We start from the raw sequence: 285,322 nt of genomic DNA, 5'->3' as shown, positions 1-285,322 counted from the left end.
ATCAGCGGCGTATGTCATCCGTTGCAAGAAATGCAGGGAGCATTTATGTTGGAATTGCGACTTTGAAAAGCATCGAAATCTTTTCAGTCATAGTCGTAGTTACTTATCCCTTTACAACCAGCTTGTCGTTTTAAAACCAACAGAATTCGTTAGCCTTGATTTCATTTATTACTGTCATAGGTAAAAATCAGTATATTTGTAATGTGTCAAATCTGTAACCAGTTTTCGTTTATATTTTCAGACATTAAAATTCCTCTTTACGTTCCAACAGCTTGCATCTCTTGTACGGCTGCAAATTGAATGCTGCTTAGCTGTGGCCCTAAAAAAGTCGCCGTTGTAACCAAGGAAGGCCGATTTGATTTAAACACTACCCAATTTGTGTTCGGTCTGCAACGCATCTCGGATTGCCAGCAACGAAGATTATTTGTGCTCCGGCTTTTAGCCCGGCTCGTTATCAAACAATTCTTATTTCATCGAGGAAGACTTGCTTGGGATGTGGCATCATCTCAGACACAAAACCCCTGGGACCTCTGAAAGGAAATTCGTCGAAACTCTACAGGAAATCTAGGAAATGATTTGTTCGCAATTTAAGGAAAAATTTCTTCGGAGGGCATTTTTCATTGGCAACATTGTAAAAGAGGTAAAATCATAAAACTGGAAATATGGTACTCAGCAACATTTTTGAGTAATTTCAAAACGTGAACTTTAATTATATGAATAATATTAAATATTTCATCATGTATAAAAGTTAATTTCCCGGGTTATTCAGTTGGAAAAACGAATAAACATTTTTTGGGGTATTCGCTTATAAGAGCGTACTGTCAGCAAGTTCGGTTTTTCAGTCAGGGGCACCCTTCAATGAGCTCTGATTTTGTTCAAATTTTAAATTGAAGTTCTTCTTATTCTTATTTATAACTTCTGAACATGCCATAATTAAATTCTATAAAAAAAAATATGTATTAAATTAAGTGAGAAAAAAGGTTCAAAAGTTCGTTTTTTTTAAACGGCGACCCTTAAACATTATTTTAAAAATAAAATAAACAATTCAGTAAACAATTTAAGTCAAAAGACACCTCGATGTCTATACGCCTATATTAATTTCCAAAATACTGCGGAAGTGAAACACCCTAGGGGCCCTGTATAGGCCAAACATATGGTTTTTCGCAGATCCACATCCCTGGGTCAGTCTTGACGGACGCATCAGCTGTCTCGTGATAAATTACAAGCTGTCTTTGGTGAGGCTTCGGAAGAGTTAGGACCCGAGATCAGTCGTGTGAGAATATACCTGCATCCACTTTCCCCCTCTTATTCGTCAAAAGATGATCCTCTGATGATGGTGCTTAAAGGATGCAGATGAAACTCTATGAAAAACAAGACATCTTTTTAAAGAGTTCTTTTAATTCTAACCCTTCTTCTGATACTGGCAGGATGTAATACGGGATAAGATCCTCATATCGAGCGTCACATGAGAAACATCTATCTGAATGCCTTTGAGAAACTTCAAGTGGAAGATCATGATAAAGCCTCAGAAGAGTTTGATGAAGTCAAACGACAATACCGCTATTCCAGCTGGGCTGCGAAAGCACAGTTAATGTTGGCTTATCCCTCTTACAGGAAACAAAATTTGAACGTGCAATTGGTACGCTTCATTACACTGCACCCCCACCATCTATAAATTACCTATGGTATGCCTATACTTGCGTTCCCTCTGCTATTATGATTACATTCAGGCGTCACAAAAGACCCCCGCATGGCAGAATTAGCTCTCGACGCTCTCATGCAAGTGATTAATCGTTTTCCAGGAAGCTCTTATGCTCGGGATACGCGTTTAAATAGATATTATGTCTACGCTCACCTGGCGGGAAAGCAGATGTCTATCGGGCAATAAAATCTGCTTCAGAAAGATTATATTTCTGCGTTTGTACGCTTTCAAAACGTGGTTATGAGTGTATGTATTCCACGTCTCCTCAAACACCTGAGGCTCTTCACCGATTAGTGGAATGCAGCTTATCTTAGGGGCTTTTAGGTGAAGCTTAAAAAATTGCGGTTTAGGATTTAATTTTCCTGGCAGTTCTTGGTACGCAGATACCTATCTTTTGATAAATGGTGACGATTTACCATTGGAAAAAAAAAGAAGTCAGTCAACTGAGCCGGATTTTAAAAGAGTGGGCCCCCTTGAGGGCTTGGGATGAGGCGGTACGACAAGAGGAAAGAGAGCAATGCCACTTTTCTTAAATCTTTTTCCCTTCTTTGGCCTTCTTTTAAGCATTGCCCTTCTTCTCTATTGGGCTCCGAGGATCCAGATTAAATATCATGACATGATGGTTTGGGATGGTCTTTGGCTGCCTTTGTTCCCAAATCTTTTCGGTGCCCTTCAGCTTGGAAAGCCACAGATATCAGCTTGGTGACACCTGTTCTTTTGGAATTTGTTACTTTTTTCTCCTCATTAGCTTTTTATATATTGTGCAGGGGGGGGGGGGTTGAAGATTTATATCGGGTTTCGTGGAACTCCCTGGGTGAATGCAATCTTTCTGTTGTTCTTTGAGTCTTTTGGGCACGACAGGCGCTGGAATATTGGTGATTCGCCCTTGTGTGGAGATGAATCATGCCCGTAAATATCGTGCGCACTCCATCCTTTTTTTCTGGTTTGCAATGTGGTATTTATCTGTTGTTGGAGATCCACCCTTTTTCTTGCAATTCTTAAAAGGATTCCTTTTTTTGTCCCACAAAAGCGCCTTTTTCCTTCTTCCTTCTGGTTGGTGGACTTTTTCTCCTCCTCTATCTTCTTCTAGACCTCTTTCTTTGGACAAAAGAAAGAAAATCGGTGATGAAGGTCCACACATCTCGTAAATATTTTATGATGAGATGGAAAAGGCGAATTCCTTTGATTGCGACAATGTTTTTGTTTCTTGCTGGCATCGCTTGTCTAGACTGGGTTTGTGATCCCTTTAGGAACTTTAAATTTTGCTCTGGCGAACTTTTTCAGGAACAGCTTTTTGGTGATCCTGATCGGCATCAGTTTTTATCTCAAACCTCTCTCCATGCACGTCAAAGAAAACTGGCACTTCATCCCCTTAAAGGAAAAAGTGATCTTTTTAATAGGTATTTTCATTACCAAATAGCCTGTTTTACATTTACTTCAAAAGGACAAAAAAGGCCTTTATTGGAATCTTTTCTCTCCTTTTTCCTGGAAAATCCTGCTTAACCTCAATCCCTTCCTTATTTTTGTATGACTGGCCTTTTTTCGTCTTTTCTTGATAATGCACCAACTTATTTGATTTTTCAAAATGTCAGGAGTAGATTCTCAATTTCCCACGTCTTTATAGAAGCCCTTTAACCTGTCCTTATTGCGATTTATTCAGGAACCGTCTTTATGGGCGCTTTCACATACAATGGGAATGCCGTCAATCTTTTAGTCAAAGCCATCGTGGAAGAAGAATACCATATTCCTATGCCAGGTGTTTTTTAGTTATTCGTTGAGTCTCCTTTGCACGCCTGATGAGAAAATGACCGTATTAAATCTTGTAATCGCAAATGTATACGATTACCGACTCTTCGCTCTTGCTTTTGCCAACCGCTTGGAAAAAAAAGAAGATCCCGAAAACTGGCAATACAATACAAAGAATCCCACCGATCGTGTTTGGACGAGGATTTAATCCCGATAACCAACACGCCGCATTTCCCTCCATAATAAATTCAATGTGACGGCGTTGTTGTTGGGCGCCCAACCGGTTGAAAACCGAAACCCGTTGGAACTGGTGGATCGATTCCACTACGTCTTCGTGTGGAAAACTACGAAAAATTAGAGGGTCTCTTTTCTGAAATTCCCCATTTGAATTAATGGAATGGGAATTTCTATTTGATCAACGTCATGTCCCAACTGCCCAATATCTACGTGCTGCTGCTATTCTCGATGTGCGTTAACCATTGTCTGATTTAGGTCTCTATTTTTGTCTCTATTTTATCTCTATCAGTCAAACGATTCGGAACTGATTATGAAATTGTCCGTTTCCAAAATCTGGTTTTCTTCGAATCACCAGCTGCCTCCCTTGATGTGTGAACTTGGACGACGGCGACGGCAAAATGGTGACTGTGCCACCGACGAACGACACCTTCACCCACTGGGGGACGACTTTCAGAGCTGTCAAAACTTACAGTTCCCTTGATGTCTATTTTTAGTTCCACGTGTTTCCTTTCGTTCATCTGTATCGGTTTTTGGAGAGCCAAGAGTTTTGCAACGTGACCTTTCAGTTTGCCTGTGGCGGCATCTACAAGGCCCACAGGGTCGTTTAGTGTCTCGACAACGCTAACTTTCAGGCGTTGTTCCGCAGCAGCTTCAAGGAGACGTTGACGGGCATCGTCGACATAGCCGGGATTCCCTACCAGATGTTTGTGGACGTGGTGCACTATATGTACACGGGCATCATTCCGCAAAGCTACTGCTCGTCCGCCGGTTTCGAGTCCCTCTGCTCCATGTGCGAGCTGGCCAACCGCTACGAAAGCGTGAATCTTCTGCGTTACTGCGAGCGACTCATCATCGGCAGACTGAACGTGTGCAATTCCATGTCTCTGTATGTCTGGTCGAAAACGTTCAACCTGCCGAGTTTGCGGAGAGCGTCGATGGCGTTCATGGGCGACAATTGGGAGGACATGTGCAGAATGCCGGAGATGGTCACCTTTGATCGCGATAATCACGAAATGTACTTCAAGGTGAATGCGAAAATTGTTCGCCACATTGCCGGCGGTGAGCGACTCGCTCTCGTGCGGGGCACTCCCTTTTTTATGCATCCTTCGCTTCATGGTGTGAGTTAAAAATATGTTAGCCACTGTTACTTTCCCTCAAATAGCAATGTTGTCACGTGTACGAAAAAATATCGGCTTTTTTTGTACGGGAATTGGCTGTTTTGTCGTCTTGTTGAATACATGTTTTTTGGGGTTCTCTTAAACGACGTTTGTGTTATAATTGCTTTTCGCCGGAAAATGTGTGCTCAACAACTGATGCAAGCTTAGAGAGTTGCATGTGGCTCACGTTATTCCACTTCGGTTTTCCAGCGGCATGACTCCCGTTATTCATTTGGAAACGGTGACTTGTTGTGGGTTTCAGTTTCTCTGAAAACCAATGTTCACTTTCTGCACACCGCAGCACTTCAGCTTGAAAAGCAAAGAACAAGTTCCGTGCGTTTAGTTGCAAGCGGCCCTCAGGATCGTGAATCTTCAAGTGTTTTTGCCTATGTGGGAGTAGCAGAAAGTGAGGTTTTGATTATTGAGGCATAATACACGGCTTTTCATAGAAACGTACAGGACTGTCATAGCTTACTCTTGTTTTTAACCTTCACTTCGACCTTATCTTTGGCTGCAGACGTTTGTGTGTGTGGCCGAAATATTTCCTATCGACCTTTTTCTTGTGTCTTCATGACAAAAGAATCTGTTCTCTCTCTCTCTTGACTCTCTACTCTCCTGTAGAGAAGTCGCACTCCCACCTTCTCTCGATACAATTTCGTTTACACTCCATTATCAAGGTAGTACACAGATTCCAATAACAACATTTACAACATTCAGCGTCCTTCAACGACATTCTACATACGTGATTCACCCTAATTAGTGCACTCAAATTACAGATAGCCTAAGCCTGGTATTTTTTCCCCCCGGCATTTGGCTATTTGCCAATGTTTGTGCTCAGATCCGTCAGCCGTGAGGTATCCTGTAAGGGGTGCCGTTTCTTTTTTCTATCGGCATTAAAAAGGAATGGCAATGTATTAACACATAAATCAACCTGGGTCAAGTGGATCAAAAATATCTCAAAAGAAATAAAACACACATTAATCATAAATAAATATTTTGAACTGAGAGCAAATTGCAAATAACAGAGAAGAAACACAAGCTAACCATGATGAATAAAAACCGTCACTGGGTGTCGACCTACGGTATGTAGGTGGGTTGGCGTGTTTCGAACCATCGGTGGGTTGCCACCAAGGCGAAATTTGGTCAAATGTTTTCTTTTCGCATATTTGCTAATTTTAGTTTAAGAGGATCGTTTTTAACGGCGACACATTGTATCAATTAATGTGAGCCGAAAATTTGCGAGAAATGTGATAGTTGCATTGAAATTAGAGCGATGTGCGTTACATAGCGCTTAATATATATATTTCAGCCTGCGCGTTTAGAAAATAACACAACGAGCGACTATAGGGAATTTTGATAAATTTTTCTCGTGGTACGGAAATTTGTTGCAGCTAAGTTATTTGAATCATGGGCGCTTACACTGCGCTACATCAATCGCGAAATGCTTGACTTGATTATTTTTTACACAGGGACGAGCGACTCCTTAGTTCTTGGATAGCGAATCGACGCACAACTACCGTAAAATAGCGGATGGGCGCTCGCTGCTTGTTCATTCAGTCGTCGCAATGACTCTACCTGTTGCACCTGTTACTCGAATGTGTAGTGCGAAGCGCGTTTAGTGACGTTGAAAATGTTTTATGGCTTGCGCTTTTCATAAATCACATAATGGTCTGAATTGCGTATAATTTTGCACATCAAGCCTACGTTTCAGTATTCTCGTTCGTAGAACGTTTTGCTACATTTGCTACAGTAGGGAACGGCGAGAATTAATTCAATTTTTGCTAGATGCGAGCGCTCTGCTCTAGTTACCTGGCTATAAAAGGAGGGGGAGGGGGGGAATGAAGCAGTTATCAACCGTTGGGTGGCTGTATTTTTTACAGTTTCTGAGAGATCCTTAAGAGATTTTCACGTTAAAAAATGCAAATGTATTGATAGCACAATAAGAAATGGGCTACAGAAGAAACGAAGATAATTGGAACATGTAGAAAACCAGAAGCAGTATTTCAAATTATTCCACGAACAGTAACTAATCTAAGCAACAAGAATGAAACAAATACGTAGACTATTAAAGCGTGTAATTGTCATGCTAGATACTGTAGTAATTTTAATTTTAATTTAAAAAAGAAAGATGAGTCACTCTCTTTAGTCAACCTGTTAACGAAGAGAAGACATACAACGGGCATAAGCAGTTTGTAAAATGACACAGCATGTAGGGGATGGTGGCTTGCAGGAAATAAAGGCAGGCGCAGAAGGTATAGTTGTGCAGCATAGTCAATATGATTGTTGGGTGAGGCGCGCGCACGGGAGGAACTTTGTCGTGGACTTGGCAACCACGCCCAGCCCTTCAAATTAACGCAACCCCAAGAAACTGTAAAAAAAAGAAGCTCGCACCATTGACTACTCTAACTAAAGGACGGGGCTCTTCGACGTTTTCCTATGTCGGCCATGTTAATTTTTTTCTGGAATTATCGGAATCAGAATTTAAAAATAACTATTGAACTGTATATCGTTCCTATACCTAAAATTCATTGTTACAGACATATTTCAATTTGTTTTACGAAAAATTTGAAATAGGTGGAAACACTGGTGCCATCTGGGAACCAAAACCCTTATTAAGCTCTTGTTAGTTTGCAAGCGTGGCTACCCATAGAATGAGAGACCACTCTCTTTTCTCTTTTCCGTCTGACAGCTGCCTAACACTCTTTTCCCTTTTAGCGTATGTTAGGGAGAGCTTAGGGTGCTTGGTTGGCACTGGCATGGCACCGGCTTTTCCACCTACTGTGGGTACCAAAAGTATCCGTACGGCTCGAATTCTCGGTGGAATTTAATAAAATTGTTTTCAAAGGTTGATATTAGAGCGAAGTATCATGTGATTTTTTTTTGGGAATTTTTCAACAACGCAATATGCGGTTTTTATCGCGTTGCGTAAGTATCCGTACTGCCGAGAGGCCAAGAAGGGAATGGGCTTATTTTGGAGGCCTGTTATTCGGTAACTAGGTAATATTATAGGGTGGAAAAGTTCTTAAAAAAAGAACTGCATTAGCTCTATGTGTGGTCATAAGATTACATGTTTTAAGTTTGATTTATAGTAGGGAAATTGAAAATGAAAACACGAATTATAAGTTTTCCGTTTTCTTCTTCTCGATCCCCCACGTGCATTTCTACCACTTTTGATATGAATTATTTTTGAAACCTACGTTTATTGTATTTGCCCTTTTTTATTAGGTGTTCACGGTCGCGGCATTACGTTGCAGATGGTGAACCCATTGTGAAATTATACTTTCTTGTTGTGGTACGATAAGCCATCTGTAAACTTTCGTGTAGTCCACAAATGTGTTCTCTGAAACTGGTGTGTTCATACATTATTGACGCTAGGAGTGAACTACAAAAAAGAATAAATTATTTCGCAACAAAAAAAAACAAGCAAAAAAATACCTTTTCTCCCTTTTAGTACCGCCAACTTTGATTTCCTCATAAGGCCGTCCAATTCACTTTTCACTGTAGTAAAGTTTCGATTTATCAATCTTTTTCCGTTCTTCGATTTTTTCTTGTATTCGTCTGAAAAATCAGCATCGGATGAAGTTTCTTCAGTTGAGGAATCACTTGTGCTAGCGCAATTCCCCGAACGCTTTGTCCCCTTCTTCGCCATTTTCTTATTCTTCTTTTTATTTATTTTCCACAACGCTTTCCCTTTACCCGATTTAAGTGGTTCGGTTGACGAGCTGGACGATTAATCGGAGGACACCTCAGTGGTCAGTTCTTCCGGCTTGCATGCGCCTCGCATATCACTTGCTTCTCACGAGGCTTCTCCTTCTCTAGATATGGATGGCTCTGGGGCTGCAACAACAGCGGATCGATTTACGTTGACCAACAAGGTCAGAAAATCATGATCTGTAGGAAGCTCAAAATCCACACACAAACGGCAGGTCATAATGTAGGTGATTTTGCGGCACTGCGGGAGTTTGATTTCGTCGTGGTCCATTAAGTTCTAAGTATCACATTCAAAACAAAGGAATAGTCTCCATTCATACCAGTATAGTTGCTAATAAACATGCAATCAAAAAAATTTACTTACTACTTAACACTCCAAGCAGAAACAGTGGTGGCATTCCAAGAATTTAGGTTGATGCGTCCGACTATCGTACTCATTGTGGCACACGGAACATGTAACGATATAGCTTACGTTGTCCGACATGTTAGCGTGGCTGTTGGTGAAAACTTACTGTAGGCTGAGTCTGCTGTGACCGTGTTTATATGAAAAAGTTCAATTGCCCCTCTTTCAGGAGCAAGGTCACAGGTTTGGTGAGGAAGACTACATGCAAAGAGCATGGTTTTGCAGTGGGGTGTTACAAGGTCACCACCTTCTATTAAATTTCGTAACTTGCAACTCGTTTCTATAGTTATCTCGTCTTGCTGCGTGTTGTACCGAAAGTTTTCTAACGAACACGAGAAGCGCAAATACGTTTTATAAATCAAGAAGCGCCACCCTTTTAATTAGTTAGAATGAGTTGCCAGACCTATCAATAAACACAAGGTGCATTCTCCTCTCTCTGAGGTCACAGGCTTAAAACGGTGAGATCATAGCCAGGACTTTATTGATGATGAGGTGTTATTCTTCGTAAGTAGGTTAAGTTTAATCACCGAAAAGTTAGGTAAAATAATAATACAGTCTCTTTCGTTATCTCATGGTCTTTATTTTGCATATTTTCATTTAAAGTTGGTACAAAAAAGGGTTTAGCCAATAATTCACATAAGATTTGATAGCACATTAAACAATGAGGGTTAACGTTGAAAACAGAAAAAGGGGATAAAAAATTAGTGGCTTTCATACCAATTAATCACTTCCTGATGAAGTCCGTGATATTTTTAATCGCTAATGGAATTCTACACATTAAATGGTGATATGTTCTTCTCAGGCGCCGTTCTATTCTTTAACCAATCTCAAAATGAATTTCCAGGACCTCAACAGAATCGACATCACTTGAGTAGTCTTCTTCAACATATTGCTAGAATTCAATATCCTAAAACAACAATTTTTCAAAAAGTAATTCACAAATTGGTTTTGTGATGACAAACTCTAACCTCTACGAGCTCGGTAAATCTTGTGTTTTCCGCAACAGATCTTCGACGTAAAGATGTCAGCCCTCGAATAAACATCTGAATTTGGGACATTTATGACGGTGCAGTGCGAATGCCATGAAAATTCCAGGCGTCGATGATTTCTTCAATGTGTTGTTGGATGATTGGAAGGAAGACGAAATGAAGAAAATACTGATCAAGTTTGAAAACCTATCGAGGATGCTCTTTCGTTCGATTTTTCCTGTGCAAATATAAGATTTTATTTATTTAATTCGAAATTTGAATTATTATTATAGGGTCATGTAGCTACCTCGGTTCAACCCACGATGCATTAGCATGAACTGGCCCAGAGAACATTCTCTCCACCAAGATCAGACCTGAAAAACCAATAGTTGAAACTTCAATTATGGGGTAATTCTGAAGAAATTTATACCTATAGCGACTAGGAACGCCAAATTTCCTGACTCCTTCCAAAAATCCGTCAAAGACGGCCCTGGACCTGTTATTGTTCGCCACGCGTAAAAACATTAGACGTGAGAAGCCATCGATTCCACCATGTAGAACAAGATGCACTCTTGCGCAATTACAATCGAAATTAATTAATAAATTATGAGGAAAATGAACGGCGCTAATGATTTACGGACTTTGCGTGAATGTCCTTAATCCAGCGTTCGTCTTATCTTCGATCTTTTCTAACATTTCAAGCCATCCTTGTTGTTCTACTTTTCCAAAACCGGATGAGGAGGTAGACTGACGCCATGTTCGAGCAGTTCACGCAATGAGTCTAGATAAACCTGTCCCACTTTGTCTTCCTCACTACTATCGTGATCAGCGGAAGGTATGGCTTGGGGATTCCAAATGTGATTTGTCCCGAGTAATTTTCTGTGTATCTTTTATGAATGTAAAGAAATTAAATGGATGTAAGTCACACCAAAATTTGTCATCATAATAAATTTTTCACTCACATCCATCGTCGGAAGTAGACAAATCCGTTGTGCCAAGTTGATCATAAGCAGTATTCCATTCGTTTGTGTCAATCTTTCAATCGACAGCAATGAAATGCATTTGATGAAATCGAAATATTTGCAACCATGTTAAATGATGATGTCGTGAGTTATTTCTGTAATCTGTTTCGTTCCAATATGTTTTTAACTCAGCAAATGATGACTCAGTATGAAGACAGCTTGGTTCGACGACTCCTGTTTAGTTCTGTGAATTTTGTTATTCCGTAATTTCGCCACCAGTGGGTGCAGTTTAGCCATCCCTATTGTCTCACATCCTCTTTCCAAACATGTTATTCGCTACGCCTTCTTCGGTTTCCCCAGTGTCTTTTTGCGATTCTGACATTCCAATTGATTGGCACAGGTATTTCCATTTTTAACGCTGTGTAATTGTTTTACATGTAACAACTTCGTTTCCCTTTATAGCTCTGACTAGAATTTGTATAGCCCTGACTAGAATTGTTCAAAAACGTGACTATAGAAGTACATGACTAGACTTCAAGTTTATTAATTAGACAACAAAATGTGTATTTTGATTTTAAGAATTTTATTTTCGGTAGGGCTAAAGTCATGATTCATGACACATTAAAAAAAGAGAAAAGAAAATAAAGAAAAAGAAAAAATTGGCAAATTTTGCGAACTAAAACTCCTCTGAGAAAAATGGGGTTTTCTAAGTTGCAAAAATTTTGTGGTTTGGAGATTTTTCCTTCGATTCCTGAACCAAGACGATTTGGAGGTAATCAAGAAGCTGACAGCAGCGTTTGAAAAGCATCTAAGACTCAAAAACCTCCAGAATAAAGAAGTTGAGGAGGAGCTACGTCAAGTTGAAGAGGTAGTCAAGAAGGATCCGACTCTTCGTCTTTTCGTCAAGCGCATTGGAATGAGTGTGCCCCTTGAGGCCATAAGAGTAATATTGAATTAATTTATTTGTTTAATTAAATTAATTTTTATGTTTTTTTAGGATAAGTTTAGTGTATTTGGCCGAGTTATGGAAGTTGAAGAAAATCTGAACCAAGGCCTAAGCCGCTCGGTCACAATAACATTTTTCGATAAGGATGCAGTGGTGGCTGCTTTTAACGTAAGTTTTAATTATTATAATTTTTTTTTACATTTTATTAATAATTTTTTTTTACGTTTCAGCACCCCGAACCTGTTGTTTTGAACCGTGTCTCATTGAAGATCTCTGCCTGGCGTCCCGAGGATGAACCGGATCCCCCGGAATGTAGTGGCGCCGTTCCAAGAACAGGAATTCGTCAGTAGAAGAAAATCTTCGAAAACTACAAGTTAATATGTTTGTGAAAAATATCTCCCCTTTCGCTTGAAAATATTTTTACTAGTATATTGGTATATTTGTCTCTGTCAAAATGCCTAAAGTCAAACAACTTCGTTTCCCTTTATAGCTCTGACTAGAATTGTATAGCCCTGACTAGAATTGTTCAAAAACGTGACTAGAAGTTGATTTGCACTGAGGCTTGACTAGAGTTGAAGTTTTGTCAGACAGAACACCAAGCAAGGTACTAGTCAGACACCTGTTAGAGCTATCTTGTCTATTGTATTTAACCATGTATTTATTCAGTTGCTGTGTTAAGGGGTTCTTGCCCCACTGACCTGGTGCCCACCCACTGTGTTTGAGTGGCCCACCTTTTATCGGGACCTTTTTATTCTCATCCAAGCTAGCTTTGCAAGATAACTATTCATTGTTACGTGTTCTACTGATTTTCCCTCACTAACTTTTTCCGTGTTTAGATTGATGATAGATGATACACTTCCTGATTTGATTCTCGTGCTTGACAAATATACTCGTGTCATAGAGCACTACTCGAATTCCAACCAAGCTATCACAGCTAAATCCTCCAGCATGATGCTGAGAGCAAACTCGATCGTTAACTAAAGTCAAACTAATCTGCTTCTTCTTTGGCATAATATAATAATGTGGGTTTGGAAAAGATGTTATTTTCTGAGTCCTAAAAACCAAGAACGTAATTAGCAATGTTCAATGTCATCTGTAAATGTCAGAGACACTCACTGAGAATAATGATTTGAAGAGAGTTGGTAACAAACGAAGGTTTTCTCTTTTCACCTGCACAGACAGTTCCGGAAAATTTCGGGGACACTCCCGAAAAAGCGAGATTTGCATGCAGTTGTTTTCTACCTTTCCCGTTTCCCCTCCACCCCTAACACAAATCCATCCATTTTTCTGTCCCTGAAGATCATCACACAACGTTTTGGCATGTCACAGCCAGGCAGGTTCTACGGCATCAAGGATCGCGGTGTCTACGGCACAGTTTCACGCCACTTCAACGTCGTCGTGGATCACCACGGCGCTTATTTCGCGACCCTTGGAAGAACAGGTGAATACTCCCGCGGTATCGTCACTTGCATTCCACGCGACGTCTTCTTGGAGAACGGTGATTGAATCTACTCACCGTTCCACACAACTCGCAGGACCAATTGGGAGATTGGTCATTAGCTTACACGGACTTCAACCAGCACTCCTCGCTCGTGTTTCACTTGCACTATCCGATAGCCCGCTTACCATTCTGCAGGTTGCTGCAAGCAATGCCCAGGAAAGCTGCGAAGTGACGTTCCAATTTCCTGTCGGAACTTATGACGCGCACTCGTTTGTATTGCTAGTTCATCTCCGCGATTTCCCGTTTACGTTGAGGTGCGGCGATTCGACCAACGTGTCTGCTTCCACTCCACCTCGTGTTCCTTCCGCTACACGAAACCGTCTTTTAGCGAGCGTTCAACAAATCAACGACGCCCGTATGATTTCTTTTGTGAAATGATCCAATATTCGTACGTTGGTATCCTTTCCGCCACGTACAGCACGACTGACGGCTTGCCCTCTCTGGTTGTGCCCATTGGCCCAGCGACGGTCACCGCCGTTTGATCGTCCACTGTTCGGCCCGAATCGTACCCCAAATTGTCTCGGAAAACGTGCTGGATTTCTAAACGTGGGCGGTCGACTCGGAGCTAACCAATGTGCGCGAAGCGGCCGTCAAGTTTATGGCGAGAAACGGAGCGGAAGTGCTGGCCCTGCCCAAATCGCTGGCTTTTTCCCGCCACGACCCGGAAAACAGATTACAAAGATTAACCAATGTTAGTTTCCCCTGTAGAAGAATGTTACCCTTTCTGGTGAAGTTGTGCCAACTGGCCCAGCGCTACGGTCACAGCAGTTTGATCGTCCACTGTTCGGCCCGCATCGTACCAAAAATTGTCTCGGAAAACGTGCTGGATTTCTACACGTGGGCGGTCGACTCGGAGCTAACCAATCTGCGCGAAGCGGCCGTCAAGTTTATGGCGAGAAACGGAGCGAAAGTGCTGGCCCTGCACCAATCGCTGGCTTTTGCCCGCAACGACTCGGAAACCAGATTTCAAAGATTAACCAATGTTAGTTTCCCCCGTAGAAGAACGTTACCCTCTCTGGTGAAGTTGTGCCAACTGGCCCAACGCTACGGTCATCGCCGTTTGATCGTCCACTGTTCGGCCCAGATCGTACCCCAAATTGTACAAAGATTAACCAATGTAGTTTCCCCTGTTGAAGAATGTCACAGCGTTTGGAACGGAGAAAAGTGGGGAGAGCTCTTAACCCTGCAGTCGTTGGCAGCGAGAGTGAGCAAGGCGCGTCGTCTGCTACTGGCTTTCCTTTTGTTCTCGATTCCCTTACTCTCGGCTCGGTTGCCAGGTTGAATTAAATCGACTTGACAATTTTTACTGAAATTACGTTGAAATGAAATTTAGGCAAAGTGTTAGCTAGACCATGGGTATGGAGAAATGGCTTCCAGTCTCCATGTTACAGATCCCATAAGGGGGGGGGGGGGCTCCGCTAATTTTACTACAAATTTGTAGCAGAATTGCGCTACCAAAAGGGTCTGTAAGTTGACTACATGCTATTTCCCTTGGAAATGCATGAACGTATTACTTTTGCTCCAATTGCTATCATTTAAGTACATTTTGGAACTTAATAGTATTAATTAAGAATAGTTATGAAGAAATTATTAAGTTTTTGTGATTGTAACATCCAGGAGTGGCAAAAAAGCGACTAAAAACTAAACTAAATATACAGACCACTTCTAGATGGCGCACTTTTACCACAACCTCCATAAAAAATCGCTAGTAAAAAAGGAGCTTCCCGTCGATTCCCCTTATGGTAAATTTATCATTGTCTTTGGCAACCATCTCTCCATACCCCTGGCTAGAGAAAATTACCACCTGGTTTTAACAAGCCGTCTTCCACTCAAACATACCGTTTGGGGGGATTTTCTGGAAATCGTTGCTAGGGTTTAAAGAAAATGATAAGCCAGGCAAGGCATGGCTTATTAACAAATAATAAATGTTATTTATATATGAATTATACAAAAAACAGATTATACTTCAAGTTCGTGAAAAAATTTGAAATATTTACCACAAATAGCAGTGGAAAATCAGAAATAAAACAATTTACGCAATAGGGTTGGTGCATGAATAAGGAATTCGTTTGAAAAACATACCATTAGAAACAGTTTTTCACGCTGATTCTCATAGTATTTTTGTTATATTTTTAAAATAATAATTTCCCCCCGTAATCTCACTTCAAAGTTGAGATTAGCTCCCCCCATTTTAAAACGGACCCCACGCCATTTTTGGTGGGCGGTCCTTAAAATCTGATGAAGTTTCCCCCTTTTCACCCTTTTCGTCTTTCGCCTTTTGGCCCTAAGGGCAAAAGAGGGGGTATAGGCAGCACGAAAGAGGGTGAAACTACAGTGGGTACAGTACTGGTCCACTTATAGAACCGGCCTGTGCGCGGTTCTATAACCGGGTGGTTCGATATGCGAGCACTTGATCCCATCGCCATCTACCTTCGATTTTGTCCATACGTAAAAACTTATTGAGTAAAAGTAACATCAAGTAACATCGAGTTATTCAATGTGCCGTGGGTGGCGCTGAAACACGGCAGAGCCATTTCGGTTCTATATTCGGAATGGTTCTATGATCGGGCGGTTCTATAAGTGGACCAGCACTGTACCTAAAGTATCCGTACGGCTGAGAGGAGCAGTACGGAAAACGCGTTTTTCAAAACGCTCCCATAAATTGAATTCTCGTTGGAATGCAATAAAATTTTTTTGTAAGGTTAAGATTAGGGTGGGATTTCATCTGATTTTTTTTGGGAATTTTTCAACAACGCGATATGTGGTTTTTATCGCGTTGCGAAAGTATCCGTACGGCCGAGAGGCCTAGTAGGGAAATGGGCTTACTTTGGAGGCCTCTTATTCGGTAAATAAGTAACATTAAAGGGTGGGAAAGTTCTTAAAAAAAAGAGCTGCATTAGCTCTATATGTGGTCATAAGATCACATTTTTTAAGTTTCATTTATAGTAATGAAATCAAAAATGAAAACACGAATTATAAGTTTTCCGTTTTCTTCCCCTCGATTCCCCATCACCAGTGTTGCCATATCCCAAAATCTCTTTCTTCCCTTGGACGGAAGAGGGAGAAAGAGAAAGGGTAAATATTTTTTGATATGGCAACACTGGTGATGGGGAATCGAGGGGAAGAAAACGGAAAACTTATAATTCGTGTTTTCATTTTTGATTTCATTACTATAAATGAAACTTAAAAAATGTGATCTTATGACCACATATAGAGCTAATGCAGCTCTTTTTTTTAAGAACTTTCCCACCCTTTAATGTTACTTATTTACCGAATAAGAGGCCTCCAAAGTAAGCCCATTTCCCTACTAGGCCTCTCGGCCGTACGGATACTTTCGCAACGCGATAAAAACCACATATCGCGTTGTTGAAAAATTCCCAAAAAAAATCAGATGAAACCCCACCCTAATCTTAACCTTACAAAAAAATTTTATTGCATTCCAACGAGAATTCAATTTATGGGAGCGTTTTGAAAAACGCGTTTTCCGTACTGCTCCTCTCAGCCGTACGGATACTTTAGGTACCCACTGTATATTTAAGATTTGTCATAAAAAATTAATTCGGAAATATGACCGCGGCAAGGTTTTGTCGTATTGGCGTGGAATATCCTAATAATGAAAACGGGCGATGACTCCTGCGAAAAAAAGGTTATGTTATCAAACTTACCGGCAGTCTTATAAGTTCAGGATGAGGTCGATTTCCTATGTAAGCTAACAGAAGCTAGTGATGAATTTCAGCTCCAATCAGAATTCCGTATTCCATGTTGACTAAGAGACAGCACAATAATATGACACTGAAGGGCAATAGTTCAATCTCTTTCGTTATGCGGTAATAGGAAATAACCGTCATTAATAACGTCCGATATGCCAGTCTTATTTTTTTTTTTTTTTTACTTAAACAAATCTAATAAGATCAAATTCTGTGAAGGGTTTGTATGTTCTTTTCTGTTATCGCGGGTTTTTTTCCGTCTTGAAACTTATTCCACCAAACATATATAGGTACATACGTGATCCGCAAGATCAAAGACGAAAGCATCTAATAAATGGTTGACGTGAATATCTTATTTCATTTCCTTTCCCCCCCCCCCTCGTGAATAGGAGCAAGAATTTCGGAAACTAGCAATTTACTCTGTATAATATTCTGGATTTTTTTAAATTATTATTCGTCCCTTTGAAGAGAAAAATCTAGCCTATACGGAGAAGAGGCGGAAATAAATAATATGAAAGCTGAAAAATCATACGGTTGGCTACTATATGGTTGAGGCATAATGCAACTTGTATTCTATGATATATACACACCTTTTGAATATACAATAATAGCTATAGGTTTCTTTCGATTCGAATGTAATCAATGAAACGTCTCCTAGCATTATTCTAGCGTCAGCTTATTTCCCTTGTTTACCTTTATTCCCCGTTTGGAAAATAAATCGAGTTATCAACTCATCAGACGACCAGCAGCGGCAACCAGAAGGCGCGGTAACTTCTTCTTGCCACGAGAAATGAGGTGACGTCCTTTTCTCAAGCTCATCTCTACTCCTCCTCCTCCTTTGCCTGGTGTTGATGGACATTATCACGGGATGCGACATTTCCTCCACTAGCCAAAAATCTTTGTCTTTTCGTCTCAAACAGACAAGTGTTTCTTTTCTTTTCAAATGTGTTTCTCACACACACTAATCACACACATCACCAAACCCACGCAAAGATTTATCCCAGCGGATCCAAAGTCACTGATGCACACATAGTCGATGGTTGAAAATAATCCAATCGTGGCCTAGAGCAGCAGCTGCAGCAGCAAGTGATAAACAAATAATCAAATGTGGTGGAAATGTGTGTCCAAAAAAAAACGCGCAACAGTCAGTCAGCGACTCAGCGTCAAATTCCAACGACGGCCTGCCAGGATCGGGCCAGGATCGACATCAATCCGCAGATTTTGAAGATATCTTTGAAAAAGTGAATGAAAAAGGGGGAAAATAAGGTTATCGAGAGAATACTACCCACGCTCCTGAAGTCAAATAAAACATCATCCTTATATAATAATAGCTACACTAGCTGGTCCCTTTTTTTTCATTCCATTGCGACCGGCCGCTCGCTATCACGAAAGGAATTCCGCACAATAACATAATACTATAGGCGAATCCCTGACTGGCACAACAGGAAAGCAAAGTTGTTCTTTCACAAGTTTTTTTTTTCCTTCTTCTTCTACCAATGGTCTAAAAAGTAAAACTGCCTTAAGTCTGGCCACCCCCTATCTCTGTATATGCTGTGGTATTTGTAAATGCAAGTTGTTTTTTCAAGTTAAAGCATTGGTGCTTCTATACAAAGGTTGAAAAACTTGTCTAACTCAAAGGCTCAGGGATAATCTTATTGTGTGTATCGGCCACTGTACTCTGCAAGGCATTGTGTGTTTGCAGCCACACTCTCCGTTGTGTTTGTTCTCCGTGCTGGATTCTAAAAAAGATGATCTATACATGCACACACTATATCCAGTAGCTACTTATATTGATTCTTAAGTTGCGCGGTTCGGGTGGCCGTCAAAGCGCGTCGAAGTGGGGTTCCTTTTTTTATTCTCCGTCAAGGAAATTTGAAACGCTGTCAGACACAGCTTTTAGGCTCGAGTACTCGGCTTAGGACATAAAGCGCATGCACCTGATAACAAAGTTAAAGTTTATATTATTTGAGCATTACTCGTCCATTTCGGGAAATTTGACTCTTCCTTTTTCTATATGGCCCAGTACAATAGTAATGAGTCTGGCGCTGTTGTCGGAGCAACAGAAGAACAGGGAATAATACGATAAACTTTTATTAGACTCCTCTGATTAATTTAGGTGTTTACGGTGAACACTAAAAACAACTAGACTCTCGTATAGATATCTGAAATGAATGTTGTGCTGATAGCGAAAAATCTACATCGACGACAGGGAAACGGATGGAACAGGAACTTGAAACTTGTAGAGCTGCTCGCCTTGAGCCCAACGAGATGACGTGGATGTCGAGTCTTCACAGGAAACCTAGGGGCTGAGCAGAGTCGATGCACTCGCGGTGAAAGCCCACCACTCCATTGAAAAAAACTTTGAGAGCAGTTGATATGCTCTTGGTCAGCTGGTTGTCCGTCATCTCGAAATGAACACCTGCACAAATCAAATTTATAGTGTCTCTAACTGTTCTCATTATACACGCAGCAGTAAATAACAGTCGTGGTTTTCATGTGCTTGCGGCATGGGACGTAGCGGTAACTTATGCATTGCGTATCGACTTTGGCCAAGAATAATGCTGTGTCCAATGCGAGATGTTCATGTTGCTCCAATCCGGTCGTATTTTGACAGTTAATTGAGAATACGAGGAATAATGCCAGTTGAATCACAACAGTGACAAAACCCATTTTATTATTCTAGTTTTGAGCGTTATATAAAATGTGAGAAAAAATAAAGTGGAATTTAAAATATGTGAGAATTTTAAGTTTTTAAATTGAAAATGTGGCATTTACCTCTCTTGTTTGTTAATATTCAAGTTGTAATGGAAGTATAGTTTCTTTTTGAATGTTAGTTTCTTAGTTATACCTTTACAGCCAACTGTGGTTTTGCACAAATGTATGGAACGTGAGAAACATGGTTTTCGGCATTCGTCTAAAATTTTTGCAATTAAGAGTTAAGACACGTCGATGAATTTCTACAACTATTCTAAAATAATGTAGGTCTATAAGAAACTTGCCTTCAAATATTTGATCCGTCGCCATATAAACATTTAACCTGACTTGAGAAACGTGATGTGCAAGTTAGGGTTGGCTACGATTGTATCAGAGTTTTTTTTTACTTTTCAAGCGTCCCACATACATGTGCAAATTGTGCATATTGCCGTAGTAAACCTGATGCTTTTAGCGTCAGCGACGTCATTTATATAGATCAAGGAATACGGAAAAGACAGTTACAAAATTAAAATCAATGAGTGACAAAAATTTAGTCTCAGCCACTTTAATCAATTTTATTTGATTGAAAGGAAATCTTATTTTTAAAATTAAATAGTTTTGGACCCCAATGGCCGAGTGGATAGCGCATCGGTCATCTCCTTTAGACCGTGAAGAGCGTATCGCTGATGTGAATCTAATCTTAAAGTACGCATAATTTTTCTTTTTATCTTAATCTCTATTATATCGATTTTTTCCGGCCATTTTCTTATTTCAATTCATTATTTCAATATTTATTATTTTATCGATATTTCCGACAGGCACTCGCTGGCTGTAGGCTAAACTTGCGTAATTTCAGGACATTGAGCTATCAAGTTGAGCTGCTGCTATATACAGCCAGATTAACTTTTTCGTTCTTGCCCTTTTATTTACTTTACTCTGCTAAAAAAAAATCGGTAAGCCGTTGGATGGATATAATGAAATATACTGGAACCTTTAAATCCATTTATTTCCATTTTTTCGAGAATTTTATCAACTTAAGAACTTAATATCTACTGAGTTACAGATTAAACGAAAAAGCGTTCAATAAGATTGTTGTTATCTATATTTGCTGGGATGCTGATCATTCATTGGCAGCATAGCGGAATTATTTGGCAGCAGCCGGCAGCAGCATCGGGATAGCAGCAGAGAGACATTTCTTAAATAACGCAAGGGCGTCAAAGTATAAGATGCATTTGCTTTTTTCCCATACGTCAGTTGCCATCAGTATATATATTTCATATTTCACCAGCAGCCCAGCATGAGAACGAAAAGCTTGCTGACTTATTGCTTCTTTCAACAAGCTATATAAAACATCTCTATGGAAGATGATGATGAACTATTGGTGACGTTAAATTTTTGGAGCATGCTAAAAGTAATTCGAGACAAATTATCGACTGATATGCGACGACGCAAATGATTTTCTTTTTGGGATTTTCGGTTGATAATACAATAAACATTTGTTTGCCAGCCTCCGAGTTTCAAGACAAAAGTCTAGTGACCTGCTGCAGCCGATATAGATGAAACCTATAGCTGATAAATTTGTTCTCTCAAGTTGTTCTTTTTGTGAGAATTTGAAATGATTTAAATTTCGATCGTTTCCGTGGCTGTACATATAATCATTGAGTTCATACATTTTCCGTTGTCTAGCTCTTGCTGAGTTTTGATATTGTTTTCGTCGTTTCCGAATAAGCATGTGGCAAGCATTCTTTCCGAAGCACAGCAACTGATACCGAGATACTAAGGCTTTTGGTGTCTCCGTTTACCATTTTCTCACAAGTTACAAGCAACTTGATCCTAGCTGTTGGCCCATTACTGCAGGTCCGGGGAGAATAAGGGAATCGTATTGATTGAACGTTTCGGTTATTATGACGAAATTAACTTGCCGTTCTCAATAATATCAACAATAAATACTGTGACAAGGAGAACCGAACGTCCTGGGAGAGATTCAAATGAATGTTAAAAAATTGCCATAAGGAACGTGTTTTTTTTTTTTGTTTTTGTTTTTTCACTTGATTTTTAGAAGCCAGTAAAATAGATAATATAGTAATACCCATGAAAAATGATGACGAATTAATTAAATGTCTGGTGAGTTGTTTCTGCGGGAATCGCCTTTTAGGGAATGAATGTAATTTTCACCGCGCATTTTTTTCCCATTCTTATGTAGCTATATCATACCGTACTCGATGAATATCAGACACAGAGTTTGCATAGGCTTATAAGACCAAATAAATAATAACTTCGTGTACGTGTGATTTTTTGCCTCGTTGGCAATTTCAAAATTAAATTCGGGAACGAGATGAGTATATCGCAACAGTTAATGCAATTTGAGAAATCTTCTGACAAATTTATATGAAATACACAGCTACACAAAAGGACGACGAGAGGATGTGTCCCAAGATATATATACGTATATATTTGTAAATTATTTGTGATAAGTGATAACATAGCGGGATTTTATGGTATAAGGATTCAGGTGTGCTGGGCAGATTGTCGAAGCCTTTTCCGTCCATACCGTCGCCGTATCGTCACCTGTGTTCATTGTGAGACAACTCGACTACTATATTCTTACCGATTCTTACAACAAGTTGATTATAGCTGGAGCGGACGTTCAGCTTTGAGTAAACGTAACTCGAGAAAATTAAAAAATTAAAAATCCGCCAAGAACACAGCTAAAAACTCAAACGCGATACGTACGTAAATGATTTTTCACACTGTGTTTTCAGTTGACCTAATAAATGTTTGCCCGTATAGTCACATCGCTTTCATCGTCATTGAAGTCAAACGCCTGAAAATGTGAAGAAGATTTGTGAAATAGTAACTGGAACATAATAGTTTAATTACTTGAAACACATGATAAGAATGAAATTATTTTTATTTTGGAATATTCCTACTCTATATATCAGTTTCACAGTTGATGGCGAGGGTCCAAAAAGGGCAGTAATAAATAGCTCGGGAATAAAACAACTGAGCTGCGGATGATATTCAGGATACAAGTTGAAAGGCAGGAAGATTGTCGGGTCGGCGTTGCTCTCAGTGACGACGCAACTGCTTAGTCCAACATTAATGAAACTCGATCCGAGCGAACAGATCAAGAGAGTCGGGTCCGTTGGGGGGAGGAAGGTCTATCATCGAGACAGACGCCAACAAATCTTTAGTGAACGAACAAGAAAAAAACATACCCTGGAAGTTGGAAGTAATGAAGTAATGTTAAAGAGAAACTGGAAAAAGTTCACCTAGTTTTAGTTTCTTGGAAGAAAAACTTTCAACTGAATCTCCAAATCTCCAAATATCCAAAAAATCAACCATCCAATTTTTAGCTAAGCATTTCGAATTGTAAAAGTTAAACAAATCGGCACCATATGTTAACATTAGCTGTATTATAGTACGCGTTACGTGACAATAGAGTTTAGTAATACTATGAATCTGATCCCGATTCATGGCCACCTGCTGTGTGTTCATCTCACCGATCTCAGCTCCACTCGTCCCCATGTCGACGTTGACGATCCCTCAGTCCCATCCTTTCGGTCCCAGCCACTGTGTCTGTTCTAATCAAAATACATTCAATTTTAATATTCCATTGAAAATCGAGAAACTTTTTTCTACCTTGAAGATGTGGTTGAGGTTCTGGGTGAACATGCTGGACGAGAGAACCTGGTCGACGATGTTGTTGATGGCCGTAGCCTCGTTCATATCCTGGCACTTGAGCACGTAGAGAATGTCAGCGAAACATTCGCTCATGACCACAGACGCCGTCGGCTTCAGACCCGTGATGATGGTCGGCTGGACGAAGAAGCCGCGGGACGGTCCGTCATGACTTTGCCGCCGAGGGACTCCGCTTCCTTAATGGTGGCGGCGATCGAGTCGACGGCCGGCTGATTGTGAAGGGGGGCCTAGCAGGAGGCCGGACTGGAGGGGATCACCCATTCTGGGCAATAGCAGCTCGTAAGCTTTGATCAAATAGGCCAGGACGGTGTCGCAGACCTTTCCGTGCAAGACGAGACGACAGGTGGAGGGTGCAGCGCTGGCTGGATGTTCTAGCAGACGGGAAAATGGACGCCCGGATGACTAGATCGATTGAAGCGCTCTCGTCGACAAGAATGGCGTTGTTACCGCCCAGTTCGAGCAAATTGCGGCCGAATCGGCTCTGGACGGCCACGGCCACCTGTTTGCCAACTTTGATGCTCCTAGTGAACGAGATGAGAGCCAGACGGGGGTCGTTGGCCATGGCACTGCCGACATCAGCTCCGCCACAGATGAGACTGCAAATGGCACCCGGCAGGTTGTTCTTTTCCAGCGCCTGGGCCACAATCTTGGTGATGGCGATGCTGCACAAGGGTGTCGACGGGGCGCCTTTCCAGATCATTGTATTGCCACAAATCTGAATGAAGTCAAAGATTGAATGTTAATTAAACTGTAAGATAAAGAAATAGATTTTTTTTTAAGTACTGAATATAAGAAGGGCGTTGTTCCACCGTAATAAACGGCCACATAGAAGTTGAAGGCCGAAATGATTCTAATGGTTCACAAAGGATTTCCCATTTCCAGCAGGGTGTGATTGGGTCTCTCTGATGGAATCACTTTGCCCTCAAACATTCGTGAGAGGCTAAATGCGTAGTCCTAATAGTCGACATACTCTTGGACTTAATCGACACTTTCGGGGAAATTTTACCTAAAAAATAATAAAAAAGAAAGTTAATATTTTTCAAACAGGGATTGAGAGACAAGCGATAACCAGTTTCCATTGAGACAAGCTTGCCAAGAGGCTCCAACTTTTCTCTCAGCGCAACTCCCATCTGCCTAACCATCTCTCCTCGGTTGGGCCTTTCTGGCCTCCACAACACATGTATCGTAATCATCAAATTTTCCTTGAGAGACTTCAGCGATGACTTCACCTGTGGATGGTGAAATTGATTGGACCACCTGAAAGTTAAGGAACATAAAAGCAAGTAGTGAGTTGAAAAAAATTACTCAAATTATTCAAATCTTACCATTCTATTGGTGAACTATTTCCCATTATAAACTCCCGATTGAATAGCTCTAGGTCAAGATCTTCGATGAAGAAAGCGTTACGGGGACGTTCTACTTAAGAAACAAGGTTGTCTTGACATTCATCTCAGTAGAAATTGGTATAAGTAAATCCATCAAAAAGTTGAAGTTTCAGGTCAATCTGAAAGTTTAAGGTTATCTCAATTGCAGTTATCTCTTTTCTCTACGTATTCAAGTTTTTAAGGTATAGATTCTTTTCATTCATGATCCTTGTGGATTCTTCGATTCTTCTCTGTTTTCTTGTTTTCGTCTGCTTATTTCGCTGCCATCTATTGGCAAAATACTACGTTATTTATTGAATCAACAGCCAATAGAGGCCCTCAGAGATGGTAGGAAAAGCAAACGTAAATTCAAAAACACCGAAATTGATCAAAATTGAATTTTGGCTCAGCGTATTTCTCAGTGATATATTTAATCTATAATGTGTACACGCTTGTGTTTACAGTCTAATCGAACTCCAAGTGTATTTTCATCATTCGAATAGTTTTTCATTTTGTCGCAATAAATGCTGGAGTGTTCCCACTTCCCACGTCCTTGATTGACTATTTGAATAGTAAACTCGGTGCACATGTGCCCATATATCATAATATCATTAAACAAACTCGACGCTTATACGATATTGCGCAATTTTCAAATTGCAGTTGGAATATAAAAGGCCCGGTCAAAAAATAGTCTGGTTCGATTATTCAGACATTCGGAAAGCAATTGACGTAATGATCCGACAAATTTTCCTCGCCGGCCTGCTGGCTGGTGCTGGCCGTCAACGGAGTCCCTGAATCGCGTCGGGCCAGCATGGGCATCCAGGTGTGTTATTACGGGCCCGGCAATTGCCAGGTAGAAAACAGTGGAGTGGTCCTCGACTATCGCTGGACCGGCTGCGCAGACGTCGACAGTCGACAACTGCAGCTATACTCCATAAGTGACGACCTAATAAATTTAAATCTTATTTTATGCGATTAATTACGTACATGAAATAATATTAGAATCCCAGTCAGAGTGAATACGAAAGTGGATGGGACATTACGTTCAGTAACGGCAATCAAATGACATTTGCCATAACTGGCCGTCCAACGAGGCTAGAACCTTCCTCACCACTGGACCCAATTCAAATCGGTTGAGTCCAATTCATTTCTCAAAATTAAACCTAATTGGTGAATTCCGCTAATTTACTTTGAGTGGAGAAGAATCAGGTACCGCATACCTGCTCAACAAGGAGCTGTCGTTCGAAGTGGACGTGGCAGCCTGCGGATGCGGCATGAATTCGGCCCTGCGTTATTTCATCTCGATGGAGAGCGATGGCGGCCAGGCCAGTTTCGGCTACACGGGCGTCACTTACGGCACGGGCTATTGCGATGACTCCCAGCCGGCCGAGCTGGACATTTGGGAGGCCAACAGTTTGACCAACGTCTACACGACTCATTCGTGCCTCAACGGCCAGTGCGACCCGTACGGTGGCGCTTTCAACACCTGCGCCCGCGGGGCCAAGAGCTTCTACGGCCGCGGCACGGGCTACCAGCCGCTACCAGCTGGACAGCACCCAGCGGTTCACGGTTGTCACCCGATTCGTCACCGTCGACGGGACGGAAAACGGCGAGCTCAGAGAGATGCACAGCGCTTCTACGTCCAGGACGGCCGCACTACCCAGCAGCAGACGTTCGGCGGATTCAACGGCCTGTCGGACGGATTCTGCAACTTTTACGGCCAGTCAAACGGACAAGGCAGCGTCTCCTACGGAATGTCGCAGGGCATGAGGAGGGGCATGGTCCTTTTCATGTCCATGTGGGGCAGTCCCAACGATCCCAGCAGCATGACGTGGATGAACAACGAGCCCAACGGCCCCTGCCCGGTCTACTAGAACCCCAATAATCCTTAATTACACCACTTTCGGCAACACAAGATCGGACTCTCGGTTTCACCGTTTAATTATGCTCTTCCATCATAACAGCCATAACAATATAGAATATTACCAAACACATACGTTATATATACCTTTATAATCAAAAATGCATTTTCTAATCTTGATCATGTTATCAATGGAATTTTGGAATTTCCTGTGGCTTTTAAATATTATAGGCTACAACCGACAGATTTTAGCAGATTCCCTTTGGTGAATTTATTTGGCCCAGTCATTGAATCATTTTTCTGGAATGAAAAATAATCTCTATGGATTCTTCCGTAGTTACATACTCAGTCTCGAAGCTAACGGTTATTATACTGTCGTCCAATAGCAGCAAATTGCACAGTTTAATACCATCGTTTAAAATCTTAAGAACTTCATAACTCTTAAAACTTTTTCGACACGATAAATTCACGAGGGAAAAACTTTCTCCCTTCGTTATTCAGAATAATTGCCATCTTCACTCGGTACGATCTGCGTAATGCCGGGACGGTTGGGACACACAAATAACGAGGCTGATGGAGGGAGGAATGGACACATGATTCGCTGTTTCTCTCTTGTCGATCCAATTCATTCTTATAACAAAACATCAGATACGATGCAACAACGAAACCGCCAACAATTAAATCAAATTTGGCAAAATTTAAAAAAAGAGGAGAACGTAGTATATAAAGGAGGATGCGACGATGACAAGAGAGATGCCATAACCTCTCTTGAATAAAGAACAAACTTTATAGGAAGCAACAGAGAATGCTACTGGTTAAACGATATGTTAAAGAAATGTCGAGAAGTGGAATCGTATACCCTCACGTATATCGTTTTAAAAGAGCAACCAAAGAATTATTAAATTAGGCCTAAATACTTTGTAGCTGCGCTAGACTATTATTAGCTGGACGGTGTTGACAAACACTAGGATAAGCAAATCAAGCAAATGCAGTTAGGAGAATCGGAAGTGTCCAATTAAAAAGAAAAAAAAACTAAGATAGACTTAAATAAGACGTTTCCGTTCTTTATATTTCGAATGAGACGCAAACTCTGCGAATGTACATCAAAATACAAGCGACGACCGAAATAATAACAGGCTGTTATTATTTCGAAAAAAAAAGCCTGAAATATTAATGATTTTGTTTGTATTATCATTATACATATATATAAAACAATGCGACGTGTATGGACAATAGACAATGTCTACAACAAATTCCATATTAGAATTAATGATTTGGATTTTGTTGTCTCGTCTTTTTCCATCCGTCGGTCGCCATCACTTCACGTGGATAACGCCGGAAGAAATCCACCGCACTTTGCTTCAAATTATCCGCTGGGTGGATCTGGTCGATGATGAGCAGAAGCAATTCCATGCAATTCTCAGCCGACATTTGATGACGCAAATGAGACTCGCATTCGGATTTCAGTTGATCCAGCAAATATTTGTCGGTAGCCGCAAACAGTCTGGCAGCCATTGTTTCCATCGTTGCTGAAGTCAAGCGACCGGTGTAAATGAAACGGAGAAGTTGGTGAAATACTCCAGGTTGAATGTCTTCAATCACAACTTGATTCGATACATTATACTTGAACTCGGCCTCAAATACTTTGCTGCTGGATGACAAAATACATTTGTGAGCTTGAAATTGGCGCCCATGGACGCTCAAAGTAACGTCGCTTAATTGCCCGTCTTCAAATAATCGTTCCAGTGTGCTGGTGGCCATTTCATCGTTGCAATTAAATGGCTGAGCGCAAGTAGTAGCAATGTCTATATTTGATACGGATTCTTCCTTAGTTATATACTCAATCTCGCAGCTAACGATTAGACTGCCGTCCTTTAGCAAAATATTGTGTGTCCTTATTAATTCTTTGGAAATATTATAAACCTCATAATTCCAATCAGTTTTTTTTGGCACGAAAACTTCCCGATTGCAAATTGTTTGCCCTTCTTCAATATTCAGAATTCCTATTTCCACTCGGTAGGATTGGTGTATTGGTCTGTGTATAATGACGGGACGGCTGGGACACAGAGAAAATAACGTCACCTTCGCTGCTATCGAATGATAAACACCATATCCTAGAAGGATGTTTCTTTTCTTGAAATTCAACTGATTTTCCATCTTGACCCTCGGCAGTTACAAGCAAAAACTTCTGAATGTTCCACTCAAAATAAACTTTCTCTGTGTCACATTTAGAAATGCACCAGTTCTCTGCTGTCGGTCGAAAGACTGCGGAAGGCATTAACACATGTTTCGCTGATTCGCTAATTTTGCCAACTTGATTCATTTCTTATATAACAGAAAATCAGATACTACATACACTATAACAACGAATTCGCCAGCTGTTGAATCAAATCTGGCGCAACTATAAGTGGGAGGACGACGACTACACGCAACCTCTCCTGAATAAAGAACAACACGACTAAGAAGCAACAGAATTATTAAAGGAAATAACGGATGAAATGGAGATGCTGACCAAGTGAAATAATATAGTATCGATTAAAGAGAACGAAAGAATTGCGTTGTTGCGAGCGTTGTTGTCTGCTTTTGAGACAGACGTTTTAGAGTGGATGGGATATTCAATGACTGACCCTGGGGAATATTATACAAGCATCAGCGATTTAGAAAGAGATGAATGTTAGGCATTATTTTTGAAGGCACAAGGCTATTAGCTAAACTTGCACGGCGATGACGAAAAACCAACAACAAAGTCAAGATGTATTTTTATAACATTGAATCGAGTTGAGCTGCTAATAATAGACTGAGAATTGCTGCCTATAGAGGAGAATTATCATTTATTTCTTCTGTGTAAAATAAAAATAAAAATTCTGGTGGAATTTTATGGCATCGGGACAGAGTTACATTTCTTGAATATATGTATGTAGCAAATAAGCGAGCATCAAGCAAGATGGTCTGTTTTTGCTTATTCCCATCCTTCAGTTCCCATCATATATGACATAACTCGCTCAGCATAAAAACGAAAGAGTTTGACTTATTACTTCCTCCTTCAGCAGCAATATTAATATGAGCTAAAAAAATATCTCCACGGAAGATGATAGCCTAAACGCTGGATGATGCTGTTCAGCTTGGAGCGTATAAGTAGCCTAATTTGAGACAGTAGTTCAACTGACATTCGACGACACAAATGATTTTGTAACAACAAATTTCCAACAGCATATCGCTTCAATATTTTTTTATAGTCAAGCGAATGTAAATGAAGCGATTCATATTAAGTTTACCTACATTTGCTCTATAAAGTTGTTATTTGTGAGATTATTTAAAAATTATTTGGCTTTCGTTCGTTTCCGACTGATGTATATACAGTCCTTGCGTTCATAAATTTGATTCTCGCTTGCTGAGTGTTTATATTGTTTCGCTTTTTCGAAAAAGGCGGAAAAAGGTTCGGAAAAAGATACATTTTATTCTCGCTATTTTATGTCTGAGGTCAAATAATGAAGAACAGCTTTGATTCCCATACCTGACACAACACGACACTTTTCGAGACTTGACTGACCAATTTCAATTTTATAATCAGACGTTTTGTTTTCCTGCGGCCTTACCTGCTGCGGCTGCTGGCGTTGATACAATTTTAAAATTTATTTTCAGCTTTCCGTACGTATAATTTTCTGTGCGATTTCTAAAACAGAGACGAAACCGTTAGGGGTTAGCCTGATTACATGCGGTGCTTGATGCGGTGTTATATTGAATATTCCTGTCCCATATTATAAGTTTATAACGACTAATGGCACTGATAGCTATATCGTGGATGACTGCTGCAAATTATAATGGTTATTAGTTCCTTTTTTTGAGATGGTTTAATCAAAATTGATTAAGGCTGTCAATGCGTGTCAATGCTCTTTAATTTTAAAATGAATTTTCTTAGAGCTCTCCTAATTTTCCCTGTTTTTTTTCCCTTGCACGGAGTTCTCATTTGTTACTCCGTGGTGACCCTTATAATTGCATTAAATCATCTAAATGCAAACCTGTTCAGATACAGTAAGTTCTGTAAATTGGAGTATATTTTCTTAAAACTCTCCGGTTTGCGTGTAGCCCTTATTTGTTAGGCTACTCTGTCGTTACCGTTATTTTAAATGGCTTATTTGTATATGATCTCAAACAGCATTCTGTTTACTTCAAGTTTATTAATTACACAACAAAATGCGTATTTTGATTTTAAGAATTTTATTTTTCGGTAAGCCTAAAGTCATGATTCATGACACATTAAAAAAAAGAGAAAAGAAAAGAAAGAAAAAGAAAAAAATTGGCAAATTTTGCGAACTAAAACTCCTCTGAGAAAAATGGGGTTTTCTAAGTTGCAAACATTTTGTGGTTTGGAGATTTTTCCTTCAATATATGTTTAGGTATAGGAAACAAAATTTTTGGGCAAAGGCAAACATTTGTTTTGTTTAGCTGTACACAAAATTTTTGTTTAGAGGCATGCACAATGGATCTGGCGGCACAAAAAAAAGGTGCATTTTCTTTCCCTTTCTTTTACTTCCGTCGGTAAAAACAAAGAAAATAAAAGCTACCCCTCTTTTAGTCACGTCAACCTCAAGCGCCTTTAATCCTTTTTTGTCTTTAACCTCCCACCCACATTTCTCTTACTAGCTCCCATCCCACTTTTCTGTAGGCCGGTATTATTTTGATTTATCGGGTAAAGATCAGTTTTCAAATTAACATTCACCAGGTCTAACATTTACGATGTCGATGTGTGGATTGTTTGCAATAGATATGTTGTTTGCAACACATAAATAGCTATTTCCCATGGCAAGCCGTTCGTTTCACTTTTTGATCATGCAGAAACCTTAAAGCAATGGTTATGGTTATGGTTATTCAATTTCTATTGCGCACTTTACAACTACATGATCAAATGACGCTGTTTAGTTTCCAATTTGGAAGATGTGATTAAACACATCACAGTATATTTAACGTCATATCCTTAAAAGCAATCAAGGATCCTGTGTTATGCGTGCAACTTCAAGGGCGCTACTGCTAACAGTTTTATGACGGGTTCAGCTGGGGATCGAAACCAGAGCCTTATTGCCTTTTTCCAGAGCGTTGACGCTCTAGTCCACTTCACCCCACTTCCCCGAACAATGCATAAACAACTGCGTAATGGTAAGCATAAACCGAAAGGTAATCCATATATAAATAGCTTGTTAATAATCAATTAAACTAACCATAAGCTCCCTTTCGGTCGGCCATTTTCAGATAATTTGTTCTGCTAATCACTCGTAGGTCAAGGTCGTTTTAACTATGAGTTTAATAAACTCCCCCTTCCAAAATGGCCGACCGAAAGGGAGCGAAATAGCTTGGGGAGATGAAAAAACACATCACAAAACACAAAATGTATGATTATAAACTTCAATATATCTCACGATTAACAAAAAATACCTCCCCAAATTTTTTATATGTTATGTAAATATATCTCTTGTTTCTCGGAAAAAAATTCGCTGTTTGTAAAATTTTCTGACTGATTTAATATGAATTTTTAAAGTGTATCCATTTTAGATTCATTTTTTTCAAATTGCGATAATGGAGTAGTTGGACATCCTGCGTTGTGCATTCTCCGCAAATGCGAAAATCTCATTTGTGTCCAACTCGGTCTGTGTCGCCTACAGCGTCTTATGGGAAAACCAACTTCTCCTCGGTTAAAAAATTGTTTTCTTATCTATGACTTTGATTTTCCCCCCTTTTCTTCCTAACAGTTAATACTTTATTCATTTCTCTATTACCTAATTTTTATTTCTATCCCCAATTCCGTCTGGTTAATTTTTAATTAATTTTTGTTTGTGACTGGTTTTTTTGTTGTCTCCTGTAGCAGAAGAATTTCGTTCGTAGCGTGGTCGATTCTGTCTAGAAACGTCTCAAAAAAACAGATCAAGTTGGACACAAATGAGATTTTCGAATTTGCGGAGAATGCGCAACGCAGGATGTCCAACTACTCCATAAATGTATTTTTTTTTAAATAAAAAAAAATTGTTAGATCGACGCAAAATTTAATTTTACGTCGATTGGTTTAGGTTTCATAAAATTCTAATAACAAATAAAGTCACAATTAAAGAAAAATCGAAAAATGCATTTTTTTTCAGTTAAAGGCAACAAACAAAAACAATAAAAGAAATTAAAATTAAAATATCTCCCAAACTATTCATATATAATAAAAGAACAAGCTTTTGGGGGAGGGGCTTATTCATGTCACGGACATTTTTGGGAGAGGAGCCTGTGTCTGTGTCAACAATGTGTCAACACAGGCTCCTCCCCCAAAAGCTTTTATTATATATACCAGATGTCTCGATGACGAAATCTTCAAGTAAGGTACTGGGCAGATTTCCCACGATAAAATCTATTACGGGCAGATGATTAAGCTACAGAAAAGCGAATAGCAAGAGTCCGACTTTACGCTAGACCAAAGTTCCCTGGATTTGACCGGGGCTCAGGTTACTCGTTAAAGCAATAATTTTGAAAATTTCAGAATCACTTTTTTTGGCCCATCTTTACCCAACCCCCCAAAATGAAAGGAATCCCAATTTTGAAGGCACCATCGATCGTCAGATTTCGCGTGGAATGACCCCATAGCTTTGCTTAAAAAAAACGTAAAACTGGCAATGTCAGCAATAATTTGAATTTTTTGTGACTTTTTTTATTATTTAGAGAGGAATTTCTTCTTACGGTTCTTCGCGGTTTTTACTTTGATTTTCCCAATTTATCATATCCATTTAATCATTCGATTTTGGTTCTCTCGTGCGTTTGTAAAAAGCTAAGTAAAATTTTTGATTCCAAATTAGTATGGGATTAAAAGAAACGTTATTGATGCAGCAAAACGGACCTAGATCCGAAGCGGACTTTGCAATTATGCTCAAGACTGAAGAAAAAAATTAAAGAATTTGGTATATACAGTAACATTTAATTGTTATTTGTTCTTTTCTAAACGGTTAAGATTCAGAAATTTCAAGAACTAATAAGACTGCAAGATACATCAAATTTAGTTTGAATTTATTTTTAGTTTTATTTTCGTAGGAGTAAACTATGCTGAACGATGTCTGACAACTCCTTGAGTAATGGGAGTCATGGTCCTTATCGGAAAACTGTTAAAAGCCAATTTAAGTTCGCTCTTTTTCAACGGTTGTGTGGGATAGAAAACCCAGTTTCACGTCTAGAGCAGTTTCTAATTTCACAAATTCTATGCCACTTTCACTTTAAAAGTGTAGTGTGTTTAGTGTACCTACTAGGTTATTCGAAATTCAAAAAAAATAAGTTGTAACGATTAACCAAACACTTACGTGTTTTTAAATTTTAATTTATCTACAGCTTGTTACATTAATTGGCTACTTCTTTTTTCAAACAATTACCTTGAACATAATCAAATTAACTACGTTCTTGTGAAATTAAATCCAAATAATTTAGAATGGAAAAATAGCATACACTCTAAGGTTTTTGTTCCTACTTTTGTCTACTTTCGGCTACTTTTTCGGTAGCGAAATGGCCATAGTACTTTTTGGTAGGGCTTTCTACCTTGTGGACATAACGTCTACAATTGCAATAAAGTCGCGAAAAGGTAGTCAAAAGTAGAGTATCTACTATTTTTCTACCATTTAAAAAATTCCCCAAAAGTAGAGCATTGGTAGGAGTATTTTTATACTACCTTGATTCTACTTTTTTAATACTATTTCCACAACTTTTTGGTAGTACTGCCTACTTTTTCTTGACAATGAAATAAATCGATATAAATAAATCGATCAAAATAAAGGGATGAATAGATCGATACTCGTTATTTGTTCCAGTTCCAAAACAGCAGAATAGCTAAAAATGTATTGAGATTGATAACCATTTAAAAACAAAATCTGAGTTGGTTACTCATACATACTTAGCATGAAATACAACAGTTAAATTGTAAAGGGAACTGGCTTCTTAAGTACAGCTAAGAGCTGGGATGTACATTAGGATTTAACAGAACATGTAAGTCCGCAACACTAGGACGAATTTTCCCCGGATGCACACGGAAAAGGTTACTGTCAAAAAAAAAGAAAAAAGTAGAAAAGATGGAGGGATATGGTATTCGGAGCATATGGAATGAAGCATAGAGAGTCTTAAAAGCCTCAATTGATGTTTTGCCAGCATGGATAACTTCTCCTTCTGAAACGACGGAAAAACTTGCAGGATGTTGGATACTTCCCACGCAGCAAATAAAGGGTGACAGAAGCAGATGGGGCTTGTGTTCTTTAGCAATTTCCAAAATGTCATCATTGGCCTTATTCATAAAAAACAACATTCATGAACAAAAAGTTAAAAAACTACTTTTAAAGAAATTACATTTATGAAGCAGATGACCCGTTCAATTATTACATCTTTAGACATCGCTTTAATCCTTTAAAGGTTGGGGACGATTTTTAACAGCAATATGAGAAGCTTTAGGCATTCTAAAGCAGGAATTATATGTTAAAGATTGAGAACAAGGTTAAAAATAAGCAAATGTTTGTGAAATTACCATCATCGGTATCTGGAATTACAATATTTCCTTTTTCAGCGGCGCTCATTATCAATGGAGAAAATTTCCCCATAAAGTTGTCCTCAAAACTCTCAGCTTTGGTGTAAGCAGTCAAGAAATCGTAGAATACCTAAAGGAATCAATTTTTCAGAATAATGATGAAATGTTTCTTAACATATGGCATATTTAACAAAAGTGGGTAGTCACGGAAACGTGGATATTCCGCTAATATTTGGGAAGTTGTCCAATTCCCTGCAGTAATCTGTGACTGTCTGTATCTGTATGTAGATTCCGTGTGTTGTTTTATTGTTTCATTGTTTATTCCAGGAGACAGAATGTGGGTCTTTAACCAATCAACCTATAAAGGACAAGAAAATGACATGTAGTTAATTAATATATACGAAATAGATAACTGAAATTACTTTAAATATAGCTTCATCTTCAATGTAAGTAGAAGTTGTATCAGTGTCATCTTCTTTAAGTTCAGGTTTACGACCACTGGTCTTTTTGGGATTGGTAGACTTCCCTTTATCTTCGATATCAACTTTCCGTTTGGTAGATCTTGCTGATGTTCTCATTGATTTCAGTCTCGTATCGATAAATCCGTTGGTTAATTTTGGATTGCAAAGATGTGTGTAGTTTTTTTAATTAAACGAGTCTACTGGAATAGCCTGTTGAAATAGCAATTTCCATCTCATGTGGTGAGAAGAGGCTTCGACTTGATACAGCCATGTTGCCCTGATTCCTTTGTGCGTTCTGTCATATGTAAGTGTTGGAAAGCTTAGCTGGATCTATGTGTCAATTTTGGTATGTTCATTCTCTACACAAATATAGCACAAGTAAGCTGTTAAACTCTTGTATGTATACTTTATTCTAACATAGCCAGACATGGGAACGCTTCCACGATCGCCTTTGCAAGCTCCTCCTTCAAAGCGGCGGAGGGATATAGATCCTCTTTCCCTGTTAGCATACACATATGACTAACACAAATGCGTACCAGCAACCTCCGTTCATCTAATTCCAAAATAGCTTCATTCCGCTCCAAGTAGGAATTTGTTATCTTCCGTCCCTCCGCGCTATCTTTCAAGATAGAAAATATTTCAAATTAGGTCGACCTAATAAAAAAAACGAGTTCAAAGAAATTGTTATAAAATGCTGCATTGCTCATTTACATATACCTTTTCTTGACCGGAAGTAACAATTAATTTGTTCTGATTGTTCTCGACTAGCGGCACTGAGGCATCTTGTAAATCATTTCCATTACTGTCCCCAGGTTTCTGTGAACCACTGGGATTCGGAGGTTAAGCATTGACATTTTCAATATTAAAGCTATTCATAAGCTTTTGAAGTTTCGCTGCGTGACCAATGGAAAGTTTTAAAGCTTCGATTTATTAAGATATTATTAAAAGACGGTATACAAAAGGGACTCAAACTGTATTACGCACAATGCCTTGGACATATAAACAATCGTCTATCATCGACGACAAAATTCTGCAAAATCCAAAATGGTTCACAATTGGGCAAATCATCTAGATTTACAGCGACGAGCTGATCGCTTGAATCATACTCAATTTCAAAAGAATTATAATGATCAACAAATGATACAGTAACACAGGATCGAACCAAAAATATGAGCGCCCGATCTTTAACGGCAATTTTCTTTACTACACCGAATTTGGGTTAGCAAAAAAAGGACACACTGAGGCCGAAATTCTCTTCCTTTAAATTTTATCCATTTTCGCAATTGAAAACCTTTGGGGAACTTATAGTTGATTCGTTTTTTGTCAACTGGACCACAAATGAAATCATTTGAGTGGAAGAGATTGCCATTTAAAATATTTGTACATGCAACTGATTGTAGATGAAATGCTACACTTTTTGCTATATTTTTAAAATTACAATTTACGTGAGCAACCCGTTTGCGTAATGGTACGCTTCGTATCGCATACACCGATATCTCATAGGTGGACCATTTTCTCTTATAATGGCTGGGTAATGCACCATATGATGAAATTTATTTATAGGATTCACATCGGGAAATAATTCATTGAAAAGGATAAAGATTTCTTTTATGTGCTGTTCTTTGAGGACAACGGTATGCTCAAGGACGATTGTTTGTAAGAAGATAATGTTCATGATTCTATTCAGAATTAAAATTAATTGAAAATAACGATCATTTACATAAATCAAATCACCTAGTAGTAATGGCAAAATAGAGATAAGACACCAATTTTGAGCAGCTCGCTGTTTCGTACTATAATTTTTCTCCTGACGGAGCAAGGGATCGGTAAACCTAGGTGAAGGTTTATTTTTTTGGTCGTAGTAGCTATACCCAAATCTTTTAACCGACTAATAATTTCCTGAGCCGATAACCTGTACGTATCGCTAGTCGCAAAATAACGGAGAACTAACATAATTTTAAACTGTACAACTCCTTCGAGAAAATCATGCATACAGTCGCGAATCAAATGTTCACCTGAATGAAATGAAATACTTCTATTAAATTGACAATTAAATTTATTCCTGTTAGAGGGATGGATGCGCCATTTGTCGATTTCGCTTGCTTAACATGTTCCTCGTAATTTCTTTTTGTTCTCATTTCTAAGTCACTAGTTCTTGAAACGTCCTTCATCTGATTTCTATTGATAAGACATAGACGACAAAATTTATTTGATGAGGGACCTGAAAAAGCAAATAACTCATGAATCCCTTTTGTGTCGCCACTAATGCAAGATATGGTACCGTGCACCCGCAATCCTGGCATGTCTCTAACATTAAGTAACATTCCTTGATCTGATTCTAAGAGCGACATTTCCGTGTAAAGTTAATCTACGATGCATTTGAATTCACTATTCTTGAGATCCTTGCTGTGACTCACGGCGAACGGATGAATGTTACAAAGTCGCGAGTTCTCGTTTTGAGGTTAATTTTCTATGCGATAACAAAACATTCCCAACTCGTGTTGTTTGGTCTTGTTTCCTAATGATTTGGTGACTTCTGTTTCATCAAAAAAGAGTTGAAATCTGGTTGCATTTGGAAATTTAAGAAAAAAAGATAATTTTTAAAATTTTTTGTGTCTCTGTGGACTTCCATGAACCCATTGGTTTCAACTTCTCCATAAAATTTAGAACGAAATTCATCGTTACTAAGTAAAGTACTGAGGGTACTTCTTAAGGAAATATATTGAAAAGATTCCGTCTTCCTCTTTTGAATGGATTCCCCTTGACAATCAATTCGCACAACACAGGTGTCACTTTGTGTAAGAAAAACAGTTTCGGGTTCGACAAACCCAAAATTTCGTTTGTAATACCCAAGTCGTTTTTCTTTCGTGTTAAATTGTTTTAGAATTGATTTCACATTTTTTCACATGTCTGGAATCACATCTTCTAAAACAGTTTCTAAATTATTGGCGATGAAATCTAATGCAGCGTTTGTAACAACATGTTCTGCCTTTAATTTTAGCATAAATGTTCCAAAAGTTCTTGCTACCTTTTCCCAATTTATACCGTCATCTATTGTGAAATCATCTTGCATCTCAGTAACATCATCTTGCATCTCAGTAACATCATCTGCAAGTTGAGGATTTAGCAAATCATCAACTTGCATCCGATTTGGCTCAATTATGTGAATAGAATTTTCTCTATCATTACATGTACTTTGATTTGGAATGGCAACGTCTTCATGTCTTAAAGTACCCCTCCAATTTGGTATACAATTCATTACGTGTCGTAGAAAATGACGAAAGGAAAAAAAAGAAGCCTGACATGATTTCTGCCTACAAACTAATATACGGTTTTCACTATTATTGTGAGACGTAGAAAAGTTGCGAATGTTTCTTAGGTGACATTTAAAGCTGTTAAAACTTCCCACAAAAAAATCTGTGCATGTTTTTTTTTTCAATGCAAAGAAAACAAGAATAACCTTCCATTGTGATTTGAATAACACGATCGAAATAAGGGACGATGACGTTAGATAGCTACACTAACCTTTCAGTTTAGCAGCAATGTTTTTATCGAAGTTAATGGAAATGAGGAACTTCTCCAAATCTTCAGCACTTAGCTGACTAACGCGATGGAAATTACGTTGACTGATGCCATTGTTAATTATTCATTAGCATACACAGCAGCGGCAAACCACTTAAATTTAAGTCTTTAAGGAAGATAATAACACTAAAAAATTTCAGTGTCCTATTTTTCCCACTTAAACCTTATTTCCCTACTTAACGCACTATTTCCCCACTTAAAACTAACAATTTGTGTTACTTAAATATTTTAAGTGAGAAAATGACTGATTAAGTAAGAAAAACATTAAGTGGTTTCAAAATTTTAAGGCTTTGAGTAAGAGAACTACAGTTTAAGTGAGATACAGCCATTAAGTTGTTGACTTTTTAAGTGTTTAAGGGATTGCATGGGACTTATAATAAAATTCATTTGAAATAATATATATTGTTGCATGCATCATCAGTCAATAATACACATTACAGAATATGGTAGTAATTAGGAACAACGTGAAAAAAACCATCAATTTCAAACGACTGGAAAGGTACTTTCAAAACGAGTGCTGTTTCCGCTGTAATGTAAACAAAAGTTTTTTTCGGCCTAAGGATATAGGAAAACCTATCTTGTTCAAAATAACAGGTTTCCAGAAGCTCCATGACCATTCCAGTACCTTTTTTATTTTCACTTGATGTTATTTCTGCAACTCTCCAAAACGAAGGGGGGGTTAGTTTATTAGGAGACATTTCCCTAAGAAATACGGTGTTAGTTGCGCAAGTTCTTCCTGCAATTTGGAATTTTTTTGCTAAATGTACGGTTTTTATGCCATTATTTTGTAACAATTCTTCCCATTTGGTTTCTATAATATCTATTCCCTTCAAATGCTTATTATGGAACAGTTTAATCCCGCCCCCCCCCCCCCCAAAAGTTATTCTCTCCATCAATAGATATGCTAAGCGCTAACATATTTTGGTAACGAGAAGCAAGGCTGAACGGGATATTACAAAAATTACAATTTCTTTTCATTACTTTTTTGAATGGGGCATTTTTTACTCATACCTGTAGCAGGCTGAATATCTGGGTGGGCCAAACATTCTTATTTGTTCCGTCATGTGCAGCAGAGCATGCAATTTTGGTGTTATAGCTGATCCTGAGTCTTCTTTTGGATAAAGACTCACAAAAGTGCTATTGTGGATTTTAATCTTCATTTCTAACTCTAACAAGTCTTTTTCGGCAAATGAATAGCATTGCAGGCTTGAAAAAATTTCAAGCAGCAGAAAAAAATTCGCGAAATATGCATTGTCGGTGCTTGAAACATATTCGCTTAAAAAAAGTGGGAGAATTAAAGTTAAAGCAGCCATTTCCGAAGTAGACATTGATAATTTGGTTAAGGTCAAAATTTCATCTTTGCGTAACGGAGGAGGCCTTGTAAATTCCCGTTGTTGAATCACATTAGAAAGCTTAGCATTAATTTTATCTAAATCAACCATTTCGTTGGTTAAGAGTTTGTTGAACATTTTACGAACTTCTAAGTTTTCAATTCCCTCGTCCAGTAAATGCATATTATCGGAAACAAAACATTTCGTCACGTCAAAATAACTTAGCTGTGAAAATATTGATTCTCCGACAACTCCGGTTTTCATTGACAGATTTCGTCTGCATTGTTTGGTGATTCCAGTTTTCAAAACATCTTCAAGATCTTTTGTGTGTGATTCCTTACTCCTCATGGAACAATCAATTCCGTGGTGAACATTTTCCATGTCAGTATTTTCAATATAGCAAAAACGACATGGCTTTTTGGCGGAGGCAGATTCCTTAAATCCTGCCACCCAGTTTGAAGCTGGCTTGTCGCCAACAAAATTCACCTTCATTTCTTGTCTGTAGGTGAACACCAAATTGGAGTTTGAGCAAATCATCAATAATTGGTTGAAGGAATTGTTGTAATCCAACTTCTATCAATAACTTTGAATTAATGACACCAAGAAGTTGAAGAGACTTCAATTGTGAACGCCATTCTGGAGGAAGGTTCAAACAAGTCCAATAAAACAAGGTAACCTATCGTATAACTTAAAAGACTTTCACTATGGTAATAATTCATTAGTTACGAGAAAAAAATTTATACTTTGTGTTTTCCCTTTTTGCTCCCTAAAGGGTTGGATAGTTCAACATCATCTGCATCGATTTGAAAGAGGAGTACTTCTCCTCTACCTTCCTAGAGAACAGAGTTTGATCTTACATAACTTCCATCACTGACATCAGAATAATGGCCATTTGTTTCTTTAGAATAGGATTCAAAAGTTTAACAACTGCTTCATGGACCACTCTGATGGACAGAAATTGCTTCAAAGCCTCTAGGAAAGGAACAATGTAGCCTTTCTTTTCCAACTCAGCTATGTTTTTTCGAAATCCTATGCCTTTTGTTCTCTTACTTTTCTTTCCATTCCACGTAAAACGTCGACTTTTCTCAGTTAATGATACCTTTAGTGGGTTTACAGTAGGGAAATTTCTTGACCCTGACTGTTCAAGTGCATGACGAGTAATTGTTGCTTCATAATTTTGAGTTTTTTCTGATTCTTGCATTACAGATATGTACTCTAGTGATTCAAGGATAGGAAGAGGTAAGATTTTTTATAGCTTTTCCTGTAAACATAAAAAAATGCATGTAACATTCAATATTTCAAATATATTGCATACATTATACAATGTTAATCATATACCTTAAGTTGGTTTAATTTTCTTTCTGCGTATTCCTCCATAGAATTATCAAAAAAAGAAAGAGCTTCGAATGTCATGAAATATCGTTGATTCCCTGTCAATAGGATTCCTGACTTCCATTCATCATCAGTTTTTTTATTGTTTCCGCTGACTGGAATATCCAATGGTTCTAGAGTTTGTGCGTCGTGGTAAAGCGTAACGTTATTATCACTATCAGCATTCGATATATCAGCTATTCGTTAACTGATTAGAGAAGCGTAAATTACACGCATTACTTTATAACTAAATAACCTTAAGACTCAATTATCTGTCCGCACTTACTTATTTCATGCAATGGCAATAAATTTTCGTCAAAAGACGGCATGACTATTGGATCAATTCCTTGGTGTTTTCTTTTCTCATTATGTATTGAATAATAATGTCGTCGAAAAGTAGCGTACTTTGCAAACACTAAATTGCATTCTTCAATTGGGCACTGCACATAAAACGGGCTCGTAAGGCCGTGGTTGTTTTTTATGTGATCCAATACATTTTGTTTCTTTTCAAGATTAATTCTATACGGACACATGTTGCACCTTACATGGTTAGCCATTTTACTAATAGGACAAATAAGTTTAAGTATAAGTGTATAACTGTTTGATTCATGTTCGATTTAACGGAAACGGTGTCGTATAAAATCAGAATTTGATTTGAAATCTGTCAACATTGTTTTATAACGCCCCGAAATTAATGGACGCCGCCACCAACAACAAAGACTGAGATGAATATAAAAAGTGCTAGTTTCATTTTCGCATTCAGGTACTTAAAATTTGTTTGTTACAATGACATCTGTTCGTAAAATTTGTGTGTCTTATAATTCTCTTTCTAACCCCCCACGTAAAAAAGTGTGTAGTATTACCAGCTTTTTCATAAAAAGAAATGCCTGACCTGCTGTTCATAAAAAAAGAGCTACATCGAGAAATGATTCTGGATAACTCTATTCAAGACCTAGGAGGAAATTGTTCAACCCAAATGTCCGATCTAATTTTGTTTCAACACGATCCATACTTCGACGAACTGGGAGAGATGGATAGCCAAGTTGTTTTGTCACACAAAGAGCTCAATGTAGTTGTCAAGCTCCGACAACATCCAAGTAAGTTCCAAGTTATTCAATAACTATGATAGTATTTGGCTTGTATTCTTAAAGTCTTTGATTTCTAGTTTTGCCAGCAATACAGTCTGCCCTGCAGCCCTTACACAGCAATCTTGACGCTAACATGTCAACTTCAAAGTTTGTGGATTTACAGCCACCGACAACAAGTACTAAAGTTTTTTGCTATTTTATTCATTGTTGTTTCACTATTTGTGTCTTTTCATTTATTAGTTGGATTGCTGGCAACAACCAAGAATATCTTGGAGTTTGTTGTGTCAGATGAAGCCGTAACTTCTAACAGTGAATCTTGTTCAACTGATGATGCTGAACACTCTACTACTAGCAGCTCGGCCGTAGAAGAGTTTGGTAGGTTGTAATCTTTTAGTGATTTATTGAGTGCTACCGTGTAATTTTAAGTTAAATTTGTTTAGTGCGACTCGAAAAGCTAACAATTTTTCACTTTGGCAGATGTAGTAGTTATCCCTGAAGTACAGGGTCATGTCCCTCTCCCAGAGCTGTCAGAGTTGCTCAAAGCTGCCAAGGCCAGTGGGAAGCTTCTAAACCATTATGTGGATTTCGTGAAACATCACAGCGAACCTCTGCACACATTTTACCCATATCCGTCTAAAGCGACTCTCAACCTCTACGGACAGCTAATGGTGGAGCAGTATCCTGAATTTGAGGATCGTATTAGGAGATCTCAAAAGAAGACGGTTGTTCCTTGGGTATAATTTTTATTTCTTATGCTTTTAAATCTCGATGCATCTTTTCATTAAAACCCTTTTTAGAAATCAATAAAAAATCAAGAATAGGAAAATATCTTGGTAACAAGAGAGGGTATGCCAAACATTCCTCTAGGTTGAAATTAAAAAGGAACCAGAAGAAACGTTTCTTCATGGAGCGCCTTCCAGAGCAAGATGTAAGTTTGGCTGATGTTTTAACACAAATTGATGGTCATCAGCCAACTCCTGGGCAGCAGCAGACAACAATGGACGTTAATTACATTAACGAGTTTGCGGACAGGCGGAAGCAGTTTGGGGCTCTTGTAAACCCATCTTTAGTGCAAATCATTGCTTCAATTCCATTTTACAATCACATCAATTTGGTAATATTCAAATTTAAATTTATTGATCGTTCAAAGTAATTACAAGTCTGTCTAGCAATATAAATATCCAGGTTTTACGGGATGGCTTCAAACTTGCTGATGTTCTTGCAGACCAATTTGGAAAAATTTCTTTCACTTGTGCAAGTCGGGCGGCTTTATCTACAGATCGTTTCTTCAGAAATGTACGATGCTAGTTGGACCTCTGTGGAAGTCTGTCTAGCACTAAACAATAGCTGTTCTACACAAAGAGGGGCCAGGAAATCGGCAACTTTCATGGAATTACTTCCGTTGAGTACGCTTGCTAGAAATTTTTACACTTCATATTTAAAATTTTTTTTCTCATTGCTCGTAGGTGGGAACTAACGTCGACGTACCGCGACAGAAAGGAATCTACCCACACCTGAAAATCTTCACAGACGCTGACAATAACCAAGTAATTTATCCAAGTATCCTTATCTGTTGTGACGAGGGAGTTGTTTTTTAAGTCGATGCACGTTGTGAAGATTTTAAAATTTTCATGTTAATTCTAAGTTTTTATATTGTTTCAATATCTGTTATCCCGCCAACTATGGCCTGTTAGAACTGTTAGACCGTACATGCATTTCGACTTTACCCCGTTCAAGTAATTCAATTCATTTTTCAAACTTTTTTTCCAAATTTAATCAATTCTTTTCAAAATCTTAATGTTTGTAACTTTTTGTTTGTTTAATATACAATTTACGGAACAATATTTTGCTTTTTTGATTTTGTTTTAATATCGAACTGAATTTTAAGTGAGAAATTTATGTGTAAATTAAGTAATATAAAGTTACTTAAATGCATCAAGTAGGTTACGTAAAATTAAGTAATTTAATATTTTAAGTGGAGAAAAAAATTTAAGTTAGAAAACCTGTTAAGTATTTTCCGCACCTTTAAGTGTTTTAATCTTACTGACTTTAAGTGGTTTACCGCTGCTGTGTAGAATCTGAAAAAAATTAAAAAAAAACATTACACATAACTTCAAATGTTCAGCCATGTACTTTAACTTACTGCAATGGAATGAGGAGTAACATCCAATGGAATGTTCACTGAAGCGAGTAGAAAGTCACAATTACAAGTCTCTTGGCAGGAGACAGGATTCAAATTGAGAACGACAAATGTGAAACTGCCAAATGCACGGTTTCTAGGCAAAGCTCTAGGCAGAACAATCAGATCTAAAACAGAAAAAAAAACCTTTTACAGATGACTTGAAATGTGCAGCCATACGTACTTTTACTTACTGCAATGGAATAAGGAGTAAAATCCAATCGACTTCCATCTTTGAACAAAGAAACAGGATGCATAAAAAAAAGAAATAACGTTGTGAAGTTTTTTTATGAGGCTTTATTTTTGTCACCGAAAATTTTTTGGCGACCACAAAATCAAATTTATCAAAATTTAGAATAAAATAATCGTTCACTTCTGTATATTTCTGTCTGCCCCAAAATTCTCAGTAACTCCATGTTATCTGCAATACAAACAACATTATAAATCATAACAAATAATTTTTATTGGTAATATTTTACCTTCTGTAGTTAATACTCGCCCAACCAAAGTTTGTTTAAAAAAGGATAAATTGTATCCCTTCCAATCAACCACATTTGCATCTATTTCTCCGTAGATTTTCGGATCCAGCAGCATTTGATGATTAAAGATTTTATTCACATCAATACAGTTGAATCGAGATTCAAATTTATTCTCTTTTTGTTTCCAAATAATTAATGCAAAATGTTCGCACCAATCGTCAAATATTTGACAAAAATACCAGGAGTCTGACTCAAATATGGGATCCATTGTTTACAATTCGGTTCTTCTGATTTCTCCTTTTTCTGTTTGTGGTAGACAGTACTACCATATCCTAAAAAACTAGACTAAAAAGTAGAAACCTTCAAACTTTCAAAAGTGGAAGGAATAAAATTTCCTACCTTTCCTTACTTTCAAAAGTAGAAGGAATAAAATAGTTTCCTACTTCGTGAAAGTAGAAGGAATTTCCTACCTTTTTCCTACTTTTTCGCCTCTACCATATATAAAGTAGGGAAAAAGTAGGAGATAAAAACTTAGAGTGTATTTAAACTGTTTTAACTTTGGCGTCTAATGGAGCTACGTCCATTTTTTTCTAAATAAATAGTAGGATTTCTGATTTTGTATCAGTTTTTTTTGTTTTTAATAAAAAGAACATTGACAACGTAATGCATAAAAAGGAAAGCAAAGACATGGTAGGCTTTTTTATGCGACATCAATTAAACCTAAATAATTTTTAGTTTCAAATTGGATTGCGCGGTCTTCATCAAATAACTCGTCTGTGGTTGGTTCAAAAATCTAGATGTAATAATGAAGTATGAGTATTTAACATTCTGTTAAAATGTAAACTAATTTTCATCACTGAATTTAGACGTGTGTTACAAGTGGTCCGTATTTTTTCTTTTTTCTATGTGTATAATTGCAGGGTTTAATGAGAGGGAAGTTATTGAGGGTACTACGTACACCCGAATCATTCGTTTGGATGGTAGGGGTGACCTTATCTTCGATAACGACCGGGTTTCTTCCGGCAGCCAGGAGGGCTTGTCTGTTCCTACAACGTGGTGGATATAAGAGAGGAAGGTAGAAAGATCGATACTCCGCCGTGTACGGCGGGTCACAGGGAAGTCTGTGGTCATATCTTGGCTTCATATTGCATGACCTACTGGGATTTCTACGAGCAATGCGGCTTGCGTGTTTCTATCTTTGTGAGTCTAATTGTTACCTATTATTGTTAAAGGAGGATGTGCGGGTCGTTTTTAATGCTGTGAAGGTGGATTTTTTTTTGGTTTGGGCTTTCTCGTTTCATACCTTATTGTGGTTTCAACGGGCAAGTGCCGTCCACTTTATTAGGACCTCCGAGTATACGCCTTGGGATACCGCCAATAAACTGCAGGTGGAACTCAACCAATAATGTCACTGGTTGAATCCTCAGTTTCGTCCATTTTTTTTACTTCTAAAGGGACCAAGTTCCTCAACCAGCACAGGAATCCGAGGAACCGGAGTCACTTGAGTTGGTGGCTTTTAAAGCTGCCGCAGTGGCTCTAGCATTGAGTAGGGGGCAAAGAGCGTCCAAGGTCACCCTCACAACAAGGGAGGTCGAGGTAAGTTACTGAAGACCGAGTATAAGCTCGAATAAAAAAAGAAAAATCCAAAATCAAGCAAAGTGTTAAAAAAAATAAAAAAATGGACCCAACCAATTAAAAAAACTAGAACCATTCTTAAACCGTAGTAATCAGGAGTTAATAATATAAATAAAAAAATATTTATCGTTAGCGGCAATTTGGAAACCAATATTCGAAAAAATAAACACATGATGCAACCAAATTTCTACTTTAACGCCACCATACCGACCGACGGCGTTATAAAGTCTACCACTACGTGGCCTCAACGTGGCAATACACAGAGAGACTCAGACTACCGAGACTACAACAGACGGGGAAAACTTTTCTTTCTGCAACGAAAACATTGATGACTTTTGCAACGACTACCGAGTGAGCAATTAAAATTTCTCCGGTTTCTGCAGAGCGAAGACGCAGAATGACTGGCAGAGCGCTGCCTCCGTAAGTAGGAGACAAAATTTTCATTGAACATTTCCCCCCTTATCCAGGTCTTTGACGCATTTCTATTTTTTCCTTTTCCACGAGGTTGCCTACTCTTGGAAGACGAAACGTCGTTGCAGAGTGAGCCTACCGGTGATGACCAGTTCGTTGTCAGAGCGGAGCCAAAAAACTTTCCCGGCTTGGGAAACGTGGCATTTAAGTGTCTCTCAAGTCATCACATGCAGGAGAAATGCCCACTCGAGGAATCCCTGTGGTAGAGGGCATATTATTCGTTGACGGGTCAGTGCTTTTACAAAAAATAGGAGAAAAAGTCGCTACAACAGATGGTGGAAACTCTTCCTTGGTAAGTGACTTGCCAAAATGACGGGCATCTTTCTCTGTTTCGCTGTCTCTTGCGATGAAGTGAAATAAACGGATGTGATTGACTGAATCAGATCTGTATTGAAACGTAGAGAGAGAGAAGATCTTCGCTACACGTGAGACAAAAGAAAACTGAGCGGGCGCGAGCCTCTCTGTTGGGCACATTTAGGTTGGGGGAATGGGTGCCGTGTAGCCAGATGTGATGTCATCAAATCTGTCTCCATAAACTAATTTGACTAAAGCAGACGATTTTGTGGGAATTACTGGTGAGTATCTACGATTTGCGGTCTACTTACAATTCTGCAGTCCCCACACGTGGTGATAAACAAGCCGTTGCCAATAGTGAATGGGCCTAATTGCCGTCTATGCCAACGGAACGTCGCCTACATCATGAACTTGGAAAAGGCGATGTGCAGTATATGCAAAAACCAAGTGCCAATGACCATTCGAAACACTAAACATGTTTACCACTGTTGGGAGACGAGACAAAATGGAAAAGCATGACGTTGGCTTTTCTCTACGCCAGAAGGTTCAGCGTTTCCCATAAATTGCTAACAGATCTTTTCGACAATCTTCTGCAATCACTGAAACAGAGTGAAAGACTAACTGACAGAATAACTGACTTTAGTGAGTTGTATAGTTTAAATTCTTTTAAATATTTCTTACCTCTTTTTGTGGTTTTTTTTAAACAACATTTCAATTATTCATTTCTTTCACATACGTGTGAGGCAGGAACCAAGGTTCCTCCGGAAATTGCAAATGCAACTGACCTGGATTCCCAACTTCCCTGCAAGTGGTGGGAATTTTCGCTTCTCGGCCGACCGCTACAGTGCCCATCGATGCCATGCCAGTCAAATGTCACGTAATGAACGTGTTGCCCAAATTATTGTTTTTCATTATCAACTTTCAAAAACCGACCATACGGGTGGTGTTTGTGTGAAAATCAACCTAACCTTTAAGGACGGCAAGGTCTCGGGACTCTATGCAATTAAAAGGCATTTTGACGTGGCCCTTGGATGAGTTAGGCTTATTATGGTAGGACGGTATACAGAGTTAAAAATATTTACGCTGTCTGGGCTAACTTTGGATTACAGTATAGAGTTGTTACGGTCAAGGTCAGCTGGGTCTTTTAGCCGGACAAATATGATGTTGTCCTTTTTTCTGACTGACACTGGAATCAAGACGCCCGCGCTGGAGTCAAGGAGCTTCTCCATCCCAGCCAGAGAGATGCAGTCAGGAGGCATGGCACTTGTTGTAAAGCTGGCTACGACGACTGGAGCTTGCTGGCCTCTGACGGCTTGCAAGTACATGGGTTTGTCGGAGAGGACCGGATCGGCAGGTTGATAAGAGGCCAAGGCAGAACACTGATCAAAGAACCGAAAGGTCATCGCATCCACGAAGGCAAGTTTGACGTCCAGAAGGTCGGATTCCAGTTGGGAGAAACGCTCATGCTTGGTTTGGGAAATTGGATAGCCCTTCATAGTTTCTTGCTGAAGGCCTCTTTGGTAAGAGATTCAAGTTCGGAGAGCTCAGAGTCATCAGTGAGGCTGGTGTAGTCATCAAACCGGACATTCTTTCAGTCCGACATAGACTCCTCTTTGCTGGAATCGGCAGACAGTAGGCGTTTAGACTTGGTGGTTTGGAGTTGGGAAAACTCAGGGTCACTACTGGTATGGGTGAGACCACTGAGGATGAAAGATGCTTGCTTGCTATTTGCCTTTTGAAATTCATGAAAGCAGGTTTTCGTACAGAACTTGGAATCTTTCTTCACTTTTTACGCTTGCAAGCAGAAAACACAAGATTATTTGGCTTTTGTTTACGAGCCTTTCAGGGAGGTCAAGACCGTCGCCCTGACTCATGTTGATGGTTGGGCCAAGGGTACAATTCAAATGAATTTACAAGTGCAGAGAAAAATAAAAAAGTATAACAAGGAATGCACGGGATGAATACCAGTAAGATGAGACCAAAATTGAGTGAGTGAATGAAGAATTCACAAAATGGTATACACAAATATGGGTTCGTCTTGTTCTTGACTTGTTCTGACAGTAGTAGCAGACGAGAATCCTATGAACATAAAAAGTTACTTAGCTTACATTTTACCTCGTAAACATAAAAATTATTATATACCTGGATGAAAGTGATGCTTTCCCTATTTTTCAAGATGATGTTGTCGAGTTCCAGTTTATCAACACTGACTGGGGTGGGATTGTTTTCTGATTTCTTTTCTTGAAAAAATTAACGATGATAGGACTGACAACTTCGGGTCCATTTAAAGTTTTCAAAGATGAATGTTATGAAGAAATTTAAATCTATACGAAGGAATAATGTAAAACATATGTCAAAAAGTAAAAACTTCTAGTCTAGCATGGTTGAAATATAAGCGATCATATAAATCTTTGAGCATACGATATAAAGAAAAAAGTGAAAGGTAAATGACTTATCAATTAACTCATAAATGATGCAAGAGATTGAATTGAATGTTGGATTTGATCGAAGAATTCCAAAATCTATTATGAATCTGTGAAGGACTTTGCTTTTGGAGCTAGAAAATATGTCAAAAACACTGCCCAAGCATGGCAGAGAAAGGACGTGGTAAGTTGTATCTGAACTCGATATGGCAAAGGTGTCGTTATGTAACCTGTCAAGTTTGTCAAAAATAGTAAGTCTGTCTAAGCTCTAATTTCTATTTATTATAGAAAAAATTAAACCAAAGTACGCTTTGATATTTTGGAAAGAGCGTCCTATTCGATGAATATGTTGCACGATGATTAAGTAGTGGACAACGTAAATTTTCCTTAAGAAAAAGGGACCACTGACGGATGGTCCAGCTACCCAGAAGTGGTTCTTAAATTATATGGTAGTAATTTTATTTCTTGTTATAAACTTAAAGCAGATTTGATAAGCTAAGAAAAGTAATGCTCCTGAGGAAGCTGACTCTCTGATAGAGCAGTTTAGATTGAAAAATCCTGATTTCGTAGCTGTTACAGATGATGGGAACAGGGATGGAGTGGAGACGAGAAGAAACCAGAAAAACACAGAACTCGGGTATATATTTATTATTTCTTTTATTGGAATGAGTTTTGAATCTAATTTGTTTTATTTAAAGAAGATAAGCTCAACTCGTGTCCCAATGCTGTCTCATCCTGATGACACATCTCAAGAAACTCTTGAGAATTCAGGATTAGAATTCAGGATCAGGATTATTAAAGTATCTAAAATTTGAATGATTGCTTTAAGCTGTGACTATATTTTCTTTTTAATTATAGAACCCGTCTAACAACAACATATCTCAAAGCAGTATGGAGAATTTGTCTGAGGTAAAAAAAAGGAATCATTCGTTTAGATTTATTTTATTGCAATAGTGGTATAAAACAATATTTGTTTACAGGGGCGCAAGATGTCGACTCGTGAAAAGCAGGCAAACCAAGACTTTTTTAAGCATTAATGCTCAGCAGTTTATATTAAATGGTTAAGGAAAGGTTTTTGATTAAGTTTAGAGAGCGCAGGAACACTGAGCTTGAGCTGTCTTTTGTAGAATATGAAATAATGGATCTCACCTCGGAATTCCCTGGTAAGTTCTGTCGAATTTTTCTTACCTATCGTCGTGAGGGCTGTAGTTTATTTTCAAAATTATTTATTTTTTTATGTGGAGTTTTTTTATGAAGAAGCTGAAAATGAGGTAAATAAGGTTCTTAACACCTTGAAAAAAATCAGCTGGAGAGCAACGACAGGCTTGAATCCTGAGAACGAAATCCTAGGAACCTCCCGAAGAGATCTCATCTCTCTCATTTGAGCAATGCAGTTTTTAATGTGTGATATGTGATTTCTTCAACTAATTTTGTAATGGTATCAATGTTTGCCTCTTTGAAGTTCGAATAATGTAATGTAGCTAGCGAAAAAATGGACCTATTGAAACTTTAGGCCTTGTCTAGAAGTACTCATCCTAATAGAAGTAATTATTTGCACATTAATCATCTAATTCTTGGAAGGTTAATTTTGTATTTTGGAACCTGGTTCGGGTATCAAGCCCTTTCCAAATGCTTTTAGAAATGTTTAAAAAAGTCTCGAAAATATTTAGCTAAGAAGGGAACAACATAAAAGGGAACTGACGACGAGAAAAATTCTACTCATAGTAAAAACCATTTCGTGATTTCTCTTGACAATGAACAGAATAAAAGATCCAATCCAAAAAATTCCAAAACAAGTATTATGGAACTAATGGTTTTCGAAAAAACAAAATAGTATTTCAAATGGCGAGACCGGATTTTCAGTTCAGAAAAAGATTCAAAAAACGCTTCTGGTATTTATTGCGGATTTTGTCCTTAATATTTGTCTTTCTTCGTTATAATTCCTACATCTTTTTCATAATTTATTTAGATGATTCAGCTTGGAAACCCACGTTTTGCAGGACATAAACGCCATTAATTTATTATTAAATCATTCCTTCGAAAAATTTATAAAACCATATCTCGATAGAAACATTCGCATCACTTTCGGATTCTGGTGGACAGAAAATTATTTCTTCCTTTAAACCAGTTAGAAGACGTCATAATACTCAATACCACTCGTATAGATTTGATCTATCCGTTAGTTTGATAACTGTTAACTTAGATTGAACAGTCTTGCCAGACACAATTTTCCCATATAATAAATGCAAAGGGGGAAATAGGATTTGCAACAAACATGGCGGATTCCGAAAAAGTGCGTTCAAAAACACGGGGGAGGGGTAAGCTTCAGTCACTTTTTTTATTTTCAAATCCATTGTGAATAAACAATGTTTAATAAATCTTGCAGACTATTTCCTCTTACGTTGCATAATATCGTAAAGTTTTAATGCTAGAAGTAAGTCGCGTTACCCTCTCCACGAACACTATTTGCTTGTTGGAAAAAGCGTTTTCGACACAAATGGCATGGTTATTTGTGTAGGGATGTGTTATTCTTTATATCTAGGTGCTTGTGCAACATGGCGTACAATATCGGTGCAGCTAAGACGTGTTGTTATTTTATGATAACTCAATACTAAGGCATGATATTGGCAAGAAAAAGAAAAGACCAGAGGAGGCTTACTTAAAAAAAAACGCTTATCGTTTTTCCTGGTCATTTGCGTCCCTCAGCTGATCTCCCTCCGTTGAACTCTTTTCCACTCTCTCTATTTCTTTCGAAACAGGTCGTCATATGTGCAATTCTTAACGTCAATCGACGTGACGACGTCGCCAGCTTGGCTCTGTTACCTTCTCTCTTTCTTTTTTAGTATTGTCTTCTCTGTTGTCGTGCCAGCCGGTTTACGTCTACTGAAATCAGTATACCCGTTTCCTCCTTCCCTTCTGAGTCTTTCGTGTTTGTTTTATTCTTGTATTATGTTGGACCTTGGAATTCCCCAAAGCATGGCCAGCATGTATTTGGAACTGGAATGCCACAAGCATGGCCAGCCTGTATTCATGTATGTTGGAGCTGGACTGCCACAAATCATTCACAGTTCTTGAAAAAAAACAGCAGAAAACTTTTGTTTTGATTTGGGTCCCTGGTGGTCGAAGTTGGAATCCGGGGCCGGGTATTGCTTGCTTTCGATCGTAATTATTTTAGTCGCGCCATTTTTCCCACCAAGCGCGTCCTATGGTGTAGTGTGTGAGTGTAGTATGGTGTAGTTAGTGTAGTTCTACTCAAATTTCTCATATTTCGCTGATGGATTACAATTTTTGCACCTGCTGGATTATTTCACTGTCTGCTGTCAACTCCCGGTAATACGTTTGAGTTATTTTTTTGTTTTTTTCCTTGTATTGTTAAGCTTACATCTTCGGCGTGTTAAAAACTTAAAAGTTGTCGTTGACGTTTTGACGTCGAAATGAAAAATGCCGTTTCATTGCCCGAAACGGGGCTTTGAAGAAAAAAATGTGGAGGTTTTTCACATTTTATTGCAATCATTGAACGACTGGAAACATTAGGTTTTGACAATTTCACTTGGGTGTGTGTGCATCGCTTTTTTTCTCCGTTTTCTCCATGCTTTTTCTTTTTGCGATACATTTGAAACGCAACATTGATATTTTTGAAAATTATTTCTGTCATGAACTTATTGCCATCATGGCATTCCACCCGAGGAACCTTATCGTAAATAAATCCCCTTAAAAAGGCTTTAAAACCATCATGCAAAAAAATAATTCCCTCTTTAACAAAATTTATCATTGTTTTTTCAACAATCGTCAAAAGGTTGAGCATATCTAATGACGCCCATTTTAGCAAAAACTTTGATTTCAATTTCGTTAGAGTTTGTGTTGTAATATTTTCGGGCAAGCTACTTCCGTTTTCTGCTGCCATAGTCTTAACGCAATAAGCACACCATTTTTTTCTCCCAAAGGAATAGACCAAGTAGCCCACTATGTAATATACTATGTTGTCGCTCACTTCCGTGGAGTCATCTTTTTCTTCTTCCTTGGTCCTAGCTCTATTACAATCCCCTTTAAGAAAATTTATTTTAATTTCGGCTCTTTTGGTGGTGAAAGCTTTCTGATTATTTTTATACAAACTTTTGAGCCGGTCCTTGTAGGATGAAAGCAGAAATATCCACTCCACTCCATCCACTTTTGATCCAATAATAGTTTTGGTGGGGTAGTATAGTGTCAGCATTCGAAAAAGCTGAAGAAATGATGGAACAGTTGGTATGTTGCATAACCCTCCGCAAGTGCGAATAATCCCGAAAAATTTCTAAAAAATTTAAATTTTTAAAACAATTATTTTTAGCTTGCACCCCAAAGAAATGACGTAAATATTCTACTTATATGCAATCTTGGTTGAATTTCTCCGTCAGCACGTATCTAAAACCCAAGTCCAAGAGCTCGTCCACCATTACATCAATTTGTATAATGTTTTTTTGTCTTAAAATATTTTTTAAATTCAAGTAATAAGTTGCTTAAATTTTGAGATCAAAATAAGGGGTGTTAAACTGGACAATTTGTGGCGACGCCGCTAAAAAAAGGGCTTTTTCCCAGGCAGGCTTTTGCTCCGTATTCCAGTGTTATTTTCCCCCTTGTTTCCTGTCCAAAATGGGCGTACGTACGTACGTAAATTAAATATTAATCTGGTGTTAAATTCTCGACTTGTTCTGTGAACCAAAATAATGTTTAAAAAAATTCTTCTATAGAAAGCCACATTTTTTATTATTGAAGATTACTTCAAAAATATAAAACGTAGACCTATAAAACCAAAATTATATTCCCAAATGAGCATTGAAATTCTACACATAATTATATTTTTTAAAATAATTAATTTCTACTAGTTTTATAATAAATTGATTTGTCCAACCTTGGATACGTCCAACATAACCAAGAACATTTTTAAAGAATTTATAAACGTGACAGAAAAAACAAACAAAAGCACCTAAAATATAGGCCTTGATAAAGATTTAGAGGAATTTTTGAATGATTCATTGTTCAACAATCTACACACCAACAAATTGTAAAGTACTTAAAAAAGTAATAAAAAAATATCCTTGACTAAAAAAAACTAATTTTGTATTGATAATTTTGCACACTACTAAAAAACCACATTCAGACTGAAACTTCTATGTCCAACTAATCAACGAAACAAGATTTTGAAATGCAACACAAACAAAATTTCAAAACGAAGACATTGAGAAGTAGACCAACTATTCAAAAAGAAATTCACAGTTATAAATCAATCAAAATGATGATTTTATTGAGATGTGGAATTACTGTTTATCTTGGGTTCCAGATTGTCCTAATAGATAAACAAAAAAATTAGTTGAAGAAAAAAACGATTTTTGATTTCTTCATTTTACCGCGTGCGCTGCTGTGAAAAGAGACGAAAGTCTGGAGCGTGAATGGAAGTCGATCGTCGTGGAATGGAATTCCATTCTGCCAGATAACTCGAGCGAAGTACCAGGATAGCGGAAAGATGCCATTGATTACAAAATCGAAATTGGAAAGCCTACCATCATCTTCGCATGTAGCATTCTTCAGAATGCTGATGACTGTTTCACCTGACGTTGTCGCTTCTAGATGACCTCCCGCGTCCACCAGTGTTTGAAATACTAGTTGGTGCGATTTGATCGGAATAACATTTCCTGTGTTTTCCATAATTATCGGTAACATTTGGGTCTAGAGTTTAAGAAACAGGTTCATGCTTTTCAGATGTAAGTGGATATACGAAATTGCAGCGTGCAGTAGAGTGGGCGTGTCTTTTTTGTTGTAGCGACATTCAAGATGCATTATTCCTCCAACTCTTTCTGGTCTCGATAGTTCAATAGCGGAAAAACTTCATCCAGGATTATTACAAAAAACCACAAGCATGTCGAACGAAATCAGGAGGGTGAGGACACTTACACGATTTTGAACAATTTCCTGTGAAATATGGGAAAAATTTTGCTATCGAGGTTCTGAATTTTATTACCACCAGAAAATTGGGATCAAAATATTCCACTTTTTCTTGATTGTAGGCCAATCTATTTGGCGATTTCTTGAATCAGTCGAATATTTTTTCTAGGGTTTTGCTGAAAAGTTGAATGGCTCTGGGGTCATTTTCGGGTCGAATCCCGACATTTTTTCCAGAAGTATTAGGTAAGTACAGATCGCTGGGCTGTATGGACTAAATGCAAGCAAGTGATTTCCATACCTTAATAAACTCTCGAGATAAAGACAGCAGGGACTAGATGGTTTGGGATTGGCTTGTAATAATTACCTCTCATTTCCACTCCTTAAATACTTTTTTGTGCAAGTGAAGCATTTGTATTACTCCGTACGCAAGCTATTCAGTTAGTAGGCGCCGAAATTGTTGGAAACAGAGAGGAGAGCTCAGTGTATGCCGTGTGATTCATGATCACATCTGTGGCCCAAAAGACACTCAATATAATCACATAATAATACTGGTGCTTACCTGTTATACTTTGTGCAGTTTCAACACAGTAAACTTCTCCTAATAATTCTAATACAATTAATTCAATTAACACTAGTCAAACTAGCTTCTTTACACAGCTTCTTTATTGCCTGAACACGCTAGAATAGCAGACGACAATAATCCAGTCATGAGCACAGTCGAGAGAGAGAGAACAACAGAGTTGCCAAACATACAAAATGTCCGGTCGCTTGAACACGAATTCCAACAGAAATCGCTGTCGAAAAGTGTCGTTTGTATCTACAACCTTTTGTTGCATCACAGCAGTACTACATAACGTTATCACATTACACTATAACATTACGCTACTCTAGTTTTACAATCTTACGGGACAGATCGATTGAAACATATGTGGTTTTGGGTGAGGAAACACTGTATTGTAGAACTGTTACGTATGTTGCAAAGTGATGTGGTAAAGTAATGCATAACGAACACGTCAACACTATTACGTTACATTGAGACATTTGCTACACTTCCACATTACATTGTTACGTTACTTTCTTGGTTACTTCCCCACCCAAAACCCCATGTTTCAAACGAGCTGTCCCGTAAGTGATGATGTGTTTCTATCAAAACAATAATTTTCTGGAACTGAATCATTCAAAGTTTCATCTTTTTGCTCAATTTGTGACAATTGTCCACACACAGATAATTCTGTTTCCTCAATACATTTTTATGAATGTGAAAGTGTCTTAAAGGAATTCCAAGAAGTTATTAATATTCTTTCTTTAAAATATTGAAATACGTATAAGTCATACGTCATACAAGCTCATACGTACTACGTCAAAAAAACTTCAACGTAAACCACTTTTCCAAAAACGTCAAACGTCTGACGTTACTAATCAATACATCACCATTTTATTTATACATTTTCGAACATAAATATATTATACACCAATGGCAATTTTTTCAAGAATTAAAATTTCTAGAAAGCTATCAGATAATTTGTTCCGTCTAACTGTAAGTATGAGGGCAGCCTGACTAAAGAGGCGCTCTAGGGGATCACTAGTTGAAATGGTAGTATTGTGTTTTATAAAAATGTTCTTGATATGAGGATACCTTTTAAGCATCTCCATGCTCACATCTTTGTCGAAAAAAAATTAATCTACCTCGTTTGGCTTCAGTGTGGTGTTATTTGATGTGAAACTTCAAAATTCCTCTGTAGAACTAGCACTTTTTTCAAATAGTGTGATTTGGCATCACTTAATATTAACTTTAGCTCGGTAACGACATCTTCTTTTTGTTTAGAGATCTTTTTTTGTTTAAGTCTTCAATCCAATTAGTTAAAAAAACGGATTTGTGCAAGCTGCAATAAGATAGGTGTTATGAATAAACAGATGACCGAACCTGAAATTCAAAAGGAAAATTCTGTAAATATATAAAGTACACAGAAAATGTTACACCTTTCATACCTATCCTGAATTCTTGACAGTATTTTACCACGTATATGGTTGAACTGCTTCTTGAGCTTTGCAAGAAAAGGCAGAACAACTCCTATTCCGAGAAAACAGCTCCTTGAAAAATATCTAAAATAGAATCTAATCGCGTCCAAGCCGTCTTTCGTAAGAACTGGAATGCCGTGAACGAAATACAGTGCTTGCTGCGTCCAGGCTCTTGTAGTGTTTGAAAATGGAAGACAGACTATCATACAGAGAGTTCCATCGAGTGAGACACGTTGTTGGAAGGGTAATACCAAATACTTCTTTGACTGTTTCAGCTGATGCACTGATTGATCTGCCAATTTTTTTCCAAGGAGCAGTCATTTAGGAAAAAGTTTGATGAAGGGCTTTTCGTTTTGGAAATGACTTATTATCAAAATTTGAGAGTTCTCTATGAACACTAGCAATCAAGTTCAATGTGTGTGAGGCTTACCTGAGGAAAATAAATTGTCAGTGATAGCTATGCAACAAAATAAAAATGATTTCACCTCAAGTGAGTAAGAAAATAATTGAAGAATCTAATAGATCGGCTGAGAGGGAATCGTAAGCTGATGTCTGAAAATTTGCTGCTTCGTTAACCTTAGTAAAATCTTCCTCTTCTTCTTTGAGTAGTTCCACTACATTTTAAATATTTAAATCTTCTTCACTACAAGTAAAAATAGCAGACCTACTATTAGCCATCTCTGTCTGATCAGATATAATTATTCAAGGGACAAGTTCATTTATTTAAAAAAATTCAAGCAAAACGTAACTTAAAACTTACTGAGAATTGGGTCATTTGTCAATGCCTGTTGGACCAATTTTCTTTTGTTGTCGCATTCACTTTACATCTAGAATTCGTGACCTCAAATGAGTTATTTAAAAGACTCACGAGTTCTTCCAATGCTTCAGTGTCTTTAAACTGATATTAGCTAAGTTTGTATTCCCGTCTGAACGGTAATGCTTGAGACCGTCGGTGACAGTATTTTACAAAATCTGGAAAATACATCCTTATATTAAAGAAGCTACTGGTGAATTATGGTTATGGACACATTAATTCATACCTGAACTGCCAGCTTTACACTCATTTTCTGGAAGCTATAAGAGCTTAGATAAACGAGCTTAAGTTTTGGAAGAACACTGAGTCCTGTGCTTCCCCTCACAGAATTATGCTAAAACAATTTCAGAAGATGCGAATATTGAACCGCCGTTTACCAGAAACCTGCAAAACAATGGAAATTGAAAATGAATTAAAACAACTGTAAATATTAATCCCTGAGAGATTTTCAACTTGATTGAAAATCTAGAAGGCTTTTAGCGGCATAAATGGGCGGGGAGGAACACAGGGCCAAAAACTATTATTTAAACCCAAGGGAATCAATGGCGCTCTGTGATTGGCTGAATAACAGTTTACAAACTGTGGCACAGGTGTGGCTCGCATGAATTGACGTGAGCCCTTGGCGTTAACTTTATTCGATTCCTTAGACGTTTGTCCAACTAACGCGCAAAAGTTTATAACGATAAGTTAAGTTGTTAATTAGTTACGAATTGTTGAAGGTGCAAAAGGGGCGGGAAAAAACGTTTTTTAAAGCTGCGACTCATATTCCAAGTTTGTTTGTTGTTGCGTGAATTCCTTCCGATTCCCCATCAAATTATTCAAATAATGTGCTAGATTTTATCTCAACATCTGATTTGGTTGATTTTACAAGAATATTTATATGTGTGAAATGGGAGGAGTTTCGTGAAATGGGAGGAGTTTCTTTGACAGAGTGTGATACGGACTATTTCGTGATCTGGCAATGCAGGATATTACATCACAAAAAAAGAACAGGACAATTAATTACGCCTGCTAGTTTCGCAGTACTTACGAATCATTTAGCCGAATAGTCGGTGTTATTATCGCTATTAGTATTATGGAAAAATCAATAGATGATTTGGATTTATTTCATTTTGGACAATCGGAGGTATATAGTAAAAGAATCTTTTTCAAGTCTTTAGAATCATCAGTGAATAGTAATGCTGAAGGAAGAATTAAAAAAAATTTCACTATCACAATTTTTAATTCTTATTATGTTTTTATTAGATTTAGTGTAACCTTGCTTTTGGTAATTAATAGGTTTGTTCTTCAGATGAGGTGTCAGTTCAGGGATTTTTACATGATGTGTCTAGTTCGCCTTGCTATGAACAATCCAAGGTAGCTTATAATGTCAATAGGATAGATAATCGATTAAACTTATACATCCAATTTCTAACTTTGCAAGGCCAAGAATTCATCAATTAAGGATACACAGCATACTACGCCAGTGTTGTTATCAACAGAAGAAACAAATGTTAACCCTGTCTGTATTAAAACTCATCATATGAGGACTCGTAGTGCTACTACCAATATAAAAATAAAGAGAAAAGGATGGATTCTGACAAAAAGAAAGAAGGAAAGGGATGATGCATCTGTTTCCCTTCCTGTTGATCAGTTAAAGGTATTTCATTACATAAATATGATAAAATAAATACGGGATAGGCCTATATTCTTTAAGCATGCAATTTAACTTTTTCAAGGGGAAGAAACCGTCATATAGAAATCAAGTTCAAGAAACATTGCAATCAATATCGGATCATCAGAGTGGAGAGGTAAATTATATCGTTAATAAAAAATGTATTTATAGTGTCGAAAGTAATGTCAATGCAATTTATGTTTTGATTTTAGGCATATGTTTCAAATGATTCGTCAGTACCAACATTATTACCAACAGAAGAAATAACCGTTGTTAATCCTATTCATGTGAACAACAATCGTATGACGACTCGCAGTGTTACTAAAGGTATATGTAGTAATTACATTTTTGTAACATGTGTAATAACATACATTTCAACTAAACTAACCTAGTAGCAGTTGCTCAAGGAAATATTTGTCCAATGCATGAAATTGAAAACAAAAGTGTTGTTTTAAATACTACTGCAAGGAAGAAAGAAGTTAGTACTATTAATTGCTTTAACACGAACGAACAACCATTTGTGGTAATTATAAAATTTACTTTTATTTTAAAAATAACATTAATTTTAATTATTAATGTGTTTTCCCAATTTCAGCCTTATGCAGGAGTAGATAAGAGAAGATCACAGAGAAAGTCCTCGAAATCCAAATTCGATAGCAATGGTAATTCAACGGGTCAACTAAATGTAGAACAGTTTTCGTTAGCTATGAAACATATGCCGTCTAAAGACATGCTCGTCAATGCTGAACAAGATCCAACGTGTGCCTTGATGGCGTTGGCAACGAATTCTGGCCTTGGACGTTTCTTGGACAGCTCGCAACTTATACGCGAATGGGGTATGGTTGACCAAGGTACTCCACTTAGTGAAGAGGAGAAAATGCCAAGTTATATTAGAAATCTGATGACGGAATTATGCAACAATGTAACAACTGCCGATCACGGTCGCATTTTCGAGGAGTTTCAACATCATTGGAACTTGACTGCAGATTTAGTGGCATGTGCATCGTGTGGTATGAAGAGCTACCAAATGGGAGAAGAACGCCATCATATAGTATCTTTGAACGACGTTACTTGCCTTCAAATATCAACAGAATACGTACAAATTTTAGCATCCTACCCTCAACAATATCGGTATTCATTTTCGTATTTTCATATAATGTTTTCAATTTCAATATTGTAATATCTTTAAACGTTGCAGTCAGGTGATCAGTTTCTACAAAGCCACAAACGGCCAGATGTTTCATTTGCACCCTGAGTTGGTGACATCGGAAATAGATGAACATGGAAACGTAACCGAATTGGTTACACTGTGCCACGAGTGCTACATTGCAACAGTGAAATTTAAAAAAATACCGAAAAATTCTATTGCTGCCGGGGTGGATTACGGAAATAGCAGTCGCGTGCCAACATTACAACCATTGACGATAGCTGAACAATATGTCATAAGCCGTGGCCGATTATTGGTTTCCGTGATAAAATTATCTGGACAGTACGCTAAAGAACGACAATCCGGAAAAATTGGCCACGCAATAGTGTTCCCACAAGAAGGTAAACGACTAGAAGAAGAATTAAGAAGATGTTTGCGACCCAAGAACGCTGAGGTGTTTCCGCGACATGATGAACTAGAAAAGAGTCTGTCCGTGTCGTTTGTAGGCACACGTCAACAATGGGACGCACTGGTTCCTCATCCTTCTAGTCATCGTTTCCGAGACATTTTGATTAGAGCTGATGTCGTTTACGATTGGTTGCACGCCTTGAAAACACTCAATCCGTATTATAAAGATATCCTCATTCATGATACACCAGAAATTAGAAAGAAATTGGAAGATATACCGAAGGTGCTACTCAGTCATGCCACAGTAATTACCGGCAAAACTGAGATATTCATTGGCCGCATCATAGGCAAAGAATCCGGCGAAGGAGAACCAAATGAAGAGAAACATGAGTACGTTGCAAGTGTACAAAAGCATGTTGATCAAGAATTCTTATTTAACGAAGCCATAAATTCTACATCGACGTCATTGGTGACGAGAGCTTGCAGACCGAACACTGGTTTACCGACTACTTCTTCAACTATCTTAGATGGTAAACATTGTTTGGCAAAACATTACTTTTCCACAGAAAATTGTTATACTCGCTCACATTCAAAGGACATGCGTAATAATATAACCTCTTTTTGTTACAATAGGTTTGATAACTTCTATGCATGGATTAGCTGAGGAAAGTGAGAAAAATGAAGACAATCGGAATGATTTCCAATCGAATCTGGTCGAGTTTATTCAAAGTGAGAAACCGTTCAATGAATTTCAAGAGAACGACACACTTATCTACACAGCATTCCCCCATTTGTTTCCGCTGGGAAAAGGTCTTGGAACGCGTTCATCACTTCCCAGGAATAGTGTGGTTCATCTCTTGATGCCATTCCACGGTCATTTCGCAGCATGCCTACGATTCATTTTCCTGCTATTCGATCAACACCAACGACATTCAGCCACAAGAATCATTGCCGCAAGAGTGAAATCTGACCCCGAGTGCATTGGCAAATTTGCGACTTTGGTGTCGGATCCTTCTTTCCTCAAGAAATTGAAATACGCAAAAAATCATCCCAATGAAGCAGAATCCAAGGCAATTCTAAGCAGCATTAATCCTTTCATCACTATGTGTAATAGCGAGATACCGTACACGGCAGCACAAAGAAAGGCATCCGTCTCCCGTTTGTACAATATGACTCGGTTTTACGGAACTCCCAGTGTTTTCTTTACGTTTGCCCCTGACGACACTAATGGAACTCTAATTTTACGGATATCACTACCATTGGCAAACAATTTCACGTTCCCTGCTACAGATAGTGGATTCATTAATGCTCTGCGAGAAAAGCAACATCACTTTAAAACTGTACCTATCAGTCAGTCGAATTTGCGGAAAATTTTGGCGAGTTGTCCGGTTGCTGCCGCAGAAATGTTTCGCCAAACAGTGAACAATGTTTTTTCAATCATAGTGGGCTTGCAACCCGACAATTCATCCAAGAAAAAAAACATTCCCCTTACTGGAAAAATGTCCGGAGCATTCGGTGTACCCGTAGCTGCTTTTGGCTGTACTGAGGAACAAGCCCGCGGATCCCTTCATATGCACATTGTATTTTGGGGTGGATTGCCACCTACTTTATTACAAACAGCTGGTGGGATTCATTTGTTGGCGGATGCCATAGCTGAAGCATTAGACAGCATTGTTAACGCTGAATTGCAGCCCATCACTCATTTCCGTCATCTCCTCCGTGATCTCAAAAACGACACAGTGCCACACGCATCATTGTTCCCACCACATCACCCAACTAAGTATCCCCAACTCTTTCAAATTGATGTTGAGCGTGTAGTGGATTTCTGTAACGTCCATCAACACAGTGCGACCTGCACGAAAGGGAAAACGGGATTATGCAGCTGTCGGTTGGGTAGACCTATGGAAATTGAAGACGAAACTGGCTGCAAACAAATCAAAGGATATAGAAAAAATGTCTTGGAGAAACCGGAAGATGAAAGCATTATAAAATCAAATTCAAATTGGGAGAGAAAAACTACAAAAAAGAAAACAAAACTGGAGAGCAGTTACGAAATCCTGCCGAATATTGAACCTCCTCAATTGAGTTCCAGTTTTAAACGTAATTTTTCACGGACACCGATTGCTACACGTGATGCTAGGCTAATTATGTACGGATTCAAAAGAAGAGAATCAGGAAAAGTTCAAGATTTAGACTTAACAGATACAGATCAACAACTCTACGCCACATTATCAGAAGAGGAAAAGCAATGGTGGAATACGACTCTCCCAAAGAAAAATGGAATGGTTGTCGAATTTAACCCCCTCATATCAACTCTGCTTGGATGCAACACCAATGTCAGCGTGTTGGGCAGCGATGCTCAAGCTAAAGCTGCATTGAGTTATTTGATAAAATATGTCACGAAACCACCTGCTGAACTAGCTCACTCTTTGTCTCTATTATATCATGCCAGGCAAGCCATCCAGCATCATCCTTCCGTAGCAGACGATCAAGGTTCAACTCTTCGTACAGCCATACACTATTTGAACAAAATTATCAACAAGCTAAATGGCGCCGTTGAGATTTCAGCACCCATGGCTGCTGCCGCCCTCCTTGGCATGCCAAGTGAGACGTGTACTGATAGTTTTTGGATTGCATACGTTACTGCTTCTATCAAATACGTCAGAGAGCATCCGGAAATTCCACCTTTACCCAACATTTCTGACGAAAGCCAGTTTGAAGATGTAGCCGAAAACATCAAGTGCAACCACGAGAATATCTTCAGCACTTCAATAGAAAACGATGATGTATTAGAAGTGGACGTGTTTTCCGATGAGGAGAAATGGGAAACTGATAGTTCCGCTTCCGAAACAACAAACGAATCACACACAATTCAAGACTTGGAAACGACGTTGAAAGATAATGATGATCCTTACGACGCCGACGAAACAGAACCGATTGTCTTAGAAAAAGAAACTCAGGGAGACGAAACGGAAGAGCGTATAATTTCCACAGCGGAAATATACGTTAGCCCCCAAAAAATTAAAGCAGTTCCACAACATGTGCACTACGCATATAGAGGAGAGAAACTTGGCATGTTGTCTTTATACGAGTACGTTGCTCTAGTCAACATTGTACCTATAAAAGAAAAAACAACTTCCAAGAACACAACTGCTAACAGAACACGCGGCGCGGGCCGACATCCGAACGCAACGTTCCCATTCGCTACTAGTCACCCATTACACGGTATGAATTTCAAAAAATTATAATTTTTTTCACAATATTAGTTAATAAGTCAAAATGCATTCTTTCTTTGCTTTCGAACTTCATTTAGAAACTCATCAACAAAAACTTCGTTCGAAATCCAAAATCCCTATGCTAGTAGGGAAACCACCAAACATGCCCGTAGCCAAACCTAAACTTCTCACTAAAGAATGGAAAAGGCTAGCACAAAAATTCGCAGAGTATATTCTTGTTCTTTACAAACCATGGACTGTACCAACGCGAGACGGTGGAACATTACCCGGACGGACAACATGGCAAGCACTTTACCAATACATGTACGAACTGGAAGGAATAGGTGAGCCATCTGGACCGTCATTTTTGAACATCATCCGCGCAAAATGGATCACCAATGCAGCACATGGACTTCGAATATTAGCGTCGGATCGTATGGCTGCACAAAAATATCGTTGTCGCTGTGCCACCGTTTGGAAGGATGCAGGCGGCATCGACAAACTAAAAAATTCAACACCAAATGATGATTGGTCAAACGAGAATAGTGAAAAAAATCAAGAAGAAATCAATGCCGCAAAAGTAGCTCAGAAAGCCATTGATATTATGCGTAAAGAAACGATGATGGACGAAGAATCTTTGGAGACTACAAATCGGGCTTTACAGTACTATCACGAAACAAGCAAAGCTTTGAAAAAGAATCAGTTACTGATAAAAAAGGCGGGACACTAGATAAAAGAAGAGCCAAAAAACTCATCTGTAAAAACAGTATTGAGGACGAAAAAATACTAGGTATAATTATGGACAATCTAAGAAAAGAAGACAGCTCTGCCGTCAGTACAGCAGATGACACATCCACTACAAATGTGACGTCCACAAAAATCAACGACATCCCAAATGAAAGAAGTCCACCGCTATCAGAAAAATTAAACAAGTCACAAAAAAAGATATGGATGCGGATTCAACATTATTTTCAAGAACTTCGAAAGTACCGAGATGGATGCGGAACGCAACCGAAACCAATACGCCTAATGGTACACGGCGGACCTGGAACCGGTAAATCCTTCTTGGCAAAATGCATCAATAAGCTAGCTCTGGAGTACCGATTCACGATTGGTTGTATCGCACCAACAGGAATTGCAGCAAGTAATTTACCAAACGGAAGGACAGCACACAATTTCTGTGGCATTCCAATCACGCACCGCAAAGATACCTACCTAGAGAAACCTTCACCGACCAACCTATCTATGCTTCAGAATCGAGTCCAACATAATACTCTCGCTCTACTGTTAATTGACGAAATATCTAATTTGGGACCGGTTATGTTTGGCCACATAGAAAATAGAATGAGGCACATCATGGATAACGACGACCTCTATGGAGGTTTAGCGGTCATTGCAATGGGTGATTTTTTCCAGTTACCCCCTGTGCGACCAGCAGAGACACTTTATTCTGCAATATTGAAATGGCAAGCAGAAAAAAGATATATGAATCGAAGCAATCCCGTGTCTGGTCCAAGATGCAACGGTATTCATTTATTCACAACGTTCGAAAAAATCGAACTCACGGAGCAGATGCGAGCCGCTGAAGATTTGATTCACACGGAATTCATTAAAACACTAAGAATGGCATCGGACAAATCCACAATGCCTACAAAAAATTGGCTAAAGAGCATAAAAACCCTGGGAGAAGAAGATGTGCTAAAAGACCAAAGTTGGACGGAAGCAACAGTGGTGGTAACCAGCAATGAAGAGAGATGGCGAATCAATGAACAACAATCAAAGGCGATGGCTGCAATGAAGAATTGCCCTAGAATTCTGTGGGATAAACCAATCGATGGGATTATCGCCAACAGCCTGACGACATACGACACGAATTACATCTACCAAAATTACAAGCAATTTACAGGCGTCTTCGTCGCGGGTGCACCAGCCTTTCTAACAGAAAATATCAACCCTCGTCGTGGATTGACTAATGGCACACCCGTCACCTTACACTCACTCATCCTTGATCCCGAGGAAGACATGTCAGACATTATCAATCGGCTCACCGACGGAAGCGGAAACGACGTGAGACTAAAATACAATCCTCTTTATATTTTAGTGAAAGTAAAAAATGCCGACCCAAAAGATTTCATTGGGTTAACCGTAATACCCGATGAAATAATCATACCCATAGCTATTGACCAGTGAAAGCAAAGAATATTCAATTGAGGTCCCCTTAAAAAACCTTTTAAATTAAAAGCAAAAAAAATTCACGGTATTGAACTAGGGTTTGCCATAACGTTCCACAAAATTCAGGGGCAAACTTGTGACAAACTAATTGTAGATTTAAACAAAAGACCATTCCAGCCACAAGTAACTTTCGCAACTTTCTATGTAGCGGTGTCTCGAGTGCGACGCTCAATTGACTTAAAATTTATGCCCCTTCACCAAGGACAAAAAGATTTCGATCACCTACTATCCCTACACCCACCATTAGAATTGTCAAAATGGCTCAAAGGATACTCCACCAACGGCCTATGGAACCCCAAACTAATCGAAAAGTATGACGACCATGACATACCTTCCCAAAGCGAAACGACAAACCGACCTAGTAAAAGAAAGCAAACCAACCAAACACCTACCGACACCGGGATCTTTAAAAAACGGAAAAGCAGATGAAATGAACGTAGGTAAAAGCAAGTTAATAAAAGAACAAAGTAATAAATCAAAAACTGAACATTTCATTGTCTTCTTCCATATATTTCAGAACATTCCAAAATGACGTAAATGGGAATCAAAATCATGAGACGACTCATCGATAATTTAAGGAAAGCTAAATTTCCTTATCTCGACACATTGCATATATTTTCAACATAAACACCTGTAAACTATGTCTATTGATATTACTTCATTTAAATCAGAAGTGTTTTGTTCTACTCCACAAATACAAATTCTACTTTCACAAAACTAGTTAATTCGTTGCATGTGACCTATCAATAACATGATCTTGTGGTACTCGGTGGATAAACTTAATTATTTGTGATGAAAATGAGTTAGTAATGGATGACAATTCTTCGTTTTGACACTACACGAAACAATGTAGATTCCATGAATTCATATTCGTAAAATTATTAAATTTCTCTTGGTCATTTGAATCGCCTTTTGTACATATTCATAACATTATGAAATTGATTGCCAAAAAAACCCCCAAAAACGTTACCACTAAAACAATCACAAGGACACTATTTTCACACACGCGTGGAAACCTAAAAGGATTAACCAACGAAAACGTAATCCATTCTTCTATTTTTAAAAAATCTGAATGTTTTTTAAGTCACAAAAAAAGGACTCGTCGTTTTAGATACGTCCTATTAATAGTTACGTTGATTTTCCTATTAATAGTTACGTTGATTTGTCGTCGAAAGAAAACGTTGCAATAAGAAAGACAAGGAATCAACATGTACAAACAGAAACACAGCAGTCTCTTACCAGGATTCAAAATGAACGGCAATGAATCTGAAGAAAGGCCGTTTCAACTACTCGAGTTGGAACACGCGAAAAAGGCACAATTAAAAATTTCTCGACGCCTCCGAAACCCCGTTCGAACTTAAAGAACTAGATACTGCAGAAAATGACCTACAACTGCAGAAAGACACTTCATCCCGAAACATTTGCAAAATTGGCGACCTAACACCAGGAAAAAAAGGGTAAAGTATCCTCTCACTTGTAAAAAATGTTTTTGAATATGCACTCTAAATTAATGAGCGATTTCTTGTTAAAATACACCTAGATGGACAATTAAAGCTCGCGTAATCAGAAAAGGCGCAGTAAAGCAAACAGGAAAAGGAGATCCGCTGATCGAAATCATTTTGAAAGACAGCACGGGAACTATCAAAGCTACAGTGTTTTCCAACCTCTTCGAAACCATCGCCAACAGAATCGTAGAAGGAGCGATCTACCAAATTACGAGCTGTACTGTGAACTCAAGATACGGACCAAAAACAAACATCTTATTCCATTCGTGTGAACTGAAGTTCAGAGGAAACTCAACGGTAAAAAAAAACACAATTCCTAAAACTCCTTAAAATTACAATTACTATTAATTCAACTAGATAATCGAACTTCCCGAGGACACGACCATCCCGAATTTCCACTTTCCAATAACTCCACTAGCTGAGGCCGTCCAACTACCACAACACAGCATCATAGGTAAAGAAATAATATGAATTACCAGTTAGCCTTATAAAATAACAAATATATTACCTCATTCAGATATTGATTGTATTATCCATGATGCCACACTCCTACCCATGGGATCAGACAAGGCAAAGAAAAAAGAAGTTTTGGTGTACGATGAATCAATGGAATGTGGAAAAACAGTAAATATATCCTGACAAAAGAAACAAAAGAAATATTACATTTCATTATTAAAAAATAGGAAATTTTTGATGTTTGGAATGAAGACATAGAACAATTCCACGATCTGAAGCCCAGCACAGCCTACAACCTGGTAGTTAAGGACGGAATGGTAAAGAAATTTAAAGAAAAAACCTCCCTCGCAGTGGCTAAAGGAGGAAAAATAGAGGTAACTAATGTGAATAAGAATAATGAACTGAAAATGGCAAACTTGCAACTCTCTACTCCTTGCAACAGATAAAAACTATTCTCAACACCTCCAGGCATGTCCAATCCATCTATAGATGGAACAAAAAGCAGAGGAGAAGTCAATAGTAAAAAAATGAAATGTTTTTAATACCTTCTTCTTTAAAATTGTCTCACTAAAAGTATTCCCATACTAGTGTTTCAATCTTCAAAATCAAGAAATATGTTGTCAAACATTTAAAAAAATATGTTATCAAACATAAAAAAGAAATAAAAAAATGTAAAATGAAATTGCAATTAATTGTCCCAATAACAACTGTCAATTATTCCTCATCCTGTCTCCACAGCCAAAAACAAAAAATTACACGGATTACCTAATACATACATCAAACATTCCACACAAAAAAATGACAGCAAATCTTTAATCCCTACCATACACACAACAAACCGAAAAACATCATCTCACAAAAATGGCTCCAATACACACCTACAGTCCTACACTATCGATAACAGAGCTACGAATCCTACGATACAACCTATTACGAACATACAGCATAAGCAACTAGCGCCACGCGGAGTTTCCCCCGTTTAAAAACAAAACAAAAAAAAAAAAACTAGCGCCACTGATCTCACCTTTTTTTAATACGAACGACCCTCACAACAATAAAATCTCGAAGGCCGACACGCAGTGGCATTTTTATAAGAGATTAACATAATATAATTGAGTATCAGTATCGCCATAATTAAAAATACGATTTCGAATACACTTAAACAAGTGCGGTACGTCTCTCATAAAATAAATATCTGTATCAGAAATCGGATGCCTGATGGAGTTTTTCATGGTCACGTAGTCAGTGTTGCATCCTGATATTCCCAATAACTTCCACAGTGAATTATTTGGCTGTACCCTTCACATATCGTAGTTACAACTCTCACATCCACTTTTTCTAGCAAAATTAATGTTTTCATCATGATGTAGCTCTTTGCCTTTAGCTGCACTTTTTTAAGCGAACACTGAGATGGGTTGTATCCACCGATCACGAAGAGAGCTGACAAATTATTTTCGTCGTCCTCGGCTTCATCAGGGCTAGAATCTAGGTAGGAAAATCCTTTAAATTGGAAATCGTTTTTTTCAAATCGTATGTCTTATAGGATGGCCATTTCGTCCAACATCAACGAACCAAATCTCATATGTAGTGGCAATAAGTTTCTGAAATGTTTCTTTATGCAATTAATTGCAAAATCGTTTAACCTAAATTCAGATGAAAGACAATTCATTTTTCTAATTGTATTTTTGCATGGTAATGGTAGTATGTTGTTAATCCTTGGGTTATCGTAGGTAGCAGAACTTTTCACTCTTATCAGCAAATATTCTAAAAGCCATTAAACCTCATAGCATGCATGTCCCTTAACTTCTTATCCTTACATCTTGCTTTCATGACAATGGTTTTGAACACAAGCTTTCCCTATTAAAGAAAAAAAAAAGATTATTGAAACTTGGATTATTAAAATCGTTCTTAATACCAGGACACAATCTTTATTTGTCAATACTTATAAGTATTTCTTCAATATCCCTTTTCAGTTGTATACATGGCATACTTGCTCCATCAAAATCTGGGACAGTTTTAGAGTGAACTGAAACAGAAACTTTTTTGAAAGTCTGTAACCCAATTAACGTTGACATTCTTAAAAAGGCCATGCTGTAATCCTTCTCCTGTACTTCGAAAAAGTAGAAACTGTACGCATTTCCATTTGCTTGTTTCTTGAGCCAGAAACATGAAGGTAATTTCACTTCTATGTAAGCTAGTGGTAGTGAATGATTTTGTAATGACATTACTTCCAGAATCTTTCAAGATTGAGAACCAAGATTTTTATTTGGTTTCTCTGAGTGACGAGTAGTGGTACCGTTTTCAATATATTGTTCTTGCTCGCAATAAGTGCTAGTGTGACTGTATTTTACAGTTTTATGTTTGTTGTTTTCCTTACTGTACTGTTAGTAGTGAGTTGTATAATTGATGTTAGTGATAGGTAATCGAAGAGTTGGCTGTTTTCTATTATGGGATTTTGCTTGTCAATTTCTCAGTAGGTGTTCCTACAAAAGAAGATAGATATCAATACATTGAACAACATAATGCATTTTACATGTTTTACCTTTGAATATTGTTGGCAACAATAATTCTTTTAATTCACATTTCTGTCGATCTAATTTCACGTGTTCCTAAAACAGTTCGTTTCTTTCTGCAATTTCTTCAACAAATAATGAAACACTGCGCCGTTTCCTAAACCGTACTTAAGTAATTGTTTATGAAAGGTGTGACATTAAGACGAAACACTATTTATAACTTACGAGAAATTACGAGATAGAAACGCTACAACCATATAATTTAATGAATTGAAACCAGCTAAAACTGAACATGGTCTGAAAAAAAAACCAACAAACAACACTGACATTTACTGAATTTTTCAATTGTCTATATACACGTTTGATTTCGTTGATGAATTGTTCGTAGATGAATTTATTGAGCTTCAAACTGGCCTGGCAACAACTACTGAGTTTTTTGTGGCTCCAATTATTTATTCTACTTTCAATTCATAATAAATTGGTCAGTGTATTTTCCGTTATGCAATTCTTTTCACAACAATTAATTTGTGTTTATATGTGCCAAATATTTACGAAATATTTAGTGGATCGTAAAAATAAAAAAAATTTCAAATTTCCAAAAAAATTTGAAAAGACGCCATTGATAAATTTAGCAACTTGAAATATATTGACTTGGCAATACCAAAATGGCCAACGTATTCGTTATGAATTGTGCGTCGTTGTGTTTGTGTCCCTGTTCAATGTTTGTTTTTTATATTTTAAAATGATGATAGTCGGTCAAGTGACGTAAGTGTTATTACACATTGATTATCATATTTGTTATAGTAGTTGTCTAAATCTAACAAATAATTTTTTTGGTCTATATTTACCACGTTTTTTTCAAAGACTGGAAAGTTTGCCATAGTGCTCTTTAAATCAACCACCGAACTAGGGATAGTCCCTGATATTTGGATCTCTAATAAATTGTGTGCTTGGCCTCACCAATTCGATCAGGACTGGTGTTCATTCCACAAATTGTTGTAAGTGTTGCATTTGACTTGAAATTTATACGCGAGTAAAATCTAAAATTAATTTTTTCCAGATTCTTCAATACCAATAAGTGTGGCTGGTCCTGTTACAAGCAATGCTACAATTCCTTCTAATTCAACTGCTGGTGTTCATTCTATAAATGGTTGTAAATGTTGAATTTTGTTGTAAAATATTCCGATTTTGGGTGCTAATACACAGGGCTGATCGAAGTCGATCACCGTTGCAACCGAGACGTCCTACTACCCCTGTCGTGGCTCCCGTATTGGTTTTACCGCCTGTCGTAGCACCTGCCCCAGCCATTGTCTTCCCTCTCATCCCTCTCGAGCGGTTTCAGTGCCCTAATTTCGCATTGAATCGTGACTTCCCGTACGGCGATCTATGCCAGTATGATCACGGTTACCAGTTTCCGGATGAGGGGTTATTGGAATTACTGTATATTCCAAGACCACAAAATCCACAGCAGCCCCCCAGGGAAACTAGCCAACTACCACCCGTCTCCACCTATCATGTCATGACATGACATGACATGACAGCGACATTGACCACCACCACATTTATCAAAGCTAATTAAATTATTATTTTAACAATGATTGGATATGGTGCCGTGTTAGAGTGTGCATTGTGTACAAGGCGGCGGCCGAGGTAGTATATTGTTCAGTTCCGATTGGATTCTATGAGTTGTGTATTGTCCAGCCTTCTCTGTTTGCGCCCGTTAATTAGTCATTAATTCGTCGTATTAATGTAAGCTAACATTCACCTTGTTGCAAATATGAGCGCTGAATGTTTTGTCGGTCCACGGATTTTAACCCATCTTTTCGATTCAGTCTAATATAGATCGTGAATGTTTTACCTGTTTCGTGTACGTTGTTTACGCTTTCCCGTGTTTTTGACCAAAAGTTGTTTCACGATTTCTTGTTAATTCGGTGGTTAATTCTGAAAAATCGTTCTTCTCGATATCCGAGTGCTGCCCTTTAATTATTAAAAAAAATACACAATTTCTTTGTGTACAGTACAATGAAAAAAGAACTAATACAAGAAAGAAAACTGCAAGACATTGATTAGTGGGAAAAACACAACAAACCTAATAAATGATTTGAAAAGCCCCGCAATAAAATAGAGTATACTAACTATGTTAAATAAGTTGAAGGTAAAAAATGCTAAGAAAAGCATAGTGCGGGATTCAAATCAATCAGCAACGTCAAGAAATCAACCAAATCTATGCAACGATTCAATTTTTTTTTATAAAAGAACAACAGAAACTTATTCCCCTGTCTTCAAAAACTTGCACTGAGTTTATTGGTCATTCCGGCTTCATCAGGCCCATCAGAACGAGGATTTTCAGTTATCGGCTGGCAAACAGATGGAAGAAAAAACAGGGGAAAATATTGACGCAAAAAGTATTTTTTATCCAGTAATAAGGATTTACTTAGGCTATTTTCTTTTCTGAAGATAAGCAACTCCCATGTCCCAACTCATTCCGTCATTTTGCAATCGAAAGGCGCAAAGATTTGTTAAATATAATTACACCTAACATAACCTATAATTCTAGATTTCTCTCTTACAATTTTTTTTTTTTCAAATCATTTTAAACCTTCCAGTCGTCCGCTAGTTTAAGGAGCCATAAAGTGCATAATTTTCCCAAAGAAAGACAGTCGAATAAGGATGATGGATGTCACAACTGCGCCGAAACACAAATACACATGCAAGGTTTGACAAAATTCATTTTCTGATTTAAAAATTTTTTTATTTTTTTATAAGGCTGGAAGTCAGACAGAGATTGAGGTGATATAACTATATATATATCTCTGGATGACAAAACGGGATAACATCTGTTCAACAATCTGCCATATTTACTAGCGAAACATGGTCCAAGGTAACTATTTGTAATTTATACAGTAAGTGACTGACGCGTTCTTAGTATATCGCAGATCTCTCTGTAACAATTTGTTTAATCATTTCAGACTTTTGAGAAATCCGGAAGTTTAAGGAGCCACAATATGTGGCAAATTTTCGTAAAAAAGGCCGTTAAAGGAAGCTGATTGCTGTGGACAGTGAGCACCTTCTAACTTGCAAAGTTTGACCAAATTGAATGTTCTAATAATATCGTTGAGAACGCAAATAGAAGTCGTCATGCAACATCTGTTCATCAATCTACTGAATCCGACTACATTTGTGAAATATGTTCCAAGGTAATTATTTGTTAACATTAAAGAATTAATACATTATCATTATTACAGATTAAAGAAAAAGTGGCCAAGGGAGTAGCAAGACTAGTTATGAGCACGGAACATGCATAGTGAGCTCAAGTCTTACTATGCAAGAGCATTTAGGAGAAGGAGAAAAGTGGGGAGAGCTCTTAACCATGCAGTCGTTGGCAGCGAGAGTGAGCAAGGCGCGTCGTCTGCAACTGGCTTTCATTTTGTTCTCGATTCCCTTACTCTCGGCTCAGTTGCCAGATTGAATGAAATCGACTTGGCCGTTTCTACTGAAATTACGTTGCAAAGAAATTTAGGCAAAGTGTTAGCTAGACCATGGGTATGGAGATATCGTTTCCAGTCTCCATGTTCAATTTCCAATAAGAGGGGGCTCCACTCATTTTACTAAAAATTTGTAGCGGAATAGCGCTACCACACGTGTGTGAAAGTTGACTACATGCTATTTCCTTTGGAAATGCATGAACATATTTTCATTTTTGCTACAATTGCTATCATTTAAGTACATTTTGAAACTTAATAGTATTAATTAAGAATAGTTGTGAAGAAATTATCAAGTTTCTGTGATTTTAAAATTCAGGAGTGGCAAAAAAAGCGACCGAAAGACCATGGGTATGGAGATATCGTTTCCAGTCTCCATGTTCAATTTCCAATAAGAGGGGGCTCCACTCATTTTACTAAAAATTTGTAGCGGAATAGCGCTACCACACGTGTGTGAAAGTTGACTACATGCTATTTCCTTTGGAAATGCATGAACATATTTTCATTTTTGCTACAATTGCTATCATTTAAGTACATTTTGAAACTTAATAGTATTAATTAAGAATAGTTGTGAAGAAATTATCAAGTTTCTGTGATTTTAAAATTCAGGAGTGGCAAAAAAAGCGACCGAAAACTAAACTAAATCTACATGGTTCTACATACATATGATTACAATAAAACCATAGCTTGTTGACTTAATGAATCATTCGCATTTGATTTGGACTAGTGTCTTGTTCTTTGTCAACATTTCTTTTTCTCTACACCGCAGGATGTTACACTTCCCGTTCAAACTGTTTACTAAGAAGAATGATTTTGCTTACACATATATGAGCAAAACTTCTTTTAAAGATGTTTGTTTGTTTGTTTTTTTTATGGTCAGAAAACAAAAATATTTTATGGATCTATATTATATTCTTTTTCTTGGGCTTTCGTGTAACGTGGGTGGAGAAATTGGACCCGGGGAAACAACTCCATTTAATAAATGGAGGAAGCGTGTCTGTCCGGCAGCTCGATGTTCTCTACTCTAGCTATCTCGTCCAACCGCATCGGAGAACATGAAAACGCGCAGATTGAACGACATGATACAAATGAACAGCAGGAATGAAAAAAAAGGAAATACACAAGGCGGAGCGCCGGTCCATCTGCTAGAGTAGACCGCCTATGATCAAGCCTATATAGATCCGGACACATTTATAGACGAGGTTATAACTAATAGGAGTTCTTCTCCAAACAGGAGAAGATTTCAAACTTTTCACAAAGGACACTAGGCAGCAGAGGAAGATGAAAAGCTTCAGCGCAGTTAGATTACAATTTGATTAGAGATTGTAGATTGAAATTACATTGAACAAGAAGATTATATCAGGGCATTTGGGATGAATAAACAACATTTTTCCAGCTTTGCTTGTCCTTTTAGCGAACATCCAGTAATTCTTGTTATCCACAAAGAAAGCAAGTGGATTTCCGTCACAGTGGCAACGTAAATTACCATTACTATTCGTCAGATAGTATGGAAACTTTTCTTGATCCTTTGATCGTTTGAGGAAATCGTTGATGTTTTTATTTGAACCACATACCAATTCCATGTGTTGGTTTTGAATTGGTATCAGATTTTTCCGTAAATTTTCTTCTAATTCCAACCGCAAGCGTTTTTCTTTGAATAGTTCCCGTTCTAGTATAATTATCCTCTCGTTCAAATGAGAGTAACTGGGCGCTTGAAAATTGGGCGGCCGCCGAAACTGATATGGTAACTGCGGCACCTGGAATTTTGCCGAATTTTAATTCGAGAAAAATGTTGTTATCTTCGATTGCTTTCGCTTGGCGTCGTTTCGCTGGGCGTCGTTGCGCTGGGTATCATTGCGCTGGGCGTCGTTGCGCGCTGACAAGTTGCGCTGGGCATCGTTTCGCTGGGTGTCGTTGCAAGCCGACCAGTTGCGCGCCGCGTCGTTTCGCTGGGTGTCGGTGCAAGCCGACCAGTTGCACGCCGCGTCGTTGCACTGGGCTTCGTTTCGCTGGGTATCGTTGCAAGCCGACCAGTTGCGTGCCGCGTCATTTCGCTGGGCGTCGTTTCGCGCTGTCGAGTTGAGCTAAACGTCGTTGCGCGCCGACGAGTTGCGCTGGGCGTCGTTTCACTGGGCGTCGTTGCGCTCGGCGTCGTTGCACGTCGACGAGTTGCTGGGCAGTAGTTGGCGAAATTTCGAATGGCCAGGCGACGACAACTGTCGTGACGAGGAGGCATAGGGCAAATAGTTTGACATTCCGGAGAGTTGCGCCACGTAGTTGCGCTCCGCGTCGTTGCACGCCGACGAGTTGACGGGCAGAAGTTGGCGAAATTGTGAATAGCCGGACAACGAGGACTGTCGTGACGAGGAGGCATTGGGCGAATAGTTTGACGTTCCGGAAAGTTTTGCCGCGTCGTTGTGCTCGGCGTCGTTGCACTCCGCGTCGTTGCGCTCTGCGATTCTGCGAACGTGCTGATTTAGGATATGCTAGGAAAAAAACGTTAGCATTTTCTTTATAAAAATTAAAATTAAAAGTCATACCAGCAATACTGGATCCAATAAAACTTCGAATTTGTCTAACCCCAAAACGCTAGTTTTCATTAAGTGCAAAGCTGCTTGGACGTTTGGAGTAGCAAATTTTGTCGCAATGGAATAGTATTTTGAAACAGCTCTTAAAAATTCGATTGGGTGATTGATTTTGATGTGTTTGCTCAAAGCTGAAGTAGTATCGTAATAATTGTCACAGAATTGACAATACGATTTCTCGCTATAGTAAAAACTTCCATACATTTTGTGATGCACTACTTGCCCACCAGAATGAAATTCATCTGGATTAGTTTTCGTGATTTCATCTATTATGAAAATTTTTTATTACTGGTTATAATTTTGTTTAATTAAATTAAGAAATTACCGAGGATACTTTCAGCAATTTTTTATTTTCTTCCAATTGTAGAAATTTCGCTTTTTTCCTATAAAAGGCATCTACCGCGCTTGCAATAGCTAATTTTTCAAAACAAATTTGCGCATCTCGTTTCATATATTCTTATTTCATAATATTCTTAATTTAAAAGAAATAACAGTTACTGTATTTTAAAAAAATTCATAAACATCTACCTCGTATTCTCTGCGAAAACCACTTGACATGTTTTGTGAATTTCAGAAATAGAATCCAAATGTTTCACATAACATTTCTGCACACCCAGGAGGTGTAAAAGCGACAATAGAATTCATTTGTTTCAATATAAGTTCTATTTCACTTCTCGTTTTTTTTATATCGTTTTAGAAGGATTGCCATCTGTTAAGGAATAATTGAAAAGATTACTTAATTTTTTTGAAAAAAATTCGGTTAACGGCCTGACGGCTTTTCAGGCCAATAAATAATCTTCGCAAAAGGGCAACGTATATATAAGTAAAATATCACAAATCTCCTCTTATTTTTAGGGTGCAGACATTTTTTGGATGTTTGATGCGTATTACGTTGCGCTTTTTAATTAGTAACTTTTTTTCTTGTCGCGACAGGTGGCGTGTTCACGGTGTCTGGCTGGGTTAGCAGTGGTCGGCCTTCCAACTAGCAACAACTTGGATCGTGAAAATTAAAAAAAAAAAAAACAAAAAATAAAGTGTTTCTCTCCAAACAAAATTACCCCAAAAAAAGTAATTAAAAACTTTAAGTGAAGTAAACTGAAAAAAAAGCATTTGATCGAGTCGACAAAGACGTCGGCGGCCACATCTGGAAGTCGCCCGGAAGCCACGGCTCCTGCTTCTGGCGAAGGCCAACCGAAAACACAGCAGCCTCACCTGTTGCCTGGCGTTTCGTCGACTGGCGGGAATCATAAAAGTTCCCATCCGTGGCATTACGACACGGAGGTAAGTGGCTTGGACAGCGTGAGCAGTTTTGCCGGCCTGGAAGCCGACAGTTCTGGCCATTCGACGACGACAGTGTCCAACCACAAGACGAGTAGCGTCGAGTACTCGGCTTGATAGTCAACAACAACAAAGTGAACAACGCAACTGTTGCTGCTGACTCCGTGAGCAAACAGCCGGTCCAGCAAAGGAAATCATTCCTGCACACGTCCGTCTACGGTGGCGTACAGCGATCATCTCCGTCGGACCCCGGCAACAGCAAAAACTAGTTCCCGAAGAATGTGACCAACGAAGTCATCTCGAAAAAAGGACACGGTGTCGTCAACCAGGAGTTGCAGAGTGACGGGCGAGCCCTGGACTCGGACAAGAACCACTTTCTGCACAGTTTGCTGGACGATGAGGTCAGCAAGGCCGTCCGATCGTCTGGAGAAGAAGACGTGCTGCTGGAATCTGAATCCGCTTCATCAACGTCGGACGCTTTAGATTTGCTAACCGAGCTGGTCCAGCTGCTTGACGCCAACCGGGTGATGGACGGCGGTTTGATTGAGCTGATCGGCCAAGACGGGGCGAAGGCCAGTCTCCGTGTGACCTTCGCCAGTCAGTCCACCACCACCTCCGCCTCCGCCGTGATGACGTCACGCACAAACAGTTTCAATACGCGTCTGCACCGCAACTCGAAACGCTCATCTCAACGTCGTTGCCACAAATCACCTGCAGAAGTTGTTGTTGCAGAAGCAGCAACTCCAACAACAACAGCAACAACTGCCAACAACAAGACGGCATCCGATTTTTCTCCTCATTGGCTCTTTCCCGGGCAAGGCTAGGGAATTTGGACACACCTCTCGCCTTCATTGCAGTAGATACAGGTCTACAGGCCTTAACCATAGAGTAGGCCATGGTTACGGCCTCCAGTTTCGATTTGATTTTGTGGTGTTGTTTGCGTTGTTTGGTGTTATCTGTTACTCTTGTGTAAACGTAATCGAAGACATTTTGTTAGACAGCCACATCGGTGAGAACTTGAAATTTAGCTACGGACTTTGTAGACTGCTACAAATCTTAGTGTGTCGGTGTTATCAATATTCTTTAATTATAGAATAATTTTGATTTTATTTCTTTCGTTTTAGTGTTTGCAAGATTTTTTGAAGTTCACCTGAATTAACCTTGCTATGCAGGAGAGTTGAAAATAAGTATTATTATTAAGAATTATTATTACTTCCATACAGAAGGAATGATTGATGTGCATAAGTTTGAAAATGGTGTAAGTATGATTACTACTTCCAACATAATCACTTAATTAACAAGGTATTCTTGTTTTTGTTAGGCTCTTCCATTCCTAAATCCACTGTCACACAGTGACAACAAAGCCACTTGTAGTGCAACACTTCTGTGTCCGTTCCTTCACTCCTATTACTGAACTTGTCAGATGGTATAGGAATAAAATGTGATGAAGAGACCGTTACAATTACAATAAGCTTGAAATTGTTTAAGTATGATTACGACTAACCATGTAAACAACCAATCACTGAAGTAACAAAATATTCTTTTGTTTTTATTAGGCTTCCATTTCACAAGGCTACTATCATACCATGACAAAAAAGGCAGTTGCAGTATGCAACACTTCTTTGTCCGTTTCTTCTTCTTGCCTATTAGGCCCACTGTAGTTGTGAGATGATGTGACAGGTTGGTCATCACTTCAGCCATCATCTCATCACATCAGCGACAGGTTGGTTTTTATCCGCGGCCCGCCCATTTAGTTTTGAGTTTTTTTCATATTTAAACTTTTTTTGAAACGTGTCGTCACCCAGGTTCTGTTGTCTGAGATCACACGGACCAAGGCGCGTGGTAAGAGACTACGGGATATCCTGTTATCGACGCCAGCCCAGTGCCTCATCGTGATATCGGACGGGCGGCTCGTTGTGGGCTACTCATCGGGCTTCGCCAGTTACAATCTGATGGGCGACCAGCATCCGATGTCGCTCGTCCAATCGGAGCATCCCAGCATCTCGTTCATTTCCCACCACCCGCTGTACGCCCTGTGGGCCGTCGAAATCAACAGCCAAGAATTCTTTCTGGGCTTTTCCACGCTGGCCATTTACGTCGACATCCAGGGGCGCAAATCGCGTGAGAAGGAGATCATGTATCCATCCATGGCCTTTGGCCATCGGTACGATTTTTTTCATCCAGCCGTTTCCAACAGCTCATTTCTAACGACGTGTATTTTATTTTTGATTTTGTTTTTTTGCGCAACAACCAGTCAACTACGACGGCCATTTGCTGATTTACTCTGAGACTCACGTCGATGTCATCGACTGTTTCACCGGTGACTGGGTCCAGACACTCAATTTGAAGCGCTGCCTCCCACTCAACCAAAATGGCCTCCTGTCGGCCTCCTTCGCCACCGAACAGCCTTACGTCGTCTACTTGCGCAACATCAACAAAGGTTTCAACCCAGGATCCACTTGCACTCTATCTTCGTCGAAATGAAATTCTAATTTGATCCATTCAATAGTTTGCGACTTCGTTGATGTCCCTTAGAGCGAAGTGACTTTGGGAGGTCAAAGCCGGGCGAGAAGCAATCAGCCATAGACGCGGAGGCGATTCTCTGTCCGCGAGAACAACTGAACGTCGAAACCAGCGTAAAGAATTGACAGCAGTTGTTTTGTTTCTCTCCGGCCGACACTGGATGTTATTTCCTGTTTATTTTTTTGTCCTCAAGGAACAACAATTGCCATTCAAAGATGATCTCGGTGCTGTCCAATTTCAACCATATCAGTCACATGGGTCCCGTCGACAGGATTCAAATGCAAAGGCTGCTGGACCTACCGCAGTTGGACAGGGTGGACCAGTTTGTGCGCCACCAGGGTGCCCAGCATCTACCCGGTGCCATTCCCCTTGCAGGAGTGTCCACCAGTTCGAGTAATACCAGTATTACCGGATCACCGTCACACATGATGATGTTGCAGCAGCAACAACAGCAGCAACAGCAAAAACAACAGCAAGGCATCCAAAGGGTAGGTTTCGGCAGTGTATTTTTCGAGCTTCAAGTGCAATTGGCCATGGCGATTGCCTCCAGGTGCTTAGCATGTTCCAGCAATCGAGAAGCAAATTAACTGCTCCTCGCGTCCCTCCACAGCCGGCCGATCCATCGCCTCCCCGGAGATCCATATCACAGTCAGGAAATTCGTCTTCCGTAAATAATGGCATAATAATTAAATGTTCTCTCACATTTTTTGACAAAGTTTGATTGATTCGAATCGACTTTGTTGTTTTATTTACCACCCCAAAAAGGTGTTTACCGTTACCCTGGTTTGACCCTCCCGTTTTCTGGTTTAGACAGGACTCCAGATTGCAGTCAGATTACCCCAATGACGCCGAGTAGCGGTCTATCGGGTCAGCACCTCCCCTTTAGTTTCTCCACTCAGCATGATTGACAGATGATGTGATGAAGAAACCGTAAAAATTTTTAATCATTTCTTATTGTTGTGCTGACGTATAGTGCTGGAATAATACAATGGGATTTCATAATTTTTTTTAATATAGCATTTTATCCATAGTGTGTTATTACTGGGAAATTTAAATACACTAAGCGTTATATAGCACAGGTAGAAATGAATTTTATTCACGTAATCGTTTTTCTAATATTTTGTTCAGAAACCATTATTTTCGATTACAGGCAAGTCTTTTGACCATATTATGTGCAAATTTGTGCCAATAGGTGGGGTTTCTACTATACCCATTCCATATCCCTAATGAACGATCAAACACTTCATCCGCTGAACGTGGACGGAAGAACACGGAATCTTTGACTATATCCCCCCCAAAGGTTTTCAATGGGGTTCATGTCAGCTCCTTTAGCTGGCCAAGGGAGCAATTATATTTCTCTTTCATGGTCTGCAAACAACTCCCTTATTTTGATAGCCTGATGGATTGGGGATCGGTCATGGATGAATTTGAGTCGCCTTCCCGGGAATCTTAACTGGATTGACGGAAGCAGAATATCTCCAATGATAGCAAGATATTTTTCACTATCCAGCTTTCCATTAATGCGGACAAAATCCTCAGCTCCACTTGCGGAAAACCAAGCCCAAACAGGCACAGTTTTTCTTCTACTTCTATCTTTGACCTGAACATGATTTTCGTTGAAGCGCGTTCCGTTTTCTCGATAGACAAATACGCGTCCGCATTCATACGAACTTACAAATAATAGACGGGAAAATGAAATATATCAAATGGGAAATTCATTATGAAATCATTGCTTATAATACCAGAATGATTTTTCGTCGGAAAAAATGACATTTTCCCACCATTCTGCAGGCATGTTCACGTAATTGAGGGAAAAAAATAAGCACTGCTCTGCATGCGCTGGAGATAAATATAATTTTCTGGCCGCCCTACGTGGATGAATATTGTGCTTTTTAAGCACGCGAATGACCGCAGAAGTTGATGCATTTATTTGGGCCACATCTTTTTCAAATGAAAGATTCTTCAGCTTTTTAAATTTTAGATGCTGTATATAATTGATTTTACCTGCGATTTCTTGGGCCGTTGTTATAGCCCTTGTAGCACACTCACATCCATCGTCTTTTAATGAACGCAGGACATCGGTAATTTGAGTTGCATTGATAGTAATCATCGGAATATTTATTTTCTTTTTCCCTGTTGGTTGCTTCCTCAGTTTGGCCAATTGGGATTCCAGATACAAAATGTATTTTTTCTGAGACTGAGTGCTGGAGTGGAGGTCTTCCGCCGTTAAAATTGGGACTTCCACACTCTAAAAGAAATAAACATATTTTTGGCTATGATAAATCAATAAACTAGGCTTAAAATCTTTACCATGTCATCAAAGTATTCTACTCCAACCTCCCGCTTGAGAAAACGAAATGCCAATGAAAACGCAACAAACGGGATGATGAAACACCAAAAAACTAAAATAAAAAATATTTGGTAAGAAAAAGAAATCTACAAAATAAAAATTAATTTACCATAAAAGAATCCGTTCCTTCCCATTTCAAGTCCTCCAGGAATGATAGCAGATCATTTTTATAAAATTTTCAAATAAAAATATTATCGAATCCTGCAATCCAAGGTAAAAGTTTAGTTTAGTGTCTAGTTTAGTGCCCCACACTCTTTTGCTACAGCACAACATAGTGGCATAACATCACACTATCACAATATCACACGCGTTTTACGGGCACTTCCGCTCCTTTGCACACCCTAAACCCTATGTTAAAATGATCAGCTTAACGAGATCTACAATCCTATACCTTTCTTTTTTCGGTATTAGAAAACCTGTCTTGCTAGGGAAGAGCCCACTACACATAATACACTTTTTTTTTAACCACACAAGTTACCATTCTGTTCAATGTTGGGAAGTGAATCGATAGATCACAAATCTCGACACTTTGCAGCCTGTTAAAAGGTATTCAGTTGTTACTTGTTACTTCTGCAGTGCACTAAACATAAGGAAATTTTTATTGAACCACACAGGTTACCATTCTCTTCAATGTTGAGAAGTGAATCGATAGATCAACAGTTGCCAAATATTGACACTTTTCAGCCTGTTAAAAGGTATTCATGGAAAATTTATGTCGTTTTAGTTATGAAAGCTGAAATCTTCAATATAAACTTATTTTCATCTAGCTTATTAGGTGAATTTCAGGTTGATCATAAAAATAAAATAGCTACATTTGGCCAACAACGCAGAGTGTGTGCACCTTTATACAATGAAGAGAAGCCTTCAGTCAATATACCGAATCAAAGGAAAACTGTTGCACCTACTTTAGCTGAAAAATCAGACAAGGAATCTATTGAATATGAAGCAATGTCCAGGTATGGTTCAGAGCAGAGTCATAGTGGGAAAAGAAGTCTGGTGGTAATAATCGCACTGCTAAAAAATACTGTAGTGACATTTCTATTACCGATTTGTTTGGTGATAGAAGGTAAGACAGAGTAAAGTTTACAGAAAAAGAAGTAAAAATGTGTAATGCATCTATTTGTTAATGTATTTCTGTAGAGTGGAAAGGGAGCCAGAAGAAACTCCTTTGGAATTAACAAATGTAACAATTCAGCCAAAAATTGTGAAACCCATTCTATCTTCCAAATCTACAGTTCCTCTTGGGACGACTAGAGTTCCTTCTGTTGATAAACAGAATCCTTTGCCCAACTCTCCGCTGTTCATGATAGGTAATCTTTTCTTTTATCGGATAGTTTTACTAATATTTGGATTTCGCTCACCTTTCCTTTTTGCAATTAGAAATGCATTATTATGATGAATACTTACTTCCAATAGCTAACACATGTCCGTTTACTTTATTACAGGGGAACATCATCAAATCAATCATCAGAAGAACTCGAAGAACTAGATTTAGCTGGATTACCCGAACCGGAAACCAAAGAACAGCTGGATGAGATTATGCGCTTTTTTCACGCTGCAGTACATGAACGCGACGTAGTTTGTTGTGTGTGCGACCAGTTTTTGCGCATCTCCGAATCAACGCTGGTTCAATCTACTTCTCTTCCAACGGCTTTTTTTCGAAAAACTGTAGCAACCAACGGGGAAGAATAGCGACGCTGATGTGCTTCATCCTCAGTTGGGGCGCCAATACGACGTCTCTGAAAATTTCCACAGTGAAAGAAACCGATTTGCAAAATTGCTTCTGTCTCCACGAGGAATAGAAAAGCACCGGTCGTCTTGTACACCTGATGGAATTTCGGATTGCGACTGCAAGCCTTTTTTGAGAATTTGCAAGAAAAAATTTTATGATTGTCTGAAACGAACGCCCTTCCTAAATTAGCCGTCGCATATGGAAACTGGTTCGGTCAGTTACCAGAGCAATTACGAAACATGACACTCGGCACTCGTCCGTTCCACAACTCTGGCCACTTGGTAGCTTACAGCTAAAGTCGGAGGAACGTCCATCACTGGTCATATCTACTCAAATCGATTGGATACTCCGCTGGTTCGTGAGTCTTTCTCTGCAGCCGAGTGAAGTTCCCCTCCGAGTTCAGCAAGGACGAAACAATATACAAATAAGAATATCATACAAAAAGCCAAAATCGCCGCCATGAAGAAAAATTACATCATTGACCATAAAGCAATCGAAGAGCTTTTGCAATTCGATGGCAAAAGTTGAATTCAACAAGGCTAATTGTGACCAGCTTCCTATCAACGACGTTTCTCAATCCATATTTAACATGACGGCCACAGACAACGAAGAAGCTGAAACGGAACTCGATGAAAGTTCACATGAGGTCGCGGAGGAGAAATCTACAAAAACCAAATTCCAGACGGAAAAAATTGATTTGAAACTTGAGCTAATCGCCCAGTGGCCGGAGCACTCAACTTCGAGCGGTGCTTGAACATCGCTATCGAGTATCTCGTCGGGTTTGGATTGTGAGGCTAATGCTCCATTGAAAAACCGTGGTGAATTCCCATTGGTCATTTTTTGATCATCGAAGAGCTGTTCCGTTTGAATCAACATTCTCATAATCTGATTTGGCTTCACCGACATCAAAAAATTGAAACTCAACTGAAAGCAGCTCAGAGCCTGTCGGCCGGGTCAAGTTCAATTAACTGTGAGGTTCCAGCGCCAGGTAAAAAAGCGACTACCGATGAAAAAAAAACACAAGCAAATACTCTCAATAATAAATAATCTTTTTTTTCCTTAGAACTAACACTATAACGACCGGCTTAGATGTCAATTGTGCTGGCCAGCTGAAAATCGACAGCGAAAACAGTGTTGTTTAAGATGCGCCACCGGCCAGTGCTTGGTCCCTGCCAGTGAAGCAAGTGCTCTGAAGTGCGATGCATGCAACAAGAATTATTCGATTTCGCAAACTATTGACGCAGCACTGTAACGTAGATTTCAACGCTGTTTCGACCGCTCAAAATTTAAAAAAGCAATTTTACTTAGGATTTGGTGTGGTGCATGTTTTATTTCACAAAAAATTCTATTCGATATATATTTTTAAAAATTTTGGTTTTGTGATTCGATTTGTGAAAAGAGGAACAATCATATGTATGTGTAATAATACGTCCCAAGTACTGTGTAAAAATGCAATGCAAACTTGCCCCAATTTTAAAGTGCCACAATAAAACGTATTTTGTACAAGAATTTTTCATTTTCTAATATGTTTTCACGTTACTTTTTAGATAAGATAAGAAGGGTTACTCTAAACTAGAAATTTTTTAAAATTTCAATGAAAATTACGATGTGCAGGAGCTGGGAGAGCGGGTGTGGAAAAAAGGCCTATTACGTACTCGGTCTCCCCTACCGCAACTAATTAAACTAGTTAACTACAGCAGCCACCTGTGGCAACCTGTAACCAGAAATATCGATTCGAACGATCGATTTCCATTACATAGAACTTACAATTCAATCAAGTCATTCATTTTGTACAAACGTGCATTCAAGTGCAAACGTGCAACCAAGAACTCGGCATCGAAAACACCTCTACTACACAGCAACATTTTACAACAAAAAGCCCTCCGAAAACCTCTCCAAGGAGCCTCGGCGCATTGGTAGCATAACCATTCGCATTTGTGGATCGTACGAAGTTAATATATTTTTTTTCCACTAGATGTCTTTTACATAAAAAATCGCCTTTCGTTTTTTTGTGCAGGGTACTCTACCTGAGTCACGTTCCGGTGGCCGTCGAGGCGGTTGACCTGAGGGAGTATTGGGGACAGGTCTTGTTGGTGTGGACGCCAGGTGATGAAGCCATTGTCCTCGTCAAGTGGCCGGGATCGTTGGAGGCGAGGGCACTGGATTGGTGGGTGGTCGGTGACGGGGCCCAAGGGCTGTCATGGCCTCTAGTAACTGGAGAGTGAGATGAGGATACCGCGTAGTTTGGTGGAAGCCCATGGTGACAGTGGAAGAGTTCTGGCTAGGGCCCGCACGCTTTGCAGCAGCGAGGATCTAATCAGTTAAGGTTCGTGTGACGTGTGACGTTAAGGGTTGTGTGATGTTCGGGCAATGAAAGAGGGGTAGCATCTGCTGGAACAGTACTTCTTGTTGTAGCTAGTGGAAGTGAAGTCGACTGGGCAGGCTTGGTTGCTGCACTCCTTTGTTTCGGAGGGCATGGCTATGATGAGGAAGTCGGGAATGCTGAACGAACTGAACGAAGTGTGAAGTTAGCTGACTCGGGCCGAAAAGGCCGGAAAAGCTGAACAATTTGAAGCCAGGCAAAATGGCATGAGCTGGTACGGTAGGAACAGTTTACGAGAACCAAATGACAAGCTGAATGGCTTAGCCATCTGCAACGGTAACTGACTGCAAACGGCGGTAATAAATGGTGATGGGAACGGTAGTTTAGTGTTAGACCAGATCAATAAGGATAGAAGAATGGGAGAACCCACAGACGGTCTGATGAGAAGCGACCAATGCGGTTCAAACAACGGGGGAGATTCACGGACGATCTGTCGAGATCGACCAATGCAACCTAAAAACAATTACGGCAATTATTTTATTTAGATTACATACGGAAAATCAATAAAAATTTAAATAAAATGATGTATGAGTTGACGATGTTGGGATCGATGGCCTGGGTTGCTGGAACGGGAGGGCTTCGATTTCCTGGTTGATACCCGTCAATATCTTGACGAAAACGAGTCGTGATTGTTATTGTTGGTGAAGGAGAGAAGTAGCTGATGTAGTAGCCGGGTGAAGGGGCCGGGTATATTAGCCGGAAATAGTAGCCAGGAGTAGTGGCCGGGGGTAGTGTCCAGAAGTGGAATCTGGGTGAGAAAGCAGGGTGTAGTAGCCAGTTGTGGCAGTCGGTAGTGTAGTCCGAGCGTGGTGGCTGAGACGAATTGGCTGCAGATGAATTGGCTAGATCGGTGAAGTATTCGGAGCAGAGTTGTGATGTTCTGCGCCTATTAAATGAAGTGATGGAGATGAAAACGGTGGCAAATCTTTAAGAAGAGTTCTGTTATAGTAGTTAGCGCTGTGGTTTGGTAGTCAGTGAAGTGGTTTGGTAGTCGGTGAAGTAGTTGTTAGGTGGTTGGTTCAGCAATGAAGTTGTGAAAGCGGCCAAGATAGAGTTGGCAAGTCATGGGAGTGGACGGAGCAGCGTTGTAGTGTCCCGTCCGCCAAAAACGATTGGAGCAGCACATTCAACGATTACCTCTGGTGACAAAAAATGGAGCTGGAGCCGAAGCGGACAAGTGAGAGACGAAGTTTGTTGAGAGGCTGACCACCCTTAAGAAACCAGCGATCAGCAGCATTTCGCTAAGAGCACTTTTCTCCTCTGATGCTGAGTTCTCTCAACCGAATTCACAATAAGTGGTGCTGCTGTGCCTAAAAGGTAAAAAACACTCGCTTCTTTTTTTGTTATGTCCATTTGAGTATACTCCACGCCGTCGTGTTCATTCACTTGAAATCCTAGGGTATCGGCCTTTGAGTCCCACACTACACCAAGTTTTGCTTTCTGTCTTCTACATCGGACAGTGAACTACAATCGACCGTTCATCTTTTGGAAATGCGACTTTGCAAATTCCTTCCACAAACTCCTCTAAAATGGATTGCCGTTATTGAAGTTGAAATTTCGCTGAGAAATAGACATTTCTCACCACAGTTGCTTCTTTTAGTCACATGAACGCTTTTGGCGCTGATCCTAAGTATTTTAAAAGTACACATTTTTCTTTTTAGCAATTTCTTTAGGAGCGCCAAACTTTGCCGCTCTACGAGTTATCTAGATTGCTATGAATGGGCTGAAAATCGTGATGAAAGGCAGACGATCTATGCGACAAACGATTATTTTAGGGGAAGGGGGGTTGCTGCATATAGAAACAAAAATAATATGCATTTAATATTTTTAGGTGAAAACGGCTGAAAAAAGCTCCATACAACTTTTCCTTCTTGAAAATAAAGCAATACTACTGGTAGGGATTGTTGTAGAGCTTGTCCACTCAAGATGGCATGGTTTTAATATTTGCCTTTGAATGGGACAGCAGCGTAGAAGACAACTCGAAATTCGGATCCTTTATACACACCACATGGACACTAAGAAATATCGGGTGGCGTTGGATTCTAGAATGAAGAGTCGAGATGCGTAGCCTTTGTCCAATGACTTCTTCATTGTCACCATATTTCTTTTCAAATGCTATATCTCTCTAAAATGAGACTAGGGAAGTGGTTCTCACAATTTTGTCAGTTGCATATGAGGTCAGACTCGTCATCTTGTCGCCAATGATAGGCACTTAAAAGTCCACATCAAGATCCTTCTTCTGATCGTTAAGTAAAGATAGAGCTTGCTGATCATCTGGAGACATTACACAGGATGGATATTTTGACCCAAAATTCTATGTTCCACAAAGTCTCATCATTCATTTCTTGAACAAGCTCGTTTTTTCAACTTCGGTTCGTTTTCTTTCAATATTCTTGACTGTAATGGAGCTTCAGTGTACCGTAAGCCATTTCAAAAAGTAGATTCAGTCACCCACCAGTTTTTTTCTGCTGGTGGGTCTTTTGGGTGCAGCCAGCGGTAAATCAAGAAAGTCAAAATTATGACGGGAGTTGGGCTGGCGATGGTTGGTAAAAATGAACATTTCATGGTGTGAATCTCATCAGAAGCAGCGCAAATATATGCTGTGAGGGGTAACGTGACTATTTCGGCGGCGCCATCCACTGACAACTCTTTATGTTTGTCTTCTAATCAAAGAGTCTTAGCAAAGCACTTTTTTATCAATGACGAGTTACTCACCTCGTCCACGAATACATTTGCCAACATTGAATTTTCGTCACGGTCCATCTCTAATTGCAACATGCCACCATAGCGATGTCATGGCTGTCTCGTTCCCCAATGAATGCAGAGGATCACTTGTTTTTTCGTTGAGGGCTGTATCGGATCGTCCAAAATTAGGTGATGAGACGCCTTCCAATCAGTCACGTCACACGGTTTCTTCCGGCTCAACCCACGAGCTGAAAGTTTTACTCCGAGACATCGAAAACATAATTGATGGCGGACATCGAACCAAAACCTATCGCTTACCTCTAGTGCGATAAATATGTCACATCATTCGAATTTATGCTCCCTTTCACATATAAAACAAAAAGGGCGTGAAGAGTTTCTTGAGTCTGGACCTTCATGTTTATCTTTGGACGTGATCTGATTCCCGTGCGCTGTGAACGCAAAAATGATTTAGGTCCTTGTGCGGTGGACTGTTCGGTAGCTAAACTAAGTGTTTTAATAAACTGCTGACGATCTGTGACAGAGCCAGGCTCCAAACGTGTTGAGGATCCGTTCCCCCATCCCTCCTCACTGTTCCACATTCCAGGCTAGTCAGTATTTTAGTCTGAAGATCATCTCTTAAATTGCGTTTTAAAAGCGCAAGCTTCTCTCCTGATATATGTTTAGTGCGTCAAAGCTTTGACTAATTTGATCCAACCAAACCAATCTAATGTCTTTGCACTGAAAGGTTCAAGATCTGCTTTTAAGGATAAACGCGCACCAGTTGTCGACAGCATACTAATCAATAAAATCGCCCAGATTTATCTGTTGGAGACTTGCTTCTGAAAGTGGCTTGGGCGTCATTCGTTGGGTTCTGCGGTAGCTCAGCGGCCTCCTGAGTTGTTTCAACGGCTTCTTTGGTGTTTCTCTTATTTCTACTTCGGATACTGTAACGGTGGCTGCTCGTAGAGAATTAACACAAGAAGCTACTACCTAACTAAGTTTTGTGATAGAGTGTTTGGCGTTGATGGCCATAAATGAAATCCCTTTTTTTCGTTTGGTTTCTTCTTTTTCGAGGACCCCTTCGAATAGAGTATTCAAATCTCTTGCCTCCGTCAGCAGCTGATCAGGCGTTTAATTTGCCCTCGCACCGTTCCTCTCGTTTCTTATCCAAAAATGGCTCGGTCGATCGACATACATTTAGCAGCATTTTTCATAAGAGCTGAGGTCCCTCGTTTAACCGCTTAATTTATCTCTACTTCTGTAACCACAACGACAGAGAAACTAGCACAGCAGAAAACTAGCTTGGAAAAATGTGAACTGACTTCTCGGTGAAGTGACAATTGACTAAAAATGGCAAACTCAAAGCTGAATAAAGTGGAATGAAACTAAGGTTCGAAAGACCAATGACATATGGATTCGATTTCGTCCAGCGCTGAACCTGAAATAAACCTTCGTCCTCTGTCCCTTCTACCAACTGTGATCTCATCCAACCTCACACAGCCTCCCGCTCCCATGAAAATGGCGGACAGAGCTCAGTTGATCAAGTCGAATAATCCTATTGGGCTACAGGGCAGGTCAGTTGACCATACCTTCCAGAATCGACGTGGCCAGACTCGCAGCCGCCTTCAACAGCAGGAGTTTCCAGCCAAAGATTATCCATTAGCCAGATATCGGCCACGATTCGGATAGCCAGAGATAAACTGGAAGACTTTCATCTAAACCTAGTCAAAGTGGAGCATGTTCAAGGGGGTAGGGGACGAAAATAACAAAGGGAAAATTACACATCCCATTCATTCGCATTCCAAAATTAAAATAAAGATAGATACAAATACTGTAGTTGACCCATTAACTAACGGGACCGACTTTTTTTCATCGAAAACACAAAGAAGTAATACATAAGATATGTTTAAACTGCACACTCTATCACGCAGATTCAGATTTAAATTACTGATCAGAACAAAGAAAAGGGATGTGTTAGGCCGCAATTGACAAAATCAAGCTTTCCAGACTTATAAATAAATTACTTTTTTGCCAAACTTTAAGAGACAGTTTCTTTATTTGAAGAAATTATTATTCTCTTTGATTTCGTCTTGCTGCTCTTGTCCAGACCCTGAACCCGGGTATTAACTAAGGGGGCAATAGTTTTTGGGCAGTTGTCGCGGGGGCAACTATAGAAAACACGGAGAATTTCGGTCCTTGCGGTGCAATCGTTAATATCTAAATTCACCACTAGACTCATTACGAATATTACATTCAACTATTTGGACCCTTCGGCTCTTGATGTTGCATGCTACAAAAACACGTATACTTTTGTCATTGGGCGCTTAAATATTATTATTTTTTTAAATTCTACTTGTGGAAGAGAGTTTTTGGAACTTTTTTTATTTCTTTTTTAATAATGCACTCAATTTGTTCACAGCAGATTTGTTTTTTAGTACGCTTTCAATCAGAGTTACTTTCACTTTAAGTTTTTCGAGTTCCAAAAATTATCGTTGCGGAGAAGGTAATGTCTTACGAAGTAACTTCGTACTATAAATAAGTTTTAAACTTTTGAAGTCACTCTTTCTAATTTTCTAAAAAAAAAGAATCTCTCTTCCAAGGAGAAAGGCCATCAGAGGTGAATGGTTAAAATGGGAAATGATGAATGGGAAACAGTGGGAAGAGAAATCGGCAATTGGCATACATCTATAATAAAGATTATGCCATAAATATGGGAATCACTGGCGATATGTCTACAGTATAATCACTATAACTAGTATAAGATAACGAATTATATTTACCTTTAATTTCTCGCAGCGATTGATAGGCCACGTTCTGACAACTTGGAATGCAAATGTTTTGCGCGGGAGTTGTTTTCAACGGCCTGCCGGATCCCCCTTTTCGATGAACATCCATGGTTTCCTTATACCGCCTAATCCATTTCCTCACCGTGGTAATATGGCAATGCATTTGAAGACCAATGTCATTTTTAGGAATATTCCTTTCATAAAGAGTAATAATAGCAGACTTTTGCTGTAAAGAAAAGTGGCCACCAGCGAGTAGATGAAACATATTTCTCATATGAATTATACAATATAACTGTAGTTCCTCCAACTTCTATTCTTACATCCTTAGGCTAAAGACTATCTCCCCTAACCTTGTAATGATAGTCGTATATTAAAAGGAATATTACTATTCCCTCCCCGTAAATTCATATTTAGAAAATGACATTAACCATTCATCTTTTGGTCGAGCACTGCGCCCATAAAATACTTACCCAGCCCTGCGTAACATGAGCGCTTTAAGGATACCTAGGCAACCTCCATGAATTTCCCACCTAGCCTTTTTGTCCCGCAGACAATTTGCCCTTTGTATAGAAAGCTAATTTTTTCCTGAACAAAAATCCTGCGGAGACGTCTCCATAGTAGAAAGGGCATCATGGCTTTTCTTTCGATACGGAACATTCCTGTAGTTCTTGGGACAACGTTTTTTTTGGCCGACATCCAAACATCCAGGTGAGTGTTGTTTTATTTATTTATTTTCCCTGTTCCCATTTTTACTTCCCTTTTTTTCTTCATCAGTATGCACCAGGCTGGTTATGTATTTTCGGGTCCAACAACCGCAAGAGTTCACATAACAAAAGAGTCAAATTCATCCGTGTTTGGGCCTGGTTTTCTGTTCAGTGCGCTGGAGAAATTGCCCTTCTTGACGACGGTTCAGACATCACAGACCTGGTGGACAACTATCTCGTTTCGAAAGCAGCAGCTCTTTTTGGGATTAATCCACTCAGTTTTGTCGACGACAATGGCTGTGCCTTGACCACATCATCGTTCGTGTGTTTCAAGAAACTCTATAGCAACATCAACATTCAAGAAATCAAATGGCCCTGCAAATCCAGCCATATTTCCCGTTCTTCACTGTATTACAACGAATAGAAGAAAAAATTAAACTCCAATGCATCCAGCCACAAGATCTGGCAGAGCTGTTGGGCCTGATTAAAATGGAGTGGGGTAGAATGAGAGACAAACCCGCCTATTTGAGAGGTGCAATGCTCAATATTAAGAGTAAATTGCGGGTAATCGCTGCTTTACGTGGCAAAAGAATTGAGGGAGAAATGATGGCCAATTACTATAATCAGGTGCCTAATTAGTTTAATATGTTTTTGTTGTTTTTTGTCATGTTGAAGGCGCATTCCGTTTAGTTTTTCATTTCAGTAATTCAATATTATTAAAATGGAATATTTGTATTAAATGACAACAAGAAAATACAATGGATTGACAGTAAAATTTATAATAAAAAAATGTTTCATTGAGATCAGTGTTATAGAAATCGATTGTCGTGTAGTAATCTCGCAGTCGTAGCTCGGCACCGGGCGTCATTGTCCAAACGGTTGCATAGAGCGATGCCGTAAGTCAGTAAGTCTGCAAGCCAAGTTTCACGTGCACGATGGGAATCCATTTCGGTGCGGAGCTTCCATCACAGTCGAGAATCGTGTCCGGACAACACGCCAAACGAGTCCGAAATTGTTTCGTCAAAAGGTCACCCAAAGTAAAGAAATTACTATAAAAAATATTAATTCTCTTATTCGGTTAGTGTGAAGTGATCAACACATTGAATCCTTGGCCGTCTTCCTCACAGTTGACGGTCAGCATGGTTTTGCCAACCTGTCCGATCCATTCCAAAACAAAAACATTTTCAGTTGGAATTCCCGCTGGAAAAAACCTGACACAACAGGGAGGGGGGAAATATAAAACCGGGCAGTTCTTACCGGGCAAGTGCGTTCCAGATCTGGTATATGGAGCACAAGTTCATTGTAGAGCTTCATGGCGGATTCGAAGTGGTCGACTCGGAGCCTCCACTAGTGGTCGGTGAAGTGGATCCAACATGCGCTCGATGCAAGAGCTGAGGCCCAGGGCGTGGGCTTGCTCCATGGTGATGGACTTTCCGTGGGAAATGCGGATACCGCCTGGAGTGGTCACCGAGCGGAAGCAACAGGTGAACAGCTCGCACCACGTGTTTATCATCAGCGAAATCTGGTCGTAAATCTACCCAGTTGAGAACCCAGCAAAAATTAATAATCGAAATGCGCAATGAAACATGTAATTAATTTCACCTGCATGTTTTTGAAGAGTGGAAGACTTGTGCACCACTCGACGATCTTGTGGAGGTGGTAGTCGGCGATGCTTCAAACACTTGAGACGGGATCACCTTCGGCGGCCGTTTCACCCTCGCCGTTGCTGTCATTGTTGCCTTCTCCGCCATCGCTGTTGTGGGCTGTCATCGGCTTGTCGGAGACGTATACGTGACGAGCGCCATAGTCACAACGGTGGCATAGGGCAGTACCGTGTGTCTGAAAATTACCAAAATATAGTATGTTTAACAAATGTAAAAGGTATAAACTCAACAGTGCCCTTAAAGCGGGAGGTGAAGTTTGATCAATAATCTGTAATCAACCTAAAACTTCAACTCAACGGACTTCAATTATACCCTGCGAGTGGTTAACGAGTGGCACGAGTGGCGCAAAAAACAACTCTGGCAACTTTTTTCTTTATTAATAGTTCCGGTCACAGAAGTACTTTCTAAAATCAAAAATGTCACAAATGACAAAAATGCCAGAAATATCTTTACGGTTAAGTGTAAAGGAATACCTTAATGAGAAAAAAAAGACATCGCCAAAAATAAGGTATTTTTTTAATATTTTCATCGTGTGTTATACATAAGCACACAAATTAGTTGAAAGATATCTGAGAATCTGTTTTTTTTCCCATAGGCACTCCATGACGAACATCAGAAATGCACAGAAGCCATAGAAGTCATTTTAAAAAGAATAAAATCTATTGATTTTTTCTCACAAATCGGCTGTGCAGCTAAATCTATGGAATATATGGGGAAAGCGAAATACAACCAAAGAACCATGTCAGTTGATCTTCGACAATTTTTTAAGGTTTGTTCAACATACCTAGTTTAGTGTTAGAGTATTTAAGTGTTAGAGTAACTGCAACATACTATGTTGTAGTAACTCAAGTAAAGATCACTTAATTAACAGCTTCTAAATTTTAGACACTAAGCGTAAAAGGCAAGGACGTTGCATACAAAATGCCAAAGTGTTCAATGATTGCAGCCTACGTAAGGTTAGGTGAATTGAATGTAGAATTGAAAAACAAAACCGAAGAAGCCAAAAAGATTATGGGTACACCAGATATTTAGTCAATTATTTTGGTAATGTTAACGTAATATATGATTGAAATCTCAGATACATTGCAAACAATAGTGCCTGGAATACCTGTATAAGGGGCTAATGTCAACCTAGAAAAACTAAAAAAGGGGTCGAAAGCAGTGTGGAGTTTAATTCAATAATTTTTCCTACTTATAGATTTTTGTTCAGTAATGCAAGTAACTTCAGTTAAGTTCAGTAATGCAGTAATGCACTTTATATCTTTAAAAAATATTACGGAGGTATTGGCACAGGCACTTTTCCTGCTAAAGTCTGGTCATGGAGGCCATCAGCAATGTCCACATTTTTTTCATTTCAATTTTAGCTCTAAATTTAGTCTGCAGTTCTGAAATGTTCTCTCAACATCTTCCAATAACAAAAATAGAAAGTTAACAATAAAAAAGTTTCTAGAAGCACATACATGACGTATAGTACTCAATCACTCCAGCCAAGTTTCTGGAAAAAAACAAATTTTTCAGTGCTGATAGTACCAAGGTTAATTTGTGAATGCAGCAACTTTAATACAGATTTCTCCAACTTCACAGCTTCACTGAAAACTGAAAAGACAACAAATCGTTTGAAGCGGCCGACAGCCTGACATTACAAACTTACAACGAGGACAACTTTGAACACTAAAATGCAGAACAGTAAAATGGGAATTCCGCTTGTTCTTTTCGGCAAAGAAAATGAGATAGGATTTAGCCACCTTTTGCCAAGACCAAGAAATTGTTTAGAACAGCTAACGCGAGTTGTTTTTTAAAGGTACTGTACAGAAAAGTTGTATCTTTTTTTTAAACTGTGTAAGCGCACATTTTCTTTTGTTTTGATTAGTTTCAAACACATGGATACCAAACTGAGCTTGTCATTCAGAATTTTACTGCTAGCACAGGAGCCATGGAAGATTCAGTTGCTACTTAATTGTAAAAAAAGAAGACAATATTGAAAGCTAATTGCAACAGGTTGATGGATTGGATTCTTTCAATCAATAATCAGCCGTTTTACAGTTGTTGCTGCGTTCCGTTTTTGCCACTTGTGGGCGTTACGTCACGTCACCGATTCCTCAGTGAGCAGATGCTTGTGCATTAGCTTGATTCGTACGCTGATCTGGTGAAATCCACAAAAGAATCGAAGCGGCTCAACACACTTCTTCGTGAATTGGAGCCAATTTATTCCTCACTTGGGAATAACTCGAACTCACCTCTTGTTGAGCTCAGTCTCCAGTTGTATGGGCTAGAAGTCCATCTGTGTTCTTATTTCCCTTCCATATATCATCATGGATACTGGATTGTACATTGGATATTCTCATCCAATGAATTATGATGAATTTTGAGCAAGTGAATAATGATATTGAACGAAAAGGAGGTTGGAGTTGTTTGGGTGACGGGATATGTGGCGACTACCTATTTCCAGTAATAGATATAGTGGACTCCCATTTCTAGTCATCCAATAATATGTTGATGGAATGGAGTAGTTTGAGTGGCGGGATATGTGGCAACTTCCTATTTTCATCAATGGATATGGTGGTCGCCCATTTCTAGTCATTAACAATTAATGATATGAAAGATTGATTGGCGGATTGTAAGGAACAAGAAACGATATAATATGTATTGATTTATGAGTAAAAATGTGGAATTAATATGAAGTAAATATAGTTTCATTTTGTTTCCTTTCCTTAAACGGGTCTCCATTGTGTAGTTGGTGGTAAAACGAGTTCTACTTAATTCCGAGCTTTAGAAATTTACGTCTTGAGACTTTCTTTGAAAAAAAAACCTTACGATACGAATTTCGATCGCCGACCAATTGGAGAATAGCGAGTAAGACTCCATTTTTGAAAAATTCTACATTTCCATCTGCTCCTAGTTTTCGTTACATTTTAAAGTTAGAACTTAACATCATCAGACGTGAAGCAGTGTAACTGAGATGGAAGTTGTTAAAGCAAAAAATAAACGCAAAAAATAACTACTCTAAAAAACTAGTTGTCAAATGTCAATTGAATGTGACTGCTGACCAATTTTTGGATAAAGCTTTGAAAAATAAAAAATTGAAAGATTTGGACGACATGATTCAGAAATTCTGCACTATTCGTAAGTTGAATCAATGTTATCTCGTAACACCGAAAATTTTTATTCTGTTTTTTTGTTCATTTCAATTGTGCTAGTAAATAAAAACTCCATAACCCATCCCCTATCACACAAAGCTAGTGGATTTAAAATTGTCAAAGATGGAATAGTTCAGAAAATTTGCCTCAACAAGGAACCACACGGGGTTTTCTGTTTGAACAATGGACATCTAGGCTCACACTCCAACATTTCTATGATTCAAGAAATGTGTCAGCCATGCGTTATTTCGGGTATGCCGAAACAAATGGTTTCTTCCGCCGGTTGTGCCAATACGCGTAACGGGTCCGGTTCTATATCTCATACTGGTGTCACGTTCCTCGTCATTCCAAGTCATTAATCCTCAACTTTTCATGAATTTACTCAAGACAATCATTGAAAACAAAGAGTAAGTTCAAAAACCTCATTTACTGGTAACTAATCAAGAGTTTAAAAAAAATCTGCAAGGCTATTTCACGTTTTATGGACACAAAATTCGGGAAAAGCTTTGAAATTCACGTTGTGGAAGAATGTGGAATCAATGGCTCCATTCTGTCCCTCATTTCTGATTGCACCAGCCACGTTCGAAACGATGGAGACGGTTTTCCAATTCCATCGTTTAACATGAAGGATGTTGTTTCGTTTCACTACTCCGGAAACGATGCCGTAAAATTCCTGGTGAATTCTCCTGGAAAATTCACCGGAAAAATTTCTAATCACGTAAGTGTGCATGGTATAATTGTTAGCTTCCAACATGATTTTAAAATTATTTTCATCTATTTATAGGCTAACTTTTTGCATCAGTTACGCCGATCCGGTATTCCTTCTACAAAAGTGATCTACATATATTATGGAGTCGAAATCGTTTCGGAGTCTTGGAGAACTTCACGATCTTAAGTGGAGACGAACTACTAGAGAAAACTAAATTTCTCATGGGACAAGGCAGGGTAGGAATACCTGACTGCAATCTATCAAACGTAGATGGTTTCCTTAGTGGCATGACATAAAGATAACAAAATTTTCACTTATTCAATTACTTATTTCCTTATTTTTTTTTTGTTACAGATGAAACTACCCGTTTGATGAGAAACCTGAATGACAGGAAACTTCAAGGCGGGAAACACCTGAAAAAAGTGAATTGATTTGCAAATTTAAAATTGAATTGTTGTTTTAAAAGGAAATGGCGGATACGTGGCCTGTTTATAGTTTTAACCCCCCCCCCCCCCAAAAAAAAAACTTCCCAACTATGTTGTCTATTTCTATGCCGGCGTTCTAGAAGAAACTGGCGGAAACACGGTATTGTATAGTTTTACCCTTCCCCCGTCCAAAACAAAACTTCCCAAATCTGTTGTCTAATAACCATGCCGGCGGACTTTTCAATAAACATTTGTTTTCATTAAAAAAAACACGACAAAAGTGTTTCATTTAACTTAAAACATTAAAATAATTTCACAAAAATTTTCTCTGTGTGGAAGAGTAACCTTGGGAGCGATCCCCTAAAAACCAACCTCAGCAAAACTATCGTAATTTGATATTACAGCGGCGAATTAGAAGAGTCGTTCCACGAGCTCATGGCACACGACGGGGAACAGATTGCCAGGGATGGGGGATAACACCAGATGGAAAAAGGAAGAAAAAGAATTTTCAGATTCAACTAAAGATGAGAAAATAAAGTCAAATGTAGTAAATAAAAAATGCAATAATGTTTCGTACATTCACTATATATCTTTAAAAAAATATTACGGAGGCATTGGCGCAGGCATTTTTTCTGCTAAAGTCTGGCCACGGAGGCCAGCAATATCCACATTTGTTTCTCATTCAGATTTGGTTCTCATTTCTCTTAATTCAGTCTGCAGATCTGAAATCTTCTATCGACATCTTCCAATAACTAAAATAATAAGTTTTCAATCAAAAAGTTTCTAGAACCATACATATGACATTTAGTAGCTGCCGCCTGGAAACGATATCCATGATATTGCTTTGGCCCTAGGCTCTCGGCTGCACCGTCATGACTAGGCGCCTGGCCTACCCTCTCCTCAAGCGAGTCAAGTCGCTTCTAGATGAGGCCACTCACCATCGCGTCTGTCGCTTTTATTGCTTGGCAATCCTGCAGTGTTGTTCTTGTTTTTGGTGGATTTACTCCTTCCGTTTCGTATCCTTTTTCTCTTCGCCCGTGCCCCCAACCCTCTCCCACCCATCTTGTCACATAGGCCGCACTCTAGGAACTGCCAACAGGGCTCCTGTGTCCGTCACTAGCTATACCGTCGGTCGCCGGCTGGCGGCTGGCAGGTTTAACCTAGCCGGGCAAGTACTCATCTAATGAAGACATAGCGTTACCCCTTGTCCTAGAGTTGGCTGTTGGCCCAGTTTCCCCTCGGTTTTAACTGTTTTATTCGCTTGTGTACATTACCCTTTTTTGTAAATAATGTATATGTATTTCGGCTTGCTATTACAATGGGCTGTACTCGAAGTCCGAGGCTGCGCCCAATTTATATTTAAACAAAAAATTAGTACCCACTCACTCCAGCCAGGTTTCTGGAAAAAATCAAATTTTTCAGTGCTGATAGAACCAAGGTTAATTTGTGAAGGCAGTAATACAGCTTTTTTCCAACTTCACACCACAAACTGACAACGAGAACAACATCGAACACTAAAATGCAGAACAGTGAAATGGGAATTCCGCTTGTTATTTTCAGCAACGAAAGAGAGATAGGATTTGGCCACCTTGCGCTAAGACCAGGAAATTACTCAAAAATAGCTGACGCGAGTTGTTTTTTTGAAAGTGTTATTTTCTGTAACACACCTTGTTCATTGTTTACAGGATAATCTTAATGTGAGACTGAATTGCGCTTGCCAAACATGGTGTTACATGTGTCAGCGGAAAATCCGACCATTTGACTTTGCAAGTTCAGCTTGTAATGCTTTGAAGAATCCTTGAACTGTTGCATCTTTGCAGTGTTCCATTTAAAGAATTAACGAGTTTAATTTTCCACACCAGAAAGAGAGCACCACTGCCATCTTATTTTCGTTGATATATCTGCGATAAAAGAAAGTAACGATTACTATGCAACGAATAACAAAATTTTGAGTATAATGAGAAGTGAACTAACCTGTGCTTTCATCGATTATGACAGAATCAAAAGCGCTCCTGACTCGATGTTTGCTAATTCAGTCGTAACAAATCTTCCTACAGCATAATTAAAAAAATAGAAAATGAACGTGATTTGCAAGTTTACGATCTTGTTGCAAATACCTTCTCGAACAACGTTGGAAGTCTTCGTTTTCCCCATCGACACACGATTAAGAACATGGTTATTTGGAAGTTCTTTTAAAAAACGCCGATTTATCTCTAAAAGCAATGAGAAGGCAAGGTTTTACTGGGTAACCGATAAAGCCAATCTTAATTCCAACGACTTGGCATGGTTTTCAACCGGATTACTTAAAAATGCATCAATTATATGTCCCTGTTGTTGTTTTTCAACATATCTCTCCATTGCTTCCTTAACATCTTTGGTTTTCATGTGCGAAGATATGTTGAACTTCTTGTTCCGAGATGAACACAGAACAGGCATTGCGAAATGGATGGCCAAGAGTGTCATGTGGGTTTACTTTTTTAATCAGAAAATCTTTAAAATATTTCTCGAAGAGCCATGTGTTTATGAAGACAGGTTTTTTTATGTAAAACATTGTGAATTTCATTGAACTTGTAGAAATATATTAGAAAATTTAACTAGTTACTGATGCTTTGGCTTGTTTATAGGGATTCGTCTCTGCATTTCGAAAACCGTCGCTTAGACATTTTTTATCACATAGAAGACACGATTAAATGCAAAGGGTTACAACAGCGAAATTGAAATGAATTATCAAACATGTCTTTGACTGCTTATTTTAGTCTGCTTTCAGTATTTACTACACAATCCACAGCGTTATATTGCCAAACACCAAAGGCCAAGCAGAGAAATGAAACTCAAACGATTTATGAAATATATTGTATTTTTTTTTGTGAATTTTATCTACAAATTTATAAAATATTCGAAATTAGCCAGCTTAGGGACACATAGCAAAATACATTGAAAAAAGAAAATATTGCCATAATGAGCCAAAATTGGACGTATTGTGCCTTCCCCACAAAGCAAGATTGACTAGATTCTAAATACCTGGGAAGTGCTTCCTTTATCAGATACATTCGGGATTGTTTCAAATTGATTCCTGACGAGTGGCTTCCATTTATTTTCTTCTCCTTGTATACAGCTCAGTGACAGCGAATCTTACCAATAATAATCTTCCGGTGCTGCGTGTTTGCAACAGCTTCTCCCAAACGAACTGCTAATAGAGAACTTAATAACTTCAATCTTGGCAATGGAACCTTTCTTTGGAGTAGAGGAGCAAATTTTGTTTTACTGGTGCGAAGGGTGACGTAGGATTTTATTTTATTTTCTGGAGCCAATCGTATGCTCCCGCTCCGTACACAGCTTCCGATGGATCCGAGCTTCCGAGGGAAACACGTGAATCTCGTGCGTCTGCATCTTTTATCTTGTTTCCATATCCTATCCTTCGTGTGATTTTTAGTTGTTTGAAATTGATTCTTTCATCATCTTTCATCACCGCCTTCCAGGATTGTTAAATTTCCTCTGGGGCAATTCGATCCCATTCAATTTAATTCTCCCATAAATGCTGATCAATTATTTTAAGTAATGGGGTAGTTGGAGCCTAAAAAACCTAGTGGATCGAAAATTTTGCCAATACACTAAATTGTTTTCTTTATTGATGCCTTCTCCCATTTCTTCTGCAACTTGAACGATTGAAGATTGCTCAAATTGAAACGAATGGGAACCAATATCACACTGGATCTCGAGCACATTATGTTGGTTGTCAAAAGAAGGGGATAGATAGACCTACTGCATAGTTTATTAGTCCTTTTTCTACTAGATACTGTAGAAGCCTTTTGCTATTCGTTGCTTCATGAAACAGAGTGTTTGTTTCCTCGTCTCTTTTCTTGGATGATTCAACGCTGTCCATCCGTTCTTAATAGTCGTCAATATACTACTGTTCCTTGAGTTCATTCACTCTGTCATGAAAACGAGACTTAACAGATTAAAGATGTTTATTCACAGTGGCTCTAAGCAAAAAAGGACTGGATCTGAGACCGAATGGTACTCTTTTCCATTTCAATCCAATTAGAGGGGAACCAATTTTAATTGTCTGCACTGGACATAAAAACCTTATTGTTTTTACATCAGTGGACTGTAGTAGAATCAGCTGTTAGATCTCGGTGCTGTTATCGGCGAGATCCAGTGGAGTTTTCCTTAATCTTGCTCTTGTGCTTTTGAGTCTGCATGTTTCCAACTGTATATTTCTTTGTAATTTTCATTTACCTGTTATCCATGATATCGGGGTGCCATAGTTAACGTCTGGAAGACTTGTAATTTCGCCTTTAAAACAGTTTAAACAATTGTCTGGTTCTACTGCATCTGCTCCATCCAGGTTCACAAAATTTTCTAATTTCCAGAATAGAGGTATATCAAATTTAACTGCATTTAGTTCGACTTTTTCCACTCTTTTCTCTTCTGGTCCATTTCATACATATGAGAGTTATGCTTTTTCATCTGTGTGTTGGAGACTGGAAATGTATTCTTTTTCCGATTGGGATGTAGTATGCCGATGTATGTAGACTTTAGTTGAACTCAAACATGCCGTTGTAATGATGTCGCGACCTTTGCTGATGAGTAAATTGTATTAAAGATAAGATGCTGAATAACTTTTAGAACCGTTCGAGAAGAATTATCACTTTTTGGAACGCCTAAAATTTTTCCAAAGGGAGTGGTGTAGGCTCTTAATCCGCACGGGTTTTGTATTGATCCCAGTATTCATTATTGCAGATCAGTTTATTCTTACTTTCACAAATGAGGGAGAAGAAGATTGAGAAATCAACCAACATATCATTACAGCCGTGAAGGCTGGAAAACTTTTACAACACATCATGGAATTTATTTTTGTATGTGCAATACACCTTCTGAAGGCAGTGTTTTGAGGAAAGGCAGAACCATCGTAAGAGCATTTACAAACGTTACTCTCAAACGATTAAATTATCAACTACCCTGCCTAGCTGATAATAACTGCGAAGAGAACTACGTAAGACTGATCATTTATTTGTTTGAATTACTATTTAATCTGTTTTTTTTGCAGGTAATTGTGAAATATAAAGTGTTTAGAGCTGTTGGATTTCAAATAGATTACAAGACATATGAACCAATTCGCAACTTAAAAAGAAATCATCAGATAGCGGGTATGCAAAGCGGAAATTTGCTGACCTAATCTAGTGTAATGCTACCAACTATACTTCTGACAATTTATCTACTGCTATCGATGATGATTTTCTTGATCGTGAAAATGAACAGGAGTTAAGAAGAAAGAATGATGAGACGCAATGTGACATTTAAAAAAAAATAACCACATACTCTCTCTTGCAAAGTGATTGGAAAAGACGCCGCATTAATGAATTTGAGAAATTATTAAACATTTGTAACTATTAGCCTGTGACGTTACTAATTAGTAAAAATTATTTTGTTACCCAGGCTTACAATGATTTTCTAATGCTGATGAATCCCATGCAAATTGATTACTTTCCAACACTTTCTTGAAAAAAGTAGTGATAAGTAGCCTGGGGAGAAGTAGCCTGAGGGATCTAAAGTCGAGCTGGAAGTACTCCTGCTGTTAAAGCTTAGTGTTCAACAAGCCTAGGTGTAAAAGGGGCAACCCAGTTTTTTTATTCGTGAAGTACAGTAAATACATTTTTTAGGTGCCGGTTAATTCTCGTCGTAAAGTTACAAATCTATAGTTTTTTATCTATTCCCCTTTTGTCTTTGGTGACACTAGTTTCAGCGTTCTCAACAAACAGATCACTCGGTGGGTGGAAGAAGGGAAGTGGGAAAGTGCGGACGTGCCAGCGAAAACAACATCAGAATAACCACTGCCACCCGCGTAGCGTTACTAGACTAAGCAAAAGAACAGTCCTTAACAGTCGTACATCCTTAATATTTCCATTCTAGGGAAAACTGATAAACTAAAATAGACAAATTTGTCAAGGTCAGCTGTATAAAAAGATTGCAGAAATCTGCACTAGAACTGCACTAGATTGAAATAACATGAATTGGATATGAATAGGCTATACCAAGTTGTTCGATGGGATGCGTTAAGTGAAATTTTGAAGGGTCCCTTTTCGCCCGGAAAGTAACAAAGTAGTCTACACGGATAATCACGACCTCCGCTGCAAGCTTTTCAAAAATAGGGCAGATGAGTCGATCAGTCTTGCAACGAGCGGCTCAAAAGTTGTGCGGCGCACCTCCCAAGCTAAAATTTTTGAGCGGCGCACGGCTCAACTAAGTTTAAGCGTGGGAGATGCGCCGCACAAAAAAAATTGAGCTGTGAACGCTCAATCTTCCGCTCAAACGTATCAGCCAATCAGCGCGACCATGCCTCTCCCCCTCTCTCACCGTGCTGCCTGCAACCCTCTTTTGCCCTAAGGGTCTAATGGGTGAACACGAAAAGGGGGATTTGGATGAAGGTCACGTCGTCCACCAAAAATGGAGTGGGATGCGTTATAAAGTGGGGGGAGTTTATTTCAACTATGAAGAAAGATTACTTAGGGAAATAATAATTTTAAAAATAAATTAAAAATACTATGAGAATCAACGTGAAAAACTGATTCGATTTATATTGATTTCCATCTGATATCTTATTATATACAAAGACCCTATTCTGGCATTTCACCAAGAGGTGTAAAATTTCAGCGCTAGATGTCATGGCAAAGTAAGCAGTTAAATGAGAGTTTGAGATGTGCGCCGTAGAGTTTGAGCTGTGCGCCGCACCTCCCAATCTAGTTTGAGGGGTGCGGGCGCTCAGCTTAAACTAGTTTGGGAGGTGCGGCGCACAGCTCAAAAAGTTTGAGTGAACGGCAAGACTGGAGTCGACAAAACAAACAATGACAAAGCAAAAAAAAAATTGTGACACAAACTAAAATTGTTAAGTAAAAAATTTCCTTTCCTCGGTTAACGTTTATAAGGACACACCGACAAAAGAATTAATAAAACAACTCCTTACACACGTAATTGGAATTTGGCACGCAAGGCGGAAACTAGATACTGAAATGTATGGGAAATGCAGAGAAGATAGAAAAGGTTCAAAAGGCTAAACAAACTGCCATACAAAAAAAGATCATTATTCACAGCAATGGGAGCCCGCTCTCTCCATACCCACGCCATGCATTATGGACCGGCCAGGGCGCTGCCACTAGGTTCGTCGACGGTTCTTTCAGGTTCAGGATCCATGGCCATCGAAGACTTGACTTCAGCATCAACTTCAGCCAAAGCCTAAATAAATACAAGAAATTGCAACAGAGTACTAGAAGCTTGTGTAGGGTTAAATTATTACCTTCTTAACTTTCTCTGGCTCTGAATTCAAATAATGTTCTTTTTTGAGAAATTTAGCTTTAACCAAGTCTTTAACATCAGAAAATGCCCATATAACCTGTACCTTTCTTTTCCTCCTCTTTATTTCAGCTTCAGATTTCGCGAACTTCTTGAAATTTTCGGCCTCTTCGGCCGCCTCACTAAAATCTTCCATTCTTTCTGTAAAACACGAGCGAAGAAAAACAAAGAACTTTGAGACAGGATTAATAAATTACCTGGCTTCGATTCAAAACGAGTATATGACCTAGTCTTTGATTTTGCAATGTACGATATTCCCGAAAGAATGACGATCAGTCAGAAAAAGTGCAGAAAAGCTATATACTATCTCACTATTGTCCAAGCTAGACCTAATCTTTATTGCGTTGTTTGGAAGCCTGCGCCGGACAACACGTCATGCGGGTATAGACGGTGAGAGAAAATTGGTGTAAAGTGTAAAGTAAAACCAGTCTGCAACGAAACGAATTTTGGAATGCTGCAAAAATCAGGTTCCGAAAAAGATATGGCCTGCCAAATATGCCACGGGAATCAATTCTATCGTGTCACTTAATGATTGACAAAAAAAGGAGAGACTTATTTCTCCATCACAGTTCAATACCTAAAGACTCTTTTGCAAATTGAAATACATATACCTACATATTGAAATACATGTACAAGCCCATGAATCCTGAGTGAGAGAAAGTCAACTATAGAAAACATGTTATAGAAAAAAACATAAAAAAATAAACCTTTTTTTTGTTGATCCAGAATCTCGATCGGGTTTGTCAGACGAAGAAGCACTTTGATCTATTTGCTTCGAAATCTTTCGAGCTCTTAATAATAATTTTGAAAAATAAATTTAATGGAAATGAATTCCAAAAATAACAGTTTCGTACAATTTGACACGTACGACTGACAGCATTTAATAGCACAAATAAACATTGTATATTCACTTTATGCAGTCATTTGTTTTTTTTTTATCACTGCATGCTGCATTACTCTGTAGATGAATGGCATACTCTTTGGATGGCTTAGCTCCTAGAATCATTGCAAGATTTTTATCTGGGTTTGATTTTACCATGTATATTCAAGTCAGTTAACTTCGCGTTTTGTTACTTTTGCTTTGATGTTAAATTCTTCTCGTTCGTAAAAATTGAAGGAGCTTTACTTTAGTGGGTTTCTTGTAGTATTGAAAGTTTTATTTCATTCCTTAAGACTTATACACAATGTAACAATTAAAATTTGTAGGCACATCAAAACATGTTTTCTTATATTAATTCTTGGAAGTTACTTCAGTCGATTTTGAAGTTACTCGAGAAATGTGCACTAGAAAAATTGAAAATGGATATTTATTGAAACATGGTGGAAAAAAAACAATAAAATATGCGTTTAAAAAATGTTTAAGTAAGTTAAATTACCTTGTAAATCGGTGAAGGACAGAAAAACTTGTCGATACGCATTGGACACACAAGTTTTTCAGTGTTTTTACAGTAAATAACTTGTTTACTTGTTCACGAAGAAAACTGATAACTAAGACTTTCTTGGTTTGTTCCACACAACAGTTCGTCGTCAACCCATACAGCCCAAATCAGCATACCTTTCCTTTTGATTGGTTTGAAAATAAACACAGGGATCGGCGTTGCTGTGGATGAAACCAGATTGCAGAAAAAGTTGTCAAATGTCAAGTTCCAAGCTCTTGATGCTTTTTAAAGTTAACCTTGCAGGTTTTCAGCAATCAGCACACATTGTTTGGAAGGTGACTTTCGGCTAATCCCTCCGGCTAATTCATGAAAATTTCATCACTTAAATCGCCGTGTAAAAACGCCGTTATTTTACGTCGAACTGCATGATTGCCATATTGTGCACCGCTGCCCCTGCTAACACCACCCTGATTGATTCATAGAGAACTACCGGCGCGCATGTCTTGTTATAATGATTATGATCCAGAATTTTAGGTCAGGCTGGATTCTAGGAAAGGGAAAATAAATGAAAAGTCAACGTAAGTCAACGTGGAGTAAACGACGGAGCATGCTCATCGGGATGAAAGGGGAAAGAAGAAGACAGTGCTGGGCCAGACGTCAAAGAGAAAATATTGACGCAAAAAGTATTTTTTATCCAGTAATAAGGATTTACTTAGGCTATTTTCTTTTCTGAAGATAAGCAACTCCCATGTCCCAACTCATTCCGTCATTTTGCAATCGAAAGGCGCAAAGATTTGTTAAATATAATTACACCTAACATAACCTATAATTCTAGATTTCTCTCTTACAATTTTTTTTTTTTCAAATCATTTTAAACCTTCCAGTCGTCCGCTAGTTTAAGGAGCCATAAAGTGCATAATTTTCCCAAAGAAAGACAGTCGAATAAGGATGATGGATGTCACAACTGCGCCGAAACACAAATACACATGCAAGGTTTGACAAAATTCATTTTCTGATTTAAAAATTTTTTTATTTTTTTATAAGGCTGGAAGTCAGACAGAGATTGAGGTGATATAACTATATATATATCTCTGGATGACAAAACGGGATAACATCTGTTCAACAATCTGCCATATTTACTAGCGAAACATGGTCCAAGGTAACTATTTGTAATTTATACAGTAAGTGACTGACGCGTTCTTAGTATATCGCAGATCTCTCTGTAACAATTTGTTTAATCATTTCAGACTTTTGAGAAATCCGGAAGTTTAAGGAGCCACAATATGTGGCAAATTTTCGTAAAAAAGGCCGTTAAAGGAAGCTGATTGCTGTGGACAGTGAGCACCTTCTAACTTGCAAAGTTTGACCAAATTGAATGTTCTAATAATATCGTTGAGAACGCAAATAGAAGTCGTCATGCAACATCTGTTCATCAATCTACTGAATCCGACTACATTTGTGAAATATGTTCCAAGGTAATTATTTGTTAACATTAAAGAATTAATACATTATCATTATTACAGATTAAAGAAAAAGTGGCCAAGGGAGTAGCAAGACTAGTTATGAGCACGGAACATGCATAGTGAGCTCAAGTCTTACTATGCAAGAGCATTTAGGAGAAGGAGAAAAGTGGGGAGAGCTCTTAACCATGCAGTCGTTGGCAGCGAGAGTGAGCAAGGCGCGTCGTCTGCAACTGGCTTTCATTTTGTTCTCGATTCCCTTACTCTCGGCTCAGTTGCCAGATTGAATGAAATCGACTTGGCCGTTTCTACTGAAATTACGTTGCAAAGAAATTTAGGCAAAGTGTTAGCTAGACCATGGGTATGGAGATATCGTTTCCAGTCTCCATGTTCAATTTCCAATAAGAGGGGGCTCCACTCATTTTACTAAAAATTTGTAGCGGAATAGCGCTACCACACGTGTGTGAAAGTTGACTACATGCTATTTCCTTTGGAAATGCATGAACATATTTTCATTTTTGCTACAATTGCTATCATTTAAGTACATTTTGAAACTTAATAGTATTAATTAAGAATAGTTGTGAAGAAATTATCAAGTTTCTGTGATTTTAAAATTCAGGAGTGGCAAAAAAAGCGACCGAAAGACCATGGGTATGGAGATATCGTTTCCAGTCTCCATGTTCAATTTCCAATAAGAGGGGGCTCCACTCATTTTACTAAAAATTTGTAGCGGAATAGCGCTACCACACGTGTGTGAAAGTTGACTACATGCTATTTCCTTTGGAAATGCATGAACATATTTTCATTTTTGCTACAATTGCTATCATTTAAGTACATTTTGAAACTTAATAGTATTAATTAAGAATAGTTGTGAAGAAATTATCAAGTTTCTGTGATTTTAAAATTCAGGAGTGGCAAAAAAAGCGACCGAAAACTAAACTAAATCTACATGGTTCTACATACATATGATTACAATAAAACCATAGCTTGTTGACTTAATGAATCATTCGCATTTGATTTGGACTAGTGTCTTGTTCTTTGTCAACATTTCTTTTTCTCTACACCGCAGGATGTTACACTTCCCGTTCAAACTGTTTACTAAGAAGAATGATTTTGCTTACACATATATGAGCAAAACTTCTTTTAAAGATGTTTGTTTGTTTGTTTTTTTTATGGTCAGAAAACAAAAATATTTTATGGATCTATATTATATTCTTTTTCTTGGGCTTTCGTGTAACGTGGGTGGAGAAATTGGACCCGGGGAAACAACTCCATTTAATAAATGGAGGAAGCGTGTCTGTCCGGCAGCTCGATGTTCTCTACTCTAGCTATCTCGTCCAACCGCATCGGAGAACATGAAAACGCGCAGATTGAACGACATGATACAAATGAACAGCAGGAATGAAAAAAAAGGAAATACACAAGGCGGAGCGCCGGTCCATCTGCTAGAGTAGACCGCCTATGATCAAGCCTATATAGATCCGGACACATTTATAGACGAGGTTATAACTAATAGGAGTTCTTCTCCAAACAGGAGAAGATTTCAAACTTTTCACAAAGGACACTAGGCAGCAGAGGAAGATGAAAAGCTTCAGCGCAGTTAGATTACAATTTGATTAGAGATTGTAGATTGAAATTACATTGAACAAGAAGATTATATCAGGGCATTTGGGATGAATAAACAACATTTTTCCAGCTTTGCTTGTCCTTTTAGCGAACATCCAGTAATTCTTGTTATCCACAAAGAAAGCAAGTGGATTTCCGTCACAGTGGCAACGTAAATTACCATTACTATTCGTCAGATAGTATGGAAACTTTTCTTGATCCTTTGATCGTTTGAGGAAATCGTTGATGTTTTTATTTGAACCACATACCAATTCCATGTGTTGGTTTTGAATTGGTATCAGATTTTTCCGTAAATTTTCTTCTAATTCCAACCGCAAGCGTTTTTCTTTGAATAGTTCCCGTTCTAGTATAATTATCCTCTCGTTCAAATGAGAGTAACTGGGCGCTTGAAAATTGGGCGGCCGCCGAAACTGATATGGTAACTGCGGCACCTGGAATTTTGCCGAATTTTAATTCGAGAAAAATGTTGTTATCTTCGATTGCTTTCGCTTGGCGTCGTTTCGCTGGGCGTCGTTGCGCTGGGTATCATTGCGCTGGGCGTCGTTGCGCGCTGACAAGTTGCGCTGGGCATCGTTTCGCTGGGTGTCGTTGCAAGCCGACCAGTTGCGCGCCGCGTCGTTTCGCTGGGTGTCGGTGCAAGCCGACCAGTTGCACGCCGCGTCGTTGCACTGGGCTTCGTTTCGCTGGGTATCGTTGCAAGCCGACCAGTTGCGTGCCGCGTCATTTCGCTGGGCGTCGTTTCGCGCTGTCGAGTTGAGCTAAACGTCGTTGCGCGCCGACGAGTTGCGCTGGGCGTCGTTTCACTGGGCGTCGTTGCGCTCGGCGTCGTTGCACGTCGACGAGTTGCTGGGCAGTAGTTGGCGAAATTTCGAATGGCCAGGCGACGACAACTGTCGTGACGAGGAGGCATAGGGCAAATAGTTTGACATTCCGGAGAGTTGCGCCACGTAGTTGCGCTCCGCGTCGTTGCACGCCGACGAGTTGACGGGCAGAAGTTGGCGAAATTGTGAATAGCCGGACAACGAGGACTGTCGTGACGAGGAGGCATTGGGCGAATAGTTTGACGTTCCGGAAAGTTTTGCCGCGTCGTTGTGCTCGGCGTCGTTGCACTCCGCGTCGTTGCGCTCTGCGATTCTGCGAACGTGCTGATTTAGGATATGCTAGGAAAAAAACGTTAGCATTTTCTTTATAAAAATTAAAATTAAAAGTCATACCAGCAATACTGGATCCAATAAAACTTCGAATTTGTCTAACCCCAAAACGCTAGTTTTCATTAAGTGCAAAGCTGCTTGGACGTTTGGAGTAGCAAATTTTGTCGCAATGGAATAGTATTTTGAAACAGCTCTTAAAAATTCGATTGGGTGATTGATTTTGATGTGTTTGCTCAAAGCTGAAGTAGTATCGTAATAATTGTCACAGAATTGACAATACGATTTCTCGCTATAGTAAAAACTTCCATACATTTTGTGATGCACTACTTGCCCACCAGAATGAAATTCATCTGGATTAGTTTTCGTGATTTCATCTATTATGAAAATTTTTTATTACTGGTTATAATTTTGTTTAATTAAATTAAGAAATTACCGAGGATACTTTCAGCAATTTTTTATTTTCTTCCAATTGTAGAAATTTCGCTTTTTTCCTATAAAAGGCATCTACCGCGCTTGCAATAGCTAATTTTTCAAAACAAATTTGCGCATCTCGTTTCATATATTCTTATTTCATAATATTCTTAATTTAAAAGAAATAACAGTTACTGTATTTTAAAAAAATTCATAAACATCTACCTCGTATTCTCTGCGAAAACCACTTGACATGTTTTGTGAATTTCAGAAATAGAATCCAAATGTTTCACATAACATTTCTGCACACCCAGGAGGTGTAAAAGCGACAATAGAATTCATTTGTTTCAATATAAGTTCTATTTCACTTCTCGTTTTTTTTATATCGTTTTAGAAGGATTGCCATCTGTTAAGGAATAATTGAAAAGATTACTTAATTTTTTTGAAAAAAATTCGGTTAACGGCCTGACGGCTTTTCAGGCCAATAAATAATCTTCGCAAAAGGGCAACGTATATATAAGTAAAATATCACAAATCTCCTCTTATTTTTAGGGTGCAGACATTTTTTGGATGTTTGATGCGTATTACGTTGCGCTTTTTAATTAGTAACTTTTTTTCTTGTCGCGACAGGTGGCGTGTTCACGGTGTCTGGCTGGGTTAGCAGTGGTCGGCCTTCCAACTAGCAACAACTTGGATCGTGAAAATTAAAAAAAAAAAAAACAAAAAATAAAGTGTTTCTCTCCAAACAAAATTACCCCAAAAAAAGTAATTAAAAACTTTAAGTGAAGTAAACTGAAAAAAAAGCATTTGATCGAGTCGACAAAGACGTCGGCGGCCACATCTGGAAGTCGCCCGGAAGCCACGGCTCCTGCTTCTGGCGAAGGCCAACCGAAAACACAGCAGCCTCACCTGTTGCCTGGCGTTTCGTCGACTGGCGGGAATCATAAAAGTTCCCATCCGTGGCATTACGACACGGAGGTAAGTGGCTTGGACAGCGTGAGCAGTTTTGCCGGCCTGGAAGCCGACAGTTCTGGCCATTCGACGACGACAGTGTCCAACCACAAGACGAGTAGCGTCGAGTACTCGGCTTGATAGTCAACAACAACAAAGTGAACAACGCAACTGTTGCTGCTGACTCCGTGAGCAAACAGCCGGTCCAGCAAAGGAAATCATTCCTGCACACGTCCGTCTACGGTGGCGTACAGCGATCATCTCCGTCGGACCCCGGCAACAGCAAAAACTAGTTCCCGAAGAATGTGACCAACGAAGTCATCTCGAAAAAAGGACACGGTGTCGTCAACCAGGAGTTGCAGAGTGACGGGCGAGCCCTGGACTCGGACAAGAACCACTTTCTGCACAGTTTGCTGGACGATGAGGTCAGCAAGGCCGTCCGATCGTCTGGAGAAGAAGACGTGCTGCTGGAATCTGAATCCGCTTCATCAACGTCGGACGCTTTAGATTTGCTAACCGAGCTGGTCCAGCTGCTTGACGCCAACCGGGTGATGGACGGCGGTTTGATTGAGCTGATCGGCCAAGACGGGGCGAAGGCCAGTCTCCGTGTGACCTTCGCCAGTCAGTCCACCACCACCTCCGCCTCCGCCGTGATGACGTCACGCACAAACAGTTTCAATACGCGTCTGCACCGCAACTCGAAACGCTCATCTCAACGTCGTTGCCACAAATCACCTGCAGAAGTTGTTGTTGCAGAAGCAGCAACTCCAACAACAACAGCAACAACTGCCAACAACAAGACGGCATCCGATTTTTCTCCTCATTGGCTCTTTCCCGGGCAAGGCTAGGGAATTTGGACACACCTCTCGCCTTCATTGCAGTAGATACAGGTCTACAGGCCTTAACCATAGAGTAGGCCATGGTTACGGCCTCCAGTTTCGATTTGATTTTGTGGTGTTGTTTGCGTTGTTTGGTGTTATATGTTACTCTTGTGTAAACGTAATCGAAGACATTTTGTTAGACAGCCACATCGGTGAGAACTTGAAATTTAGCTACGGACTTTGTAGACTGCTACAAATCTTAGTGTGTCGGTGTTATCAATATTCTTTAATTATAGAATAATTTTGATTTTATTTCTTTCGTTTTAGTGTTTGCAAGATTTTTTGAAGTTCACCTGAATTAACCTTGCTATGCAGGAGAGTTGAAAATAAGTATTATTATTAAGAATTATTATTACTTCCATACAGAAGGAATGATTGATGTGCATAAGTTTGAAAATGGTGTAAGTATGATTACTACTTCCAACATAATCACTTAATTAACAAGGTATTCTTGTTTTTGTTAGGCTCTTCCATTCCTAAATCCACTGTCACACAGTGACAACAAAGCCACTTGTAGTGCAACACTTCTGTGTCCGTTCCTTCACTCCTATTACTGAACTTGTCAGATGGTATAGGAATAAAATGTGATGAAGAGACCGTTACAATTACAATAAGCTTGAAATTGTTTAAGTATGATTACGACTAACCATGTAAACAACCAATCACTGAAGTAACAAAATATTCTTTTGTTTTTATTAGGCTTCCATTTCACAAGGCTACTATCATACCATGACAAAAAAGGCAGTTGCAGTATGCAACACTTCTTTGTCCGTTTCTTCTTCTTGCCTATTAGGCCCACTGTAGTTGTGAGATGATGTGACAGGTTGGTCATCACTTCAGCCATCATCTCATCACATCAGCGACAGGTTGGTTTTTATCCGCGGCCCGCCCATTTAGTTTTGAGTTTTTTTCATATTTAAACTTTTTTTGAAACGTGTCGTCACCCAGGTTCTGTTGTCTGAGATCACACGGACCAAGGCGCGTGGTAAGAGACTACGGGATATCCTGTTATCGACGCCAGCCCAGTGCCTCATCGTGATATCGGACGGGCGGCTCGTTGTGGGCTACTCATCGGGCTTCGCCAGTTACAATCTGATGGGCGACCAGCATCCGATGTCGCTCGTCCAATCGGAGCATCCCAGCATCTCGTTCATTTCCCACCACCCGCTGTACGCCCTGTGGGCCGTCGAAATCAACAGCCAAGAATTCTTTCTGGGCTTTTCCACGCTGGCCATTTACGTCGACATCCAGGGGCGCAAATCGCGTGAGAAGGAGATCATGTATCCATCCATGGCCTTTGGCCATCGGTACGATTTTTTTCATCCAGCCGTTTCCAACAGCTCATTTCTAACGACGTGTATTTTATTTTTGATTTTGTTTTTTTGCGCAACAACCAGTCAACTACGACGGCCATTTGCTGATTTACTCTGAGACTCACGTCGATGTCATCGACTGTTTCACCGGTGACTGGGTCCAGACACTCAATTTGAAGCGCTGCCTCCCACTCAACCAAAATGGCCTCCTGTCGGCCTCCTTCGCCACCGAACAGCCTTACGTCGTCTACTTGCGCAACATCAACAAAGGTTTCAACCCAGGATCCACTTGCACTCTATCTTCGTCGAAATGAAATTCTAATTTGATCCATTCAATAGTTTGCGACTTCGTTGATGTCCCTTAGAGCGAAGTGACTTTGGGAGGTCAAAGCCGGGCGAGAAGCAATCAGCCATAGACGCGGAGGCGATTCTCTGTCCGCGAGAACAACTGAACGTCGAAACCAGCGTAAAGAATTGACAGCAGTTGTTTTGTTTCTCTCCGGCCGACACTGGATGTTATTTCCTGTTTATTTTTTTGTCCTCAAGGAACAACAATTGCCATTCAAAGATGATCTCGGTGCTGTCCAATTTCAACCATATCAGTCACATGGGTCCCGTCGACAGGATTCAAATGCAAAGGCTGCTGGACCTACCGCAGTTGGACAGGGTGGACCAGTTTGTGCGCCACCAGGGTGCCCAGCATCTACCCGGTGCCATTCCCCTTGCAGGAGTGTCCACCAGTTCGAGTAATACCAGTATTACCGGATCACCGTCACACATGATGATGTTGCAGCAGCAACAACAGCAGCAACAGCAAAAACAACAGCAAGGCATCCAAAGGGTAGGTTTCGGCAGTGTATTTTTCGAGCTTCAAGTGCAATTGGCCATGGCGATTGCCTCCAGGTGCTTAGCATGTTCCAGCAATCGAGAAGCAAATTAACTGCTCCTCGCGTCCCTCCACAGCCGGCCGATCCATCGCCTCCCCGGAGATCCATATCACAGTCAGGAAATTCGTCTTCCGTAAATAATGGCATAATAATTAAATGTTCTCTCACATTTTTTGACAAAGTTTGATTGATTCGAATCGACTTTGTTGTTTTATTTACCACCCCAAAAAGGTGTTTACCGTTACCCTGGTTTGACCCTCCCGTTTTCTGGTTTAGACAGGACTCCAGATTGCAGTCAGATTACCCCAATGACGCCGAGTAGCGGTCTATCGGGTCAGCACCTCCCCTTTAGTTTCTCCACTCAGCATGATTGACAGATGATGTGATGAAGAAACCGTAAAAATTTTTAATCATTTCTTATTGTTGTGCTGACGTATAGTGCTGGAATAATACAATGGGATTTCATAATTTTTTTTAATATAGCATTTTATCCATAGTGTGTTATTACTGGGAAATTTAAATACACTAAGCGTTATATAGCACAGGTAGAAATGAATTTTATTCACGTAATCGTTTTTCTAATATTTTGTTCAGAAACCATTATTTTCGATTACAGGCAAGTCTTTTGACCATATTATGTGCAAATTTGTGCCAATAGGTGGGGTTTCTACTATACCCATTCCATATCCCTAATGAACGATCAAACACTTCATCCGCTGAACGTGGACGGAAGAACACGGAATCTTTGACTATATCCCCCCCAAAGGTTTTCAATGGGGTTCATGTCAGCTCCTTTAGCTGGCCAAGGGAGCAATTATATTTCTCTTTCATGGTCTGCAAACAACTCCCTTATTTTGATAGCCTGATGGATTGGGGATCGGTCATGGATGAATTTGAGTCGCCTTCCCGGGAATCTTAACTGGATTGACGGAAGCAGAATATCTCCAATGATAGCAAGATATTTTTCACTATCCAGCTTTCCATTAATGCGGACAAAATCCTCAGCTCCACTTGCGGAAAACCAAGCCCAAACAGGCACAGTTTTTCTTCTACTTCTATCTTTGACCTGAACATGATTTTCGTTGAAGCGCGTTCCGTTTTCTCGATAGACAAATACGCGTCCGCATTCATACGAACTTACAAATAATAGACGGGAAAATGAAATATATCAAATGGGAAATTCATTATGAAATCATTGCTTATAATACCAGAATGATTTTTCGTCGGAAAAAATGACATTTTCCCACCATTCTGCAGGCATGTTCACGTAATTGAGGGAAAAAAATAAGCACTGCTCTGCATGCGCTGGAGATAAATATAATTTTCTGGCCGCCCTACGTGGATGAATATTGTGCTTTTTAAGCACGCGAATGACCGCAGAAGTTGATGCATTTATTTGGGCCACATCTTTTTCAAATGAAAGATTCTTCAGCTTTTTAAATTTTAGATGCTGTATATAATTGATTTTACCTGCGATTTCTTGGGCCGTTGTTATAGCCCTTGTAGCACACTCACATCCATCGTCTTTTAATGAACGCAGGACATCGGTAATTTGAGTTGCATTGATAGTAATCATCGGAATATTTATTTTCTTTTTCCCTGTTGGTTGCTTCCTCAGTTTGGCCAATTGGGATTCCAGATACAAAATGTATTTTTTCTGAGACTGAGTGCTGGAGTGGAGGTCTTCCGCCGTTAAAATTGGGACTTCCACACTCTAAAAGAAATAAACATATTTTTGGCTATGATAAATCAATAAACTAGGCTTAAAATCTTTACCATGTCATCAAAGTATTCTACTCCAACCTCCCGCTTGAGAAAACGAAATGCCAATGAAAACGCAACAAACGGGATGATGAAACACCAAAAAACTAAAATAAAAAATATTTGGTAAGAAAAAGAAATCTACAAAATAAAAATTAATTTACCATAAAAGAATCCGTTCCTTCCCATTTCAAGTCCTCCAGGAATGATAGCAGATCATTTTTATAAAATTTTCAAATAAAAATATTATCGAATCCTGCAATCCAAGGTAAAAGTTTAGTTTAGTGTCTAGTTTAGTGCCCCACACTCTTTTGCTACAGCACAACATAGTGGCATAACATCACACTATCACAATATCACACGCGTTTTACGGGCACTTCCGCTCCTTTGCACACCCTAAACCCTATGTTAAAATGATCAGCTTAACGAGATCTACAATCCTATACCTTTCTTTTTTCGGTATTAGAAAACCTGTCTTGCTAGGGAAGAGCCCACTACACATAATACACTTTTTTTTTAACCACACAAGTTACCATTCTGTTCAATGTTGGGAAGTGAATCGATAGATCACAAATCTCGACACTTTGCAGCCTGTTAAAAGGTATTCAGTTGTTACTTGTTACTTCTGCAGTGCACTAAACATAAGGAAATTTTTATTGAACCACACAGGTTACCATTCTCTTCAATGTTGAGAAGTGAATCGATAGATCAACAGTTGCCAAATATTGACACTTTTCAGCCTGTTAAAAGGTATTCATGGAAAATTTATGTCGTTTTAGTTATGAAAGCTGAAATCTTCAATATAAACTTATTTTCATCTAGCTTATTAGGTGAATTTCAGGTTGATCATAAAAATAAAATAGCTACATTTGGCCAACAACGCAGAGTGTGTGCACCTTTATACAATGAAGAGAAGCCTTCAGTCAATATACCGAATCAAAGGAAAACTGTTGCACCTACTTTAGCTGAAAAATCAGACAAGGAATCTATTGAATATGAAGCAATGTCCAGGTATGGTTCAGAGCAGAGTCATAGTGGGAAAAGAAGTCTGGTGGTAATAATCGCACTGCTAAAAAATACTGTAGTGACATTTCTATTACCGATTTGTTTGGTGATAGAAGGTAAGACAGAGTAAAGTTTACAGAAAAAGAAGTAAAAATGTGTAATGCATCTATTTGTTAATGTATTTCTGTAGAGTGGAAAGGGAGCCAGAAGAAACTCCTTTGGAATTAACAAATGTAACAATTCAGCCAAAAATTGTGAAACCCATTCTATCTTCCAAATCTACAGTTCCTCTTGGGACGACTAGAGTTCCTTCTGTTGATAAACAGAATCCTTTGCCCAACTCTCCGCTGTTCATGATAGGTAATCTTTTCTTTTATCGGATAGTTTTACTAATATTTGGATTTCGCTCACCTTTCCTTTTTGCAATTAGAAATGCATTATTATGATGAATACTTACTTCCAATAGCTAACACATGTCCGTTTACTTTATTACAGGGGAACATCATCAAATCAATCATCAGAAGAACTCGAAGAACTAGATTTAGCTGGATTACCCGAACCGGAAACCAAAGAACAGCTGGATGAGATTATGCGCTTTTTTCACGCTGCAGTACATGAACGCGACGTAGTTTGTTGTGTGTGCGACCAGTTTTTGCGCATCTCCGAATCAACGCTGGTTCAATCTACTTCTCTTCCAACGGCTTTTTTTCGAAAAACTGTAGCAACCAACGGGGAAGAATAGCGACGCTGATGTGCTTCATCCTCAGTTGGGGCGCCAATACGACGTCTCTGAAAATTTCCACAGTGAAAGAAACCGATTTGCAAAATTGCTTCTGTCTCCACGAGGAATAGAAAAGCACCGGTCGTCTTGTACACCTGATGGAATTTCGGATTGCGACTGCAAGCCTTTTTTGAGAATTTGCAAGAAAAAATTTTATGATTGTCTGAAACGAACGCCCTTCCTAAATTAGCCGTCGCATATGGAAACTGGTTCGGTCAGTTACCAGAGCAATTACGAAACATGACACTCGGCACTCGTCCGTTCCACAACTCTGGCCACTTGGTAGCTTACAGCTAAAGTCGGAGGAACGTCCATCACTGGTCATATCTACTCAAATCGATTGGATACTCCGCTGGTTCGTGAGTCTTTCTCTGCAGCCGAGTGAAGTTCCCCTCCGAGTTCAGCAAGGACGAAACAATATACAAATAAGAATATCATACAAAAAGCCAAAATCGCCGCCATGAAGAAAAATTACATCATTGACCATAAAGCAATCGAAGAGCTTTTGCAATTCGATGGCAAAAGTTGAATTCAACAAGGCTAATTGTGACCAGCTTCCTATCAACGACGTTTCTCAATCCATATTTAACATGACGGCCACAGACAACGAAGAAGCTGAAACGGAACTCGATGAAAGTTCACATGAGGTCGCGGAGGAGAAATCTACAAAAACCAAATTCCAGACGGAAAAAATTGATTTGAAACTTGAGCTAATCGCCCAGTGGCCGGAGCACTCAACTTCGAGCGGTGCTTGAACATCGCTATCGAGTATCTCGTCGGGTTTGGATTGTGAGGCTAATGCTCCATTGAAAAACCGTGGTGAATTCCCATTGGTCATTTTTTGATCATCGAAGAGCTGTTCCGTTTGAATCAACATTCTCATAATCTGATTTGGCTTCACCGACATCAAAAAATTGAAACTCAACTGAAAGCAGCTCAGAGCCTGTCGGCCGGGTCAAGTTCAATTAACTGTGAGGTTCCAGCGCCAGGTAAAAAAGCGACTACCGATGAAAAAAAAACACAAGCAAATACTCTCAATAATAAATAATCTTTTTTTTCCTTAGAACTAACACTATAACGACCGGCTTAGATGTCAATTGTGCTGGCCAGCTGAAAATCGACAGCGAAAACAGTGTTGTTTAAGATGCGCCACCGGCCAGTGCTTGGTCCCTGCCAGTGAAGCAAGTGCTCTGAAGTGCGATGCATGCAACAAGAATTATTCGATTTCGCAAACTATTGACGCAGCACTGTAACGTAGATTTCAACGCTGTTTCGACCGCTCAAAATTTAAAAAAGCAATTTTACTTAGGATTTGGTGTGGTGCATGTTTTATTTCACAAAAAATTCTATTCGATATATATTTTTAAAAATTTTGGTTTTGTGATTCGATTTGTGAAAAGAGGAACAATCATATGTATGTGTAATAATACGTCCCAAGTACTGTGTAAAAATGCAATGCAAACTTGCCCCAATTTTAAAGTGCCACAATAAAACGTATTTTGTACAAGAATTTTTCATTTTCTAATATGTTTTCACGTTACTTTTTAGATAAGATAAGAAGGGTTACTCTAAACTAGAAATTTTTTAAAATTTCAATGAAAATTACGATGTGCAGGAGCTGGGAGAGCGGGTGTGGAAAAAAGGCCTATTACGTACTCGGTCTCCCCTACCGCAACTAATTAAACTAGTTAACTACAGCAGCCACCTGTGGCAACCTGTAACCAGAAATATCGATTCGAACGATCGATTTCCATTACATAGAACTTACAATTCAATCAAGTCATTCATTTTGTACAAACGTGCATTCAAGTGCAAACGTGCAACCAAGAACTCGGCATCGAAAACACCTCTACTACACAGCAACATTTTACAACAAAAAGCCCTCCGAAAACCTCTCCAAGGAGCCTCGGCGCATTGGTAGCATAACCATTCGCATTTGTGGATCGTACGAAGTTAATATATTTTTTTTCCACTAGATGTCTTTTACATAAAAAATCGCCTTTCGTTTTTTTGTGCAGGGTACTCTACCTGAGTCACGTTCCGGTGGCCGTCGAGGCGGTTGACCTGAGGGAGTATTGGGGACAGGTCTTGTTGGTGTGGACGCCAGGTGATGAAGCCATTGTCCTCGTCAAGTGGCCGGGATCGTTGGAGGCGAGGGCACTGGATTGGTGGGTGGTCGGTGACGGGGCCCAAGGGCTGTCATGGCCTCTAGTAACTGGAGAGTGAGATGAGGATACCGCGTAGTTTGGTGGAAGCCCATGGTGACAGTGGAAGAGTTCTGGCTAGGGCCCGCACGCTTTGCAGCAGCGAGGATCTAATCAGTTAAGGTTCGTGTGACGTGTGACGTTAAGGGTTGTGTGATGTTCGGGCAATGAAAGAGGGGTAGCATCTGCTGGAACAGTACTTCTTGTTGTAGCTAGTGGAAGTGAAGTCGACTGGGCAGGCTTGGTTGCTGCACTCCTTTGTTTCGGAGGGCATGGCTATGATGAGGAAGTCGGGAATGCTGAACGAACTGAACGAAGTGTGAAGTTAGCTGACTCGGGCCGAAAAGGCCGGAAAAGCTGAACAATTTGAAGCCAGGCAAAATGGCATGAGCTGGTACGGTAGGAACAGTTTACGAGAACCAAATGACAAGCTGAATGGCTTAGCCATCTGCAACGGTAACTGACTGCAAACGGCGGTAATAAATGGTGATGGGAACGGTAGTTTAGTGTTAGACCAGATCAATAAGGATAGAAGAATGGGAGAACCCACAGACGGTCTGATGAGAAGCGACCAATGCGGTTCAAACAACGGGGGAGATTCACGGACGATCTGTCGAGATCGACCAATGCAACCTAAAAACAATTACGGCAATTATTTTATTTAGATTACATACGGAAAATCAATAAAAATTTAAATAAAATGATGTATGAGTTGACGATGTTGGGATCGATGGCCTGGGTTGCTGGAACGGGAGGGCTTCGATTTCCTGGTTGATACCCGTCAATATCTTGACGAAAACGAGTCGTGATTGTTATTGTTGGTGAAGGAGAGAAGTAGCTGATGTAGTAGCCGGGTGAAGGGGCCGGGTATATTAGCCGGAAATAGTAGCCAGGAGTAGTGGCCGGGGGTAGTGTCCAGAAGTGGAATCTGGGTGAGAAAGCAGGGTGTAGTAGCCAGTTGTGGCAGTCGGTAGTGTAGTCCGAGCGTGGTGGCTGAGACGAATTGGCTGCAGATGAATTGGCTAGATCGGTGAAGTATTCGGAGCAGAGTTGTGATGTTCTGCGCCTATTAAATGAAGTGATGGAGATGAAAACGGTGGCAAATCTTTAAGAAGAGTTCTGTTATAGTAGTTAGCGCTGTGGTTTGGTAGTCAGTGAAGTGGTTTGGTAGTCGGTGAAGTAGTTGTTAGGTGGTTGGTTCAGCAATGAAGTTGTGAAAGCGGCCAAGATAGAGTTGGCAAGTCATGGGAGTGGACGGAGCAGCGTTGTAGTGTCCCGTCCGCCAAAAACGATTGGAGCAGCACATTCAACGATTACCTCTGGTGACAAAAAATGGAGCTGGAGCCGAAGCGGACAAGTGAGAGACGAAGTTTGTTGAGAGGCTGACCACCCTTAAGAAACCAGCGATCAGCAGCATTTCGCTAAGAGCACTTTTCTCCTCTGATGCTGAGTTCTCTCAACCGAATTCACAATAAGTGGTGCTGCTGTGCCTAAAAGGTAAAAAACACTCGCTTCTTTTTTTGTTATGTCCATTTGAGTATACTCCACGCCGTCGTGTTCATTCACTTGAAATCCTAGGGTATCGGCCTTTGAGTCCCACACTACACCAAGTTTTGCTTTCTGTCTTCTACATCGGACAGTGAACTACAATCGACCGTTCATCTTTTGGAAATGCGACTTTGCAAATTCCTTCCACAAACTCCTCTAAAATGGATTGCCGTTATTGAAGTTGAAATTTCGCTGAGAAATAGACATTTCTCACCACAGTTGCTTCTTTTAGTCACATGAACGCTTTTGGCGCTGATCCTAAGTATTTTAAAAGTACACATTTTTCTTTTTAGCAATTTCTTTAGGAGCGCCAAACTTTGCCGCTCTACGAGTTATCTAGATTGCTATGAATGGGCTGAAAATCGTGATGAAAGGCAGACGATCTATGCGACAAACGATTATTTTAGGGGAAGGGGGGTTGCTGCATATAGAAACAAAAATAATATGCATTTAATATTTTTAGGTGAAAACGGCTGAAAAAAGCTCCATACAACTTTTCCTTCTTGAAAATAAAGCAATACTACTGGTAGGGATTGTTGTAGAGCTTGTCCACTCAAGATGGCATGGTTTTAATATTTGCCTTTGAATGGGACAGCAGCGTAGAAGACAACTCGAAATTCGGATCCTTTATACACACCACATGGACACTAAGAAATATCGGGTGGCGTTGGATTCTAGAATGAAGAGTCGAGATGCGTAGCCTTTGTCCAATGACTTCTTCATTGTCACCATATTTCTTTTCAAATGCTATATCTCTCTAAAATGAGACTAGGGAAGTGGTTCTCACAATTTTGTCAGTTGCATATGAGGTCAGACTCGTCATCTTGTCGCCAATGATAGGCACTTAAAAGTCCACATCAAGATCCTTCTTCTGATCGTTAAGTAAAGATAGAGCTTGCTGATCATCTGGAGACATTACACAGGATGGATATTTTGACCCAAAATTCTATGTTCCACAAAGTCTCATCATTCATTTCTTGAACAAGCTCGTTTTTTCAACTTCGGTTCGTTTTCTTTCAATATTCTTGACTGTAATGGAGCTTCAGTGTACCGTAAGCCATTTCAAAAAGTAGATTCAGTCACCCACCAGTTTTTTTCTGCTGGTGGGTCTTTTGGGTGCAGCCAGCGGTAAATCAAGAAAGTCAAAATTATGACGGGAGTTGGGCTGGCGATGGTTGGTAAAAATGAACATTTCATGGTGTGAATCTCATCAGAAGCAGCGCAAATATATGCTGTGAGGGGTAACGTGACTATTTCGGCGGCGCCATCCACTGACAACTCTTTATGTTTGTCTTCTAATCAAAGAGTCTTAGCAAAGCACTTTTTTATCAATGACGAGTTACTCACCTCGTCCACGAATACATTTGCCAACATTGAATTTTCGTCACGGTCCATCTCTAATTGCAACATGCCACCATAGCGATGTCATGGCTGTCTCGTTCCCCAATGAATGCAGAGGATCACTTGTTTTTTCGTTGAGGGCTGTATCGGATCGTCCAAAATTAGGTGATGAGACGCCTTCCAATCAGTCACGTCACACGGTTTCTTCCGGCTCAACCCACGAGCTGAAAGTTTTACTCCGAGACATCGAAAACATAATTGATGGCGGACATCGAACCAAAACCTATCGCTTACCTCTAGTGCGATAAATATGTCACATCATTCGAATTTATGCTCCCTTTCACATATAAAACAAAAAGGGCGTGAAGAGTTTCTTGAGTCTGGACCTTCATGTTTATCTTTGGACGTGATCTGATTCCCGTGCGCTGTGAACGCAAAAATGATTTAGGTCCTTGTGCGGTGGACTGTTCGGTAGCTAAACTAAGTGTTTTAATAAACTGCTGACGATCTGTGACAGAGCCAGGCTCCAAACGTGTTGAGGATCCGTTCCCCCATCCCTCCTCACTGTTCCACATTCCAGGCTAGTCAGTATTTTAGTCTGAAGATCATCTCTTAAATTGCGTTTTAAAAGCGCAAGCTTCTCTCCTGATATATGTTTAGTGCGTCAAAGCTTTGACTAATTTGATCCAACCAAACCAATCTAATGTCTTTGCACTGAAAGGTTCAAGATCTGCTTTTAAGGATAAACGCGCACCAGTTGTCGACAGCATACTAATCAATAAAATCGCCCAGATTTATCTGTTGGAGACTTGCTTCTGAAAGTGGCTTGGGCGTCATTCGTTGGGTTCTGCGGTAGCTCAGCGGCCTCCTGAGTTGTTTCAACGGCTTCTTTGGTGTTTCTCTTATTTCTACTTCGGATACTGTAACGGTGGCTGCTCGTAGAGAATTAACACAAGAAGCTACTACCTAACTAAGTTTTGTGATAGAGTGTTTGGCGTTGATGGCCATAAATGAAATCCCTTTTTTTCGTTTGGTTTCTTCTTTTTCGAGGACCCCTTCGAATAGAGTATTCAAATCTCTTGCCTCCGTCAGCAGCTGATCAGGCGTTTAATTTGCCCTCGCACCGTTCCTCTCGTTTCTTATCCAAAAATGGCTCGGTCGATCGACATACATTTAGCAGCATTTTTCATAAGAGCTGAGGTCCCTCGTTTAACCGCTTAATTTATCTCTACTTCTGTAACCACAACGACAGAGAAACTAGCACAGCAGAAAACTAGCTTGGAAAAATGTGAACTGACTTCTCGGTGAAGTGACAATTGACTAAAAATGGCAAACTCAAAGCTGAATAAAGTGGAATGAAACTAAGGTTCGAAAGACCAATGACATATGGATTCGATTTCGTCCAGCGCTGAACCTGAAATAAACCTTCGTCCTCTGTCCCTTCTACCAACTGTGATCTCATCCAACCTCACACAGCCTCCCGCTCCCATGAAAATGGCGGACAGAGCTCAGTTGATCAAGTCGAATAATCCTATTGGGCTACAGGGCAGGTCAGTTGACCATACCTTCCAGAATCGACGTGGCCAGACTCGCAGCCGCCTTCAACAGCAGGAGTTTCCAGCCAAAGATTATCCATTAGCCAGATATCGGCCACGATTCGGATAGCCAGAGATAAACTGGAAGACTTTCATCTAAACCTAGTCAAAGTGGAGCATGTTCAAGGGGGTAGGGGACGAAAATAACAAAGGGAAAATTACACATCCCATTCATTCGCATTCCAAAATTAAAATAAAGATAGATACAAATACTGTAGTTGACCCATTAACTAACGGGACCGACTTTTTTTCATCGAAAACACAAAGAAGTAATACATAAGATATGTTTAAACTGCACACTCTATCACGCAGATTCAGATTTAAATTACTGATCAGAACAAAGAAAAGGGATGTGTTAGGCCGCAATTGACAAAATCAAGCTTTCCAGACTTATAAATAAATTACTTTTTTGCCAAACTTTAAGAGACAGTTTCTTTATTTGAAGAAATTATTATTCTCTTTGATTTCGTCTTGCTGCTCTTGTCCAGACCCTGAACCCGGGTATTAACTAAGGGGGCAATAGTTTTTGGGCAGTTGTCGCGGGGGCAACTATAGAAAACACGGAGAATTTCGGTCCTTGCGGTGCAATCGTTAATATCTAAATTCACCACTAGACTCATTACGAATATTACATTCAACTATTTGGACCCTTCGGCTCTTGATGTTGCATGCTACAAAAACACGTATACTTTTGTCATTGGGCGCTTAAATATTATTATTTTTTTAAATTCTACTTGTGGAAGAGAGTTTTTGGAACTTTTTTTATTTCTTTTTTAATAATGCACTCAATTTGTTCACAGCAGATTTGTTTTTTAGTACGCTTTCAATCAGAGTTACTTTCACTTTAAGTTTTTCGAGTTCCAAAAATTATCGTTGCGGAGAAGGTAATGTCTTACGAAGTAACTTCGTACTATAAATAAGTTTTAAACTTTTGAAGTCACTCTTTCTAATTTTCTAAAAAAAAAGAATCTCTCTTCCAAGGAGAAAGGCCATCAGAGGTGAATGGTTAAAATGGGAAATGATGAATGGGAAACAGTGGGAAGAGAAATCGGCAATTGGCATACATCTATAATAAAGATTATGCCATAAATATGGGAATCACTGGCGATATGTCTACAGTATAATCACTATAACTAGTATAAGATAACGAATTATATTTACCTTTAATTTCTCGCAGCGATTGATAGGCCACGTTCTGACAACTTGGAATGCAAATGTTTTGCGCGGGAGTTGTTTTCAACGGCCTGCCGGATCCCCCTTTTCGATGAACATCCATGGTTTCCTTATACCGCCTAATCCATTTCCTCACCGTGGTAATATGGCAATGCATTTGAAGACCAATGTCATTTTTAGGAATATTCCTTTCATAAAGAGTAATAATAGCAGACTTTTGCTGTAAAGAAAAGTGGCCACCAGCGAGTAGATGAAACATATTTCTCATATGAATTATACAATATAACTGTAGTTCCTCCAACTTCTATTCTTACATCCTTAGGCTAAAGACTATCTCCCCTAACCTTGTAATGATAGTCGTATATTAAAAGGAATATTACTATTCCCTCCCCGTAAATTCATATTTAGAAAATGACATTAACCATTCATCTTTTGGTCGAGCACTGCGCCCATAAAATACTTACCCAGCCCTGCGTAACATGAGCGCTTTAAGGATACCTAGGCAACCTCCATGAATTTCCCACCTAGCCTTTTTGTCCCGCAGACAATTTGCCCTTTGTATAGAAAGCTAATTTTTTCCTGAACAAAAATCCTGCGGAGACGTCTCCATAGTAGAAAGGGCATCATGGCTTTTCTTTCGATACGGAACATTCCTGTAGTTCTTGGGACAACGTTTTTTTTGGCCGACATCCAAACATCCAGGTGAGTGTTGTTTTATTTATTTATTTTCCCTGTTCCCATTTTTACTTCCCTTTTTTTCTTCATCAGTATGCACCAGGCTGGTTATGTATTTTCGGGTCCAACAACCGCAAGAGTTCACATAACAAAAGAGTCAAATTCATCCGTGTTTGGGCCTGGTTTTCTGTTCAGTGCGCTGGAGAAATTGCCCTTCTTGACGACGGTTCAGACATCACAGACCTGGTGGACAACTATCTCGTTTCGAAAGCAGCAGCTCTTTTTGGGATTAATCCACTCAGTTTTGTCGACGACAATGGCTGTGCCTTGACCACATCATCGTTCGTGTGTTTCAAGAAACTCTATAGCAACATCAACATTCAAGAAATCAAATGGCCCTGCAAATCCAGCCATATTTCCCGTTCTTCACTGTATTACAACGAATAGAAGAAAAAATTAAACTCCAATGCATCCAGCCACAAGATCTGGCAGAGCTGTTGGGCCTGATTAAAATGGAGTGGGGTAGAATGAGAGACAAACCCGCCTATTTGAGAGGTGCAATGCTCAATATTAAGAGTAAATTGCGGGTAATCGCTGCTTTACGTGGCAAAAGAATTGAGGGAGAAATGATGGCCAATTACTATAATCAGGTGCCTAATTAGTTTAATATGTTTTTGTTGTTTTTTGTCATGTTGAAGGCGCATTCCGTTTAGTTTTTCATTTCAGTAATTCAATATTATTAAAATGGAATATTTGTATTAAATGACAACAAGAAAATACAATGGATTGACAGTAAAATTTATAATAAAAAAATGTTTCATTGAGATCAGTGTTATAGAAATCGATTGTCGTGTAGTAATCTCGCAGTCGTAGCTCGGCACCGGGCGTCATTGTCCAAACGGTTGCATAGAGCGATGCCGTAAGTCAGTAAGTCTGCAAGCCAAGTTTCACGTGCACGATGGGAATCCATTTCGGTGCGGAGCTTCCATCACAGTCGAGAATCGTGTCCGGACAACACGCCAAACGAGTCCGAAATTGTTTCGTCAAAAGGTCACCCAAAGTAAAGAAATTACTATAAAAAATATTAATTCTCTTATTCGGTTAGTGTGAAGTGATCAACACATTGAATCCTTGGCCGTCTTCCTCACAGTTGACGGTCAGCATGGTTTTGCCAACCTGTCCGATCCATTCCAAAACAAAAACATTTTCAGTTGGAATTCCCGCTGGAAAAAACCTGACACAACAGGGAGGGGGGAAATATAAAACCGGGCAGTTCTTACCGGGCAAGTGCGTTCCAGATCTGGTATATGGAGCACAAGTTCATTGTAGAGCTTCATGGCGGATTCGAAGTGGTCGACTCGGAGCCTCCACTAGTGGTCGGTGAAGTGGATCCAACATGCGCTCGATGCAAGAGCTGAGGCCCAGGGCGTGGGCTTGCTCCATGGTGATGGACTTTCCGTGGGAAATGCGGATACCGCCTGGAGTGGTCACCGAGCGGAAGCAACAGGTGAACAGCTCGCACCACGTGTTTATCATCAGCGAAATCTGGTCGTAAATCTACCCAGTTGAGAACCCAGCAAAAATTAATAATCGAAATGCGCAATGAAACATGTAATTAATTTCACCTGCATGTTTTTGAAGAGTGGAAGACTTGTGCACCACTCGACGATCTTGTGGAGGTGGTAGTCGGCGATGCTTCAAACACTTGAGACGGGATCACCTTCGGCGGCCGTTTCACCCTCGCCGTTGCTGTCATTGTTGCCTTCTCCGCCATCGCTGTTGTGGGCTGTCATCGGCTTGTCGGAGACGTATACGTGACGAGCGCCATAGTCACAACGGTGGCATAGGGCAGTACCGTGTGTCTGAAAATTACCAAAATATAGTATGTTTAACAAATGTAAAAGGTATAAACTCAACAGTGCCCTTAAAGCGGGAGGTGAAGTTTGATCAATAATCTGTAATCAACCTAAAACTTCAACTCAACGGACTTCAATTATACCCTGCGAGTGGTTAACGAGTGGCACGAGTGGCGCAAAAAACAACTCTGGCAACTTTTTTCTTTATTAATAGTTCCGGTCACAGAAGTACTTTCTAAAATCAAAAATGTCACAAATGACAAAAATGCCAGAAATATCTTTACGGTTAAGTGTAAAGGAATACCTTAATGAGAAAAAAAAGACATCGCCAAAAATAAGGTATTTTTTTAATATTTTCATCGTGTGTTATACATAAGCACACAAATTAGTTGAAAGATATCTGAGAATCTGTTTTTTTTCCCATAGGCACTCCATGACGAACATCAGAAATGCACAGAAGCCATAGAAGTCATTTTAAAAAGAATAAAATCTATTGATTTTTTCTCACAAATCGGCTGTGCAGCTAAATCTATGGAATATATGGGGAAAGCGAAATACAACCAAAGAACCATGTCAGTTGATCTTCGACAATTTTTTAAGGTTTGTTCAACATACCTAGTTTAGTGTTAGAGTATTTAAGTGTTAGAGTAACTGCAACATACTATGTTGTAGTAACTCAAGTAAAGATCACTTAATTAACAGCTTCTAAATTTTAGACACTAAGCGTAAAAGGCAAGGACGTTGCATACAAAATGCCAAAGTGTTCAATGATTGCAGCCTACGTAAGGTTAGGTGAATTGAATGTAGAATTGAAAAACAAAACCGAAGAAGCCAAAAAGATTATGGGTACACCAGATATTTAGTCAATTATTTTGGTAATGTTAACGTAATATATGATTGAAATCTCAGATACATTGCAAACAATAGTGCCTGGAATACCTGTATAAGGGGCTAATGTCAACCTAGAAAAACTAAAAAAGGGGTCGAAAGCAGTGTGGAGTTTAATTCAATAATTTTTCCTACTTATAGATTTTTGTTCAGTAATGCAAGTAACTTCAGTTAAGTTCAGTAATGCAGTAATGCACTTTATATCTTTAAAAAATATTACGGAGGTATTGGCACAGGCACTTTTCCTGCTAAAGTCTGGTCATGGAGGCCATCAGCAATGTCCACATTTTTTTCATTTCAATTTTAGCTCTAAATTTAGTCTGCAGTTCTGAAATGTTCTCTCAACATCTTCCAATAACAAAAATAGAAAGTTAACAATAAAAAAGTTTCTAGAAGCACATACATGACGTATAGTACTCAATCACTCCAGCCAAGTTTCTGGAAAAAAACAAATTTTTCAGTGCTGATAGTACCAAGGTTAATTTGTGAATGCAGCAACTTTAATACAGATTTCTCCAACTTCACAGCTTCACTGAAAACTGAAAAGACAACAAATCGTTTGAAGCGGCCGACAGCCTGACATTACAAACTTACAACGAGGACAACTTTGAACACTAAAATGCAGAACAGTAAAATGGGAATTCCGCTTGTTCTTTTCGGCAAAGAAAATGAGATAGGATTTAGCCACCTTTTGCCAAGACCAAGAAATTGTTTAGAACAGCTAACGCGAGTTGTTTTTTAAAGGTACTGTACAGAAAAGTTGTATCTTTTTTTTAAACTGTGTAAGCGCACATTTTCTTTTGTTTTGATTAGTTTCAAACACATGGATACCAAACTGAGCTTGTCATTCAGAATTTTACTGCTAGCACAGGAGCCATGGAAGATTCAGTTGCTACTTAATTGTAAAAAAAGAAGACAATATTGAAAGCTAATTGCAACAGGTTGATGGATTGGATTCTTTCAATCAATAATCAGCCGTTTTACAGTTGTTGCTGCGTTCCGTTTTTGCCACTTGTGGGCGTTACGTCACGTCACCGATTCCTCAGTGAGCAGATGCTTGTGCATTAGCTTGATTCGTACGCTGATCTGGTGAAATCCACAAAAGAATCGAAGCGGCTCAACACACTTCTTCGTGAATTGGAGCCAATTTATTCCTCACTTGGGAATAACTCGAACTCACCTCTTGTTGAGCTCAGTCTCCAGTTGTATGGGCTAGAAGTCCATCTGTGTTCTTATTTCCCTTCCATATATCATCATGGATACTGGATTGTACATTGGATATTCTCATCCAATGAATTATGATGAATTTTGAGCAAGTGAATAATGATATTGAACGAAAAGGAGGTTGGAGTTGTTTGGGTGACGGGATATGTGGCGACTACCTATTTCCAGTAATAGATATAGTGGACTCCCATTTCTAGTCATCCAATAATATGTTGATGGAATGGAGTAGTTTGAGTGGCGGGATATGTGGCAACTTCCTATTTTCATCAATGGATATGGTGGTCGCCCATTTCTAGTCATTAACAATTAATGATATGAAAGATTGATTGGCGGATTGTAAGGAACAAGAAACGATATAATATGTATTGATTTATGAGTAAAAATGTGGAATTAATATGAAGTAAATATAGTTTCATTTTGTTTCCTTTCCTTAAACGGGTCTCCATTGTGTAGTTGGTGGTAAAACGAGTTCTACTTAATTCCGAGCTTTAGAAATTTACGTCTTGAGACTTTCTTTGAAAAAAAAACCTTACGATACGAATTTCGATCGCCGACCAATTGGAGAATAGCGAGTAAGACTCCATTTTTGAAAAATTCTACATTTCCATCTGCTCCTAGTTTTCGTTACATTTTAAAGTTAGAACTTAACATCATCAGACGTGAAGCAGTGTAACTGAGATGGAAGTTGTTAAAGCAAAAAATAAACGCAAAAAATAACTACTCTAAAAAACTAGTTGTCAAATGTCAATTGAATGTGACTGCTGACCAATTTTTGGATAAAGCTTTGAAAAATAAAAAATTGAAAGATTTGGACGACATGATTCAGAAATTCTGCACTATTCGTAAGTTGAATCAATGTTATCTCGTAACACCGAAAATTTTTATTCTGTTTTTTTGTTCATTTCAATTGTGCTAGTAAATAAAAACTCCATAACCCATCCCCTATCACACAAAGCTAGTGGATTTAAAATTGTCAAAGATGGAATAGTTCAGAAAATTTGCCTCAACAAGGAACCACACGGGGTTTTCTGTTTGAACAATGGACATCTAGGCTCACACTCCAACATTTCTATGATTCAAGAAATGTGTCAGCCATGCGTTATTTCGGGTATGCCGAAACAAATGGTTTCTTCCGCCGGTTGTGCCAATACGCGTAACGGGTCCGGTTCTATATCTCATACTGGTGTCACGTTCCTCGTCATTCCAAGTCATTAATCCTCAACTTTTCATGAATTTACTCAAGACAATCATTGAAAACAAAGAGTAAGTTCAAAAACCTCATTTACTGGTAACTAATCAAGAGTTTAAAAAAAATCTGCAAGGCTATTTCACGTTTTATGGACACAAAATTCGGGAAAAGCTTTGAAATTCACGTTGTGGAAGAATGTGGAATCAATGGCTCCATTCTGTCCCTCATTTCTGATTGCACCAGCCACGTTCGAAACGATGGAGACGGTTTTCCAATTCCATCGTTTAACATGAAGGATGTTGTTTCGTTTCACTACTCCGGAAACGATGCCGTAAAATTCCTGGTGAATTCTCCTGGAAAATTCACCGGAAAAATTTCTAATCACGTAAGTGTGCATGGTATAATTGTTAGCTTCCAACATGATTTTAAAATTATTTTCATCTATTTATAGGCTAACTTTTTGCATCAGTTACGCCGATCCGGTATTCCTTCTACAAAAGTGATCTACATATATTATGGAGTCGAAATCGTTTCGGAGTCTTGGAGAACTTCACGATCTTAAGTGGAGACGAACTACTAGAGAAAACTAAATTTCTCATGGGACAAGGCAGGGTAGGAATACCTGACTGCAATCTATCAAACGTAGATGGTTTCCTTAGTGGCATGACATAAAGATAACAAAATTTTCACTTATTCAATTACTTATTTCCTTATTTTTTTTTTGTTACAGATGAAACTACCCGTTTGATGAGAAACCTGAATGACAGGAAACTTCAAGGCGGGAAACACCTGAAAAAAGTGAATTGATTTGCAAATTTAAAATTGAATTGTTGTTTTAAAAGGAAATGGCGGATACGTGGCCTGTTTATAGTTTTAACCCCCCCCCCCCCCAAAAAAAAAACTTCCCAACTATGTTGTCTATTTCTATGCCGGCGTTCTAGAAGAAACTGGCGGAAACACGGTATTGTATAGTTTTACCCTTCCCCCGTCCAAAACAAAACTTCCCAAATCTGTTGTCTAATAACCATGCCGGCGGACTTTTCAATAAACATTTGTTTTCATTAAAAAAAACACGACAAAAGTGTTTCATTTAACTTAAAACATTAAAATAATTTCACAAAAATTTTCTCTGTGTGGAAGAGTAACCTTGGGAGCGATCCCCTAAAAACCAACCTCAGCAAAACTATCGTAATTTGATATTACAGCGGCGAATTAGAAGAGTCGTTCCACGAGCTCATGGCACACGACGGGGAACAGATTGCCAGGGATGGGGGATAACACCAGATGGAAAAAGGAAGAAAAAGAATTTTCAGATTCAACTAAAGATGAGAAAATAAAGTCAAATGTAGTAAATAAAAAATGCAATAATGTTTCGTACATTCACTATATATCTTTAAAAAAATATTACGGAGGCATTGGCGCAGGCATTTTTTCTGCTAAAGTCTGGCCACGGAGGCCAGCAATATCCACATTTGTTTCTCATTCAGATTTGGTTCTCATTTCTCTTAATTCAGTCTGCAGATCTGAAATCTTCTATCGACATCTTCCAATAACTAAAATAATAAGTTTTCAATCAAAAAGTTTCTAGAACCATACATATGACATTTAGTAGCTGCCGCCTGGAAACGATATCCATGATATTGCTTTGGCCCTAGGCTCTCGGCTGCACCGTCATGACTAGGCGCCTGGCCTACCCTCTCCTCAAGCGAGTCAAGTCGCTTCTAGATGAGGCCACTCACCATCGCGTCTGTCGCTTTTATTGCTTGGCAATCCTGCAGTGTTGTTCTTGTTTTTGGTGGATTTACTCCTTCCGTTTCGTATCCTTTTTCTCTTCGCCCGTGCCCCCAACCCTCTCCCACCCATCTTGTCACATAGGCCGCACTCTAGGAACTGCCAACAGGGCTCCTGTGTCCGTCACTAGCTATACCGTCGGTCGCCGGCTGGCGGCTGGCAGGTTTAACCTAGCCGGGCAAGTACTCATCTAATGAAGACATAGCGTTACCCCTTGTCCTAGAGTTGGCTGTTGGCCCAGTTTCCCCTCGGTTTTAACTGTTTTATTCGCTTGTGTACATTACCCTTTTTTGTAAATAATGTATATGTATTTCGGCTTGCTATTACAATGGGCTGTACTCGAAGTCCGAGGCTGCGCCCAATTTATATTTAAACAAAAAATTAGTACCCACTCACTCCAGCCAGGTTTCTGGAAAAAATCAAATTTTTCAGTGCTGATAGAACCAAGGTTAATTTGTGAAGGCAGTAATACAGCTTTTTTCCAACTTCACACCACAAACTGACAACGAGAACAACATCGAACACTAAAATGCAGAACAGTGAAATGGGAATTCCGCTTGTTATTTTCAGCAACGAAAGAGAGATAGGATTTGGCCACCTTGCGCTAAGACCAGGAAATTACTCAAAAATAGCTGACGCGAGTTGTTTTTTTGAAAGTGTTATTTTCTGTAACACACCTTGTTCATTGTTTACAGGATAATCTTAATGTGAGACTGAATTGCGCTTGCCAAACATGGTGTTACATGTGTCAGCGGAAAATCCGACCATTTGACTTTGCAAGTTCAGCTTGTAATGCTTTGAAGAATCCTTGAACTGTTGCATCTTTGCAGTGTTCCATTTAAAGAATTAACGAGTTTAATTTTCCACACCAGAAAGAGAGCACCACTGCCATCTTATTTTCGTTGATATATCTGCGATAAAAGAAAGTAACGATTACTATGCAACGAATAACAAAATTTTGAGTATAATGAGAAGTGAACTAACCTGTGCTTTCATCGATTATGACAGAATCAAAAGCGCTCCTGACTCGATGTTTGCTAATTCAGTCGTAACAAATCTTCCTACAGCATAATTAAAAAAATAGAAAATGAACGTGATTTGCAAGTTTACGATCTTGTTGCAAATACCTTCTCGAACAACGTTGGAAGTCTTCGTTTTCCCCATCGACACACGATTAAGAACATGGTTATTTGGAAGTTCTTTTAAAAAACGCCGATTTATCTCTAAAAGCAATGAGAAGGCAAGGTTTTACTGGGTAACCGATAAAGCCAATCTTAATTCCAACGACTTGGCATGGTTTTCAACCGGATTACTTAAAAATGCATCAATTATATGTCCCTGTTGTTGTTTTTCAACATATCTCTCCATTGCTTCCTTAACATCTTTGGTTTTCATGTGCGAAGATATGTTGAACTTCTTGTTCCGAGATGAACACAGAACAGGCATTGCGAAATGGATGGCCAAGAGTGTCATGTGGGTTTACTTTTTTAATCAGAAAATCTTTAAAATATTTCTCGAAGAGCCATGTGTTTATGAAGACAGGTTTTTTTATGTAAAACATTGTGAATTTCATTGAACTTGTAGAAATATATTAGAAAATTTAACTAGTTACTGATGCTTTGGCTTGTTTATAGGGATTCGTCTCTGCATTTCGAAAACCGTCGCTTAGACATTTTTTATCACATAGAAGACACGATTAAATGCAAAGGGTTACAACAGCGAAATTGAAATGAATTATCAAACATGTCTTTGACTGCTTATTTTAGTCTGCTTTCAGTATTTACTACACAATCCACAGCGTTATATTGCCAAACACCAAAGGCCAAGCAGAGAAATGAAACTCAAACGATTTATGAAATATATTGTATTTTTTTTTGTGAATTTTATCTACAAATTTATAAAATATTCGAAATTAGCCAGCTTAGGGACACATAGCAAAATACATTGAAAAAAGAAAATATTGCCATAATGAGCCAAAATTGGACGTATTGTGCCTTCCCCACAAAGCAAGATTGACTAGATTCTAAATACCTGGGAAGTGCTTCCTTTATCAGATACATTCGGGATTGTTTCAAATTGATTCCTGACGAGTGGCTTCCATTTATTTTCTTCTCCTTGTATACAGCTCAGTGACAGCGAATCTTACCAATAATAATCTTCCGGTGCTGCGTGTTTGCAACAGCTTCTCCCAAACGAACTGCTAATAGAGAACTTAATAACTTCAATCTTGGCAATGGAACCTTTCTTTGGAGTAGAGGAGCAAATTTTGTTTTACTGGTGCGAAGGGTGACGTAGGATTTTATTTTATTTTCTGGAGCCAATCGTATGCTCCCGCTCCGTACACAGCTTCCGATGGATCCGAGCTTCCGAGGGAAACACGTGAATCTCGTGCGTCTGCATCTTTTATCTTGTTTCCATATCCTATCCTTCGTGTGATTTTTAGTTGTTTGAAATTGATTCTTTCATCATCTTTCATCACCGCCTTCCAGGATTGTTAAATTTCCTCTGGGGCAATTCGATCCCATTCAATTTAATTCTCCCATAAATGCTGATCAATTATTTTAAGTAATGGGGTAGTTGGAGCCTAAAAAACCTAGTGGATCGAAAATTTTGCCAATACACTAAATTGTTTTCTTTATTGATGCCTTCTCCCATTTCTTCTGCAACTTGAACGATTGAAGATTGCTCAAATTGAAACGAATGGGAACCAATATCACACTGGATCTCGAGCACATTATGTTGGTTGTCAAAAGAAGGGGATAGATAGACCTACTGCATAGTTTATTAGTCCTTTTTCTACTAGATACTGTAGAAGCCTTTTGCTATTCGTTGCTTCATGAAACAGAGTGTTTGTTTCCTCGTCTCTTTTCTTGGATGATTCAACGCTGTCCATCCGTTCTTAATAGTCGTCAATATACTACTGTTCCTTGAGTTCATTCACTCTGTCATGAAAACGAGACTTAACAGATTAAAGATGTTTATTCACAGTGGCTCTAAGCAAAAAAGGACTGGATCTGAGACCGAATGGTACTCTTTTCCATTTCAATCCAATTAGAGGGGAACCAATTTTAATTGTCTGCACTGGACATAAAAACCTTATTGTTTTTACATCAGTGGACTGTAGTAGAATCAGCTGTTAGATCTCGGTGCTGTTATCGGCGAGATCCAGTGGAGTTTTCCTTAATCTTGCTCTTGTGCTTTTGAGTCTGCATGTTTCCAACTGTATATTTCTTTGTAATTTTCATTTACCTGTTATCCATGATATCGGGGTGCCATAGTTAACGTCTGGAAGACTTGTAATTTCGCCTTTAAAACAGTTTAAACAATTGTCTGGTTCTACTGCATCTGCTCCATCCAGGTTCACAAAATTTTCTAATTTCCAGAATAGAGGTATATCAAATTTAACTGCATTTAGTTCGACTTTTTCCACTCTTTTCTCTTCTGGTCCATTTCATACATATGAGAGTTATGCTTTTTCATCTGTGTGTTGGAGACTGGAAATGTATTCTTTTTCCGATTGGGATGTAGTATGCCGATGTATGTAGACTTTAGTTGAACTCAAACATGCCGTTGTAATGATGTCGCGACCTTTGCTGATGAGTAAATTGTATTAAAGATAAGATGCTGAATAACTTTTAGAACCGTTCGAGAAGAATTATCACTTTTTGGAACGCCTAAAATTTTTCCAAAGGGAGTGGTGTAGGCTCTTAATCCGCACGGGTTTTGTATTGATCCCAGTATTCATTATTGCAGATCAGTTTATTCTTACTTTCACAAATGAGGGAGAAGAAGATTGAGAAATCAACCAACATATCATTACAGCCGTGAAGGCTGGAAAACTTTTACAACACATCATGGAATTTATTTTTGTATGTGCAATACACCTTCTGAAGGCAGTCTTTTGAGGAAAGGCAGAACCATCGTAAGAGCATTTACAAACGTTACTCTCAAACGATTAAATTATCAACTACCCTGCCTAGCTGATAATAACTGCGAAGAGAACTACGTAAGACTGATCATTTATTTGTTTGAATTACTATTTAATCTGTTTTTTTTGCAGGTAATTGTGAAATATAAAGTGTTTAGAGCTGTTGGATTTCAAATAGATTACAAGACATATGAACCAATTCGCAACTTAAAAAGAAATCATCAGATAGCGGGTATGCAAAGCGGAAATTTGCTGACCTAATCTAGTGTAATGCTACCAACTATACTTCTGACAATTTATCTACTGCTATCGATGATGATTTTCTTGATCGTGAAAATGAACAGGAGTTAAGAAGAAAGAATGATGAGACGCAATGTGACATTTAAAAAAAAATAACCACATACTCTCTCTTGCAAAGTGATTGGAAAAGACGCCGCATTAATGAATTTGAGAAATTATTAAACATTTGTAACTATTAGCCTGTGACGTTACTAATTAGTAAAAATTATTTTGTTACCCAGGCTTACAATGATTTTCTAATGCTGATGAATCCCATGCAAATTGATTACTTTCCAACACTTTCTTGAAAAAAGTAGTGATAAGTAGCCTGGGGAGAAGTAGCCTGAGGGATCTAAAGTCGAGCTGGAAGTACTCCTGCTGTTAAAGCTTAGTGTTCAACAAGCCTAGGTGTAAAAGGGGCAACCCAGTTTTTTTATTCGTGAAGTACAGTAAATACATTTTTTAGGTGCCGGTTAATTCTCGTCGTAAAGTTACAAATCTATAGTTTTTTATCTATTCCCCTTTTGTCTTTGGTGACACTAGTTTCAGCGTTCTCAACAAACAGATCACTCGGTGGGTGGAAGAAGGGAAGTGGGAAAGTGCGGACGTGCCAGCGAAAACAACATCAGAATAACCACTGCCACCCGCGTAGCGTTACTAGACTAAGCAAAAGAACAGTCCTTAACAGTCGTACATCCTTAATATTTCCATTCTAGGGAAAACTGATAAACTAAAATAGACAAATTTGTCAAGGTCAGCTGTATAAAAAGATTGCAGAAATCTGCACTAGAACTGCACTAGATTGAAATAACATGAATTGGATATGAATAGGCTATACCAAGTTGTTCGATGGGATGCGTTAAGTGAAATTTTGAAGGGTCCCTTTTCGCCCGGAAAGTAACAAAGTAGTCTACACGGATAATCACGACCTCCGCTGCAAGCTTTTCAAAAATAGGGCAGATGAGTCGATCAGTCTTGCAACGAGCGGCTCAAAAGTTGTGCGGCGCACCTCCCAAGCTAAAATTTTTGAGCGGCGCACGGCTCAACTAAGTTTAAGCGTGGGAGATGCGCCGCACAAAAAAAATTGAGCTGTGAACGCTCAATCTTCCGCTCAAACGTATCAGCCAATCAGCGCGACCATGCCTCTCCCCCTCTCTCACCGTGCTGCCTGCAACCCTCTTTTGCCCTAAGGGTCTAATGGGTGAACACGAAAAGGGGGATTTGGATGAAGGTCACGTCGTCCACCAAAAATGGAGTGGGATGCGTTATAAAGTGGGGGGAGTTTATTTCAACTATGAAGAAAGATTACTTAGGGAAATAATAATTTTAAAAATAAATTAAAAATACTATGAGAATCAACGTGAAAAACTGATTCGATTTATATTGATTTCCATCTGATATCTTATTATATACAAAGACCCTATTCTGGCATTTCACCAAGAGGTGTAAAATTTCAGCGCTAGATGTCATGGCAAAGTAAGCAGTTAAATGAGAGTTTGAGATGTGCGCCGTAGAGTTTGAGCTGTGCGCCGCACCTCCCAATCTAGTTTGAGGGGTGCGGGCGCTCAGCTTAAACTAGTTTGGGAGGTGCGGCGCACAGCTCAAAAAGTTTGAGTGAACGGCAAGACTGGAGTCGACAAAACAAACAATGACAAAGCAAAAAAAAAATTGTGACACAAACTAAAATTGTTAAGTAAAAAATTTCCTTTCCTCGGTTAACGTTTATAAGGACACACCGACAAAAGAATTAATAAAACAACTCCTTACACACGTAATTGGAATTTGGCACGCAAGGCGGAAACTAGATACTGAAATGTATGGGAAATGCAGAGAAGATAGAAAAGGTTCAAAAGGCTAAACAAACTGCCATACAAAAAAAGATCATTATTCACAGCAATGGGAGCCCGCTCTCTCCATACCCACGCCATGCATTATGGACCGGCCAGGGCGCTGCCACTAGGTTCGTCGACGGTTCTTTCAGGTTCAGGATCCATGGCCATCGAAGACTTGACTTCAGCATCAACTTCAGCCAAAGCCTAAATAAATACAAGAAATTGCAACAGAGTACTAGAAGCTTGTGTAGGGTTAAATTATTACCTTCTTAACTTTCTCTGGCTCTGAATTCAAATAATGTTCTTTTTTGAGAAATTTAGCTTTAACCAAGTCTTTAACATCAGAAAATGCCCATATAACCTGTACCTTTCTTTTCCTCCTCTTTATTTCAGCTTCAGATTTCGCGAACTTCTTGAAATTTTCGGCCTCTTCGGCCGCCTCACTAAAATCTTCCATTCTTTCTGTAAAACACGAGCGAAGAAAAACAAAGAACTTTGAGACAGGATTAATAAATTACCTGGCTTCGATTCAAAACGAGTATATGACCTAGTCTTTGATTTTGCAATGTACGATATTCCCGAAAGAATGACGATCAGTCAGAAAAAGTGCAGAAAAGCTATATACTATCTCACTATTGTCCAAGCTAGACCTAATCTTTATTGCGTTGTTTGGAAGCCTGCGCCGGACAACACGTCATGCGGGTATAGACGGTGAGAGAAAATTGGTGTAAAGTGTAAAGTAAAACCAGTCTGCAACGAAACGAATTTTGGAATGCTGCAAAAATCAGGTTCCGAAAAAGATATGGCCTGCCAAATATGCCACGGGAATCAATTCTATCGTGTCACTTAATGATTGACAAAAAAAGGAGAGACTTATTTCTCCATCACAGTTCAATACCTAAAGACTCTTTTGCAAATTGAAATACATATACCTACATATTGAAATACATGTACAAGCCCATGAATCCTGAGTGAGAGAAAGTCAACTATAGAAAACATGTTATAGAAAAAAACATAAAAAAATAAACCTTTTTTTTGTTGATCCAGAATCTCGATCGGGTTTGTCAGACGAAGAAGCACTTTGATCTATTTGCTTCGAAATCTTTCGAGCTCTTAATAATAATTTTGAAAAATAAATTTAATGGAAATGAATTCCAAAAATAACAGTTTCGTACAATTTGACACGTACGACTGACAGCATTTAATAGCACAAATAAACATTGTATATTCACTTTATGCAGTCATTTGTTTTTTTTTTATCACTGCATGCTGCATTACTCTGTAGATGAATGGCATACTCTTTGGATGGCTTAGCTCCTAGAATCATTGCAAGATTTTTATCTGGGTTTGATTTTACCATGTATATTCAAGTCAGTTAACTTCGCGTTTTGTTACTTTTGCTTTGATGTTAAATTCTTCTCGTTCGTAAAAATTGAAGGAGCTTTACTTTAGTGGGTTTCTTGTAGTATTGAAAGTTTTATTTCATTCCTTAAGACTTATACACAATGTAACAATTAAAATTTGTAGGCACATCAAAACATGTTTTCTTATATTAATTCTTGGAAGTTACTTCAGTCGATTTTGAAGTTACTCGAGAAATGTGCACTAGAAAAATTGAAAATGGATATTTATTGAAACATGGTGGAAAAAAAACAATAAAATATGCGTTTAAAAAATGTTTAAGTAAGTTAAATTACCTTGTAAATCGGTGAAGGACAGAAAAACTTGTCGATACGCATTGGACACACAAGTTTTTCAGTGTTTTTACAGTAAATAACTTGTTTACTTGTTCACGAAGAAAACTGATAACTAAGACTTTCTTGGTTTGTTCCACACAACAGTTCGTCGTCAACCCATACAGCCCAAATCAGCATACCTTTCCTTTTGATTGGTTTGAAAATAAACACAGGGATCGGCGTTGCTGTGGATGAAACCAGATTGCAGAAAAAGTTGTCAAATGTCAAGTTCCAAGCTCTTGATGCTTTTTAAAGTTAACCTTGCAGGTTTTCAGCAATCAGCACACATTGTTTGGAAGGTGACTTTCGGCTAATCCCTCCGGCTAATTCATGAAAATTTCATCACTTAAATCGCCGTGTAAAAACGCCGTTATTTTACGTCGAACTGCATGATTGCCATATTGTGCACCGCTGCCCCTGCTAACACCACCCTGATTGATTCATAGAGAACTACCGGCGCGCATGTCTTGTTATAATGATTATGATCCAGAATTTTAGGTCAGGCTGGATTCTAGGAAAGGGAAAATAAATGAAAAGTCAACGTAAGTCAACGTGGAGTAAACGACGGAGCATGCTCATCGGGATGAAAGGGGAAAGAAGAAGACAGTGCTGGGCCAGACGTCAAAGAGAAAGCTGCGAGACCTGGCCTGTGGACTATAAATTTGGGACGTAACATAATTATTTCTTCGTTTTTGTGAATACACTTTTGCCACTAGACGAGCTATAAAGCGGCACGGCTATCGTTTGGCGAAGTTCTTTTATTTTAATACCCACTTGCTTTTCACTGTCCGCCTTCCTGATGGAAGATTTTCGAGCACCCAGGTTCCATGTTTTTTGATCGACTCAACTTCTTCTCTCGTCCATGTTTGCATTCATTGGGGACTCTCCAGAGCTTCAGCATATGACTGCGGACCTGCGGTTCTTCAATTTCTAAGATTGAATTAGAGTTGTTGTAACTAACGAAGTTGGAATCCTGAATGAGACCTTTTCGTTTCAATTCTTTGAGAGCGGCAGACTGGAGAGAAGCCGTAGAAAGGGTCAATGTGAGGATGAATTTCCTTGGATCTTCCCTAGTCTTGCAGTTGGATTTTGCCTAATGTTTGGTGATCAGGATTCACATGAGTTGGGGAATTAAGACTAGCAACAAGTAGTGTACTTGGCGATTAATCAGAGTATGTAATGGGTGACGTTGTTCCGGTGGGACGTTCAACATAACTTAACTCATTTACACTCACTCCATCACCACCTGAAGGTACTGAATCGCAATTAAAGTCACTGAAATCGGTAGAACGGGCTATACTACTGCTAAGGACTTGCTCATATACATGAAAAATAACATATCTTAAAATTTTTATCTTTCCTGATACGGGATCAGAGAGACGAACAATTTTTTTTTTATTATTTCGGCGTAGCCCGCAAAAATGCACTTGAGTCCTTTTGGATCACGTTTGGACCGCTCGTCCACTTGGAATGTGTAAATAAGCGGTGCAACCAAATATTAGGTGATGCAAAACTTTCAATTTTCGACCATACCATCCATAATATGGAGTCAACTCTGTCATTGCTGTGGTCAGGAGAGTCAAGACTCATTGATTCAATAAGCAAAAGGCGTATCCAATGGCTTCAGCCTATAGCTCGACTCCAAGTGAAGATGAATGTAGATGATGCATGCTCCTGGTAGATTCAAGAATGGTGCAATTTTTCCGCTCTGATACCCAATTCTGCTCGGGATTCTTGGCTATAACACTTGTTTCATGGCGTATTCTTTTTTTACTTTTAGCCAAGCTTTGAGTTCGTAGCTCGTATATTCACCGCCATTGTCACTGCGAATAGTAATGATGTGATGACCGGTTTCATTTTCTAATCTGGGAGAGTATTTTTAAGGTTCTCGAAATCTCGATATTCTGTTATTTGACGACACGAAAACCAGTAAAATAATCTTGAAACGCGACGAAATACAGTGCACCGTTCAGAGAGGGCTTTCTTATTAGGTCAGATACATCTGTGTGCACATACTCGCCTATTTTTGTTGCACTTTTTCGTCCACTAGTACTAAAAGGGAGGCTGTGGTGTTTACCAAGCAGAAAACCTTCACAAAACTGCAGAGCAGAACTGAAGTGATCTTGAGGCCATCGGCTGCGTTTAATTTACACATTTTCTGGATGGTGGAATTGCTTACTTGTCCTAGGCGCTCATGCCATAGCTTTTTTTTCAGGAAAACGACTTGCATGAAGCGCTTCATGTTTAAGAGACCGAATATTGATACGATAGAGATTTTTGTTGATCCTAATCCCTGTGGTGACTATTTTTTCCTTCTTTGTGATAATTACACCATATTTGTCAAAAGTTGCCTTCATTCCACGATCAGTGGCCTCCCCAATGGAGAAAAGTGTCATTCCGAGGTCTGGTTTGAAAAAGACATCGTGCCGTCATATCAGTCACCATTCACTTGAGACTAGATTCGAACATCTCCTATACTTAAAACAGATAGGGGCGAGTTGTTTTTGCCGGTTCCTTTGGCGGCTTTATTGCCTTGTAAATGCTTAAAAAATTTGTCAACAAAGACCTATCATCGGTCATGTGTTTTGTATAACCTTCGATGTATGCCGAACCGCACCTTTATCGTCGGGGGTGGCGATGTGCGCCAGCTAGGAAAAGGAACAAAGGCTGTAAAAGGATCGAGTCACGGCTGGGTACTTTGTTGAAACTTGACTGGAACGTGTAATGTTCCACCTCTGATCATCGGCAAATCTAAACAACCACACTGTTGCCGAAATGACTGTTGTCCACTGCCATATATTGATCAGAAAAAAGCATGGATGGACAAAGGACGATACAAACACTGGTGGTTAAATGTATTTCTCTCGTGTATTCGCGTTTTTACGACAGAAAAAGTCGCCTTGCTAATGGATTCCTGTTCTTGACACGACAAAACCATCACCGACCCTCTTGGTCCTCTTGGTCAAGTGAAATGTCTTTTTCTTTCACCAAACACCAACACCAACGTCTATTTATCAGCCGCTATACCATGGATAATTTGACTTCTTAAATCCCATTTATTTGATATTTTCAAAAAATAGCTTCCAGCAATAGACTTTACAAGTCAATATTTGTTACACTGTAGGAAGTCGGGAGTGCATCCCGCCGGAAAGCAGTAATTTATGATGGCAGGTGTATTAAGTATGATGTTGTGTATTGGAGTAGAGGTAGAGAACAACACATTGGCAAGAATGTTATACAAAAATTGGTTTTAATTTATTGTGTAGTGTGTGCATTTATACATTATTCTTCATTTAACTCATTAGATACCTACACTATCCATGGATTTTGATAAGGAAAAGGTTGGAAAAACTCAATCCACATCTACAGCTGCTGAAGGGGTAATTAGTGTAACACAGATTGAGTTGGTCGAATTCTTGAATATCAACAGGGTGATTTACAGTGTAAGTTAGCTAGAATAACGTCTGAACTTGGATATTTCTTAGTCTTGATTCCTACATTTTCCATTACAAGATGATGTTAATGTTCTTGAAGAACTACCTACAAATGAAATGGCCTGTGAAAATCTTCAAGGGGAAGAAATAACTAATCATAGTAAGTCAATTACTTCGGTTATTTCGATTAAAAGAAGGGTTTTTGTAACATTTATTTTCAGTTCACAAAGTTTTTACTAGTGGTAGTCCTCAGCTCACTACAAGTTTCCCATACATTTAATCAATCGATTCATGAAAACTACAACATGAAGAGAAAAACTATTACTTAATACTTTACTTTTCGTACATTTTATACCAACTTGTATAAACATACGGCCGTATGCCGTGAAACGTGTTGCAATCTCTGGGGGAGCTTTAGTTGATGGCTGGCGCCCCCAAAAAATAAAGTATCAATTTAATACAATATAGTAAATTCGTTGCTCATTTCGTTTTTCCCCGTTTTTTAATTCTTTATATTTTTCGAGGGAATTTCACATTAGAAATTGGTTTTGAACGACTCGCACGCGTCAGAACGTTAAATATTTTTGGACTCAAAGATTTCAGACATATCCTTCATTCCTATTTTTCTTATATAGTTGTGTTTTAAATCTGTCTTCTGTCTTTGACTCCCGAAATCATTTCATGTTGATTTATCAACTACATTTCTTATCTTTCCTGCAGGGAACCGTGGCACAAAAAGAGTGTACTTTCGAAGCAAGAGATCAAGAATCATTTGACGTCCATGTAGGGAAATTCAATGATCTCAAAGGATATGACCGAGTGACAGCAGAGGTGGTGGCTGCCGTTGGTAAACAAATAACGGCGGAAGAGGAGGAAGTCGTCGACGAACACTTGCCGTCTCCTTGTAATGGTTTCTGAATCTCTGATAGCAGACGTATGCGGTTGGGGCTCAATTGTGAGGAAATCAAATAGTCGCACGACCAATCACTATTTGAACCTGACGATTTCACGGAAATTGAAGGAATCAAAACCTAACGAAGAAAAGGTGAGAAGTAACACTTTGGCATTGGAAAACATTTATTATTGATGTTTTTTATCTCATTCTTCATCGTTGTTATTAGGCGAGTAGGGGAGCGTCGTTGTCTATGTTTCCAGCAATTGCCGCCAACAAAAGAAAATTCGACGAAGTGCTTAATTCCCGAGACTCATCTTCGCAGACTCTGACAAGTTAGTTGAAGACATGCCATTACCGTTATGAATACCATTGCCATATTTCCATTGTTTTGTTTTTTATTGAGTTAAGGGATACGTCTTCCCCCCCCTTTTCATTAATTACCATGTGTATTGAAAAGCTGAGACGCCAGAAAGCGAAAATATTATTAATTTTCCCCATTTTGCTAGGCCAACTGTGATTCTCGTTGCTACTAGAACATGTTTTCGGAGCCAGCTATCGAGCTTCTCTTGAAAGATTGCCACGCCAACACTAAAGCGGCATACGAATAAGCATGGAAAAGTTGGTTTGATTGGTATTGGTTGTGGGATAAAAAACTCTTATCTAGCGATTTAAATTTTATTTTGGATTATCTGGCACATTTCAAACGACCAACAAATCGTACAGCTTAATCAATATTCACTGGTCCATTCTCTCCGTTACCCAACAACCCGTTAACGGGTTGGGCAACATCCACTCATTGTGAAATTGAAAGGATGCTACAACCATAACCCTACCCACCAGTAAAAGGAGAACGGGGTTATTGCAATAATAACGTTTTCTATCTTTGCAGCACATGTTACTGTTCCATCGCTAAGAACTCGAGAAAAAGACAGTGACTTATCAAAGAAGCAAATAGAATGTGAATCTGCCTCACATGTCTTGAAAGAAGACAACAAAGAGAAGAAAGATTGAAAGAGTCACCAACTGTTGTGAAGTATTCTCATCACAAGTTCAGCAAGTATTCTCTTCTAACTAATATTTCTTGGTTATTGTGGGCAGCTGAGTTTCCGCTTACTGCTGGATTGGATAATATTTTCATTTGAAAATTTCCTAAAAATGATAAATTATCTGCTATCATGCCTGGATGACTTGGGAAGAAACGGATTCTTTATTTATGTGTTTTGGTGTTTCGTGGAAAAAATCCTGGTTTTCAGTTTAAAAGGTTTAAGTCAAAATGTGTTTTGCTGGTTTTCCGAACGATTAAAAGAATTGGCAAAATAGCTAATGTTGTCTGCTACTTAGTTGGACTTTTCCCCTTTTCGAGCTTTTTTCAATTTTTTAGGTTCCGCAAGTCTTACACGGAGCTAAAAACTTTCCAGGAGGAATATTACAATACACCGTAAATATCTATCTATAAGTCTTGTTAATATGAATGATATTTCAAAAAAAAATTGGTCTTGCTGCAAACCTATTTGTTTTGAATATACCTAAGTGAATACAGCGATGTACAAATGGGCTGTTTGCCCTTGGTTGATGTTTTTGCTCTTCATGGAAAAATTTCGAGTTATTGCTTTCGCATCATTAAGAAAAACTCGGTAGTTGTTTTAAAGATACTTTTCTTTTACGTTTAATAAGTAAAATAATTTTCTTCCTAGGATTTGCGTTCTTCCCTCTTTTACTGATTCTACCGAACGACCTCTGCAAGTGGCTCTACCTTATTTAATCAATGTAGTTGCTATTCCGACAGCTCCTCTGCTAAATTTGCCGTTAATAAAAGTCAAAGTATTAATTTTGATGAATGCTGTTACATGTGTGTATATCTTTCAAAGTGTATTGTCCCTGCCCTGACCCTTATTTCAATACAAATATTAAAACAAAATGTAAGTTTTTAGTGAATTTTAATGGGAGTGGGGGGGTTACTAATGCGAAACAAGGTCTGAATACGACGGGATATGGATATAAAAGAGTGATCCAAATAACGTCATTTCGGTGACGTCCAACGGATGTAACAATTCCGACGTCGTACGGAGTGACATTAGGATAGACAACGCCCGTCCTATTGCCGTCGGCTAGGACTTCCGACTCGGACGAGTCGGACGTGTGTCGTCCATCCTATGGATAGAGGTGTGCTACCAGGGTTCATTCTTTCCTCTTTCCAAGATTTCTATAAGAGAGAACTATTCCTTCGATGGTAATATGCTTAAATTATTGTTTATCATGATTCGAATCTGTCTTGTTTTGTTGATAATCTTTTCAGATTCTGAAAGGAATCGATCTTATCTTGTTCAAGTGTTTTCCTAATTTAATACTTCTCTATTTTGAAGTAGATATTGTCCAGAATATTATTTGCCCCAGCATTCTTTTTCATCGAGGACTTTTTTGAAACTCCTTAATATTTTTACTCGTTTTAGCTCATCATTTGAAGGTATTCATTAGTTTTGTTTCATCTCATTTAACCTAGCAATTGTTAAAAATAGTTTTACTCCCATAGTAAATTAGAAATCACATTTTTAACTTAATCGTTACAGGACAACTGCCAAAATGGTTTTCCCACTTGAGGTTTTCAAGGAGATTCTGGTACTTATCGTGAGAAATATGGAGGCCAGGAATGCTTTCAAACATCGTGAAGAAACAAAGTATTTATGTGACCAATCCGCCTGTGACAGAGAATTGCAATTAATGTGTCATCGCTGTAAGGGCTCAGTCTCTTACATGTTCAATAATGAAATTGTTCACAAAACTTGGCAGTTTCATGGGGTAAAAATTGTTGTATAGATTTCATTTTGGTATGGATGTTTTAAATTTGCCTGTGTTCTCTTTTATTAATAATTTATATAGATCCCAGTGACAGCAGGTCATGGTTGGGTGGAGGGGGTTGGACCAACGGATCCTGCATTGCAAAGTTTTTTAAAGAAATTGGCTGTGAAAAAGTGCGGGCCATCGACAAGGGGCCATTTACCACACATCCCACCAAAAAACAAGTTGAATTCAGTCGTGGCCCAAACGAACATGGCTGTTTTGAAGGCCAGGCCACCGACAAGTGAGAGCCATTTACCACACATCCCACCAAAAAACATGTTGAATTCAGTCGTGGACCAAACGAACTTGGCCGTGTTGAAGGCCGGGCCACCGACGCGTGAAAAGGCAACGCGTTTGAAAAGTGTGGTTGCTAAAAAAAACGATTACAACTATAAAGCTCTTATTGAAACCGAAAATTCAGAAGGGTCTTAAGATGGAAATTCGAGATGGTTGGACTGATCCCAAAGTCCGAACTACTGCTGTCACTACGAAGACGCAAGAAACACCATTGTTGGATGAAGGTTATCATTCGGGTTGCGAAGATCCTATTTTACCATCGGTGAGAGATCTTGTTTGCTTTTCTCAAATGCGTTTAATTATAATTCATTTTTTTCTTTTCCAGATAAGCACTTAGAGTTCAAGAGATGGTGATAGTCTGAAATTACAGTTGGAAAATTTAAAGAAGAAAAATACTGAACTTCTCGAGAAATTTGCAGTAGCTCTCGAACAACTCGAATGTATGAAATTATCTTCTGCTAACAATTAAATTTGAGTAGCCTACTTTTTTTAAGCCTTATAAGTTTTAAACATTTTTCCACGACTAAATAGCTTTTAAATTTATAGGTTTCGAAAAACAATTTTCAGAAAAACGCAACGATAATATTTCGTAACTAAAAATTGCATTTTTTGGATTCAATTAATTCGTCAAAATTAATGAAACTTTTAATTGTCAAAATTTTTTGATACTTCTGAGTTTTAATAAATATTTCTCAACTTTGGACGCAACATCAGGATTCCATCAGGTGCCTTTAGCTGAAGATTCTACCTCTCTGACCACAATGGCTACGCCGTTTGGAAGGTACAAGTTTCTTCGTCTTCCTTTTGGATTGTCTTCCAGTCCTGAGGCGTATCAGCAGATGATAGTTGAATTATTTGGCGATCTACCCGATGCTGAAATCTATCTCGACGACTTTTTTGTGTGGGGTGAAACAGTGGAAGAACATAATTCTAGATTGGAAGCCGTGTTTCAGCGATGTGTGAAAGTGAACCTCAAGCTGAACAAAAACAAGTGCAAGTTTCTTCAAGCGGAGCTTAAGTACATCGGACATGTAATCGGCAATCAAACGCTTAAACCGGATCCTGAGAAAATATCGGCGATTACCTCATTTCAACGTCCAGAGTGTAAGCTAGATCTTCAACGTTTTTTGGCATGGTCAATTATTTGGCCAGGTTTTGTAACAGTTTATCTGAAATGGCGTCTCCTCTACGTTCATTATTAAAGTCTAGTGTTGAGTGGCAGTGGGATGCAAATACCGATCAAGTATTTGACAAAGTAAAAAATAGCATAGCTAATCTTCCAGTCCTACGCTTAATTGATCCATCACTCCCAGTTTTGCTATCTATAGTGGACGCATCTCCCTTGGGTGTAGGAGCCGTTTTATTACAAAACGGACTGCCTCTTTATTTGCATCACGAACTCTAACGAATACTCAACAGCGATACGCCCAAATTGAGAAAGAACTATTGGCAGTTTTATTTGGGTTGCGTGGGGGAAATTATGGTTGGAATCAGCTATCTCTGCTATCTCTGCAACCGTAAGTTCCCCCACCAGACTAATACACCATGACCATAGTAAATGGCTCTGCTTTCACCAAAACGTCGTTTCTTAGAACTGGCAATGTGGGGTCTCAGTTCCAGTTCCCGAAATCTGGCAACTTTTTAGAAAGGGACACGGGGGTAGTCACTTTTTCCTGTAGAGACTTATGGCGCGATGTTCATGTTCCTCCTTCTTCTCATCCTCCGTGGAAAGGGTGATGAAGCAAAAATTCTCCAAGCTAGACTTTAAATTTTTGGCGTTCTGCTTAAGATTTCACATGAGAGAGTGTGAGAAATTAATAATATTCACCAAGGGGTTTCGAACCTTTGGCCTCAAGGTTCACCTATAGCCAAGTGACGCCTAATTCATTTCATCCACTCGCCTACAATACAATATTTGAATATATTTGAATAAAATAAAATGTTTTAAATTTTGATACGAATAATCGATTGAATTATGGATAAGGGGGAGTAATTATCGCTATACATGTTCATCATTCCTGAAAAAAATGGGGCATTCTGGTACAAACCACAATCACGCTACAATCAGTCAATCAATCACTAATTGATTGGCTGACAGATAAAAGGGGCGAATTGAATAGGGCATTCAATTCGCCCACTCGCCTCTATTATTTATAAATATTTATTTATAATTATATATATAATTCGCTTTATATTTCAATCGTGTAAACATCTTAAATCGTTAATTGTTGCTGATAGAATTGGAATCCAACAGAAATCTTTTGCTGCTGATCGTAGAGTTAAGTTGTATCACATTATTTCGTTCTTCCTTTGATCTGTTAAAAATGAACAATTGTTCCAGTTGTTTGTGATAGCGACTCCAGGATGCAGTAAGGAGCCTGCCAAAAAGAAAATGAAGCTGAGTAAAGGGAAGTCGTCGCCCGAAAAATTCGTCATCAAGCCTCCTTAAGTGCTTCATGTAAATTTTTTTGGAATGCGGAAAAAATCAGGTGCCAAAAAAGATATGGCCTGCCAAATATGCCACGGGAATCAAGTATTTCGTGTCGCTTAATGATTCACAAAAAAAGGAGAGACTTACTCCATCACAGTTGAATATCTAAAGGCTCTTTTGCGAATTTAACACATATGCCTACATATTGAAATAGCTATATAAGCCCATGAATCCTGAGTGAGAGACAGTCAACTATAGAAACATGTTATAGAAAAAAAATAAAACCTTTTTTTGTGTTGATCCAGAATCTCGATCGGGTTTGTCAGACGAAAAAGCACTTTGATCTAATTGCTTCGACATATTTCGAGCTCTTAATAATAATTATGAAAAATAAATTTAATTGAAATGAATTCCAAAAATAACATTTTCGTACAACTTGACACGTGCGACTGACAGCGAGTGACAGCACAAATAAACACTGTATTCACTGTATGTAGTAATTTTTTTCTATCACTGCGTGCGTTGTGCGTTGTCTGTAGATGAATGGCATACTACTTGGGATGGCTTAGCTCTTAGGATCATTGTAAGATCTGTATCTGGTCTTGATTTTACTAGATATATTCAAATCAGTAAACTTCGCGTTTTGTGACTTTTGTCTTGATGTTAAATTCTTGTTGTTCTTAAAAATTGAATGAGCTTTACTTGAGTGGGTTTCTTGTGGTCTAATACGTCGAATACCCGATTACTCTGGAGTTAACTCAAGTGCCATTGTGTTCTTTAATGGAAATTATTTTTACTCGATGCCTACCATTGTTGGATCGTCCTGCAATATTAACTACAAGAACATCAATGTTTCAATTGTGTGTGCGGTGGTTTTGAATCTGTTTAGTGTGTACTATGATGGACTTTAATTATCCAGCCATGTATAGGAGAGAGTGAAGTCAAATACGACGCGGGTCAAATGAGAGAGTGGGTAAAAAATAGTAAGTTCTACTTCAAAATAAACAAAAAATTACTGTAAATGGGTATTTTTGTATTTCATTTGTTAAGAAATAAATTTTGCCGCCATTTAAGGTGTCCTACTAAAACTGTCAAAGGATTTAAAACTTTGAAAATACTGACATGTTATTGATTCATTTCTTTATCGTTTGCAATAAAATTTTTAATTCTCTAAGCGTTTTTTTCCGAATCAAGACAGCATTTTAAAAAAGGGCCGTTGTGTTGGGTGATTAGTTGGGACAGCTGAATCGTACGACATGGGACAGAAGTCGGTGGGGCTTATGAGGTGGATTTTCGGGCCATCACTATATCTTGGGACCCTTATCAATCGATAATCCATTCAAGTAAACAATTACCCGAAACCAAGCCCCCTCAATTTTTCCCCCATTAGCACTTGATAAGCACTTTCTTTTGCTATAATAAGAGAACTTTATGCAAAATTTGTCTTTGATGACAACCAAGACCAACATACACAGGAATTTCCTTCTGATGAACAATCAACGTAGTATTGCGAAATTAAGAAACATTTCTTCCTTACTTTGATTTGATGTCTTAATCTGTGTTTGACATTTAATGAATCTGGTTAAACCGTTTCTTTTCGTTCCATTCTAGTCGTTCCATTTTCGTATTCTAGTGATCCAGATTGTTATCGGGATTCTTTCTGCTGCCAATAATATTTTTCTAATTCGTCGTAACCGCGTACAGTTTCTCCTCTGTTACAGTTTCGCCTTGATGTGCAATCCTTATTTTGTGATTAGTACCGAAACAATTGGTGCATTTCTGCAACTTTGGTATGATTGCTTTTTTCTCTTTCTAATTCTTGGGGAATCTTAGTGGCCAATGCCTCTCGTTAAAAAAAATACAAGGTCTATTTTATTCTCTCGCACCTATGCCAGAAGAAGAAGAATTAATTGTTGTTTTCTGTATTTTGTTTTACTGGGGTTGTCAAATGCATTCTGATTCCCGTTGCTAGTTTTGAAGCTGTAGCTTATGACCAATGATCCAGCAACCACTGGATGCGGTTGGCTAAGATAGACTCCATTATTTTTGCACAAGCATGATATGAGAGAGATCGGTCGGTAGTACGATGGGTCGTCTGCTGTTTTGTCTGGTTTTAGGAGGGGGATGATGATGGATTGTTTCCATTGTTTGGGGATGAAGGAGCTGTTCAGGAGGGTGTTAAAGAGGTGCTGGAGATGAGTTTGGTTCGCTACTTTGAGGTTTTTCAGCATGGTGTTGTTAATGCGTTCCGTACCAACAGCTTTGCTTTTGGATTTGGGGATGCAGCGATCGATTTCTTCTGTGGTGATGAGGTCGTTGAGGATACTGTTAGTGCTGGATCTGATACTGGATACGATGGCGTCTTGTAACTGTGGGTTAGGAGGTATGTTGGTTGGAAATACTCTAATGATATGTTCAGCGAAAGTTTCAGATTTTCTAAGGGGGTCATTAGTTGTCGCGCCGTCGACGGTAATGTTGGTGCCATCCGGAAAGAGGTTAACGCCCTTGCCAGTTGTGCGTTTCACGAAAGGCCATAGCCGGGGTTGATCGCGGGTGCCCAGATTGGAGATAAAGGCCGTTCATGCATTTTTTTTTAAGATGACATTTTTTCTTCCTAGCTTCCGCCCGGCTCCATTTGTATCTTAGTGTAGGGGAGAGAAGGAAGTTCATTTTCTAAAGGATTTGTGGGCAGCGCATACTACTGCATTGCATTCATCATTCCACCATTGGCGACATTGGGCCTCGCATTTGTGTGAGGAAGGTTGGCTTAGCTTGAATAACTTGAAGTCTGCGGTCTATATGCTTTGGCAGAAGGTTGATGATACCTCCATTGGGTTGGTTAATAGGGAGTGAAAATTTGCGTCTTGGAGTGTTTCGTCGATGAGAGCCTTCCAGTCGCTTATTTTCTTCTCGTTTGTGTTCCAGGTGGCCGGTTGCCCTATGTTGCGTGCTGGTGATGCGTTCAGAAGGATAGTGAGGGGGAGGTGGTCGCTACACATGTGTTGGTTGGTAGTGATGTTGGATGAATTTGCAAGGCTTGATGAGGCGAGAGTTAGGTCAATTGTTGTGGGCTTACCTGTAGATGGGTCGATTCGTGTTCCCAGGTTGTGTGGAGTTAGGAGGCACATGGGCTCTCCGCTATTAGAGTCACGGTCACAGTCGGGGGGGTTTTCAATTCAAATGCCACAAAAGAATCTTCTTCTTTGAAGCTTTATTTGTAACATTTGCGCGTCTGAGATATTTTTTTGTAGGTTGTTTTTCTCGATCCTGTCATCACACCTGCGCCCGACGACCCCATCGATCTCTCTTTTCCCTCCATAAAACATCAGCAAAAAACCAAACAACAACGAAATTGCTGTTTAGTAAGGCCTCGGATATGGATCTCCCAGCTTTGTTGGTCTGTGTGCCGCTTTTCCACATGCTGTGGTGACCATTGAAATCGCTGCCTATTAGAATGGGGTTTGGTCTATTGAAGAGGAGTTCAATTCACACAATTCACGACATTTCCGCCACTTCGCAGTCGCCTTTGGGGACGTAGATAGAAATTATGTCGATTTGGGAGTTTGTGGAGGTTTTGATACTTGCAAAGATGGCTTTTATGGTGTCTGAGAGGGTTAAACTAAAGTGGGGAAAACTGAAATTCTTCTTGATGAGGATTTCCTTGCCTCCACCCGCTCTATTTGGGACGATCTTTCTTGATGACGTGGTAAGATTTAAAAATAAATTTGAAGTAGGGTTTTCAGTGGGTTTCGCATAGGAGAACAATGTCGGGGAAAACTGAGAATAGAGACTGCTTGAATTCTTCTAATTTTGCTTTGGTAAGCCCTCTTGCGTTCTATTGGATAACTTTGAGGTTGTTGGGGGGGAATGTGGGAAGGGCGTCTAATCATTGGGATTATCTGTCATTTTAGCCGCGGTGTTTTCCCAGGATTCATTAGTGTTAAGTAAGTGGTCACCCCACTGATCCTCCAAGTGAGAGTTGGTGGGGATAGGGGAGAGTTGTAGAGCAGTAGAGTTGAGGTTGGCCTGGTGGTACTTTGGTGGAGTTGTTGTGAGTACTGCTGTTAGTTTATTCAAGAGGAGATCGATTTTATCCGATGTATCGGCCTGTTGCGTTGCTACGGTAGTCTGCGATGCGGCAATATTATCCAATTTTTTCGAAGCTCCTGACGGTTACTTTTGTGGTGGGTATTAGGTCTTTCGCTATGGTACGGGTCTCTGACTGGAGCTCCGGGATGGAGTTTCTTTCAGGGCTTTCATTTCTTACTGCAGTATCTTGACCTGCTCTTGGAGGGAAATGATTTCCTGACTGTTGTTGGCATGGCTAGCTGGATTTTCTTGGGGGGTGGGTGGGCAGTGGTGTCCTCTTCTCGTTGCTGAGCTTGAGATAGCATTGAAGCGTTCGCGTGCTTCCTTAATAGTGATGCCTTCTAGGAAGGCCATTTTAATGATTTGCTTCATCTCAGAGTAGGCCGGGCAGGCGTTGCTGTCTGAGCCCTGGGTTTTGCTGTCGCAGTTTATGTAGAAGGTTGAGCATTCTTGGCCCGGGTGTTGGGGCTTCCCACAGTTCCTGCAACTCGTTGAAGACGATCCGCATCTCGAGATGGTGTTGCCTAATCTGTGACACTTCTTGCATTTTATGGAGGAGGGGATACATACCTGGACTCTATAGCTCATGGCCGCGACGAAAACTCTATCCGTGATTTCTTCCGAGAAGGTCAGAATGAAGTTTTCTGATGGAATATGTGGGCTGTCCCTCACAGGAGGGCGTTTCACCAGGTGACGTTTTATGTCTGCTAGGGCCTCGAGGAGTTCGTCTTTATGGTCCGAGGTGAGAAAACCGAATATGACGCCTTTTCTGATGGCCGCTGCGCTGTCGAGTAAGGAGGTTTTGATTTTTCTGTCGGCAATTTCACAGATGTTAAGTAGAAGGATTGTTGGGCTTTACTGATGGGGTGATCTTGATGTCTCCGCCTAGTAGGACTAAACTATCTCTCCGTTCGCCATGGGACGCGACAATTGCTTTGCTGAAAGCCTCTCGAGCTGCGATGACCATTTGTTTAAAGTTAGCCTCATCATCGATAACTTTTAGTATAACTGGGATAATGTCGGACTCTGTGTCGCGTGGTCTTTTAGATAGGGGACGGGAGAGTAAATCGGCCATTTTTCTTTTGTGTTTTGTGGGGGCGCTAAAAAGTCGGGATTTTCTATGCGTAGTGCACTAAAGTTTGGCTGTTTTATCCTAAAGGGTTAGGGACAGGTGCACAATGCACTGGCAGCTGCTGATATGTTGGAAACGAAACTCGTCCCCAACGGCTGACGACTAGATCCGGTCGCACCACCAGAATTCTAGTTCGTTTGCTGGAGTACGATCTTCGGTGCCCCCGATAGGTGGCCCCTCGTACAAGCCGCCCCATTAAGTGTCTCGTTGTGTCCCCCTTTCCCGCTATGCTGTCATGGTTAATTAGGGGATTAACATGCCTAATACTTCAACTGTGTACTATGAAAACGTTTCTCTGTCAAGTCTATTACAAGCAATCGGGCGCAAATCAACTCTTGTGTCTCACTTCAATTCAATTCATCTAATTTCGTTATGGTTTATTTAGACACGTATCCTATTCCGATCATGGTCCTTCGAACCCTCTAATTTTTAATCAGTATTTTGGTGCCCACTTTATGCAATCTGACCTAGCAAACTTGAACACCATTCGGTAAAGTAATCGCTCTTAGCGGGTATTTTTTAAAGACCCACTGTTCTGTCGTATCAATCTATCACTCCCCTTGTCGCTTAAATTGAATTTAGTTTGGTGTGTGTACGTGTACAATTTTAAACAAAATCGTTCGAACGTCATCGCCATTTTTTCGGCAAACCGCATGGCGGCCTGGGGAGTCAGAAATTCTGAGACGCCACAAACACACACACACTTAGCTGTGACTTCCATTTTGCAAATTTTTACCTTAATCAATTTAAGTAGCTATTCAACAAAACATTTTTTTTTCTTCTCAATTAATCTCAAACTTAGCAAAACAATTCCCTCTTCATACTTTGGATCTTCCCTTTTCGTAATTCATTCTTCGTAAGCTCACTGTCACTTCATTTCCGTTATTTCAAAATTTTCTCTTTCGCTCTCCACTTTAGTGGAACTCCAAGCCGGGCTCCTTTGTTCAATCAAAAATTCGTCCAGAGCAGAAAAGGAAGCGGAACGAGGCCCGCCAACGTGGAGAGATCCCGAAATGGACAGGCCCATTCTACCACCGCTCCACAAGAGCACAAGAGAGGGACGAATTGAGCGTTTCGTAATCGTCCCGTGTGCCGTAGAAACAAAGAGTGACAAGATTCCAAACACCAGAAGAAAGAGCAGAACTTCATCGTCTTATGCAAAGAGTCGACAAAAACGTCCGCGTAACCAGGGGGCAGTTGTTCAACGGCCAGGGCCCACAACCACACGTCGACCGGGAGGAAGGAGGAGCGGTTGGAGGAGAGGAAGAAGAAGCGGTTGGAGGAGGAGAAGTGGAAGAAGAGGAGGCCTTACAAGTGTTGTGGGATGATTTAACGATTGCAGAACCAGCACCGGTCGCTAACCCACCAGCACTCCAAGTGGCAGAACCACCCAGACAAGGGAGAAGGAGAGGCAGAGGCAACCCACTGCCCAGAGAGAGGTCCACTTCAAGGATCGGCTGGAACAGAAGATTGGAGCAACAACTGTAAGGCAATTAGTTACTTCTTCTTCACATAGTATTGTATCCTTGGGATGACGAATATTCGTTAAATACAAACTATGTTTCTCTCTCTATCAACTTAACTCTTATTCATAAAAAAAAAATTCTTATAGAAACCAACGAGATACCCGTACGCGACAGATAGCTTAAAAGTGCTTGTTTCAGCTTACAAAAATGGAAAAAATCCCTTGTTTACTAAAAACTTAGTGAGCTAACTTTGCAACACACAGAACCATGAAATATATAAGCTAAACGTAGCTGGTCCCGTGGTGAGCTAAGAATTGCTGTTTTTTCTGAAGCTTCATTCAGCTTACTCTCATCTATCATAGAAAAAAGGGGAAAATGAAGAAATGGCGCGCGCGCGCACCTTTCTTTAAGCTTAACTAAGCTAACTTTTTTATTTCTAAGCTTTTTCGTCAATTTTGGGTCACCTATCCAATAGCTGATGTGATGAGGGGTTGCTGAAATTATAGAATCTAGATTAAGAGAGCAGATTATGTACATATTGATTGCAGCATGCTGATTATTGATTAGGAGAAAAGTTAGCTGTTTTCGGCTGTTTTCAGCTTATATAATCGTTACTTTTCTAATCATAGCATAGAATAAGCTTACATTAACATAAGAATTATATAGCATAAAATCAAAAAGAAAATGTTAGCTGTTTTCAGCTTATTTTTTCCCTAGATGATAAAACGAAAGCTTACCCAAGCTTTTATTTTCATTATTTTTATTATTTCAAGTGATTTCAAGTAACTTTAAGAAGAATCAAAACCTAGGAAAAAAAAGTAAAAGTAAGTTCAAGCTTACTAAAAAAAAGTATGACCCGAGTTTAAGTCTGCCTGGTAAAATACAAGTAATTTTCAGCTGAATAAAGCTTGACAGAAAAAATCATCGACGGAATAAAAAAAATCTAGCTACGTCAAGCAAAACAAACCTAACTCTTTGGCTACTATATACAATACAAGCTAATGTAAGCTAACGTAAGCTTGGGAAACGGGGGAAAAAATAAAAAAGCACTTTTAAGCTATCTGTCGCGTACGGGTAAGCAATTAGCTGAACTCCATAATAAATCAACAAATTTTTTCAGTACAAGCAGGAACTCCAGCTTATTAGAAGGTGAACGAAGGGTCGAGCCAAAACTTAGCTGACCCATCGCTCGTCACTGAGAGAAAGGAGAAAGAAAAACATTTCGCTCTCCGACAACACCGCAAGAGGCACTGCACTCAAAACTTGAAAGCAGCAACTCAAGCAATCAACAACTCAAACACAGGCTTTGCCGATTCACAAATTTAAACAAACAATTTAATCTAACAAATTTTTCCTTTCAAAACAAACAAGATGGCCGCCCCAACAAACGAAGCCCCCGAAGAGGGATTAAAGGACATGTCACACGCTGAATTAACAATATTTATCAATACCAGGCTGTGGCAATGGACAAAAAAACCTCAACCTCGTGATGGGAGCAGAATGCGATCTAAGAAGCATGTACAGCAAATTTAAGCGACTAACCCTAGGGGTCCAAAGAGATTTGGAACACGCCAGGGCAAATGAAAACCAGCTGGACAGCTGGAAGAGGAACACAACCAACAAATCGAAGTAGAGGTAGAAGTCTCAGCCGCACTCCAGCTCGGGAAACGAAAAAAAAAAGAATACAAGATTCTTGTGGCTGCGGAGGAACGAAGACGGCAAGACCAAATAAATATAGAAAACATCTGCTGATGTTTGACGCACAGAAAAGGGCAGCAGACGCGGCCAGGGCCCAAGATAAAGCCGATCGTGACGCTCTTAGGGCCCAAAAAAAAGTCGATCCTGACGCTGCCACGGCCTAAGAGAAAGCATATCAAGACGCTACCAGGGTCCAAGAAAGAGCCTATCAAGACGCTGCCAGTGCCCCAAAAAGAGCCTATCAAGACGCTGCAAGAGCACAAGAAAGAATCCTCTTTCAAAAAAAAATGCAGAATCAAAAAGATTTTCTCCAACAATTTATTGCTGCTCTTCCAGCAGCAGCTGCACCAGGAGCTGCCAACTAAGCTCCAGCCGCAGCTACTTCAACCAAACTACCGAAGAGACAAATCAAGCCGTTCAAAGGATACGTGCTAGAATGGTCGTCCTTCTGGGAAGGCTACAACGCAGCCGTCCTAGCGGTAAAAAAATTCGGATACCTCAAGGGCTATTTAAAAGGTGAAGCGCAGCTGTGTGTAGAGAATCTTGAGTTGACGGACGCCAACTACACCGTAGCAGTAAACCTCCTGAAGGCGGTGTACGGCAAACCGGACGTTCTCATCAAGGCCCATACCCAAAAACAGGACACGCTTCAACCAGTGAAAGACATGGCTGATACCGCTGCCTTCAGATGCTTCCAGCTGACTCTCCAGTCACACATCAACGCATTGGAGACTCTTGGAGTAGCAAGGACAAGCCGTGGGGCTCTTTTAGGATCGAGAATTCTGCGCTCGACCCCCCTCAAGATCCAAGCTGAATGGACAAAGTCAGCAGCGAACAAAGTAAAAGATATTGACCAGGTCCTAAAATGCATCGAAGAACAAGTTGAAGCAGCAGAGCGACTCAGCCGTCTGAGAGCTCAAAAACCAAAGCCGGTCCAAAACTCTCAACAACCGGCCAAAGCAGCACCAACAACAACACCAACAGTTTCTCAGCTCGGAGTCTGCAGCAAGCCGACTCCTCAACAAAACATCCGAGTAAAACAAGAAGAAATGGCAGCCCACCGGGACAAAGAGCAGAAACCCAGGGGGACATTTTTGTCCCATCCAGAGTGACTTTAAAATGTCCCCCTGGTGGGTGTGTTATAAATTATTTGGGAAAACTGGAAAAAGGTAGCTTTTTGTTATTAAAATAACTAGCTTAACTTTATAATCGATTGATAGAATATCGATTAACATCTCGATCGATTATTAAAGGAACAGCTTAAACTGACTCCACAGCCGTTCGTCTGCATTGTTTGGGGCCTTAATTAGGCTCCTCCTACCAAAGATGGCTGAACAGCCAAATTTGGGAAGGAGGAGCCTAATACAGCTTTAAACTTAAATGTCTCGCCAAATAAATTTTTTCGAGGTAACAAACCTCTTGAAAAAATGATCCCCGTGACAAATTACCCTAGCATAGTTAAATACAAAAAATCTTTATTTTCCGTGCGTGTACCCTATTACAAATTTTTATTTACATTTTTTAAACGATGCAACTGGCCGATTTTGTCCGCCTTGATTGGTAATTAAAGAAAAAGTAATTAGAAATAGTGTTCATGAAAAAGATTTATAATTACAATTTGTTCTAGGTACACTACCCTTTTTCAGCTAAAATGACTGGACTACATTGACTGTGAGTTTCGCACGTTGAAAGCAAAATAAAGTTGGACATTTTAATGATATATTAAATGGTAATCTCAAAAATTGAATAAATGGTAATCTAAAAAATTGAAAGATATGAAAAAAAAACTTTGATCTTACTATAGTCTATCGTAGTCTATTTGATAGTCGTGTCCGCACGAAATAGATAAGAGTTTATTCTGCAGGATTAAAAAGTTTGTACGCCTCTTTTAACCTTTTTGTTTCTAGCGCTGTGAGATCCGCTAATATTCGAGTGGAAAAAACAGGTGCCGCATTTTCTTGCTCAACAAGAAACTGTTGTTAGAACTAGAAACTAGAAAGTGGACGCAACGGCTTGCGGATGCGGCATGAATTCGGCCCTGTGTTATTTCATCTCGATGTAGAGCGGCGGCGGCTAGACCGATAGGGTACACGCACGGCGACGCACGGAAAATAAAGATTTTTTCTTTTTAATTCGGCTAGGGTAATTTTTTACGGGTATCATTTTTTTCGAGAGGTTTGTTACCGCGAAAAAATGTATTTGGCGAGACATTTAAGTTTAAAGCTGTATTAGGCTCCACCTTCCCAAATTTGGCTGTTCAGCCATCTTTGGTAGGAGGAGCCTAATTAAGGCCCCAAACAATGCAGACGAACGGCTGTGGAGTCAGTTTTAGCTGTTCTTTTAATAATCGATTTGTAGAATATCGATTAACATCTCTCGATCGATAACCGGACATGTCCGGTTCTCGCCTGTGTAAGAATAAATTCGCCTCTGACGTCGTTTGATTTAATCCCGGATTTATTTGTATCAATTTTTGCCCGACTTTATTTGCTTAGTTTTACGTGACTTGGCCTTTAGCCCTTTACCCATTCTGAATATCTTGATAAAGAAGCCAATTTCGTTTTGTGCCAGATTTTTGTATAAGAAAATCGAGATCGCCGGACGCCCGTCACATTTTGCTGCCATAACATTAACATAAAGCCTACCGGAAATACTATGCAGATCCATATTCAAACAAAAAAGGTTGCGATCGAAAGATTTTTAATCTTTAATCAATCACTTCTGTTATTGCTGATACGAGTTTCGTGGAACTGGGCCCAATTCTGAAGCGTGTCTATATTTTCTCTCTAATATGCCGACCAGTAAAATTAATCGAAAATAAGCAAGGTAATATAAAAGGGGAAGAAGAGGAATTTTATAGAGAGAAAAACGTATTATAAAATAATCATTTGGCACAGAGATCCCGTGGAAAATCACGACTAATAGCCGGAATTTATATCATCTTCTTTATCTATGGCGCACTAGTATACACTACCAGATAATCATGATATACGCAACAACCACCTATCTACGGGGTTGGAGCTGGCCAAACATGAGGATGATGATATTAACGTCTAATTTGCAAACGACATTTTTTTCAAGTATCATTTTAATATACTATTTTAACGTGATAGAGGTTTTACTGTGTGGAATATTTTATGTAGGGTTATCGAAATTGCCCACCCATAAGTAATATTTGGCACTAACATCAATAGAGTATTCATTTAAATACTCTATTACATTACATACATACGATTTAAAAATATAATATAGAAAAATGTGTAATTCATCATTTGGATACATTTTAACTAGTTTTTTTTTGTAACTTAGAGTGCCGGTGATATTTATTTTCAAAATTGAATGATGAACATTCCAAATAAACCCCATTGCACCAGAAGTAGTTTTCTTCTACCACTTAACAGTTAGAGCATTAGTTGACTTCTGCACAGCGTGGTAGTTGGTTCTTAACCTTTTCAATCGTTCCTCAATCGAAGATTTTCCAAGCCAGGCATGACTTAAATCATCAGCTTTCGTCTCATCAATATCATGCTTTTCGATTTTCGTATGGAGAATCTCTAGGTTTGATAAAAGTATCTTTGTTTCATTAGATTCCAATCGCAATTGAGCTCCACCATTTAGACAACCTAATGCAATTGATATGTCAGGAATTTTTCTTTTTGTGTATCAAATTTAAAACTTACCAGATGGACAGGCCATGACTTCGACATAGTCATACGTACGCTTCTTCCGCTTCATTTTTTGAACTAGATTTTGAATATTTCGGAATCCGTTGCAAATTGCCACACTAAGAACCTGCTGTCCATCCATTTCAAGGAATGCTTCTCTGATATCCGAATTTTTAACTGGCTGGAACGTGATGTGTTCCAGGGTCACATCATAAAGCTCTTTGGCGGCAAATCGCAACACATGCTCTGCATAACCTCCTGAGCCGGATCCAGATGGTATATTCCACGTCGGAATCTCGGCTTTACTCAAATGATCAACGTGAGATGAATCCAGGTCGGTGAACTCAACATCTAGTTCCTCAAGTATCTGCTCGATTTCGACAGGAGTTATAACGAAATCAACATCCTTGGTTTGCTGATCCTCGCGAAGGAAATCGCTACGAGACGCTTCCAATTTTTTATCGAAACACGGCATTATCATGACGACGGCGAGACGCGAAGCATCCGTTTGAAGTTCGTTGGGAAGTAAATCTTTGATAAATGTAGCGGCTATTTGCTGTGGAGACTTAACTTCACTAATGTGCGGTAAGATCCAGCTTCCGTGAGTTTTCTCCGCGTAACATATCCAACCTTAAAACAAACGTGCAGCAAATCAACAAACGTAAAGAAAGAAAATTAAATTAGCATTTCAATACCAGGGCAAGCAGAAGCAAGTACTGGAACTGATGTAGCATTGGTTGACTTTTCTCTGAATCTTTGAACAAAATCATGTCCACACTCAACTAGGCACATATCTGCAAATGATTCAACATCAAACACTTTTGCAGCACCAAGTTGCCTAAAAAGAGCTTTAATAACTCAACAGAATTAATAATGAGTTTTCAAACATTTACACGATGGAAATATACCTGATAGTTTAGCTCTTGCTTCTATGGGAGATACTTGGAATTTGTTTGCAAATGAAAGAATTGGCTGGGATGAAAGCCCCACTACAATCTTATCATACACTCTACTTTCTGAAGACAGCTGAATTTCTTTGCATAGCTTTAAGAATTCTGTGTGATTTTGTTGGCCAATCAACACACTCTCGGCAGATGTTATGCATCCACTGTAAAATTTAACAATGTTACACAATTGTGTCTTAATAAAATGCATGAACTGAAAAGTCACCTGCAAGCTAAACAGTCATTGAGAGTAATCTGTGCTTTCTCTAACTTTTCTGGTTGTCCTTCCTACAGGAAACATTTAAAGAAATTACATATTTATACCAAGGATATTTACATAATAAACCCTATAAGCCTGAAGTGAAATATTACTTGTCCCATGTACCTTATTGATTTGGGTGTAAATGCCATCGTCGCCGATTTGGATTTTGGCACTTCCAGCAGAAGTAACTTGTTTTACATTTGCTGTCTTAGCAGGCTTAATGCATTCCTAAATAAAAAAATTTCAGCATTTGTTCAACAATAATAAAATTGTGTCATCTCAATTTGCATACTTGAGAAGGATTGATGAAGTCATCCAAGTCTGTCAGCTGTACAATACTGCTGAATCTTGAACTGGTAGCCATACTTGTTGTTTTGTGTTTTGTTATTGTTGTAAACATGTAAAGAAGGCTGGCGTTTGTCAACTGTTTTTACATCCGTACTCTTTTTAGTACTACCTTCTTTCGGAGGAAGGGAAATTTCACTTTACTTGTCGAAACCTCGAAACCCACTGTTGATTGGATCATTTAACTAGAAACTAGAAATCGTTTCTTTACAAAATTAATTTCATTTGAATAATTTCTTTTATTAATTTCCTTAACTTCCGGACTATTCATTATAACAGAATGGCTAGGCATAGGAACGTTCGAACTATGAATTATGACGAAGGTAATTAACTAAACGTAATGCAAATTTCATTTATCTTTTTCATAATGTCAAAAATTTTTTGTGTAGAGTACGATGGTTATGATGATGTCTACGGCCACTCTGTTGAAGATGATTTTGCATCATCGCCGAGCATGCGTAATTATCATGAATTGAAAGCTTTAGTTTAATTGAGAAATTGTAATGTTTTGACTCATTGACGTCCGGCCATGTACAGAACACTTCCTCTACGATAGAAATCAAGAGCATCAGATGTCTGCCTACATTCAGTCTGACATTCCTGAAGAAGAAGAAGAGTTGACGCCAGAAGTATTTATTTTTCTTTGTTACATTTTCTCACAACTACTATACATTATTTTTCTGTACAAGGAATCTAAAAATGGGGCTGGTGTTAGTGCTCCACCTAGAATACCACCATTAGGAGAATTGGAACAGGCCCAATTGTATTCATGTCTGGATCTTCTTAGAGATAGGATGGGAGATGCACTGTCAGAACAAGCAGGAATCAATGCAATTCTTGCAGCTAATTTTGATGCTGAAAAGGCGCTTGACCAGCTGTTAAGGAATTCTTTTCCTGTTTCATTGAAAAAAGTCTCAAAACCAACAATCAGAGAAAAAACAGTTCCTGCAATTCAAGGTATAAACATTATGATACACAAAATAGTTAAGTCTTATGCTGTGTTGAACAACTCAAAGCTGTATCATTTGAAAACCAATTTCCCCTAGCAAATATTTGAGATATGCATTTTATTTTTTTGTTTAAGCAATTAAGCAATTTAATTAGTCAGTTTTGAATTTATTTATCAACCTACATAGAATTAATGGTTTCCTTTTTTTTTCATTTGTTATTCTACATGTTGGTGATGACGCTGCATCTGTTTTCCTTTGAATGCTGTTCACTAAGGTAAGATATTACACCTAGCATTAGTACTGATAAAATAAGCTTGAGCCAACTTGCAACACTTCATTTATCGAAGAATAATCCAGCTGCGGAACGATCGACTCCTAATCGTATAGTGTCGTCTTTTAAGCCGAATCCAGTAGCCAATAACATTTCTGTGACCAATCCGCTTGCTGCCAAGCCAAAATTGGCTGATTTGGCTAAGATAAGCTTGGGTAATCCAAACCTCTCGAAAAGCGTCGGATCGAGCGTAGTCCGCCCGTCTTTATCTGAGTTAGCGCGAGTAAATTTGCAACCCCAAAATTTAAGCGGAGGGTATGTTCCACGCTTGCGATTTTTACCCGGTCAAGTTCCGAACGTCCGACCAGGGATTTCAGAAACTGACGTTAGTTTGAATTTGGCGTCGGCTCTACGAAGTAAATGCTCGGTAGTAGAAGAGCGGAAAAGGACACAGTCGGAAAATGTTTCAGAAATTTTACCAAATTTGCCCATGACTTCCGACTCCAGTCCGCTTGATTTGGCGCTCGTTTGCCGCCAGGCGTCGCCATTGGGTCGCGTAATGGTCGCCAACAGCTTACCGTCCAAGACTGTCTTTACAAAATTTCAACGATCAGTAATGGCTTCGAACGCATCTGTTACAATCAAACCATTCGATTTTACTAGTCCATCTCCGGACGATCTCATTAGGAGTCGCCTTCGCGGCAATTAAGCTGTCACTTCCTTTGCTTTTTCACAATTAATTTTTTTTTCTTATCATTCTTAAAAGATCCCACCTTTTCCCATCTCTCTGTAGTTATTGATAGTGGCCGTCAATACAGAACTTGCTTTTTCGATAATCATATTTATTGTATACCATTTGACCGGTAAAAAAAAGTGAATTTTCAGCTTATTGGTTTCATTTGAACCTGGTGGTTAACAGTGGAAACAATCAGAGGATCAGTGACTAAAGAAGAAAAAATCCCAGTGAAAGTAGTTCCTACCAAAAAGGTTTCGACCGGCTTTACGGTGGCTTCAACCAGTTCCAGTGTCAACGTTGCAACTGAAAGCCAGTCAGCCAAGCAAGGTTATTCTCTCTTTATTTCAATTCTAATAGATTATCTTGTAAATTTAAAACACTTTTGCTTGAAAAAAAACCAATCAGAATCGGCAGTAGAAGAGACAAGTCGGCAGCTAGGTTTCCTTCGAACGCCAGGGGCCACTCCAAGGTCTACATCTCCTGCAGACCGTGAAGTTACACCTTTTGCCACTCCCAAATCTCAGTCGTAATTTATCAATTTAAAAATTATTTATTTTTCTCTGATTTGAATAACCGCAATATCCCTCCTGCCCAGGCGCTCGCGAGAGAGTCGGCTGGACGCCGCCAGTGAATACGTCAAGGAGCGCGGCGGAACCAAGGCGTTGCTCAATTTAGTTGTTGTCGGGCATGTCGATGCGGGAAAGTCAACGTTGATGGGTCACTTGCTTTTCCGGTTGGGCCAGGTTTCCGCCAAGCAGATGCACAAATACGAGCAAGAGTCTAAGAAACTTGGAAAGCAATCGTTCATGTACGCGTGGGTACTCGATGAAACTGGGGAAGAAAGGTAAATACCACAAGTTAGCAAATGTTTTTGAAGAGTGTTCAATCAATGCAACGTAATTGCTGAAAATGTGTATCTTTTGATTAGAGCACGTGGAATCACAATGGACGTGGCCCAGTCGCAATTTGAAACGGAAAGCAAATCCATAACCCTTTTAGATGCGCCTGGACATCGAGACTTTATTCCTAATATGATTTTCGGAGCAGCTCAAGCCGATGTTGCCCTATTGGTTGTCGACGCCACCACTGGTGAATTTGAAACAGGATTTGAAAGTGGCGGGCAAACTAGGGAACATGCTCTCCTCGTGCGATCTCTCGGTATGATCAATTCATTCTTTGTGTTTTTACTCCGTTGATCTTGTTTGAAATTGATTTTTATGTCTGATTTTTTTTAGGTGTCAGCCAGTTGGGAGTCGTAAGTTCATTTTTATTTGATAAAAAATGTATCGAAATTTCTAACTTTAAGCTTTGAAACGAATATTCAACTAAGGTCGTCAACAAGTTGGATATGGTGGGTTGGTCACGTGATCGTTTCAATGAAATCTCGGCTCGCTTGGGTGCCTTTTTAAGACAAGCCGGCTACAAAGAGCAAGATGTATTCTACGTTCCTGTTTCCGGGCTCAGCGGAGAGAATCTCACCATTTCTAGCGAGCCCAAACTCACCGAGTGGTACAGCGGACCGACTTTGCTTCAAGCTATCGGTACACAATATTTCCATACGTTTCAAAGCCTAGCAGCTGTGTACGTTTTAACGATTGCAACTTTGGTATGTAGACAAATTTCGACCACCGGAACGTGCTCTAAATCGACCTGTTCGCTTCGTGATCAGTGATATCTTTAAAAGTGTGGTCGGTAGCTCTGGCTGTTGCTTGGCCGGTCGTCTTGAAAGCGGAATGATTCAGACCACTGATAAACTTCTAGTAATGCCTTTAAACGAAGTCATCCAAATAAAAAGTATTCTTTTTTTAATTATTTTTATTCTAATTGGATTCCTAAAAAATAACGTGTAATGTTTTATTATTTTTTGTAGATATCGCCATCAACGACAACTCAACGGGGTCATGTTTCGCCGGCGACCAAGTGGTGCTGACTGTAAGTGGTGCTGATCTCAGTGACGTCAGCCTTGGCTCTGTCTTGTGCGACCCCAGCCAGCCAATTAAAGTGACTTCACGCATTCAAGCCCGTGTGGTGATATTCAACGTCGACATCCCCATCACCAAAGGCTATCCGGTAAAATAAAATGGACTCTCACATTTGTAAATCTTCTTTTAAATGAACCGTTTGATTGTCTGCAGGTGGTGATTCATTATCAATCCCTGTCTGAAGCAGCTACGATCACCAAACTAATTGCCCAGATTCACAAGAGCACCGGTGAAGTGATTCGAAAACGGCCTCGATGCTTAACGAAACAAACCAGCGGTCTGGTGGAAATTGAAATTTCTCGTCCCATCTGCATGGAACTTTACAAAGATTACAGGGAACTGGGTCGATTCATGATCCGGGCAAGCGGTACGACCATCGCCGCCGGGCTCGTCACGAGTATCATGTGACGTCAATTACTTTCTCGTTAAGGTATTCCATCGAAACGGTGCATTAATTGTGTTTATTACCAAGCCGTTTGACATGTCCAGTAACGCACACTTTCTATTTTTAGATTGGGCAAGAATCGGTGGCGATGGATATTGCTTCCAATGCTGGAAAATTTTGTTGCGGTTTTCTTTGTTTTTTTGTGCATTGGTCCCAAATATAATGAGATGACGAGGACATGGAAGTGTTTTTTTCTGTTTTTCACACGACTTTGAACCGAATAGAAAGCAGCTAGCGCCTGGTAATTCACAGCGAAGGATCGGTATTGACGTAGTTTTGCCGTGTTATTTCAATTGATGATTGGTCTAGTCGAATCACATTGTCATTTATTTATTTCAGTATCAGCCGTATATAGCCAACAAAGTGCTAAGTGCCAAGCTATTACTTTCAGGGGATAGACCACAAAGCCAGTCAGTTTTATTGTCGAAGGGAAAATGGCTTTCACAATGGATACTTTCTCGCCAAAATTGGATTCAAGGGGAATCCAGCGGGTCGGGAGAAAGACCCTTTTTATTATTTTTTGTTTCTTTTAGGACCTGCGATTATACTCGATGCTGGGTGAGTAGCTGCTACCGCTACCGTTGCTAACGTTTCCGATTATAAAACACGGATGGAGTTTCGCCATTGGTTCTACTGACATTCACACAGATTCAACATTGACAATAGGGAAGTTGTTTCTTGGACTCTTTAGGGACTACGTGACGGTGAATAAAAGCATAAAAATGTACTTGGAACATAAAATAATAATGAGGTACACATTATACACCGCTATTAGTAGCTTTGGTCAATTTCCCTTTGTTTTTTACCTGAATTTATTTAACTTTCCCAATGTCGTCCAATCCTTTTTGTGGAAAAACCATTGACGTAAGTGCGGAAATAGGCATCTGTAGTTTCTTGCACCATCTGAAAACAAAATGTTAAAATTTTTTTTGAAAAATGATTGAGTATTTTATACTTATTCTATTGTAACTAGAGTTTCTCCATCTACCGGTAAAATTTATCCATAATTGCAGATTAATAGTCCCTTTGAAATGTAATCCTGAAACACATATGGTTTGCCGGTTCGTTGGCATATCCCGGGCGCGTGTATGGTTATAAGGGGGAGAGGCTAGACAGCCGGATATAGATCGATAGAAGGGAAGACTAGACTTATACTGCCGACTATATTATATGCCAAGACGGAAACACTGAAATGATCAATTGATCCGTTGATTATGGAGCACACACTAGTAGTATAACTGCTCCAATTAAAAATGCGTCCGTATCAGCAGGCTTGGCCTTAATAAAATTCCGCTGCAGTAGTCAACACACGTCCGTCTCTATACACCCAAAACAAATTAAAATTCTAGAAATGCCACGCAATTTCCAGGTCTCTCTACACAATTCGTTTTTTTTTTTAAATTATCTCGACGTGTTTTTTTCCCGTTTTGCGTCCGAACCATTTTCAACTTATATCTAACTCAATGGCACTATCGGCAAAAGTGTTTGCGTGTTTGTGTGTTTTCGCAGCTCTATAGCTACGTGGCTGCGATCACGCATTCCTGCGGCTGATTGCGTCACTCCGCTGCTGGCTTCTCGATTCGAATAATATTCAGTGATCGTGAGGGCGCGTTGCCTTGGCCAATCAAAGTTGGAATCTCACCAAAGAAGAAGACGAAGAAAGAAAGAAGACGACGACGACGGTGCGGAGAACTTTTGTTTATGATAATTACACATAGACGCGTCGTTCAATTGATTATCCATTATCCTTATGCGGTAGACGGGGGCGAGATATGGCGCTTTCGTCAACCTGTGTTACCTGTGACGAAAAAACCTTTTTTTCTTATAAACAAAACCCACACGTCCAATATATACTTATGGCCAGCACACGGTGTACAAGCACAAATAAGAATCTTGCAAATCAGCAGCCGGACTTGTGCTGCTGCTGCGATTGACAGAGGGGCTACCGAAACGGCCATCACCCATCGTCGAATTTCAGTTGTCTCTCTGGCCATTATCCAACGCTCGCCATGTGACTACTGACTGATGACTGTCTTCATTTTAAGAAAGCTGCTGCTGCTGCTGCTGCAAAAGCAATCGTCTTATTTGGCCAGCACCCAAAGCTCCACATGACTCCCGGACTAAGTTAGTCGATGAGTCCCCATAAGAAAGCTGCTGCTGCTGTTGAGAACCTGCTGCAGAACGCGCTGTCGATCCATTGGCGGTTGGTGCGTACCCAAAAATTTGTCAAGAAAGATAACCGTAAAAAAGGCCAGCAAACCACAAACAAATCCATCGAGATCCTTTATCTGATTGAAACATACAAACAACCACGTCGTTTCCAATGGATTTTTCTTTTTCGTTTTTTCTTTCTTTTTCGCGCGTGTTTCGATTGCGTAGTAGAGCTTAAGAGAAGCGATTGGATATGGCGAAGGCGAAAACAAATAAGCGAAGGAAACTGAGGAAAAAGGGCGGGGGGGACCAAGATTGCCGGTATAAAAACTGGCGGGACTTGAGCCGTTGGGTTCATTTTTCAGTCAATCAGCAAACGGGGCAGCTATTCGAGAGCTAAGAAGAAAAAGAGCAGCAGCTAGACTAGACTCACTAGTACTGATATTACACCATGTGCCAGATTGTCAGTGGCAACCGAGGGGGTGACGTCGACGATTTGCCCATCACGTCACTGCCGACTCGTCGTTTGCCCCGTCGGCCTAACTTCGTCATTGGCAGTTCCAAGGATATCATGCTCTGTCCGGTGATGAGCAAAATCTCTTTCCCGCCCGGCGGCAGCCAACCGGCCGCAGGAGCCGACTCGTTTCAGCCTGCTCCGCCGTCGCCGCCGTCCGTCCAGTTTTCGACGACCAGCAGCGAAGATGAGGAGCATTCTTGCGTCATCTGCTCCCAATTCATCAAGGAGGAGGCCGGTGCCGGCAAACAAGAGCCGCAAAACGCCGAAGTCACGCTGGAAAACGTTTTCAAGTATGTCATTGATTATTCTAATATTGGATTTTTCTAAATAATTAATTTGCTCAGGGTTCTCCGGCGCTCGACTCAACCGGCCCATTTGCTCGTCATGTCGGCCGTCATAGCCTTGGCTATGCTATTTTACCCTCGTAGTAAATCGAGCTTGGTTGTAATCCAACCGACGGCCGACTCTACACTGTGGCCGCTTCTCTATCTCTCCTCATTCAGCATCTTGTTCGGCGCTCAAATGTGGATGACATTCGTTTCAGGTACTATACCCACCACTTATTATTTTAATCCGCAATATTCATTTAGTAGTTCGCTTGCATAACTATAGCGTGAAATGTTTGGCGCTGGTTGCACCGTGTTATTTGGCTTGTTACAACTGTTACGTAACGACCTTATACCAGTTTGTGCTAGCGGTTATTTTTCGCGCTAACTCAGCGTGTCGTTAGGAGAAATGCTGATTTCGCCATACCCCTAGGTGGTTCACATTCAGGGCAGTTCCGGGAAATTTGGTTGTTGTTGTTGTCGCCCCTTCTCCTTTTGTCCTTCGTCCAACACTTTTCTCCACCTCGCCCTATATGCAAATATTATCCCAAACTAATCCCGTACACAACACGTTTCTGACACTCACCTTCCCCTTGAGTATTTTTTTGACAATGAATAACCTTCACAACCGCTAGCTGTTTGCGTTCAATCATATTATTCCAACTAAAATACGTTTGGTTTTATTTAGTCAAAGTCACGACCCTCTGGCCAAAAATTTCTAATTGTTACGACATGTCTGTGGTTGTTGTATAGGCCTGGTTCTGCTCTTCATTCTGCCGCGTCACACGTTCGCCTGCGTCCAGAGCGCTCTCTTCCCAAAGTACATGATTCTCAACGGAGTGACTGCCCTGGCCGTCCTCATAAGCTTCGTCCAGACCAAGAAATTCTGGTCGTCACAAGAAAATTACCAGGTCAATATTGATTTGTTTATCTCATTTCTTTTTTCCTATTTCTTTCTATCTCCTTGTTTTTCTGCCCAGTCAAAAACGAAACGAATTATAAGTTTTTCTCTTTCATCAGGTTGTGGGCTTGATTGTCAACTGCTTGTGCCCGCTGATTGCCCGCATCATCGTCGTGCCGAGTTTGCTTGAGCGCATTCGAGCCAAAGTGATTCTGGAGCGGGCCGCCGGACACGGGCCGGAAGCCGGGCCGAGGCTGACGTCGACGACGGACGCCCTGCTCAAACAGTGCCCCACTTACAGCCGAACGTGCCAACGTTTTCGCCAGCTCCACGCCATCGTGGCCGTCGTCAACATCGTCACGCTCGCCTGTAACGCCTTCCACTTGTACTATCTCGCCTCTAAAATCTCTTTCCATCACTAACAACTCGATAACCAAATTTAAAAAAACCAAAAGAGAAACAAAACATAACAAAACATAACAAAATAAGCTTTAGCTAAAATTGACAACACACACATTTTCTTCTCAACTATTTTTCGTCTCGAAAAAACTTGCAGCCAAGTCTAAGGTGTCATACATGGATATTATTTATGCAACAATTTCTCACCCCATAGATGTTTTGTAGTTTTTCTGTATTCGTACGTGTGACATTAAACACAAGCGGCAGAGAAAAGGAAAAAAAGAAAATTTCTCTAAATTTTATAATAACAATTTTTATCATTGAGGACAAACTGGACAATTATAATAATAATAATTAAAAGAAAAAAAAAAGACTTAGTTTTCTGCTTCATTTTCGACGTCGTCTTCGTGAGCAGGTTGGTTGAGGAGAACCTCGGGAGCCGCCACTCGGGCGTACTCGTCGTTGTCGATCGATTTGCAAAAGTGGATGGCGTAGCTGAGCTTCTCGCGCAGAACGGCTTTGCAAGAGTAACGCGGCATCTTGAGCAGAAAGAAGCACGTGTAACTCTCCGGCAGGAAGTAATCGGCCGGATTATACTTGTCCAGAACCTGTAAATAATAATAAAAAACAGAATTAAGTTAAAGATGAATTTTGAACAGCAGCATCTAAATCTAAAGAAGTTCCAATTATATTATGACAGCAGTTTTTGATTAATTCACAATTAATCACCCCACAATTTTTACCTGGAGTACGAAATCCCGGCCTCGAAAGTCCGCCAAAGTCCTCGGTAAACGTCTAGAGTAAGTTTTGATCAAAATCAGTTATATTTTGAATTACGTGATTAAAAGGAACCAACAACACGTACGTTCTGCCCCAGACGAAACGGAGGAAAAGGGATCGCTCCACGTGGCTATACTCTTCCATGACTTCCCAGAACCAGCGGACGAGGGCGCAGTGAGGCTCGATCCCCTTGTAGGTGGTCACCGATTTGAGCAGGGCCAGCGGAATTTCCGGCGATCCGCACACCATGGCTTCCAGCTCGGCTCCAGTGAACAGGGAGAGCAGAGGCAAAGGCACGACCTGACCGAGCCCCTGGCGGACGGCCCGCACCTGCGGGTCGAATTCGTGGAGCCGAAAATGCAAGGCCAGCTGGAGGTAGAGATCGCGATTGTCGCGGGTGATGCGCCGGTGCGTGTGAGGTGAAAGGGCCACTTCGTGCCCCGTGGCTGAACTCGTCGAGAAGGGCAAATCCAGTTGACTCAGCGTCACATCGCCGTCGGCGTCTTTGCAGTCGCGAATGTGGCAGAGTGCCGGCCAATAGTGTCGATCGATTTCATTCAGATCAATCAAGCTCAAAGGTAATCCGACCTTTTAATAAAAACACAATTTGGGATTAGATGGATGAATTAGATGGATAAATAATAAAGTTTAACGAAGAAAATTACCAGGGCCTTCCAGGTAGGTTCGGCGAGATTGAGACTTAACGGCGAGCCAGTGCGGATGGCGATTCCCATCAACACGCCCAGGAATTGAAACATTTTCAGGTTCTGCGCAGTGCTGGCGCTCGGGTTCAAAATGAAGCAATCACGATTGGTTCCAGCTTCTTCACGACCGTTTGGAGTCAGAATCAGGAGCGGCAGGCTTCCGTTTTGCAATTCTTCGCACATTTCGGCGATACTTTCACTGTGCATCCGCAATTCAAAATAACAATTTAGTCTTATCAATTTTGGATGGTGTCCAGTTAGCCAATTTATTTTTACCTGTATCCACCTCCGCAGTCGTCGACGCTTTCTCCTGCGGATTAAAATTATTTTATAGTAACGGTTACTATTTTGGAACACATTTGGAAGGATCAAAAAGAGAAGTTTTATACCGACGAATTTGACTTTCCACGTCCTGTGGGGCAACATGAGGACGTCGTAAGTCAGCAGAGAAAGTTTGTTGGCCATCTGCGCGAAGACGGTGGAATTTGGACCCGCGTTGCCCGACGTTCCAGTGGCCCGCGATCGTCTGAGGGCAATTCGATTCAGTTCCACCACCGGACCGTGCTGGCGATCTCGAATCATCGTTGCCTGTACAACCTGACATTTATTTAATACAAATTCAATAAAACATTAATACAAATTAAACAGATAAATTGAATTTTAACTGATAAACTACTTAATTTGTGTTAGAAAATAAAAATTTGATTAATTACTTTGCGAAAAGCGGCTTCTTTGGCGGACGCCATGAGGATGCCTCTGAGTCTATCGTGGTTTCCGCAAAGCACTCCTTCCGTTTCTTCCAGCACATTTCCATCCATGTCTCGGCAGTTGACCGTTCCCAGGGGTAGCATCGGTAATATCGGACACACGATTTCGGCAAAGTGATGCAGCAACAGCAAACTATAAGCAACAACGAAAAGTATTTACTCCGGATCGAAATTAGATTTGTTTTTTCCCCCATCCGGCGAATTACTTACCGATTACGAAGCGCAGGTATTGGGATATCTTTCAACAGATCATATTGTAAGGGTATACTGGTTGGTAGGCGGCTGCTGCCAGCAACTGGCGTCGAACATCCTTTGCAGGTACTCCAGGCAACAGTATGCGCTGAACCGCAGCTAACTCGATTAATTTTCTTGTTCTAATTAGAAAAAAGAAGAATACAGAAATAGATTTGAAATGCTTTCAAAGATTATCAAATTCAATCTGCTGATGTAACATGATTGCATCTGCCATTCGACTTTTGAAAGGAAATGATTACCTGTAAAGCAGCCACCAGTCGAGGCTTTTGAATGCCAGTAGTCGTTCCGTCCCCTAGTTGACCTTCGTCGTTATCGCCCCATGTGTAGACCTTGAGGAAAATAATGACATTTGTTTCATTCGACAACATGGATATTACTATAGCGCCGCATCCGCAGCTAGTAGCATGAACAGAAAAAACAAACAACAACAACATACCTCGCCTTGGTCGGTGCAAACAACACAATGCAATGCCCCTATTTGGAAATAGATGAGACGACGAGTGAGTATAAAATTAGAATGTTGATGACTTTTGGTTTCATTACCCGTTGAGATGGATATCACTTTCTTTCCCTGAAGGGTCATCACTTTTTTAGGTCGACGGACGTGCTCGTCGACTCCGTGTCCCAGACGGTGGTAGTCGCCTTTACCCCAAGTGTAAACCGATCCATTATTGCTAAGGGCCACCGAAAATTGGCTTCCACATTCCACTTTTATGATGCCGAGACCTATTGACATTTCGAAAGAAAACAAACAAACAAACAACATTAGATGGTGCAAGTCTTTCGTGGAAAAAATTAAAACCAAGCACGTCGTCACTTACCCGATAAACTTTCGATCTTGGTCGGAATTTTGCAACCGTCCGATCCGCCTTTATAAAACAAAAACAGAACATGTTATTAAGCGATAACAATAATTCATCGTATTACACCAATAAACCTTGCGCTCTTAACCCAGGAGAAGCTATTTCAGGTTTACGCTAATAATATCTTGCACTAGGTCATAGAAAGTAGCGCAATAATTTAATGTTAATTTAAGCGCTCGAAGATGTCAGGAAAATCAGTTTTCCTTTTCAACTAAACTAAAGTCTGACGTGCAAAAAGAACTTGCGTCATGCGAAAACTTGTAATTTTAAATGAGATGGGAAGCAAGAAACTATAGAGAGAAGGATATGGTTTCATTGATTGCCTAACGGAAAATTTCAACTAGAAATGCAATGCCCCCCGTTCTCTACTCCGACGTGATTCTGCATTCTACGTAAACTTATTTGGTCTGGCTCGCATGTTCAATGCTAATTCCCTTCTCTCAACACCAGCGTCATAAGAGACACATTCAATCGCCAATACAAATGAATTTGAAGAAACTTGTGTACCGACCTCGACCCAGCTTTCCATAGTCGCCATCTCCCCACGACCATACAGTTCCACCTTCTTCATCGGTGATTGCGCAAGTTTGAGCATCTCCAGATCCACAAGCGACATCCGTTACGCGATAACCTAAACAAACAAACAAAACAAAAACAATCAAGTCCAAACAATTTGCAACTGGGAAAAACACAAAAGAGCACAAATGAGCTATTTTTTGATCGGCCATTACCTAATAAAGCTTCGACTAGTTTGGGCTTCAGCTGGTCATCCGAATCTCCGTGACCGAGTCGACCGTAGCGACCTTTGCCCCAAGTGTACAATTCACCCGAGGCGGTGATGGCTGCACTGTGGGCCCCGCCACAAGCGACGTCCACCACATCTTTGCCACGAAGTGATTCAATGATTCGGGGTCGATCACAGGGTCTGGCCAAACAACATCACATCATTTTAATAAATTGAAAGATTTGAAATGAAAAATGATGAAAGAGATCCTTACAGCTTGTTTCCATGACCCAACTTGCCATCTTCTCCTTCACCCCAGCTGTAGACTTCACCTTCGGACGAGAGTGCAAGGCAATGCTTGCCTCCAGAGTTAACGGCCACTTTCTTAGCGAAAACGTGCTGCAGGGATTCCAAGAGTGACGGCACAGTCACACTCTCTGCTCCTCCTATGCCTAACCGACCGCCAGCTCCATATCCTGACGATTAAAAATGGAATAAAATATCAATTTGATATCGAAAATTGTTTCAGGTGACCAACCAGTGGCGTAGACTCTTCCGTCGGACGTAATGGCGAAAAGCGTTTGCTCGCCACCGGCCAGCTGGATGGGGCGGAGGGCGGACAAGGCTTCGCACACGGTCGGCACTTTGACTTTAGCCCCTTCGACGCCACCAAGCTGCCCTCGATGATTGTGACCCCAACCGTAAATTTGACCTCCTCCGACGGCCGTCCAGCTTTGGGTCCAATCTTCCGGGTGACTGAATAATTATGACGACATGATTTTGGAATTTTGCAGTAGAGATATCGTAATAAGCAATTGTATACCTGTTCATCCATTGTAACAATTGCTGATCATGCTCATGACTAAACACGGCTGGATCTTCATGATCGTTGCCCACGTTGGCCCCGTCATTTTGGATTTCCGAAATTTTTCTCTTGACCTGAAAAATTAAAAACATTTCCATTTTACAAATTTTTAGATCCCTAAAATAATCAAATAAATGTTTACATCAGCCGTAAATGATTCCGGCAGCCGTATTCTTTGCATGAGTCCCGTAGCTGCTCTGGCCGCCGCGCAATATCTTCGAAACCATGACCAGCGTGATCCGTCATTAGTGCAAATCGGCAATCTAGACAAGGAGACAAACCGTCATTGCAAGATGGGCAGCAATATTATTTGGTGGTAACTATCGAACCGATCAAAGCGAAGATCGCAGGCCAGCGCAATCAAAACTTGGAGGAAAGGACTATGCAACAATTGCTGGCCTCCGCGCACGGCAGCCTCTTCGTATTCGTACTGTTGCAGCAACATTTCTGGGAGGTTTCTCAACAGTTTCCCGAGTGTGCCGTGATTTATGTCTAAAGATTCCGCACCAATTCAAATATTATCGACTCTATCGAAGATATTACAGAGCGGATGCGCAGAGTTTTTATGTTTATACCTCGCGGTGACATCATGGCTGAAGATACCGCCGATCGAGCAACAGGATTTTCTGACGATTCAAGACTTATCACTGCGGGCGAGGCATCGCAGCAGGTGCCGGGTGTGGAAAGTATTCTACGCAAGCGTTGCAGAGCCCACATTCGGTCTTTAGGACCTATAAAAAAAGAAAAGATAAAACGTAACAATAAATTACGTATTCCATTCATGTTAATTCCATCGGACACGAAAAACAAACAAAAGACCGCTTTGATGTTTTTTTGAATGGCATACTTAAAGAACCACTTCGTTGAGCACAGCCGGCGAGTGCCATGGCCAGTCTGGTTGGTAAACGGCCTTTTCGGGACTGAGAGCATATAAGATATTTAATCAGAGGATCCAGCAGACAGGCAACCACCGAGACGGAAGGTCGCGCTAGTAACAGACGTTCACTTTGGACTTCTCCACTGGCTGTGGCCCCTATTTGATATTTTATGAAATGCAATTCGTAAACCACCGGGGAAAAAAACAAACGGTAATAGACAAATTACCTGGTGAAATAACTGGGTAAACGATAAATCTCCAGCCCCAGCCATTTACAGACCCGTCACTAGTAAATCGCCAACGCAATTCATTACCTGCATTGAAAATCCAAGTAATTGGCGGTTAAAAGCTAACTTATACACTCGGTGCAAATCTCTTGTGCAATATCAATTGTAAACCTTGAACGCGAACTTCTTGTGACCAATCAGCCCAGTCCCTTCCTGACCGAATGGCCAGTATACGTCCCACTCCGTCAGAGAGGGTCAGCGGATCGTGTCGCTTTTCTGTCGAACATTGACGATCAAACTCGACCCGCAGTGATTCCGCACCAGGCAACACGACATGTCCTACAAAAGGTTTCCCGTTTTAATACACACGGCGTGTCATACCATTCGATCGAGTTATTATTTACCAGTCAGCGTCACATCGTCGGTGTAGGGATGCGATGATTCCTGGACAATTGGTTGTGGGAAACCCAGGCCAACGCCGAATCCAGCGGCATTGAAATGATGAATGCTGGTGCCTTCACCGCTCACCTCCTCCAATTCGGCAACGCAGAATTCCGTCAATAAATCGCGAACCGACGATTCTTCCGCCGCGGCAGCTAAACCAAATCATCAATGAGAAATATGAGCATTAAAATAAAATCCTGACAATCGACTAACCGAGAAGAGCGTTGGACAAAGTTGTCCGGGCTTCGGAAGACGTCGGCTTGCAGGATGAGCTGGACAATTTGAGGAGCTCCCACAACGCCGCCGTTTCCTTGTGCTTGATTAATTTAGTCCAGTCAAACTGTTCGACGGGAGCTTCTCCGTTGATGCTGTCGGTCGGCGAGAGCTGGGCCTGTCCCGTCTGAGATGGCGAGTCGCCATTCACCACGGCCCGTTGGCTGAATATCCCAACGACGGCATCGCGGCACAGCTGGATTTGCATCGAATACAAAACGCAATGGAGGGCGCGCTGTTGAGCTTCCAGACTGCTCAGCGACAGCAATGCCCGGCTTAGCGACGCATTGTTTTCTTTAGTCGGCTGCGTAGAGTTGCGTCCCATTTCAGCCGAACTTTCAGTCAATCCTGCAGACAATAAGACCAAAAATGTAACAACAATTAATGTGAAATCGATTCAAATGAATTTTTAGTTTAAATTTACCAGCTGCAGTAGAGCCTAAAGGATCTTTGATGGTGGGAAACGGAACGGGTTCGGGCGGAGCGACACTTGGTGGTTCGGGTGCCGTCCAGGCGACGCTATGCGACGATCCGCAAGCCACCCGCGTGATCTTAATTCCATCTATGCCTTGAACCAGAGTTGGACGTCGATTGACTGTGATGCTCCCGTTGCCTTGTTGGCCATGGTCATTATCTCCCCAGGCAAAAACTTGTCCAGCATCGGTGACTGCCAAACAATGCAGGGCTCCGACCGACACTCCAATCACTTTTTTGCCTCTGAGACCCTCCACTAAAGTCGGCCAACGGACGTGTTGATCCGATCCGTGGCCTAGACGGAAATAGTCCCCTTTGCCCCAGGTGTAGACGTGCCCGTTGCAGGTCAATGCAACTGAGAATTGGGCACCGCACTCCACGTGACAGACTCCAAGTCCAGAGAGTTTGTCCACCAGACAAGGGGAAGAGCAACCCTCAGATCCACCGCGTCCCAACTTGCCAAAGTCGCCGTCTCCCCAGGAATAAACGAGTCCTCCTTCGACCAGTGCCAGAGTTTGGGCATCTCTGCTCCCGCACGACACCTGAACGACACGCTGGCCGACCAGGGATTCGACGCGTTTGGGTGTCAGCTGTGTGAGGTTATCTCCATGTCCCAGACGGCCGTACTCTCCGAGACCCCACGTGTACAATTCACCGGATGATGTGACTGCTGCACTGTGGTTACTTCCGGCAGCCACGTCTCGTACGCGAAATCCATTGAGAGCTTCGATGCAACGGGGCGTGTCCAGGGAAGTGACATCTCCGTGGCCAAGTTTGCCATCGTCCCCTTCACCCCAGGAGAATACTCGGCCATCGGCGGTCAGAGCCAAGGCGTGGCGTCCGCCGGAATGCACAGCTACTTTCCGAACGACGTGCTGCGACAGAGCGGTGATTTGGTGTGGCGAGTTGACGTTTCTCGAATGACCCAGTCCCAGTCGTCCGTTGCTACCTTCTCCGCAAGCATAGGCCTATATTGAAATCATTTTTAAAAACAAATTTGACTGTAAATAACTAGAAAGGAACAACTGGGTTTCATGCTTGTAATACCTTGCCACTCTGTGTGACGAGGAAAAGCGATTTCGATCCTCCGGCCACACTGATTGGTTGAAGAGAAACCGTCCAGTCGACGGCTTGAGGGACTTTGATTTTGGAACCTTTAGGGCCGCCGAGTTGCTCTTTGTCGTTTAGACCCCACACGTAGACTCGTTTGGCGCCACTAACGGAGCTGATGGGTTGAATGACTGATTGCTGGCTCTTGTTGAACGCTGAATCTCCCTGCGTTAATTTAATGCACTGATCAGATTATTATTAGTCAAATCAAGTCCAAAAAAGCTGAGATGTAAATTTTACCTGTTCGAATTCGAAGTCTGGGGGAAGCAGTCGAGCCAATGCCGCACTGTCGTCCAGCGGCAAGGAATTGCCGACGTTTCTCCCCACCAATTGAATGCCGTGAACCTTGCAATCGATCCCTCCGTTGCGGCATTGCTTGATGGCCACTTCGATGAACCGATAAGGTTGCTGCATTTGCTGCGGTGACACGAGACTCACCCACGTATCCTGTAGTTCAACAAAATAAATTTATCCGGAATTAGATTCATCCGTCGTTGGTTGTTTTACCTGCAATCCAACCGATACAGCGGCCACCTCTTTCATCCCACTCAGAGAATCCGCTGCTGATATTATTAAGAGAGATGGAGTGTAACTTCCGTCGGCTGGATCAACCAGCACTTTTAATGAATGGACGACCACATCCGGATGCAATTCCATCCGAATCCAATGCTGTATAAATGAGATTATTTGAGACCAACGCTCCTCTGATCTCTGACATCTTTTTACATACCTTGCCCTGCATTCCACAGCTCTGCCAAAAGCTAGACGTGCGATCCAGTAGTCTGTGGGCCCAGTTTTCACGCGAGGAGACCCACAGAGATTTGACACAGCACTCCCAGTCAGTAATGAGTCCTTAACAACATCAATTGAATTAACTAAATCAACATTTTCTGTGATGAATTTTGCGGCTACCTGCGTTCGTTCGAGTGTTGCACATGAAATCTTTGACTGTTGGCGCAGGTTGGACTTTCCGTCCAGGACGACCGGCGTAAACCGAAGCTCCACCTAGGAATTAAAAGTTCGACAATCAATAAATAATCGATTTGAGAGTGTGATGGTATCGACACTACTACCTGGATGCCCAATTCTGTTGAATGGATGGCGATGTCCGATGCTAGTCGAATTGAAACACTGCTGACAAAGGTTAAACTCCTCGCACACTCGGCAGGTGAACCGTGGCCCTCGAATGGGCATCAAGTCACAGCCGTCGCACAGGACAAGTGGATGAGCCACAGCCAGTGAAGTTTCTCCAAGATCTAATTGATCGGCAAGTATTTTTGATTTAATTCAGTACAAAAATGAATCGAAAATCTGATAATAAGCGACAGTCTACCTTGCAACGTTGCAGCTACGGTGGCGCTATCGAAAGATCCCAACTGGGGGGACGGAGGGTTGGCGGTCACGTTCGATTCCGATGGTTCGACGCGCTCCATTTCGGCCAATAATCCAGTCCAACGATTTTGCTCGGGGAAATTGACTGTAATGTCGCCATTGCTTTCAATTCCTAGAGAACAAATTCAATCAATTACTGTCAACTTAGCGAGAAGAAAATCAATTTCGAAACGCCTACCAATCACAACACCAACACTGCGATGAGTGACAGATCCCCACTTATACTTTGGTGTAGCTATTTGTGCTTTGACGCGAACCCGATCGCCGACGCCAATGTTTGCCGACTTGGAGTTCTTAGCTGTGCCAGGATTTACAAATCCAATTATTTCAACGTGAACGTATCTGACCCAATAAGTGCCTCCTTTTTGCTGCCATTCAACCTGATGAGAGAAAATTGACATTAATTATCTTCATTTTTTTAACATTAAAAAAAGAATAAGAATTACTTGGAGATTCAAATCGTGAAGTCCATCACGATCAAGCTGAACCACGTGCCCGACATCGCCTTCACCAAGATCATCGTAGCTGCGACAACAGCGGACGTGCATCCCAATGGCAATATGATCGCGAATGTAGGCCGCGTAATCGTCGCTGCTGGCAAAGTCTGATTGACGCAGGTATGAAGATATCGGCTGCAGAACTGCCTCTGATCCTGATTTCAAAACAACAAAACTCAACAGTGAAAATGATAGTTATAAAAAACAAACAATTTGCAATACCCTCAACGGCAGCGGCCTCCCTTCCGTCCGATTCCATCATCTCTGAGCCTGACATATCCGGATTTTCCAATAACCAGTTGATAACATCTTCAATACTCGACACGCTTTCACTCCCTAAATTGAAAACAAAAAGAACAGTGAAACAAATCTTAAATCTTAAATAAAAAAAGGCTGTTGGTACCCAATGTTTTAAAAGCCATTTCGACTGAAGTCCTCGAGAATCCAATTTCCATCAATTGCAACATGAGAGGAGATGGAGGCCCTCCGTTATTTGGTTTTTCCTCTTCAGCTAATTCTTGATCTTCAGAAGGTGGATCCTGTAATACACAATAAGATGGAAATCAATCAAGACTACCTATACATTACGGATGGACGTCACTTACCCGCACTGGAGTGGATCCTCGACCTCCGTCAGTTACAAACGTAGAAGACTCTTCTGTGGGCTGGGTGGTTTTGGCGTCTGGCGGAATTTGGCTACACCCAACAAAGAAACCAAACGGTTGAAATTCAATACATAAGCAGCCATTCAATGAAAAGTTACTTACCCAGTCTGAGCAAGGTAGGACAAATGTTGCAATAAATCCTCTGTCGCCGTTTCAAGCTCCTCCCTGGTTAATGTAGCTTTGACTGGGCAGGATAGTCGCGCCTTTTGTAGTAAATGGTGAAGGAGCAACCGATCCGTCGATGATTGACCTCCGTTAGAAGAACGCGGTTGTTGGTCTAACTCCGGAAGGGAGTGAGACTTTTGCAGTCCAGGTGATTCCAAATTAGAAAGACTAGTCACGGCCGGCAAAGAAGACGCCAGAGAATAAGGGCCCGACTGAAAACAAACACAAAAAAAGGATAAATATTGCGTAAGAGATCAATTTAAAATGAAAGATGAATTTTACCAAACTGGCGGATGCAGTGCGCACTGTAACGAGTGTTGGAGTCTGGAATGGCGATGAGTTCTGTAAAGCAGCCGCCTCGGATGGTTCATCAGAAACGGGGCTCATCAAAGCCAACTGCAAGCATTCCGGATGCAACAAAATAGCTCGAGAGGCTTTCAGTTGCAGAGCCTTGATGAGCTGCTCCCGTAACAGATCTTCATCGAATCCCTCGACTTTTTCCATTTCCTCGGTGGCCGCGGTTAAGAGCTGGATGAAGAAAGCGACTATTTCGTGTGTCAGAGGCATGTGGCGCGTCTCTATCAGACTGTGAGTAGCCCGGACTGACGTCAATGGAACAAAAACCACTTCTCCTGAAGTTCGCAGTTGCACATGAAGTTGTCCACTGGGACGAATACATATAACAGCGCCTACGTTCAACAACATTAAATTAAAAACCATTTGTAATGAACCAAATGAAAAATAGCCAAAATTTACCGTAGCGGCCATCCAAAGTGACGATGTCGCCTCCGATCCTTGGTTTATTTGTGACACCACCAATAAATGCTAAAGACGCCGCGTAGTGGTTGCCTGTGCTGGAACGTAGCAACAGGTGAGTGATCAGCGGGGTCCACTTGGGGAACGTGTACAAGTGACGCAGTAGGCCAACCAGAGCATCGGCTATCGTTGCGTTGTAGCAGCTCGTCAAGGGGACCTTGGGAACAGCCACGTCCGAGTCTAAGTGAAAATTCAATTAAATAATGACACATCAAAAGAAGAAAAGTTTCGCAAAAGTTTGATACCATCACTCTGTGACGGGCGATTTTCAGAATGTGCCATTTCGAGAACGACGTCTGGTTTAGTCAGCAAAACATGCTCAGCTAAAAGGTCCACCAGCTGGATCAGAAATTCTTTCTGTTGGTCAACAGTGCCGGTCCACTCTGGCAGTAAGACTCGCAGCAAGTCGATGGCTTGAAGTTGAGCAGTCAGTGAAAATGAAGTTTCTTCGCACACTGGATCACCGCCAGCTTTGATGAGTTTCACTAGCAGTTGCAGCCACAGGGGTGAACAAAATTCTCTATGGAATGCACAAAAAATCTCAATGAATTATGATGAAACAAAGATAATTGAAAACACAATTTTATACGAACTTGTGTACGGCGGAGCATGGGCTGTTGAGTGAAACGGCGGCAATTGTACGAATGAAAGGGAGTTCCGTCCACTGCGTATCTTGCAACTGGTTGTCGATGTAGCGGCTCTCAACATTCGCTCGCCACGTCCGCACGGTCAATGCCAACGACGAATCATTTGAAAATGGGCGAGTGGCAATTTGAAGGAAATGGGACAGCAAAAAAGTGTCGCAAAGTGCAAGTAAGGTGTGCTTCGGGCCCTTGGAATCGAAAGGACCTTTGAACCAAAAACAAATACGCTCATTAATGGCCACATATAGACAATTATTTGGGGGGAGTAAAAAGAACTCACAAGTGATTTGCGGAAAGCACTGATGAAGTTGTTCATTGATAGTTTCATGTTGAGGCGTCACGGAATCCGAGGTTTTGGTCACCGTGCAAGACGGAGTCGTCGGATAAGCCAATCGCAGATCATACTTGTCTTCTCTACCCATCCGATAGGAATTGGTGGCTCCATTGTACCACTGAACTCGAACCCATCCGTCTTCGCCCAGATCCCCAACGACACGACCTTCTCCAGGTGGAATTCCATCCTAACGTGGAATTAAACAAACGTCAATAAATTTAACCACTGAATTTATTTAAAATAGTTATACTTGATCGCCCCATTTCCAGTCAGGTCCTCTTACGACACGGACGCCAAGTTTCATGGCAGCAGCAGCTTCTTGGCCGCTTAGGGCAAGCGTCGCCAATGAATCGTTGCCGGTTGAAATGGCTCCTTTCCTACGACTCACTCCTTCATCCAAAATCACTTGGACCTTGGAAATGGGCGGTGTCTGTGACTGAAAGGCCAGCTGTTTCCTCAGCGCCAACACAATTGCCGGTATTCCAAGAGTAACAAGTGTATCGGTTTCTTCGCCAGACAAAGCTGCCGAGCTGACGATTGAGAGCAGGAAGGTAACGATCCTACTTTTCGGATGATACTCGACATCCGTGCTTTGGTTTCTGCACTCCCACACGATGGCCTGAAGCTGTTTGGCGCAAAAACGGAGAAGCATCTTACGGAGCAGAGACAAAGATGCGCGATCTTGAACGGAAACGAAACGAGTCGGTTCCACCGAGGATATTGGTTGAACTCCGACTACGTTACAGCCCAGAAAACCTATGAAAATGCCAACCAAGCTGCTGTCGTTGAGCTTGGTAGCATACAACAGTCTCAACAGGGTCCGGTAACCGTTCAATCGAAGATTCGCCCGTGTAACCTGAAAATCCATAAGTTTAGTCGGTTAGGGCATCGAAAACATTAAAAACAAAATTCTATCATTACCTGACAATTGATTGCTCGGCGTAGGGACTCGACATCAGTTACTTCGCTGTTGCAAACGAAATTCACGATGTCGTTTGTCAGCAAAGGGTCTAATTTATAATCTTCCCCAATTTTCGATTCTGCTACAGATGACTCACGGCTAATATCGGACGAAGCGGCGGAAGCATCTGATACGACAACCGAGTGCCAATAAGACTTGACTAACTGCCGGAATCTAGACGAATTTTCAGTCGGGCTACGTGACTGCTGAAGTTTCACAGCTGGTTTAACTTCATAGAGTAGAAACCTAAAATAATTCAAGCAAAATGACAACAGGCATATTACGCAGGTAGGTTAAATGGTTATACCTGCACTTATCCATTACGGGACTACAAACTTCCTTGTGCGACTGGTCTATTTTTTGGCGCTGTTGAAAAAGTTGCCACTTGCATCGCTGGACGGTCTTAAAAAGCACCAGGATTTCGGCTGGTAGCGCTTTTGCTTCTATTTGCGTTTTGTTAAACACCAAACCGGCAGCACCGTGATGGTAAAGCAAGACTGCAAGCAATAGCCAACCAACTTCCTCCAATGGATGATCTTGGTCCAAGTTGGGTGGTCCAGACAGTAGTTGATTGTGAATCACCATTGAGCGAAATGATCGCAACGGAAGTTCTTCCATCTCGGAGGTTTTCTCTGCCAACTGGTACAACCAGAATTGCAGGCGTTCAAACTCTGAGACGGGAGTTTCCAGTGGCTCTTCCGGAATTGCAGGAACGTCGCAAGGAGTTGAAGCCACGGAAGGAGGGCAACTGCTGCCACATGTCCGCACGTCACCTTTTTCCTCATTGAACGGATCAAGAGGTAATTGGTCCTATGTTGAAATTATGACAAACAATTCCTTTTTTCTGGCTGTTGATGTTATACAGTAAAATTAAAGTTTACCTGTAAGCCTCCTTTAAAGAAAGTTGCATTTAACCACGAAGAAGAGTTGTCTTTCAAAGGTTGCAAATGAAGTGAGCGGATTAATTTTCGGGAATTTGCCCCGATCAAGATACTCAAATGGAAGGCCAAATCTCTGAAACTAAAAAATCATTTTTTAAAAATATAGAAGAACTATAGCAAAAACGAATGAAATTTGAAAAAGTACCTTTCAATCGCGGCCGCACTAGATAATGGGACGGAAACATTACAAGTTTCTTTCTGTTTATCTTCATCCAATTCTTCTTGCTCTAGCGTTCCCACGCAAAAGGTTTGTAGTAAGGCCTGAGCCGAAGCGGAGTGACAAGCCCCCATAAAAGCATCGGTCGCATCACATCCAGCCCATCGGACAAGGAGTTCCCCACCACAAGGGGCTATCGTTCTACATTCAAATCATTTTCATTTTCTGGAGTTTTGCATTTAGTATTGAAATGTCATACTTGAAATCTTGAATGTCGTAGATTTTGCCACTGATGATCAACCAGAGCCCTCCGTCTTTGTTATGGTTCTCGAATTCCGCCCGGCGAATCAGCGGCAATGTTTGAAGTTGTTTCGGAACCGACGGTCGATGTTGCGGTGTGCCATTCAGCTGAGAAGATTCATTGACGGATGTAGGCCAAGCTGTGTGACGAGAAACATTGTAGCCCACTAAATCCTGGCCATCCGTAAAATAATCAAGTAATAATGATGAACACGCTTACCAAAGACGCCCGGCCACGATACAATCTCTCTCTCCATAAACTGCATGGGCAATTGCCCGGCCACTTTGTTTAGGAGGGCAAGTATAGAACTCAGCTGATCCAGAGGCAAATTTAGATGATGCTCCGGACGCTGTTGCTCTAAAAGAATGAGTCCGATGACGAATTCAGCCAAGAGGATACCTAAAAGATACAAGTCTTTAGAACAACAATCATGAAAACAAATCAGTTGAATTAGCATACCAACAACGCTATTGCGAATTGCAGTCATTATGCCGCTGACGGCGCTAGGCTGTTGCCCCAGCAAAACAGAGCAAGCTTCAAGGTTTTCTTTGGTGTGATCGCACAGCCAAGAAACGTACTTGAATAGTAAACCGCTGGCAGCCACGTTGAAAGAATCCTCAGAGTATAACCTAATAAGTAGCAACCGCTGGAACTGCAGCAGCAATTGAAGTCCGGGATCGCTGGCAACAGGCGGCGTCTCCTCCGTCTCATCACAACCCCCAATGTTGCGCAATGCGCTTAAAGATTGCTGACTGAAATTCCTTAGCAACTGGTGGACGAGTTGCGGCAAAGGAACGCTGGAAGATGTGAACTGATTAGACACAGCTTCAGGTGTGCGGAGTTTGGCCTTGTTGGCAGCATCGTCCATTGCTCGTTGAGTTAATGGGTTGTTCACGACCTGAGTCTGAATTCTCAATACCGCGTCGTTATTGCATCGGCCGTTGATCTCAAGATCATTTGCTTCAGCTGAAAAATTTGATAGTAACATACAATAAAAATTACTTCAATAAAATTGGTTTTATCTGGTTTACCTAGCAACGAAGCTTCGAAAGCTGCTTCTAAGCCTCCATCCGCCATCATGGAAGTCACCAATAAATCGGCCATGAAACGTCCACCACCTTTAAAACAAATTGCAATGATCTTAGATGATGGCAAGCCAATGAAATGCATCTCTCTATGGACATACAACTATCATATTCGTCGTCTCTTTGCAAAAGTGTGGCCAACGCTGAAGCTCTTTCTGAAGCAGTAGGCAAAAGAAGACTCCAAGCCAATTGAAGAACAGCTTGAGCTGTAACTTGTACAGCACCCAGATTTGGATTTCCACCTGCAAGAGCAATAACGTGGTTCTTCAAACGCTGCAACACAGGCAAGGAGCAGCCGTGATGTCCAACTTCAATGCCTGCTTGATCTCCGTGACTCAAAATCCATTGAAACTAACGAATGAAAAAGCAAAATTCATCGTTAGAAAAAGAAAAATAGGATCATCACTTTAGACTACGTGTTTATACCTGAAGCCTGAGTAAATTCAATGAGGCAACAGCTATGCACTCAACGTCCTGTGGAGGCGGCCAATCAGATAGAGGATCCAAATGAACGCAGACGCGTTCCAATAATTGTTCCAACATTTCAAGGGTCTCGCTGACTGGTTCCAAAATGTAGGGCAGGTATTCTGCCGACACTGGTTTCAGACTCGAGTTACCCCAAGCAAAGATCTGTCGACGAAAAATGAATTGCAATCATCTACGAAAGTAACAATTATTTTCTAAACGAATTCACCTGGCTTCCATCCGTTGCAATTCCTTGAAAGGAAGAATTCAGTTCCACTATTGGCGTGACGTGAATTGGCCAGCGATTCTGGAAGGTGGAATTCCACGACTGACCATTATGTGAAGTCTGTGAACTCGGAAATTTTTCAGAAGGAAACCACCCAAACACCTGTCCGTTATCCGTTCGGACGAGCAGAAATTTGTGAGCAGCTTCAACTTGTGCAATTTTTCGCCCTATGAATGAGTATAAATGTGTAAAAAATCAATCTTGGATGACACGCTGAAAAATTAATTATTCATTCTAACCATCTAGGCCTTTGATCAAAATGGCCCCTACGTGATGCATCCATCGTTGCTGATTCGACGGAGCTGGACTGACGTACAGGGCACCTTTGTCTGTTAGTCCTACGATGCAACAGTTGCAGCTGTATGGGTTGCACTGGTCTACGGGGAGCAGCCAGACCCTCTGAATGTTATACGGTAACAAAGATTCCACGGGGCTATTATGAGCTGCAGCAGCACGACTGATGTGACTGTTTTGACTGCCAAACGCTTCGCTTAGAAGAAAGCAGTGGACACTCCCAGCCTCGGTGACGACAGCAGCATGATCAAAGTAGCAATGAACATCTACTATTCTCTGAGAACAGAAATGGGAAAACAACACAGCTTGCTGCGAACCACTCGATTGAACACCCCAAATGTAAATTTCTCCGTTCTTGGACAACGCAACCCTGAATGGGGAATAAACAACCACATAATTAACAAATTATGTACAACTTTTCGAGAGGAAGAAGAGAAAGAAAACGGAAATTTTTACCCATATTCATCTCCACAACTAATTCGAACAATATCTTGATCGGAAATGATGACCATTGTTGGATTGTCGTCGCTATCTTCCATCCAAGGCCACAAGTAAACTTGTCCGGAATGAGTTAGAACGGCACACACACAGTTGCCTGCCATAAATCCAATTTCAGCAACAGGAAAGGCTGAAAAACAGTTGAGGTTTCTAAGCGTCTAAGAAATAAAGAAATAAATGGATCAGCATGTCTTTGTTTGTTGCTTAGTGAACAAACGGAAAATAATTTTATTGCACATGTATCTAAATATTAACAACCTGAGCAAGACTAAACTGACCGGTTCTTGATCGTTGTAGCTGATTGTGTACACTTTGCCATCGCCGGAAAGAATGAGGAGACCAAGGGCTGTGCAGACAACTTGATCTATCGTTATTGGAAGTTTCTGGACTACTGTGAAACGATCCACCGTAGCGGCGCTCAAATCCAATCGAATTAAAGTATTTTCCATAACTACGCGATCCTAAAAATAGCAATGTAAAACAAATCACAAGTCTGCAAAGAATTAGCGAAATTGAAATAAAGTACCGATTTAAATGTTTGAATAAATGGAGATGCTAAGCGATCCAAATGAGCCAAAATCAGAACAGCGGCTTGATAGAGATCAACATCGACATCTTTGTCACCATCTTCTGGTTCGGGCGATAAGCTAGCCTGCCTCAAGAGACAAGCCGATGGACTAGTAGCATACATTTCGTCGATGTACTCTTTGGATGAACCAGTTTGTGCTTGCTGGACAGCACTCCATCGTCGGAGAGTTAGTATCAAAGGAGCGACCGTGAGACCCCGATTATTAGAACGATTGTCCTAATCAAACAAAAGAAATCCAATAGATGGAGAAATAATTTTAAAAATGATGATTTTAAAAGAATTACTTGTCCACTCTCTTCAACGTCCCACAACTCGAGTAAAAGGTGAACAGTTTGTAAAACGCAGAGAAGGCTACCACGTTGAATGCTGATTTCTAACAAAAGCTGCAGTGCCACTTGCCTATCTCGAAGAGGAATAGAGCAAGAATTTTCCCTGAAGAAATAATTTTAAAAAATGATTAACATTTTGACGTAATAAAATCTCATAATCTTATCAAGCGTACTCGAAAACAATGGAACGCAGAAAAGAGGTGGACTTGTCGAGCAGTCTAAACCACAATCCAAACGTGTTATTATCCCTCTGATGTAGTAGGTGAAAAATTGAGGTAGGAGGTAAACTGCGAAGTGATTCAAGCGCATGAACCAGCAACTCAAAACAAGCATCTCCGTCTTCACCTATTCAAAATAAATAATGGGATGAAAATGTTTTAGTTATAAATAACACCTGCTGAGATACTAACCTGATTGCCAAGCCCGACGAAAAAATGCAAAGAGAAAATTGAGAGCAGCATTGGATCCTACTTCAGTTAAGGTAGTCATGATGGTTCGAGGTGATGACGAGACATTTTTGTTCTTCTCTGTTGAAGTACTATCTATCTCTTCATACACCCTAGTATTTGAAGTCTTTGTATTACCACAGTTCAAGATTTTGTAATTGAAATATATTTTGGTACTACCACTTTCTTTGGACATTGGATTTATCCAATTCATCTTTGTTCAAACCCCCAATAATCCTGGCTCTCGAATCTTCGACATGGCGAACTTTGCCTATTTCTTCAATGTGCCGACGGAAAAGTGTTAGTTGTTTCAGTAAATTCTGAAGACACAAGGTGCTCTGAGCAGATTTTGTGCACAGATCTTCTAATTGCAACTCCAAATTCTTCCTAAATTCAAACATGCTGTCTAAACCTTTTGTGAAAAATAAAATGTTATTTTTATTATTAGCTTTATTCATAATAAAATGAAACTTACCAACATCCTTGTTCCATGCCCAGGAATTGAGAAATTTGACTACTGGTCTTTCTGAACTGGTAGAGTTTTGAGAGAGAGTTTGACATTTTAAATCACACTCACCATCACAGCAAGCACAAGGGAAATTCCCACTTGGTGAACCAATAGTTTTATTGTTAATTCCATCAACATTCAGGTTTATCTGATCTGATGTTAGCAACCCATTTTTCACTAATTTGTTCCAGGTTTCATTTAGAGATTGCCTTTCAAGAAGTAACTGAAGATCAAACTTCATCATTCCAAAATCGTGACTATTTTGCAGTGTGTTATTCATTTGCTTTTTTGTGCTCATATGGTTGACAAAAATTGTCTTAGAAGAAGCATTTGGTCGGGGAAGAATAGCAGAAGTTGGCGCTGGCATGTTGGAATAAGCAAATTCAATCTTCCATTAAACCTGAATGGTTTAACAAATATAAACAACATCAACATTTAACATGATTATAGGTTATATTAACATTAACCTTATGATTATAATCATAAGGTGGAAATAACTGTTTTATAGATGAATTAAATTACTGTATTTATTATGTGGATGAAGTAAAAGCTGAAATTGAAAAACGAAATTCGCAATTTGCAATGTTATGCCACTAAGAAAAGAATAAAACTTTTGTTGAAAAGCTGCAATTGTTTTATTCCATGTACCCTGAGACCTGAGTCCATCACTGAATCTCTGACGGTGACGGCCTGACATATTATTTAATTTCAGCAGACGACGTTGCGCGGTGGCGCTGGTATCGCGTTGGAGGTTGGACCATTGACCAGGGAGGAGTATAGAGGAGAAAGCAGTCCTATCCCGCGCTGTAAGGACTGTAAGGGATAGGAGTCCGGGGACTGGAAGCCACCCACCAGTTGGCAGCACAATGAGGTAGAGATAGAGATGGCAGTTTTCAGCGGTTTTCCCATAAGCTTGTGTGGAACAGCTGATTACCCGCCGATGATTTTGTTAAATAGCAGGGGTTATATGCAATATTTTTGAAAAACACTTCTAACAAAAAGTAATCAGAATTAAATCTCCGAATTTGTTGTGTAATTTTTTTTTTTACACAAAAAAATCGGAAATTTAATTCTGATTACTTTTTGTTAGAAGTGTTTTTCAAAAATATTGCATATAACCCACTGAGATGGCCATCAGCCCTTCCGTCTCTCGATCTTGACTACACACAGACACAGCAGCTACCCTCCCACAATTGCAGTGCTGCTCGCCAGTGACCGGTTACCGTCTAGTTTGAAGATCGAAAAGTTGAACGCCTTTCCCATTTCAGCACCGGGATGGAATATAAATTATATAATAAATCAATCAGGTACTCACGAACGGGGCGATTGCAGCGGCGCAAAGGAGTAACCTACAAGCAGCTACATGGCACGATAAAATAAGGAAAATAAGGAAAATAAGGAATCGAATATTACTTCGGAATTATTAGCGAGGATTTCATTTCTGCCTGATTCGACTTTGCTTCTCGTTTGCCAACGCTAACCGCGCTCAAGTTGACGCCCACAGCGAGTTGAGCGCGAGTGCGAGTGCGAGTGAGTTGAGCCCCACACATTATTCTTACAGTAAAAAAATTGTCAAGCAGGTTTGCATTTCACGAAAACTCACTTGAAAACTGATGAAATTAGCATTCGAATTTCCATCATTGCTTCCTATGGTCATGCACATAGGATTCATCGAAAGTTGCTGATTTTCCAATAAGCAAAAGTGAATAATAATACAAATGCCCAAAAGCGGATTTTGATCAATTTGGCATACTGGGAGGGCGAGAGTGTATGCACACACAGAATACAGCAAGGTCGTTGCAGCAGCACTCTGGCGAAAAAAAAAAAAGATTCAAATGAGAAATTGTATTAGTTAAATTGGCGCACGTATACTGCAACTACGACATATAATATATAAATAAAACCTGTCTGGTGTCACGCATGCATTGCAGCTCCGTGTTGGGTATATAGGTATATACGAATCCTGTAACCGAAACTATAAACACATGAGCACGCAAAGGACCAAATTGGAAATAACAGCAGCACACATATATACCTAGTTTGATTCGATGCGTCGACAATAGCTCCTTGTTTAGACTGGCTGGTTGCCATCAACCCCCAACAGCTTCGACACATGTATAAAGTAACTTGATATACTAGAACTGATTTTTACGGGTGAACGGACAGACCATATCGGACGCTTTTTGTCTCAATTGTGAGCTTTTTAGTCGATATGCTTATCAAAACAGTTTGGAAATCAGTATGCTTGAACATAGTATATGGCGTGTGTAACCCAATATCCACACGTTTTGTCGTTGACCTGAAATTTTCAATTTGTTAAATTAAAAGGAAGACGGGAATTCGATGTAACGACACATTTTTCCCAAAATTTCAATTTGTTCTAAATTCAAATAAGGAAACCCGGCGCATGAGAGACGCCAGCAAATTCGTCTATGGCATGAAACGTCCATCACACGCCACAAAATATTATTCGATTGGCGACGAGATTGCCCAACGCATTAGTATCATTCATTCTCCCACTGTCCTTAATTATGTTATTGGTGAGTTTTGGCTGAGCTACCTTTCATCAGTATAGCTATAGTCGCTATGCAATTCTTCCTAAGTTTCAAATTAAAAAAAAAAGACAATTAAAAACTGGTTTCCATATTCTTGCAGTCAAAGATGTCAATATTCAATTAATATGTTGTTTCAAATTTTCAATGCCAAGATTTATGACTCTGGAAGTTCTCAGCTCCTTAAATATTCGTTCCAACAGAATCGGCCACCAATTGATTGATTGAGACATTTTTTCGACGGTGAAAGCGGGTGAAAGTTCTTTTCGTACCAAAACAAGTCAAGTAATAAAGCAGGTTTTGTTCAGCCGTCATGGGGATCAAAGTTTTGAGCTGTCGCGCACAGAAAAGGGCCGATCAATCTGCCATTAGAACGAAAAGGTTTCAAAATCTAATTTTCTTGACCTCTTCTTCATTTCAATTTGTAACTAAGCGAACGCCTCCACCGAGTAGGTTAAAAGTTCAGGTTCGATCGTGACAACATGGAATTTGCATGTATATAGATCCAATTCAGCGCAATTCAGTAGCCCAATCATCAAACTGCCTCCTGCAACTCAACCGTGAGTAACTACACTCTGCCTCTGGCGTATAACTATGGTGACGGTTCGAAAACGAAGCAAATCAACTTCATCGATAGTACCAGACGAGAATGTTTGACTCCGTGACAAGCCTGCGACGTCGAGACTGGCCGTCGTCAAAGTTTACCTTAACATGAACAGGATCAGTACGCCCGGATGGGACGATCTGCTGCGACGACCCGGCCGGGTCCAATCCTGCGCCTCTAACCTCGCCTCTAACGACATGCCCCTGTCCCAATCAAGGCAGCACACGGCAACACACACAAGAGATAGATTAGAGTCAAGGCTTTGAAAAAAACCTGTAAACCCGAGGATCAAGCCTTAGGGGAAAATTATAGTGCGTGAACAAACCACCCCCCTCTTCGACCATGCTAATAATAACTGAAAATATTTTCGATGTGAATGAACAATTTATTGAAATTATCGTATTATGAGGTTTTACGATTTCAAGTTACAACTGGAGAAAGCGAGACACATAAATTCACATTGAATGAAACAAAGGGAAGGGAGCGACAATTGTTATCGACGGATTCCAGAACAGTAAGGGGGGAGGGGAATACAAAATTGCTTCCAATGGTCGACGGAATAGGCACAAAAGGGAACATACGGGCAAAGTCTGGCCTAGTGGCGGTTGGCAGCGGCTCCACCACCGACTCCGGCTCCACCACCGACTCCGGCACCGCCTCCGCCAACGACTTCGCCTCCGCCAACGCCAACGACTCCGCCTCCGCCAACGGCTCCAATGCCTCCTCCATTCGGCGCAGGGTTTGCAGCATCGTGGTCTGCAACCCCAAACGACTGCCACGGAGCGACTTTCAGCGTTTCCCTGTTGAGGACCAGGGGTTCCGTCTGAAATGAAAATTAAATTAGAAATAAAAAAATAATAAATAAATAAAAAATAAATAAATACTTACATTAAGTATCATGCGGACAGCTTCCAGTTCATCTTTCAGTTCCTCTATTTGCTGGTTTTTTACGGCCAGGATCTCTTCCAATTCCGCCGTCAGTTCGCGGATCAATTCCGCATCTTCGTTGCTAAGATTCGGCAACTCCATTCCATTGGTTTTCTTGGGAGTTGGTTCCATTACTTCCAAGTGGGATCGCGATGTCGCCGGAAAGATAACGATGGGGTTTCTTGACTCCTTCAATGGCCGGGGCAGGCAATCTTCTTGTGAGCGGCTTTAACTGTTTGCGCCTTGACTCCAGTTAACTTAAGAGTGATCTCGATCTGCTGTGGACGTTCGAGAGACTGAGGTTGTGACAAGATGTGGCACTGCTTTTATACGCCGCAGTCCTGGGGTATGGGAAGCTCCTCCTCTCTCATTGGTTGCATGGTTGTAGCCAATTCTGGCCCTCTCCTCTCTGATTGGTTGCCTGGTTGTCTGCCTGATAGCCAATTCTGGCCCTCTCAGAGAGGAGAGGGCCCTCCCTCTGCCAGAGAGGAGAGGGCACTCCCCCCGCCAATTCTGGCCCTCTCAGATACAGTGTAATGTAATCTTAATGTGGCTGTCCCTAAACTGCGAAAGCGACGCTTGACGCGAGCTTGAAGCGGTTAATAAAGCGAAGAGCGAGTTAGAAACACGTTATGATGACTCCATTTCTGTACGAAAGGAAGAAATGCTGTCCGTGAATAAGGAGGAGGTTTGTATTCATTTAACTTATATATTTATTTGATTTCCAATATTTAATCACTCTTCTGTTTTACATAGCTCACTGAGAGTCACCTCAGCAAGGCTTCAACACTGGATTTTGAATCTGAGATTGCTTATTTACGCAAGAAGTACGACAGTGCTAAGAAAGAGCTCAACCGTAAAGATGAAGTCATCAATCAATATGCAGTTAAAGTATGTTTCATCTATTTTTATGAGCTTTCAGTCATTGCTCGTTCACTATAATTGTTTGCCTCGTTAGTTCGAAAAAATGCAAAATCAGTTAGACAATCTGAACGAAGAAGTTGCCTCCTTAAACATGGACAAAAAGAAGCTTGTGTTTGAGAATCGCAGTCTGATAGTGAAACCATAACAGAATCACTTGTTGGCACAAATGTCATCTGAAAAGGACAAGGCAAATCCACGCAATACCAGACATTCACTGTATGAAGCTCCTTTTTCGTTTTTTGTTTTAAAGTTATTTTTAATGGTTTTTATAATTTGTTCTGCAGGGCCTTACAGAGGGGTAGTGAAGCATCTAATGGTAAATTATTAATTGTTCTCAAATCAATTCAGAAATTTTGGGACAGCGCCGAAATTTCTGCAGTCAACAAATCATCTACGATCAGCCCAAAGCCACCTCCAGCAGAGCAGACAATCACGACACTTTACAACAGCTTTCTTTCGCAACATTGATGCTCAGTATAACACACCACAAGCCATGAACACTCGTAAACGTCGTTCCAGCTCTTGGAACCCCACAGAAATGGAGACGCCTGTCATGCAGCCACGATGTCACGATTAGCCCAAAGCCAACTCCAGCAGGTCAGATGCCAACTAACAGCTCTTTTTCGCTACGACAATCTCATTATCATTTTTTTTTTTTACTAACCAATAACACCTGTGAACGTCGTTCCAGCTCTTGGAACCCCACAGACAAGATGACGCCAGTCATGCAGCCCAGAAAGCGACGATCGTATGAGTTAGATGCAGATCTGTCCTCTGATTTCACAGGGCAAGTAGTTTTCTTAGCTGTGTCGTGCGTAAGAGACATCAAGATGCCAGTCTTACTTTAGAAAAAAAATCTATACCATCGGTAACTTTGGTTTATTTTTAAGTTTATCGACTACCTGGTCTATGTTGCTGATATTCCAGTTTATGTTGCTGGTATCTAAATATTCCAGATTTCTTCCTCTCCATCTAAATCGACGTCTAAAGCATCGAGTAAGGCGGAATCCAAACGAACGAGTCCTGTCCTTGGTTTCATTGCATAATTTTTACTTCCATCTGTACATTTAGGTAGCTATTTTGGAATATTTAGAAGAATCTTATCCTTTAAAACCCTTATTGCCAAAAGATGGTGTGATAAGATTCAAAGTGAGAGAAATATGTGAAATTATTGGTTCTGGGATTCAACCCTTACAGAATGTGGCTGTACTTAAACAATTTGAAGAATCTAAACAGAAAGATTGGGCTGCTAAAATAAGTGGAATTTCAAAGGACTCACTGGTAGGTGAAGAAACTCTAAGAAATATGTTTGCAAAGTTTATATAAAAACAAAATTTTTTATTACAGCATTAGAAAAAATATTAGAAACTTCCAGTGGAAATTTCTGTGTTGGAGATGATGTTACAATGGCTGATTGTTGCCTTGTCCCACAACTATACAATGCAAGGAGGTAGTAAAGACTAAAGTTTCCATGATTCGTTTCATGTTCTATTTTTCTCTCGCTTCGTCTTAAATAAGGTTTGATGTGGACATGGCACAGTTTCCTAATGTTGCTCGTGTGGAAAAGAATCTCGAAGTTCTTGAGCCTTTCGTGAAGGCTCATCCGAGCCGACAACCGGATTGCCCGTCTGAACTTTCAGCATGAAAATAAAACAGACAAATTTGATGTGAAATAGTCGGACTTCAGTCCATAGAATAACGAATTTTTAACGATATTAAACGATGATTCTAATTTGGGCGATGGGTTGCGAATACGGGAGAATGAATAGCATTGGAACTATTGTTATGCTGTTTGATATTTACTGAAAAATAAACAAAATTTGCCATTATCACTTACCAGATATTTGCAATATTTATGTCTTGAAACTACAGAATAAATAGAGTGTATTCCTGTAAAACTGAAACCTGAAAAGCGCTAAATCCGGTTAAAATCTTTCAAAAAACCTGTTGAAAGTTGGTAAACAATCAATCTGGCAACGTCCAATTCGTCGTCTGTTCGGTTTGTACGATACTCATACGATATTCTCCAGTTATGTCAAAATAAAAATTCATTCACGCATTACAATTTCTGCATCGGATTTATTGCAGTCATGGCGTGCTGAAAAAGCAGTGAATGCGATAAATAAAGTTTGTTTTGTGTCTTTATTGGGTCACAATACTATTGCCAATGAATAATCCAGTAATGAAGAACCTCTTGAAGGGATCAACACACATTCAGTGGCAAAACACACCAATTAAGTGAACTGCCAAATACTATATTTCACCTGGAAGAGCAACAATTCTCATCTTCAATCACCACATGGATCACAATTCCAAAATTGGCCACAATATATTATTGTTTCAGTAAAATATTAGTCAGTGAGAAGAACCAGAATCGACGAAGAAAGAGATTGAGATTGGTAACTTTCGAGATAGTTATCAAACTCTTTGTTGACTTGAATATCAGATGAATTAAGAAAAGAAAATCTATCTTCTTTTGCCAATCTTCCACGACACAAGATGACTCGAGTAAGATTTTTGTCAACTCTTGCTTTGTTATGTTTATTCTTTAGGTAAAATTAACATTTCATTGATATTTTAAAGTCATGCCTTATTTCTCTTCTCTCACTCAGGAATCTTTAGTCTACAACCAACATGGACACATGTATACTGGGTCATTGCAAGATGGTGAAGAGACTGACAGAAATTTAAAATGGTGAAGAAACAATAGCAGTGGAAGACCGTAAGATGTGTTGCTACTCTACTTTTCAGAACAATTGGTCAATTGCTAATGAGCATTTTTTGTTGTTACTTTTCAACAGATCTGGAAACAGAAAGGCGAAGAATTCCGGTTTTTATTTTAGAGATTCCGGTTTTTTTTTTACAGAAAGGCGAAGAATTCCGGTTTTAAAAGAACATCACACATCGGGCGTGTCGTGATGACTTGCGAGTACCGAAAAAACAATGCTTCTCAATTTTTGTCCCCTTGCTCTTCTCCACACGGAGACACAGTTTCAAAGGAAATCCGACATAAAAATGCATCTCAGTATAGCAATCAAGTTAGGGATGAGTTGCTGACCAATAAATTACTTCCAGCAAAAGAGTCTGTCTCAACAGAAAAAAATGAAGAATTTGAAAATCCTGCTTCAACATTAAGGCAAAGAAAAACTGAATTACTGAGCACCATAAAAATAAACACCACTCCTACTCATGTGCAGGATTTTGATGGAGTGATTAGTAATGAGCAGCAAACCCAAGAAGAAATCACAAATAATTTGCTTACCATGGCTAAAACCATGAAAGAGCAAACCATGTCTGCAAACTCAATTATCAGACAGGACTTAATTACACTGGAAAAGGCCAACATTCTGGCTGAAGAAAATCAAACAAACCTTCAGACTCAAACCCAAAAGCTTCAAGAGATAAGTGGATTCTGTACCTGTTGCTGGGTTTGGTTGTTTTTATTGCTTGTCTGCATGTCTTTCATAGGTAATCTATTGCTTGTAATGTTGATGTTTATTTAATGTTAATTTTTCTATTATTTAGCCATGATTGTCTTCATGCGGCTGTTCAAGAAAAAGAAGACATCCTAAGTAGAAAAGAACATCACACATACTAAAAATTAAACAAGGTTTAAAGTTCTTAAATAGGATTCATCAACCACTGGTGACCTTACTTTGAGAATACAATTACATTATAATGCATTTTGGATTGTTTGTTTTTAAATCATAATATTTTGCTATTCACATCACAATTAGCACAGTTAGTTGTCCCAATTTGTCTTAGTTAATCTAAGTCTAAACCTAATTGAAATGAAGTTATATCGACTTTATTGAAGGCTTCGAGTCCCATAAACAAAAAGAAGATAGAAATAAAACGAGGCAACAAGAGAGGCTTAGTACATTTTTTAAAAATTGTACATATCGACGTAGTCTAGAAATCCCGATATATATACGCCATAAGTAGCCCCGTTGGAAAGAAAACGAAAAGTTGTTGTTTGAAAACAAAGTATCATCTAACCCCGTCCAGCTTGGGCTTGTCCCAATTCTTCGTCGTCAACAGCTACTTGACCATCACTGGTAACGCTCTGTAAGAAACAAAAATTAGAACCAAATGAAAAGTTTAATTATTTTCGTAAGGATATTATACTTGGGCTGCATCATGGATGAAGAGAGGTTGACTTCTGCCATTAACAGCGTCCTCTGTGACATGGACTGATACTAAAAACACGATAAAAAAATCATATATCAATGAGCCCGCTCTTCTAGAAATAGTCTCTTTATAAATACCAATATCGGAACCAGGAATTTCAAACATCGCGTCAAGTAATAAAGTTTCCTAAAGGGAAAGTAAATTATATAAAAATCATGAACTTGTTCTGAGCAAATTGTGTAAAATATCATGTATATAGCTCTCAAGCCTCGGGCGCCAGTCTTTTTTTCCATTGCTTGTTTAGAAATAGTTCTGAGTGCTTCTGGGGAGAAAGTTAACTCAACCTAAAACATGACATCGGGTCAAATGAAATAATTGTTTGTGCGATAATGAAGTCTGCAGTACCTTAAAGTTATCCATTCCAAAGAGCATCTGGAACTGTGGGACTAGAGCATTTCGAGGTTCAGTAAGAATTCTGACCAATGTGTCTTGGGAGAGAGAATGAAAAGGTACGATCACAGGGAAACGACCGACAAATTCAGGAATCATGCCAAAATCAATCAAATCCATTGCTTCGACTGCACGAAGGAAAGCATCTCTTTCGCTTTCATCGTCAGCAACTTCTGAGGATACTTCACCCATTCCTGTTTGCGTAGCCGCACGTCTTCTGGCACTATTCCCAGAAGAACTAGCGCCGAATCCCAAATACTGTAATGTGGCAATGATTTTTAAGATTAAACGCAAGCCTCTAATGCGTAAATTTGGGAACTTATAACCTTTTCATTTTTGCGGCGAGACACAATACGATCCAGTCCTGTATAGGCACCTGAAGCAACGAACAGGATATTTGTCGTATCAACTTGAATAGTTTCTCCTAGAAGTTTGCGAGGAGCAATTTTTTCAGGAACATTGACAATCGTTCCCTCAAGCATCTTCAGCATTCCTTGCTGCACTCCTTCTCCTCCAACGTCACGCAACTGATGAATTCCAGGTACGGCGCCGATTTTATCAACCTCGTCGAGGAATACGATACCTAACAACAAGGAAACATATTAGTTATTGCGTCATTTTGATCAGAATTATTAACATTGTAAAATGGATTGAATGAGCCTACCTTGTTGGGCTTTGTCAACATTGTAGTTTGCATCTTGCAGCAGTTTGGCAATCACCTGAGAGATAATTTTCATTACAAAAGTATTTAAAAGAAAACTTAAAGGGGTAGAATGCTTACACTTTCAATGTCTTCACCGACATATCCAACTTGCGTCAAAGTCGTACAGTCACAAATAGAAAAAAGGAACATCTAAACATTGAGCGATTGTCTGTGCTAGAAGCGTCTTTCCTAAATAAATTTTAAAAAAGCGTTAGATTTCAATTTGCTACATTATAAAAAAAAAATACGACTGAGAACTGCAATAACTAAAGCGTAGCTTGACTACCTGATCTGGTGGGTCCCAACATGAGAATGTTACTTTTATCTAGACGTAGTTCATGAGAACTTGTGTCCAATATATCACTGCCGGAAGATGCAGCTGAAGTCTTTGGTTCATCTGATGCAGGTGGCAATGTCTGTTGTTGGGACGTGGTACCTGATGCTCCTAGCCCGTGAGACTGACCTAATCCAGTCACTTGGAGTAGATCTGTTTAGCATTTTAAAAAGGAAAGAATTTTAAATCTTTATCCAGATCATAATCAGGCTAACATGGAGCTGAAAAATAGTAAGGGAGAAAAACGATATTATATATTTACCAGCCCAGGCTTGGGGAGTTGTTCTACCCCTTCCACCTTGATTTGCTGCAGGTACTTCTTGTTCTTCATTTCCCTTCTTTGGAATACTAGGCAAATTATTGAAAATCCGTTAGTAGTGATTGTACACTGCAACTGATAGGACTTTTTTTTGCCCATTCTTGACCAATCACATGGTGATTCAAATATTCATATATCTAAAAATGATGTTACGATCACTATACACACACATCTTTCAGTGTTGTTCATGATAATTATATACCTTTTGGGGAGGTGGTGGAGCTTTCTTAAACTGTCCAGGTTTAACTTCAGCAGCTGCTTCTTGTGACTCAATAACTGATTTCTTTTGATCCACCTCTGACAACCCCACAAAGAAATGGTGGCATTTTTCACATTTTACAAATCTAGTAGAAGCTACATTAAAATGGGAATTAATAAGGCAAACTTTTCGTAATTTTTAGTTTATAAAGGCATACAAACAAAAGTTTCAACGTTGCTGCAACTTAACTCAGTTGCTAACTGGTCGACTGCAACAAATGCGGTGTCAATCTCCATTTTGAATGCCTGTATCCTCACATATTTGAAGAGAATGAAAATCCATCAATATTTTAACATAATTTAAATAATTACCTCCTTTTTATGAACAGATACAGCCCAGCTCAAAACTCGAAACTGGACAATTAGACAAATTACAGTGGAGACACATGCAAGTGTTTTACTACAAGACCACATTGCTAACGTTTAAAAATCATTTACTTTAAAATAAATCCTTTGATTATCAGTTGATTACCCGAGAAACTACCACAGGGCCAGGATTGGCTACCTTGGTAGCCAATCCTGGCCCTCTACGAAGTAGCCAATCCTGGCCCTCTCAGAGAGGAGGAGCTTCCCTAACCCTAGGACGCTGTGGCGTATAAAAGCAGTGTCCTTTCTTACCAGCCTCAGTCTCTCGGGTTGACTCGACCTGTCAACACGGAATGGAACCTTCACCGAAGAAACCGAAGTCTGATCCCCGCTACCTGAACCAAGAGGATTTGGAGGTTATAAAGAAAATCACTGCTGCCTTCTGTTGAAGCTTCGTTTTTCCATTGGCTGGGGGGACCTCACTACCTGATGGTAAGCCAGCTTCAATGCCGTGCGGACCTATATAAGCGCCCTCTGGTAGGCCAGGAGGTACCATTCTTCACTGAGAGCTGCAACGAGATGGATGTCTGCTGAGTCTCGGCCCACCTGGAGTTCGGCCCACTTGGATTTCGGCCCATCGGTTCTTATAAGAGCCAAGCAAGAAAGAAAAGACATCTCGCAATAGGTCCACCTGGCGTTTGCCCTACTCGGTCCTTATAAGAGCCAAGCAAGAAAGAGAAAAACTCAGAGAAACACAACTCGCATTCGGCCAACCTTGAGTTTGGCCCATTCGGTTCTTATAAGAGCCAAGCAAGAAAGAAATGACAAATCGCAATAGGTTCACCTGGCGTTCGCCCCCCCTCGGTTCTTATAAGAACCAAGCAATAAAAGAGAAAGGCAATTGACCTGACGAAAAAAGAAACTGGCCTGACCATACAGTCAATTACCTTTTGATGGTTTATTGATTGGTTTATTTATGACATTAATTAATATTCATTAATGACATTTTTTATTATGTATACTTCTCTTTTAATCTATTTAAAGGTCTAAACTTTTTTACATGATTTCCTGATATTTGATGAAAGCCATATTCATCAATCACTGTCATAGGGAATTGTAAAATTATTTGCATTTCTAGTCTTTATAGCTGTAATTGATGATAGCTAATTACGATGCATCCGTTATACGCGATGGCTCTGCAACAAAAACATGAAATCACTTGCCCTCACTGAATCTAAACTTACTAGATCATGTACCCATTATTGTTGATTTTCCTTAATTATTCTTTTATTTTAGGTTTGATGTCTTTTGGACGACTGAATCTCACATATCCCTTTCCTCGAATGATGGATGTGTACACATTTTTAATGGTCGTCGATCATTGGGTGCGAGACCTCCCCCCTATCTCTCTCACACGGCACTTGTGATTATCTCTGCAACTCTTGGACTCTGAAAGAAGAAGAAGAAGTAAGGGAAATCATGTACAAATGAAAAGTCTCTTTTATTCCCAGCGCATACGTCTAATAGGTATGTTTTGATTTTATTCTATTAAGTTTAATCTGTTGTATATCAAACCCAACTGAGTCTTATACCCAAGGATATTCGTACATCACCGACCCGAACTTGTGTCTCGTATACGAGTCTATTGAAGCCATTAATGGTGCTCTGTCCGGTCTGTCCCTGACATCTTTTATGATCTATGCCACCCAACTGGGGACGACGTCCACTGCGACTTCCATTCAAGGATTGATTTCAGCGACCTACTTCGGACTAGGTCTGTCAAGACTCCAAATGAAGAAATTTAAGGATTATCGACTTTATTAATTTAGTAATTGATGTTGGGTGATTTAGGGGCTGGAATCGGAAGCTCGGTCGGCCGAGTCCTGATCGGAGCGTTCGGCAAGCGAGTGGTTTTCCGCATTTTGGGAGTCATCGCTTTCCTCACTGGATTCCTCTACTTCCTCTTTAATATTTTTTACTTGCGTCCAAAGGCCAATGAAAAAATAACACTACCGTTGACAAGACTGATTCAAGTGTAAACGTGAAGGTCGAAGAAATTCAGTGACATTCAACGTCCGTTAGTCTTTTTATAGCAAACAGCATCTAAGCAAACTTCTCTCCTATAAGCCATTAAATTGGTCGTTAATTGACTAACTTTTTGACTAAACATTTTTTTAGCTCATTTACAGATTGAAGCCTATGAAATATTTAGAATTTTAAAGACTAAAAGAATTTCAGTTATTGTCATAATAATTTAATAAATCAATATATAAGAAGTGTCAGTATATTTATTTTTTGTTTACCCTTTTGACCAAGTGGGTAACATCGCGTCGCTTCCATCTTCTAGAATCCAGTAGTTTTCGGGACTTCCCTGAATCGGACCAATCTTCAATTAGGTAATAAACATACCATTTGCTTCATTTCATTATGTTATCCGTTTATCTAATTCGAGGAACAAGGACAAAAAATGGGTTACAAAAGCTATCGGCAGCAGCAGAGCACCCAGACACGTTTGAATCCAATTTCCATTCCTGCATTGGTTTAATTTAGTTTAAAAAAGTAGATTTTACGAATTTTAAATTAATGAGAATCCGAGCTTAAAACTTGATTTCTTGAAAATTCACACCGTTTCGAATCGTCGGTTAAGAATTTAATCTATGGTATGCGCTTGGGCTTGGCACATACGACCAACACGAGTTGGCTCCATTAGGATAAGCCTTTTTGTTATTTAAGATTTTTATTCAGTTACCACTTTATTTTAGACAACAATGATCGACACCCTTGCATTGCCACAAATGGAGACGGCCGCCGCTGTCTTAGTTCAAGTTCATTTCATAGACGGTTTATGAGCTTACGAATTTTTTGTAAAAGCGAGTCAATTGAAAAGTGCCTCGAAGAACAAATGTGGGAGGGTAAGCAAAAGTCATTGCGTGCCGACAATCGATTTATAGTGAATGCGTTTTTAAAGAGCGCGCTTAATGATCTCGCAATGGCAACAGTTCGCTGATTAGAATAGAATGCGTCATTCCCAAAGTCAATCGTCATGACCTATGAATAATCGAACAATAGGAAAATGGAAAGGAAGAAAATATAATGTGCTATATGGACTTTGGCAATTCCATTATGACTTTTCGGTTGAATGAAATTGTACGAGAATAAGGAAGTATACGTCAGCAGCGTTGTTCCTATTAGCTACCGCATTTATGTAAAGAAACGAAAAAATTAAAATTCAATTTTATTTTCTAAAAAAGTAAGTTTTCTAGAGACAAAATTGAATGTTATTAAATTTTTCTTATTAATGCAATGCGAAATAAAGTAACTTTTTATGAAACCTTGAGAAAAAGATGGTACTTAAAATTGAAGAATTAAAGCATGAATTGTTAATTGCCCTTTCGGCTCCGTGAACAAAATCAGCTACCAGTATTTTTATGAACCTAACCTAACCTTAATTTTGTCGGCCATAAACGGTTTTCCCGAAATGTTTTTCATAGAAAACATTGTTTGCCTTTTATTTTGAAATTTCCGTTTACGATTAATAAAAATGACAATCTAAATGTTGCTAATGCTAAGTAATAAAAACACAATCAAATGGTGGTTTTAGTTTAAGATATTTTATTGAGACATATTAATTCAAATCAGCAGGCACACTCATTTTCACACACACATTCATCCAATTCAGACTCCATTCATTCACACGAAGAGGAAGCGAAAGAAGAGAAGAAAATGGCGAGAAAAAAGGGGAAAAGGAAAAAAGAAAAGCAATCAGATGAGAGTCTAGAGGGAGAAATCACTTGGGTGGAAACTGTTGTTGAATAGCAGGAAGGTCGGTTAAATGTGCAATTAGAAATTTTGGCAGGTGCACGTTGTTCTTATCGACATTCCCTTCGTGGATTTGTGGTAGTTTTTCATTCCTCGACGAGATTGGACATCAATTGAAAATAACCTACATTGGATAATGTGTGCATTAGTAATGATTCATTCAAACAGGTCCCAGTTTGAGCCGAGATGATGGTTACGTCAAAGGGGGAACGGGAACCTAAAAACCGAAGCCGTCCTGCCTAAAAAATGAACTCAAACGTTGGTTATGAAATTCACACGTTCTAGAATAACCGACTATCAATCCTTCAATATTTTTCGGAAACAAAATGATTATTAGCAGAAACATGATTATGAAAACATCGAGATTCACCAACTATCTCAGTCACAAAATCATTTCCGGTTTATGTTTTTCTTCTTGTGGGTAGTAACGCCATCGGTCCTCTTCGGTCCTCACCATCGGTCCTCACCATCGGTCCTCTTCGGTTCACGCCATCGATCCTCTTCGGTCCTCGCCATCGGGCCTCTTCTTTCCTCGCCAACGGCCCTCTTCGGTCCTCACCATCGCTTCAGGGAAACATAAACCGGTCACAAAATCGTGCTTCAATAAGCTGGATAGAATAACGATGCTTAAAATAAAAATGCTAAAGCTAAAATCACTCTTTTCCTAAAACATGAAAGAATTGATTAATCGATTAGACTATTGCGTGCGAATTCACCCAACGTGAGTCATTTTAAAGACAGGGAGGTCCCCAGTAAATAGGTTCTTCCGTCCATCCTATGACGTCACCATCACTCGATCATCCCGGTACCTGTTTGATGTAATCATTATTAATGCACACATTATCCAATGTAGGTTTTTTTCAATTGATATCCAATCTCGTCGAGGAATGAAAAACTACCACAAATCCACGAAGGGAAGTTCGATAAGAACAACGTGCACTTGCCAAAATTTCTAATTGCACATTTAACCGACCTTCTTGCTATTAAGTAACAGTTCCCACCCATAATGATTTCCCATAGACGACCCGATTGTGAAAAAAGAAGAAAATGAAAGCGAAGAATTAGTGAAAACAAATGGAAGGTAAAAACTAAAAAGTTGTAAGGGAGAAAGAAGAAAGACATAGAAAAAGTTAATTTTTTTTTGTTTTGTTTTTTGTTTGTTTGTTTTTTGTTAATATAGGGACTTTTTTTTTTCTTTTGTTGTTTTTGTTTGTTGGTTTTTGGGGCTTTTGTGAGTTTTTTTTTTAAATTAAAGAAACAAAAAATCTATCGAGATCCGGCTTGAAGGATTTTGTAGACTTTTCTGCATCTGTCCAAAGTCCCCCAAATGGTAACGAATTTGTTTTCGGCTGATCGATGATGGATTCGAACATTGTGGTTGAAATTGAGCTGTCTCAGCAAATAACAGCTGGAATAATGATTCTTAGTTAGATCTAGCTTTCTGCATTCTATCGTCACAGGTAGATTCTCAATCACGTCGCTACAGGCGGCCCTGCGTCCCTCAGCATCTCCATCGGCGATGTATAAGTTTTCTTCGAAGAAACTCAAGTGTACTCCATACAGTTCTTCAATTCTCTTGATATTACTTCCACCACTTCCGATGACTCGTCCGCTGTCAGATCTTGGTATTCCAGTCACAACAATCTCGTTGTAGTTTACTTCTTGTTTCACCGATGACAAGATCACAAAATCGGGTGATGACGCAGTCGAAGAATGCTTTTCCGTTGGCAGTTTTATTTCTTTTTTAGCTATTACGAGGCCTGTTGGAGAATTTTTTTTCGAGTCTGTTTGACCTGTTTTAGTAATTTTAGTGACTTTGATTGGGGGTGAAATCCTCTTGGTGGTTTGTTTATTCTTTAGTTCGCTTGATGCAGCCGACGGCCCGAGTTTTTGGTTTTTCTCTTCTGCAATCAGTTGCTGAGTTCTTGGCGCAAGACTCTCGGACTTGACAATTGTTTCTATACCGTCGACACTCGTTACCGTGTACCCATTCATGGGTTTATTCTTATAGCGAATGTCGCTAGATGCGAATTGCACTTTTGGTCCGGCAGGGGCGGCTGAAACGGGGCGTTTGGTTCGGTCAACACGTTCCGGGATGTTGAAGGGTCCATGTCGCTTCGAAAACCGCTTAATACATTCCATGTCCAGTTCGAAGCCGCATGTTTCGTCACTGGTCATTTGCTGTTCGGTATTAGCCAGAGTTTGGCTCGGGAGTTTGTTTATTTCAGAACCAAAGTCTTTTGTCACCGTTTTGGTGAATTGGAGAGTAGACGTAACTGGCTCGTCAGCACTTGTTGTTTTTCTATTTTCGACTTTGTTGGTAATGCTGGGCTCATTTCGAGGTAGCCAATTGCGTTTTCGCAAGTCGCAAAGGTCTTGGACCATAAAACGGATGCGGTTTGAGATCTTGTTTGGTTTAATAATCGAATCCAATGCCTGGAAGTAGGACGTCAGGATTGCGCTGTTTTTCGGACTCTCCAAGCCTTTTCCAATGGTTGTCAATAAGCGACACAAGGACTCTATCGCTTCCTCATCTGACGGTGTTTGAATAAGGCGACGGATACAACTGTGCATGACATTTTCAGTTATATTTCCGACTTTGTAGAGTTCTCCAATGAACTTGATGTTGCCTAGAGCAGTTCTTCGGTTCCGGTCTATGAGAGAAATGAGTTCCGTCTCAAGTAGTTTCTTCTTTTCTTTCGTTTCAGCCTTTTGTACTTCTTTCCTCTTGTTGTCAACATCAATCAGGATATCGCTATCTTTCTGGAATACTTTTTGGCAGCGTGAGAGCAATAACTTTCGGAATGAAACACATTGTGTTGGGTCGGTTGAAGAGACGACTTGTTTGGTGGCCAATGCCTGGCACATCTGAGCGTACGTGGCGGCATACATGGGCTCATCTAGAGCTTTTTCGAAAAAAAGTTTAATAACTCCAGATAAACTCTCTTCATTATTAATCTCCAGAGCTAGAATCTTTGCCAAGAATCGCTCGTGGCTGGTCGGCGTCATCTTGTTCAATATACCACGTACCGTGTTGAGAACAACTTCTGTTGCTGATGTGGTAGTGGCTGCAGTCGGCGTCGCTCGTTTCGGTTTCCACGCATTCGATGTATCAACGACACGCTCTGCTGGTTTCGTATCGAGTAACTTTATCTGTCTTCTTGGTGGTAGTAGTTCGGTTATTTTGGATGTCATGCCCATTGCGACTTTACGGACAATCTCAGAAGGAAGACATCCGGGTTTCTTGATGCCAAAAGATTTTCTCTGCATGAGAAATGCACGATCATAAGTTCTCGGTAAGGAATAAGGCAAAACTGTTGTTATTTGACTTGTGTCGGTCTGAGTTTCCTGAGAGGTTGCGTTCGGCACAGTTGGTTTCACCGATTGTAAATCCAAAATCACGTTTTCCAAGTTGGAAACTGTTTCCTTCTGATTTTCAAATGACGAAGAAAGTGATTTAACATCGGACTCGGATTGTATCAATTTCACAGCGAGATCTTCTTTATCCTTCGTTAGTCGTAAACATTTTTCCTCCAGTTCAGAAATCTGGATCTCATTGTCACGTTGCATTTGGGCTTGTTTATGGCTCAAAAGTTCGTTTTCAAGTTTTGCTTGATTCAACTCAGCAACTAATTCTTGGTGAGAACGGTTCAAATAATCCATTTCTTTCTGGTTTTTCTTTTGCATGCGGATTGAAGACTTCTTCAATAGGTTGTTCTTTACACGCAAGCTGTCGCGAGCCAATGACGCTGATACACATTTTTGTCCGAGTATTTTTTGTCGTAAACAACTGTCCTCCAGTTCGGAAATGTTCAGGTGAAGTGTTTGTTCCATTTGGGCGTGTTGGTGCCCTAAAATCTCGTTTTTCTTTTGATATTCATTCAACTTAGAAACTAATTCATTGTGGGAAAGTTTCAAGTCTTTTACTTCTCTATCGAGTTTTTGTTGCTTCGAGACAGAAGACTTCTTCAATAGGTTGTTCTTTATTCGCAAACTGTCGCGAGCCAATGACGTAACTACGAGTCGTTGTTTGAGACTGTTAACATCAGGTTCATTCGACTGTTGTCTGTCAACTTGCACTTTAAGATGGTCATAATGCAAATTTCCCGCGACAGAGGTATGGGTTTGGTATCCGGTCGGATCTTGTTCGAGAGACACACGGTGGTTGTGTGTGTCCGTCGACGATCCTGGTAGAGAGACCGGTAAAAGCAGGCGTGGATCTGCTGCGATGGTAACATTCGGGGAAATGGGTACCATCCATTTGAAACAACGGATGGCCCAATTTGGGAAAAGCCCTTCTGGGAAAATTCTGTCGTCCGATCTGGGATGTGCCTCAAGGGACACGGGAGAACCGGGTTGTGAGTCCGGTTGCAGACGTGGAGCTGCGGGGACGACAGTATTCGGGGAAGTAATGGAATCCTCCAGGTGGAACGAGGGAATCCATATACGCAAGAAGAAGGCAAACACGTTGGTTACAGTAGAAATCATTTTGTTTTTGTGGTAACAAAATTGAAAGCTTGAATATCTTGGTCAGATTTTTGTGCCCTTATATCAACTCGGAGCACGTCAACACTATTGGCACTCGTTCATTGGACTAGTTAACTTAAGTTTAAAAATACATTTTCAAGTTTACACGGAAGAAACTATGATAGTTTGGTTCAGTTTATTTTTCCACACATTATACAATCAATTTTTTTATTAATTAGCGTAAAATTAATTTAAAAAATAAAAAAAAACTGTTGATGGAACTCCATTGGACGACCTTGAAAGTTGAAACTTGAACGTGTTTAAACGTGTTTAAACGTGTTTAAACGTGTTTAAACGTGTTTTAATGTGTTTTACTGTGTTTTACTGTGTTTAAACGTGTTTGAAACGTCGGCGAATTCGATAATCTGCGAATTGGCATAGTTAATTTGGGTTTAAAAATACATTTTCTAGTTTACACGAAAGAAAATATGATTTCTACGTTTGTTTTATTTTTTCAAATATTACAATCATCTTTTTCATTAATTATTATCAATTCAAATCAAATAAATGAGATAACTGTTGGACTGAACACCCCTTGACTACCTTGAGTGTGATACGTTACGTCGGCGAATTCGGTAATCTAGAAGTGTACCTCTGCCCATTTTTCAGAAATAGACGATCGTGCACTGCGTTCCCCTAATTTAAATTTGTTTTAACAGAATTGGTAATGTTTTGAATCGTTTATTTGTCCTACCACATAGTGTTATCTAGATTTATAAATAATGCCGACGTCGTAAAATGTTAACGTTGTACTTTCTGTTTTATAAGAAAACACATTGCCAATTCAACAAGTCATAATTCAAAGTTGAATTCAAAACAATTAAGATCATATGGTTCCACTTCTTCTGGGATTGTGGAATTATTCAAAACGATTGCCCATTAAGAACAACGTAGAATAACGCTAAATATGTATACGAATGCTGAAATGTTATACAAGCGTCACGGGTTATTTTGTCGGATCGGTTAGGCAGCCTCTGTTGAACGTCTGAACTGTTTCTCGAATTCATTTGTTGCTAACTGAAATTTCAAAACGATTTGATTTCAAATGTAAAAAAAGTATCTAAATTTCTATAAAATGATTCAACTGAGCGAAATTAAATAGGACATAAAACTCACCCCACTTGTGACCCAAAAGGACAGGGCAAGCCCCATGAAGTGTATCGGGATTACCTAATCCGTTACGTTTCAAATTGTACCAAAATGCGGCCCGCCTCGGACGGGTCTGACAGCCACACCTGCCCGCGGGAATGCAGTTGACCCTCCTCGCTCTACATCGTTGAGCTATGTGAGAAACAAAGCAACGAGTTATAATTAACACTGATTTTCAATAGAATAGTCTATAAACCACAGGGATTGTTACGTAAAACATGAAAGTGGCGATCCTATCGCCCATGGCCTTATCCCAGGGAGAGAGTTTCTCCATTTGAAAACAATCAGCAAGATGTTTAGGTAATTAATCACCAAATACGACAACATACGTAAGTGAATTAAAATACTAACTTCTTCATCTGTTTTGCTTTTCAACAGGTAGTCGTGATGAGGAGAGTAATGTCCACCAATTCCATAATTAGCCACCTAATGAAAGCATCACGAAAAAATCTTGATTCATATGCCCTCCTGTCATGGAACAATTTACGGCCAAACCTGAAGGATCTCTGCATCGCCACGCGAAGAGTTGGTTTTTAAACCGGTAATGAGGGAAATCCTTCGGGAGAGTCTATCCATCAATGGATGAACTTCATCCGCAATCCAGGCCGTCTTGGAAGTCCTAAGGCTGGAGAAGATCATTTCCGAGCTCGGCTCTTTCCCCAACACTTTAGCTCTCGAGAACTACATAATAATTCTAGTTCTAAAATTATGACACTTGTACAGTTGACTAATGAATTTCTCTTACCAAAGGAGTGGCCAATTCTTTGGCTGTTTCCATTTCTTCGTCACTCAGAACATCATGAAAGGTGTAAATTTCCGGCTTGATGGAATGCTGCTCAACTTTGATTGGCGTGAGGAGGAGATATGGCTGACGGCGAGAGTCTAACCAGCATTTAAGTTGCGCCAGGCTGTCTTCGCTCTATCCAATCAAAGTCGTGTTAGTAGTACGTAGCGATTGACTAATGACGGTGTAAAAATACCAAAAGCTTTTCACCCCGACAAAGGGCGTTAAATTTTGCAAAGTCATCCTCGTCGTACTTGCGGCTGCGGATCATTTCACTCCGCTGGGCGATGGCTGGTTTCTCTTTCAAAGGCAGTCGGAATGAGCTGGAATCGGATAGGACTGACATTGGTGCTTTTTGTTGGGCTTCTTGCAAATTGTCGTCGTGCTAATGTGTCATCAAAGGCAAAATTCGGTGAAATTACGAATATATCTTACAAAAATAATTAATAAAAGAGGTATACCTTGTTGATAGCGTATTGAATAATTTCCGCAATATGATCCGTTTGATGGTTTCCGGGATTCCCAGCTGCTTTTGGCTTTCATATTATTATTATCTCTGCACACACTATATACGCCCTTCTGTTCAGTGTAACCCAGTCACAAGATGGTGTCGTGTGTGTGAGGTCGTCTGCCTTTTGTTTTGTCTTTTTCCGAACGAAAAAAAGAAAATAAACCAACAGCCGCTTAAATAATAGTCAGCACGCGCTTCTGTACTGCCGTCCTCAACACACAGCCCCTCCAATTTTTATTTTACAAATTTATAAAATAAAAATGGACACGAGAGAGATGAGTGGTGCGCGTCCCTCATCAACGGGCGTCAGATATCCAAAAGAGGTTCTTGTATTATCCCATTATATGCGCGGGGCACTGTATAGAAATATATATCTCTCTTACATAGCTAGCTAGGGTACTACTACGGGTACTATACGCGGGAGGTCAACATTTTAAGGAGATCTGGCCAAACACTTGAAGGCTTGAACTAGTCACTTTGCTGCTGTCCGAAATATAACGCGCGGAAGGCCAGTTCTTCTTCTTTTTTGAAAAGTCTTATCTCTTTTGACACTTGAAAATCCCTTTTACACTGTTGAATAATTTAAAAAAAAAATTCAAAGGGGCTCCGGCCATTCGTTAGATTGTTATGTAGACGGCGAGTGTTGCTGCTAGCGGACATGTCCTGTCTATAGAAAAAGGAAATTAGGAAAACATAGGAGCAGCCGAGGGATTAGCGAGAGCAGAGTGTGTGGCGCGATCAGTTATGCGTAATATCTTTAAACCGAGAAGAGCTATAGCAGAGAGCGGCCACGCCCAACAGCTATATGATAATATCGACCACCCTCTGTGTGTGTGTGGGGCCCCCGTGTTTCTTTAATAGCTACCGCTAGTGTTTTTTCTTCTATCTTTTACCGAGTCTTTTACTAGACACACTATCGACTTTTGGTCCGACCAACAAGACACACACACGAAAAAAATCAAATGGAAATTCATGGAAATCACTTGATCCCCTCACTATCGTCTTTTTTCTTTTTCCTGTGTTGGGATGAGAGGCTCTTTGAGTTTATTATCGCGAATAGAACGACCACATAGGCCATCACCAAGACCAGCAGCAGCTGTGACTAGTTGGAAAAAGTCTCGAAACTTTTTTTTTATATAGGCTTATTAAACGAATCTAAAGTCAAGGGGTGTGTGGATCCTCACATTGAATATATAAATATAGTGACAACACGGAAGAAAAGAATAGGGGGAGGCCCTAAATACATCTAATATAAATGATGAACATTTGAACCGGTGCTGCTGCTGCTGGGGTGCAAAAATAAAATCCAAAAAGGGCCGACCAGAGTGACTATCTCGGCCTCTGAGTTTTTCTATTTTCAAATATAAATTTATAATCTATAGACCTTATTAAGATCCAAAGATAGGGTATGGGTCAAGCCGACCCCTTATTAGCGGCGCGTTGCAGTGTGAAGGGGTGCCGTGAACAGCAAATTTGTATTTGGCTCGCCCGTTTCTATATTCTTGTTTATAAGGACATGGGTCGTCGTCGTCGGGGCGTCCAATCATGTTAAGACTCGCGTCTGGCACGGCGCCAATCCAATCGCTCCCTTTTTTCTTTAATAAAAACTTTTTTTTTTTCCGGAAACGAGATAGACATGGTTGGCGACACAACGCAGCCCAGTCACACACACACACAAAATATGGACGTTAACTTGTAAGGCCTCGTGTCTCTGCTGGGCTTATATAAAATATAGGCTACATATAGGACTCGGAGATGTATACAACTTTGTACGACTTATGTGTTTTTTCAACTCTCTATGTGTGTGTACTTTGTTTAGGTTTCGTATGGACATGACTTGCAGACGACCGTGTAATCACGTACATGATCGGTAGCACTACAATTTGGGAAAAATGAAATCGAATACTAATTTATACCGATAGATTTTCTAACTTTTTAAATGTGACCCAGCATGTGTGCCCAGTCATTTGTAGCCTCTATCGGAGTGTGTGGATGAACTTGCAATTTAGAAGGTGAACAAACGTGAAAGGATTCCAACATTAATGAGGTTCAATTTTGAGCGCCAGCAGTTTTGTGCTGAATCGCTTTTCCACGAATCGAAAACACTATAGACATTTATTATTTAGACGCGTTGTTTCCACAGAAATCCTCCATATAATACATTTAGATATTGTATAAGAAAGTTCTTTTATTTTCATTATTACATGTCCAGGGCACAGCACGAAAACGATTAGTCTTCTCCTAGCTCCAAATCTAAAACTTTGATTCGTATTTGTGTATATCTCCTTTTGGATTCTTTTTCATTTTCATTCATTTTTATATTCTTTATTGACAAAATTCCGAACGACCTACGGGGAAGCAGCATATGCCACCGTGATATTTCCCGTGAAAACTCGTCGCCCAATACTACACAGAGGAGAGTATAGAAAGATGATGATTATAACATTAGATACAATACAAGAAATGACGTCACATGTTTATATCTAAACACGAATTTCTCTATACAAGGAAAAATCTTCAAAATTCTTTTCATCATCTTCTTGAGCTTCTTCGGGTCGAGCTGCTGGTGGTAGAGGGACGATTCGCACGGACGCATAAGTAACGAAATGACGGGCCATATATATCTCTGTAGGTAGCTTTAATAGAAAAGTCAGTCCATATAGCAGCAGCAGCAAACAACACAAAAAGTGGGAAACTATAATAATAAAAATTCCATTGAATTGTGGAACTTATAAGACGAAGCCCATGCAGCTGTGTGTTGGCCAGGGTCTATATGAATTATGAAAAAGTTTTTTTTTTCTCTTGTGTCTAGGCGCAGCAGAGAGACGACTATAGAGAGATGGGGGCCCCCGGAATATATATCTCTCTAAAAATGCCAGCGCACAATGTATTTATACGTTGGAGAAAAAGAGCCAAAACAGAATAAGAAAGATATGGCTTTTGAGGAGTGCCAACAAGGCAGAGCTAATGCGTTTCACAGCAGCCCAAAAACCCAAAAGGAACTTTTCTTATACATTCTCTCATCGACAATGGAATCAAAAGGGGGAGCAAAGGGGTATATTTTATTTGATTCTTCTATTTTTCTGACTCTAAAGTTATCGGGGTTTCTCCTCTCTGCGTGAGGCCAACAGCTTTTGATGTTTGTCGTGTTGGGGAGAAAATCACAAGCTCTAATAGTATCGTCATACATACATTCCCCCCTGGAAAAGAAACCAGGTTGTGACCAGCAGTCACATCTTCTCTGACAGTTTCGTTTTGATTCTATTGGATGTATGTATTTAGGTTTGGCCAAGAGAGCCATATCACGGTGGTCTTATACATCCAACTCTCAGCGGGAGGACCCTCGTTTTCATTCATGTAACTCATCCATTTACCCCAGTGTGACTTTGGAGTCTTTTGATATCCTATGTGGAAAATCCAGCCAAAGGGTTTTTCTTCCTATTTCTTTTGGGCCTTTTCAGACGCGTCAAAATAGAGACTCTCTCCTGCAGCACTTTCTTGTGTTGGACTGGCGTCTCCGGATATCCTTTTCTTATTCCTCCCAAAATGTTGTGAGTTGCTCCTTTTGTATCGCTGGCGACTTTTTCTTGATGGATAGAAAATCTACAGCCAAATGCCTTTCAACGAAGAGATTGACCCATCACAGCAGCAGCCACGTAACGAATAAGAAGAATCAAACACACAGAAATGCGGATGCGGGGGTCAGGCGTCTATTGTCGCCGATATAGGCACGTGGGAAAAAATGAAAAAAAGTGACGACTTCTTACGTTTACTGCGTCACCTGTTGGACAGTTTTTCCAGGAGGGGGTTGTGATGTGCTATTATGGCGTCACATTCCTCGATGGATTAAAATAAACAAGAAACTGACAAGCAGGAAATGATGATGAGATACATTCACAATTGCTTTATACAGGGCTCAATGTTACGTCAGATTGAACAAAGAAACTGTTTCCGGAATTCTTTTCGTTTGAAACCATCATGGATGTACATTTTTATATAATCAACTGCACACCTGGTGCGCGGATCCGTGTCGTTTCAATTTGGAAATGCGGATCGTCAAAATGTTGATGCGCACGCCAATAATAAAACAAAATTTAAATAAACGGAAGGAATTTATTATTATTTCCCCCCTGGCTGGCTGACCATCAGCCATCAGCCCAAAAGGAGAGAGAGACATTCCCCTGGCAATATAAATCAGTGCCCGTAAGCATTTACACGCATCTAAATTTGTGCTGCTGTTATATGAGACGCTGGCGCGCAACAGTTTGGGAAATGCGCCGGGGCCGCGGAGAGAACGGTCTGTGACGCTGTTTGACACCGTTCTTGTTCTTCCATGTCGTTCATTCCATTAGCAAATCGTATACAGATGAATGGGGGCGCGCGAGAGTTAGATATTTATATTATATGCATCTCTCTCTCTCTCTCTAGTAAATATATCTATAGACAGACGGGGGTCTCTCATCTAGTCCCCCGTTGGGAGCTAATAAAGCCTAAAGGGGAAAAGATGGAAAAAGACACACCAGGCCAACAGCCCAACAACCCAGCCAACTGCCAAAAGAGTAATAGAATGAAGAATGGAGGAGACGGCGCTGACAGACAAGAGTCCTAAGTGTCTGCCCTGTTATATGGAGCCGAGTATATGCTAGCTGCTGCGCCCCCGACCGAAGAAAAAAGTTACTCTTCGTCTCTCTATACTGATGCTGTGTGGTGCTAAGAATAATCCTCCGTCTAATATATATCTCCCCCCTCTATCCAAGCAGGAGCATCTCTTTTTCTCTCGTCGCCTTCTCTCTGTACACACACACACGCAAGCGGACACGTATCGTCTTTGACTTATTTATTTATATACATAGCGCTAGCATATAGCACAGCACACAGAGCACGCGGACATAACAACGTCGTTAATCTCACTCGTATCTTTAGGTGGCAGGAGTTGAGCATCTCTATAAGAGACAGCTCTAGCAGTTCAGTCGACTTCTTCTATTCGGCTCGAATCATACAGACAAATAAATCTGAAATTAATACCCCAGCACAGTCCAACACAGCATCGCCAAATGATTAGATGTCATCAAAATCGGTATTATAAACTCAGTTTTTGGTGACTCTATATACAGCAGGAGTCGGTTTACATAGTATATTTTATAGATTGTCTATGAAAAGGGAAAAAAACAATCTGATTTCTATTATATGGGAAAGAGACAAAAAAATAAATAAATAAGAAAAAGGGTGGAAATAGATAAGAAGAAAATACACTTGGGATAGACTTTTGGAGAACATGTATAAGCTGCTGCTGCTGGGGGCTATTGCTGCTGTTTTGGCTTTGCGATATGTTTTTTCGCAGCGTTCACGAAACACGCTGACGAGTCTAGGATATATACACAGGATAGGATAGGAAACACAGCTCTCCATAGAAAGATACATCGGTCTGATCGTGTCGGAACATCTCCAGGGAATTTCACGCCCTCTCGCACGACGACGACGCTATTCCCTGGGCGACAACGACGACGGCCAAGAAAACAGTCAGCCAGCCAATCAGAAAAAAAGAGAAAACTTATATCTTAAATGTGTACAACAACAACGACGACTGTATTTTATTATTTATAGACAAAAACAAAAACATTTCTGGGTTTGTATATGCCAAAACTATACGTGCCAGTATAGATCCGTCACCTGATTTTTATTTATTTCATTTCAAAAAATTTTGAATTTCAAATGGGCCAGGAGTCTATACGTACACTAGTTAGTACATAACTATTTGACGTTTTGGCTGCTGCTGTGGTCTATTATAACTAGTGTACCAGCCAAAAGATATGATAGATATCTATAGTATAGTGTATAGTCTAGGAAAAACACGAGAGAGATAATCACACCCCTATGTATAGACGAGGGGCCGGGCGTGTCGTTATTATTTTATCCTGGCCAGCCAAAAAAAAGAAAAAGAAAAACGGAATTCCGGCGAGTGTATATAGGAAAACACGTGCTCCAGATTGTCGTAATGGCATAGTGACACACCATATCCAGCAGCTATAGCACAGCTAGCCCAGTCGTAGAACTATAGTTCTACGACTGCGCGTGTTCAACACATCCAAATATGTGTCGACATATTTCTTCGACCAAAGATAATGAGTATGCGCAGCAGCATGTAAATCGACCGCTGCAAACGACGATATCAGAAGAGTTAGGGAACAGAAAACAACTCGGAATTCAATTGGAATAGATTGCTTCAGAAAAGTGCTAAATGCCATAAGTAAATGCAGCATCAAACATCATGTAAGAACAGTTAAAAATTAACAAAACTGACTATTTCATGACAATAAACAATTAAATTAGTTAACATTAAAAATTTAAAACGAAAAAATAGGAGAATATATTAGACCTGTATTGGATTATAGATTGGAGGCTTTTATATATATACCCCTTATGTTGTTGGTTGTTGTTGTTTCTATGGATTGATTCACATCAATTTTAATAGATCATTCCGGCTATGTGTATATAGTAAAGAACCCCAACAGCGAACCCCTTCCTACTGGATCAAATACACATTTTTGGAAAAAAATAAAAATCTATCTCCGGCTCTTTGAGCCTTTTTTTCCCCCAATAAGAATAATAACAAGGGTGTAGCCCCAAATTGCAGACCATTTTTGGGTCTCGCCTAAAATGAGAATTTGACACGTCATTTCCGGGCCCCAAATTGCAGACCATTATGCGATAAAAAAAATTATTTTCTTATTAAAAATCAACATTAAATTCCCAGTGACTAGTTAGTAGTTACTATGAGATATGACCCGATATGATCTAAAATTTTAAATACAAATAAATATAAAAAAAATTTTGGCTCTAGTATTTAGGAGCCTCCCTGTAGCAAACTGAAATGTAGCACAGCAAATTCCTTTTTTTCAAAATAGTTTGGTGGCCCTTAAAAGGGCCGTTTGTTTAAAAGACGAGAGGGACGAAAGAAAAATTTAAGCCTTGGCAGGTTTGTCGGTCTTCTTGGGCAAGAGAACGGCCTGGATGTTGGGCAAAACATCACCCTGGGCAATTGTAACACCGGGAGAAGTTTGTTCAACTCTTCGTCGTTGCGGATGGCCAATAATTGCATGTGACGAGGGATGATACGGGGTTTCTTGTAGTCACGGGCGGCGTTACCGGCCAACTCGAGGACTTCAGCGGCCGAGTACTCCATGACGGCGGCCGAGTAAACTGGGGCGCGCCGGCACCGACGAGTTCAGCGTACGAGCCCTTGCGCAGCATTCGATGGATACGACCGACGGGGAATTGAAGTCCGGCCCTGCTGGAACGCTACTTTGCCTCCTTTACCACGGCCGGACAAGATGAAGTTGAGAGTACGTTAACACGGTTCTTTAAATCAAGAAACGAGTGATGACCGTAGAATGAAAAATCGGGGTTTATATAGGGGCTTGATGTCGGATTCAGAATACACACAATTTTGGTAGCCAAACAGTAAATTTTTACTTACCCCGCCTTTCTTTCACTCTCCCCTTTTTGTGTCACTAGCTCCGCCCCCATGTAAACTATTTTTTACGTACGCAAGTCTCTGGAGACGTTGAAGCTTCGTTTTTACATTGGCTGGTGGGGACCTCACTACCTGATGGTAGCCAGCTTCAATGTAAAAACGAAATTTGAAGTGACGCTCGTTACTTTCGGCATGTAGACACTAGAACGTATTACCACTAGAACTTTAAGAATCCGACACTAGAACGCGACACTAGAACTACAAATTTTTTAACGCGTCACTAGAACGCGGCACTAGAACTTCAAGATTTTAGGGCCGACACTAGAACTTATCAACCCCGACACTAGAACGCGACGCTAGAACGGCGACACTAGAACGGCAACAGGGCCGACACTAGAACGGCGACATTAGAACGCGACGCCAGAACGGCGACACTAGAACGCGACACTAGAACGGCGACACTAGAACGGCAGCCGGGCCGACACTAGAACGGCAGCCAGGCCGACACTAGAACGGCAGCCGGGCCGACACTAGAACGGCAGTCGGGCCGACACTAGAACGGCGACACTAGAACGGCGACGCTAGAACGGCAGTAATTTCAGGGCCGACACTAGAACGGCGATAATATTAACGGCGTCACTAGAAAAACGTCACCCTAAAAGAGGATGTTGCGATCGGTTGTTAATATAAATAGAGGGAAATTTACAAAAAGAATCCAAGATCGGATGAAATAAAAACAAAAAAAATCATCTTTCTTGAATGTGGATTAAGTAACATCAACAGTTTTTTTTTTACTCTTTTGATTGTATTTAGGCCTACATCATTACACATCATCGTTTTTGTTGGGCAAAGTAACAGGATTAATAAAATAGAATGAAAAAGAAGTTTCGATTGTGCAGAATTGTTTCTCAGTAAATGGTCTTCTGTAGAATTGCTTTATAGCATAGTTGAGAAAATATCCGAGATACTTCGGCGCCCATTAAACTCGATTCCGGAAGCAATCATTATTTTCACTGGACTTTTGTCCACAGCTTTCCTAGGGAGGCTTTTAAAAGCGCATGAATGGCTTGGAATGTTAACCGTCATCATGGGTCTGAGTGTGGTGGGCTCTTCCGATTTCATCTTTGGCTCTGGTAGCAGCAACAACTCAATCAACAGCATTATCACTGGTGATCTGCTGATTGTTATGGCGCAAATCGTTACAGCCAGCCAAATGGTATGGGAAGAGAAATTTGTTACCAAACACAATGTGCCATTGTTGCAGGCCGTCGGCTGGGAGGGTAATTTTGGTTTTGTAACCCTGTCCCTCTTGCTTATTCCTATGTATTTCCTTCGTGTGGGACCTCCATTTAGCTCTAATCCTCGTATGCTCCTTGAAGATGCTCTGGATGGTTTCATCCAAATGCGTAATAACCCAATGATTATTCTCGCCATGTCAGGTATTTATTTTCTATTGTTTTTCAGCCTTCAATCCCTCATTGTCATTTCTTTCTAGGTACTGTGATAAGTATCGCATTTTTTTATTTCGCTGGTGTCAGCGTCACAAAGGAATTGTCAGCGACCACTCGTATGGTTCTGGATTCGGTACGAACGCTTGTTATTTGGAGCGTAAGTCTATCTCTTCAATGGCAACAATTTTATTGGCCTCAGGTATGAATCATATATAAATTTTTTTTACCGATTAAATACTAATCAAAACTTTGTAAAGAAAAATCTAATTAATGTGACGCTTTTATTACAGATTATTGGATTTGCTTTGCTTGTGATGGGCATGGGCTTGTACAATAACATTATCAACGCTTCGATTTGCAAGTGCCGCCGCGGATCGGACTCGGAGCCACTTTTAGGGGTTAATGAAGACCAATCCATCAATGAGGAAGAAGGAAGACCTAGTGTTATCCACTAGTCTCGCAATATTATTTTTCTCTTCGTCAAAGTTTCTCTATATGCTTTTCTCAATTCATAGCGGTAACTCCTCATATTTTTTTTCCTTTTTTCCTCCAAACGACGGAAAATTTGCAATCGTTTCGTTACTAGTGCAGTCTCGTTCAGCAAAATTAATGCGTATTTAAAAAAAATGAATTGGGACGAGAATTATTTCCTGTTGGTTTCATATCGTGGAACTACCAGATTCTCTTTCATCGTCTGTCTTTCATTAAATGGCGGGTCTTCCTTGATGAAAATTAACAATAGATTATCGTGTGTAGGCGATTGATGTTTATCTTGTTGATTATCTCCTTATAAACAATGAAAAAATTAGGAACTACCACGTCGGGTTTATTGTGGAAAAGACTAGACAATACTAATTATACGAATGCACAGATTTTACAACCATCCTAACTGTTGTTACTTTTTGTCCAACGAACACGTCCGATTAATCCTTTATAGTTTAGGAAAAGAAGTAGACCGAGTCGAGAACAAGGCGCAAATCAAACATACCGCGTCTAGGCACTTCACTTATAATTTGATTCAATCTGTGTCTTGCAAGTCCTTTGGGCGTGTCATCGTCAGCATCGGCACCACTTAAAAAAAATATAAATTTAACAACTGAAGTGTGAGCAATATAGCAAATCTATTATTAAATACCTCGCTCGGACGGCAAACTGTGAGACCAAAAACTTTGAAAGATCTTCCAAAATAGGCTGAGAGTGGAGAGAGACGAATTGTTGTCGGCAGATCTGAAATTTAAAAAAAAAAAAATACAGGGGAAAGATGAATAAACAACAAATCTGGAATTCAAGGTTTTTTAAATATCACCTTATTCATTTCTGCCACAGTGCAAGGGTGAGTCCAGAAACAATCGTGAATGGACGCAACAGTGATGCCTTTTCGTTGGCAATAGAGCGCCGTTAGCATCATGTGGCTCGAGTCCGAGGAGTGAATAAAGTTTGGTGGGAATGCGTTGCGTTGTTTAATCGCATTCGGTCGACTGTCAACATAAACTATTAGAATTTCTGGGAATGATAAAAAAAAAATACCCAATTTACATTGCTTCGTAAGGATTATTGTTGTACGACTGCACAGCTGGTAACCCAATCGGAGTGATCCATTCGACACTTTCTCCGGCGACGGTTGAAATCAATTTAGCACTTTCAGTAAACCAGTCTTGAATATCTTTAGCCGACGTAAACCTTGTAAACTTTGAAATGTTTTGTCAGCTAAATAAACAGATTCAACTTGAACTTGTTCAGGTGTTAGATTCGGTAGTTCTGTTTAGGCAGAAGCCAATGAAGTTAGTAATTTACCCAAAAATATCAGAATCGTGTACTGTACACCACAAAAATTATGTACCTTTAAGCTGTTTGGCAATTTGTAATCGGGCACCGTATTACCGCGTGACACCGTATACTGTCGTCATTACTGTTTGCTTGATGATCTTTCGATTAATCAGTCCAGCAAGAAGTTGAGCAATTTCAACATTATTCGCAGCATCTTTGGAACGTTCCCTTTCAACCTATATTTAAAAAACAAAACAAAAAATTAATTCTCTATGTAAAAAGCAAACAATCGAAAGTATTGTGTACTATAGATTGGCCACGTTGCTGTAAACGTCTTGTGGTCTATCAGTCGGTGTTAAATTGACGCTTTCGGCTCCAACTGTATCTCGCCCTAAAGCTGCATAATGTTGTAATCCATTACACGATCCGTCTTGATGGATAGGTAAGTGACAAACATAAGCTTCCGGTCCTTCTGGACATCTTAATGCATTTGCGACTTCCATACAAGCTGCTAAGGTTTGCCACGGTTCATCTGAATTGACCCACCATTGTCTTCCCTGTATTGTTGTTAAAGTTTCAACAGTTAAAAAAAAATAAATGATAATAAATCTTGGCAAGTCTAACCGTTAAAGGATTATCAGCTGAGTCGAGAATTTCCGGCATTATTTTCTCGGCATAGGCATGACGTTCACTAATCGGCTCCCTTTTCTTCGTACCAGTCAAATATATCACATGCAGTTTTAACCAGTTGAAACCGTCAGCACCCAAAGGTTTACGGGTTTCATTGTCCATCCACTCGAGTTCGTCGATTATTTCCGAGAAAACGCTGCGGATATTTTTGACCATCTCGTTCATCGATTGGCGCCGCCTCTTCAAAATATTCGCGGACGTACATGGCGCCAACGGCATTGCCAAAACTGTAAACGAAAAATAAAAAGAGGACACGAGTTTAGTCCGGGTTAGTCAACAAGAAATAAACAAACAGAGAAAAGAGCAAAGGACAAAATGTGGCGGAATCAAATAAAAATGGGCGTGTCTTCTTCATCTTACATTTTGCCTTTTGATTTTTTGGCTCTGTGCCAGACAACAAACACACAAAGAGGGATATGCAAATATAAAGAAAAATAAAATAAAAGACAAGTTTTGAATTAACGAGTTTCTTTTGGGATGAGGAGGAAGATTTGGTTACCTGCCGGACACGAGGTAAGTGCACTCCTCCCAGTGGGGTTTTCGTTCAGTTGTGCAGGTCAAGACGGCGGAATATTTCAGCTGCAGATTTCTAGCAGCTTCGTTCAAGTAGCCGACAGACGCCGAGGAAACGCGCCACATCTAATAATTGACCAAAGTCCTTGAGAAAATCAAATCAAAATGTTGTGTTGTTAATGAAAAACCTCGTGAAAAACGCTGGATGATGATGGATGTTGTACCCTCTCAGGAGTTTTGGCCAGCAAATCAACCAGCTTGGGGAAATAGTCGGGCACATCGACAACGACGCGCTCGTTTTCCGTCAGGACGTGATGCGGGGCCAGGATCGTGTTCATGTAAGACCAGCCAAGGGATTTCGGGTAATTTGAGGCTCAATTCTTTAATAGTCATGGGATTGTAAAGTTTGTTGGCATCACGGCGCTCCACCCTCGGCAAATTGATCTGTTTTTATTTTCGGTCGGGAAGGGTATAGCAATCAAAATTAATGATCCCGCCATTTTATTTTACTACGTACACAGCTTAGAGGGAGAAAAGGGAGAAAAGAGGCTTTGAAATAGAAGAATTACATTGGCATGCTTGATTTCAAATTCCAGCGCTTCCGTCTGTTGCTTGGTTGCGGTATCCTTATCCTTATCGCTCCCAGAAGTTGGCTAAACCGACTTGATAATCGAGGTAAGCTTTGACGTCCTTGTCTCCGAGACCTTTGATCAGATATTCCCGGCTCAGTCCCAGAGTGGCTTGATCCAACTGTCCCAACGAAATAATAAGCGAATCATCAACCATTCAATATTTCTGACGAGGTGAAATGATGGCAATAGGGGCGAAATTATTTACGTCAATAATACGCGAAGTCGAGTTCTTCAGGTCGGTCGTGACGGAAAAGTCGACAAAGTAGTCGATCGAGTAGCCGGCCAGACGGAACTTGTAAATCGTCGTCGCCCCAGCTGTCGCCAACGACGACCGGCCAGCCGCCAAACTGGTCAAGGACCTCCTTGAGCGGCGCCAGGCCCACCTCCTCCGCCCGGGTCTTATTGTTCAAACACGACTGGAAGAGCTGCGATTCAAAACGGAATTATTTATCCATCCAGGCCGGCACATCAAAGAAGAAAGAGATGGTTTTAAATACGTACTTTCTTGATCAGCTTGAACGGCTCAGCAGCGTCCGTTTCTTTGGTGGGCCTCTCGATGAGCGACCGCAGCTGCTCCGTCACTTCGTCGCTAATCAAACTGAAAGTCGTCACGCTCGACTGGTCGTCCGGAATCACGTTCCTCGTTTCGAATCCGCCGCAAGCGAACGAGTAGAAATCCTCGCAAGGATTCACCGTCTTGTCCATATTTTTCAGGATCTCGGCCGCTATCGAGAATTCAAATTACTTGATTTTCACAAGGAAAGTAGATGGGACAAGTTAATTTGTACCTGCCAGGACGCAGCCGGAAGTGTTGCAAACGTCGCCGTTGGCGCTTTTGGCCGAAGGATCGGCGTCGGATTTGGTGGCCTTGTCCAAATCGAGAACTTTGTGACTGCTGACGGTAAAGGCTGCGGCAGAGGACGAGACCATGGCAAGAGTTTCACTATCGAACACTATTTCAAGATGGCAATGGGGATATTGGGGTTTATAAACAGATCAATCTCATCAAAAAAATAATAATTTAATAACCAAAAAATTGAGAATTGGAAAAATAGCCGAACCTTTTGAGGGGTCGTTTTGCTGGCCTCGGTAGATGAAAGCGGCCATGGCGATAGCCAATCCGACGGCCACAAAGACGACGACGGTGGCGCAAAGGGATAGGCGTCACTCTAGACGAGTCCTGCGCTCCGCAGAAACAGTCAACTGGGAACCCAATTGGATAAATTTTTCTTTTAATGAAAAGCCATGAGGAACTGCATATCAGGCATTGGGTGATAGCTCGACGATGTAACAGGATCGATGCGATAGAATTTGCGATCGCAAGTTCCATTTCTGCCATATTTCTTACGTTCTTTAGGCTGTAGGGCGTAAGCGCGACACACACACACAATTCTTTTCTCCTTTCCAACACCACCACCAAACACACACTCAAATAGTTCGATGGCTTTTTCGGACAGAATGACAGTCACAAAATTGTTCAATCACTAGTTGACATCTTGACGCAGTCGAGGTGATCACTTATTCAGGGGGCAAATCAACCATTGTGTGTGAATAGTGTTGGAATAAAAACAGATGGCCGTAAGACCAAGTCGACGTTTCATCCAGACTCGGTATGAGATTGTACTGAGCTTGATCATCAGTGGGTTTCTTTTTTTTAGGCATATCACGTTAGAGAAACGTATTTTCGTTTTTTGCCGTTATATTTCATGGAATCCTCGGAATACATTCCAAGAACTATGTGATGTTTATGCGACGCATGTGCCTTTGTACAAGGCTTTGAAGACAGTATACTACAATCCATTTATACTTTCGTTATGCTATGAAAGGACATTCGACGAACGAGTTGGCACTTGTTGTCTGACGATCGAGGAAACATTATTCTCCAATGATTCGACCCGCTTCACCTGAGTGACCTGAAAAACCTTTTCAGAAGTAACCCTTACGTAACCTTTTAAGTCGGCCGTTCCGCCAATCCAAATTTACGGACTCCATCCTGCGCCTTGCACAATGCCGCCGTCCGACCGACACAGTAGAACCAGCCACTTTGGCCGACTCGGGTCGCCCTTAATCCCATCGACAACACTCCTCACTGGATAAATGTCGTGCTGAAGCTCACGGCTTGGCAGTTCGTCCAACTGTCCAAGTCGCAGACGGACAATTCCGATTTCTCACGAAGCCGGCAAAGTGTCAATTCTCCTCTGCTAATTGTTGCTCAATTGTGGTGTTAAGTCATGACAGCTGCCCAAGAATTCGTATTAGTTAGTTGGCTGGAATTGGTTTAATAAAAACAGTTTCTATTCCCATTTATATACTTGCTAGACTGTTGTTTGGTTTCTTTTGTATATGTATGCACCTAGAATTAGATTTAAATAAGGTGTTTTGCTGGAATCTAAGGGCGTTGTTTTACTCCCGTACTCTATAACATGCCCTATCTAACATGCCCTATTTTTCTTACGGGTGACGTTTTTCTAGTGACGCCGTTAATATTATCGCCGTTCTAGTGTCGGCCCTGAAATTACTGCCGTTCTAGCGTCGCCGTTCTAGTGTCGCCGTTCTAGTGTCGGCCCGACTGCCGTTCTAGTGTCGGCCCGGCTGCCGTTCTAGTGTCGCCGTTCTAGTGTCGCCGTTCTAGTGTCGCGTTCTAGTGTCGCCGTTCTGGCGTCGCGTTCTAATGTCGCCGTTCTAGTGTCGGCCCTGTTGCCGTTCTAGTGTCGCCGTTCTAGCGTCGCGTTCTAGTGTCGGGGTTGATAAGTTCTAGTGTCGGCCCTAAAATCTTGAAGTTCTAGTGCCGCGTTCTAGTGACGCGTTAAAAAATTTGTAGTTCTAGTGTCGCGTTCTAGTGTCGGATTCTTAAAGTTCTAGTGGTAATACGTTCTAGTGTCGCTATGCCTTACTTTCTCAGATCAGATTTACCCAAGTCCTAGAATGCCCCCTAAAGTAAGCGGGAAAACTGCGAAGAAGGCCGGCCAAGCCCAGAAGAATATTGCCAAAGGAGACGAGAAGAAGAAGCGCAAGAGGAAGGAGAGCTACGCCATTTACATCTTCAAAGTGTTGAAGCAGGTCCACCCCGACACTGGCATCTCCTCCAAAGCCATGACCATCATGAACAGCTTCGTCAACGACATTTTCGAGCGCATCGCTGGAGAGTCGTCCCGTCTTGCCCACTACAACAAGCGTTCGACCATCACTAGCCGGGAAATCCAGACGGCCGTCCGTCTGCTCTTGCCCGGTGAGTTGGCCAAGCACGCCGTGTCTGAAGGCACCAAGGCAGTGACCAAGTACACCAGCACCAAGTAAATTGTCTCCGGTGTTCTCTTTCAAAACGGCCCTTTTCAGGGCCACCAAACGTTTATAGAAAAGAATTATACTTAACTACCACACAGCTTCTTACTTAAGTGATAAGTTCTACTTTACGGTAGACAAATGCAAGCGCATGATCAGGAAATAAATATATATAAAAGGAAAGTATTAACATAATCTCAGACTTTTACTTACTACACCGACAAGTACTATTTCATATTTTGCAAGGGAGATCGTTTAGATATATAGAAAGGAAACATTCAAATGGGGAGACTGGGCAGTTTCACAGCAACTGGCTGAGAATTCCATAGACGGCACAATTTGCTTCAATTGCTTTGTCACCCATCAGAAATTGTTTGGTACCTTTTCGGGAAATTGAAAGAACTTTTAAGAAAGAAAAACAACAAGAAAATAAAAATTTACCAAGGAAATTGGAGATGGCTCGCAAGTCCTTAACGCTCATTTCAATGACTTCGGCTTCAGTGTGCAGACCCATTCCTATTCCTTGCCCTTGAGCTTGGCCTTTCAATTTCTTGACAACTAAAGGCAACATATCAGGCTGAGACTTTTAGGAAGGTTGCATTGAACCTGTGTTAAACAAGTTATTACTGAAATACTGAAGCTAAATCAGTGTTGTTTGAACTGGAACTTGCCAGAGGGTCCTTCGTTTGGTGTACACCCAGCACCACAGAAGCAAACCCCTAAATAAAACTTGATTTCAATCATCTCGAGTAAAACTCATAACACTACACATGAACTTACTAATAGAGATGCTCCTCAGCCATAATGTGGAATGACCTCACTATGGCTTGCTCTTTGGGTGACAAGTGAGAACTGCAATCTTTGTGGAACTTTCTGGCCAACAGCTCCATGCACAGCTGTGAGTCAGCAATCTTGTCACCATTAAGTGTGATCCATGGAGTTTTACCTTTGAGACCCATTGGTTCCTCAAATTTATTCTATCGTGCCACAATTCAAGTCAATATATTAAATATTTAAGAGAAAGATCAACTATTTCACCTCATTAGGAATGCCAGTCATTCTCAGGTATGTCTCCAACTTCAGGGGGCTACGGAGAAACATTGGGCGTGAATTTTCCCCGTTCAAACTGATGAAGGATAACCATATTCTTCTCCACAGAAGCCCATTTCTTCCTGTAAAAATAATAAAACTGCAAATGTCCGTCGACCGTGTTGGGAATTTATTGCATCCCAACAGTGATCGACATTATTGCTATTGTTAATTCTGTGTAATTTGTAGGGACCTCAACAGAGGGCCCCAATTTTACCCTCTCTTCCCATTCAATCTATTGTTCCCTACCCTACTCAACCCTAAACCAACTATTGAAATACCAAAATGCTGTATTATACGGCAGTGTGAAATATAAGGACGAACTAGCAACAACAAAGGTGTCATCTCTTATCTCAATCTTGGAAGTTGAACGGTCGACACCGCCAACAAGAGTTCCATTTCCAACATGGTCCTTCGAACCGGAGTTTTCTCCAACCAGTGTTAAGTTAGTTTCGCTCTATCACACTCAAATCTTTCTCTCGTTATCTCCTTTTGCTTAATCATTGCCGCCATTTATCAAAGAAAATTGTGTTTAATTATGGCAGGTCAGTCATTTATTAGAATCTTTTTCTCTCTCTCTGAGTTTAACTTGTTCTCAGGGGTCTAGTAAGCAAATAGATCCCTCTAAACAGTAAATTATTTTTCTTCTCTCTCTTGAATTAAAGCTAAAATATTTCCTCAAAGTTTCTTAAAATTAAAATAGGATTCCTAAATCATTTTTGAAGGGGGATTTCTTTTTTTGTCACGTAAATTATCATCGCCTAAGTTGATTATTCTCTCTTCCCTTTCAACAAATTTTTTTTTTTTGGGGGGATATTGCTTTCCAATATCTAAGATTGGGCAAACTTGGGAACTTCCCTACCTCTTTAACGTGTTCACCTCGTGTGAGCCTTAGGTTAAATTCCCTCTCTATCTCTTGATACGCCTCCCGGCATTGTAAAAACGAATCTCAGCTGATTGGGTTCACTGCCCGTTCTTTAAAAATGGGATAACGCGGGAATCTCTTTCCTTTCAAGAATTTTTTTTTGGGGGGGCTTGCTTCCCTACCTCTTAGATTGGGAAAACGCGGGAACTTCTCTAACCCTTCAATGAGTTCGCCTCGTGTGAGCCCCAGGGTGAAAAGACTTAAATAAATTATCGCTCTCTTTGCTATGGCCTTAGACCATTTCCCGAAAACAAATCTCTCTCATTTTTTGAATTAATTTGCATTGTTTGTTATTCAATCATTTGGGTAAATCTCTCTCTGTCTCAGAAGGCACAACGATCTCTCTAAATACGACAGAAAAATATTCTCTTTTTTGGGGGGCTAGGCCGGTTTCCCCTTTAAACTGGAAAAAACGCGGGAAAATTCTCTACCCTTTCAACGCGTTCGCCTCGTGTGCGCCTTAGGGTGATTAAAACTTGAATTTTTTTTCTCTCTCTCTATTTACAAAGGCCTTCCGCCATTTCGAAACAAATCTCGCGCTCTTACGCTCTTGCATTTTTTGTTTGCTTAAAGGGAAATCTTTCTCTTTTTCTGAGAAGGCACAAAGCGCCCTCTGAGCACAAAATTGGGAATTAGAAACCGCCGTCTTGCGGCAAAAACTCTTTAAATTCTCTTTCCTAAAAATTGTTATTATGCCGTTTGTGGGATTGTAAGGAGCTAGAAAATTACCCTAGCTCCAAAATCATTCAGTTTTTGCAGATATCTTCACATAAAGGAATTCAAAGAAAGTGGAAAAGACAGCAGAATTTAATTCGGCACCACGAATCTCCGAAGACCGAGCAGAACAACAAACAAAAAGGCTAATCAACTTAATCAAAACATTAATTTAAACTAATTATCTTCTTTTCGTACTCTCAGCAGCTCCTTAGGAGCCACCTCCAACTCACAATGGCTCCAAATTACGCAAGAACTTTAATTAAAAAGCATATCACCCGTATCATTAACCTCGTCGAAACGTACAAATCAACAGAAATGACGTTGGAAGCGTTTATCGAAGTCGAAAAATTAGAAAAAAAGCTAGATGGATTCTACAAAACTTATGAGATATTCTCAAAAAGGGTCCAGGCTGAAATGTACAAAGAAGGCGAAGACCAAGAAGAGATCAATGCAGACATCGACACCATGTACCAAACAATGGACGATGTTATTGTCGCCAAAATTCACATCTTAAAGAAAAAACGAAGAGAATGGTTAGACAAACTCGAAAAGGAAGCAGATGACGAAGAATGGGAGAAGGACAGAGAAAGAATGCTCCAAATTCTCCAACATCAGGCAGCAACCCAGGCAGCAAACCAGGCAGCAACCCAAGCACAACTCAATCGGGACATAATCAGTCAGGTGATCGCAGCCATCTCAACAGCCTTTTCAGTGCCCGTCGCTCCAGGAGATGTCAACTTATCACCAACAGCTTCTCAGGAGCCAGCTTCTCAAACAAATCCAGTAATAGAGTCAATTCTCAAAACCCTCTCAACATCTCAATTTGCAGCAGTATTAGTGCCAAACCCAACTCCACTAGAAGTGTCGTCGCTTACGACAACAAGCTGTAGTTTTCAAAACACCCCTTCATACCAGTCAAAAGAAAATATCCAGACGGAAGAAAAAGAGACTGGAACGGCCAGTCTCCCTCACCCACCGAAAAAAGGAGACTCACTCTCGGATTCTCCGGATGGGCCAGACGGATATCCCGACAAAAAAAGGTTTGAAAGGAACGAAATAAAAGAAAATAATTCCTTTGTTTCAAAGTTAGAAAACTCAGCAAATCTGGAAGGAGCAGAAAAAATCCCATCATCGAACGCGAAAAGTTGCTACAGCGACCAAAACGTCAAATCAGCCCAGTCAAAAGAAGTCCCGATGGAAAAGGAGCCTGGAACAGCCAGTCTCCAACAACGACCAAAAAAAGGGCTATCAATCTCAGATATTCCGGTCAAATCCAGTGGAAACAAAGACGAAAAAAGGTTTGAAGACGAGCTGAAAGCAACTAACCTCAAATTTGCAAACTTAGATGGTGTAGATGCAGTGGAGTCCAAAAATCTCTTGAGCTCCTCTAGCAACGAAAAAACTGCTTGCACACTCATTATTCAAGAAGCTCCAGCTACTCCGGCAGAAGCTCCTCGTCCTCTCATTATTCTAGAAGCTCCAGCTACTCCGGCAGAAGCTCCTGGTACTCTCAATCTTCAAAAAGCTCCAGCCAATCCGGCAGAAGCTCCTCACTCTCTTAGTCATCAAGAAACTCCTACTTATCAAGCAGAAGTTCCTGACACATTCAATTGTCTAAAAACTAAAGATTCAATTATTAGGATTCCGCCAGCCGGCTCCAAAGAAAAGGATATTCCTACCTTTCTTTTTTTCCCCTCGGGAAGGCCAGCTGCATCGCTGGAAACACTTAACTCTTTTCCGAGTCAACTTAAACAAACCAACTTCTCTTCTTCTGGAAATTTATCATCGTCGCCAGAAATCCAGGAAGCTTCGAAAGAAAATCCTCAAGAAGCCGCTGCATTTGTCAATTCAACAAACGTAGAAAGCAACCAAGAAATCATTCCGAAGTTCAGATCGCCGTGCAGTCAAGCAGCAATTCTTCCGGAATTGGCCAATCAACAAAACTCAATGAAACGGAAGCGCTTGGAGCCAGTAAAACCAGCTCCTAAACGCATCTCAAGGTTACCAAGTATAGAAGAACATCTCATCAACCAGTTGCTGTTCTCTTATTCGTTAACCCAGGTACCAAACAAAATCGTTTCACATCTACTAAAAAATATTCTTGTGTTAAAGGACATTGAAGAAGATTCCAACACACACCAATCGGTATGGGATCCTGGTGGCAAACTTCCAAAGAGTCAGCCAACTCTCAATCGGAATCAAATGGAATGGACAATTAACTGAATCCGTAGCCAGTCAACGAAACAGCTCCTCTTAATCCAGGCCATCCATCTTCAACCGCATTTTCAGATCTCCAATCCAACGGATATCAAGTCGATCAGGATGTCGAGCCAATTGAACGGGCTCTACTGGGGAGTGTGTTGGGAATTTATTGCATCCCAACAGTGATCGACATTATTGCTATTGTTAATTCTGTGTAATTTGTAGGGACCTCAACAGAGGGCCCCAATTTTACCCTCTCTTCCCATTCAATCTATTGTTCCCTACCCTACTCAACCCTAAACCAACTATTGAAATACCAAAATGCTGTATTATACGGCAGTGTGAAATATAAGGACGAACTAGCAACAACAAAGGTGTCATCTCTTATCTCAATCTTGGAAGTTGAACGGTCGACACCGCCAACAAGAGTTCCATTTCCAACAGACCGTCGAGTTTTAGAAGGTTTTCAATGTGATACAATAGATGGCTCACCTGCGTTGGGCTTTCTTGTAAGAGACGTAGATTTGTCCAACAAGATACAGTCCAGCAATTCCAGTGCCAAGAATGAGTAAATGTTTGCTGCGATTTAATGACAACGAATTTTTGAATGAAGACAGACATTCGATAGCAGCGTGCTTCATTTTTGTGCGTTCTGTGGCACTTTACACAGCTGTTTTTCACAAACGAAAATCGATTATAAACAATAGGCCATCTAGTGAGCGTAGTTGAGTTACGTAGAACTTTGAAATTTGAAATCTTGGGTTAACCTCGAAGAGTTTAACTGAAAATAACTAGAATATATTTGACACAATTCATAAATCACTAAAGAAAAAATTTTGAACTGAAGTATGCATTTTTATTGGGATTATCATGAAATGATCTACAATCTATTCACTTTATTCAGATAATGCTTTGCATCTTCAGTGAGGATTGAGGAACTGTTGAGAAAATTAAAAGACCAAGAGCTCCCGACGTAAATCAACAATGACCACATTTCATTTTAACAATCTTCGGAACATGTCTTTCCAGATATCGACATATACAGGAAGGGTCCGAGATAAGGCCCTCTTTCCTTGTATCCAGTTCCCGTAGTCCCTTCCGCGAAACTGAGCGTAAGCAGCTGCCATAGCTCTGAGTTTATCCGGAATTCTCTCATTATTACAACTCTTGTCCCAGTAGTTGATCAACGATTGATCAACAGCCTCAATCATTTCTGCGTCGATTTCGAACTGGCCGACGTGACACCCGAGCCCATCGATAAGTTGTCGGCAAAGTCCAGCCGTGGCCGAAAAGGTCGTTCGCTGTTTAACAAAGGAAGAATCGCTCAGGAAGGTGGAACGAATTTCGTCGTTAGCCACAAGTTTTTGTGATTTCGGCCATTTGATTCCTGGCGCAGTAAATTTGATGTATCGATAAACAGCGTTCCTATCCACTTCATGGCCGTTGAACGAAATGATCTTCTTGAAATCTGGAAACTGGTTGAAGTAATTAGCCACATCCGTGTCCTTCAGAAAATGAACTTGACAGCAAGCTGTCAGCTGCACGATCCACTTCCAGGCGACAGGATAGATTTGTAAGACCGAGGAATAGAAATGCTTCCGGGCTACACCTTAAGTTGCTGGAATTTCTTCAAATGCGGACGCATTGAATTCGACAGTGATCTCCGGGGCATTTCCTACAGCTGGAACATTAAATTGCGGTTGATCAGGTGAGTCCGCCCGGATGGAAAGTCCGGGCAATTTGTCTCGATTCTCAATCAGCTGAAGGGCGATCGCCAAGCAAACAAGACCGGTAGCGTCTCTCTTCTTGTCTGATGGCGATCAAGTAGCGATCGAGTTGTCAGTCCAGAACTTCAGGTAGACGTATCTGGAAGACCGCATTAATATGGCCAGCGTTAAGGAAAGGAATCTTGGAAAAATCGGGAAGGGTAGTCATCCCGAAATTTTCAGCGTCTGTCCTCCAATCTGATGATGTGTGAGGAACGTCGAGATGGCGTCATGTTTTAGAGAAAAACACAGAAAAATAGATCCAAAAAAAAATCATGTAGAAAATAAAAACGTAATATGCTGATTACACAACATGTTGTTCATTGAAACAAGCAAGAAGCAAATCAATTGGATTTACCAGAGAATGAGCGAAGAGCGAGAAAATAGAAGTTTCAGCTGGCGAATGACGAAAAATGTAATTGTCGAAGGTATTACAAGGGCATAACAGGGTGACCTCTCCCTTTCTGCCTTTCTCATCTGAAATCAATAATATTTGTTATTCTTCGAAATAAGATCGTCTCACAAAAGAATTAAACTCTTACAGAAAAATGGGCTGTAATTTGACCCCTGCAAATGAAGATAGAATCCTTGAGGGACACAACAGAAAACAATTCGGAATTCAACTGGAATAGATTTGAGATCACTAAAAGTGCCAACTGCTAAGTGCTCGGTCTCGGATAAATGCAGCAACAAACGAAAACTACTAAACAGACAGACATCCGCAGTGCGTACAAATAATTCACGAAAACTAATATGTGAAAACAATACAAATAATATTGGCATGTGAAAAATTGCTTTTGAGATTTTAAAAATCCGTCCAAAAATTCACTCAAGGAATATGATGTGGAGAATGGAAATGGAATGATCACGAATCGGTTAAATAGAGTCTAAAGAAAAGTAATAAGAGTAAGGGTCAACAATTCCCCACTGGAAAGTTTCAATTTTAAATCAGCTAATCATCATTCCACCTTGCTGGTGAACGACGCCTTCCTTGTGCGCTGAAAGTGTCTTTTTATGAATTTAAATATTTTGCACGCATTGCGTAACACCAGACAGCTCTGGAGTTCCCTGTCAGAATTGAGTTGAATCTCAACGTCAATCTCATCAGATATATTCAATTGAGGAAATAGCTGGAAAAGATGTAACTATACCTTGCGGAGCAGAGCAGGCGTAATAACAGTGCACGTACGACTGCTGAAGGACATTCCAAGTAGCCGTGAAATAATTCAAATGTTGGTATTTTTCAGTCACAATGGCAGATTGTAATATGAGACACATGGTCGTTTCCAATGTACCCGTCAATTTACAAAAAAGGAAATCAATTCAACCCCATCATGTCGTTATATCAAATGGATGAAATTGTTGTCTCACTGCCGCAGGATTTGAATTTTGGCCAAGCTTTCAGTCGGACATAGAGTGGTCGAATGATGAACATCGAGAATCATGACATGCAAATGAGCCGAAATGATCATCAGACTGCGATACAGCTCTTCCAATTGAATACCTCCCTATTCGTATATTATATAAGAACAACTCGTCACAAAATGTAAAGAACTGAAAACGAAATCATTTTCACCTTGCGGGAGAAAATGTCTGATAAATTATCTCGTGATAGTGACTCCAACTGGAAGCCTTTGCATTTACGTAGCGCCTTTAAAGTAATATAGGATAGTAAAATGAAATTATACATATTAATAGGCTACAATTTACTAGAGGGAAATTCAAGTTAACTAACCGATGGCGAGTAAATGAGGCGGATGAAGAGCATCAAGGCTTGTGAAACGACGAGCTGCAACTCTTGGCGGGATTGCTCCTTATTCATCTTCGTGTCGTTCAACGAACGCTGATTAACCGATGTATTGCTAATGGAAAGGTTTCTGTAACTGCAAGTGCCCCCCTTCCAGCGGCTGGGAGGAAGATTTCCCCGGCTTCATGTGATTCCAATGCAGGAAAAAAGGCTGGTGCTGCTAAAAAAAAATATTTTACCGGTTGTTCCAACCACCGTTGCTGAAAGTGTGGCCAGTGTGGCCCACTCATCTTTCTCAAAAAAAAAAGATACCGAGCTGTCCAAGAAGCCTTTCGTGACCAAGAGTAAGCGCTCGATAAAGACAAGAACCGAAGAAGAATATAATATTGGTTTATGCGATTTCCAACTGTGTTCTAAGGTAGTAATTTTTATTAAGCGGTTTACTTTTTATAAATGAAGTAACTTCTTAAACCTTTTTGAAAATAGCCTAATCAAGACTGGGTGGGGTGCGACATCTGCGATAGATGGTTTCATTTTAGGTTATAGTTCTTAATAATATTTATACGTTCATTAATTTTAATAGCAAATTCTCTATTTTTTCCCTATTTAGATGTGTGAAAATAAAGAAGGGTGAATACACTGAAGACCAACCCTATCTTTGCTCTGTTTGTATTAAGTAGGCTCAAGAAGACACCAACATTTGCTCACTTTCTATATTAATTTCCATACGTAGAATTTAGAGATGTCGATGGGAATAAAGAAAAAAAATCCCCGTTTGTTTTATAATTGTAATGATTGTGTTTGTGCAGCATTGCATTATGGCTACTCCTTCTCTCAATTTCCTAAGAAAATAAAGAATTCGGAATAAATCTTTGCGTGTGAATATACTATACTGCACGTCTGTAAACATAGCACAAGGAAAAAATTATGGAATTTACGGTTTTAGTTACGCGCGCCAGACCCTCGCTAATAGTCATCGAAAACTGAACTTGTCGCGTGTTCATATTTTTTAATCATCTTCCGTGTAGAGAAGCTGCTGGCATATTACACCTTCGCCAAATTGATATTCCAGTAGCTTACTAATTGCACCTAGCCGCATCTATAGCTACTAAACGAAAACTTTATCGAATGTGATTTGTGAACATGAATTTGTTTTTTGAATCTTTCATGTATTCTAAGATTACAGATTAGTAGATACAGCCGATAGAGCATACATGGTATGAGGTATTAGTTTCAGACGAGGTTTATTCAGAAACAACTCTTTGTTGATAACGACGGAATTTACGGAAACAGACCGCAAAAGTGTGGTCATAATAACGATAAACAATACGTCAGCGGATTCATCTTTGACCAAAAAGAAAGTTCTCGTGGAAATTTACTTTACCTCGAAGCACTGCCTTATTGGCAGATGATCACATTAATATGGTGTTCCGTTTGTTATAAGTTATAACAAAACAAAACATTTGAAAACACAGGTGACGGCCTGACATATTTTTTTTATTTCAGCAGACGATGTTGAGCGGTGGCGCGGGTATCGCGTACCGCAAGACGTTGGAGGTTGGGACTTGGGAGTTGGGACTGACGTCCATTATCACCACCAGAGGTTTCAGGTTTGGACTTTGGAGATTGGGCTTTTGCCTTTTGGTGTGTTTGGGGCGAACAGTCACTCAGTCAACACTCAACATCAGGCAGCAGCATAATTAAAGCTGATTAAAGACTCATTTAAGAGTCAACAACAAGTTTATAGATTATGGTTCTCCGTGGCAATTGAAGATATAGTGTTTTTTTTGTTTTTTTTTCTTATTTAATCGGTTCATGTGAATGTAATGCAAAAAGATGGAAAGTTTTCTAAATATGTGGGACATTTTTTCTGTGCTAATGTTGTAATCAAGAACAATTCTACCATTAAAAAAGGTAAGAAGTTTAACTATTTGTTCTGTTGAGAAAGTAGTGAAAAGGTCTTGCTGCCCATTGCACCCAAAATTTTGGGTGTATTTCTTTTGTAAAACAGCATCTATTTATCACAGCTGAATATACCTACCATTAGTTAGTTGTATGATTGAGACTAAAATAATAAATGTATGTAAAAAAAAACCATTCAGAAATTGAAAAAGTTTCAATGTTGAAGCAAAAGATGTACATATACATGTATCGGACAACTTTTCTTATCCAGTCCTTTATGAATTGCTCATTTATATATTTTTGTGTTGATACTAATTTGCAGATGGAGAATACAGATGAATCTATTGTTGGTGGAAATGACCTTTCACTAGCAATGAATCAAATTCTTTGTGAAAATTCATCTACTATTGGCATGGGGCCTGATTATGATCTTCAACAAAGCAATCTTGCTCTTCTTAAAGCGGAGCTTAAGGTTTAAACCACACATTATAATTTTTGTTTTTACATGCTAACAAAATCTTTTATTAGCAGTTAGTGACCCATGATAGAGATTTATTAAAAAAGGAATTAACAAAGATTCAACATCATATCCCTGCTTCTTCTATTTCATCATCTTACAATTTTTCCTCCTCTGGTAATGTTTTGAATTGTTTCCTTGCTACATTTTTTATACATTTTTCATGTTAATTCATAGGGACATTAACTCGCTCTACCTATCCACAACAATTATCTTCAGTACGAGATTATGATGCTCTACAGAGACAATGTGAGGCAGCAATGAGTGAATTGCAATCTCTTAAGAGACAGCATGATAGATGTGAAAAAGCTGTCCAAGAATCTGAGTACTACCGTGGACAACATAGATCAGTTTTGTCAAAGCTAGATTCTACTACCCAGGAGATGCATACACTACGGTCGAAATATGGGGACGTGTTAACTGGAAAGCAGCGTTTAGAACAAGAAGTTCACAGCCTTAGCCAAGCTAGAGAAGAAGATCGGAAAGAGATAAATGATTTGAGAAGGCAGCAACAGGAAGCTGTGATAAAAGGAAATGGGACAAATGAAACACTTAATCAACTTTATGTTAACACATTGCGCAAATGTGAAGCTATTAAAGGTAAATTGGCCTTTTCATGTATTTCAAAATTAATGCCTAAATGTTGTTAAATTCAATTCTTTGGAATTACTAGTTGTGATAATTATCTTTAAGAATGAATAATCTAGTAACAATTTTATTTGCATGTTATAATCTTAGATGAGCATGATTCCTTGCGAAAAAGATACGCTGATCTTGTGGCCTCTCATTCAGCTGCTGTAAGCAAATTAGAACTTGCCCAAGAGGAAATGACTCGGTTAAAGAAGCAATATGAAGAATCAATTCAAGAACGTAATGCTGCAGTACGTGAGAGAAATGTTCTGAAGTCGCAGTGCACTCATGCCATTATGCAGTGGGACATTGCAATCCGCGAAAGAAACACCTACATGGACTATTTAACTAAGATTCAACTTCAACATGAAGAAGAGATAAATAAAGGAATGGCTTCCAGAATGAAGAGTAGTAAAGATTTAAAGAGACTAACTGAAGAACGGAATGCTGCAATGGAGGAATATTCGCTTGTCATGCGCGAGAGAGATTCAGTTCATAAAGAAATCGAAAAACTGCAGGATGATTTGCTGCAATCAAACAAGAAGTTAAAGACATTAGAAATCAAGAGCAACGAGATTCACGATGAAAAGAAAATGTTGCTCTATGAAGTAGAGTCGTTGCGGAGAGAAATTAAATCCGCTTTGGAGGATCGTGACAATGCGTTAAAGGTCAGTTTTTCAAATATCTGGTCACCTATTTCTTGCCATATCTATTAATATATATATTGATATTTTTTCGTAGGAGTTGCATCACATGCGAGAAAGATGTGGGGAATACCAAGAACCACAATGGAATGAAAACCTGTTGCTAGATGATCAAGAACGGAAGAATCGCTTTGGAATCGGAAATGGATGTTTGAGTGGTGAACAAATTCGCAAAGATCGCACTGAAACACCCAAAAGTGGAAGAGGAGAACTATATCTAGTTGACAGCGGCGAACAAGAAGTTGAACAACTAAAAAAACAAATTGAAAAAATCCAGACGGAGTTTGCAGAAGCACTCCAAGAAGCTGAAGTATCAAAACAACGCCGGGATTGGGCCTTTGGGGAACGTGATAAAATTGTTCTTGAAAGGGAATCCATACGCACATTATGTGATCGATTGAGGCGAGAAAGAGATCGAGCCGTTTCTGATTTGGCCGAAGCCCTTCGTGATTCCGATGACGTCAAACGTCAGAGGAATGAGACTTCTAAAGAACTGAAAGGTAAATTTGATTCGTAAATTCTTTTAACGGTTTTGCAGTCTCAAATAATGACGTCGTATTATCAATTGTTTCTCCTAGAGCTGAAAGACAAACTTGGGGACCTTCAACTAGAAAAGGAGAAAGAGAAGGAAAAAGAGAGCCGTGCTCCACTTAATCACAGCTATGATTCCGCCTTAGGAACTGATTTCTCGGATGGCGACACCGAAACCGTGGAAATTGAACTTGATTGGTCAAACTGTTTAATGGATTTTGGCTTTTCGTTGGCGGGCGGGAAATGTCGTCCCGTTTACAACAATGACTACGGCCTCTACGTCGTGTCTATTGCGCGGGGAGGCCCAGCTGATGGCAAATTGAAGATAAATGATTGCCTCCTCAAAGTTGGTACGCTGAGCTGCACTGCCGCAGATTCGGATTCAGTTTTGAACTTGCTCCGATCCACCAAAATGCCCGTTTCCCTGACTGTAAAGCGTAGAAGATGCTTATACCAGGGATTGTACTCAGTAAAGTTACCCTTGGGTTGTGGTGTGTCTCACGGATTGACATTGGAAAATGGAATTTACATACGATCCGTTACCCCTGGAAGCATTGCTGCCCGAGAAAGTACACTTAAGGCCGGTGATCGCTTATGCAGTATTAATGGCAGAATTTTGGACTCTATGACTAGTTTTATTGAGGTAATTTTATTTTCATTGTCACACTTTCAAATTTAAGAAATATTGTTTGTTTTTTGAACAGGTATGCAGAATTTTAGACGAGAGTTTCAGCCAGAATGATGGTCCTACAATTACAGTTGCACGAGGATCGCTCTCTTCCACCGTGTTTCCTGTTTCATTGCCTTCTCTGGGATCCCCGAGCAGCAACTCGAGTGCCCACAACATAACTGAAGAAGAAGGCCAGGTGGATGTCCAAGGCAAGGGGAACGGTCATTTTTCCATCGCTCGAAGACACCAAGGGAGCAAACATTCGAAGGGGTCTTCATTATCGTCGAATGCTCCCAGTAATGTATCCAGTGCTGGTTCTATAGCTTCAGCAGGACTAGTTGTCTGGGACATGTTCCGTGAGACACTGGGTCGCACCCGAAGGCCTCATAGCAAAGAAAAAAATAATCATCACACGGATGATGGGAAACGTTCAACTAGCACCACTTCAAATAGTCCGACTGCTAGTGCAACAGACCGTGAGGCAGCTGCCATCGCTATTTTAGAGGACGTTATCGACCATTATAATCCTCTTACCATTACCAGCAATGATGCCTCCTCATGTTCGGGATCACATAAAGTAGGATTGCGATTAATTTCTTTTTTGAAACAGTTTTCAACAGATTTTAAATTACCTTATTCCTATTTCTTTTTTTGTAATCTATAGAAGAAATCGGAAATTGGTTCAGGTTTGGTTACATTGTGCAGGAGAAAGCGTGTTATGGGAAATTCCAAATCTGAATGCAAACGAGATGACACAAGAATGTGCAATGGCGGGACTTGGCCTCGATGTCGTGCTGGTTCTCCATTCATTTCAGGAGAATATTTGGAAGGGGCCAACACTTTATTTCATAGTTACAAATACCCACGAGCCAGGCTGCCGCTTTCAGTTTTTATCGACGCCTCGAAAGCCTCTAAGGATGAGGTGGCAGTTGATGACACAACGGACGATGACAAAGATTCCGGGTGAGCTACGAGACTAATCTCTATGTCGTTAGACATTTTTAGGAGAGACAATAGTGACTGTGTGCTAATATAATTTCTGTTGTCATTGTTTATAGCCAAGCAGCTCCTAACGGAGACTACAGAGCCTACGGAGATCGCGCCAGCATGGAAACAGTGGATCCGCCCTCTGACGGAAGCATAGATCTTTCTGTGCAATCTGGAAATTTGGGCAAGGAAGATTTGGGTAGATACTTGAAGAAAAAAGGAAACACTAGTTGTGGAACAACTTGCAAAAATGACGGCGATGCCGAAATGTGTCGAGGTGGCCAATTGGCTGCCTCTTCAACCACACAGACCCTCACCACAGTTGCGGGTGGTGGTTTGTCGGGCGGTGGCCCCATTCACGTCCATGCTGCCTTACCTACAGCGCTACCCACGCACCTGCGTATACAATCTCAACTCTATCCGACAGCCTTACATTCTTCCTTAAAATATAAAGTGTCGCCTCATGTTAGCCATATGCATAACCATCCCCACAACTTGTCTCCGCCGCGTTACTCCTCGCCGCCTCCGCTGCCTCGCCCGTCAACGGAGAACCCGTACGACTTCCCTTTAGGAGGACCACACAATCTTCTTTCAAACAAATCATATAGTCACGCTCACGCTCAATCACCATCCATAGATTCAGCTTATTCAAGGACGCACAAGCATAGCCACAATCATTCGTCGGTCCCTGTCCCTTTTGGATACGAATCAAATCGAAGTAGCCATACGGAGTACGTGCAATTCCCTTACACCGATGGCCTTGGCACCGTGAAGAAAGAACCAGCCAGAATAAGAATTCCGTCCAACCCGAGTGTGACCAGCAGAAACAGCATTGGAAGAATATCGACGAGCAGCGTCGAACGTCTATCCGAACATGGAAGTCCGATGCCCAATTTTCATGTCGAAATTCTTAGTCCAGGACGACCAGGTACTGGTGTAGGAAGCAGGTCGTCAATTGATGAGTATTCATGGACCACCGGGTCCGGATCAAAATTTAAACCAGCACCTGATGAGCTACGAAGGTACGTCATACATCTCTGTTGTAATCCTTACATGTTATCTATTTAACAACATTTTTTATTTGATCTTTTATTTCATTAGGGTATATATTGAAAAATCTTCTGAACCGCTGGGCATTCAAATTTTTTGCCGCAATTCGGGTGGGGTCTTCGTTTCGTCGGTGCATCAGTCGAGTTTAGCTGCCCAGGTTGGATTGCAGGTTGGCGATCAACTTCTAGAAGTCTGTGGTATCAACATGCGTAGCGCTACATACCAACTTGCAGCATGCGTCCTTCATCAGTGCGGAGATTCGATAACGATGTTGGTCCAGTACAATCCTACGAAATATCAGGAGCTACAAGAAATGAACGGCATGAATTTGATGGGCCCTCCTTCAATGACCAGTTCCAGCAGTGAATGCGATGGCAATGGCGAAGGATCGCACCAGCGATCAAAGTCGCGCTCGGGATCACCGACACCATGCAACTCCCCTCGCCATTCGCGAGACCATAGCAATAACAGTGGTAACGGAAGCAGTTCTAAAGCCGACATTCTCGATCCGGGGGCAGCCACCTTAAGAAATACTTTACAATTTGATCGGTATAATAATTAACATTGTGTCATTCATTTTTAGTGGTTATTTTATATCATTATTTTTTAAATCAAATTTTCAGAATGATCGATCGGGGAAGTGAATCTCGTTCTTCGGTAGTTCGACCTCCTTCGATTCACGGCACTCTTACGCGTCACCATGCGCTGGCCACGTTGAAAAGACCAACTTCAATGACCACCACCAGTCCTGTAGTCGACGAAAACAGCAGCAAATGTCGCGACCGAGATCGTGAGCCGCGTCTTATGTACCTCGAGATGAAGAAAGCTCATAGCCTCGGCATCAGTTTGGTCGGCGGAAACGCCGTGGGAATCTTCATTCACGCCGTTCAGAATGACTCGCCCGCTTTTAAAGTAGGTTGAACTTGGAAGCATTAGTATCTGAGAAATGAAATCATTTGTGCTGGAACTTTTCCTTCAGGCTGGTTTGCGCTGTGGCGATCGAATCCTCGAATTCAACGGCGTCAACCTCCGAGATTCTACTGCTGAGCAAGCGGCATACGAATTGGCGAAACCAACAGAAAAGGTGACACTAATTGTTCAACATGACATGGAACGATATCGGGAAATCGCCGAACAACCCGGCGATAGTTTCTACGTTCGAGCTCAGTTTGATAAGATGGCGTTTGAGAATCACGAGCAAATGGAACTTGGCTTCCGCCGTGATGATATTCTCCATATTGACAACACCATGTTCAACGGTGTTCCAGGTAAATTCATTTGCTGCATTTTCGTCTTTCAATTGAAAACTTATTTCATTTCACGTCTTACAAACGTCGTTTTCTCGCTCGGTGTACCGTTGCAACTCCTTTGATTAACAACCCTTCTTTTTCCAGGTTTGTGGAGAGCATGGCTTGTTGACAACGAAGGTCGTAAAGTTCGTTGCGGTGTCATTCCGTCTAAATATAAAATCGAAGAAGAACTACTACAGCGCTCGAGTTTGGCTGATCTCGATCACGAATCGCGACGTTCATCGACATCAGCACGGCGCAGTTTTTTCAGAAGGAGGAAGCACACACGCAGCTCATCTCGAGATTCAAAAGAGATTGCAAGTTTTTCGGATGCAAGTTTACAACTGGGATCCTCTGAGGGATTAGGCCTCTCTTCCATCTACGTCCAGGTAATAAAGAGGACGCAGAGTTGTATCTATGTAAATCCATTCCAATAATATTTTTAATTCTGACAAATAGGATACTATTCCTCCTCGCCCTGTTTCGTACGCTCAAGTTGAGCGCTATGATTGCAAAGAAATTCGTCCTGTTATAATAGTTGGTCCGTTGTCGGACTATGTCGTGGACAAGCTGGTCCAAGAATTTCCCCGAAAGTTCGTTCGGGTAATGCCTGAATTGATGCCTTATCCGGAGTCTTATATGGAGAAAAACCTTGATGAAAATATTTTTGTCGAGTACCGACGAAAAGGAACTCACTATGAGTGCATTACAGTATCTGCTGTGCAAGATGTGGGCGAGAAAAACTTGCACGGCGTGTTGGACGTTTCGCTAAATGCTGTATCGCGCCTGCACAACCGACGCTGCTTTCCCATTATAATTCTCTTGAAATTTAAGTCAGTCAAGCATGTTCGCGAGGTTAAAGACACACGTCTGCCTTCCGACAAAACGGCGGCTAAAGCTGCCAAGGAAATGTATGAGCACGTCATCAAAGTAGAAGCTGAGCATCGTCATCTCATTTCTGGTAAATTTACTTTTTGAAATTTTATTGAAAAATTAAGTTTTCGCTGCTTCAGGTTTCAAGTTATTTGATTCTTACATCTTCACTGTCTTCCTCTTTTGATTAACGAATTTTTATTCCTATTTCGCAGCGGTTATACCAGCAGGTGGAAATCTAGCGTGTTTGTGTACGCAAGTATCTGCTGTAGTCGATCAGGTTTGTTATATTAAAATTTACTATTCTTTTTTTTTTCTTTATTTTTAAATTTTAATGAAATGTTTTGCTTCCTTGTTAACTTAATTGGATCTACTGTATTCATTTAGGAGCAAACTAAAATTCTTTGGGTGCCTCGTGGATCAATCTGGTGAATTATTTGTACAAATCGCAACTTGTGACTGGCAGCCTTTTCGGTTTTTTACCGATGTTGACATTGTTATACCTCTTCGTCGACCTTATTCTTCCTCTGTACTTTTATGTAAAATTGTAGGGTGTGATTTGTTATACCGGGTTTTTATACTTGGGGCTGTTTTCTTTCCAGCGCATGTACATTGTATCGATTATATATTGGACAATACAAGTCAAGCAATACAACTTGTCAAATAGCTTGGATTTCTTGCATGTGATGAGGCAACACTGTTGACGAATAACATTTCTAAAAAAAAACCTTAACAGGTAAACTAGCGTCAAACTTTATTTTCATCACTTTGTTTTGACGGTTAATCTAAATCAATACGAGACAAGGGCAAAGTTCCACAATGTAGTTTAGAATCACGCATTTTTGCAAGCGCTTGCGAAAAATTTTCCATTGTGATTTCTTCGGCCATTGTTGTGTCATCTGTCGATTTCGTGCTTTTCAAACTGTCGCGCATTCCATAGACAGCAGCAGTTCTGCATAGCTCTCTAAGATCGGATCCTGAAAATCCTTCCGTAAGCCTAGCCAGGGTTTCCAAATCAACATCTATGAATAATTGATATTTAGTACTTGGTTACATTTTTTCCCCAAACATTTTGATAAGACCTGATGCCACACGTTCATCCTTTAAGATCGTGAGCACAACTTGCCGGCGTTGTTCCATACCCTTAAATTGCAATGAAGAAAAAGTTTCATTATTTGTTTCTGCTTATTTAAGTTGATTTAAGAAACTACTAACTGGAAGTCCGATGTAGAAAGATGATGGCATTCGACGCAAAATTGCTTTATCCACGTCCTGAGGTCGGTTGGTTGCGCCCAGCACAACTATCCTCGATGGCAAATAAAAAATGACAATCTTTTGTTATTGTTTAATTTAAACGCCCTACTAACCTACGCTACTTTTTGAACTGTCTGTTGCTAGGCCATCCTGTACATTAATAAAAAAACCGATTAAATTGTTTCAGTGCCATTACGTACACTCGTTTCCATAAGGAAAATTTTCATACCCAATGAGACATGAAAAGAGCCTTCACCATAGCCGTAGCTTCATGATCATGAGTATCCCTTTGGGGTAGTGAGACAATCGAATAGGAGGCTGTAACTTATTTTTACAGCATAATATTTGACTGTTAAATTACCTTGAACGAAGAAGGGAATCAATTTCGTCGATAAATATGATGCAAGGTTGAATTTTCACTGCCAAGGAAAAAACGGCTGTTGCTAATTTCTGACTCTCACCATACCACTTGATAATTGATGAGGTAAATTAATTTAGTAAATGATATTGTGTTTTATGATTCATATCTATTATAATACTTTGTCAGTTAATGTCGAAGCATCGAGGTTTATGAATCGCATTCCTGCTTCTTTAGCGGTAGCTTTGGCCACCTTTCAATCAAGAACACAAAATGAATAATACACAACCACAAAGAGTTTAAAAGAATAATTAAGTGACTTTTCAAATCTGAGTTATATCCTACCATAGTTTTCCCACAGCCTGGTGGCCCATGCAAGAGTATGCCTGTATTGAAATTTGAATAAATAACTGTAATATGAAGAGCCATTAAAACCAATAAGCTAGAACTGTTAACCTTTAGGTGGTTGAAGGAGTTGGCTTGGGAAATGCTTTTTGCTTTTGATTGGCAAAATAAGATTGTCATGAAGTTCCTGTAACACACTGTCTAGCCCAGCAACATCTTTCCAAGATACAGGAATGCTTTCAGGGTCAACCAAATTACTTGCAATTGCAAGTTCATACTCTGTCAACTATGTAAAATAGAGAATGGTGAGAAAAATGAAATGAAAATATTCAACATTGAACCATTATAAAAGCACTCAATATAAAATTTCCAATTATTGCTTGTTTCAGTTTTCTTCACCATTACAAACTAATAGGCTACTAAGTGCTTATAGCCTACAGACGAAGAGCAGGAACTTCCTTGTTAGTTTCCCAACTATCAAAAAATGAAGTATTTAATATTTATCAAATCAACTAGAACAGAATTTTTATTTTGCTGCATCAACATTTATTAAATGAAGGATGATGGTATAAATGAGTGTACCATAGATTGTAAACATGAATTTTTGACTCACAATACTATTTACCTGTATATTGGTTTTTATTCTCAATTTAGTCATAAGTGCTTGTGCTTGTTGTTTTGCTTTGTTTTTTTTATCCCTGGTTGGATCTAATTGATCAACCATCCATTTCACAGCAACACACGTAAACGCAGTGGCTAATGCAACCCGTAATAGAAGAGTAAGTTTAGTTTCTTCATTCATATTAACTTCAAATGCATAAAACAATAACTACTAATTATTATCTTTTTATACACTAGGGGCACTGGCCACGATGTTGATTACAGTAATACAACACAGATTGCAATCAGAACAGAATGTCGAACCGGTCGAACGATATCTTAACAGCAGACGAATTCCGGGAAAAAGGTTGCTACTTGCTAGGTAATGAGTAATGCCATCTCTGAAATTCAACAAGAGATGGAGCAGAAAATATTTTTTACAGGGTTGAGTCTATTGCCACGACTTTTCCGTCTGCTTTTACGGACCCCACAGTCTATTACCGTGAAATCTATTGCCATGCCGGTCCGACAGGGCAATAGCCCTCTATGGCTATTGCCCTGTCAGTGTTAAAACCCCATCTGGCGACGGCTATTTCCCTATTGGTAGCCTTTCTGAATCCAGAACTAACTTTAATAGGATTGGGTTTAAAACTTTAAATAAGATGCATAGGGTAAAAAATTACAAAAATTTTTAATTTTTATGAGCAAAGCTTTTATTTAAGAAAAACATATGTAAAATAGTGAGCGACCTGCGTTATTAGCAAGGTACCTGAAGGAATATTTGCGATTTCTTTTCCATAACAAAAATATTAAAATAGCATGATATCACCACGATATAATAGGAAAGGTACAGTATCCTACAAAAAAATCCGAACACCTTGGTCTCTTTTTTATTTAAAAAAAATACTTTGGCATTTTTTTTCTTAATTCTAATAAATGAACTTTGTAAACCAATTAATTCTACATGTAATATGAAGTCTTCAAAGTTAAAAACAAAAAATATACATTGAACTGGGCTTTAGAAAAAGAGCTGTGTTCGGATTTTTTTGTAGGATACTGTACACTCTCCAGACACTCTCGCGCTATCCCAGTCTCTTGGAAGAAACGGCGGGTGTTCAGTAAAGGGTCCCAAGATTCCCCGCCAGGTTCACTAGATTAGTAGGCCCCTCGCCTCTCGGGGGTATAGCAAAAAATAGGGGTTTTCGTTCTTAATCATATAAAATTATCAATCAATGTTTCCAGAAATTGATTAGATTTAAGCTTTATTCCATTCCCTGTCCTTAAATACCTAATTGATCTAGATTAGGCAATTTTTTATATGTTTATTTTTTGATTGAAATTAGCGCCAAAAAAATCAAATCAAATGTATTTTTTATAACTTATTTTTGTTTATTCTATTTAAAATATTAAATATGAATTTTAAATATTACAAATGAATTTGAAAATTCATTAAGATAGAATAAACAAAAATAAGTAATAAAAAATATATTTGATTTGATTTTTTTGGCGTAAAATTAAAAAAAAGGCGAATTTCAATCATTTTACTTTTTAAACAAGCAATCCACCACTCAAGCGCACCAAATCCATGGACCCCCCTTTTTTCCCATTCCGCTATGGGACTTAAAAATCTGAAATAATTCAGGCATATGCAGTTTTCTACTCCGAATTCACCTGTTATTGCAGAATTTAAATATTCCCTGCCGTTCGGGAGATATTTAATGGTAAAGTCTGGGTTTTTTCAAATTTTAACATTTTTTTTTTTTTTTTTTGGGGGGGGGGGGTCTTTGGTATCGGTTTTTGGGTAAATGCTAACCTTTAAACCAAAACAAATTCTCCCAAAAGTTTGCTCGGCCATCCCTCATTCATTACGAATCCAAAAGGAATTTAAATTCTGGATTAGATTGGCCGAGTTATTCCAAATCTAGTAAAGTGTAATTTTGACAAGTTTCCCACCCAGCCTAGTCGCCATTTTTTATCACTCTTCCTCGCGTTCCTGGCGGATGACAGCCGAAGCATACGAGTTCTCTGCACCTACGGCTTCATATTGCCGGCCACTAGACTATTTGAAAGGGCCTACAGTATGTCCCCCGGTGTAAAGTGAAGGCCAGGAAGCAGCATTGACAAAAATCATGTTCATTATGAAAAAAAAATTGGCAAACACGACTTTCCATACTAACATAACATAAATAATAATGAAATAAATAATCTTAATAGTAATGTAATCAATGAAAAGTACTTACGACAGAGGTACTAATGTCCATAATAACTTCTAAAATTAAAAGTTTTGACGACGGAAGGTACTAATGGTCTCAAATGAAAACCTTAAACTTGCCGAAGAGCAGATAAAATGAGAAATGCAAAATCCTAGCACTTTCTTCGTGTGTAGGTTGTGTAGTCTAAGGGATAAGGCGTCGGTCTTCTATAAAAGCAGTTATCCGAAAATTACGGGTTCGAATCCCGCCACGATTAAAAACATATGACCTAATTATTAGTTCATTAGTAGTAGTTTACCATAAACGATGGGGAATCATGTCATATCAATAAAATTACAAATCTGTCTGGAACACTCAATGAATGTCACTGATTTGCATTGCTTTCACAGTGAAGATTGAAATAGGCAGCTGATTTAGCGTTGCTTGGTAGATAACTTAAATCATTCTCTCTAAAGATAGACAGATTATATCTGACTCATGATGAATTAAAATATTTTATTTAAAAAAACTTTGCAAGCTGAGGCCTGTTAGCGCCGTGCTAATAACGCGGAGGTCATGAGTTCGATCCTCTTACGGGCCATGCACTGTCATAGTTTCATTAAATATTTTTCACTGTTAAAAGGTACTGATAATTTCCAATTTTTTTTTCTAAAGAGGTTGAAGCAGATATGGCCGAGTGGTTAAGGCGACTGACTCGAAATCAGTTACCATCTTGGAGCGTAGGTTCGAATCCTACTATCTGCGTTTTGTTGCATTTAATTAATGAATGTAAAGACACAAAATTTGATCAAGTGGAGCTAGAAGTGATTTCTGGTCATTTTTGGGGAGAACAGCAAGTTTAAAATCAGTAGGGGAGTACAGAGTGTGAGAAGAACGAAAGGTCTTTAGGTCTTTAATATATGTGATGGCCTTGGACAAGACAAGTCAAGACAAGACCAACCAAGCACCGGGATGACTCTGGATAAGGCATGCTCTCCACAGTGGTTCGTTCGAGTGGTAAGAACAGTCAGGTTCATCGAAGTCGAGGTCTGTAATCGTAGGCCAAGTTTAGATAGTTTCTGAAAGTAGATGAGAGACAACAAGTACACGGTGCCGAGAATGCACCTTACCATCATGACCAGCGTCTTGAAGTCAGCGCGTTGTTGCTCCGGGAACCAGTGAAGACGGCAGAGGAGTAGGAGAGAGTCAGAGTTCACCTGTAAAACAGCAGAATAAGTTGCGCTGCCAAGTAATTGTCGCTGGCAAAGGTTACCAATTTTGAAGCATGCTATTTCAGCAATTTCCGAACACTGGGACAGATGAAAATTTTTGCTTTAAATCAGTAAAACGAAAAACAAGTAATTGCAATTTTAACGACAATTTACTTTAATGACAGGTTCGTTTTCTCGCTACCTCTGGCGAGACTCGAACTCGCAATCCCCGGCTTAGGAGGCCGGTGCCTTATCCATTAGGCCACAAAGGCTTTTCGATGCCGAATCTCATATTCAAACAACTACGTTATATTGCAACGCTTTTCCCTAAAAGATATAACCATACAGCGATTACCGTCTGTGGACATCGTCTCACTCTTGAACAACATTTTTAAAATAATCTTAACTACAAACTCTATTTCCAGATTTCCAGTTCTGTAAGTGGACATCCATATATATTATAAAAGAACAAGCTTTTGGGGGAGGAGCCTGTGTCTGTCACGGATAATGTGTCAACACAGGCTCCTCCCCCAAAATGGAACATGCCCAAGCATGCCCAAACAAATCACCACCAGATGTCGTGATGACGGTACCGACCGTGATGACCGTGATGACGCAATATGACGCAACAACCAGCATCACCACCAGATGTCTATAGCATTGCCGTGATGACGAAATCTACTGACTGGGCAGATTTCCCACCATAAAATCTTTAACGGGCAGATGATTAAGCTACAGAAAAGCAAATAGCAAAAGAGTCCGACTTTACGCTAGACCAAAGTTCCCCGGATTTCAACGGGGCTCAGGTTACTCGTAGATTTACTATTGCAATTAGTTGCATTTAACAAGGCGTTAGACTCTCACAATGAGGGATACTCTTTCTCACTCTCTCACTTCATTATTTGTGTATGTTCCACGGTCTATATCCGAATGTACTTCCTTTTGGTTCGCACTTTCCCTATATCCAAGGAACATAGAGAAACACTCTGAAAACTCGTTTTGTCTATGCACATTTATGAATTCTGCTTATAACAATCCCATGGTGAATGATTTCAAACGACATTAACTTGATAAATAATGATGAAAAACGACCAATACTAAGTAAAATCAAATCTACAGCCGCCCGATAAGGGACTTGAACCCTTGACCTCAGGATTAAGAGTCCCGCGCTCTACCGTCTGAGCTAACCGGGCCTGTTAATAAAATTTGAAATGGTTTTCCGTTGCGGTTCATTTAAAATTTTACGATTCAAGCAATATAGATCTTTTACGGACGGAAGTACGGACGTTTTTCTATTCTTTGTAAACAAAATGGGTACACATTCTTTCACCATATAATTTTTCTCTGAATACATTGACTACATTGTAAACTACACTTAAAGACCGCCATAATGCATTTTGGCTCTGGCTTCTGAAAAATAGACACCTTTCTGGAAAAGCCAAGTGACAGGTCATGGCTCCCGAAACCCGGTTCCGAGCTGGATCCCGGGACCTAAGATACCCATGACTATACAGTTCATATATTTTTTTAAAATCATGTGTTAATATGAGATATTAGTAATCGATTGAAAATGAGTTGTTCCAATAGGAAATACTAGCTTTTGTAACATATAGCAATCAACGCAGTTGGTAGGGTTCGAACTTACGCCCCCGGAGAGGAATAGATTTCAAGTCTATCGCCTTAACCACTCGGCCACAACTGCCCCTAATTTTTAGATAGAATCTTGTCATAATAATTATTTTTGTTTACCTAAATTTCGTTTTTACCTTGCCGAAGAGCAGGTAAAATGAGAAATGCAAAATCCTAGCACTTTATTCATGTGTAGGTCGTGTGGCCTAATAGATAAGGCGTCGGACTTCTATGAGAGTAGTTATCCGAAAATTGCGGGCTCGAGTCCCGCCACGATTTAAAACATATGACGTAATTATTAGTTCATTAGTAGTAGTTTACCATAAACGATGGGGAATCATGTCATATCAATAAAATTACAAATCTGTCTGGAACACTCAATGAATGTCACTGATTTGCATTGCTTTCACAGTGAAGAAATAGGCAGCTGATTTAGCGTTGCTTGGTAGATAACTTAAATCATTCTCTCTAAAGATAGACAGATTATATCTGACTCATGATGAATTAAAATATTTTATTTAAAAAAAACTTTGTAATCAGAGGCCTGTTAGCTTAGTTGGTTAGAGCGCCGTGCTAATAACGCGGAGGTCATGAGTTCGATCCTCTTACGGGCCACTGTCATCGTTTCATTAAATATTTTTCACTGTTAAAAGGTACTGATAATTTCAAAATTTTTTTTTCTAAAGAGGTTGAAGCAGATATGGCCGAGTGGATAAGGCGACTGACTCGAAATCAGTTTCCATCTTGGAGCGTAGGTTCGAATCCTACTATCTGCGTTTTGTTGCATTTAATTAATGAATGTAAAGACACAAAATTTGATCAAGTGGAGCTAGAAGTGATTTCTGGTCATTTTTGGGGAGAAAAGCAAGTTTAAAATCAGTAGGGGAGTACAGAGTGTGAGAAGAACGAAAGGTCTTTAGGTCTTTAATATATGTGATGGCCTTGGACAAGACAAGTCAAGACAAGATCAACCAAGCACCGGGATGACTCTGGATAAGGCATGCTCTCCACAGTGGTTCGTTCGAGTGGTAAGAACAGTCAGGTTCATCGAAGTCGAGGTCTGTAATCGTAGGCCAAGTTTAGATAGTTTCTGAAAGTAGATGAGAGACAACAAGTACACGGTGCCGAGAATGCACCTTACCATCATGACCAGCGTCTTGAAGTCAGCGCGTTGTTGCTCCAGGAACCAGTGAAGACGGCAGAGGAGTAGGAGAGAGTCAGAGTTCACCTGTAAAACAGCAGAATAAGTTGCGCTGCCAAGTAATTGTCGCTGGCAAAGGTTACCAATTTTAAGCATGCTATTTCAGCAATTTCCCAACACTGGGACAGATGAAAATTTTTGCTTTAAATCAGTAAAACGAAAAACAAGTAATTGCAATTTTAACGACAATTTACTTTAATGACAGGTTCGTTTTCTCGCTACCTCTGGCGAGACTCGAACTCGCAATCCCCGGCTTAGGAGGCCGGTGCCTTATCCATTAGGCCACAAAGGCTATTAGATGCCGATTCTCATATTCAAACAACTACGTTATATTGCAACGCTTTTCCCTAAAAGATATAACCATACAGCGATTACCGTCTGTGGACATCGTCTCACTCTTGAACAACATTTTTAAAATAATCTTAACTACAAACTCTATTTCCAGATTTCCAGTTCTGTAAGTGGACATAGACTTACTATTGCAATTAGTTGCATTTAACAAGGCGTTAGACTCTCACAATGAGGGATACTCTTTCTCACTCTCTCACTTCATTATTTGTGTATGTTCCACGGTATATATCCGAATGTACTTCCTTTTGGTTCGCACTTTCCCTATATCCAAGGAACATAGAGAAACACTCTGAAAACTCGTTTTGTCTATGCACATTTATGAATTCTGCTTATAACAATCCCATGGTGAATGATTTCAAACGACATTAACTTGATAAATAATGATGAAAAACGACCAATACTAACTAAAATCAAATCAACAGCCGCCCGATAAGGGCCTTGAACACTTGACCTCAGGATTAAGAGTCCCGCGCTCTACCGTCTGAGCTAACCGGGCCTGTTAATAAAATTTGAAATGGTTTTCCGTTGCGGTTCATTTAAAATTTTACGATTCAAGCAATATAGATCTTTTACGGACGGAAGTACGGACGTTTTTCTATTCTTTGTAAACAAAATGGGTACACATTCTTTCACCATATAATTTTTCTCTGAATACATTGACTACATTGTAAACTACACTTAAAGACCGCCATAATGCATTTTGGCTCTGGCTTCTGAAAAATAGACACCTTTCTGGAAAAGCCAAGTGACAGGTCATGGCTCCCGAAACCCGGTTCCGAGCTGGATCCCGGGACCTAAGATACCCATGACTATACAGTTCATATTTTTTTAAATCATGTGTTAATATGAAATATTATTAATCGATTGAAAATGAGTTGTTCCAATAGGAAATACTAGCTTTTGTAACATAAAGCAATCAACGCAGTTGGTAGGGTTCGAACCTACGCCCTCGGAGACGAATAGATTTCAGGTCTATGGCCTTAACCACTCGGCCACAACTACCACTAATTTTTAGATAGAATCTTGTCATAATAATTATTTTTGTTTACGTAAATTTCGTTTTTACCTTGCCGAAGAGCAGGTAAAATGAGAAATGCAAAATCCTAGCACTTTATTCATGTGTAGGTCGTGTGGCCTAATAGATAAGGCGTCGGACTTCTATGAGAGTAGTTATCCGAAAATTGCGGGCTCGAGTCCCGCCACGATTTAAAACATATGACGTAATTATTAGTTCATTAGTAGTAGTTTACCATAAACGATGGGGAATCATGTCATATCAATAAAATTACAAATCTGTCTGGAACACTCAATGAATGTCACTGATTTGCATTGCTTTCACAGTGAAGAAATAGGCAGCTGATTTAGCGTTGCTTGGTAGATAACTTAAATCATTCTCTCTAAAGATAGACAGATTATATCTGACTCATAATGAATTAGAATATTTTATTTAAAAAAAACTTTGCAATCAGAGGCCTGTTAGCTCAGTTGGTTAGAGCGCCGTGCTAATAACGCGGAGGTCATGAGTTCGATCGTCTTACGGGCCACTGTCATCGTTTCATTAAATATTTTTCACTGTTAAAAGGTACTGATAATTTCCAAATTTTTTTTTCTAAAGAGGTTGAAGCAGATATGGCCGAGTGGATAAGGCGATTGACTCGAAATCAGTTTCTATCTTGGAGCGTAGGTTCGAATCCTACTATTTGCGTTTTGTTGCATTTAATTAATGAATGTAAAGACACAAAATTTGATCAAGTGGAGCTAGAAGTGATTTCTGGTCATTTTTGGGGAGAACAGCAAGTTTAAAATCAGTAGGGGAGTACAGAGTGTGAGAAGAACGAAAGGTCTTTAGGTCTTTAATATATGTGATGGCCTTGGACAAGACAAGTCAAGACAAGATCAACCAAGCACCGGGATGACTCTGGATAAGGCATGCTCTCCACAGTGGTTCGTTCGAGTGGTAAGAACAGTCAGGTTCATCGAAGTCGAGGTCTGTAATCGTAGGCCAAGTTTAGATAGTTTCTGAAAGTAGATGAGAGACAACAAGTACACGGTGCCGAGAATGCACCTTACCATCATGACCAGCGTCTTGAAGTCAGCGCGTTGTTGCTCCGGGAACCAGTGAAGACGGCAGAGGAGTATGAGAGAGTCAGAGTTCACCTGTAAAACAGCAGAATAAGTTGCGCTGCCAAGTAATTGTCGCTGGCAAAGGTTACCAATTTTAAGCATGCTTTTTCAGCAATTGCATACAAATTCCTCGGCATTAACCATACAATGTTGACACTTTGTATTCAGCCGCTCTAACGCAAAACAAAACAAAAGAAAGACGATCGAGGCCCCTTCGTTGCTACCGCCTCCTCGATACTTCAGACTCTTTTCGGCTCTAACACAACGCAGTCATGTCGAGCCCAAGCTCTAGCAGTTCAAGTTCTAGTTCAAGTAGTGCGGATTCCAGGCGAAGTCGTGTTCAGGAGAATCGTCGTGCATCATCGTCATCCGGCTATCGTCGGCAGGAAAATCGCGATGATAGGCAGAGACAGGTTACCGGCGATGCCCAGGCAGCTTTAGGCAATGATCGGCGAAGTCAGACACCACGTGTCAGCCCGGCTCGTGAAGAAATGGTTCTGCAGCGTGAGGCTCAGCCCAGGGAACGTCGTAGCCAGGCACGTGAAGAAGAAACTCGGCAACGTGATGAGGAGGCTCGACAGCTTGAAAAAGAGGTCCGCCATCGTTATGAAGAGGCTCGGCAACGCGATGAAGAAGCTCGACAACGTGATCGAGACCAGCGTCCAGCCGATCGTCGGAGCAGAGAACGAGAGAACCGCGATCGCAGCCGTACTCCGCATGCTCGAAGCCCGTCTCCTGCGCCACTAACAAATTTCTCGGTGTGCCACAAGAACATGAGGGAATTTAGAGGCAGGATGACTTCGTCGCTGAAATCAACGGAAGCGAAGCAGCTTCGGGAAAGTTTAAATCCTAATTTCATTAATTCTTCTTTTGAGTTGAAATGTCCCCATCTCGATAGCTCAATGGCCCGTCGCTTCAAGGATCCTAACATCAAAGGCCCAGAACTGTCCAAGGCGGAAGCGAACGAGAAATCTCTCAAAGCAGAGCAGTACAAAGTTCTGGATGTGACCCGTCCACTCCTCTTTTTACGGGAGAAGATGTCCGAGAGAGAAGAATTCGGAGGGTCGCCTATGGCCAATGCGGTTGATACTGCGTTGCGCTTATGGGGCCATACCTTCCACGGCATCACGGCTAGCCGACGGGAGAATCTTTTGAAGATTTCAGACCCGAAATTTGTGTCGCTTCTGTCTGAACCAAGCCGTTTCAAGACTCGCCAATGCGGGTCGCTATTTGGAAGGACCTTCATCAAAGGAATGGTGAAAGAGGCCAGGGACGACCAACAACTTAGGATCGTCGGCCGTGGCAGTGCCCCTTCATCGTCTCGAGGACACGGAAGCGGCAGCGTCGCTAGAGGAGCGCCGAATGGTTTTCAACGCAACGGTAGCAGCCGTGGCGGGCATTACGGTGGAAGTTTCAACAACGGCGGTTTCAACAGAGGTGGAGCAGCTAGAAACAACACCTTCAACAACAATCGGTATGTGTCAGACTTATCTGTTCCTTTAGTTATTTTGGATTCGGTCATAGTGGGCGCCAAGCTATGTCATTATGTTGAATTTTGGAAGTCGCTATCTAAAGAACCGTGGATCTTATCGAGCGTAAAGGAGGGGGTAAAAATTGATTTTATTAGCCCGCCTTTTCAAACAGTCGCAGGCCGTAATATGAAGATGGGAAAAATTCAGTCAGAGATTTGTGACAGGGAAGTAAAAATTTTATTAGAGAAGGGCGCTATTGAACAGATCGCCACGTCTACAGAGGGGTTCATAAGCGGTCTTTTTGTTATACCTAAACGTTCGGGCGGATTTCGCCCTATTGTAAACTTGAAATCCTTAAATAAATTTGTTAGACCGGAACATTTCAAAATGGAGGGCATTAGCTCGCTGCAAGAATTGATCCACCGAAATGATTTTTTTGTTAAAATCGATTTGAAGGACGCCTATCTCACCGTTCCCGTCCACCCGGAGGATAGGAAATTCTTTAGGATACTTTGGGGGGGGGGGGGCGTTTTGTATCAATTTCGATGCCTAGCCTTCGGTCTTTCCTCTGCCCCTTGGATTTTCACCAAAATTTTGAAACCTATCGTAAATTTTTTAAGGAGACAGGGCCTTCGTTTAATAATTTATCTTGACGATATTCTCATATTAAATTCAAACGCGGAAGGAGCAGGGAGAGATTATTTATTTGCGGTGTCCATTTTGGAAAAGTGTGGTTTTCTCATAAATCTAGAAAAATCAGTGGGCACACCTGAGCAATTCATTGAGTACCTAGGATTGATTATAGACTCGAAGTCTCTTTCTCTTTCTCTCCGTCCCGAAAAAATTGTAGAGATTATTGATCTTTGTGGGAAAGCCTTAGAACGGGTTTCAGTTTCCTTAAGAGAGATTGCCAAAATTTTGGGTAATCTTGCCTGGGCGATCAAAGCAATTCCATTCGCCCAATCACACTATAGGGACCTCCAAGCGCAATACATTGAAGGTTGTAAACAATTAGGGGGCTCGCTTAATTCAACTATCATTTTGGACAAGAAAATTGAAACAGAATCTGACTTGGTGGATAGCCAACGTGAGAGAGTCTAACGGCAGACCGATGTCGGCAACAGACCCCGATCTCACAATATTTTCGGACGCGTCGCTTTCAGGTTGGGGGGCAGTAATGAATGAGGTTTCATCAAGAGGTCCGTGGACTCTTGGTGATTAAAACAGGCACATTAATGAGTTGGAACTTTTGGCGGCTCTTAATGGTTTAAAATGCTTTACCAGTCAAGTCTCTAACCTATAAGTCCGCCTTATGTTAGACAATTTTACGGCGGTGCATTATATTAATAAGTCAGGAGGAACCAGATCTCCAGCTCTCAGCGCCATCTCGGCGGACATTGTCGATTGGTGCGAGAAGCGCAAACTTTCAATCGAAGCAATACACCTACCCGGGGTTCTGAATGTTCTTGCAGATCAGCAATCGAGAATGAGGAACGAATCCAGCGATTGGAAATTCCAGGAATCGACGTTCCAGCGGATTCTGGCCCTCTGGGAGCCAGAGATAGACTTATTTGCCTCGACATGGAATCGACAATTGGACCGGTTTGTCAGCTGGAAGCCTCAGCCGGAAGCAATGGCAGTCGACGCTTTTTCCCTGAGCTGGACCAACCGGAGGGGATACGCATTTCCCCCGTTCAATATGATCGCCAGATGTCTGACAAAGATCATGAAAGAAGAGGCCGAACTTATTCTGGTGGCACCGGTTTGGCAAGCGCAACCGTGGTGGCCGACCATCATGAAGCTAGCCTTGCAGTCCCCCGAATAATTTGTCCGGAGATAGCATTGCTCTCGGACCCATTGGGCAACCCTCACCCTCTTCTGGAACGAGGATCCTTCCTGTTAGCCGTTTGGATATTGTCCGGAGACGCTTCAAAGACAGCGGCTTTTCGGAACGAGTGGTCCAGCTGCTCGTGGAAAGTAACCGTGAGGCCACATCAGCTTGCTACCACAGCTCATGGAACGGTTGGCTCGGTTGGTGCGCTCAACGGAATCAAAATCCCGTGTCTGCTTCTCTAACCGTCGTCCTCGATTTTCTTTCCGAATTACACGAAGAGGGTAAGGCTTATAGGTCGATTAATGTTTCTCGATCTATGCTCTCGGCTACGCTTGACAAGATCGAAGGTTATGACGTGGGTAAACATCCTTTGGTTATTAAACTTAGGCTAGGCATTTTTAATTCTAACCCTCCGAAACCCAGATACAACTCTTTCTGGGATATAGGCTCGGTGCTATCTTATCTGGAAGGTCTCGGTCCAGACACCTCCCTATCGTTCAAAAACTTATCATCTAAATTAGTAATGCTTCTCGCCTTGACTCTTTTCAGAGTGTCGGAGATCGCGGCCATCGATTTTAAATCGATCGTCTTTTCCGGGCCGGTTGTGAAATTTGCTCTGAGTCGACTAAGGAAGTCACAGCGTAAAGGCTCCCTGCAGGTTGTTTCCTTAAATCGCCTTGGTTCGTCGCTTCAAAATTGTCCGGTCTCATGTTTGGAACGTTACATTTTCGTAACGAGCGAATTTAGAAAAGAATCAACAAATTCCAGCTTGATTTTAGGTCTTAGGTCTCCCCATCCGCCTATCGGCGCATCTACGATTGGGCGCTGGATAAGGCTCTTACTTTCAGAGGCGGGGGTCGACACAACTACTTATTCTGCCCACTCTACGCGTGGGGCATCGGCTTCGAAAGCCGTGAGCGCCGGCCTTTCGATTGATTCAATTTTGAAGACTGGTAGTTGGGCATCCGAGAGTGTATTTTCTAAACAATACAACCGCCCAAAAAATAAGGATTCATTTGGAGAGGTCATTCTCGCTGGTGAAGCTAATGGAAATGTGCTTTAAAATCACTGTATGGTTAAGGTCGAGCAATTTGTATGCAATTGGAAAATTGCTCGAGGTCGCGTAGCGACCGAAGAGCAATTGAGATTGCTTTCAAAGAAGTGAGACCTTAACCATAGTTAAGGTTTCCCACCCTCCCACTCCGAACTAAATTGTTTTTCTTGTTCTTTTCTTTTCAGAGGACGTGGTCACCACGGTTCCCGCAACAATTAATCGGCCGGTCGCGGATGCCCATTTTTTTAAGAAGAAGAATCTATTTTATTTTTCGACGAAAAGGTCTAAAGTATCAAAGGGGCGGTAGCGCCGAAGGGGCCTCGATCGTCTTTCTTTTGTTTTGTTTTGCGTTAGAGCGGCTGAATACAAAGTGTCAACACTGTATGGTTAAGGTCTCACTTCTTTGAAAGCAATCGTTATATTACAACGCTTTTCCCTAAAAGATATAACCATACAGCGATTACCGTCTGTGGACATCGTCTCACTCTTGAACAACATTTTTAAATAATCCTAACTACAAACTCTATTTTCAGATTTCCAGTTCTGTAAGTGGACATAGATTTACTATTGCAATTAGTTGCATTTAACAAGGCGTTAGACTCTCACAATGAGGGATACTCTTTCTCACTCTCTCACTTCATTATTTGTGTATGTTCCACGGTCTATATCCGAATGTACTTCCTTTTGGTTCGCACTTTCCCTATATCCAAGGAACATAGAGAAACACTCTGAAAACTCGTGTTGTCTATGCACATTTATGAATTCTGCTTATAACAATCCCATGGTGAATAATTTCAAACGACATTAACTTGATAAATAATGATGAAAAACGACCAATACTAACTAAAATCAAATCAACAGCCGCCCGATAAGGGACTTGAACCCTTGATCTCAGGATTAAAAGTCCCGTGCTCCAGTCTGAGCCAACCGGGCCCGTTAATTAATTTTGAATAGTTTTCCGTTGCGGTTCATTTAAAATTTTACGATTTAAGCAATATAGATCTTTTACGGACGGAAGTACGGACGTTTTACTATTCTTCGTAAACAAAATGGGTACACATTCTTTCACCATATAGGAAGAGATTTCAAGTCTATCGCCTTAACCACTCAGCCCCAACTGCCAGTAATTTACAGACAATCTAGTGATAATAATTATCAAAAGAAATTCAAAATAATACACTTTTAAAGATATCATGATATTATAAATAAATGACATGGGATTCCTCATATTTTTATGAACTGGGCGTTTCCAAAGACAAAAAATCTAAAATAAATATTTGTCAATAGATCAAAATTTATATACTCTAATTTTAATTAAATAGATTTTCTTATTCTTTCTTTGTCCAATAGTGCTTAACTCTGAGTTCCTGAGAACCCTCAGCAGGATCAATTTTCCATTTTTGTTTTCTTGTCTTTTTTCTTTATAACAGTTATCGTCTTTAAAATTCTCTTCTTCGTCACCATCTTCTTCATCATTGCTGTTTTTGTTCGGAGAAAGTATGATCCTGTTTATCGAAGAAGCGTGACAATAAATTTATCAAAGTCCATAAGAAATCTGAATTCTATCCTCTTCCATTTATGGGTGATTTTTCTCAAATGAGAGAAAGCGAGCAAGCAAGTTTAAACATAAACCTATATAATAAACTGAATTTTCTTCTTACGATGGTATAATTTCGTAAGAATGCACAACCCTAAAAAGCCATTTAGTGTTTTAAAGTACATAAATAGATGCAATTATAGTTAGCAGGCAAGTCCAAGAGAAGGAATATTACTTCGTGAATTGGTGCATTCCATGCATACAGCCATGCACACTGCGAACAGCTTTTTTAATTATTTGCAAATGCTCTTTTATTTCTTGTCTGTGACTTCTTTTGAAAAGATCCACGTATTCCATTGCTACACAAACATGACAAATTTAAAATTTGTCAATGGCAAAAAAAGTTCCAATAATGCATACTGACATGTTTGTTGCTGGAGGTGGGACATTCAAAATGCAATTCACATTATCTCTTGTTTTCTTTACATTCGAATTTTTTATACTTAAAAAATACTATTGTAGTTTCCAACACATCATTTCACCATAAGTCACACGCCTAAACTATGACAAAAAGGTGAAATCTATATTTCTTACTGAAGAATAAAACACAGGAAAACAACATTGCTATTGTAAAACATCTATTTAAAATTTGGTAAAAAACTTAATTCGAAATAAAAATTTCAGGAAAAAATGCCCCAAATATCAGAATTATTCGTGGTGATAGGTTCGAGGTCAAGGCCTTGGTCTGGAAGGTTTAATCTCTTATCTCGAATACTACTTCCTATAACATATTCAATATAACATGCTGAATTTCAAAATACGTGGGCCCTGACCATCCATTACCAGCATGTTTGTCCTTAATTTGTGACCAATTTTCAGATGACCTTCATCCAAATCACCCTTTTCGTCTTTCCCCTTTAGGCATTTTGGGCAAAAGAGGGTTGTAGTCAGCATGGTAGAGAGGGGGAGAGCATGGTCGTGCTGATTAGCTGATCGTTTGAGCGGAAGATTGAGCATTCTATTGAAGTATATGACACTCTCAGAGTCACCAAAAGCTTTATTGTGCACATAGCAAGGTATATGTTTAAGCAAGACAGACATTCGTTTATAAAGGACATACCTTACAATTTGAGAGAACACACACTGACAGATGTAGACCCATGAAAAGCTAAACCTCAAAGGAAAGGAGCGACTCTAGGAAAATCACCTAGCATACCTACATTCAGTGGAGCTAAACAATATCTCATAGATCTAGCTGGAGGCTAGGTGGGAATCCAGGGAGAAGAAGGGTGTGGATTACAAGTCATCTTTATTGCATTGCATTGTATTGTATTGTAACAATTTATATAGCGCACTATCGCAGAATCTAATTCGATCTAATGACACTGTTTTAGTTTCCAATTTGAAAGATGTGATTAAACACATCACCGTATGTTTAACGTCATATCCTTGAAAGCAATCAAGGATCCTATGTTATTCTGTGCTGCCTTTTTCACGGCGCGACTGCTACAGTTTTATCACGGGTTCAGCTGGGGTTCGAAACCAGAGCCTCATTGCCTGATTTCCAAAGCGTTGACGCTCTAATCCACTACACCCCGCATCCCCTTTAACACGTTCACAGATAAAACAAAAGTTTGAGCGTGGGAGGTGTGCCGCACAAACGTTGTTCCGCTCGTGGCAAGACTGATCACTTGCTTTAGACCTGGCTGGAATTTGCAAAACACTCCGTCTGTTCTTCGCGGCCAACCTTGCGCTCGAGCGTGAGCAGGAAGGCCACTCTCTAATGACGCCTGTAGATACGGCTTGACTTTTTGGCCCAGCAGACGCAGATGCGGGGGGTCTAGCCGGAAGCAAAGAAGAGATGGGTGCCAAAACGTTTCTTGTTGATTTGTTGGGCACAGACACCACTAAAGGGGCGCGAACGGAAATTGTGAACGGGGCTAAAAGGGTCGTATCAAGTAGCTAAGATCTCAGCGCAACTCAGCTTGGATCACAACTTGATAAATTTTCTCTCTTCTGTTCAGTTATTTAAATCGATACATACATCGTCTAGCAGCCAGCTTTCATATTGAAACTCTTTTTGTTGTTGAAATATGGCGCTTTCTGAACAGCAACGCATATTGACAATTGCTACGGTCATAAGTGAAGTGATACAACAGAATATTGATGAATGTGATGTTATTTATCACGAGTTCAGCCAACCTCTTATTGCTGAACAAGACATTTTAAATTCAAGGCGAGATGGTACAAGTCAATTCACTGGGATTGAAGACTATATCGAAAGGACGGTTACTGGGTATTCGGATCCATATTTCTACAAACATTTTAGAATGTCTAGAATGAGTTTTCAGGTAGGCCACTACTTGTTAAATTTTGAAAAGATGAAGGTTTGACTTAGATTTTTTGGGTTGGAAATCCTTAGAGGTTGGTATGGAAGATCTCCCCATTTTTGAATATTTGTGGTATTGCTTCGTGTGTACCTCCTGAAACAAAATTACTCATCACGTAACTTAGCTTAAAGCTTAAGCTTAGCTACTTAAGCTAGTCTTTTCCGTCATTTACGTCGCCTGCAAAAAATAAATTTAATTAATTGATCGTCCAAACTAATTGTCTGTAATTATTACCTAGCTTGTTAACGTGGGATGTCGATGTAGATGCGGGTGAATCAATAACAAGCCTTTCCTTAACGGCAGGCATACGGAGAGATGGCAAGGTAGCTTTTCTTTTGCCTCCTGTCTTTATAACAGCTTCTTTTGGCAACACACGAATATTGCCGTCGATAACAGCAACAGGGAATGGCCTAGAGATCGTACGCGTTGCTGACGACTAGTGCCTGGTCCTTCATTATCCATCTCAGAATTTTCTTCTTGCTCTATTAAAAAAAAATATTTTACATATATTATGCCATCGAAAATGTTACATTACGTCGCAAACGGAATACACACTACATTACTGAGTAACTATTAGCCTATTTTAAAATTATAAATAACTTACCAACATGCCCATCTAGTATTCTATTTTCTTCTTCCGTCCGCAATTGTTCTTGAACGTTTGATTGTTCTTTTTGTTTCAAAAACTGATTGTAGACAGCATCCGCAATCTTCTTTTTAAAATCTGGATCTGTGAACCAATTGCACACCAAAATATGTTTATTTCTTATTTTTTTAGTTTAATCTATTCGAATTACCTGCATCAAATCGCCATTTTTCTTGCTCTGACACTTTAATAAAACTAATTCCGCCACAGGGAAAGATAAATTTAACTACAACCTTCTCTTCCGCAATTAATTCCGCTATGCCTGTTTCTAAGCCAACACGTCTTCTCTTCACTAATGTAGAAATTCAACTAAACCTTTTCCTATGTTAAAGCCCTGCGCAGGATTTATCTTACCTTACCCTTTCATAGCCAAGCAAATTCTTAAAATACGCGCGTAATTTTTTGGTTTCTTGGTGGGCTTTAACGTTCCAAACCCTTCCCTCTCGGCCAAAAATGTCCTTCTATCCTTTTTCTCTCTCTCTTTTTTCTTAATAGCGTTATAAGAAACATTATCTTAAATAATCAAAAACTATATCGATAGCTGATATATATATATTATTCTTTCCATTTTCCGTAATGAAATATTTCTAAAAAAATGTAACTTCTTCTTTATTTATACTTTTATATTTATAGTTGCATTCTATGTATTTATATTTGAAAACAATTTGCAGCATTTCATATTTCCGCTTTTATAATAACTTCGTCTGCTTGGCTGTAAAAACTCCCTGTAGATCAGTGATCCAAGCTGAGATCTTAGTTACTTGATACGACCCTAGACAGGGAGAGGGACGTTAAAACGAACGAAGCAAGTGTTCTGCTGCTTATAGTCGCTGCGGGGACCACTGGTGTCGCTGCAGGAGCAGTTGCTGCTGGGACTTTTCGCTGTCCATGGCAAATGTTGATCGCACTGCGATTCTGGCGGAATTCCCTCCCATCAATGGTGCTGACGAAATAGGGATCCGGCTGTTGATACATGTCTTCAATACACCAGGGATCCTTTTTTACCGATGCAAACACGAAACGTTGTTGAACTATCAAAACTGGATAGCTGTTGGGAACAGCGGAGGACTGATGAAGTAGCATTGTATCCCGTCGACGTTTCAAAAGTTTCCCTACTTCTCAACTGTTGATATCCTGATGCTTGATTGCTGCTGGAACAAACGGCAGACTTCCCCGCAAATTACGAGACTGGAGCAGCACGGATGAAGGCGGAAGGCCACCGCAAATGGTAGTGGAGTGAATAGCTTGGACCGCGGCTTGAAGAGAGCGGCCAATCTCAATGGCTTTTACAAATTAATTCTTGGCGGTCTGAACGGCACGCTAAACGAAACTGTTGGACTCGGGGTAAAACGTGCTCTACGTGACATGGGTAAACTGCTGTTGGTGGTAAAACACGCAAAATTCTCTGCCAAACTGCAGTCCAGAATTTCCGTCTGATGGTACTGTTGAGCCGGATTATTGTGCGGTTTCAAAGTTCTGCTTAAGGTGTCCGTAAGTTACATCTCTTTACCTGGCTTGTAACACAACTGATAGCTGTACACTTGGAGCTGGAGTCACATTCGCTGAATTCGAGGAGTGCATGGGTCAATGGGCTTGTCAACCTGACCAACGAGGGGCTTGTGGTCGGTTTAAACTAAAACTTGACTCCCGTGCACACAATGATGGAAATTCTGCATTCCAAACTGTATCGCTAGCTGCTCCTTTTCACGTTGTGCATACGTGCGCTGGGTCTCGGTAAATTTTTTGACGCAAACTCAACTGGCTGGCCATCTTGCAGCAAGACTGCCCCAAAGCCAAAAAAAGACGCATCCACTGACACAGTCAATGGAGCAGCCGGATCAAAAAGCTTTAGGGTGGGAGCCTTGATGGGCTAACATTTTTCGTGCTTAATGCGTCCCAGACCTACTCAACATCACGTTTGAGCAGATCTCGCAACGGTTTGGTTGCAGACGACAAATGCTGACAAAACTTGGATAAGTAATTGAACACACCCAACAGTCGCTGGAGATCTTCCTTCGAATTAGGCTTTTGAAACGCACGAATGGCTTCAATTTTATCGGGATCCGGATTCAATTGTTGGTGGAAGATAATGTGTCCGATCCAGTTCTGACTGTAAAAATTTACACTTACGGCATTCAACTTAAAATTGACTTACACTTATCTTTCAAACACTTCATTCAACCGTTCTTCATGATCTTCTTGTGTTTCACCCCAAACGAAGAAATCTTCAAAGTAGATCTCACTACTACTAAGGTCTCCAAACCACTGCAACACCAATTGCTGATTATCTTTCGTCGCTGAGAAAATACCGAGCGGGAAAAAAGATAACAATTCTGACAAAATGGAGTAGTGAAGGTCGTAAAAAAAAACTGGATACTTCCGAGAGAGGAACTTGCAGAAAGCCGACGTCGCGTCGATCATGGAAAACAACTTCCCCTTTCCGATTCAGGCAAACAACTCTTGTGCCCTAGGCACCGGAGAGTTTTGGCGCTTTATCACTTTATTTAGATCCAACGGGTCTAGACAGTTACTTAAGTTACCACCCGTTTTTTTAAAGCCAGCATTGGGTTCACCCATGCTGTCAGTTCAGTATCTTTGCATATCAAATTTAGCTTTTCCGTGTCGTCCAACTTCTTTTTCACTGAATCACGATTCTTGGACCGGTATTTGGTGGGGAGGACGCACAACAGGCACATAATTGTCTTTCAGTTTGATTTCCTACTCAATGGGCAATTTTGCGATGCTGGGTAAGCTGGGCGACGACGAGTAAACAAAGAGTTCATTGACATGTTTCTTTGTCACGTGAAAATTCACAACAACTGGGCAGCCCCAGTATAGGGACAATTTGACTTCCTTGATCACGATTACGCGAACCTTAAACCGTTTTCAGTTGGGAAGATACCTAAACATCCACCCAGTACATGCAAGGGCTGACCATTGTAGGTGCGAAATCTAGGACCAGGCAAAAGCTTCTTTTTGTGTCCGAATTTGCTGTACCAAGACAACGAAATGACGTCAAGGATGCTCAAGTTTCTACTTTGAATTGCAACGAATAACCAGAAATGAGCAAGTCAACACTCCACTGTGAGTGCTGTTGACACTCAACGAATTGATCACATACTCTTCGATACTAGCGACGTTTTCAGAGTTACGATGATTAAACTTGTCACACTTAGAACACTGCTTACAAACAGCCGAGCACCTTCCTTTCATCCGTTTAGTGATCCACGAAGATGTTTCACAAGCACGTAAAATGACAATGGCTTTTGCCAGAGTAAGCTGGGGATCAAACAACAACTTTTCACGCGCTGTGTTGTCGGCCACGCCAATGAAGATTTGGTTATGTGGGATAGAGTCACGTTGCGCGTCGTATTCACAAGTAGCCATCAGTGACTGAAGTTCAAAAGAAGAAGGTTTCACATGACTCACCATCACGCTGATGTCGAGTTAAAAACTTGTAACGTTAAAAAGTTTGAATCTTTCTTAATATTATAAGCTTAATCTTCATCAAATTTTTTATATCAGTAGAAAATATATTGTTAATTTATATTATTGATGAGCACTATAAAAATTGTATCGGTATAATGAGATATAGAATTTAAATGCGTTTTTTCACGCTTTTTCACGTTTTTTCCCGCTGAGGGGTCTAATTTTTATTTGATCGTCGCCATTTTTTTTAAAAATTTTTTTTATTGCTATGAACACCCCAAAATAGAAGAGCGTCATCAAAATTCAAAAATTTCTGTAAAACGGAACACCCTAAGGCAGCCGTTAACTATTAACTTATCAGTCGATACTGTACAGAACTATGATTAATTTCTGATCAAATTTTTGCTATTCGATTTTTCTTCGCTGTAAGTCCGTAATGTATCAAATAGTAGGCTAGGCTACAGTGTAAAGATTTTTTAGTTTATCAAAAAGCTGGACTTCGAAGTCTGTTGCGAGGCCGTGGCTAGTAGACGTATCGCACCAATTAATTTTGTTAAGTTTATATCTTTGAACCGTTCATTTTCCACTGCAGTATTTCATCAGTAATACAAAGAAAAGCTTCATTATTTTGAAGAATTCATTAATTTAGGAAATTTGGCGACTTTCACTTTGGGAATTGTGTATTTCAAATAAGTTGAGACAGTTCAAAATAACATGTCGTTACTACAAACTGAACAAAAAACAAAACATATTCTCATGACTTCCAGCCTTCCATCATCCATATCATTCCAGCTTACATGTCTTTTCTTACTATTGAATTTCACTCGGATAGCAGTGCGACTTGCAATCTCGATTTGAATTAGAGACCAACCAAGTAAATTTTTCCACACCTTCTTCGTAAGATCTGTAAAGTGAAAATACAGTTGATTAATTATCCAATTACTTTTTTTGTATTCTTTGTTACTTACTTATGATATGTTCAAGGTCTAAGGACTTCATTGTCTTCCTAACATTATCTCCTCGTGTAGCATTTCGGCTTGTCATTTTGGTTGTTGCACGATATTCATAAGAAAAGCCAGCCTCCATGTTGTCATACACAAATTTTTTGATGGTGTAAACCCGTTGGATCACTGGCTCTTTGTTAGGGTTTTCTGTCTTCTGAAGAGCTAATTCCTTCTCTACGCTGGTTATTTCATCAAATGCTTTTTTCCTTGTGGGACGTTAAGACATCTTTATCTAAGTTGAAATCACTCGAATCGGTATCCGTATCCTGCATCACCAGTACAAATAAGTAGGTTTAAATTGAATGATGCAAACTAAAGGTGGATTCCGGTACTTACATTCTCGGTTTCTTTATCAGATGAGCTGTCTTCTTCATCACTTTCCGTTACTTTTGAACAATTTCCACCTTGCTTCTTTTCACCGTCTGTTTCCTTTTAAAAACAAAAACATTGCCAGGTTACACGACTGTTCTTGATCTTGATCGTGGAATTGTGAAAAAATTGGAAAGATTTGAAAATTAAAACACACTTACGTTCTTTTTTTTCTTCTCTTCACTGACCTGTTTCTGTTCTTTTTCCAGCAGTTGTTCTTTCAACACCTTAATCTCTTCATTCATTTTCTCTACCCGCTTCTTTTCAGCTATGAATTTTTCTTCTTTAGCTTTCAGCAACATAACTTCATCTTCCAAAACCTTTGTTTTCATTTTTTCTTCCTGTAACTTTTTTCCACAGCTTTCTTGCTAGTCTGTTTAAAGTTTTTTTTTCAACCACGCTCCCCTTCGTTTCCGAAAGTCGCTTAACAGCTTTTCTTGTGTTCACCATTTTGATGCTGACAATAAATAGCCTAACGTCCACTTCAGTTGGAGAATCGAGTCGAAGTGAAGCGATGCGAATTACTGGCTACTAGAGGTTGAACATTCGAGAACAAATGAAGTGGGAGTGTATGTAAAGAGGAAGGGGAAGCAAACCACTGCAGAGTCAAAGCACTGTGGGAATTTTGGGATTTGTTTCACTTTTTTCCGTCCTTTTATCTTAGTTGCCTAAGGATACAGCGAACTAAAATTCTTCCTTCGAACAAAAATTAAGGACCATACCTTCTGAAACTGAATCGTAATGAGTATGTCTGCGCTGATGCCTGACCGTTCAGATAGCAAATACACACAGCAAAATGATACCAGGACGCTTGAACGCTCATCATGAAATTCATGAAAGGCCACATGCAGTTTACAATTCTTTTCAGACATATATTGTAGAACTGAATCTGAATCACATTCAAATCAAGATTTTAAAAGAAATAAACTATATTTTCAAGCATAAGGCATGCCGACCTGCTAAACTTAGAAGCTAGGTATGTTGGCCAGCTCGTGGGAAAATGCGCATTGCATTTTATTGCATTTCTGTGAGATAAGTCAAAATCTTTCTATATATCCAAACTAGCTAGCAAAATTGATAGGCTAATAAGTACTCGTCAACATTGCTTCTTTATTGTTGAATGTAAACACTGAACAATTATTCCAAGGAAATTGAATTGGTGACAGCAGTTTGTTTTATCGTTCTTTATCACTTGGCTGAGGCAGGTATAACGCCACATTTTTCTAACACAAATTTAATTGTTTAGGGGTCGTTGTTTGCTCCATCCCTCTTCTTCGTGTAAACTTTTGTGCTGGTGTATGGATCAAAGGGTTTTTGGTAGTTGATGTCACCTTCCCTGAAGAATAATCAAAGTTAGTTCACGGGCATTTTTAATAATGATCTGTCTTGCAAAACTTACTGGTCTTGATTCTCCATATGCCCTGGGAACTCACAACCTAAAATGGGAGTGTCACAGACTTGGCAGAGTATGTGTGGCATTCCATCAGTCGCTCGCTTAAGCCCCAAATCGTTCTTAATTGGCACTCGCTGTCATTCCAACGGTTCCCAGCTAGCATGTCTTTATTGGTAAAATATTTTTTTCCGACAATATTCTTCGATCAATAACCCACATATTGGTATAATATTATATTATTACTTTGTTGCGACAAGGTGGCTGTTAAATTTTTTTGTTATTTTACCAATAAATGACTATTATCAAAGATGAATAAATTATTATAATTTTTTTTAATTTTCCCAATAACGGATCATTAAATAATGATTACATCGTTTTCTATGATAAAGCTATAGTCTTTTGACATTTACCACATGTTCAAAATCCTAAATGATTGGATAGCTGCTGCCTTTTAAGCCGAGAGTGGGTTTGAACCATCGTCCTTTGTGTCACCAATCCAACACTATTACCACTACACCAGAAACGGTGATAAAAATAAAGTCCCGATGTGACCGAATGGATAGTGCATACTTACACATTGTCATGGTTATAGCCCAGAGTGAGCAAAATCGATTTAATTTACATCAGTGTAGGAATTTATGATAATTGAGACTATTTGTTTCATAAGTCATTTGTTTGCTGCAAGTGGGTTTGAACCAACCTCCATAGAATTACCTATATGGATATATAATAATAGCAGTTTTAACATTTCATCTCCTTAACGTTTAAGATAAATTATATCACGTTAGCGTGAAGGTAGAGTTTTAAATTCGAAGTACGTAAGTTAGTTGATCGAGACTTGTGCAAGATATGGATTTTAAGACAATTGGATTGTTCAGTTAGGCAATTGTATGCAGAACTAACGAATTGAATACGATATAAAACATTTAGGATTTTGAACGCATGTTAAATGTAAAAGACTATAGCTTTTTCATAAAAAAAAGGATTTATTATTTTTTTAATGGTCCGTTATTGGGAAAATAACAAAAAGTAATATTGATTTATTCATCTTTCATAATAGCCATTCATTGGGAAAACCACAAAACAATTTAACAGCCACCTTGACGCAGCAAAGTAATAATCTAATATTATACCAATATGTGGGTTATCGACCGAAGAATCTTCTCGGAAAACAATATTTTACCATTACGGGACTAGACTTATCCATTTTTTGGCCATAGGGACATCCTTGGCGAGATCCTCTGCATCTGTCTATTGCCTGTTGGGACAAACCCCTATAGGGAATCCCCTCTTAACCCTTGTTTACGTGGCTTCTAGAAGTTAAAAACTTTTATTGCATCAAGTCGAAAATTATTTGTAATACCGATCTTGGTGTAGTGGTTATAGCATTGGATTGGTGACTCAAGGTGTGATGGATCAAACCCACTCAAGGCCAAAATCAAGAACTTGTCTAATAACAAATTGAAGATGAATAAATATTCCACGCTGGACTATATAACCATAAACACAACAACCAGATTTCCGTCAAAATTTTAAAATTAGTAATACTGTTATTTCACCAATAAAAGTGAAATAAGTAAATCAAGTTGAAAAAATATTGTAAGCCAACAAATTTGGGTGCAAAAATATATTGGAAAAATATTAAAAAAATTATTTTACCAACATCTCAATTGTAGGAATATAATATTTTAGCAATATTTGGGAAATATACTCTGCTAGCTGGGTTAACTCCAGGCTTTTATCGCGAGAAACTACATCAAAATACGCATAGGCTCCAGTAGATTTCAAGGGAGGGAAGTTGCTGAATCACATAGCAATATTTGACAAAATACCATTAATTATTAACGAGCTATGAATTCGATACCTGTACATCAATCGCTGCATGTCTTCTCCAGTGGCCTTCTTGGGAAAAGAAATATCCTTAAGACCGATGCCATAATATTTCAGAGGCTCCCATTCTCTTCTAGCTGGTACATGCTTTTGTCTTGCAATGGGAAGACAAAAAAACTTTCGAACGGTCTCCCTTTTCTTCTCCGGAGTATCCATTTTCCCTAAAAAATTTAACTTTAGTTATTTTTCCGAAGGCAATCAACTCACTTCATGAATTACACATTACCTTCGCCAATTCGGTTTTTCTTGAAACCACAAGGTGCTAGAAAAGCAGCAGCTTTATTTTTACCTTCTTTTTATCGTGTCTTTCTTTGTCTTGAAGTAAGTAAGACAAGCCGGGCGAACTGGATCGGGACCGCGAATGGTTCGAATTTTGCTTCTTTTTCTGGCTACTTTTTCGTGATTTAGAAGATGAACGAAGGGACGCGGATTGACTACTGCTAGATGAAGAAGAACTTTTATCTCTTTTTCAGTGAGGCCTGGCTTGTTTTCTTGTTACAGTGCCTACTTTGATGGCTGTACTACCGTTTCTACCCGACTTGCATCGTGAAGATTCGACTTTGATGGGAGATGAAATCGACGAACAAGAGAGCTCGGAACTAGAGGACTCAGAAGAAGTAACATGCCTCTTACGGCGTCTTTCACGTTCCGGTTTCATCGATTCTTGGTCTTTCGATTCTACTTTTTCTTTCTTCTGGGGTGTTCCCGGAGGCGTTTCCTTACATTTGCGAGTTCGTCGTTTTTGTTTTTCTTCGTCATCTTCTTTAGCCTTTTTTTATTTCATCTTTTTGTCTTCACTTAACGTATCCTGCTTGTTGACACTTTTTTTAGGATTTTCCAATTTTTCAACCTTTTCCGACTGATCCGACATTCCGCCAACTTCAGCTTAGGAATCTTTGTCCATTTTCTCCTCCTTAACCACAATCTTATTCTTCATTCCTTCTTTTTTACACCTTTCACTTCTGCAAGATATTCAACCTCGTCATCACTGCTACTCTGGTCAAAATCCTACAAAGAACGTCACAAATTAATAACGAAGACAAATATGATTACTCACAGACGACGACGATGACGACACGTTCTCTGACTTTGATTTCGTCGAGGAGGACTTAGAGTTAGAGCTTTTCTTCGACTTTTTTTTCTTTGGCTTGTTGACATTAAATTCATCAATTTTAGCCATTTCTTCCTCAAGACTATCTACATCTACTTCTAAAGTAAACGCCACGAAGAAAAAAACATCAATAATAAAAAATAGAAAAAAGTTTGAAACAAAAGGCTTCGAATACACATCTCTTGCCCAATACAAATTTTTAATTATACACAAAGTCGGAAACAAATAAAATTATTTCAACGAAAAAAAATTAATTTGGTTTTTCGGCTTTTTGGGCGATATCTACACGAATTTCGTAGTGATGCTCCGGAAAAATTGAAAATTACTGAGAAACAAACCACTGTCCAGCAGTTCACGCGTTTGAAGACTGGTTAGTGAGACGTGCACTGCAATTTCCAAATTAGCAATGAGAGCCCACTTGGCCTTTTTGGTCATTTGAAGCGATGTCGTACTGTGAGTATGGGACGGAAAAAAAAGGTGACGATAAGAGGTTGGGAGTTTGATTTTTCATTTTACATTTCACTTACCAGTGAAAGGATAAGCAAGATGGTTGGTTTTCGGAGGACCATCGTTCCACAGACAATGTCACGTGAGACTTCGCTAGTACGTAATTTGATGTAATTACCAGTTCATATTTTTTAATTATTAAATTTTAACTTAAAAAGAAAATAGTTGGGGATTACAACAAATGGCCTTGCATTTTGGGTTAAGTATGGCTACCATTAAACGAAGATTGCGTAAATATGGTATTAGTTTGAGAGAAGTCGAATTTAGCAAACTTAAAGATGCGGAATTAAAACAACATGTGGAAATTCTTTTATCAGCTGGTCACGAATGTGGTATGTTATTGAGTGGTTGATCTCTCGATGCCGCTAATTTCCTTGCATGCTTTGTAGGAGAAATCACGGTAGACTCACAGCTAAAAGCAATCGGCCACGAAGTGCAGAGGTCGAGAATCCGAAAAATTATGAGAGAAATTGTCCCCCGAAGCAAAGAAAATTTAGAAGAATTTTTAGACGAGATTATTATTGCCGTTCTCCACTTTCAGTCGTCAACATGGACGGTTATCATAAGCTAGTTAGGTAACAAATATTAATGCTATTATCTTGTTCCGATCTCTATTTTCTTTTTCTTCTACGTATTGATTTCATCAACTTGTGTGCATTTATCTTGAAATGTCAAAGATGGAGATTTGTAGTTCACGGTGCTATTGACGGTTTTTCTCGTCGCATATTTTTCCTTGGAATGTCTGACAATAACAGAGCGTCTATAGTTTTACATTTATTTCGTCAAGGAGTCTACCGATTAGGGTTGCCTTCCAGAATACGGTATTGCATATAAATTTAATAAGTAGACATTAGAAATAAAAGTTGTCGCTGGCAATAGGATCGACAAAGGGAAAGAAAATATTGGAGCAGTTAAGTACATGTTAATGAAACGTGAGTGCAATAGATCTTCTGTAATCGCTGGAAGGTCAGTTAACAACCGTACCCGTGTTGAACGTTTATGGTTGATGTGCGCGAGCGCTGTACTGGAATATATCACAAACGATTCAAGTAAGTGTTTTGGGTAAATTAAACTAATTTTTAAAATAATTCATTTCGTAATTTAAAAAATGAATTTTCCTTTTTCCCCATGGTGCTTTCTTTTCCTGACTTTTAGTTATCGTAGCGTAGTATAGCGTGGCGTAGTAAACACTGTTTTCCGAATAAGCTAAAAAGCTGTAGCCTCGTCTAAGTGAATGAGCTTTTACCATTTTTTCTTTTTAGGGACATGGAAAAAGCATGAATTTTAAATCATTAAGTGAAGTGGGTATTTATTGTCTTCATTTGGTTTTCAAGCCACTCATTAAAAAATCAGTTAAAACATTCCGGAACTCATGGGATTTGCATAAGCACCGTAGTTTGAAGCACAAATGTCCAAAATGGGTCTGGGAACAGGGACTCATGCAGTTGGCATTATATGCGGAACGAAATCAACTCAATTTCACCGAACTTCGTCAGGTGAGTCAGCTCATCTCCTTAACTATAAACCTAATTATATACCGATATATTATATACCGATCGTACCGATTATACCGATCGTCTTATTTCCAATTTTATAATTATTAAACAAAAACTGGAAGAAAATTGATTTAGAAAAGATTCAGGTTGACGACGATGCAGGCATTGTCATTCCCCGAATCATCTGTCCGTTAGAATGAAAGCGAGCGCTTGCCCTGGAAAGATTTGTTCGCCAGATGGATATTTCCTGGAAGAATTCTATCGAGTGTTATCTTAAAATTAGGGACTATGTCCTCAGTTACCAATAACCATTTCAAGAAATAAATCTAAAAGTGTAAATTCCCCATACGATCCGAATTAAAATATACTTTTAGTCAGAGAGCTGAAGTTCCTATGTAACTATACTACGCTACACTACACTACACTATATCGCGGGAAGGAAAAATTTGTAGAAAGACCCGTTTTCACTATACTATACTATACTACACTACACCATACACTACACTACACTATATCAGGAGTCAGAAAATTAAAAAAAACGGTTTCACTACAATATGCTACACTACACTACGCCATACACTACACTGTATTAGGAGTCAGAAAATAAAAAAAAACGGTTTCACTACACTACACCACACTACACCACGCCATCTAGTACACTACACGGTGGCTGGTGTAGGAGCGACCCCTATACAGGTAGTTACACATACGCTCACTAGGTGGCACCGTGGTATTTCAAAGTCAGCCAGGGGTAGTGAGCCAAACGGCTCGTCATATTTTTGTAGGATATGAAAAGACCACAACAACGTTCTACGCCATCTAGCAATGAGAAGGAATACGAAAAAAGACTTTTTCAAATTTGACGACGGGTGTAGCTAGAGGGAGACTAGAGTGTCCCATTTTATGTTTTTTTTTCGATTTTCAACTCGGCCTTCTGGGATGGGGTGTGAAAGGGTTATAAAAAAAATATATTCCGATATTTAGGGATAGCAGGAAAAAATGATCGCTGTTTTTCCCTGATTTTTCTCATTAATTATTTAAGAACGGGACTTCCCTTAAATATTTTTTACGGCCTCTTGGATATATATTCTACAGCATCTTATTAAAGAGTGTACCAAATTTTATTTAGTTCTGTTGAGATTCATATATACCGGGAAAATAAATACGTTTTAAAAATTTAAATATTTTGTAAATGAGGCTTATGATATGAGTTAAAGCTACTGCGGTGAGCTTCAATCACATGGGGGGGAGGAATTTTTGTTGCTGTAAT

General features: G+C 40.0%; 17 protein-coding genes, 9 long non-coding RNA genes, 7 other non-coding genes and 2 pseudogenes across 47 annotated transcripts; 15 read left to right on the top strand and 20 right to left on the bottom strand.

The window, feature by feature from the left end:
* Positions 1–22,117: 22,117 nt before the first annotated feature.
* On the bottom strand, positions 22,118–25,075 carry LOC124200767. Of its 3 annotated transcripts, none has more exons than XR_006877375.1 (4): positions 24,220–24,437; positions 23,377–24,151; positions 22,665–23,313; positions 22,118–22,558 (listed from the first exon to the last, which is right to left on the bottom strand). It is a non-coding gene; the product is annotated as an uncharacterized LOC124200767 (long non-coding RNA). The 3 variants fall into 3 exon arrangements; XR_006877374.1 differs by lacking the exon at positions 22,118–22,558 and adding an exon at positions 24,762–25,075 and having other exon boundaries at positions 22,628–23,318; positions 24,220–24,693; XR_006877373.1 differs by lacking the exon at positions 22,118–22,558 and having other exon boundaries at positions 22,628–23,313.
* A 536-nt stretch (positions 25,076–25,611) lies between these two features.
* LOC124199720 (probable endo-beta-1,4-glucanase celB) lies at positions 25,612–26,674 on the top strand. Its single transcript, XM_046595641.1, has 3 exons — positions 25,612–25,653; positions 25,803–25,932; positions 26,004–26,674. The coding sequence occupies exons 1-3, from the start codon at positions 25,612–25,614 to the stop codon at positions 26,672–26,674; spliced, it is 843 nt and encodes a 280-aa protein (XP_046451597.1).
* Positions 26,675–27,927: 1,253 nt separating this feature from the next.
* On the bottom strand, positions 27,928–28,422 carry LOC124199719 (speckle-type POZ protein B-like). Its single transcript, XM_046595640.1, has one exon. It carries the CDS (start codon positions 28,420–28,422, stop codon positions 27,928–27,930), a length of 495 nt encoding a protein of 164 aa, XP_046451596.1.
* Positions 28,423–34,606: 6,184 nt separating this feature from the next.
* On the bottom strand, positions 34,607–35,863 carry LOC124200766. The gene is made up of 4 exons (XR_006877371.1): positions 35,608–35,863; positions 35,186–35,543; positions 35,011–35,117; positions 34,607–34,948 (listed from the first exon to the last, which is right to left on the bottom strand). It is a non-coding gene; the product is annotated as an uncharacterized LOC124200766 (long non-coding RNA).
* A 3,077-nt stretch (positions 35,864–38,940) lies between these two features.
* LOC124200765 lies at positions 38,941–43,899 on the top strand. 2 transcript variants are annotated; one of them, XM_046597067.1, is made up of 9 exons: positions 38,941–40,940; positions 41,065–41,230; positions 41,332–41,404; positions 41,469–42,693; positions 42,781–43,027; positions 43,096–43,194; positions 43,259–43,393; positions 43,496–43,752; positions 43,816–43,899. In XM_046597067.1, exons 5-9 carry the CDS (start codon positions 42,814–42,816, stop codon positions 43,837–43,839), a joined length of 729 nt encoding a protein of 242 aa, XP_046453023.1. In that variant the 5' UTR covers positions 38,941–40,940; positions 41,065–41,230; positions 41,332–41,404; positions 41,469–42,693; positions 42,781–42,813; the 3' UTR covers positions 43,840–43,899. The 2 variants fall into 2 exon arrangements, with proteins under 2 accessions (XP_046453023.1, XP_046453022.1); XM_046597066.1 differs by having other exon boundaries at positions 41,464–42,693.
* Positions 43,900–59,287: 15,388 nt separating this feature from the next.
* On the top strand, positions 59,288–66,405 carry LOC124200763. Its single transcript, XM_046597064.1, has 3 exons — positions 59,288–62,990; positions 63,094–65,685; positions 65,774–66,405. Exons 1-3 carry the CDS (start codon positions 62,141–62,143, stop codon positions 66,403–66,405), a joined length of 4,074 nt encoding a protein of 1,357 aa, XP_046453020.1. The 5' UTR covers positions 59,288–62,140.
* A 68-nt stretch (positions 66,406–66,473) lies between these two features.
* On the top strand, positions 66,474–68,613 carry LOC124200764 (ATP-dependent DNA helicase PIF7-like). The gene is made up of 2 exons (XM_046597065.1): positions 66,474–68,343; positions 68,425–68,613. Exon 1 carries the CDS (start codon positions 66,474–66,476, stop codon positions 67,863–67,865), a length of 1,392 nt encoding a protein of 463 aa, XP_046453021.1. The 3' UTR covers positions 67,866–68,343; positions 68,425–68,613.
* A 27,051-nt stretch (positions 68,614–95,664) lies between these two features.
* On the bottom strand, positions 95,665–96,859 carry LOC124200762. The gene is made up of 3 exons (XR_006877369.1): positions 96,492–96,859; positions 96,147–96,423; positions 95,665–96,042 (listed from the first exon to the last, which is right to left on the bottom strand). It is a non-coding gene; the product is annotated as an uncharacterized LOC124200762 (long non-coding RNA).
* A 34,255-nt stretch (positions 96,860–131,114) lies between these two features.
* On the bottom strand, positions 131,115–132,309 carry LOC124200761. The gene is made up of 3 exons (XR_006877368.1): positions 131,942–132,309; positions 131,597–131,873; positions 131,115–131,492 (listed from the first exon to the last, which is right to left on the bottom strand). It is a non-coding gene; the product is annotated as an uncharacterized LOC124200761 (long non-coding RNA).
* A 33,307-nt stretch (positions 132,310–165,616) lies between these two features.
* LOC124200758 lies at positions 165,617–166,695 on the top strand. 2 transcript variants are annotated; one of them, XR_006877366.1, is made up of 3 exons: positions 165,653–166,145; positions 166,217–166,399; positions 166,463–166,695. It is a non-coding gene; the product is annotated as an uncharacterized LOC124200758 (long non-coding RNA). The 2 variants fall into 2 exon arrangements; XR_006877365.1 differs by lacking the exon at positions 166,463–166,695 and having other exon boundaries at positions 165,617–166,145; positions 166,217–166,429.
* On the bottom strand, positions 166,564–168,634 carry LOC124200757 (cytosolic iron-sulfur assembly component 3-like). Its single transcript, XM_046597063.1, has 7 exons — positions 168,483–168,634; positions 168,314–168,418; positions 168,155–168,216; positions 167,893–168,092; positions 167,680–167,832; positions 167,000–167,614; positions 166,564–166,942 (listed from the first exon to the last, which is right to left on the bottom strand). The coding sequence occupies exons 1-7, from the start codon at positions 168,588–168,590 to the stop codon at positions 166,707–166,709; spliced, it is 1,479 nt and encodes a 492-aa protein (XP_046453019.1). The 5' UTR covers positions 168,591–168,634; the 3' UTR covers positions 166,564–166,706.
* Position 168,635: 1 nt separating this feature from the next.
* LOC124200756 (protein HBS1-like) lies at positions 168,636–173,096 on the top strand. Its single transcript, XM_046597062.1, has 14 exons — positions 168,636–168,858; positions 168,925–168,993; positions 169,073–169,164; positions 169,225–169,492; positions 170,676–170,819; positions 170,898–171,018; positions 171,088–171,336; positions 171,421–171,650; positions 171,728–171,747; positions 171,823–172,033; positions 172,107–172,286; positions 172,363–172,562; positions 172,628–172,904; positions 172,987–173,096. Exons 1-13 carry the CDS (start codon positions 168,816–168,818, stop codon positions 172,880–172,882), a joined length of 2,082 nt encoding a protein of 693 aa, XP_046453018.1. The 5' UTR covers positions 168,636–168,815; the 3' UTR covers positions 172,883–172,904; positions 172,987–173,096.
* LOC124200760 lies at positions 173,097–174,846 on the bottom strand. Its single transcript, XR_006877367.1, has 3 exons — positions 174,774–174,846; positions 174,562–174,717; positions 173,097–173,822 (listed from the first exon to the last, which is right to left on the bottom strand). It is a non-coding gene; the product is annotated as an uncharacterized LOC124200760 (long non-coding RNA).
* Positions 174,847–175,419: 573 nt separating this feature from the next.
* LOC124200755 lies at positions 175,420–177,565 on the top strand. The gene is made up of 4 exons (XM_046597061.1): positions 175,420–175,877; positions 175,932–176,131; positions 176,667–176,824; positions 176,934–177,565. Exons 1-4 carry the CDS (start codon positions 175,522–175,524, stop codon positions 177,234–177,236), a joined length of 1,017 nt encoding a protein of 338 aa, XP_046453017.1. The 5' UTR covers positions 175,420–175,521; the 3' UTR covers positions 177,237–177,565.
* Positions 177,427–197,656, bottom strand: LOC124200753 (E3 ubiquitin-protein ligase HERC2-like). 6 transcript variants are annotated; one of them, XM_046597058.1, is made up of 66 exons: positions 197,472–197,656; positions 196,917–197,349; positions 196,622–196,853; positions 196,406–196,554; positions 196,169–196,340; positions 195,951–196,098; positions 195,604–195,882; positions 195,356–195,538; positions 195,036–195,235; positions 194,525–194,949; positions 194,229–194,452; positions 193,961–194,164; positions 193,636–193,885; positions 193,481–193,567; positions 192,909–193,415; positions 192,669–192,848; positions 192,408–192,588; positions 192,137–192,349; positions 191,932–192,070; positions 191,358–191,860; positions 191,011–191,296; positions 190,340–190,945; positions 190,036–190,276; positions 189,705–189,960; positions 189,357–189,631; positions 189,052–189,291; positions 188,578–188,984; positions 188,233–188,507; positions 188,071–188,161; positions 187,869–188,004; positions 187,688–187,801; positions 187,415–187,620; positions 187,147–187,348; positions 186,910–187,080; positions 186,650–186,832; positions 186,489–186,581; positions 186,307–186,428; positions 186,084–186,245; positions 185,817–186,023; positions 185,514–185,759; positions 184,417–185,434; positions 183,933–184,340; positions 183,680–183,871; positions 183,447–183,614; positions 183,276–183,362; positions 183,019–183,204; positions 182,747–182,902; positions 182,501–182,663; positions 182,314–182,434; positions 182,130–182,245; positions 181,845–182,062; positions 181,581–181,782; positions 181,314–181,507; positions 181,094–181,213; positions 180,541–180,588; positions 180,263–180,445; positions 180,156–180,193; positions 179,959–180,048; positions 179,675–179,838; positions 179,411–179,597; positions 179,087–179,294; positions 178,974–179,007; positions 178,659–178,896; positions 178,079–178,581; positions 177,957–178,008; positions 177,427–177,821 (listed from the first exon to the last, which is right to left on the bottom strand). In XM_046597058.1, exons 2-66 carry the CDS (start codon positions 197,314–197,316, stop codon positions 177,588–177,590), a joined length of 14,523 nt encoding a protein of 4,840 aa, XP_046453014.1. In that variant the 5' UTR covers positions 197,317–197,349; positions 197,472–197,656; the 3' UTR covers positions 177,427–177,587. The 6 variants fall into 6 exon arrangements, with proteins under 6 accessions (XP_046453014.1, XP_046453015.1, XP_046453011.1 ...); XM_046597059.1 differs by having other exon boundaries at positions 185,514–185,741; XM_046597055.1 differs by having other exon boundaries at positions 180,156–180,445.
* Positions 197,657–202,669: 5,013 nt separating this feature from the next.
* LOC124199711 lies at positions 202,670–203,608 on the top strand (annotated as a pseudogene).
* A 2,041-nt stretch (positions 203,609–205,649) lies between these two features.
* Positions 205,650–206,274, bottom strand: LOC124200751. Its single transcript, XR_006877361.1, has 3 exons — positions 206,225–206,274; positions 206,085–206,155; positions 205,650–206,022 (listed from the first exon to the last, which is right to left on the bottom strand). It is a non-coding gene; the product is annotated as an uncharacterized LOC124200751 (long non-coding RNA).
* Positions 206,275–206,341: 67 nt separating this feature from the next.
* On the bottom strand, positions 206,342–208,594 carry LOC124200750 (ATP-dependent Clp protease ATP-binding subunit clpX-like, mitochondrial; the record flags this gene model as incomplete). Its single annotated transcript, XM_046597054.1, is given in 12 exon segments — positions 206,342–206,433; positions 206,501–206,795; positions 206,864–207,120; positions 207,202–207,256; positions 207,319–207,381; positions 207,383–207,429; positions 207,527–207,727; positions 207,837–207,984; positions 207,986–208,030; positions 208,096–208,247; positions 208,310–208,397; positions 208,464–208,594. Coding segments are annotated over 12 exon segments (1,545 nt in total), but the record flags the coding sequence as incomplete, so codon positions are not given.
* A 781-nt stretch (positions 208,595–209,375) lies between these two features.
* Positions 209,376–212,906, top strand: LOC124200752. 3 transcript variants are annotated; one of them, XR_006877364.1, is made up of 3 exons: positions 209,541–210,231; positions 210,309–210,853; positions 212,702–212,906. It is a non-coding gene; the product is annotated as an uncharacterized LOC124200752 (long non-coding RNA). The 3 variants fall into 3 exon arrangements; XR_006877363.1 differs by lacking the exon at positions 212,702–212,906 and adding an exon at positions 210,917–211,687; XR_006877362.1 differs by lacking the exon at positions 212,702–212,906 and having other exon boundaries at positions 209,376–210,231; positions 210,309–210,744.
* A 4,900-nt stretch (positions 212,907–217,806) lies between these two features.
* Positions 217,807–219,132, bottom strand: LOC124199705 (annotated as a pseudogene).
* Positions 219,133–227,598: 8,466 nt separating this feature from the next.
* LOC124200749 (solute carrier family 35 member F6-like) lies at positions 227,599–228,932 on the top strand (the record flags this gene model as incomplete). The annotated part of the gene is made up of 3 exons (XM_046597053.1): positions 227,599–228,160; positions 228,217–228,371; positions 228,463–228,932. Coding segments are annotated over 3 exons (882 nt in total), but the record flags the coding sequence as incomplete, so codon positions are not given.
* A 45-nt stretch (positions 228,933–228,977) lies between these two features.
* On the bottom strand, positions 228,978–229,989 carry LOC124200747 (DNA-directed RNA polymerase, mitochondrial-like). Its single transcript, XM_046597052.1, has 4 exons — positions 229,709–229,989; positions 229,479–229,650; positions 229,308–229,399; positions 228,978–229,243 (listed from the first exon to the last, which is right to left on the bottom strand). The coding sequence occupies exons 2-4, from the start codon at positions 229,578–229,580 to the stop codon at positions 229,111–229,113; spliced, it is 327 nt and encodes a 108-aa protein (XP_046453008.1). The 5' UTR covers positions 229,581–229,650; positions 229,709–229,989; the 3' UTR covers positions 228,978–229,110.
* A 2,250-nt stretch (positions 229,990–232,239) lies between these two features.
* LOC124200746 (membrane metallo-endopeptidase-like 1) lies at positions 232,240–232,984 on the bottom strand. The gene is made up of 3 exons (XM_046597051.1): positions 232,836–232,984; positions 232,563–232,727; positions 232,240–232,499 (listed from the first exon to the last, which is right to left on the bottom strand). Exons 1-3 carry the CDS (start codon positions 232,879–232,881, stop codon positions 232,264–232,266), a joined length of 447 nt encoding a protein of 148 aa, XP_046453007.1. The 5' UTR covers positions 232,882–232,984; the 3' UTR covers positions 232,240–232,263.
* A 1,690-nt stretch (positions 232,985–234,674) lies between these two features.
* Positions 234,675–235,242, top strand: LOC124200745 (histone H2B.3-like). Its single transcript, XM_046597050.1, has one exon. It carries the CDS (start codon positions 234,700–234,702, stop codon positions 235,069–235,071), a length of 372 nt encoding a protein of 123 aa, XP_046453006.1. The 5' UTR covers positions 234,675–234,699; the 3' UTR covers positions 235,072–235,242.
* On the bottom strand, positions 235,241–240,644 carry LOC124200744. Its single transcript, XM_046597049.1, has 5 exons — positions 240,482–240,644; positions 236,095–236,245; positions 235,837–236,033; positions 235,498–235,785; positions 235,241–235,437 (listed from the first exon to the last, which is right to left on the bottom strand). Exons 1-4 carry the CDS (start codon positions 240,628–240,630, stop codon positions 235,776–235,778), a joined length of 507 nt encoding a protein of 168 aa, XP_046453005.1. The 5' UTR covers positions 240,631–240,644; the 3' UTR covers positions 235,241–235,437; positions 235,498–235,775.
* Positions 240,645–243,731: 3,087 nt separating this feature from the next.
* On the top strand, positions 243,732–244,371 carry LOC124200743. Its single transcript, XR_006877360.1, has 2 exons — positions 243,732–244,041; positions 244,113–244,371. It is a non-coding gene; the product is annotated as an uncharacterized LOC124200743 (long non-coding RNA).
* Positions 244,372–245,128: 757 nt separating this feature from the next.
* On the top strand, positions 245,129–253,310 carry LOC124200740 (disks large homolog 5-like). 4 transcript variants are annotated; one of them, XM_046597046.1, is made up of 17 exons: positions 245,129–245,416; positions 245,727–245,876; positions 245,936–246,038; positions 246,099–246,521; positions 246,660–247,219; positions 247,293–247,755; positions 247,834–248,429; positions 248,491–249,033; positions 249,121–249,419; positions 249,515–250,465; positions 250,545–251,042; positions 251,117–251,405; positions 251,473–251,761; positions 251,888–252,171; positions 252,242–252,743; positions 252,871–252,935; positions 253,043–253,310. In XM_046597046.1, the coding sequence occupies exons 2-17, from the start codon at positions 245,727–245,729 to the stop codon at positions 253,085–253,087; spliced, it is 6,060 nt and encodes a 2,019-aa protein (XP_046453002.1). In that variant the 5' UTR covers positions 245,129–245,416; the 3' UTR covers positions 253,088–253,310. The 4 variants fall into 4 exon arrangements, with proteins under 4 accessions (XP_046453002.1, XP_046453001.1, XP_046453003.1 ...); XM_046597045.1 differs by having other exon boundaries at positions 245,132–245,411; positions 245,725–245,876; positions 245,933–246,038; XM_046597047.1 differs by having other exon boundaries at positions 245,132–245,416; positions 245,933–246,038; positions 249,124–249,419.
* A 74-nt stretch (positions 253,311–253,384) lies between these two features.
* LOC124200742 (outer mitochondrial transmembrane helix translocase-like) lies at positions 253,385–255,692 on the bottom strand. Its single transcript, XM_046597048.1, has 10 exons — positions 255,238–255,692; positions 254,724–254,898; positions 254,613–254,653; positions 254,449–254,520; positions 254,271–254,377; positions 254,139–254,196; positions 254,023–254,059; positions 253,871–253,956; positions 253,738–253,798; positions 253,385–253,677 (listed from the first exon to the last, which is right to left on the bottom strand). Exons 1-10 carry the CDS (start codon positions 255,412–255,414, stop codon positions 253,436–253,438), a joined length of 1,056 nt encoding a protein of 351 aa, XP_046453004.1. The 5' UTR covers positions 255,415–255,692; the 3' UTR covers positions 253,385–253,435.
* Positions 255,693–258,087: 2,395 nt separating this feature from the next.
* Trnas-cga lies at positions 258,088–258,169 on the top strand. Its single transcript has one exon. It is a non-coding gene; the product is annotated as a tRNA-Ser (tRNA).
* A 645-nt stretch (positions 258,170–258,814) lies between these two features.
* Trnar-ccu lies at positions 258,815–258,887 on the bottom strand. The gene has a single exon. It is a non-coding gene; the product is annotated as a tRNA-Arg (tRNA).
* Positions 258,888–259,735: 848 nt separating this feature from the next.
* On the bottom strand, positions 259,736–259,808 carry Trnak-cuu. The gene has a single exon. It is a non-coding gene; the product is annotated as a tRNA-Lys (tRNA).
* Positions 259,809–260,235: 427 nt separating this feature from the next.
* Positions 260,236–260,317, bottom strand: Trnas-uga. Its single transcript has one exon. It is a non-coding gene; the product is annotated as a tRNA-Ser (tRNA).
* Positions 260,318–260,938: 621 nt separating this feature from the next.
* Positions 260,939–261,020, top strand: Trnas-cga. The gene has a single exon. It is a non-coding gene; the product is annotated as a tRNA-Ser (tRNA).
* Positions 261,021–261,664: 644 nt separating this feature from the next.
* Trnar-ccu lies at positions 261,665–261,737 on the bottom strand. The gene has a single exon. It is a non-coding gene; the product is annotated as a tRNA-Arg (tRNA).
* Positions 261,738–262,219: 482 nt separating this feature from the next.
* On the bottom strand, positions 262,220–262,292 carry Trnak-cuu. Its single transcript has one exon. It is a non-coding gene; the product is annotated as a tRNA-Lys (tRNA).
* Between the last annotated feature and the right edge of the window lie 23,030 nt (positions 262,293–285,322).

The sequence above is a fragment of the Daphnia pulex genome, chromosome 8 (genome assembly GCF_021134715.1).
Source record: "Daphnia pulex isolate KAP4 chromosome 8, ASM2113471v1".
Classification (NCBI taxonomy): Eukaryota; Metazoa; Arthropoda; class Branchiopoda; order Diplostraca; family Daphniidae; genus Daphnia; species Daphnia pulex.
This window is presented reverse-complemented; position numbering and strand designations above follow the sequence as displayed.

Bases quoted from the DNA above. Each gene is read 5' to 3' on its own strand.
- LOC124200745 (XM_046597050.1), top strand. From the start codon at position 234,700: ATGCCCCCTAAAGTAAGCGGGAAAACTGCGAAGAAGGCCGGCCAAGCC.
- LOC124199719 (XM_046595640.1), bottom strand. From the start codon at position 28,422: ATGGCCACCAGCACACTGGAACGATTATTTGAAGACGGGCAATTAAGC.
- LOC124200763 (XM_046597064.1), top strand. From the start codon at position 62,141: ATGTTTCATTTGCACCCTGAGTTGGTGACATCGGAAATAGATGAACAT. The intron at 62,991-63,093 runs GTAAACATTGTT...TTGTTACAATAG, and splicing joins TTCTTCAACTATCTTAGATG to GTTTGATAACTTCTATGCAT. The intron at 65,686-65,773 runs GTATGAATTTCA...AACTTCATTTAG, and splicing joins TACTAGTCACCCATTACACG to AAACTCATCAACAAAAACTT.
- LOC124200747 (XM_046597052.1), bottom strand. From the start codon at position 229,580: ATGATGCTAACGGCGCTCTATTGCCAACGAAAAGGCATCACTGTTGCG. The intron at 229,400-229,478 runs GTGATATTTAAA...TTTAAATTTCAG, and splicing joins CTGTGGCAGAAATGAATAAG to ATCTGCCGACAACAATTCGT. The intron at 229,244-229,307 runs GTATTTAATAAT...ATTTTTTTTAAG, and splicing joins CAGTTTGCCGTCCGAGCGAG to TGGTGCCGATGCTGACGATG.
- LOC124200744 (XM_046597049.1), bottom strand. From the start codon at position 240,630: ATGAAGCACGCTGCTATCGAATGTCTGTCTTCATTCAAAAATTCGTTG. The intron at 236,246-240,481 runs GTGAGCCATCTA...GGACATTTGCAG, and splicing joins TACAAGAAAGCCCAACGCAG to TTTTATTATTTTTACAGGAA. The intron at 236,034-236,094 runs GTGAAATAGTTG...GTGGCACGATAG, and splicing joins TGACTGGCATTCCTAATGAG to AATAAATTTGAGGAACCAAT.
- LOC124199720 (XM_046595641.1), top strand. From the start codon at position 25,612: ATGGGCATCCAGGTGTGTTATTACGGGCCCGGCAATTGCCAG. The intron at 25,654-25,802 runs GTAGAAAACAGT...AAATAATATTAG, and splicing joins ACGGGCCCGGCAATTGCCAG to AATCCCAGTCAGAGTGAATA. The intron at 25,933-26,003 runs GTTGAGTCCAAT...TGAGTGGAGAAG, and splicing joins ACTGGACCCAATTCAAATCG to AATCAGGTACCGCATACCTG.
- LOC124200764 (XM_046597065.1), top strand. From the start codon at position 66,474: ATGGACAATCTAAGAAAAGAAGACAGCTCTGCCGTCAGTACAGCAGAT.
- LOC124200756 (XM_046597062.1), top strand. From the start codon at position 168,816: ATGGCTAGGCATAGGAACGTTCGAACTATGAATTATGACGAAG. The intron at 171,019-171,087 runs GTAATTTATCAA...CCTCCTGCCCAG, and splicing joins GCCACTCCCAAATCTCAGTC to GCGCTCGCGAGAGAGTCGGC. The intron at 171,651-171,727 runs GTATGATCAATT...GATTTTTTTTAG, and splicing joins TCTCCTCGTGCGATCTCTCG to GTGTCAGCCAGTTGGGAGTC.
- LOC124200757 (XM_046597063.1), bottom strand. From the start codon at position 168,590: ATGTTTACAACAATAACAAAACACAAAACAACAAGTATGGCTACCAGT. The intron at 168,217-168,313 runs GTACATGGGACA...TGTTTCCTGTAG, and splicing joins TTTACACCCAAATCAATAAG to GAAGGACAACCAGAAAAGTT. The intron at 166,943-166,999 runs GTAAGTTTTAAA...CAATTGCATTAG, and splicing joins AGTCATGGCCTGTCCATCTG to GTTGTCTAAATGGTGGAGCT.
- LOC124200753 (XM_046597055.1), bottom strand. From the start codon at position 197,316: ATGCCAGCGCCAACTTCTGCTATTCTTCCCCGACCAAATGCTTCTTCT. The intron at 188,985-189,051 runs GTAAATTTTGGC...TGTTGAACGTAG, and splicing joins CACTTTGGATGGCCGCTACG to GCGCTGTTATATGTATTCGT. The intron at 187,349-187,414 runs GTAATTCTTATT...TTCTCTCATCAG, and splicing joins TTCACGATTTGAATCTCCAA to GTTGAATGGCAGCAAAAAGG.
- LOC124200740 (XM_046597045.1), top strand. From the start codon at position 245,727: ATGGAGAATACAGATGAATCTATTGTTGGTGGAAATGACCTTTCACTA. The intron at 248,430-248,490 runs GTAATTTTATTT...TTTTTTGAACAG, and splicing joins CTATGACTAGTTTTATTGAG to GTATGCAGAATTTTAGACGA. The intron at 249,420-249,514 runs GTGAGCTACGAG...CATTGTTTATAG, and splicing joins GACGATGACAAAGATTCCGG to CCAAGCAGCTCCTAACGGAG.
- LOC124200765 (XM_046597067.1), top strand. From the start codon at position 42,814: ATGCCTGACCTGCTGTTCATAAAAAAAGAGCTACATCGAGAAATGATT. The intron at 43,394-43,495 runs GTAGGTTGTAAT...TCACTTTGGCAG, and splicing joins CTCGGCCGTAGAAGAGTTTG to ATGTAGTAGTTATCCCTGAA. The intron at 43,753-43,815 runs GTATAATTTTTA...AACCCTTTTTAG, and splicing joins AGAAGACGGTTGTTCCTTGG to AAATCAATAAAAAATCAAGA.
- LOC124200746 (XM_046597051.1), bottom strand. From the start codon at position 232,881: ATGGCCGCTTTCATCTACCGAGGCCAGCAAAACGACCCCTCAAAAG. The intron at 232,728-232,835 runs GTTCGGCTATTT...ATCTTGAAATAG, and splicing joins GCAAAACGACCCCTCAAAAG to TGTTCGATAGTGAAACTCTT. The intron at 232,500-232,562 runs GTACAAATTAAC...AATTCTCGATAG, and splicing joins TTCCGGCTGCGTCCTGGCAG to CGGCCGAGATCCTGAAAAAT.
- LOC124200742 (XM_046597048.1), bottom strand. From the start codon at position 255,414: ATGAATGAAGAAACTAAACTTACTCTTCTATTACGGGTTGCATTAGCC. The intron at 254,060-254,138 runs GTATGAAAATTT...ATTAATGTACAG, and splicing joins CTCTTTTCATGTCTCATTGG to GATGGCCTAGCAACAGACAG. The intron at 253,799-253,870 runs GTTAGTAGTTTC...TTGCAATTTAAG, and splicing joins CTTTCTACATCGGACTTCCA to GGTATGGAACAACGCCGGCA.
- LOC124200755 (XM_046597061.1), top strand. From the start codon at position 175,522: ATGTGCCAGATTGTCAGTGGCAACCGAGGGGGTGACGTCGACGATTTG. The intron at 175,878-175,931 runs GTATGTCATTGA...TAATTTGCTCAG, and splicing joins ACGCTGGAAAACGTTTTCAA to GGTTCTCCGGCGCTCGACTC. The intron at 176,825-176,933 runs GTCAATATTGAT...CTCTTTCATCAG, and splicing joins CGTCACAAGAAAATTACCAG to GTTGTGGGCTTGATTGTCAA.